Source organism: Adelges cooleyi, unplaced genomic scaffold, assembly GCF_023614345.1.
Source record: "Adelges cooleyi isolate 19-005CV unplaced genomic scaffold, UGA_ACOO_1.1 ACOO_flye_CR_arks_rails_tigmint_CR_PRNA_247, whole genome shotgun sequence".
Classification (NCBI taxonomy): Eukaryota; Metazoa; Arthropoda; class Insecta; order Hemiptera; family Adelgidae; genus Adelges; species Adelges cooleyi.
Genome location: NW_026095912.1, coordinates 13,614,757 through 13,903,114, shown reverse-complemented (window position 1 = coordinate 13,903,114; position 288,358 = coordinate 13,614,757). Strand labels below are relative to the sequence as shown.

Genomic DNA, 288,358 nt, shown 5'->3' with positions numbered 1-288,358 from the left:
AAGACTGGATAGTGCAATAACAAATATTTGGAGCAAAAACATTTTTTAACTTTAAAAAAAAAAAATCAAAACGGGTATCTACGATCAAATGATATTAGTTATATTATGAACCTTAATGTTTTTCGCGATATCATGACTGTTCACTACAAAGTATATTTTTGTATCGATCGAATCGAAAGTATTGTTATAACTTACGTGACAATCCAAAGCACTTTTAAATTTATTTCTAACGATAATAATGTTCGTAGTAGGTAGGTTAGATTATTTTGAAAATCTTGAACAAATAACAAGAAGACGACGGAGACCTCCGTACAATGATTGATGTTCGTTTCATGTACTTTACCATTCCCCGTTCTCCCAAAAATAAAGAAAACAATTTCTCTTTTATATTTTTTACCGTAACGTTAATGTCTAAGCATTCGCAACGGCGTATAAAGTTTTTGTGATTAATTAAATAAAAAAAAATTATAGTAAAGATAAAAAATCTACTTGAACCCTAAACCATAAAAATTATACACTTCTTGCGTAACACGAGTACGCAAGAAGTGTATAATTTTTATGGTTTAGGGTTCAAGTAGATTTTATATCTTTACAATATATTTAACCATAAGTTTGCTTAACAGTTTTTTCTAAAAAAAAATTAATTTACGCATATAATGATTTGAATTTGAAAAAGTACTATAAACGCTTAATTTCCAATTTTCTCCTAATCTGTAATCGATAGAATCTATGTATGCCTTATATCCAGGGGCGTATTTAAATATTTTTTTTTGGGGGAAGGGGGCTGAGGCATTGAGTAAAAAAGTTATTTCTAAATTCTGATCCAGAAATAAACCTTAAAAATTTGGCCAAACTTAACCATTTCTCAACTTATTAAAAACAAGACTTCGAAATTAAGTATAAAATTTAAATATTATAATTATTATTAGTTACAAAATCTCAAGTTAGGAAATCTCAAGTCTTACAAAATATATAATAAAATAAAAATTATAATTCATACTTCTTAATACTAATTATAATAACAGCAAAACAAATTATTTTAAATTCAAATTTCTCTCTTTACCACTGTTGGCAAATTTTTCTAATACCATATCATCATTTATATCAATGTCTCGGTGAATGAATAAAAGTGCTAGTCCTACAAGCCTGGACTCAGAAGTTGTACTTCTTAAGTATGTTTTAAGTCTTCTAAGAGTCGAAAAGCAGCGTTCAGCCGTAGCGTTGGATACTGGAATTATAGCAATCAACTATAACAATTAATTCTGAACTCTTCCAATGCATCTTTCAATTTCGTCAAGGGTTTTAAAACAAGTTTGCCTAATTGCTCATGAGAACCCTTACCAGCCTGACTTGAATTAAAAAACAATACACAGTATTTACAAAAAGAGCCTTCTCTTAATTTTGAATAAGCCAACCATTTAAAAGTTTCAAGCCATTTCATTTGAAATTTACGGTTATATTTTCCAGTAGTATCATATGGAAAATCAAACTTACAATCAGGGGTCCATACGTTTTGTAAAATAGAAACCTTTTCTTCGTCACTTAAATTTTGTTTACACTCAACATAAGCTCCTATATCATACTTAGAATCTAAAATATGTTTAATTACCGGAGAAATAACTTCTACACTTGAAGCGGCTTGTTTTGTTTCAGATGCCACAATGTCTTCATCTATGAAAACATTTGATAAAGACGGAACAGTATCATCGGTTGACTGTTTAGATTTTTTTAAAAAAGTCAACAATGACTGAGTTGGTTTCATTATATTATTTTAATAAAATTAATTTTACTCAAGAGAAACACAGAACACTGTACACACGTCTACACGCGTTATTAGTAAAATATACTATGAATTCGATAATACTTATTGTATCTTGTTGTAATACTTATATTGTATCAGGCAAGAAGGACGTCATCTCCAAGACATTATTTTTCGAACCTAATTAAATAATGTATATTTCAAAACTGCATTAAAAAATCTATCACTTAACGCTTGTGTTTATTATTTTCATCAAACCGTGTCCCAGTCATTTAATAATGAAAAACATGCGTTCTCTGCTCCACCCTGTATTTCTTGGCAAGCCAAACCCCCCAATTCTTAACATGGCATACAAAAAACAAATAAAAACATTTCGTTTTTGCCTTATTTTTCTATAACATAAATATTATTCTTGTATTTCTATAACATCTGCGATAAGTTCGATTTGTTATTGATATAAGTAGGTATATATGTATAAAGGCTATAGCAATCTTTTTTATTTTTATTGTTGACATTTTTTCCCCAATATAAAATATACTACTGATGTTTAATTGTTTGTGTTTATTTATAATAGCTCTACAATAGTAGTGTACACTGTATGTATCGCGGAATAAAGCAAAATATTATGACGATGATCACTCCTATTCCTACGCTTTGCCACAAGACTGAAGACAGTTGGCACCCGTAAGTCGGATGCCCAAAATATAATAATAACATCAGTCGTTGTGTTATAAAAAAAAAATCGTAAATAGCAATTTGTTATTTTTAAAACGACAATATTGAACTTCTACAATTTATATCTTATAGATATAGGGTATAGCTCATGCCGCTTAGGCAGACTTAAAAAAAATTTCCTGAAATTTCGGGGGGGGGGGGGGAGACCCCTCAGCCCCCCCCCCCATAAATACGCCCCTGCTTATATCAAAGGGTACCGGGGGGCGTTTTAGTTACTCATTGTTCACACTTATAAGGTAATAATATATAACAAGTCAAATTAATCGCTTTACCTGTGTAGGTAATATTAATTTGTATAAGTCTTTAACTATTACATTATTGTGTTAGTCGTAATGAAAAATTACTTTATCATTATTACTATACAAATTGTGTTGATTCTTATTTTGTCTCGATCCACACAAATCTCAACATTCAACCCTTTTTTTCTGTGTTGACAGTGTTTATACGTTTATAAAATTAATTTTTTTTTAGCCTTAATCAAATAGTAGCACCAATAATAAAAATGTTAGGGTATTAAAAAAGTTACTATTGCTGATTTTTTGGGAAATTAAAAAGAATTTATATTTATAAGATATAAGATTTCTAGCAAAAAAAAAAAAATTAGAAAATATTAAAATGTTTGGCGAATAGCAAAACATTATGTTTTACGAATATTATGTAAAACTAATAATAACACAATTTTCGGCAGCTAAAAAGAAAATACATTTAATATAATTTTTCAAACGCATTGTCCCACGTTTCTGTAAAATCGCAGCGAATTTTAAAGCCTTTGTAATAACGATATTCTTATAACTGATGTATGCAACACCAGCCAAGCTTTATTTGTTCAATGTTATGTTTGAAGATCTGTTGTGACGCGCTTGACAAAAACAACATAGTAAAGTCTAATACAAAATGTTTTTGGCGATGATTTTAAACGATGAAAAAGACGTATTGTTCTTTTTTATAATTTTATAGTATTTAGTCCACCCAAATTTGATATATTTTTTTCAAAAAGTTTTTCAGCCGATGAATTACCGAATAAATTTAGAGTAGTGGTGGAATTATAGATAAGTATATTAAAAAGCAGTAACAAGCTAGTATATTAAAACATCAAGTTTCTGGCTAATACTGTAGAGAATTTGGGCCCTTGAACTATTTTGAATTTTTTCATTTGGTTCTAATTTGAACGTTGAACGTACAACATATCTCTTATCTCCTATATCTTACCCTAATCTCTTACCCCTATCTCTCACCCCCTATCTCTCACTTCCTATCACCCAACCCCTATCTTCCACCCCATCCCTTTTTCCGTGTGATAACGCTTTTTTCAGTTATGTGCCAGAGCTAATTTTAGTACACCAATTTTTAACCCTTCAATGCGTCATGTGGCTCTCTTGCAACAATCTTTTTTTCCTTTTTCATTATTTAATTTATCACATTTTATCTTACTAATGTAATCTAGTAGATAAATCTAGTAGTTTTTAATAAAAAAAAAATTGGGTCGATCTATTATACGTACTTTGGTTGTCAGTCACGGATTGGCTTAAAAATGATAAAGGCTTAATCAGTATTTTCCCCGATATTTCTCATTTTTAAATTGTTATGATAACAATTTAAAAATGACTAATGAGCGATACCGTCATAAAAATAATGATGGGGTATCTATCTTTTTGAAACAACATTTGCGGCTAATAACGAAACTATTGGCTGATCTAGACATTTTTTTATATCAAAAACTTCTGAAAATATCCACTAGATTTAACCTACTAGTAAGATGAAATATAACAAATGAATGAATAAAAAAAAAATAATAAGATTGTCACCAATAGTCAACATAGGGCATTGGAGTGTTAAATTGGTGTACTAAAATGTATTACATGTGAACATAAATAAATATAATGTCATTTGTTCTGCTAAAGTACTAAGTCCTAATATGTTTGATATATTTTCTCTCAATTGTATATGTTAATAGGAGAGCGGATTTTTATTAGCTTTATGCAGATCTACGGGGTTGAACAATTTGGACAAAACATCATTAATGATTGTTAAAAGATACTATTTTTCCTATTAGAGCATATTTGGGAGATTAGAGTTTATATTCGAGGTTGAACATTTTTCAAATTTAGCTCACCCGTTTTAATAGAATACTAAGAAATAATTTAGACTTAAATGCCTTTACAAAACTTAATTTTTAATCTATAGATTTGCAAATTAATACAAAGCTTTTATATTCCCTAAACTTTTGTTTAAAAAATAATATTTATAGTTGATTAAATATTTAATTATTGAAAAAATGAACGTGAAAACCATTTTTGAGCGAAAAATTATTTTAATATAATAATGATAAGATTTAAGGACCTTTTGAGGTAAAATGTATTGTATTATTGTAATATTATATTACTACTTACTTACTACTTTTATGCAAGCCCCAATTTTATCAACTTTTACATAGCCATTAGTTGAAAAATGGTTGTATTGATTATGACCTAAACTGATGCCATCCGTAAATACTATAATTGTCTTTTTATTATCTCATTTTGGAGTTGATATTGAAATCCCAGTTTTAAGATAATTTGTAGTTCTTTAGCAGATTTTCGACAATTTGTTTCAAACGTGTTGTCAATGTGTGTTATTAAACATTCGACCGCATCATAGTAATGTCATCATAGTAAGGTTTCATGTCAAATGCATGTGACTTCTCTAACATCATTCTTATCTGTACATTTATATTATAAACAATCGATATTAATTTATTTTAGTATGAAACGTACTTATTTTGACAAATATATAACTGCGCCCTACAAATGTTTGTATCGACTGAATCATTGTTGTAACTTGCGCGGTAATCCAAAACACATTTTACAGTTACATGAAATATGTTTTTAACGCTAATATTTTTGCTAGTAGGTATATTTCTGTTTATTTATTTTTTTAAGAAAAACTCGGAATGAATAACAAAACGATTTAGATGCAATGTTTGACTTGGGTAACCTATATTTTAATAATGTGTTGTTTTCACCATAAGGTGATAATACCCAAGCATTTGGAAAGGCGTTCAAAGTTTTTATTATTATTATTTAAATGTAAAAAAAAAATACTTGATTAAGTATGGTAGATTATGCTACTTTAGCGGTCACTGCGGCAGTGTTTGCTAATATGTGGATACTGGACTTGACTTTGGTACTTTCTTGCTGTGCTGGTTTATACATTGAATGTATTTGGTTTAAACTACATTAAAAATAATCAATAATCAGATAAATGATATGTTCATATGTTGACGGGATATTTTTGTTTTTGTTACTTTTAAAAAAGAAACTTTTATGGAGTTGGTGAAAAAACGTGGTTGCGACATGTTTCTCTAGGCTTTATCATATTTCTACAAAGACAATTACTATAATATACTATTTCCAAAAGTCGTAACGTGTGTATTGTTTTATGGTTTTAAATATTAATATATTTTTTATTAATAGTTTTAAGTTGAATTCTTCGCTTGGTCCAGATTTACTTTCTGCAATTTTGGAGAAATGAGGCAGGATCGGCGGGGGCTTGTTAGGCTTTAGAATTAAGATTACGACCGAGTTTATTTCTGGCCTATCACGTTAGTAGTAAGTACTTAGTTCATAATAAAAACTAAATAAGTCGTATGAAAAAAAAGTTTAACAAAAGCAATTCATCAAAAAATTATATTTTAAATTAAATATCAATGTTATCACAGTCAGTGGAGAGTGAGATAATTGTTTAAGATTGGCGAAAATGAGTAAAAATGTTACTTTTTTTTATAGAAAAACCTCAAAAATGTTTTCTTTTATAATACAAATATTATGCACGTTTTTGACGGGTTACTAGAAACGCTTTTCAAAAATGTCAGCATATTATATAGAAATGCAATGTTCCTCATATAATAACGTAGTGCACATAAACCTCTCTCATCTAATACCTAATCATAGCAATCAAGATCAATATTTAGCAGTTCATAGATAAACTTATTATTAAATAAGTTATTATATAACTTTCAAAATTTGTTTATAAACCATTTAACATGTTTAGTAAATTATTTTTAATTAAAAAAGTTATTGAAATTTACGCAATACCATTTAAGTTTCAAAAGTTCCTATCAAAAAAACTGAGTTGAAAGAAAAGTAAAAATTAAAAAAAACTGTGAAAAATTTAAATCACATTGTATAAAAACCAAATGAATAATAATAATTAGTGAAATGTGTAAATTATTTTGTTCCTAAAAAACAATTTAATAAATAGAATAAAAATAAAATATTTCAAAAATGGGGTAAAAATTAAATAAAAAAACTAACACCCAAAATTTTTTTTATATATTTTTCGACTTAAAATTACGCTACTATAACACTTTTTTTTAAACACTTCCAATTAGTTCCAAATTTTTTTGGAATATTCGTTAAACATAGTACTACCGGTAAACATTGGGAAACCAAAAAAACAGCATAAACCATTTTCCACCATTTCGAGCGAACAATTGTAATATAATAAATATACAAATATTATAAGGAAAATATATATGTATTTATTTAATTGCATATACATTTATTACGTATATTTTTATTAAAAGAATAACACACAAGGAATTTTTAGCAAACATTTAAAGACATTTTGAGGTCAAATATAATGCTTTTACAATTACTTATATATATATATATATATATGTAGGCAAGCTTTAATTTTATACATTTTTCAAGTCATTCGTTAAAAAATGTGTGTGTTGATTTTAACCTAAACCGATGCTGCCCGTAATATTGAATTGTATACATTCACTTAGGAGTTCATTCTGTACATTGAGTTGGTCACCATCGCCGATTGGTCCAGCGTCCATTTCATTTCCGAAGTACTCGATTGCACTGGCTAAGATGCGTTCGAATTCTTCTTTGGCTTTCTGGATACTCGTTATATTATAGATGTCCGCATATATGCCAGTATCCACTAGGTCCATCATGTTGACGTATCGTTGTCTAAACTCCATGCATACATCATTGTAGAATGTTTTTCGTGCTTTTAATGTCGTCATTTCTTTCCTTCCATTTAGTTCTACCAATGTCTTCGTTTCCATCCTTAATACTTCGATGGCCACTTCTGTTTGACGCACCGACTCGGTCGATATTGAATAACGTTTAAACTTGTTTTTAATGTGTTCTATTACAGGATCGATCCTTTTGAAGTGAAGATCAACCGCCTTCTGTACCGGCTTTTTCTCTATTAAAAAACTCGATATACTATGTATTCTGTCCAACGTAGAAATGCCTACACTTTCGACCACGTTCATAAACCGAATAAATGCCTCGACGTAACTAGCATTATCTATACAGCGCTCCATCACATTGTACAACGACTGATTTGCGGCACGACCGCTGTAAGTTTGCCGTATGAAAGCCATATAACTGACTGTACCTTGTAAAACGGTTGCCGGCGAATTTCCAGTGAACACAATATTATAGCTCAGATCTCCAGTAACCGTAAAAGGTGGCATCACTCCGTATTGTTCATAATCCACCAAAACGTTCGGGATACTAACACATCTTTTCCGCGGTTGTCCGGGCTCTTGAGTATAGCACGTAGTGTCCGAAAACACCAAACTCATAAAGTTCCACTCGGTTCGTTGCAAATTTCGAATGATTTCCAATGTGATCGTCGTTTGGCAATGGCGAATACCGCATAGTGCAATAACACATATTTGGAACAAAAACATTTTTTTAGCTTATATTTCTCACGATAAAAACGATATGAGTTTTTTTTGATATGGACCCTAATACTTTTCACAAAACTATAACTGCTCACTACGAAGTGGTGTTGTATAGACTGAATCGTCGTTATCGTCGTGGCAATCCAAAACACTTTTTACGGTTACATTAAAATCGTTTTTAACGATAACAATTTCGGTAGTAGGTAGGTTGAATTTTTTGGAAAAACTTGAACAAATAACAAGACAACACTGCGGTGAGGGTACAGTGTTTGATGTTCGTTTCGTGCACTTTCCGTCCTTACAAAAATAAAGAAAACAATTTCTTTTTTGTATTTTTTCCCCGTAACGTTAATATCCAAGCATTCGCAATGGCGTATAAAGTTTGAGCTATTATTCAAATGTAAAAGAAAAATATGATTTACGCATGTGTAGATATTGGACTGGATTTTGATACAATCTCGCTTTACGGATTTATACCTTACGTAACCAAGTAACCACTTAACCAGACTGTACATATTTAGTTAAAGCTTTTTATATAAAAACAAATCGTTGTTGACGGGAAGAGGGGTGTGGAAAATGGGTATAAAAAATGCTACACAATATAACAGCAAAGAGATAGATTTTTTTTGATATCTTTAATAGCAGATAATAAACAGGTCGATCGGCTTTCACATTCATGCGGTATAAACGATTTGAATGTGAAAAAATTCTCTTTGATACATTGTATAAACGCTTAATTTTCAATTTTTCCTAATCTATAATTGATAGAAATCTGAATCGATGTACTCTTTTAAACCAAAGGGTATTGGGCGTTTCTTAGTTACAAGTCTTAGTTCTTTTCTCGCTATTTTCATGTAAGCTATAATGATATATAACATGTCAAATTAATCACTCTATATGTGTACTTTATATTTTTGTAAGTCTTTAATTATTACTTTATTGTATTAGTCCTAATGAAATATTACTTATTCATTATTACTATACAAATTGTGTTGGTTCTTATTTTGTCTTGATCCACACAAATCGTCGAAATTCAACGCTGTTTTTTTTTGTGTGTTGACAATGTTTATTTATATTTGTTTTCTTTTTTTCAGTTATAAACAAACTGTAAAAAACGCCGATAATAAAATTGGTGCGGTATTAAATCATTTGGTCAATTAACAAGAAGTAATATTTGTGGGATATAAGATTTTTAGCCAAAAAATTATTAGAAAATATTTAAATGTTTTTCCGAATTGCAAGATATTGTGAAAAACTAACAATAACACATATTTCGGCGGCCAAAAAGAAAATACATATAATATAATTTTTCAATGCCAACACGAGCTAAGGCTTTATTTGTTCAATGTCATGTTTGAAAATTTGTTGTTATTCGTGCGCGTTTGACAAAAACAATACGGCATAGTTTCTAGCACAAGGTGATTTTGGCTGCAAATAATGAAAAAGACATATTATGTTTTTTTAGAATGTTATAGTATTTGGTCCACCCAATTTTGATGTGTTATTATCAAAAATAAATATATTATTTTAAGATTAACTAAAAATTCTGAAAAAAAAAGGTCTAACATCTCAGAAGAATTTGAGAAAACCCCTCTTAACCAGTCACCCTGTATAACATGTATTAAAGTATTAATACTTTGAAAAAATAAAATACTAGTAACAGTATTGCTTTTATATCCACTACTAGAGCTATGTATCTGTATTTTTTTTAAATTGTTTTACTTGTTTTACTTTAAATTGAAAAGAATAGTCTAGAAGTTAGACGGTTAATAAATATCAAGTGTCTGGTGTTGCTTACTTGGGTTGCTACCACTTTTGCTAAATTGTATGAATTACCAGCGGGCGGAATTCGTATTGATAACTGATAAGAACGGAAGGTCTCCGAGTGTTTTTTGGCTGGCTATTTGGCAGTGCTTATAAAAATGTCCAAATAGAGGTTAAATGGGTTACTTAGGAACTTAAGAGTACAAAACATGAATGAAATGTCTAGAGATCAATCAGTATATATTAAATAGGAAAAGAATTGAAGAGTAATAAGTAAGTAAAAATAATTTGTAGCAATTATTTTTGATTTTTGATTATTCGAGAGTCTAGAGTACAGAATGATAAACAGATATATAAAATAACTTTTAAGTGTTTAGATCTGGACAGTTATATAATAATAATAATATTCAGTGCATTAAATGCCTATATTATTTGATACTTATCCAGAGACATATTTTATATATAATAGATAAATTGATATATATGTATATATATATATATATATTTATATCTTTTTAATTAAACCATGAAAAGTATAAAACCATATATTGATATTTGTTTAGATGGCTAACCAACAATTAATCCTACTAAATGATAATTATTAAGAGCCTTAGTTAACCAGTCACCAGTCATGTTATGTATGTTTAATACATAAAATGTATTAAAATATTAATAATTTGAAAAAATAAAATGCTAACAACAGTATTGCTTTTATATCTACTGTAGACTGTAGATTTTTTTCGTAGGGCTCTCTACGTCCAGTCTAGGTAGTGTACACAACACCTAGAGCACTCTAGCAGTTGCCTGTCTAAACTCTAGCTAGACCAACAAACTCTTAATATAGTAAACAACAATCGACAGTGTTCACGGAGATAAGACGCTCTAGCTAGAGTAGTCTAGGTCTATTCAACATGCTAAATAGAGTAAATAGAGCGCAGGCAAATATCAACAATTTCCCTGTACGTGTACAGTTGTTTTTTCGATATTGTTTATATAAGTTTATAAGTGTATAAGTTTTATTGTAATTTTTATTAAAAGTAATATTGTTTCAAGTTATATTGTTTAATATTTACTTTTGAATGTACGATGAGTGATTTTGTGTGGGACAAAAAACATATCAATAGAACTCATTGAATTGTTTTCTAGACTTTGGAATTGTTGAGTTGTCGAAAGAATACAGAAACAGACAATTAAAGACCAATTGAAGTATCAAATGTACACAGGTCATAGACTTATAGACAGGTACCTTTAAAAGCCATTATGTCAACAATACTACTAAATCGCAATATTCCGCTAATATCAAAAAACTCATCAAATCCATTCCTATCCTGTAGATCAACCCTGCAGTGTAATTAGACTAAATTATCAGCCTACTATTGTAACCTAATCGCGTTTGACGAGTATAAAAATTTACCCAAAAAATGCATTAATTAGTACCTAATTCAATAATTAGGTACTAATTTACAATTACATTCCAATAAAAGAGAAAATTGAAGAAAAGAGTCAATGTATTATCAAAAGAAAATGTTGAGACCACAAAAAGAGTAGACGCAATGACACGTGAAACGGAAGCGTTTAAAAGAAGAATAGATAACAATACAGATATATATATATATATTATTATATATTAATAAAAAGATTGTCTTTGTGTATTTTTTGTTTGCCTGTAAAGGATTGTTTCTCTATAACGGAAGCCAGAATGATTTTTTTCTGCATTATACAACTCCTTTAATATTTTAGTACTCATGTAATTCTTATCATAGTTTCATAGAAATATTTATTTTGTATGTTAAATATGGTTTGAACTATTATGTTAAATTATAAAAATCATTCCAACTTAGGTTTCAATTTAACGATAAAAATACTTTTTGCTTAAGTTAACAGTCTGTTGTGTATTTTAAAATATTGGTTTGCAATCAATCTTGAATACATTCATAGTTAAAATTAACTGATGTAAAAATAAGAAGTGTAATTTTATAAATGAAAAGGTGCTTTTTACGGGGCTGGGCCGTCATCCCTATGCTAATCAAAGCTAAAATATTATGAATGTCTGATATTATAATTTATTTTTTCTCGCGCATTGTTTCTCCCCGGATAGTATTACAATATTTAAATACTTACTAGTAAACAAGTTAAATTTTCAGAGCTTATTGTGAATATGATAAAAAACAATGCTACACACTGACAGTTGAATAATAGGTAATCAACACGATTTCAAAAACACATTTATCATCTACAATATAATTTAAACTTGTAAAAACACTGACTGCGATAATGGCTTTAAACACAAATGTATGTCTTATGAGCTAATTATGTGGTTAGGCAGTTACTAAATAAACACCATTGGGTTAGCGGTAAAAAGGGTAGTTGCATTTTAATAGCCGCAGGTGTGGCAAATCTATTCCTTTTAAGAACCCATGTAATTCTTGAAAAGTGTCCATTCTGTTAATTCTGTGGTCATATTTTTGGATGAAATATATTCGCGGCAATGTCAAATTATTTATATTTTTTAGAAACGATAGCATACATTGAAAACACTCAATTATTACACCACTAAAAACTACATAGCTTACATGCCAAGTGAACTTAGCTGGTATTGAGTTAAATATAAATGATATAATATTATAAATTATAATTTAAAAATATTCAAGAATAAATTAATAAGAAGCAACATACAATAATGTAATGAAACTCAGCATTTAATAGACTTTAAACTTGATCCCAATCAAGACTCCTAAACTCTTCACTTAATACTGTTTGAACTAAAATTTTTTTTAATTGTTAATAATTTGTCAACGAGTGACAATCAATTTGATTTTAAGGTTCGTATGGTGTCATATGGTGGCGTTATATTGCAAACGGCCGGAGGCTTCGCCTTAGGGTTTGGCACTGCAGCTTTAGTTGATTGGATCACATCACCTACCGGAAAACTTTCTAGAACAGTTTATTGAATTGCCTTAATATCTCGGGTGAGATATTATAGATTATTAATTTAGATTTGTATTTTGTTTCAATTCCTATGTCGCTCATTTTTAGATATATTCATATCTTTGGTTTTCCGCTGACGTTTAATTCACTGCATACTCATTATAGTAATTGCACATAGTTACTCCTGCTTATTGACGTAGTGTAGACTGAAAATAATCCATTTTTAGACGACATTCCAATTATGTTCACGTGTCCACCTTATTTAAAACAGTTTAAGCTGGTGAGGAAGGGAACACCTCTCATTAGGTCTCTGGCCGCCGATTTTACTTTTGGCCAAAAAATATTGTTTTAAAATGTACTAAACGTATTTATAGGTAATAAAATATTAGTTTTAATTTGTGTACTAGGTAGTTTGATACTGTAATATTCGAGAAAAAATTGTCTATAATATTATCTATATTTATGGGTATGGTAGTAGGTATGTTGTTGTCTTTGAGTTATTTAAATCGTTTCCGAATGCATTTCAATAGGTTGCCCACGCCTTAACAGCCTCCGGCTTACCAAAGTAAAAGGCTCATCTTTCACACCATCAAATTCATTAGAATTATCGTCGTCATAAAATCCAAATTTTCCAATTTCCAAAGTCGTTGTCCGTTAAAAATGTTATCGTAATCACAAAAATCGTTACCGTAAAATCCAAATTTTCCATTTTCCAATTTCCTAGGTCGTTGTCCGTTAAAACCGTTTAGTATCTCCACAACACTTACGATAAATTTAAAATAAGGCAATTTTTTGAAATTATTTATCATTGTTAAGTTTTTATTACTTTTTTTAAAATATAATTTATGCCACTCGTTGAGGCAATATTAAGCGATTACAACATTATTATAAAATTTCGACCTTTGAGATTATTTAGCAAGATGTGACTGAAGATCGTCTTCGAGTGTGTGCGCGTTGAAAATTTTTTCATCCGTTTAAAACGCGACCAAAATCGTTCCCCTTGCACAATTTTCTTTTATTAGTAGGAAATACATTTTTTTTTTAACACCTACAATATGGTCCATTATACATTGTATAATGGAGACCGTATAGAGACCGACACTCCGGCCCATAAAAGGCAGTATTTATAGTTTATAATGACCGTCCAAAAAAATGTTCCCTGGAAATTAAATTACAATTAAAAAAGTGTGTTGGTATTTGTTTATTTATTTGTATTATAAAAGCTAGGCTAAGATATAAATTGCTTATCGCCATATTTTAATGCATAGTTTTTAATATTGTGTAATCACATTAATAGGTTGTCAAAGGTTGACACGGTAATGAATTACAGTTTTAATTATTCTAAACAGAAGTTATTTTAATTACATAAAACAAACACAATATTTAGTGCTGTCTTTATTCTACTGAAGGAATACAATCAAAAAAAAAAAAACATCAATTCAAAAACTAATAACCACAGTGAGTATTCAATTAGTCTACTCTAATTAACATAATTCTGAGACTACAGAAAATTTAACATATATATATATATATGTTTTATAAAATGTCATTCTTTGTTATCCTAACCTAAAAATATTTTTTAAAAATACGGGTAGTACATGGTGAGATATGTCGGAAGACATACCGTCCAGTACGCTCTAAACGAAAATATTGGTTGTATTGATTTATTATAATTCCATGGCAAACCGGTCTGTACTTAGATGAGTATGCTCAAAGTCATGCTGCTGGTACGCGGTTTTAAATCACACTCTAGTCGAGTATGTCATAATAAAAAAGGTTAGTATAGTGGAGTTTGACCACCATTAGAGACCATCTGGTTAAGATATATAAATACAAAATTCTTTTACAGCACTGTAAGGTATAAGACAACTTAACAAAATATAATAAACTAAAATAAATATAGATGAATTAATATTATATTAAATCTACAAAACAATAAGAACTGACGCTTGGCTGTAGTGGTTCGCCCATAAAGGATCCACTAGTAGCTCTGGGTGCTAATTGCGGGCCGGAGAATGTGTGTCACATGAAGAAGTGACCAATCAAAAGGCCTCTTATCGGAGGGTTCTACGTCACTTTAGTCGGCTTTTACGACAGGTGTGAATCCCTTGGTAGAATTCTATCTCCTGTAACTACAGGGATAAATAAGAACTGATCCGTATAAAATGTATATGAAAGGTCGTTTTGATTATTGAAAACATGTTATTATATTGATTAGGATAAAAAGCTCCACAAGGATTTCCATCCACGTTCAGGTTTATTGCGTTGTTTTTCTTTTGGGCGAACCTGTAAAACACCCGACCGAATTAACTGCGTAATAATAATATATGTGGGTGTTTAAAGGTTTGTACAAACATCAAGACTGCCTTTGAGTACACAGTAGGTTTGTCTTCTAACTTTTTGCTTTGTTTAATACTAAAACAATTACTAAGACTCATTCCTCTTTTAATGGTGTAGGTTTTAATTTATTGGTATTGTACCATACCATTGTCAATGGAAACGCTAAACGGAATAAAGTAAAATCAACTATTTGTCAAACTACTGCAGGGTTAATAAGTGGGAAGACAAAGATAAAGTTAAATTTCTATCTATTTTTATGAAAGACATTGCCAGTACTTTCTTAGAAAATTTAGAAGACAAAAAGAATGATTGGGAGTGGTTAGATTTAAAAAAAAGAATTCTTAGACGAATTTCAACCGATAGGGTATTAATTACACTGATTAAAAATTAACTTGAAACTAGAAGACAAAATGATCTAGAATAATAATAATACATTGATAGTTATGATGTACACTAAAACTGGACAAGTTACTTTTTGACTTCCACATTTGTATTAAAGTGATATAAATAAATGTTTTTTTTTTTTAGTTTATTTATATACTCCTCAAACGCTAAACTAGAAAAAAGGTAATAAAAACGATGTGTTCTGTAATATAGGCCGCACCTCTTTTGCTGCTTTTAGCCCATACTCATAATGTTCTCACCTGTGTTGTGTTCAAGGATAAAATAAAGGTGACCAATGAATTATTACCAATATTTCTAAAACTACCAAATGTTATTAGATCAGGTTTTTTGAGTACATAAATGTCTGTTCATTTATTTATCCAGATGTAATGGAAGGTTGGGAATAGTTGGAACGGAATCAAATAGAATCATAGAAATAATACCTATAGAAAAAATAATAATTACCCCCAGAGCTTTTAGCTTCGATGTTGGTTTTACTCTCCAAAAAATGTGTCATTAAATTACTCATATATATTACAATTATGCAATATGTAGACATTTTTGATGACTACATTTTGACTTTGAAAAAAAAAAATGTTTACTGTATTTTGGGTTTTTTCTGAATTTTAATTTAATAATAAAAATACTCGTTTTTGCTTAATTAATGTTACTTAATTATTTAAATTAAACGTATTGTGTAAATATTAGTATAATTTTTGTGGGCACACCAACGATAAATGGACGTTTATGTAATTTGTTGTATTAGCGATAAATAATTTTCAATTTATACTGTATTGTGCTGTGTGAATATTTTTTAACATTTTTTTAAAAATTTTTTTTTTATATAATTCGTGTAATAGTTTATTATGACGTTTGTGAAGTCAAGAAAAAGTTCCTATTAATTATTTATATATTTGTATAAACATTTGTTTTAAGTCATTATAAAATATATTGATAAATTAATTTTGGTTTAAATCACTGTATTGCACACAATCCCGTTTATGATTTAGTAATTTAATTTTAAGAAAATTCTTAAGGGATTTATTGTTTATGAAAAGTGTGAAAATCGTTCAATCGAATCGTTGGTTAAAAAATAAAGTTGAAGTAATTGTATGTGAAAAACAGTCATTTTTAACGTTAAACATTTTTGGACTAAACCCCTTTCATAAATTATAATCGATTTATGAGTATAGCGAGCATTCTCTTTATTATTAAAAGTCGAAACATACAATATTGTAATATATTATGCGTGGCTAAAAAGCATAATAGTAAAGCGTTAAATTACAATGTATTTTATTTTTGACAATATTCTTTGGTAAACATACTTATTAGCTATGTTAAGATTATGGAAACAAAAGCAATTGACGGAGAGAACGGGAGCGAGTCTTTAGAGGAAAAGTGACATATTAGTGTAATAATTATAAATACTTGTATAAAGCCGGACATGTAAATATGAGCACCCCCCCCCCTGTAGGGGTAAAGGGAGTTTTACAAAAACAGTATTTATATATGTGTACATATGTAAATAAACGATAGCTAATGAGGGGAAGTCATGTGATCAACACTTCTCCCTATTTGGTCTGTTTTTGAAAAAAAAAACCACTTAATCCAATGTATAATCATTATAATAAATTAGGCTTTCGTTTAAACATAATAATAATGATTGGTTAAGAAAATACATACAAAGCTTGTGATTTGTTAAATTAACTTTGGTCGGTACACCTTTTTTTAACATTCTAAAATAATATGGGATTTAATGTTTATGCAAATATTTTTTTTCATGTTTGGCTTTAGCATAATATGAACTGTTTTGGCAGTACCTATTTTACTTACAATATTATTGTTATATAATTTTTTATAAAATTAAAACTAAGAGTGTGTATATTTATATAAAAAAAAGTGTACATTATAATTCTTTAAGCATTTGTAAAATTATTATTTTTAATTATCTATTCTTCCCTGGCTTTGGATACCAAATAAATAATAAAGTATAGTGCATAGAAAAAAAATACCCATTTCAGCTGTAACGCGCTTAGAAGGCATGTATGCGTTCTAACAGAGTTGTTCTGTTTTTTAACAATAGTCTGGTTTTTGTGTTGATAGTATTAAGTGATTTTACTAAATGCTTCTTACATAAGTGTAAACATTATTATTTTATTTGGTCTACTAATTTCAAATAATGGTACGGCATCCTATATGCTTAAAAAATAGTTTTGGTTTTACGCATGTCACAGTTTTCTAAGAGTTGTATGTCTCTACATGATATGTGAAAAATCTAATAACGTCAAAGAACAGTGTATTTATTATCATAAATTATAATTTTAATTAATTAATTTGTAGAAATTGTAACAAAATCAATTATTATCCAATAGTCTATCAGGTTTTTTATCCCGATCATTTTCCAGGTGGTCGTAGATCAATACTATACATTTCAGCAATGAATCCTGCAAACAAAACCATTTCAATTTAAGCAATACTATTAAAAAAATTAGAGCATTATAATTCCATTCCGAGTTTATTACGGATTACCTTTAAACAACTCGAAACATTTTCTTTCCACTTATTTCATATGTTAGAGTTTTCATGGAAATGGTTAACGAATTAAAGTAACTTACAGTCCCTTTTGAGAAATCAACATGCTTTTTTATCTTTTTTGGTAAAGGTTGTAAAAAGATGAGAGGACCAAATATTTTTATTTATCAAATTATCATTATGCTGAGTAATTAAAATCAATGCTCTAATTTTTTTTTATTAGTTTAAAAACTATGATAATTTCCATAGCGGAAAGTTATCGGACCGTATGCGTTTTAAGAGCGTTACAGTTGAAATGGTCATTTTTTAATGTATGCAATATATTTTATTATTTAAGTTGCTCAAGTCAAGTTTTTCAACAATGTAAAAAACAAAATTGACATTTCACTCTGTACAATATTTTTCATAGTTTCCAAAAATACCTATACACTTGGTTAGAAATGTTGTCAACCAGTTGTTATTCCACCAGTTGCCCCTTTTGCCGTTTATATGTTCTTGTAGGGGATTTTAAGAGCTTTTTTAACGGTACGATTCTCGTTTACAGACAACTTGAGCAAAAGAACCTAATATCGTTACAGCTTAAATGAGGATTGATCAACATAATTTTGTATTAAAGAATTTTCATAGAGATGGTGGTATATCCTACAACCCCTTAAATTGACAAAATGCAACATAACATACGAGGTAACCATTGCGGTGACGAATTTCTTATCAATGGAGCTTAATTAATTAAATTGAACATTGTGTATTCTTATTACGGAGCTGATAATTTTTAGTGCTATCTTCACACACATAATTTAATTCTCACTTGACTATTGCTTAATTAAATTAAGAAAAATATAAAATCAAGGTAAAAGTATTATTTTATAGTGTAGCTTAAAGGGTAATCTTTCAAAGTGAAATTTATCCAAGGCCGGTTATCCACCAGTTAGTTTTATTTTCATTAGGTAGGTACATCATTACATTTTTTTTATTACTAATTAAATGCATAGGTTGCAATTTGGCTTTAAAAGCTCATTCCTTAATATTAACTTTTAAAATAATGTACTTTAAACATTTGTTTTGAAACTTTATCTGCTAAAACAATTATTTCATACCAAACAATTAGTGTAACACAAAATTTCAACAACCCTAATATTATAATGTAACATGTTATGTCTCCATTTAGTTCCAAGGTACTCTTACTTAAAACAACCTTAAATCATCAAATAATTAATTTGTGTTCCATTTCACGTGTCACATAATTACAATTTTGTACTTTTCTTTTCTTCTACATTTTGAAAACATTTTTTATTTCTGATTTTGTACAATATTATAAAATTACCAATTATTTACATTTTACAGAGTCGTTTTTTTTAGTTGAGTTTTCTAACTGTACATCTTAAAACTATGTAAGTCTAAAAACGTGTAAAGGGGAAAGGATTAGTACCGGCTACAGTATATAAGTACCATAGATATAATATATATATGAATGAATCAGAAGATTGTCTTCGAAATAATTGTAGTAATCCGAAATTTCAAGTTGAAAAATATTTAAATTTCTAGGAATGATTTTTTCGAATACGAAGGAGAAGACTTTTTAGAAGTATTAATTATTATTTTTGGTAATTATCTATTTTATCTGGATCGTTATAAATAATTTTTGAAAAATGGACATACCATAGGAACTATCTATTTTTTTCTTGTAATTTTACTTTTAAATTATTTAATGTGAATCTAAATATCTAGTTATCATATTTCGTCAAAATAATAAACGGGCACTGTCATTCAATAAAAAGAAACTAATACTAAATAAAGGACCTAGTTTGCATGTAGTGATAATATAGGGTATACAGATTAAAACTTGAAGGAATATATTTTCTAGTTTTTGATATAATAATCAGCCCTACATAGAAGCTAAATAAACAAATATATAAAAAAAATTTTTTTTTTTCTAATATTACAAAAAATTAACCTGCGTCGCATAAAGTTATATAATATATTTAATCAACAAAAAACAAGTTATTTAACATTTGTATAAAGTTTTAATGTTTGAATGTAACATTTAAAAATCCACAAATAGTACAGTAATCGATTAAAACAAAAATAACCCACACACCCTTTTATATTTTATGAATACATAAAATTAAAATTAAATAAGCTAACAGCACACTACCTTGAATTATTTTTTAAGAGATAAATTAAATAGGTACTTTAAATAGTTAAGATTTTTGAATTTAGTGAACGACGGTAGAACGTTGTAGTAATTTTGAAGCCCTGAAAAAAAATTTAAAAAAAAAAATTACAATATGATAATAATACAGTAGATGTATTAAATGTATGATTGGACTTAAAAGTACTACTCAAGATTCAGTCAAATTTCAAGACCTTGGTCACAAATTTAGTAAAATTAAACTAAACATAGACATGTTTACTCTCTCTGAGCTTTTTTTTGATTTTTTTGATATTTTATATACCGAAAATATTTTGTATGCGATTTGTAGGTAAAATTTGTATGATGGTCATTGAAATTTTGTTCGTATATAAGCATCAAATTTAGTATTCATTAAATACACACCAGCTGTATATACTGTTCCACAAAATATTGTAGCTGAGAAGGTATATTGTTTTTACAATGTTTTTTTTATTGTACAAAAGCCCTTTCCACCACAAGAGGGAGTTACATATTATCATTATTTTCCTTTCTGAAGGTAAAAACTCCCCCCTCACACTCTATTTCACCCGTCTCTAATATATTATACTGGCTTTATAAAATATGTTGCAATTTTCATTTTTAGTTATCTTATTAATAAAAAAGCATAAAAACAAATGTAAATACATTTTATAACGAAACGAAAAATGTACTGGTAAAATGGTGAAATAATTACTTGCCTACTAGAGGCTGGTGTTGTAGCGTCCTCATTATTTAAACATTATTTCTTTATTATTTGCACATTATTGTCTTGAGAATTCATTAAGTTTTTAAATAACGTTTTTGTCATATGTTCATCTAGAAATCATTATAAAAGTATTAATTTTATAAATTACCAAACTATATGACCTGTAACGAATGGACTGGTTATAATATTATTATTATTACATTTTTATTTACAATCTTTTGCCATAATATCATCATTGTATAGCATCAAAGTAATTTTTAGTATTTTAAATTTCACACATAATTTTATATTTTACAACATCTATTACTGAATTGCTATATAATTTAACGTACCTTTCAAGCGTTCAATTATCCTGTCGACGTCCTCTTTAGTTAGTTTGGGATAATTGTGGAGTTCCTTAATGAAGTACCTTCTCACTCCATCCTTGGTTACGTTTGAGATGTGTTTCGGGCCCAACATCTTTTTTCGAACAATTTTTTCTCTTCTTTCAACCACATCGTAAATTGTGTTGAGTTCCTTAAATCATAACATTTTCATTTTTAAAACACAATGTGAATACTACTGTTATAGAAATAATGTGACTTTAATTATTCACTAGGTTTATAGAGTATTATTTTTTCTAATGAATCATATATTTAGTTATAAAAAATTCAAATTACCCAATCGCTAAATTTCTGAATCATTGCTGTTTGAAATTCCTCTAATGTCATATGATAATCTAGAAATTGTCATAAAAGTATTCGCATTAAAAATATACTTAACTATATTATTTTATAACGAGTTGATTGATTGCAATTTATACTGCGTTTTTATATACATTTTAATATTTGGCCATAACGGGTACTGCCAAAAGCCCTCTAAAAACAACAACTTTGTTGGTCCGCTTGTTTAATTATTAAACAATTTATGAAAAATTACAAAAGGAATGTCGTAAAATTTATATTTCAATATTAATTACAGTTATTAGTCTAACTATTTAAAATTATCTTTACAAACTTCAGCATGATGGTGTATGTACTCCTCAGAAATGTTATTAAAAACACACTACCGATAATAACATCAATGTAATTATTGGTTGCTCACATTTCACATACTATATATTTTACATTACCATTACTGAATTATTATTATTCAACGTACCCCGCGTATGTAGTATTATATTGTCGATATCTTCTTGAGGTAGGTTAGGTTTGTCTTCATCAACAAATTTTCGTACTGTATGTAAGGTAAATTCTCCTGTAGTCGTCAATTTCACCGCTAATTTACATATTTCTTTTGCTGGGCACTTTTCCAGTCTGAATAGCTGGTAATTTTTATCTTTCTGTGTTACCGCTTCATAGAAGTCGGCGAGTTGCTAAAAAAACATAACATTTTTGTTTTTAAAACACTATGTGGATTATACAAATATTATAGAAATAATGTGTCTTGCGAATTATTACTAGTATATTATTCAATAGGTTTTAGAGTATTTTTTTTCTCTATTAATTCACATAAATAGATTAAAAAAATCAAACTACGTTATCAGTAAGTGTTTCATTAGCTACAAGAATGTAAAGAAAAGCCACTAAATAGATAATAATGTATTTAAAATACATGATTAAGTTTGGTTGAACACGTAAGACACTTGATATATTTTGCAGGGATTTAAAACTTTAATGATTATTATATTTTTTGATGGCTGCGGTTATTGCGATTTCATAATGATATTTTTTAGCTTTTTGTACACCAAGCATTTTTTTCATAGAGGGAGGACTTTGATAACGAAACAAGGTCACGTTTATATTCTTCCAGTCATGCTTTATTCAAATGTACCTAACATTTTTAAAGAAACAATTTTTATTCATAAATTACACTTTAAATTGTACATAACTGTGTCGTATGTTTACTAACTTAGACGCCCAAAATTATTACAATTTCGTAGTGTTTGTTTTTGGAAACATTCTTATTTATGTTTTAGTACAATAATTAGACAGTATTAAATTTATTTTCAAAGTTATTTAAGTTTAAAATTTAGAATGGGAGATTGGGAGGAGTGCGGTTAAGAAAATCACGCAGATAAAAATTAATTCTACTTCCACCACCCTTCCTCCCGTCCTAAATTTTAAACTTAAATAACTTTAAAACTTTTTATTCAAAAATGGTTGTCGAACAGTAAACATTTTCAGCAAATTTTTATTTAATTTAAAAACTCAATAAAATATATCTGTTACCATTTGAGTAAGTTGATAAAGCTCTAGAAAATACTATGTAACAAATATTTGAATTTTTATATTGTTCCATATAATATTATAGCATAAACAAACATGTTTTCAAAAAGAAACACTACAAAGTTGTAATTATTTTAAGAGTATAATTCTTAAATTATTTTAGAAAACTGAACAATATGAGGAACGTACAAATTACTTCTTAATTTCTTTTATGACAGATTTGACTAATGTATTGTAATAAATTATTAAAATGTTTATTAAAATTATTATTAATATTATTAAACTAACCCAAAAGAACAACTAAGACGTCGAAACTTATTTTTTTTTTTATAAAAATAGGCCTAACCTAACCTTACTACTCTTAAAAGATCTGCAATATGTTTATTATATTCTAGATTACACGTATGTATTTATTTTATAAACCAATTTAGTAAAAAAAACCTTTTTGAATCTTTAATAAAAAAGAGTAATTTTTGCCTGTAGGCTGATGTCATAATATTTTTATTAGTTGGAATGGTCGATGATTCATGTTTCAATCGTTTGTACTCCATAATTTAAATTATAATCGCTTATACTAAATAAAAAAAATATTTATGTATTATATACTTCCATTAGAGCATTCTCACACTAACTATTTATACTTCATAGCTTTATTATACTTTTATTTTACTAGACTGACAATGTACTAAACAAAATGCAACTAAAAAAACCTTTACATAGATCCTTAAATGGTTTACTATATTCTAAATTTATACTTTTAATATTTTGAAATTAAAATTAAATCTTACACTGGTACTGTGATGAAGAAAACAATACATTTAACTTACATATTTTATTACTTATTAGTTAAATATTACTAACGTTTATAGCCACTAGCTTTCGGCTGCTGTCTGTTACATTTACATTTTTAACAATACTATAACCTTATATGGAGATTTTAAAAATTATGTTTTTTAATAATAGTATAGAATCAGAATCATAAAGTTAAATTTTCACGAGATTTGGTCTAGTCATAATATAAAGTATTATCAATTATGATTTTTAATTATAATTAAAATATATCTTTATTTGATCATAGTATTTTATTATCCCTCTGCCACTTATATTTCTTAAGGTACTTATTCAAAACTTCGTTATCGACTAGTCAAAAGTTTAGCATATCCTACTTTTGTATATACAATTTTTTATTTTTTGACAAACTTTAAAAGTAATTAGTTACTTTTAAGGTATAAATATACTTAAGAGGTTTAACAGTAGTGGAATACCATACATGTTAAACGTTTAGTTTACTGTACGCAATGTAATACAAATGATTTACAAAGTATGTACCTACCTATAAGTAATTATTAGAAAAAACTATATTTACCTTTTTTGTGAGAGAGTTCACTGATGGTGTATAAAATGTTAGGCATAATAAAATAAAATGCTTGATATTCATCATTGTATTGATATTTTTTCGCTTTCAGTAAGGCTACCAACTTTATCTGAAATCTACTACATAATGATTCTTATGCTCAATAACAGGCAGTTTTATAGTAAATAGTTTTGGATCAAACTTTTTTTAAATATTTACATATGTTAAAGAAATTCACACTACAGTTCACTGCGAAAACACAAAAAATTCTACCAAAGAGTGGACTATTTGTTTAACATGACATGGCTGTGTTATTGATTCAATAGAAAACTTTTAGAACAACAATTTTCTAAACGTCTTCGGGACTATTTTTTAGTGTTATAATGTTTGAATTGCAATCCAACTGAAAAGCCAAAAGGAATACATGTAGAGACTTTGAAATCAGTTTACAACTACTACATTTTTTTATTTGTGTAAACATTGGAAAAAAATTCGCACAACGTACAGAAACTTGATTTTCTCATAATTAGATATAATAACAAAGGAGCTCAATTTAAACATGGCCAACATTTTTTTTAAACGCCCTGATGTTTTAGTTGCGGACACGTCCAGCAAAACATCTAAATTGAATGAAATTGTATTTATTATCTGATAAACGCTATTCCCAATATATATATATATATATATCTTGATTTATTGTAGATATCAAAATGACAGGTTTGGGAAATAAGTATTAGAATACGACGTGAACTGAGTTAGGTATTTGTTTTACAGCGATTTGTTATTTTGCTTCTTCGACGGTGCCAAAATGTAATAATGGTTTTAACTCGTTGATGTGTTCGCTATAATATATTCGAAGTGTGAACTTGACACTCACAATAAACTTGAAAACCGCAGGCAACTTGTTTTCTTCTTTATTTTTTTTATCATGTCCCTTGTGCATAGAACACATGTGTATAAAGTATTTTTTACCTATACAATGACTTGTTATTCTGGCTTTCTTCATCGGTGCAGAATTAATAGCAATACTGTATTATTTTGTATCAATCTAACGTAAGGCATTTGTTTTTTGCGATGAGCTGTTTTTCTTTTGTATGTTTACCATCGAGCCAAAATCGCAATGACTCAAAGTTATTAACGTGTTCGTTTATATATACTACTAGGAGTGGTTTACGATTTAAAAGCCATAACTGAGCCCGTACAATAATTTTGAAAAAATTTAGTAACCGCTGCATTTGGTTTTCTATTACATTTTATACGAATTCAGATAGCTGTGGCTATAATAATATGAAAAACAATATAGTTATCATATTTCGTCAAAATCTTAAACGGGCACTGTCATTTAATAAAAAGAAACTAATTCTTTTTTTTTCTAATATTACAAAAAATTAACCTGCGTCGCATAAAGTTATATTATATATTTAATCAACAAAAAACGAGTTATTTAACATTTGTATAAAGTTTTAATGTTTGAATGTAACATTTAAAAATCCACAAATAGTACAGTAATCGAATAAAACAATAATAACCCACACGCCCTTTAATTAAATAAGCTAACAGCACACTACCTTGATTTTTTTTTTAAGAGATAAATTAAATACTTTAAACAGTTTAGATTTTTTAATTTAGTGAACGTCGGTAGGACGTTGTAGTAATTACATAAATTTGTAGACAAAAATATAAAAAATATGTTAGCGTTTGAATTTGCATTAGTTTGTTCATTTGTTATGACTTTATAAAGATTTGATTTTTTGGCTGTATTTCTTAATAAATTTAATCATTACTACAAAGACGAGTAGTCTTATTACATCGCATGAAAATAATTTGACGATTACCGTACTCTGTACCATAATCAGATAATATAATAAATATCCTGTAAGCTAACTTCTAAGTAATCTGTAGATAAGAACCGTTTGTCTATCATTTTTTCAAAATCTTTTATGATGACTTCCTAGTTGTTAAAATATTAACGCCAATTAAAATAAGTTCCAAATTTGTACGGTACAAATTCATTAGATAATAAACTATCGACAAACCAATAAAATATCAAAAGCCCTTTCCCATCAGAAAGGGCAGATACAAATTATAATCATTACTTTCTGAAGGTGAAGTACCCCCCCCCCTTACACTCAATGTGCCCTGACTGCATTATGTCCGATTACACTATACTGCATTTTATTTTTGTTTTTGCTGTTTAATTAAATAACTAATAATTAGTTATTTTATCAAATAAGTCTGAAATCCTATTGCGCAATATTTATTTTTATTTATCATTAATTATCGTCCACATTATTCATATTGTTCTTGAGGAATAACAATTTTTTTTAATTCATATGTTTATCTAGAAATCATTTTAAAAGTATTCGCATTAAAATCTACCAAACTATATTATCCTGTACCGAATTGACCGGTTTCAATTATAGTTTTAGCGTTTTTATATACAATACTTATCCATAACGGGTATTATCAAAGGCCATCTAGTTACAATAATTATGTTTAGTTTTTAATCAATCTAAAATCGTATCTAACAAAATGTCCATCGGGAATACCATAAAATGTATACAATATTAATTATAATTTGTCTAACGATTTAAAATTGTTTTGTAACACAATTTGTAGAAAAACAAGATAAAAGTGTTTTATATTACTTTAACTTGGTCTGCCAAACTTCTTTACAGATGACTTATAATGTTGTAAGTTTTGTATTAATATTGTTTTATTATAATTCAACGTACTCGGCATGTGTTCAACGAACTGGTTGATTTCAGAAGAATTAGTCCATATTAAAGATGACACCTATCTAACTTCTAAGTACCATTTTGGTTATATTATTGAGGAATAAAGGAGGCAGTGTGGACTAGTAATGGGCATTAATGGCCTATGAAAGCTGATGATGATGTGAATATTACTATTATAGAAATAATGTGTCTCGAATTATTAACAGTATAATACTCACTGGGATTTAGAGTATTTTTTTTCTTCTAATAAATCATATAATATTTAGATAGAAAAAAAACTAAATTACCCCTTCAGTAAGTGTTGCATTAGATACTTGAAAAAATAACAAGTATAACAAAATATTATGATGTATAAAATACATCACGCTATTTTTTTTAACGCGTAAGCCAATTGATGTTTTGCAAGAGTTCAATGATTCTTATTCGTTTTAACGGCTGCCCGTATAGAGTTTTCAGTGCAAAACCTAATAAATACATATGTATATTTTGTGTTTGTTCAATCAAGATCGTGTATCATATACTTGTTTAACAACCATCTTATAATGTTATTTGATATATTTGCTTTTGTGACCATAATATATTATGGAAAAAAATGTTTTTTTTTCAAATTACCTACATAATACAATTTTTTTGGATGTTTTACTATTTGTATTGTTTTATTCAGCAAAGGTTAAAGGTTATTCTATGCACAGTTTAAATTAAATTAGAAAATTGAAATATATTTGTTTTTAAATTTGAAATCAAAAAGGGATATGAAAACTTACTTACTCATCTATATATGTATGAATCTGTGGATAATAGTTTTATCAATTTTGCAAATGTATAAATAATTGATTGGTTTAAAAAAAATTACCTCTTAATAAAATTCCAAACGAAAAAATGTTAATGTTGGTCTAAGATATTATAAATGACATATTAGTCGACGAAAGGATTTAATAATTGCTTCAGTATAAATAAATGGCCCCTAAAGTATAACAATAATTCAAATAATTTTAAGTTTGAAGACTTTAAACAATATAACTAGGTCAAATTTAAAGATGTTTTTTTTGGATATATTTCTTATTCAGTGCATTTGTGTATGCCTTACAGGTAACTGTTTGAACAAAATATGTTTTCTTCTTATTTCAATAAACAACACAACTTAAAAAGTGTTTTTATTACTTTTCCGGGTAAGAAAGTAATATCAATGAAATATACAATGAAAAGTAATTACAACGATAAGTCCATATAATATTTAAATGAATGTAAAAATAAAGTAGAAAAAGTATTCATGACCGGATGTAGACATTTTTAGGTGCCCTAAGACCAATCGCAGCAATAATGATAAAAATAAAATACATTTTTGTGAAAAATGTATTATTATTTATTTCGTTTACATATTTTGTCATAAAAATAAGTATAGATTACCCCATTGTATTTTTAAATATTTGTTATACACAATATTTATCCACAAGAGTAGTTCTTGCCAGTATTATTTATTTATTTTATTATTATTTGTTGTTTAACGGTTATGTACTAACTGCAGTTATTGGATTGTTCCAATAACATATTCCACATAAAACATTTTGTTATCAAGTACATAATATTTTATGCCTTGTAATGTGTCATGTCACAAATAAAATATATAATTACCGAATAATTAAAGTTGTAGTTTTTACCTAATCTATTCTAACAGCTATTTATTTCTACTTCTAAATCCTCCCCTTTTTTTTCTAACTCTATTAAATTCCTATGCTAATGCGGATGACAGGTTTATTGTTTTCTAAAAGACATAAATCCTAATTCATTTTTATAATTATTCTACAGAGATCTAGTGTTGAGGTAACATAACCTAAATGGAGTTAAAAACATCCATTAAAATATTATTAAAAAAAATTCCTGGCTGGCCGACCACATTGTTATTGGATACGATTTATATCAGAACAGTTCAGGGTACAAAAATTAATCCTACTTATTTTAAATTGAAAATCATGTTGATTTCAATTTATTTTTCAACACATTATTGTGTGCTAAATTCCAAATTTGTAAAATTGTTTAAGTGGTTGTGTATTGATTCAGAGAGTGTTTTGTATGGCCTATTACTTATAATATGTTATTTACAACAAAACTGAAAAAAAAATAAGACACTAATATCGATGAAAAAATGTTTTGTGTTATTACACAAAGTATTTCAAGGTCTATTATACATTCTATATACTAGGTCTATAGTATAATATATTAACGCATTTGATAGTACGAAAAATTTGAGTACATTGACCATTTTTAAGTATTTTTGTGCGAACTATTATTGTTCAATTGTTGATCCATATCGACAGTGCAGTCTACACACTTTATCGTTTGTTATAATATACTAGCGCAACGAGAATTCAGAGTACAAAATAAAACCTAATGTATTATCATTTGGAACCCAAATTTGGACCTCTAGTTGAAGAGTTCTGTACACATCAGGAAATAATCGGTGTAAAGAATATAACAATGTTATATTATTTATTTATTTATTAATACGGACAAATGTCCAATTCACAATATATATGTATAAATAACAATAATATTATATAATTTAAAATAATAACATATAACATAATAAAAGATAAATAGACTAATATAGGTATAGAATAATAATAATAATATATACAATGTTTATTAAAATATTTGATTGTTTCCAGAAGACATTAAAGTATTAATTGGGTGGGTCGTTTGACGTATACTTTTTAAAAGAATGAGGAATGTAAAATAATTGTTTGGTTGTTGCGAGTGTAGTGGTTATTAACTTTGAAATGTAATTGACTTAATAAAAATAAATCATCAATCTCGTTATTCAGCAATTTGGAGAGAAAGGTGTTGTATGATACATTTCTACGTAATCTTAAAGTCTCTAAGCTTAACATTTTTAAAAAGTTTTCGTAACCAGTGTGAGGAGTTGTTGGAATATTACATTTATGACATATAAATCTGAGGACTTTAAATTAAAATGAGAGGGTAAAATAGTTGACTTTTTCTAGACTTTTCTTGACCCAACAAAGTATCATCTGCATACGAATTTGGATCTATACACGTGCTACATGATTCGGTCCATAGAAAAACAATTATTTTAGGAATTGTTCCTACAATATGGAAAACTAGTTTTATAAGCCCTGTTTATAAATCAAGCGATAAAAAAGATGTTCATAATAATAGACCGATTTCTAAACTGTCATCGCTTACTAAAATCCTAGAAAAACTTTTAATGCCGTCCCTCTAGTTTTATTTTAAGAATGTCATAAATTCTAGCCCACGCGGTTTTATTAAAAGCAAATCAACAGATAATAATTGATTGTGTTTTTATTCTTATTATATTTTTATTGAAAAAGGTCACCAAGTTTCTACTACTTTTAAGGATTTTAACAAGGTTTTTTGATCTAGTCAATCACTCTTTTCAAATTACACTCCTGTGGTATATTCGGTCCTTTTTTAACTTGGTTAAAATTTTATTTATGTGACAGATCTCGGCAAGTTTATGTCAAGGGTTTTTTGTCTGACGTCTTTCCGCTCCATCTGGCCTTCATCAAGGAAGTCGTCTATCCCTCCCCCCCCATTATTTCTCAGTATTCTTTTGAATATTTTGATATTTGAAAATTGCACAAATAATAATAGCGAATTTGAATACTTGAAAATATTAGCATCAATCGTTTTTGTAAACTTGTATTTTATAGTCTCACCTCTTATAGTTTTATAAACCAATTAAAATATAATATTTATGTTGTATATGTAGTATACATGAGGTGTATAGCGCTAGAAAACCTTAACCCATAAATATATTTTTTTAAAAGTAGCTAATTTGGAATAAAATAGTTTTCCTAATTAGTGGCCCTATTGAATCATCGTATAAGTTATGTTTACATTTATAAGCTTTATGTCTAAAACTAAAGAGAATCTAAATAAACTGATGTCGTTTTTGAAAAAGAGGACCAAATATGCCCCAACAAGTGACTTCATACAACTTATATGGCAAAAAAAATATATATGATAATACATGGAGATTAGCTATATTTAATAGTGATTTATGATATTTAGTTACAATGATTCTAGAAGTCTTGTGATCTTATTTTGGGGGGCTGAAATTTTACATTTACTTTTATAAAAGTTCAATGTGATGACCTACTATATTATGTCAATAATAGTATTATATTATTCTGTATTATGTTGTTAATTAAACAAATTTGTTCGTTTATCTGAATATTTGTTTAGTCCAGAGGTTCCCAACCTTTTTTAATCACGGCACCCTAAGTAAATTTCTATAAATCTGGAGGCACCCTTTGGTAGTATATCGTGTATTTATACTTATATTTTAAAATAAAACTCAGTAACCAAACATATTATACACACATATAATACATACATACATTATATATATATATTTATGAAACAATCAAATACTTTTAACATTAAAATAATTAATTATACAAAATAATTATTAATTATATAATTCTAGATAGGTAAATTATGTTATATATTAGTATTACTAATACAAATTACTTATTTTATTAATGCGATACTTGAGCTTGTTCATTTACGTACAGATATATATAATCAGAGTAATAATAACAAAAATTATTTAAAATCTCTTTAGAAAGAAGGGTAGGATGTCTGAAGATCCCTAAATACAGTACTACTACTTGTCAAAATTACTACGTTTATACAGCCATATTGATATTTAATTAATTACCAATGGAAATTTGTTTAATTAACGATAAGAAATTATTTAAGCCTAAGGTTAAACATATTATTTCTCTAAAACGCAATTGTTATTTATTACTAGAAATGCTTGTTGTTATTTTTTGTTAATATTGTAATTAAATGGAATGTTTGTCATGTATTATCTTTGCTAAATTGTGTGGTTTTTTTTTTTAAATAACTAAATTGTGTTTTTTTATATTTTCAATATGTATCTATATATATGTTAGTAAACTCCCCTCTCAACAGAAGCTTGCTTGAAGAGAGGGGTATCAACTCATTTCTATTATATTGTCTAGGTACCTTCCCATCGTTTATTCTATGTTACCTTTTTTTGAGTTGAAATAAATAAATAATATAATATTATTGTTATACTAATCATATTGTTCTTAAGGTTCTTTTAGCTTTACCAATTAGCCAATTTCTCAGTTTCGTATATTACTAAGAGTAATATAATGATAACCACGCCAGTATCAAAAGTAAATGTAATGTAATCATTGACGTCTATTAAAGTAGCAGTGATTTAATTAAAGTTATCACCATCGAATTATGTATTATGTTTGGCAGAAAATAATTTTGTTTTTTTAAATTATTATTAATAAGAAAATGATTATGGCTGCTATTATGATTATGGATGCTATATTAGATATAGATTGTATTATAATTCTTCTTTGGTATACACCTCAATTCTTGAGAGAGCACGTGCTATTTGTGAGCTCCCTAAAGTTTTTCGATTTTCCCGAGATTTTCGTGCTAGTTTTTTTATAATTTTTGGTCTAAAAGTTGTATAACAAGTGCGCGTTCGGACCGGTGTCGATTTCGAGTCGGTCTGACTAAAACTTACTGACTTATTCAAGTTTCGCTCCAGCCGCCCAGTAATAAGGTTAGTCATACACGTGCTTTTCTGCTCAACGTGAACGGCCGTTTAGCCTTTTCGCCGCGGCGGCGGCCGCGGCCATATTTCTATTCTAATATGTTTAAATTTATTTAAATTGGATATACAGGATGCCACAATTTTAATATACAGAATGTATTAATAGTTAGCTGTATTTTCTCTATTTTTTTTGTTTTTTTGTTTTTCAATTTTTGGGCCACCGGTGCGCCCAAAAATTTATTTTCGGGTGCCGACGCCCTCCTAGTGCTCCTCAAAAGGTTTTGGCCCCAAACCCCCCCCCCCCCACCGAATTTTGAGTCACCGCCCAGCGCCAACCGCAAAGTTTTTCAACTCTGGACCGGCGTAAACGTGTTTCAAAAATTCTAATTTAGAATTTGGAGCAATAAATTTTTTATTTTTTTTTGCCCCCCCTCGGATTTTGAAAATTTAAATTCTCCACAACTCCCAGGGAAACCGCCCGATTGCATCGCGTAAACGCCGTTCATTTTGGTTGGACCCGTCGCACAACTAAGAGGGACCGTAAATCCTTCCGAAGCGATCGTAGGGGAAAATCCCAGTTTTTCGCCCTCACCCTCCCGCCAAAACTCGCACAGTCCTCTGGTACGCCCTTGCGAACAAGGCTACCACGACTTGTCCGAATCCATCCCTGCGACAGGGAGTTATCGATTTTTAACTGTGAAGTGATAACTAGATAGTTGTGTACCGTCATATCCTCCGCGCAAGTAAATTCTTCTTCGTCAAACCCGGTTAACAATTACTTCTAACGACAAACCTGAAGGTAGGAAGCGTTCCACCGCCTCCCTATCCGGAGCAGATGGCTGTACATCCCCGACTTCGAGTGGACCGACTTCAAAACTTCTCAAAACTGTGCCACTCTCTAACCACCAACAGCTGGTAGATCTCGTAACATGGGACGAGAAACACGTCATCTCCGACTTCCTGGACATATCCGGAGTATTTGATAATCTGAAGTGGTCCACACTACTCAAGGATATGCGCAGACTTGGTTGCACCCACAATACCAGAGCTCTAACACAAAGTTATCTCACCAACAGGGTTGCCAAACTATACATGGGTGGTATTAGAAAATCGGTCACACTAACCAAGGGATGCCCACAAGGCTCATTGTTTGGACCAGTACTATGGAGTGTAGCCATCGAGGACCTACTGCTGCACATCACACCCGACCATGTGCGCATACAAGCCTATGCTGACGATATCGCTGTCTCCGTCGCCGCCAACAGCAGGAGGGAACTCATCGCCAGAGTAGAAGAATACATGACCATAGTCAAACAGTGGGGTGATCACCGAGGCTTGAGCTTCTCATCGCAAAAGGCCGCCGCCGTGGTACTAAAAGGAGAACTTTGCCCGGGATTCACCATGGCTTTCGGGCAGGAAAGAATAAGGTCCCTCCCTAGCGCACGTTATTTAGGTGTCATTCTCGACATCAAGGGAACCTTTAGAGAGCATATTGACATGATAGTCCAAAAAGATTTTTATCTTTTCTCCCGGTTAAGAGGAGCCTTCGGACAAGAGTAGGGTCTTCATAGGTCGACTTTGCGCACTCTTTACGAGTCAGTGTTCATTCCTAAAGTTATGTATGGCTCCAAGTACTGGGCCCCTGCAGCACTCACCAGCTATGGATGCAGGCGACTACTCTCTCTACAGAGAATCCCCCTCCTTGGTATATCGTCTGCATACAGGACCACTTCTACTCACACTCTTCAAATCATTACTGCGTCGATGCCTCTAGACTTGTTAGTGCAGTACTACGCCGCTATCGCTACCTCCAAGCACCTGGATAGAGAGGCCAAAGCCCTTCTTTTATCTGAAAAGTGGAGAGGACTTCTAGAGGTCTGGCAGATGAGGTGGGATTCTTCTACCAAAGGGCGCTGGACTTACCGAATTTTCCCGGACATCAATCGCCGTCTTGCTACCCCAATTTGGCTGACGCACAACATAGTGCAGTTCTTAACGGGTCACGGTAACTTCAAGGGTAAGTTACATACATTCTCGCTGGTTCCGAGCCCCGCCTGCGCCTGCGGTGATCCTTCAGAGACGGTGGATCACATTCTCTTTGATTGTAACCGTCACGCCATCCACAGAGTAGCTGGTTCGCATGGCACCTATGGCCATGCAAACCAGCTACTCTTGTGTCCACCAGAGCTCTATTTGCCGCCTTTGAGAAGTTGAGCAACAAGGCCCTCAAGACGCAGTCCGCAGTCGTAGGAGATCCTCTTCGGGACTAACCGCTAAAGCCAAGGAAAAAATTCTTCTTTGATAAATTTTTAGTTTAAACAATGCTGAATGAATGAATGATTGTCACATTTTTTTTAACAAAACCAATCTATTAAATGTCTCAGTTTTTATCAATTACTTTGAAGAATACAAGGCCAGTTGATTTGATGACAAAAGTTCAGTGATATTTACTTATTTATTAATGTAAAATTGTTACTACTCTTAAGTAGTCATTGTTCATGTGTTTTCATTTATACTTTCTCTCAAAACAAGTATAATCTACTAATGTTTGACAGATTTTTTTTTTAATTTTAATTAGTTATTTAGAAGTACCCAAATGAAATATATTTGTACTTTTTGGTAAAGCAAAATTTTATTTTTTTATAAAGGAAATGATTAAGGCTATATATTTGTATTATTTATTTGTGTTAGGAAACTAGTACATCATTTCTAAAAGACCATACATAATTTTTTACTGGCTATAGCTATTTGAACCTTCTAAAATTGTAATTATGGTCTACTATTTATTACTAGATGACTATAGAATTGCTTAAATATGTGATTTTTTCGTAAAACGTCTTAGTTTTAATATAATTGTATTATTAATATTTAAACTAAATGTAACTTGTGGTATAAGCACGTCTTCTTGAGAAAAAAAGAGAATATTATTTAATTTTGAATACAATTTTTTTTTAAATATTTTAAGTGACCGCACAACTGATTTTAAGATACGTGTATAGTAGAGTTAATAGAATAGCACCGTATACTTGTACGATTAGATTATTCTCTTATTTATTAGTCACCTTGAATGAGTGATACTATGTTAAGAGGGCATCCCACCAGTGATTTTTAGTGGTAAAAACATGTTTACGCAGACTGAAAAAAACTCGCTTAATTTTAGTTGTAAAGTAAGAGCACCCAATATAAAATTAAAAGAGAACAATATTCCGGAGGGCATCACAGTGCGTTTTAAACAAAAAAATCATTTTTAAAAAATTACAGTCATTTAAAAATGTTAAATAGTCGTTATTTCTAAACATATCTCTTAAACAGCCTGCTCTTATAGTCTGCTTAAACATGTAGAGATGAAAAAACCAGTACAGTGGGGTCGGGGCATAGTGGCGACGGAGCATAGTGGGGACGGGGAGGTCACAGGTTTATAGGAATTTTTAAATCTGAAAGTGATAAAATCACTTTCGAAAAAACGCTTCGATGCAAATCGGTAGTTAGTATTTTCAAGGCAGTACAATCTAAACCAAGCACAGTGTAAGCTAGGAAAGTTAGAAAGTAATAAATTGAATCGGCCATTTCAAAAACGACTTAGGTCACCGATTTTTCAAAACTGTCTTTTTATCAAATGTAATAATTATATACTTAGCTACGTATTCTGTGTGAAAACTCAATTTGTCAGACTCATATTTAATACAAATGTTGAGTACAAGAAATTTGAATCACTGCAAAATATATTTATGAAGTTTCTTGTGGCTAGTGTAATATTTCAAATTTGTGACTTGTGTCGTTTTTTAAATGACTGATAAAATTACAAAATAGAAGCATCAAAGAGTTAATTTGAAAGTGATTTTATCCGAGAGGACTAGTATAGTAGAGTATTGGCATAATGTAATCAAAGCAATGAGGAAACGGAGAGGTCACAGGTCTACAAGAATTATTATAAATAAAAGTGATAAAATTGAATAAAATCACTTTCAAATAAACGCTTTGATGCTTCTATTTTGTAATTTTATCAGTCATTTAAAAAACGACACAAGTCACAAATTTGAAATATTACACTAGCCACAAGAAACTTCATAAATATATTTTGCAGTGATTCAAATTTCTTGTACTCAACATTTGTATTAAATATGAGTCTGACAAATTGAGTTTTCACACAGAATACGTAGCTAAGTATATAATTATTACATTTGATAAAAAGACAGTTTTGATCGGTGATTACGAATTTGTTATCAGTTCTCAATTTTAATCAGCCAGGAAGAACTTAAGTAAAAAAAAAAAAAAATTGAACTTTCTGTCAACTTAAAGTCAAAAGTGTTACTTGAGCACAAAACTCAATAGTATCATTCTGCATAGATCTACATAAAATTGTTTTAATGATTTGATAACAATTTTTTTAAGATTTTAAGTGTTTTTTGTTAAAATATACGCAATCTGCGAAAACACAGTTTTCAGGCTATTAAAAAAAAACTGTAGTGCCGAATTATTTTTCCGTTTAATATGTTATGAATACATATGAGTTCCAACTACTGGCAAATTTACAACCCAAAGGTCTTAAAATTACGGCTAAAAACCCCGAAAAACAAAAAAACCTGTACCCCCCTAGGGGGGTGGGCATTGGGTTAAATTCAAATTTGATAAAACTGACGTGCGCGGGCATACTAAATAAATATTTCTTATAAATTTCAACTCGATCCGACTCTTTTTCTCGAAGCTATAGCCAGTAAAAGTTCTAACTTAAAAACTCGTACGGTTTTTTTTTTGTTTTTTCAACTTTCGTCTGTGAAGAGTTAAACTTTTTCAACTTTTACCCCCCCAAAGTACCAACTAGATGAAAATTGCGATTTATAGAGTTGCTATTCGAAGGAATTGGTCCAGTATTAAAGAAGTTACAGTGTATACAGATAAAAAAAAAACATACATCAGAGTAAAACCAATACCTTCTCGCTTTGCATCGAAGCTAAAACATTTGGGTAGATACATCATTACATTTTTTTTTTTTAGTAATTAAATGCGTAGGTTGCTATTTGATTTTTAAAGCTCATTCCTTAATATTTACTTTTAAAATAATGTACTTACTTTAATAATTTTGTTTGAAACTTTATCGGCGAAAACAATTTTTTCATAGAAAAATTTACTGTAACACAAAATTTCAACAACCCTAATATTATAATGTAACACGTTATGTCTCCATTTAGTGTCAAGGTACTCTTACTCAAAACAACCTTAAAGGAAATTATCAAATAATTAATTTGTGTTTTATTTCACGTGTCACATACTACAATTTTACAGGTACTTTTTTTTTCTTCTACATTTTAAGAACATTTTTTATTTCTGATTTTGTACAATATTATAATATTGCCAAATATTTACATTTTACAGAACAGTTTTTAACCTTTTTTCAGTTGAGTTTTCTAACTGTACATCTTAAAACTATGTATGTCTAAAAACATATAAAGTGGAATGGATTAGTACCACTACAGTATATAAGTACCATAGATATAACATATATGAATATATCAGAAGATTGTCTTCAAAATAATTATTTGTAGCAATCCAAAATTTTAAGTAGGAAAATATTTAAATTTCTAGGAATTTTTTTTCGAATACGAAGACTTTTTGAAAGTATTAATTATTGCTTTTGGTAATTATCTATTTTGTCTGGACATAGATCGTTATAAATAATTTTTGAAAAATATACGCACCATAGTTAATATCTATTTTTTTCTTGTAATTGTACTTTTAAATTATTTAACATACATCTAAATGTCAAAAATAAAAGAACAAATTTGCAATTGATTAATGTTTAAACAGCGTAGGATAACTAACTAATTAATAATATTAAAACTTAGTTTAACCCATTGTCAAACAATTGCTTGTTGGCATTTTTAAGCGTTGGTAAATTAGGTTTAGTGAATGGACTTTGTAAACTTTCTGTAAAACAGTACCTACAATATAAGTATAAACTATGTGGTAGATTTTTTTTTAACTTTAACAAAGATAGCAACTTTTTTCCCACGAAAAAACAATTATCAAGTGTATTATCATTTTTGTTGTAATATTTTTCCGAAAAAAAACTCGGCTCAAAATAAGAATTTTTAAGTTTTTACAACAGGTATTAAATGTTTTATTTGTATCAAATATTGATTAGGATTGCAGTCAATTGATCGTAATGTACCAAAATATTATAGTTTTTAAGTAAACGACCATTTACACCGTGTTAACAAAGTGTTTTAGCAGGAAAAGAAAACGAAATGGTCGGATAATTGTATCAGCTCCGCATATAAGCTAAATAAATATATATTTTTCTAATTTTATAAAAAATTAACCTGCGTCGCATAAAGTTATATTATATATTTAATCAACAAAAAACGAGTTATTTAACATTTGTATAAAGTTTTAATGTTTGAATGTAACATTTACAAAATCCACAAATAGTACAGTAATCGATTAAAACAAAAATAACCCACACACCCTTTTATATTTTATGAATACATAAAATTAAAATTAAATAAGCTAACAGCACACTACCTTGACATTTATTTTTTAAGAGATAAATTAAATAGGTACTTTAAATAGTTAAGATTTTTGAATTTAGTGAACGACGGTAGAACGTTGTAGTAATTTTGAAGCCCTGAAAAAAATTTTAAAAAAAAAAATTACAATATGATAATAATACAGTAGATGTATTAAATGTATGATTGGACTTAAAAGTACTACTCAAGATTCAGTCAAATTTCAAGACCTTGGTCACAAATTTAGTAAAATTAAACTAAACATAGACATGTTTACTCTCTCTGAGCTTTTTTTTGATTTTTTTGATATTTTATATACCGAAAATATTTTGTATGCGATTTGTAGGTAAAATTTGTATGATGGTCATTGAAATTTTGTTCGTATATAAGCATCAAATTTAGTATTCATTAAATACACACCAGCTGTATATACTGTTCCACAAAATATTGTAGCTGAGAAGGTATATTGTTTTTACAATGTTTTTTTTATTGTACAAAAGCCCTTTCCACCACAAGAGGGAGTTACATATTATCATTATTTTCCTTTCTGAAGGTAAAAACTCCCCCCTCACACTCTATTTCACCCGTCTCTAATATATTATACTGGCTTTATAAAATATGTTGCAATTTTCATTTTTAGTTATCTTATTAATAAAAAAGCATAAAAACAAATGTAAATACATTTTATAACGAAACGAAAAATGTACTGGTAAAATGGTGAAATAATTACTTGCCTACTAGAGGCTGGTGTTGTAGCGTCCTCATTATTTAAACATTATTTCTTTATTATTTGCACATTATTGTCTTGAGAATTCATTAAGTTTTTAAATAACGTTTTTGTCATATGTTCATCTAGAAATCATTATAAAAGTATTAATTTTATAAATTACCAAACTATATGACCTGTAACGAATGGACTGGTTATAATATTATTATTATTACATTTTTATTTACAATCTTTTGCCATAATATCATCATTGTATAGCATCAAAGTAATTTTTAGTATTTTAAATTTCACACATAATTTTATATTTTACAACATCTATTACTGAATTGCTATATAATTTAACGTACCTTTCAAGCGTTCAATTATCCTGTCGACGTCCTCTTTAGTTAGTTTGGGATAATTGTGGAGTTCCTTAATGAAGTACCTTCTCACTCCATCCTTGGTTACGTTTGAGATGTGTTTCGGGCCCAACATCTTTTTTCGAACAATTTTTTCTCTTCTTTCAACCACATCGTAAATTGTGTTGAGTTCCTTAAATCATAACATTTTCATTTTTAAAACACAATGTGAATACTACTGTTATAGAAATAATGTGACTTTAATTATTCACTAGGTTTATAGAGTATTATTTTTTCTAATGAATCATATATTTAGTTATAAAAAATTCAAATTACCCAATCGCTAAATTTCTGAATCATTGCTGTTTGAAATTCCTCTAATGTCATATGATAATCTAGAAATTGTCATAAAAGTATTCGCATTAAAAATATACTTAACTATATTATTTTATAACGAGTTGATTGATTGCAATTTATACTGCGTTTTTATATACATTTTAATATTTGGCCATAACGGGTACTGCCAAAAGCCCTCTAAAAACAACAATTTTGTTGGTCCGCTTGTTTAATTATTAAATAATTTATGAAAAATTACAATAGGAATGTCGTAAAATTTATATTTCAATATTAATTACAGTTATTAGTCTAACTATTTAAAATTATCTTTAAAAACTTCAGCATGATGGTGTATGTACTCCTCAGAAATGTTATTAAAACTCACTACCGATAATAACATCAATGTAATTATTGGTTGCTCACATTTCACATACTATATATTTTACATTACCATTACTGAATTATTATTATTCAACGTACCCCGCGTATGTAGTATTATATTGTCGATATCTTCTTGAGGTAGGTTAGGTTTGTCTTCATCAACAAATTTTCGTACTGTATGTAAGGTAAATTCTCCTGTAGTCGTCAATTTCACCGCTAATTTACATATTTCTTTTGCTGGGCACTTTTCCAGTCTGAATAGCTGGTAATTTTTATCTTTCTGTGTTACCGCTTCATAGAAGTCGGCGAGTTGCTAAAAACATAACATTTTTGTTTTTAAAACACTATGTGGATTATACAAATATTATAGAAATAATGTGTCTTGCGAATTATTACTAGTATATTATTCAATAGGTTTTAGAGTATTTTTTTCTCTATTAATTCACATAAATAGATTAAAAAAATCAAACTACGTTATCAGTAAGTGTTTCATTAGCTACAAGAATGTAAAGAAAAGCCACTAAATAGATAATAATGTATTTAAAATACATGATTAAGTTTGGTTGAACACGTAAGACACTTGATATATTTTGCAGGGATTTAAAACTTTAATGATTATTATATTTTTTGATGGCTGCGGTTATTGCGATTTCATAATGATATTTTTTAGCTTTTTGTACACCAAGCATTTTTTTCATAGAGGGAGGACTTTGATAACGAAACAAGGTCACGTTTATATTCTTCCAGTCATGCTTTATTCAAATGTACCTAACATTTTTAAAGAAACAATTTTTATTCATAAATTACACTTTAAATTGTACATAACTGTGTCGTATGTTTACTAACTTAGACGCCCAAAATTATTACAATTTCGTAGTGTTTGTTTTTGGAAACATTCTTATTTATGTTTTAGTACAATAATTAGACAGTATTAAATTTATTTTCAAAGTTATTTAAGTTTAAAATTTAGAATGGGAGATTGGGAGGAGTGCGGTTAAGAAAATCACGCAGATAAAAATTAATTCTACTTCCACCACCCTTCCTCCCGTCCTAAATTTTAAACTTAAATAACTTTAAAACTTTTTATTCAAAAATGGTTGTCGAACAGTAAACATTTTCAGCAAATTTTTATTTAATTTAAAAACTCAAAAAAATATATCTGTTACCATTTGAGTAAGTTGATAAAGCTCTAGAAAATACTATGTAACAAATATTTGAATTTTTATATTGTTCCATATAATATTATGGCATAAACAAACATGTTTTCAAAAAGAAACACTATAAAGTTGTAATTATTTTAAGAGTATAATTCTTAAATTATTTTAGAAAACTGAACAATATGAGGAACGTACAAATTACTTCTTAATTTCTTTTATGACAGATTTGACTAATGTATTGTAATAAATTATTAAAATGTTTATTAAAATTATTATTAATATTATTAAACTAACCCAAAAGAACAACTAAGACGTCGAAACTTATTTTTTTTTTTATAAAAATAGGCCTAACCTAACCTTACTACTCTTAAAAGATCTGCAATATGTTTATTATATTCTAGATTACACGTATGTATTTATTTTATAAACCAATTTAGTAAAAAAAACCTTTTTGAATCTTTAATAAAAAAGAGTAATTTTTGCCTGTAGGCTGATGTCATAATATTTTTATTAGTTGGAATGGTCGATGATTCATGTTTCAATCGTTTGTACTCCATAATTTAAATTATAATCGCTTATACTAAATAAAAAAAATATTTATGTATTATATACTTCCATTAGAGCATTCTCACACTAACTATTTATACTTCATAGCTTTATTATACTTTTATTTTACTAGACTGACAATGTACTAAACAAAATGCAACTAAAAAAACCTTTACATAGATCCTTAAATGGTTTACTATATTCTAAATTTATACTTTTAATATTTTGAAATTAAAATTAAATCTTACACTGGTACTGTGATGAAGAAAACAATACATTTAACTTACATATTTTATTACTTATTAGTTAAATATTACTAACGTTTATAGCCACTAGCTTTCGGCTGCTGTCTGTTACATTTACATTTTTAACAATACTATAACCTTATATGGAGATTTTAAAAATTATGTTTTTTAATAATAGTATAGAATCAGAATCATAAAGTTAAATTTTCACGAGATTTGGTCTAGTCATAATATAAAGTATTATCAATTATGATTTTTAATTATAATTAAAATATATCTTTATTTGATCATAGTATTTTATTATCCCTCTGCCACTTATATTTCTTAAGGTACTTATTCAAAACTTCGTTATCGACTAGTCAAAAGTTTAGCATATCCTACTTTTGTATATACAATTTTTTATTTTTTGACAAACTTTAAAAGTAATTAGTTACTTTTAAGGTATAAATATACTTAAGAGATTTAACAGAAGTGGAATACCATACATGTTAAACGTTTAGTTTACTGTACGCAATGTAATACAAATGATTTACAAAATATGTACTTACTAGTGGTGTGACTATTCGAATATTCGATCTGATTTTTCGAATATTCGAATATTTTATCATTTTCTTTGCAGGATTAATGAGATTAAAAAAAAAATAACTAAGAGACAACTAAGGTGTCCTTGATCTATTTTTAATAATTTTTTAACAAAATAAATATAATTATAACGAATTATTCTTTTGACCGAGCTTATACGCGTACGTAAAAATTATAGTTAACCTAATTAAATGTTTATTATGTTAATCCAACTACTCATAAACAACTAAATCAATTTGGTATTTCTAACTAAAATGATGTAGTAGGCGCATCCATAATATAGTAGATCAAACAAGAATATTTCCAAACATTTACTATAACCAAATTATTTTTTTTCCGTGTAAAAAAACATAACTAAAAAACCTTTTAGATTAAGAAGTCCTTTTTCGTTTTTTCATGCGAAAGTTCGAATATTCGAATTATTTGATTACTATTTGAATTATTCGATTACTATTCGAGAATTCTAATTATTTTCATACGAATAGTATTATTATCGATTATTCCAATGTTCGAATAACAGAAAAATTTGATTCGAGGTCTCAGCTCTAGTACCTACCTATAAGTAATTATTAGAAAAAACTATATTTACCTTTTTTGTGAGAGAGTTCACTGATGGTGTATAAAATGTTAGGCATAATAAAATAAAATGCTTGATATTCATCATTGTATTGATATTTTTTCGCTTTCAGTAAGGCTACCAACTTTATCTGAAATCTACTACATAATGATTCTTATGCTCAATAACAGGCAGTTTTATAGTAAATAGTTTTGGATCAAACTTTTTTTAAATATTTACATATGTTAAAGAAATTCACACTACAGTTCACTGCGAAAACACAACAAATTCTACCAAAGAGTGGACTATTTGTTTAACATGACATGGCTGTGTTATTGATTCAATAGAAAACTTTTAGAACAACAATTTTCTAAACGTCTTCGGGACTATTTTTTAGTGTTATAATGTTTGAATTGCAATCCAACTGAAAAGCCAAAAGGAATACATGTAGAGACTTTGAAATCAGTTTACAACTACTACATTTTTTTATTTGTGTAAACATTGGAAAAAAATTCGCACAACGTACAGAAACTTGATTTTCTCATAATTAGATATAATAACAAAGGAGCTCAATTTAAACATGGCCAACATTTTTTTTAAACGCCCTGATGTTTTAGTTGCGGACACGTCCAGCAAAACATCTAAATTGAATGAAATTGTATTTATTATCTGATAAACGCTATTCCAATATATTATATATATATCTTGATTTATTGTAGATATCAAAATGACAGGTTTGGGAAATAAGTATTAGAATACGACGTGAACTAAGTTATATTTGTTTTACAGCGATTTGTTATTTTGCTTCTTCGACGGTGCCAAAATGTAATAATGGTTTTAACTCGTTGATGTGTTCGCTATAATATATTCGAAGTGTGAACTTGACACTCACAATAAACTTGAAAACCGCAGGCAACTTGTTTTCTTCTTTATTTTTTTTATCATGTCCCTTGTGCATAGAACACATGTGTATAAAGTATTTTTTACCTATACAATGACTTGTTATTCTGGCTTTCTTCATCGGTGCAGAATTAATAGCAATACTGTATGTATTTTGTATCAATCTAACGTAAGGCATTTGTTTTTCGCGATGAGCTGTTTTTCTTTTGTATGTTTACCATCGAGCCAAAATCGCAATGACTCAAAGTTATTAACGTGTTCGTTTATATATACTACTAGGAGTGGTTTACGATTTAAAAGCCATAACTGAGCCCGTACAATAATTTTGAAAAAATTTAGTAACCGCTGCATTTGGTTTTCTATTACATTTTATACGAATTCAGATAGCTGTGGCTATAATAATATGAAAAACAATATAGTTATCATATTTCGTCAAAATCTTAAACGGGCACTGTCATTCAATAAAAAGAAATTAATATTAAATAACGGTCCTAGTTTGCATGTAGTGATAATATAGGGTATACAGATTAAACCTTGAAGGAATATATTTCTTAGTTTTTGATATAATAATCAGCCCTACATAGAAGCTTAATAAATAAATATATAAAAATTTTTTTTTTTTTCTAATATTACAAAAAATTAACCTGCGTCGCATAAAGTTATATTATATATTTAATCAACAAAAAACGAGTTATTTAACATTTGTATAAAGTTTTAATGTTTGAATGTAACATTTAAAAATCCACAAATAGTACAGTAATCGAATAAAACAATAATAACCCACACGCCCTTTAATTAAATAAGCTAACAGCACACTACCTTGATTTTTTTTTTTAAGAGATAAATTAAATACTTTAAACAGTTTAGATTTTTTAATTTAGTGAACGTCGGTAGGACGTTGTAGTAATTACATAAATTTGTAGACAAAAATATAAAAAATATGTTAGCGTTTGAATTTGCATTAGTTTGTTCATTTGTTATGACTTTATAAAGATTTGATTTTTTGGCTGTATTTCTTAATAAATTTAATCATTACTACAAAGACGAGTAGTCTTATTACATCGCATGAAAATAATTTGACGATTACCGTACTCTGTACCATAATCAGATAATATAATAAATATCCTGTAAGCTAACTTCTAAGTAATCTGTAGATAAGAACCGTTTGTCTATCATTTTTTCAAAATCTTTTATGATGACTTCCTAGTTGTTAAAATATTAACGCCAATTAAAATAAGTTCCAAATTTGTACGGTACAAATTCATTAGATAATAAACTATCGACAAACCAATAAAATATCAAAAGCCCTTTCCCATCAGAAAGGGCAGATACAAATTATAATCATTACTTTCTGAAGGTGAAGTACCCCCCCCCCCTTACACTCAATGTGCCCTGACTGCATTATGTCCGATTACACTATACTGCATTTTATTTTTGTTTTTGCTGTTTAATTAAATAACTAATAATTAGTTATTTTATCAAATAAGTCTGAAATCCTATTGCGCAATATTTATTTTTATTTATCATTAATTATCGTCCACATTATTCATATTGTTCTTGAGGAATAACAATTTTTTTTAATTCATATGTTTATCTAGAAATCATTTTAAAAGTATTCGCATTTAAATCTTTAATCAAGGGGAAACGATGTAAGTTGATGTCACATATATGATAATAAAAATGAGAGGGTAAAAGAGTTGACTTTTTCTAGAGTTTTCTTGACCCAACAACATAGACGGAGATTGGGGGGTGCTTGGGGGGGCTTAGCACCCCCAAAATTATCAATAGTCCTCCCAATTATTTGATCACTCATCAAAGTAATAAATTCCTTAATTAATGGAGTAAAAACTAAAATTATTAATAAGAATAAATTATGAAAATTATTTCAGTTTCAAAACGGCAAAACATTATAACAATGTTTTTGATATTGTTATCATTTAATTTTAATTCAAGTGCTAAATAAAGTTATACATTTTTCAAAAAACGCAATAAATATTGATAAAATGCAAAAGGCTCTAACCCAAAATGTATTTCCCAGCAGTGGCGTAATTAGGAATTTGTCTTAGGGGGGGATAGACATTTTTGTACACACAAAAATACAAACTACTTAATTATTAAGTACATTTATTTTGTTTGTAACATAATATAATATAATGTACATAGCTCTTTTTTTGTATTAAACATAACAGTATGTAACTAACAATAATGTACATAACTCATTGACAGTATCTTGTGCGAGATCAATGGCTTCTTTTAAGTCTATTTTGGTTTTTTGTAATTATTTACATAACGGTAAGCCAAATGAAAACATTAGCTGAAAAATACATCAGGTAATTGCAATAGACTTAAGATACCTTCTTTTTAATTAAAAATTTTGTTTTTACCTGAACAATATTAACTGAAATTAGGAATTCAGAGTCCATTGATTTTAGAATTATTGATGCATCCGTAGCAGACGAATCCTTCCAATCTGATATTCATTCTAAAGCTTCTACTACAAACTTAAAAAGCTCAATGAAATCATGAATCGCATCGTATCTTTGCACCCATCGAGTTGCAAATAGCCTTTTTAATGTTTTTATTTTTTGATCAACATTACTGTTTTCGATAGTAGATAATAACACATGATTTCGTTTGGGAGTATTGAAAAAATTGTATAATTTTTCAACAATACCTAAACAATTTCGTATTGCTTTTATATTGCTTGTTTTACAAAATAAACCAAATTACCAAAATTTGGAGTGATGAAACAAAATATAAAACGATAAAGATACTTACCTCATTACAATCTTCTTTATTTTCAATAGAACGATTTTTTTTGAAAAATATGAAAAAAGTGTATTTCTAGTATTTTTACATTTTTTCTTTTTCCTTCCATTTTTAGACTTATAAAAAAAATTGTCTTCTCTATGACACGACTAAATAATAAAACAACTTAAGTCTAAACTCGTGTACCTAGTTGACTTACTATGATTCACGTATCACAATTCACAACTATGTTTTAATACACTATACAGTATACATAATACAGTGAAAACTGTTGTCAACTATTATCCAGTTGCTCACACTGCTGATTGTAATTTGTTACCACTGACCACATGCTTAATCTTAATGCCCACATACCGTTTATCGAATGAGACAAAAAGTTGTTAAGAAAATTCCGATAACGTGTATAAATCCATCAGTTATTTTCAGAGCATTTACACAAGTATAATATTGTTGGATTATTGACGTACATTATACGACGACATTGTTGATGTGCATCGTCGCTCCGCAATAAAAAAAACTCAATCGACTGCTATTATTTTAGTTATATTTATAAACTATATAGGTACATAGGAGATTCGGGGTTTTACTATAATAATGTTAAATAAGTACATACATATTTTGTTGAGCCTATGGCCAGTAAAAAAAAAGTCATGGGGGGGATACGACACCCTAATCCCCCCCGTAACTACGCCACTGTTTCCCAGCTTATTCAAATTATTTCAAGTCGCCTTGTCTTTGCCAATTAGTTCAGCTACATGCGAACGCAGCTTTTCAGCTATGCGCAAAATTATGACATGGTTACGTACTATGTTGCAAGACAGGTTTAATAATTTATCCATATTGTACATTGAAAACGATATAAATATTAATGTAGAAAAAATAATTGATATATTTGGATCTAAGAATAGGTACATTGCCTTAATATAATATGTATTTACTTAAATAATATACAAATATTATATTATAATTATTATGATTTTTATTTATACATTTGTAATGTTATATAGCATTATATATTAATAATTTAGCAGTATAAATCCCTTGGGGGTCATTTTAGGTAGAAAAATGCTAGCCCCCCCCCCCCAAAAAAAATTAATGAAATCTCCGCCTATGACCAACAAAGTATCATCTGCATACGAATTCGGATCTATACACGTGCTACACGATTCGGTCCATGGGAAAACAATATAACAATTATATTAGGAATTGTTCCTACAATATGGAAAACTAGTTTTATAAGCCCTGTTTATAAATCAAGCGATAAAAAAGATGTTCAAAATAATAGACCGATTTCTAAACTGTCATCGTTTACTAAAATCCTAGAAAAACTTTTAATGCCGTCCCTCTAGTTTTATTTTAAGAATGTCTTAAATTCTAGCCCACGCGGTTTGATTAAAGGCAAATCAACAGATAATAATTGATTGTGTTTTTATTCTTATTATATTTTTATTGAAAAAGGTCACCAAGTTTCTACTATTTTTTAAGGATTTTAACAAGGTTTTTTGATCTAGTCAATCACTCTTTTCAAATTACACTCCTGTGGTATATTCGGTCCTTTCTTAACTTGGTTTAAATTTTATTTGTATGACAGATCTCGGCAAGTTTATGTCAAGGGTTTTTTGTCTGACGCTTTTCCACTCCATCTGGCTTTCAACAGGGAAGTCATCTATCCCCCCTCCTTATTTCTCAGTATTCTTTTAGATATTGATCTTGCTTTACATTTTATAGGACAGTTTAAAAATTACACAAATAATAATAGCGAATTTGAATACTTGAAAATATTAGCATCAATCGTTTTTGTAAACTTGTATTTTATAGTCTCACCTCTTATAGTTTTATAAACCATTTAAAATATAATATTTATGTTAAATATGTGGTATACATGAGGTGTATAGCGCTAGAAAATCTTAACCCATAAATACATTTTTTTTTAAAAGAAGCTAATTTGGAAAAAACATAGTTTTACTAATCTAGTGGGCCTATTTAAATCATCGTATAAGTTATGTTTACATTTATAAGCTTTATGTCTAAAACTAAAGAGAATCTAAATAAACTGATGTCGTTTTTGAAAAAGAGGACCAAATATGCCCCAACAAGTGACTTCATACAACTTATATGGCAAAAAAAAAAAATATATGATAATACATGGAGATTAGCTATATTTAATAGTGATTTATGATATTTAGTTACAATGATTCTAAAAGTCTTGTGATCTCCCCCCACCTTAATAAGCCTCGATCTCACAATGATAGCTCATTAAAATACATTTGTATACGTATTTTTTATATCTGTATTTGATAATTAAGTGCGGACGTATTTAATATTGAATTCACTATTAAATTAAGTATGTTTGTTTTGAAAAATAGTGGAATTTATTAATCTCTTTTCCTAAAAGTGATGGGAAAACTGTCTTTATTTGTTTTATTAACCGTAGTTCTTTCAATTAAAATTACACTTAAGGTATGTGTAACTAAAGTATACTTTAGTATAGTGTACATCGAATACATGTAAAATTGGTTTCATATTATTCCTGACAGAAAAATCTTTCCCGAGCACAAAAAATACTGCCAAAAAAAAATTGGTTTTAGTGTAATATTTTCGTATTCGAAACATGTGTACAAATAAGAACACTTACAATGGAAACAACAGCAGAAAACACAAAAACGGTTTCATTCTAACAGCAAATGAATAAATTTACAATTCAGACCTACGCGTCGATAAAAATATATATGTTTATGCTCTATATTGCATACTAAGAAAAATTTACAAAAGTACCATCTATAATATTATGCAGGTTTTATAATAAAATCTAAAACAGATAAGAAATTAAAATATATTACAAATAATAGAGTATTTAATACATTTTTTTCTATTAGCTTTATATTTAAAAAAAAATAACGTTATCTAATAACTGTTAAAAACTTTTCAATAAAACCTATACAAATAATAATGACCTTTGACATGTTCGATAACATATATTTTATAATTATTGACAAATTACCTAATACATCCTGAGGGGAGAAATTTTCAAAAGTGTGCATTTTTGAAACTGACTCACTTACTGCTCATCAAAATTATAAGACTATTCTTGTAAAGATGAAATTTGCCATAAAGGTTAGGTTAGGTTAGGTAAAAAAAAAGAAAAAAAAATCTGAAATTTGCAAGTTTTCTCGAAACGATCGACTGACTGGACTGACATCTTGTCGGACGTTTTATTAATAAATAATTTCAATACAATAACATACGAACAAAAATGTCTATTGAAATGTATTCAATATATATCGTCCAACATCTAATCTTTTATTAATAGAAAATTTCAAAACAGTTGGTATAGGTAATACGTTTTGAGGCTACATTGTAAATTAGCTAAACTATGTAGGCGAATATTTTGTTGTTGTTTCTTTCATATGGTTTAAATCTTGCTTCATTCGTTAAAAAAAAAAAAAAAAAGAGTTTAACAACAGTGAAAATAAAATCTACAATTCCTAACAAAATTGGGTAAGTTCACTAGTGAAATTATATGAAAGAAACCTAATACAAATAATAAAACATCCAAAATATAAACCCTAAGATGAAAATTATTTAAATAAGATCATTTTTCTATAAAACGTTTGATGTAAAAAAAGCGAAGTACGATTGAATTATAATAATTCAGTAAAAGATATTGTAAAATATAATAATGTGTGAAAAACACATTACTCTACCACACTCCACCTCCCATCCTACACTTAAGCCTTTAATAACTTAAAAAGTAATAATTTAAAACTGGTTATGGACCAGTCAAAATAATCAGCAAATTATTCTCAATAAAATGGCTATCTTGAATTTTTTTTTTAAATAAACAAATTATTTAAAAAATTAAAATGGTTAAGCGCAATAAAAAAACGTGGTGTTATAGCGAAAATGAGTAAAAATTAATTTTTAAAAAAAACCCTAAAAATATTTATTAGGACAAAAGTTATTTCATTTGTCTTATCTTTACAAATACTATGGTTCATACTTAAATACAAACAAAATATCCAAGATCATTGTACAAATGTTACCTACTAATCTTTGGCTGCGAAAGCCGCATACAAAACATTGTCGGAGTATATTAGATCAACAATTTAAAAAAGTTCACCCCTTTCCCTTCAAATTCGGAAAAAAAACCCTTCAAAATATTAAATATTTTTCAACCTATAATAATGGCATACTACGACTTGAAAAATACTGTACTGACAAATTTGTATGGATGATTCTTTAAGCTCTATAGCTGAACTCTGTACTATTACTATACCGATAGGTATACATTGACAAATAAAATTAATATCAAAAACTAATTTGTTCAGAAAGAGTACTAAACATGTTTTTGTTAACATTTCTAAATATGTGACCGAAGTCTGAAAATTTGACTGAAGCTAGATTTAGAGTAGGCTTTTAAAATCCAATTGTAGACAGGCCATTAATCCTAAACGTATCGTCTTCCAAAGGGTTTTTTTTTTAGTTATTTGATCACTTTAGTTATAACAATGATAATTTCCGAAGACCGGTAACAGACCCCGCCCCCCCTCTCCGAAATTTCCTCTTTCATACCCTGTCCTATCACACCCTAAATGACCATTCATTTAAACCACCGACCACAATATCCTCTAGTTCCGGTATTCCCTGCACACCTTACTCACAAGAATTTATTTTAAAATTTAAAATTTAGTAAAATTTTTATACAACAGTAAAGATTTCTTTTTTTAATTCTTTTAAAAAATAAAATTATCAAGTTATACTTATATAGAGGCTCTTTAGAAGTATGTGTATGGATGGATTATGGATTTATATTATTTAAACTTCATCTAGTTTTGTATACCACAGGGATAATGATTGAAATAACTATTATGTAATGTACTATTACTGTGAGAATATTATGATGTGCAATAGAAAACAATTGAACAATAAATATATTCAAACGCGAGTGCCTTGAACAGAACAGCACATAGTGAAAAGTGTAGGGGCATTAAATATAATTTCCCATGTTAACCCAATCCAGATAATCGTATTTTATTTGGAAAACAAATATTTACTGCATTAAGTATTTGTGTTGGTTGTCATAAATTCTTATAAATGTTTTTATTTATGAAAAATAGCAGGTATGCATTTTAAAGATATTTATTTTGAGTTCGCTTCCCTAAATTTTTAAAATGTGTATTGTTTTATTTTACAAGGCGTTTGATTCGAGCTACTCGCTATAGTTATATAAAGACTAGACCCTTATCAAAGTAGAACAGCAAATTAACAGACTAAATAAAAAATGTATAAGTTAAATCAAAACTGACTAAAATAAAATAAACTTTTATTATTTCTACGACTACCTTGAGGCTTGAACAACACTCAAAGATGAAACATTTATTACACTATATACAAGAACTCAATGTGTTTATGTGTCAATATTTTGTATATTTCAATAAATTTTTTTTTAAGTATGAAATGTTTATTTTTAAATGACATATTCTTTAGACATACTACTATAGATAAACGTTGACAAACCAAAAATACATCATAAATCCTTCCCCCAGAAGACGAGAAAACTATTTCTTTATTTGGTTATTATTAGACGAAGGTTTAGAGCTTAAGGTCTGAAAATTATATCGCATATAGATCTAGAATTGGGCTATAACATGTACAATTTCTCAAAAGTCTTTAGTCTTGATTTACTAGATTATGATATTTCTGTAGACTTATACTTTTGTTTTATAATTTATAATATATATCATTTTTTTTAATTTTATCACTAAATGTTTACATGTCTATAGCATTACCTGTATATCAGCTCGCCAAAAGAGGACTGAGAAACTTAAACTGACTTTATAACGCTTTTATTTGTACAATTACTTTCTTAATTACACGGTCATGATTTCTAAGAGATCACGCTATGGTGGATTAAAAATTAAATTATACAGCAGTAAATTAATAGTATTTGTGCCGGTAGAGTGTGTTCAATAATACATGCTTATATGATAGTATAGGTAATATAATATGATTTTTTTTTTTAAATATTCGTTTTATTGTTATTGTTTAATACGAATAACTTAATAAGTATAACATATGTGACTAATTATTTCAATAATTTTAAGTTTCTCTAAATACTTTTAAATAAATATTAAATTATCAAAATGTATATTTGTGATATGGCTAACAGACATGATGCAATAGGTTTTTTAGGCTATCGGGTTTAGAGTTCAAATTATTAATAAAAAATCAAAAGAATACAAAATGTTTAAGTGTTTGACATATTACCATATTATATTTAGAAACACATTACAGCTTATTCAAATAAATCAGATAATAATTCATTATTTTAATTATTTTAATTAAATAACTTGACAAATGTATCTTCAAACTTAGGCAAAGTCCAAATATTTCACGTCAACTGATTAAAATTATGCACACATTTTTTTTTCTAAGATATAAACACATTATTTAGCTTACATGGCACAATTTAAAATACAATTCATATTTTATTTTATTTGTTAAATATTCACCTAATCTTTGAATAAAATAATACACAGCCGACTTATTAAAATTAAATAAATATATGCATATACACATTTAATATAACTATGGTATACTGTATACAATATTTAAAAAAAAATGTATAATACAACAAATGCTATTAAGGAATTAATACATTTTGGGCGTCAGTGTGAACGTGACTTAGAGTATAACTATTATTGTACGATTTTCAATAGAGTGTTAGATCAAAGAATTAAAATTAAATTTTCGATGTTATTAATGAATTAATCATTTAAGAAAATGGTGATTTTGCAACAGTAACTCAATAAAAAATCGGCTGGGTGACTTAGAAGATATTGTTGCTTCGGATACAAAAAATAAAAATAAAAACTTCTCAGCTCTACACTGAAGCTAACAAATGTGTTTTAATCTAATAATCTATAATGTCTATTATGTAAACACTAAATACCAATTGGCAAACACATGAAAAATATGTACTTAAGTGCAAGTGAATAATCACATACTTTAATTACATTTACAATATACTAACACCTATCATCTAGGTATGCAATAAGCTATCTATAATAACTATCTCATAAAAAACTTAGCTTATATTAAAGGAAAAATTAAAGTAAGTTAGTTAAATAATTATGTGCGATACCGGGAAAAGACGTGGGCTAAAACAGCATGAGATGAGAATAGACTAAATCTATTTTAATTATTTTCCAAAAAATCCAAACACGCTTCTTGTAAGTATCTCATCCTCAGTTGAGAAGCTCCAGCTAAAATATTCTAAAATAATATTATAAATTAATTAAAATTCTTGAACGACAAAAAAAAAAAAAAAATTAACAAACAAGTAATTTACATCAACATTATCACGGGTTAAGTTTACTTCAATGGTATACATGTAATTAACTATATGTTCCAGCGATTCAGCGCTTATATTTTTTAAAAGCAATCTTCTTTCGCCATTCGACATAGCAATTTCTTCAATTAAAGGGCTCATTGAAGCCATCACGAGCCAATGACCCCATACTTGTTCACCGTTATTGTTAACCAATGCGAAATCCAATAATTTCTTGTTCCTAAAACAATAATAAACCTAACGTTAATATTGTTATACATTACAAGGCAGAACTACTAAAATTGAACAAAGTGTGCGCGATGAAAAAAAAATAATATAATACAACCATACACAAAACAAAATCGTTTATAAACAAAAGCAGCTAGGCGTTAGGTAAGTACAGCATTGTGCATACTTGCGCATTTCGTTCATTTGGCGAAATCTTTCAGTAAAACCCGCTTGTGGCCTCGTGTTATCCATGGCTAAGACGAGTGATTTACAAAAAAAAAAAAAAGAGAAAACAACAAACTTCAATAGATTATGAAAACATATCAGTTAAATATTAACTTCACGAGTATCTTAAAATGCGTCGTATGCGGCCGCCGCGATATTACAAATAACAAATGAATTCTTATATTATGATTTCAATTTTTTAAAAATAACATTAATGTGGTTTGTGCACGCGAACGTTGTAATAATATTATTACAGTAAGGACGCCGAACTGCGCTATCGTTTATCATAAAGAAGCCAAACTTTCTTCGAAGCATCCGCCAGTTGCGCTGCCGGGACTAATCGATAGTACGATGGCAATCTATTATATATATATATATATATATATATATTGTAATGGCACAGCTGATCTGAGCAGGCCAAGTTTCGGCGCAATGCCAGTGTACCTTTACACGAACCAATTTCCCCGGTTTTTCTGACTCTCATAATATATCCCTATGCTTCTCGTTATGATGGGCTTTTGAAATTTCAAACACAGATTAAGCCTAAAGGAGCTTAGGTCGCTGTAAAAATGACGAGCCCTTAATATCGAGTCTTTTCAAAAGGAGAGAACTTTGCAAAATGTGCATTTTTGTAACTGACTCACTCACTGCTCGTCAAAATTATAAGACACTTGTAAAGATGAAATTTGGCATAAAGGTTAGGTTAGGTTAGGAAAACAAAAAATGAAAAAAATCTGAAATTTTCTCGAAACGGTCGACTGACAATCTTGTCGGACGTTTTATTATTAAATAATTTCAATACAATAACATACGAACAAAAAATGTCCATTGAAATGCAATCGCCAACATCTAATCTTTTATTAATAGAACATTTCATAACAGTATTTCAGGCTACATTGTAAATTAGCTAAACTATGTAGGCGAATATTTTGTTGTTGTTTCTCTCATATGGTTTAAATCTTACTTCATTCGTTTTAAAGGAAAATAGTTTAACAACAGTGAAAACAAAATCAAGAACTCCTAACTTAACTTGGGTAAGTTTACCAGTGAAATTATTTGAATAATCATTTTTCTATAAAACGTTTGATGTAAAAAAAGTGGAGTACGGTTGAATATTTAATAATTCAGTAACAGATATTGTAAAATATAATAATGTGTGAAAAACTAAAAATCACTTTAGATAGTTATTTTTATCAGCACGCATTACTCTACCTTACTCCACCTCCCATCCTACACTTTAACCTTTAATAACTTAAAAAGTAATAATCCAAAACTGGTTATAGACCAGTTTTTTTAAAAATAAACAAATTATTTAAAAAAGTAAAACATTTAAGTGCAATAAAAAACGTGGTGGTATTATAGCGAAAATTAGTATAAATTATTTTTTTAAAAAAACCTTGAAAATATTCATTAGCACAAAAGTTATTTCATTTCTCTTACCTTTGTAGGACACTCTGTATATAGCTGATGTGTATTTAACAAATACTGTGTTTCACACTTTAATTTAAACAAAATTTCCAAAACTATTATACAAATTTTACCTACTAATCTTTGGCTACGAATAATGATTGAAATAACTATTATGTGGTTAATTTAATTTACCTATGAGTCATGACCATTTTAACTATTGCCTGCGATTAACTTTTTCAATCATAATTAATTTAATTATTATCCATGATTACATTTTTCAATAATGACTAATTTATTCGTACTTAAAAGTTGAAATATGTGCTCATGATTAATTTTATTTGTTATTGTATGATAGAACCAATCATGATTAATAAGGAAATTTTATGTGTTGTCTAAAATGTTTAATCATCAAGTTCACTTTTAACTTAAATAAAAAATGCCCATCTTGGAATGTGTATATGTGTATATATTATATATAAAATATATTAATATATAAAACAATTTTTTTAAGACGAATTCTTTTGTTTTACAAATAAGTGCAAAGATTTAAAAGTATAGGAAACGAGGGGAGAAGAATTTTTAAAAGGAATTTTTTTTCCAATGTTATTGGTAGGGAATGCGTTAATACGGATATAATCACTTAACGTTATTGTAAAATATGTTATGGATATTCTAGCCTAACAAAGGAAAAAACAAAGTGTTCCAACATAGCTAATGGATATCTTAAGTCCGTTATTATATTAAAACAAATCGAAAAAACGCTAGAAATACCGAAAAGTCAGCAAAGAATATAATGAGAAGTTTCTGCTTTAATCCAGGAATCAAATTGTTAAAAGTACATCAAATGTGAAAGGATTATTACATATAATACTGAAATTGTTGTAAACATTTAATACGGTGTTCATTAGTAATAAGGTTAATTATTCTTCGTTTTAAATATTATCAATATGGTTGTTACTAATTTTTAACATAGCTTTTTTATTAACTGAACATTGTGATGAAATCGCCACCGAAAAATGTATGGTTATTAAAAAATTATATTGTTGATTGAACAGCTAACTATACTTTAACTTGGCTTTTTTTATTACTGTACATTCAAAAAAAAAAAATGTTTTGACAAAGTTATAATTCAATTTTGGTAATCACCTTATAGCAACAACAACCAATTTTCACAATAAAAATAATAAATTAGTACAACCAAGTTGACATAATAATACAATGTTACCCGATTGTTATGGGTTACCTTTCATATTACATACCTTTCATTATTTTCTAAACTATTTACATAACTTAAAGTAATAAATAAGACAACACAACACATATTTTATCATACAAAAGTTTAAACCCTATCAATAAATATAATAAAAATAATGATAGTACATATCAACAGTTAACATTGTTTTCATATATAATAGTACTAGAATTAAAATAAATATTTGATGTAATAAGAATAAAAATAGTAATTATTTATACAGCAATCACAATAATAGTTGCCACATTTTAGTAGGCAATTCTACTATAAATTAGGTATATGAACTTGTATGACTATTCATACTTTTAGAAAAGTGCTTAAGGCAGACGTCACATTTATAGGGTCGGCTGATGTTCACGTATGTCTTAGTAAACTTATTGCGATGTATAGTGCTGAATTTTTGAGGACAGTGTTTATCCGTTGAAATTTGGTGGGATTTTAATATACGTAAAGTTATTTGTTTTTAGGGTATATTTTTTGACATAATTTACATTGAAAAAACCGCCGGCTTGTTATATCTTCATTGTTGGAGTTTGTTGCTGATTTTGTATTATTTTCTGTTTCAATCCTCGATTCAAAATAACGACCATCAGTTTTTTTATTCACTTCATTTCTCGTACGATTGTTACTACAACAAAACATAGTTGAACAATAAATTATAACGTTTTGAAAAATAAATCCTTTTCACAATTGAACATTATTATTATAAATGCTAATTTGACCTAAGTAAATGTATTGAATGTAAACAAATTACAGGTTAGTAAATTTGAATCGTCTGTGGAATGCTAGTTGATATAACATGTATGCATTAATGGAAAAATCGGTTTCTAAGGAAGATATTTTATTATCATATGTATATAGTTTATATTGAATTGCCGTTTAACGACAAACCATTTAAGTTTAATATTTTAAATTGAATAATTAGTCTTACCTAAAAGTATTTTTGTAGTTTGTTACTTGTAAATACAAAAAACCACTATTTTGAACTTAGCCTTTAACTTTAGTATCAATGTAAGATTCTTCAACACTAAAAATAAAAAATATATAGATTTATTAAAACTAAAAATTTAAATAAAAATAACAGGAATGCCGCCTATTTGCAATGAGTGCTAACATAGATTTATGTACTAGCTACTACCAGTGAACAAAAATTAGTATTTACAAAATAACCGGTATGAGCAACTAACATATATAATACAGGTGTTAAATATTAACTACAGAAATAAGAATAGAAGACCAATTAGCAACAGCAAAAATATGGAAAGGCACTAGACAAGGGTGTCCCATGACACCAATGTTGTTTAATGTAAATGTCGAAGACTTTAAGTGTTGAAGCGGGACAAACATAACCTGATTTAGCAGGCTTAAAATTAGGTAATTTGTTAAAATGGTTTGCGTCCAAATTACAAAAACCAATATACCGACATTTTTTACATTATACTTGTACTTGATAAAATTTCATATTAATAGAAAACTATAGGTTTTGTGACAAAATGTTATTATATTAATACAATTCAACCAAACTACAGAAATCATTATTTTATAATATAAACTACCTACTAGTTACTACTAAATTACTAAGTTCAGAGTTAAATAAATTGTACTATCAACATGTGTGATATTCATGAAAATCCTTATCAATAATAAATAAGTTACAGCTATTATAAAAAACGTAAAAACTTTTGATACAAAAATCGCAACAAGCAAAATCAAGAGGTAACAATATTTGCTCTGTGGAAAATCGTGAAGTTATTGGCTTTATAATGTTGTATAAGAATACAATAACATAATTCTTAAGCCACAATTTTTTGGAAAGTAGTCATATTAGTACAAAACTTAGGGAGTATATTCTTAAGATAGTACTATCGACTGAGTAAAAAATAACAAATTTAATATACAGTTAAAACTAATTATAATGTTTATGAAATCTTTTTAGTAAAAGGAATTTTTCATTCTCTCCAAAATGACATAAACTTTATTAGTGTTTTGTGAGGTGGGGTTTTTGAGTAAATGACTTAGAGCACATTTGAAAAACTTTTACCCAGTGTGTACGCGTTTGTGTCTTGTGGAGGTTAGAACTTTCAGAAAAATGCTTAAGGCAGACGTTACAGTTATAGGGTCGGCTGATGTTCGCGTACGTCTTAGTAAACTTATTGCGTTGTATAGTGTTAAGTTTTTAGGGCCAGTGTTTATCCGTTGAAATTTGGTGGGATTTTAATATATGTAAAGTTATTTGTTTTTTAGTGTATATTTTTTGACATAAATTACATTTAAAAAACCGCCGGCTTGTTAAATCTTCATTGTTGGAGTTTGTTGCTGTTTTTGTATTATTTTCTGTTTCAATCCTCGATTCAAAATAAGGACCATCAGTTTTTTTATTCACTTCATTTCTCGAACGATTGTCACTACAACAAAACATTGTCGAACAATAAATTATAACGTTTTCAAAAAATTAATCCTTTTCACAATTTTATATTATTATTTTAAATTCTAATATGACCTAAGTAAATGTATTGAATGTACACAAATTACAGATTAGTCAATTTTAATCGTCTGTGGAATGCATGTTGATATAACATTTATGTAATTTTAATGGACAAATCGGTTTCTAAGAAAACTCTTTAATTAGCATATATGTATAGCCTAAATTGTATTTTCGTTTAACGATAAAAACCATTGATAATTTAATATATTAAATTGAACACTTAGCCTTACCTAAAAGTATTTTGGAGTTTGTTGTTTTTGCGAATTCAATAGACCATTGCTTTTAACTTCAACTTTTCCATATTTATCAATGCAAGATTCTCAGACACTAAAAACAAAAAAAATTATATTTATTAAAACTGAATATGTAGTAAAAATAACAGGAATACCACCTATCAGCAATGAGTGCTAACATAGAATTATGTACTAGCTACTACCAGTGAACAAAAAATATAATACAGGTGTTACATATTAACTGCAGAAATAAGAATGGAAAACTAGTCAGGAAAAGAAAAAATATGGAAAGGTACAAGACAAAGGTGTCCCATGTCACCAATGTTTAATGTCCGAACTAAGAATTAAACGAAAAACTCAATAGACAAAAAATAGGAGTGACGGTCAACGACGGAGAACTTAAACAAAAGCTTAGACTCGCAGACGACATTGCTTTAGTTACCAAAACCGAAAAAGAGATGGAGATTGCATTAGAAGAGATGTAGATGTGTTTTGAAGAATACACCCTGAAGATAAAATGGAAAAAACTTTAATAATTTAGAACAAGTAAACAACTATAAAACCCTAGGCAGTTTAATCACCCAGTATGGCAAGAGCACTAATGAAATTAAAGCCATGGATAGCGCAGGCAAAACCGTATTTATGAACCGCAAGAAATTACTAAGCTCCAAGAAGATGAGTATCCATATGAGAAAACGAGTAGTGTTAGCGTGGCTGTATACGATCGGAGTATTGGCTGATAAACAAAGCAGAAGAAAGATACTTAGGTAGCTACGAAATGTAGTGCTGGCGAAGGTTGTTAAGAGTTAGCTGCACGGAGTTCCGTACCAATGACAGCGTACTAAATGAAATAGGTGAACCAAGAGGATTATCAAGATCAATCTAAGAAAGAAGATGGAGACTAATTTGACATACTTAATGACACGAAGAGGAACTAAATCACAGAATATTGAAAGGACAAATAGAAGGCAAGAGACATCCTAGAACAATGATAAACAATACAATTATTAAAGATGCTACTCTGAGAACCTAAAGGGAACTGAAAAGACTGGCCAATAATAGAGAAGAGTGGAGGAAGTATGGAAGAATGCTATAGAACCAGCTTTAGGGTTGAATATTAAAGAAGAAGAATTACTTGTATGCATTCCCGTCGATCGTTTTTTGTTGCTCCTTCAATTGCTTATTATTCTATTTCAAATATAATCTTGTAGTAATAATCGACGGTCTCACCTTCTTCAATTTTAATTGTTGGCTCGTCCATTTGGTTCGTTAAGTCTAAAACACAAAGTATATTTTAAAAAATAAGGTTTTTAATTTGATATATTTTTTTAGAAAGATATTAATTGTCAATACCAAAAATAAAATCATTTTTCAATTATAAATAACATATAATATATAAATTATCTGAATCCAAAATTAGCACAGTTAATATATGGGAAATGATTCTAAACCAATTCGGACATATTATTTCCCTGCTGACAAATAAAAAAATGATAAAGCATAACAAACTAACCTAAAGGATGCCAAACCATCATTTTATTTAGTAAAATTCCATTAACCATTTTTCGTGATTAAAATACTGTATTATTTTGAGAGGCCAAAATTCATTCAGCATTAAAAAGATGAAAAGTTAAATTATGTACAAAGTAAAATAACTAATAAATGAAAAAACTGAAAATAACATTAATAAGCTTTGCCTACTGTATCAAAACGTTAAAACATTAATATTCTCAATCCGGGACCTAAATTAATAAGTGATCTGTTTTTCTAACATAGCAAAACCAAACTAAAAAAAAATAGTTTTTTCTTTAAATTCGGCCTACAGATTAAGTCCGCTGTGAGCGCTGATGATGAACACTACTCAAGTGTATTTTTTAAATATTTTATATGTATAATTAAAGAACAAGTTCTGTTCAAATGTTTACTATAAAAGAAAAATAAATGCACATCTAGAATTAAACTCTGTGAAAGAAAACATATTAAATGCCGCCAATGTATACTGAACCAAACGTTTCGCACCCATTTACCCATGAATAACTCAAGAAATATTGATTTTGAACAAAGAAACATATACAGGCAAAACGAGACTTGTAACAATACCGAAAAACATAAAATATTATAACACCAAAATAAAGGGATTAGTTAGTAACACCTATAGTTTAAAAAAAATATATTTAAATAGTCGTTACATACTAAATATGTAATACAATTTTTAAAAAATATGTATTGAGATTAAAAAGTGCCTTACTTGAATTTGTTTTCGACATATGTTGCAACTGAACGTTCATCAATCATAGGAATACCGTGTTTAACATTAACCTCGTTGATCATCTCATTATCTCTATGAGTAAAAAACAGCAAATTTGTTTTTTTTTAAACTTTTGTTAAGTTAGTGAAGTTAATTTCTAATTTTACCCACAATATAATTACTATTACAATTACATTTAGATAAAACTAGATAGTTTTTATTTAATTATTCGAGAATCGACCATATTTCGACCAGAACTTCTGAATGGAAAGTAGTGATATGAAATCATGACAATTTCAGTTGATAAAATGTGTAGTTATTGTAAACTTTTCTCACCCGAGTCTCTTTCCAGCACCTTTTCTTTGGGGCTGAAGAGATCATATAATTATGCGATGGATAATTAAATCTTTTTGAAGTTGACCAATTTTCGACACGGGTTGCAACCGAACAATTTTCATCCGTTTGACATTTCCCGGTGGACAGTTTGACACTTATAAATCGTTATAAAATTATTGTTATTTTCTGAGGCAACATGTCAATTACATTAATAATTATTATTAATGGTTTATAATGTGTTTCTGGCGTTTGTTGACAATTTTATAGAACACCATACCATAGTCCATAAACACTAAAAGTAGAGTAGTAGAGATTATAGAGAGTTTGATACGGGGGTCAATATCGATTGGATATATTTTGTTTAAGCCCCGCACGTTTCAATATTTACCTTCACTGCGTTCTACCTCCAGCCGACCATCGCAGACCGCGGTCACCGCTGTTATAACCTGTTGATTAGGTTTGTATGTAATATCATAATATGCATCATTTATCACAAGTCATGCACGCAGTGACACTTTGGTGTTCTTTAAAGTTTAAAGGTTGTTATTCGTCGTGCGATCACAATGTAATTGATCAAAAACCGTTCCAGAACAGCGCTGTGCCGTGTGGTCTGTAAATCTGAGAATCTCGAAGTAGCCGTGTAAACGTAAGTATCGGTATTAACATTATCATCACTTACAATTTTCACCAGTTTTATTTACTTTAATAATATCAAACCACAGTTGTACCGGGTTCTATGAGGTTTTTTAAAACAATTCAAATTATTTTAGCTATGCAAAGTTTGGACTTATAGACTGGGGTGCATTATCAACGGCCGTAGGGATGAAAATGCTGGTTTACAGCTATCCGGTGTAGCAGATGCCACGATCCTTTTCTTATGTAAGCATTCTAATATGCTAATTTATTATTAATTATTTTAAAATAATTTTCTATAAATTAGTTTTTGAGAAATTAATTTTACTATTAATTTTATTCCCGTGTTTTGCTCGATTGCACCTAAACTACTGAACCGATTGAAATCATTGTAGTAAACATTCATTGGTAATTCAAATACTTGTTGGATACTTTGGATTTCATATGTTGTGCGACTAATAGATTGGGGATTCCAACTCGAGATATTTTTTAAAGTGTGAGCCTACCTTGTGATTTTTTAAAAATTCACATTATCTTAAAAACCATACATAAAAAAATTTGTTTTTATGTGTATCTCGAGAACAGCATCCCAATTTATATCATAAATGGTTAGTCGCAACTGCTGCGCATTTTTTTTTATCAAATTGTAGACCATTGTAATTTATATTAGGTTGTGAAACGCCATATAACTTCAATTACCATTTTTCTGTTACTTTTATTTACATATAGTGTTAATAATATAATATCATTGCTATAATAATCACATTGTTCTCTAGGTTCTTTTAGCTTTACCAATTAGCCAATTTCTCAGTTTCGTTTATTACTAAAAATAATATAATGATAATCACGGCGATATCAAAAATAAATATACGCATTGACGCCTATTTAAGTAGCAGTGATTTAGTTAAAGTTATCATCATTGAATTATCTATTATGTTTGGCAGAAAATAGTTTAATTTTTATTAATATGAAAATGGTTATGGCTGCTAATAATATATTAGGGGTAGACTGTTTTATAATTCTTCTTTGATCAATTTTTAGTTTAAACAATGCTGAATGAATGAATTATTGTCACATTTTTTTTTAATATAACCAATCTATTAAATGTCAAAGTTTTTATAAATTACAAAAGTTCAATGATATTTACTTATTTATTTATGTAAAATTATTACTATTCTTAAGTGGTCATTATTTATGTGTTTTTATTTATACTTTCTCTCAAAACAAGTATAACCTACATATCGCTTCTCCGGTGGAACAATTGTGTAAGTGCAAATTTAACTGTTCTTCAAAAAACGTGATTTAAAATTTTAGTGTAATGGTAACCGTACACGATGGTAAACGACAAAACTGTAATAGGTATTACACTTATACCATGATTTTACTCAATAAAATTAAATGTTATCGTGCTGTTTTCGTACTTAAGTCAAAAAGTCAAAAATTTGCACCTACATTATTGTTCCACCGAAAAAGCGATACTATGTTTGACAGAATTTGTTTTTTATTTTAATTAATTATTTAGAGGTAAATGAAATATATTTGTACTTTTTAGTAAAGCAAAATTGTATTTTTGTTATAAAGGAAATGATTAAGGCTATGTTTGTATTATTTATTTGTGTTAGGTAAACTAGTGCATCATTTTAAAAAGACCATGCAAAATTTTTTTCTTTCTCTCTAAACAAGTATAACCTGTTTGGCAAAATTTGTTTTTTTAAATTAATTATTTAGAGGTAAATAAAATATATTAGTAATTATGGATAGAGGATATTGGTATTTTTTTATAATAAAGGAAATGATTAAGGCTATGTTTGTATAATAATACAAACATAGCCTTAATCATTTCATTTTGTGTTAGGTAAACTAGTAGTACATCATTTTTAAAAGAAAATTCATAATTTTTTACTGGCTATAGCTATTTGAACCTTCTAAAATTGTAATTATGGTCTGCTACTTATTACTAGATGATTATAGAATTGCTTAAATGTGTGATTTTTTAGTAAAACGTCTTAGACCTGTTGGGTCTTTTAGGCCAAAAATTCAGCCTGCACTCATGTTTCATTTATGTGTGTTTAAACTCAAGCTATAGTCATTTATAAATACTTAACTTAAGTTCCTGTCCCAATTTTATAAAATATTCTTTGTTTTTAGAGTTCAACTACTAAGAAAATTGCTAAAAATCAGAATTGTAATGGAAAATTATAACTACAAGACTGTGATTAAAATAGAAGAAGAAAATGAAGACACAGAAGAGCAATACACTAATGCCTCAGTGAAAAAAACAAAACCTAATTACATTGATGAATCAAACAATAGCTATCCGACAATCCACCATTCTCCAAAACCACTCTATGGGGATGCATATAAGTAAAATATTTTTTTTTTAAATTAAAATAGTTTAAATCAATTTTATTAAGAAATAATTATGTTATTACGGTATATAGTGTGGTCTAAAATGTTTTATTATGGTCACTTTTCCCAAATACTAATAGTTAGAAAAAAAAATTTGTTATTAATGTAACATCTTAATTAACGATAACTTCCAAATAAAGGGACCATAAATAATTGTATTATTAATATTCAATCTAATTGTAACTTGTGGTATAAGCACATCTTCTTGGGGAAAAAAGAGAATATTATTTAATTTTGAATAACATTTTTTAAAAATATTTTAACCGATCTTATTATTGATTTCAATATGTATAGTAGAGTTAATAGAATATCACCGTATACTTGTACGATTAGATTATTCTTACTTTCAGACAAGGGAGTAAAGGTTTCGGTCTTGAGAAAGATTTGGTACTCTTATTTTATAAAAAATTTTTACCCCTCAATGCCCAATCCATGTCGAATAACTCTCATTTATTAGTCACATTCAACGAGCAATACTATGTTTAGAGGGCATCGCACCGGTGATTTTTAGTGGTAAAAACATGTTTACGCTGACTGAAAATAACTCGCTTAATTTTGGTTTTAGAGTAAAAGCACCCATTATAAAATTAAAAGAGAACAATATTCCTGGGGGAATTAATTTTTTTAAAAAATCATTTAAAAATGTTAAAATAGTCGTTATTGCTAAACAATATATTAAGCATTATACTTGGAATAATGAAAAAACCGCACCGTGGTGCCTCCGAAATATTTCTTTCTTTTAATTTTACAATGGGTGCTTTTACTCTAAAACTAAAATTAAGCTAGTTATTTTCAGTTTGCTTTAACATGTAGAAATGAAAAAACATTTTTAAATCGCTTTCAAGGATGCTGTGATAGTCCGAAAAATAAATTAACTACCAAAATAGAGTCATAGTTATTAAACTAATAATTACACATCACAGTTTAACCTTTAATTAAGATTTTGTAAAAAAATTGCCTATACTTTACTCCTTAAAAATAGGCGATGCGACGCCCTCTTAAAATTGATTGCTTAAAGCAAGTATTTTCTGATCCTTTTCTTAACGCTGAAAAATATATTTATTGTTTTTAGTGTCAGTGAAACATGCGACAAAACAGTCGTTCAAGTCGAAGTAGATACTGTGAATGGATGTAATTTTGAGTCTGTGATAGAATACCAAAAAAATGGGCCTTTGGATGTGAAAACGATGAACTACGGCCTGGACGAAATACAGCAATTTGTCTGCGAAATATGTAGCCAGGTGTTTACCACCAAAACGCAAGTGGCTAAACACATAACTCAATTACATAGTACAACAATCCAGAAAAGAACTGCAAATGAAGTTGCCAAAAATAAATATGTGTCATTTCCGCGAAAACGGCTCGTCACACAACACAAACGCGTGCACACCGGTGAAAAGCCCTACTATTGTAAAGTGTGTTTAAAATCATTCTCATTACTATCTAACTTCACAGTACACAAACGCGTGCACACAGGGGAAAAGCCCTATAAATGTAATGTGTGCTCAAAGGCATTTCCTGTTAAAAGATACCTAACAATACACGAACGAGTTCACACCGGTGAAAAGCCCTACACATGTGACGTGTGTTTAAAATCATTCTCTTTACAATGTAATCTCGCAAGACACAAACGCTTGCACATCGGTAAAAAGCCCTACAAATGCAACGTGTGTTCAAAAACTTTTGCTGAAAACCCCAATCTCACTAAACACCAGCGTATTCACACTGGGGAAAAGCCTTTTAAATGTGACGTGTGCTCAAAAACTTTTTCTGAAAAACCTAACCTTACAGTACACCAACGCGTGCACACTGGAGAAAAGCCTTTCAAATGTACTGTGTGTTCAAAATCGTGTTCTTCAATATCTGACCTCGCAATACACAAACGAGTGCACACTGGAGAAAAGCCATATAAATGTGACGTGTGCTCAAAAACGTTTTCTGCAAAATTCAGCCTCACAGCACACATACGAGTACACACTCAGGAAAAGCCCTACAAATGCGACGTGTGTTTAAAATCGTTCTCAGTAATATCTAACCTCATAAAACACAAACGCGTTCACACTGGGGAAAAGCCTTACAAATGTGTTGTATGTCTTAAGTCGTTTGCTTTAAAATGCAACCTCACAAATCACCAACGCGTGCATACCGGTGAAAAACCCTATAAATGTAATCTGTGTTCAAAGACACTTTCTTCCCAAAACGGCTTGAAATATCACAAACGTGTGCATACCGGTGAAAAGCCCTACAGTTGCGACGTGTGCTCAATGACTTTTTCTGCAAAATCCAGCCTCACACTACACAAACGAGTTCACACTGGGGAAAAGCCCCACACATGTGACGTGTGCTCAATGAAATTTTTTGTAAAATCCCGCCTCAAACAACACAAACGAGTGCACACTGGGGAAAAGCCTTTTAAATGTGCTGTATGTTTAAAGTCGTTTTCTTTAAAAAGCACCCTCACAGATCACCAACGCGCGCACACCGGTGAAAAGCCCTATACATGTAATCTGTGCTCCAAGTCATTTTCTGTCAAAAACAGCTTGGCATATCACCAACGCGTGCACACCGGTGAAAAGCCCTATAAATGTAATCTGTGTTCAAAGTCACTTTCTTCCCAAAACGGCTTGAATTATCACAAACGTGTGCATACTGGTGAAAAGCCCTACAGTTGCGACGTGTGCTCAATGACTTTTTCTGGAAAATCCGGCCTCACAATACACCAACGAGTTCACACTGGGGAAAAGCCTTTCAAATGTGCTGTATGTTTTAAGTCGTTTTCTTTAAAAAACACCCTCATAGAACACCAACGCGTGCACACCGGTGAAAAGCCCTACTCATGTGACGTGTGTTCAAAGTTATTTTCTTACAAATCCAGCCTCAGGAATCACGTAAGAGTACATATTAATGGCTAATATGTGTGTTTTAATATATTTATAATAAACCTGAAACAATTACAACCTAGACCGAGATGTTCGCTATTTCAAACGGTGAACTTGTTCATTTTTAATTGTTAATAATTGGAACTTATTAGGGTACGCGTTAATTATTTTAACCACTAGATTTAATGTTAAACAAAATAACCAAAACAATTTTATTTTTTTGTAATATTAAGCTGAGTAACCCCACTTTACGTTAGTGACTTACACTAACGTATCGTGACTACACTACTTGACTACATTTTGACTTTAAAAAAAAAAAAAAATTACTGTATTTTTGTTTTTTGCTAAATTTTAATTTAATAATAACAGTACTCGTTTTTGCTTAATTAATGTTACTTAATTAATTAAATTAAACGTATTGTGTAAATATTAGTATAATTTTTGTGAGCACACCAACAATAAATGGACGTTTATGTAATTTGTTTTATTAGCGAAAAATAATTTTCAATTTGTATTGTATTGTGCTGTGTGAATATTTTTTATAATTTTTATTTTATTTTATATTTTTATATAATTAGTGTAATAGTTAGTTTTATTATGACGTTTGTGAAGTCAGGAAAAAGTTCCTATTAATTATTTATATGTTTGAATAAACATTCGTTTTAAGTCATTATAAAATATATTGGTAAATGAGTTTTGGTTTACATCACTGTATTGCATACAATCCCGTTTATGATTTAGTAATTTAATTTTAAGAAAATACTTAAGGATTTTATTGCTTATGAAAAGGGTGAAAATCGTTCAATCGAAACGTTGGTTAAAAAATAAAATTGAATAATTAGTATTCCAAAATGTTAATAAATATAGTGCGTATTAATTAATAATATAATTTTTTCTAGTAAAATTGTATGTTAAAAAGAGGCATTTTTAATGTAAACAATTTTTGGACTAATCTTCTTTTATAAATTATAATCGATTCAACATTATAGTGAGCATTCTCTTTATTATTAAAAGTCGAAACATACAATATTGCAATATATTATGTGTGGCTAAAAAGCATAATTGTAAACTTTTAATTACACTGTATTTTATTTTTGACAATATTCTTTGGTAAACATACTTACTAGCTATGTTAAGATTATGGATACGAAGGCAAATGACGGAAGAGAACGGGAGCGACTATTTAGAGGAAGAGTGACATATTAGTGTAATAATTATAAATACTTGTATAAAGCCAGACATGTAAATATGAGCACCCCCCCCCCCCCCGTAGGGGTAAATGGGATTTTACAAAAAATAGTATTTTTAGTATGTCTACATATGTAAATAAACGATGGCTATTTTCTATTTGATAAGTATTCTTGTATTAATAGAGCATGTATGTGATACGTAGGATCAAACGTAAATAGGTAAAAACAAAAATACATAATAAAATTAAATACAGAACTGTGACAAACGAGCTACAGACCATGTAAGCGACTTTCTACCGGTCCAATTTACCTATATTCCTGCACTGTAACAAAACTGTAAAAACAAATTAACCATCTCCGTTGTTAATTTTTCTGATTGGTTATGTTTTTTCGTTAAAATTTCATTTTCAATATTTTTCAAAACCGGTATGGCGTTTTCAATGTCTTTGGTGCCGCTATAGTGCATGTCCAACAGTATGTTGTAGGCGTGAAATAACAAATAACAATAATCTTCCAAACCGTCTGTGCAGCTTTGGATGTTCTCGTACCCGTGTCTCCAATACAAATAGTACAATATGAGCAACTCTTCCATATCGTCTTGTGACTTCATGTACTCGATAAGTGCTAAAGGGTGAAATCGTCTTATCCTGTCGTGAGGTCGATACATTTCCAACTCGTCGGAGGAGTACCCTTCCTTAAACCATTTAGTAAATTAGACATTAGAGTGTGTAGTAACATAAAGCATATGTTTAAGTTTTAACTATATTTATTAAACTATCATTTTGTAATAACATATTATATATTCAAATTTATACTATATGTGACATTTTTATATAACTATCATGTTATTATTATTCAATATACAACGCGCGTAGTGTGATATAGAACCTCTTTGAATAATTTCAATAAACTTAAAATACTCTAATAGATAGCGTACATACTCATTTCAGGCGTAACATTTACATAACAATAAGTTCATTAAAGAAGGGGTCGGACACACGACTCGACACGAACTTAACCGAGACGAACTTAACCAACACAAAAACGCACTATTTAAGCCAGCCTACAGCGCAGCGAAGCGCAGTTGCTCTCTCACATCTCTCATACAACCTTCCTCTCCTTATTGTGTGGACGCCAAAGTCGGGTAGCTGTTATCAGTCCGCCGCGGCCACCAATATCCTTCCTTTCCTTATTGTGTGGACGCCAAAGTCGGGTAGCTGTTATCAGTCCGCCGCGGCCACCAATAACATAATCCTTCCTTATTATCCTTACACATACATACGCCGAGTCCGTAGCGATATATAAAAGTACTATATTCATTACAATTCAATTACTTAAAACCGTACGAGTTTCTTATCACACACGTGTCATTATTAAGCAATAAAAACACTGTTGTTCTTTCGTTCATACATATACCTATACCTATACCTCTTAAAAGTGTCGTTAAAGGTCATTAATTCTAGCGGTCGAACAATCCTATTACACCCATGTGACTATTTTTGGTCAGCAAGGAATGTAGTCGGCTTATAATAACTCAGTAGACGTTGTTATTTCTGACAAGCGCATTGATTATTATAAAACCATTGGTAGACCGTGTACTGAATTATACTTTAACGAGAAACAGATGGTCGTAAGATAACGTTAAAACACCAGTGTCTGAAATATTTTATGAGTGAAAACATTCGCGTTAAAACAACGTTCACTTCGACATATCAAGATCACATACTCAAGGAATATCGACAAGGTCATAGAGCTTCGAGTAACTCCACGACAAGGTATGTACTGTATACTATATTATAACACTGTGTAATAGTAAGTCTAGAGGCAGGAAGTGAGCCCTTGTAGTAAACAAACACACATGCACACCCCGATTAAGAGACGTTTACATACTTATTTAAAATATCCATTCACCGCCGCTTCCCCGTGCTTTTCTTCTATTACAAGTGCGATTAAAGCATGGGGTCAAAATAAGTAAAATACTTTGAAGTAAGCAAAAAAGCGAGCTACAGTGTGACCATAATAACGAAATAAAGGCACATTGATTGTCTCATTTGTAATAGCGAGAATTATGTTACGGAACGTCAAGTACTCTTAACCGACTAAATACTATTTAATATAAAATATATTGGTCGACCAAAAAAACATACTTCAAGATTGGACTGCACGTGGATTTCAAAAGTCGATTCAGCGTTCCGCACTAAACTGTCGACTCTTTCTCCTGGGTATTTCTCGTTGTGCAAATGGATTAGAATGGCTTTAGCCTCGTTAAACTTGTCTGCGTCGCTGAAGTACAGGTTGAACAAAATATTGAACGCGATTAACAAAATGTCACAATAGCGATTGAATTTTTGATGGACTATTCCGCCCTCCACGTGTTTCCAGTACAGTTTATACAACGCTAGCAGTTCTCCCATGTCGCTTCGTAATCTCATGTACTGTATAAGTACATTCGGATGAATCTGGTTAATCATTTCATGAGGTTTTTCCCCTTCGGCGACGTTTATCACGAGCGCCTAAATTAAATATAAATGTGGCTGTCATTTCAAATCTCCGACCAAGTCAATTTCTCAATGAAATCTACAGAGTGATTATTAAGGCATCTATTTTTTTAATTAAACAACTTAACAAAGCTATGTTATTGGGCTGGCTACAAGAAATTTCACGCTACGCCGATTTCGTGTCACAAAATCACACCTATTAGTGATAAGATGATGAGAGGTAAGAGATAATAGATTAGGGATTATAGATAAATGATTAGAGGTAACATATCCAAGATTCAATGTCTTTTTGCTAATGTTATACAACAATATTATGGAGTTTCTAATTATTTACTTTTATTAGTATATTTTCTAGAGTTCTATCGACTTTTGAAACTTACATTTAACGTATCCAAAATGTAGTTGAGTTTGAAAATTCTATAAAACAATAATCCCTCCACTAAAATAAACGTGATAACATGTTTTTTATAAAAACATTTTTTTTAAATCAATACAAAATTTCCAAACAAAAACTTATAAGATTGTAAGAAAACCTTTTCGAGAAAAATTACAGAATAATCATCCTAAAAAGTAATTTAATTCATCTAATTGATATTCAAGCCAATAGTTCAAAGTTATTTATATAATTTATTACTCAATACTTTTTCTTTAAACAATGTCTTAGTCTTTTAGTCTGAATTTAAATTGGTTTAATTTAATAGGTCTCTAGAAATAATATTGGATTTCTAAAAAAAATTAGGTTTTTGTAACATTTTTATTACGTTTCAGAGGCCTGGAATATAAAATAAAATATTATAAATTTAACTTACCATAAACAACACAAATGATACACAAGTTAAGTTCTTCATGGCAACTCAAAAATAAGTTTTAAAGTCTAATCCATTTTAATGTTACGCATTAAAACTACAAATTTAACTGTGATGCTATTGATACGAGTTCACCATATAGTGCATTTTATTTTATTGGCAACCACTATTTTGTACTTAATATTTTGTGGTTGTTTCGTTTTAGTATAGGTAAGCAGAGTACACACAAAAATTCAGTACTCAGTACAATACATTACTGCCAGCGAACGGTGACGTACAACTTATGTTAGCTGTTCTACAATTTTTTTTATTTTGCGATACTTCAATACTTGTTTACTTATTTCAATTCTATGTTTACCTTAAATTTACCACTCCTATGAGCATTGAAATGTGTATTTTTTATTCACTTTTGTAATCTTAACTTGATGCTTTTTATACGGTTTGTGCTGTGCTGCAGAAAATAATTGGTTTATTAAATAGATACGTCAAAGGAAATCCAGAATTTATAAAAAAAAAAAACTAAATGATACGGTCAAATATACTCATTTTAATTCAAAATTTACATATTTACCAGAAATGGTCGGTGATTCTGTATTTGAGGTTTGAAAAGTATTACGATAGATAATAAGTGTTAGAACCAAAATATATTCTCTAAATTTAATTTGGAGCCGAAAGGGTTAATAAAATAAAAATGTTTTAAAAAATGCAGTATAACAGTAAATGTTTCTATGGTCTTGCTTGGATCATGGACACTGTCAAAGGAGTTGATTACACACTTCATTTCTACGCTCTGTAATCACTTATGGCGCAGAGACATGGCCAATGGAAACTGGATAACACACTTTTTAAAAAAATAATCATGTTAATAGAAATTGAATACCTATTTATAAAGGTAGTATTATTTTATTAACGTACTGTCATTTTCTATATTCAATGGAATAATATATTTCAAACGAACCAATTGTGTAAAAAATATTTGGCGTATGACTCTTTGTATTGAATCCCAATCATGCTTTAGTTGTAAATTGTTTAATATCATCCACTGATTTTATACAGTTGTTCTGTAATGTAGGTCGTACTTCACACAGCTGTGTGAAAAGTATATATATGTACCTACCTCGCATTTAATGGATCCCCCTTTATTTTTAACTGATAATATCACTAGTAATAATATACTAGATGCCCGATCTTCTTCCAGAAGATATATTTAATAGTCTCATTATTATTATTAAACTGTCAATGATAATATAATATAAAACATATATTTAAAATATTCATAATATGAAAAAAAAAATTGTACAAACGAATTATGCGTATGATCAATAAGCTGACATCAGCTTCAAATCTGTGTTTTATGTTTAACAATATACAACCAAAACATGTTTATACGTCTTCACAAAAAAATCGTACACCCAATGTAAACACAATGATTTTTTTAAAACATATGCCGTTAAGTATAGAAAAATATTGTACGCTTTTGTTATAAAACTACAACATATATAAATTTAAATATCTGCTGGCAAGGTTTTGTTTTTGTAGTGTATTACAAAGTATGATGATGATTTATCTTTTAGCCATTATTATTTTATGGTCAACTCCAGGTAAATCTTATATTTTACTAATACATAAATAATTGTGTCTTTCTTTTAATTTTAATTGCAGCAATCACAAAGCGTTAACTTCTGTACATAATTATAGAACTTATCGCTGTCTATGGTATTTTTCTATTTGCTCACTAGAAACAACAAATAAACTAATAATTTTAGAATTTCAATTTGGCAATGTTCTTATTGACCAGACATAATGTCTAATATAACCTCTAGAAAGATTGAAGACTAATTTTTAACAAAGTTTTTTGGATGGTTAGTTAAAACTCCGTCCATTCTTTCATAACTTATCGCTTAGAAGTTCTAAGCAATAGGATATGTTCATAATTATGGAGCTTATGGCTATCTAAAGTATTGTTTGGTATGCTCAATAGTAGTAATAGATAGACTAATAAGTTTTGAATAGACAAAGTATATTGAGAGTTGTATTATACTACGTAACGCCATTTTGTCTACGCAAAATTGTCCACGCATACTTTTGTTTGTAACCAGCCCAATAACACATGCATGTTTAAAATACCTAAAAAAAAAACCATAGGTGGAGTACTTATAAGCTACATAAAAAAAAACTATTTGTTAAATTAAATCATTGGTATGATCAAGAAGTCTGACGTCAGAATTAAGTCTGTGTTTAATTTTTAACAATAACATGTTTGTATAGTTTTACAAAATACTTGCACCATATAAGAACTCAATTATTTGTTTTGTAATATATCCTATGAAGTATACATCCAAACTCGTCCAAAAAATCAGCTGTTTTATTAATTGTTTTTAGCATGGTCTGTAATTGAGGCTGATACCCCGTCTTCGTCTCCCAAAACGCACAATAACGAGCAAATCGACGACACTCACATCTTGGTCAATGACATAAGAAAACTCTATCTAAGCGACAGGTATGTGGTTTTGAGTTTATACCTATTAACTTTATTTTATTTTTATAATTTAGCACGTTTTTCTTGTGAACAGTTTTTTGATACCGTACCAAAAATATAATTTGGGTTTCACAATAAACGACAGCGAATACTATTACTAATATAAATCGAATTGTGTTTTACTTTCATACTAAAGCGTAACACCTGTAAAAGTAACCTGTAAATGTGTGCCATTTTACTAATTTTGGTCTAATTATTCTAACTTGATTTAAAGTAGGTAGTACACAAAGTAGTAAAATATATGTCCGGATACTTTCATTATGAACTAATAATAAGAAAGCTATTATTAAAAAATATATTTGACTGACCTGTCAAAACAAATACGTTCAACTTTTCCCCCTCTCTGTCTTTTACTTTCTCCCGACCCTAAATTTTTTATTACTTACATTGTTTTCCATTTTAAACTAGTGACTTTTTTCAGCTTTTCAGATGTTGTTTTGGTTGTAGATGAAGAACGATTGCCCGCCCATCGTATTGTATTAGCTTCACGCAGTGAATATTTTAGGTATTTAATTCTTATCATTAAGTATATTTCCTTAGGCATTATTTCATGAGCGGGTGAAAATATTTATTATTATTATTATTGTTTTTTTTTTTTGGTAGCTATAAACTGTTAGTTAGGTTAGGTTTCTTTTGGTTAATTTTCATGTTTACTGGACTTCCTGGTTCGTTATGACCTAAAATGAGATCCCTTTTTTTTTTTAAATACTTCCCCTTATTTTTAATAATGCAGCTGTCTTAAATATTATGAAAATATAAGAAATACGACTATGGACGTTTTAAAAATTAAAAAAACTGTTTTTTTTTATATTTGAACTCTCCAACAACAAATGCTTTTATCATATCAAAAATGGTGTACTTAATAAGTACACCATAATAAGTAATAAGTTAATAAGTATTAATAATAAGTAGACCATAATTATCATGCTTACTGCTGAAAAGGTTTTCGTTTTTATTTTTTTACTCTGTTATTTAATGTTAGTAATAATATTGTGTATTATTTTTAGGGTCTGTTTTAATGGAAAGTTTACAGAAGCGCATGCTTTGGAGGTGCCAATAAGTGAAGCATCAGTGACCTTATTTAAAAAAATTCTTAAATATATTTATACTGGTCGAATAAATTTAAATGGTTATAAGGTAACGAATAATCGACGTAGTATGTGTTCGATCTTTTAAAATAAATTTTGTGTTTAATCAAAAACCGGTTAATGAAGAAAGATTAAATACATAATATGTTAATCTTTATTTTTTAGGATATAGAGGTTTTCGAATTACTTAAGGTTTCAGATTTTTATAGTGTTTCAAACTTAAAAATTTCACTGCTCAAGTATTTGCAAAACAACATTAATGCACAAAATGCATGTTTGTTGTATGCTGGGGCACGATTTTATCAATACAAGGACCTCGAAGTCGAATCAATTAACTTTATCGACATAAACGCTTTGGTTGTGTTGCAATCTGAAGAGTTTCTGTCTTTGTCAATCGTAGTGGCTTTTTTTTTTTTTTAATTAAAAACAATTATACTGCTCGTGTTTGGTGAAAAGTTAAGAATCAATTTTCATTTCTAGGATGATCTTCAAGAAATTCTCCATCGTGACACGTTATATGCTGACGAATTAGGTATATTCCGTGCGGTTTGTCGCTGGATAGAGAAAAACCAAAACGAACTGGATCGTGATAGTAAAATCAATGTTTTGTCAGCCGTTAGATATCAGTTAATGAGTGTTGAAGAACTGTCCGAGGCTAGGGGGGAATTACAATTGGTTAGTTCGGATATAAATTTAGATGCCATACAATTTAGGCACACATGGTCACCAGATAAGCTTCAATTCCGAGGACACCTAAGTATGCTTGCTGTACACATCATTTCGTAAATTATGTTGGTTTTAATTATTTTGTTTTTTAGAACCCAATGTGAATCTTATTTATGAGTCCAAGAATATTCCAGATACCGATGACTTTGACGAAGGCACTAATATGTTAAAGTTGAATAACCCATCAATTATAAACTTTATTGAAACAATATTCTGGTATGAATATCGCATGGATGAATTAAAGTATGTTTTTAAATAATTACAAATATTTTTTTTTCTATTGAAATTGCCATTGATTAAAAAAAAAATGTATTTGAATAATCAATCGAAACACTCGTAAATTCATGATTGATTTTACTTATCTATAAATATTTTTGTTTGTCAAAAAATTATTCATATTATAATTAAATCAAATTTTAGCAATGATTTCTCACATTTTTAAAATTTATATTGTTTATTAATAATTACTTGTTTTTATTATTCAAAAGCTTTTTTCATAACTTTGTTCCTAGCATTTAATTTTATATACTTTATTACAACAAATCAATACTCTACAAGTTATCCGTATAATTTGATACTTTAGGTGTTTCTCTTATTACATTGAACTTTCAATGAATGGGCACGATTGGGTGCGTGTTTTAGATCATTCAAATTATAATTGTCGATCATTTCAACGTTTGTGGATACATCCACGCTTAGTTCGGTATATACACATTGTTGGAACCAGAAGTACTGCTAATGAGACTTTTAGTTTTCTGGATGTCAAGTACAATACAGAAGATATGCATAAGGTGGAAATAAAAAATGGATTAGTCGGTAGGAAAACGAATGAAGTAACTCATATTTTGAATAAAAAAAAAAAAATAATAGAATATTTCAATTTATATTTGTCTAATTTATTAATTTCAATCAAGTTCCCAAGTTCGGTTATAATGTCACTTCGCAATATATGGGAGCATTTGTAATCAAAGGAGAAAATAACTCTAATGATGGTTCGCTAGTAAAGGGATACTATGAAAGTCAAGCTAGAAATGACAGATACACGTATCATGAGCTGGGATCTGGTTTCATAGTTGTTCAACTTGCACTACCGTATATACTTAGTTCCATGAGGTAATAGTATAAATATCTTGCAATTTGTATACCAATTATTTCACTAGGCTATCCAGGCACACATACGGCCTCTTTTGACAATTTTTATTATCACTTTTAGTCGCCGGAATGAATTTTTTTTTACTCATACACGGTCTATAAATAATTTCTCCGAAAATTGTTCACTCAAAATCTGAAGTCTCGTTTCTTATTTTCTTCTCGGAGCCTAATTCTCCAACCCGCACAAAAATGTTATTTATCATAATTATGATATTATATTAAATGTTTTTTCTTTCGATAAGATCCTTGATCCAAATTTATTTCTTAGGATGCAGTAACATCTATTCCCTCAATTTGAATTATTTCATTTTTTCTTGCTAAACATATAAATATATGTATTCTTGTTTTTTTTTTAAAGTGAAAATTTATCTGTAGTTCATTAAACCAATTAGCAATGTAAATGGATAATTTTAACAAAACAAAATTAAATTAAAATAATATTGATCTTAATAGCAATTATGATAATCTTGGATAATAAAAGTATAAATAGGATTTTATACTATGTTTAATTCGTTTTTTTTTTATTGTATTATTATGTTTATAACTGATCTATCATTTTGTTATGATTTCTTTCGCTATCCGGTAAAATAAAAGTAAAACAAAGTAGAAAGTGGCGAAACAAAAGTTTATGCTGGACTAATTATCCGTTTTTCATGGCTTGTATTCATTATTAAACTAAAACAATATTATTATTGCCACAATTGACAGGTTGTTACTGTGGGGCGACGATTCTTACAGCTACACTATTGAAGCTTCAATCAATAATGAAGAATGGGAAATTATTGTAGATAAATCTGAAGAGCTGACACAATCTTGGCAGGTGTTGCAATTTAAATCCAGGCCGATACTCTACATTCGTATTACTGGCGTTAAAAGTTCAGCAGGCAATGTAAGTTCAATTGATAAATGTGTTTTTTTAAACTTTTTATTACACTTTTATATTGTAGGTTTTTCGTATTATATATTTGGAGGCACCCGCTCAAGTAGCATTAGATTCCAACATCGTTGAAGACAATCGTGCGGTAACGAATTACGGGTTAGTCTCAGAAAATTCATTAACTGCTTTTATTAGTTTATAATACTTAAATATATACTTTTTTTTTTATACCATTATAATGTCGAAAATTGAACGATAATTTTTGATTTCAGGAGATTAACAAAACGGTTAAAGCAATGTATAATAATGTAAAATTGTATACATTAATTGTAAGAATGGAGGAACCTTTTCATAAGCCAACTATTTCATTATTGGCATTTGTCCTTATTGGGCTCTGGTAAATTTTAAACATTTCTGAACAGTTATTAGTCGATTTTAATGGTTTAAACCGCAATCTCTCCAAAAATGTTGGGCTATTTGTGCCTATGATAACGGATTGACAAATCTGTGGAGACTGACCGGCTTGCTTGTTCCCTCGTTTCGCAATTTATGTGTCCTGTACTTTTGAAAGCACCATTTTATTTGAATAAATTGTACTTCATATAATGAACAGTCAAGAGTATTATTTAAAATTAAAATAATTATTATTTAACATACAGAAATAAAATCAAATAGCAAGTACAATTTTGTTCTGTAACTAATTTGTCTTTTAAATTTAAATGTAACCAATTAAAACAATAAACGAAAAAAATACTAAAATGATAAAAACTATACTACCTTTGTATAGATTTCATATTGAACTATCAAGTATACGTTCTTAATAACAGATTAGTTCATTTATAACAGTACTTTAATTGATAAGTTATCTGATACAGAAAGGGGAGTATCCTAGGGATTAATAAAATTAACTGTAACATAGTTTTATTAAGGATATTGTATCGGGAATATCTGGTTAATTAGAATATTTGAGAGAGGTTTTATTGGATATTATTATATAATTGCCAGAGGGAAATACAATGTTGAACGGTGTTGCCAACAACAACATAAACATTTGATAAATAAAGGTTTCCACAAGATTTGAAAATTGTTTATTGTTCAATTGTTATATTAGTGCTTCGCCCTAGTGTAATGATACATTTTTCTTACATTATATAGAGTTTTTTCAAAATTTTTGTATAGCTTTATTATTGTTTTTTTATCGAAAACAAGTTTTCCAATATGGCAGCTGCTGTGTGTATTGGATTTTGTTTGGTCGTTTGTGTAGGTACATATTCAAATGTTTGAAGCAATGTCTTGCATGACCGTAGAAACCTGAATTTCCAATAATTATAGCGAAAAACTATATTGTTCATTAATATATTTTAAGATACATTATTAATCTTGTCCTAAAGTAAATATTTATAATTATTACATTTAATTGTTAACCATCAACCAAAGAACTTTCGATTAAAAAATTGTTTTATCAAAAATATTTTCCATCTTTTTAATTTGTGACTTACTGATTGAAGCTTGTAGATATAATTATAGTAATACGATTGTATGAATCAAAACCTGTCATGGAATTTGTCAAGAGGATACGATGAACTTTAGTAGTTGTGGTGGATATAAAAGAGTAATGAATGGGAGCACGTAATTAAAAATTGGTAAATTACGTTGTGTTTTATAAATATATTTTCTACTTGGTAAGTGTACTTAAAGTATTAGAGCATGTATGTGATAAGGTATGAGGTAAAAACAAAAATACATGAATAGGATTAAATACAGAACAATGACAAACAATCAACAGACCATGTTAGCGACTTTCTACCGGTACAATTTACCTATATTCCTGCACTGTAACAAAACTGTAAAAACAAATTAACCACCTCCGTTTTTAATTTCTCCGTTTTGGTTTTTGTTTGCTTCGCTAAAATTTCATTTTCAATATTTTTCAAAACCAGTATGGCTTTTTCAATGTCTTTGGTGCCGCTATAGTACGTGTCGAACAGTATGTTGTAGGCGTTCAATAATAAATAACAATAATCTTCCAAACCGTCTGTGCAGCTTTGGATGTTCTCGTGTTCGTGTCTCCAATACAAATAGTACAATACGAGCAACTCTTCCATATCGTCTTGTGACTTCATGTACTCGATAAGTGCTAAAGGGTGAAATCGTCTTATCCTATCGTGAGGTCGACTCATTTTCAACTCTTCGGAGGAGTACCCTTCCTAAAACCATTTAGTAAATTAAACAAATTAGACTAGAGTGCGGGTAAAGCAGGGGGTCGAAATTAGTAAAATACTTTGAAGTAAGCAAAAAAGCGAGCAACAGTGTGACCATAATAACGAAATAACATTTCTCTAGCACATATTTTTTAAATTATTTCACTACTGTAACCGCGTGATTCGAAACAAAAGACAGTTATCAGTTATGTCATATGGAATTTTAATTTATTTATTGGTCTATAAAATGTATAAGGATGATACCGTGCATTATTTAACAACTTGTAAAAGAGTATTTTTTTTTAAATTAAAAATGGTCATACTGTCGTTCGCCTTCTTGGTTACTTCATTGCTGAGTACAAGTCATTATATGATGTTACAGCTCTATATATTTTTGCTCTTTGAGGTAAAGGCACATTGATTATCTATTTTTTAATAGCGAGAATGATGTTACGGAACGCCAAATACTCTCAACCGACTAAATACTATTTAATATAAAATATATTGGTCGACCAAAAAAACATACTTCAGGGTTGGACTGCACGTGGATTTCAAAAGTCGATTCAGCGTTCCACACTAAACTGTCGACTCTTTCGTCCGGGTATTTCTCGTTGTGCAAATGGATTAGAATGGCTTTAGCCTCGTTAAACTTGTCTGCGTCGCTGAAGTACAGGTCGAACAAAATATTAAACGCGTTGAACAAAATGTTACAATAGAGTTTGAATTTGCGTTGGACTATTCCGCCCTCCACGTGCTTCCAGTACAATTTGTACAACGCTAGCAGTTCTCCCATGTCGCTTCGTAATCGCATGTACTGTATAATTACATTCGGATGGATCTGGTTAATCATTTCATGAGGTTTTTCCACTTCGGCCATGTTCATCGCGAGCGTCTAAATTAAATACAAATGTGGCTGTCATTTAAAATCTTCGTCCAAGTGAATTTCTCAATGAAATCTACAGAGTGATTCATTAAGATTAAGGCACTTTTTTTTTAACTAAACAAATTAACATAGACATTTTAATGATAAAAAAAATTGTACATAAAATTAAAGGTTTTTTCTGGTTTATAATATGTCGTTTATTTTAGCTGCGGTTGCAACTTACCAGGTGTAAAATTTTCGTGTAATGATGTCACTTTAACTTACTCCGGTCTAAATTTGCATAGTGCTGATTTTTTTTTTTATTTTTACAAAGTTAATTCCGTATTAAATGATTTTAAACATGTATTAGATTTAGTTTTTGTTATAAAACAACTTGACATTTGAGTCTCGGTTAAATCATCACCCGTCATTGTTAACTAATAACGAGTATTTATTTGATTTTTATGAATTAATTCATAACAATAAGAATACGATTATTCTCTGTTAACTGGATAACGTAAATTGGTCATGATTATACCACATACGAATTATACAGTAAAAATAATTTATTACTCATCAATTTTTTTCTATATTATATTCTACAATATTCTAGACTTAAATCCAAAAATTAATTTAATAACCTATTGAAATTTTTTGGAAAAGTTTTGTAATTAATTAAATTGAATTAAAAACTGTTTGATTAAAGGTTATTCTATACATTTTTCAATTGAATAATTTTGTTATGAAAATGGTTACAATAAATGTTTATTTTAATAACATACTGTAAAAAAAAGCACTCAAATATATTTTCATCATTTTTTTAATAAAATTGGAATTCTACAAAATTTATTTATTTTTAAACACTTATAAAATTAAATTAAATGATATAAATTAAGCTTACCATTAATAACATTAATTGTACACAAGTAAAATTCTTCATGGCAACTCAAAAATATGTTTTATAGTCTAATTAGTTATAATGTTTCCTATTTAAACTACAAATTCAACTATGATGCTATCAATTTGAGTTTACAATACAGTGCAATTTATTTTATTTGTACTAACCATTTTGTATTTATTTTATTGTTGCTTTGTTTTAGTATAAACTGAGTACACACAAAAACTCGGCTCATTTTTTTCTTTGGCGCGAGCACGCTATGAATTATAAACGATATGTATACAAGTTGATAATAATATATGATACATCTGAAGATTATTGACAGTAGTTCATATATCACTTTTATAATAGACACTTCACTAAGTGGGAAAATGTGGTATGTCTGGTTGGTTTCAGTATCAAGTTAATGTTAATGGCTGCTAATATGGAATCTAATAATACCTAAAAATACGTATTTGCTGATTGTATATCAATATAAATAGTTGATGTCTAAAAATAATCTGTCCTCCTTCACCTTCACTCATACACATTGCCATTTAAATGTAACATATTATTTACGTTTTGACTCTATTACCGATTTTAAAAACACATTAAGAAACGAAAACATTTAAACTATGTCTAGACGGTGTGGGTAGATATTTCTGGCGAAATAACACCTGCCTTAAAAAAACATTATTTGCATAACAATTTAATTATTTTTGATCTCGGTGATCTTAACTCTACTTTAAAACATTACACTTACAATTTGAACAGTATTCGGTTGTGTTAATTATTAATAAAATACTAAATTCTATTTAAATTAGAATGTTATACAATATACTATGAACTGAAAAAAGCGGCAATAATATCAGAGTACGGTTGATTGATTATTTTTAAGGGTGGTAACATTTTGCTGATTGTGTCACAGGAGACTAGACAAATATGGAAAAGAGTTTTTTAGGAGCGACAGTGGAACTAAAGGCCGTTCGCTGTCAAAAGAGGTGATTAATGAATGGTTGACATCAACGTGACGGGAAACTAGAGTTGATAAGTTAATAGAGTTGAGGACAAGGAAGTTATTACGAAGAGAATATTTCCAATTCAATATATGGGAAATAAAGTGGACATAATAACAAGGTATTAGACATAATAAGGTTATTTACACGTTTTATACTTTCTTGGCTCTTAGTATCTATATAGAATTTTCGAAAAGTTTGTTAGTTATTTATATTATTACTATAAAAACTACAGCTTTTATCTTACTAAGTTCACATATCACTCTATAGTTCTCGTCACCAACGTTCATTAGTTTAGTTTAATTTGTATTATTATTATTAATATATAAGGTTATTATTTATGTAGGTACAATTTTTTATGAAATATATTGAAATTCGTTGAATTTGTATTAAAATATTGGCCAAGTGTTACTGTTACTATGGGTTTTTTTAAATATATAAATGGTAATAAAAAAAAAAAAGGTTATGTTAATAGTTCGTTTTTAAAACAATTTACAAAATTTTCCGGCGGCCACCACAAAAAATAGCTTTTTAACAAAGATGATCTCGCCTTCGGGTTGTGTAAGTGATTGTTTTTTGAAATTAAGAATTATTGATAAATTGGACAATTATCGACACTTTATTTACAGTATAAAAGTGGATGCAAAGTACTGTCGAACAACGTCGGAGATTTGAAATATCACATAAGACAGCTGGAAGCAAAGTTGTCGCTTTTCGATGAGGTGACGGAAGAGAAGGAAGAATTGAAAAAACAATTGGCCGACTTGTCCAAATGGATGGACGACGTAATAAGGAAACAAAAAGATATGTTCGGTCAGTTGACGAAAGGGCACGAAGAGGTGTGGTGCATGTACCAGAGCACCAAGAGAGATTTGGACAGGAGCAAGTCCGAGATAGCGAGTGCCAACGCTGAACTTTTGGAGTTGAACGAAAGGACCGCGAGAGCAAACGACCGGGCGAAACAATTGGAAAAACAGAAGGAATGCTCGCAAGAGAAAATACAACTTCTGGAAAAACGGCTGTGCGAGGAGTTGAGTAACTTGGACGCGTTCAAATGTAAATACCAGAGCCAAGAGGCGTGCTTGCAACAGAAGACCGGCGAGCTGGACAGGGCCAAACAAACGGTGGACGAACAGGCCGAGCGGTTGACCAAGTTGAAATCCGACTTGCGAATGGTCAGGGGCAAATTGGATTTGGAACGCGAGAATTGCGCGCAGATCAAAAACGAAGCGGCGATCAACGAGAAGAGAACGCTAAAAGAAAAGGAAACCCTGGAGTCGCAGATCGAGATCATGGACAAAGACAAAGTCGAGATGGAAAACGTTTTGGCCGAGCAGAACGCCACGGTACAAGAGTTGAACAGGAAAACGTTGGACATGAAACAGCGCAACGACGAGATCAAGTGCATGTTGGAAAAAGAAAGGTGCCAGTCGGACGAGCGCATAGCGAAGCTGACCAACGACAAACAGTGTCTGGAGGCGGCGGCGGAAGAGCTGAACTGCAAAATGTCCGTTTGCGCCAAGGAGTCGGCCCGGTTGAAGTGCGAAAACGAAAAGCTCAGCAAGCTGGTGAAAGAGCTGCAAAACAAACTGGAAGCGGCGGCCAGGTGCCACGATGAGCAAACGCGGGCGGCCGACGAGGAACACAGGTGCGTCTCCGAAGCCAAGAACCGGCTGCAGTGTTGCTTGGATTCGGCCAACCGCAAGGTAGATCAGCTCGAGGAGGACTTGGCCAACGTGAGGAAATCGTACGCGGCCGAGAAGGAAACCGTTTGCGAACTGAGGAAAACCATTGCCGACCTGCAGTTCAATCAACAGCTCGTGCCCAACCCGGCCGGCGCTTGCTCCGGCAAAAACATAGATCTACAGCTGGCCGACTTCGGCAAAGTGTTGGACAACATAACCGGCGACTGTTGCAAGAAACCCGACGGTTCCCGGGGGAAACCCAAGAATTTGGAACAGCTGGTCAAAGAGCTGAGCACCATAAGCGATTCGTTGGCACGGTCGTCTCCGTGTTGACGGACGTCCGCGAGTATCAATGTTCGGCGCATAAGACAAAAGCTACAAGTGGTATACCATGTTAATACATAATTTTCAACAAAAAAATGTCAAACCTCATTTTCTCCACTTTACGGAAATACATTGAATCATGGATACGTTTTTGGGCTGTCAATTCCCCCCTCCCTCTATCTATCTACGTTCTCCTATCCTCCCCTTCATTTGTCACCGATCTCTTCTAATCGTCTTTCTTTTATCCAGAGCAAATAACAGCTGTCTGTAATCGTTATTCACTTATCACTAATCTTTTGCCAGCTGTTTCTTATCACTGTTGGAAAAATAGTAGCGGGAGTATGATGACGCCAAATTTAGATCAGACCCTCAGCCCTAAAACATAACCATGTTTAAATAACGTTTACTTAAATAAATCGTGTAAATTATGTTGATGTATTATTATCAGCAGAGGCGTTTTTACAATTTTCTTCTTGTAGGTGGTATGTAAAAAAAACCGTAAATCTTGCCCTTGACCATAAGAGATGAACTATGTTTTTTCTTCAAACATTGCGCTGGTAACAGATTTCGTTTTATCTACATTGTTTGTTATTTTCAAGTTTCAATTGGACAAAATATATTTTGTATCCATTTTTAAGTTTAAAAAAGGAAAAAAGTTCTTCATAAAATATGTTTAGAGTAAAACAAAATATTACAATAATTGTAATAATTTGTTTGATAACTTTTATTATAAAAATATAATATTTTATCTTATATTATAATAAAATATCTCTTGAGTATAAAAAACTGTACGCTGAATGATCTTTAATAGACATTTTGGTGCTATGGAATTCATATTAACTTGTAAAAACAGATTAAATAAAACAATTTGGAAATTTATTTATGTTAAAAAAAAAATAGTCATGACAAATAATAACAATTAATAATTTACACATTAATTATCATAAATTATCTTTCATGAAATAACGAGTCTGGCTTAAAGTTTTCCTCTCAAATGTTTTTTCTCATTATCTCAATTAAGATGAGTGTTTTTTTCAGGGAAGCACTATAAAACCTGTCGAATAGAAAATCAAATGCGTACTTTAAGTATTGGCAAAACTTTTCAAACTCGGGGTTTTCTTTTTCGGCATATGTCCAATAAATTGTATACAACGTAAGCAGTTCATTCATGTTTGGATGTGATTCCAGGACTTGTATAATTGACGGAGGGGGAATGTCTTCTAAAAACTCATGAGGTGGTCTCGAATTGATTAAAAAGTACTTAAACTCCTAAAACATAATTAGTGTCAGCTAGCTTTTAAACATTTTATGTGTAAATACATAAAACATTATGTTAACTAATAGTAGAAAAAATCCAGATGCGTTGAATTTAGAATCGGAATATTACTGTATAATTACAGATTTCGGTTTTTTTTTTAAATCCATTTTGGATTGTTTTATTAATGTTTTGTAATAAATGTACTTGTAAACAGTAACAAGTAAAACGTTTATTAATTTTTGCCAAACAATGACGTTGAGCACATTAAGTAGAATTTAAGGTAAAAAACAACAAAATCCGGATTTTTTGATTATTTCGGATTATTTGTTACACAACTACGCTTAAGTAGGCACAATAAAACACATACCTTTTCTTCGTCCACTAAACGGACATCGAAAACCCCAGTAGGAACCCATATTAAATCGTCAATGCTCTCATCTGGCATCAGCTCGTTTTGTTTGGCGATTATTAACGGTTTGGCTCCGTTCCATTTGTCCGTGTCGCTGAAGTACTTGTCGAACAATATGGTAAACGATTTGTTTATCGAACGACAATACCAGACAAAATCGTTTGAAAGAATTCCGCCTTTGACGCGTGTCCAGAACAAGTCATACAACGTTAACATTTCTTTCATATCGTCTTGTGTCTCCAAAAACGCTTTCAGTGCCCTAGGGTGTACCTGACCGACCAGTTGAGACGGTTCATATTCCATTGCCACGGTGATGGAATAACTCTGAATGCAAAAATGGTTAAACAATAGTTGTTGTAATATTTAAAGTTTTGCGCTGTCTGGTTTTTTTTTTTTATAATTGTGTTCGAAATAAAAAACAATTTATACATAATCTCTTACCGTCAAAAGGAGCCAAAATAATTTTGCCGTGTTTTTCATAATAGTTTTTTAAATCAATCACAGATATTTTAACTTTTAAGAACCAATTGTGGCACTCGTGTGCTTTAGTAGGGATATTTTCTACTCGAGTGCCTAGCGTGGCCGGTTGTCGAAAGACAGTCAAAAGGCGTTTAAAAAATAGGTATTGATTTCGAGTGTCGCACAGCTGAGTAAAGACTAAGTTTCTAGTAAAGCATTTTTACGGCCTTACGTTTGGTGTTTTGTCCATAATCATTTTATGTTTTACAAGAAATGTGAACGCATTACATAGCATGACATTACATTACAAGTATCGAACGCATTTTATAGAAATCGGTTATTCTTCAATTTACACGATGTTATAGTTAATACATTTTACGGACAAAAAATGTACATGCAAGTAGAAGTATAAACAATTTCTTACCACATTATTTAAACAAACGTTTAAAGAGTGGCGAATAAATGCGCAATTACTTAAAACTATTATATTAACTAAAATGGCTCGTACTCATAGACAAAATGATTTAAATTAAAAATAATACCATGAAGCTTATATAAATTAACCGGTAAACTAATTGACATGGTCGAAATTGATTAAAACCACTTTTTTATTAATTGTTGCCTACACAAAACTCCTTAAAAATGGCCGGTCTCCAGAGGCCTTAACAGTACACATGAATCTAAAATAAAGAGGAACGGTTAAGGATTACACGAACAATATTACAGCTTCGGAAGTAGGTACAAATAATTATCACAAATAGAATGGAAATGTAAAACTTTAGTTTGACAATCAACGAAACTAGTGGAACACCCTGTGGCCAAAATACAAGAAATTGTTTAACGTAGAAGGTGCAATCACTTATAAAAAAAAACTAAATATTTTAACTTTTGATAATAACTTGAAAACGCACACCTTAAAATATAAGCTTATGTGTTATAACTTGCCCATTGATAGTATAATATGATTATGAAGATAGCACAACAAAAGCCGGCACCATACCTTGAATTGGTAAGTCGGGTGCCGGTAAAATGTCAACTTGAGTTGTCTATCCAGTAAAAACTAAGGGAAACCACCAATGAACAACCTATGCTAAAAAATTTTAAATATTTTTTGTTAATTATTATTATAAAAATTAATGTTATGTATTTAATAAATACAAAATAATTAAATAACAGTCATAACATAATATCATGTACCCTTTATTTATGTATAATCTCCAAGCTTGATACAATCTTGTTTAGGTATTTTTAAGAGCATACAAAATTGGCCTGTAAACTTGTACATTTTCAAAACCTGTTGACAAACTTGGCTTTTATGAGCAATTTAAATAATAAAATATATTGCATACATAAAAAAAATGAACATTTCATCTGTAACGTTCTTATTCTTTTAATTTAATTATTGACTTGGTTAGAAATGGACTATACACTTTGGACTATAATATACTGATAATGTCTATATTGTTTTGTGTGGAAACCCGAAAATTAAATATGTGTTTTATTCTACTTATTTATGTAATTAAAACTACAAGTGTCATATGTTCCGTTTTCCTTGCTCTATTGTATCCTTTAGGTACCAAATTTTGTTAATAATATATCTTTTAAAAGACAAGATTGAAGACAAAGCTCATAAGCTCCTACCTGTAGTCTTTAACTACAGAATAAATATTATGTAAGATGTGATAAAACTAATTTATACTCGACAGCCAAATCCTGAAATCGTCAACTAATTTAGGTAACAAGTAAAAATAATGTTTTATTTTTAAACGTAATATAAAATATAATTTGTGGGAAATTTTAATAAAACTATTATAATTTTATACCAAATTATACCATATACTTTTAAGTTAGGTATATACTATATTATAATGTAATTTAATATTATGAATTTGTATAGTTATAGGTATTAATGAAGTTGTATAGTTTTAATATAGTATACGATATTTATTAGAGAATTGATAAATATCTAACTACAATTTGCAATAAAGATAAGTTTCTTAACTATTTTCTTAAAATTAATATACTAAATCATAAACGGGATTGTGTGGCATAGGGCGATGTAAACCATAACTACTTTACCAATAGATTTTATTATGAGTTTTAAAACAAATGTTTATAAAAATATATAAATAATTAATAGGGACTTTTTTCCTAATTTCACAATCGTCATAATAAAATTAACTTTTACACGAATTATATAAAAAAAATAAAAAATAAAATAAAAATTATAAAAATTATTCACACAGAACAATACAATATAAATTGAAAATTATTTATCGCTAATAAAACAAATTACATAAACGTCCATTTATCGTTGGTGTGTTCACAAAAATTGTACTAATATTTACACAATACGTTTAATTTAATGATTAGGTAACATTAATTAAGCAAAAACGAGTACTTTTATTATTAAATTAAAATTCAGAAAAAAACCATTTTTTTTAAAGTCAAAATGTAGTCATTAAAAATGTCTACATATTGCATAATTGTATATTATATGAGCGATTTAATGACACATTTTTTGATATATCCAAATAAAAAATAGTCAAACAATTACATAAAGTGGGGTTAATCAGCTAATATTACAAAACAATTTTTTCGGTTATTTTGTTTAACATTAAATCTAGGGATTAAAATAATTAACACGTACCCTAATAAGTTCCAATTATTAACAATTAAAAATGAACAAGTTAAATGGCAAAATACATCATATAAATTATTGACTGAACTTCTCGGTCTAGGTTGTAATAGTTTCAGGTTTATGATAAAAATATTAAAACACACATTAGCCATTAGTATGTACTCTTACGTGTTTCCAGAGGCCGGATTTGTAAGAAAATAACTTTAAACACACGTCACATGAGTAGGGCTTTTCACCAGTGTGCACGCGTTGGTGTTCTGTGAGGGTGATTTTTAAAGAAAACGACTTAAAACATACAGCACATTTAAAAGGCTTTTCCCCAGTGTGAACGCGTTCGTGTTGTTTGAGGCTAGAATTTGCAAAAAAAGTCATTAAGCACACGTCGCATGTGTAGGGCTTTTCCCCAGTGTGAACTCGTTTGTGTAGTGTGAGGCTGGATTTTCCAGAAAAAGTCATTGAGCACACGTCGCAACTGTAGGGCTTTTCACCGGCGTGCACTCGTTTGTGTTGTGTGAGGCCGGATTTTGCAGAAAATGACTTTGAGCACACATTGCATTTGTAAGGCTTTTTCCCAGTGTGAACGCGTTTGTGTGCTATGAGGTTACATATTACTGAGAATGATTTTAAACAAACGTCACATTTGTAGGGCTTTTCCCCGGTGTGAACACGTTGGTGTTTTGTGAGGCATGATTTTACAGCAAACGACTTTAAACATACGAAACATTCAAAAGGCTTTTCCCCAGCGTGTACGCGGCGTTTGTGTTGTGCGACCAGTTGTTTTCGAGAAAATGACACATAATTACTTTTGACAACTTTATTTGCTGTTTTTTTCTGGGTTATTGTACTATGTAATCGGGTTATGTGTTTAGCCACTTTCGTTTTGGTCGTAAACACCTTGCTACATATTTCGCAGACAAATTGCTGTAATTCGTCTAGACCGTATTTCTTCGTTCGCACGTCCAAAGGCCCATTTTTTTGGTATTCTATCACTGACTCAAACGTATATCCGTTCACAATGTCTACTTCGACTTGGACTACTGTTTCGTTGCATGTTTCACTGACACTAAAAACAACATAAATATATATTACTACAACGCTAAGAAAATACTCTTGCTACAAGTAATCAATCTTTACATATTATGCTATCTCGTATACATATTACATAATATATCCGACTACACGACGGCCCAACAGCCTCCCACGGTAGACGACAACGCAACATTCAATCGATCGCTCGTTAAGGTGACTGATAAATGAGAGTTATTGAGGACCAAAGTTTTCTTACGACCGAAACCTTCACTCCCTTGTGTAAACGTTAGTAGAATAGCACCGTGTACTTGTTTGAACAAGTATACGGTGTACTATTCTATTAAATCTATCATATCATATGCATCTTGAAATTTGAGTTATGAGGTTAGTTAAAAGAACTTTAACTGACATTTAACTGATGTTTTCTCTAACATTTAATAATGTTATTTAAAATTAAATATTACAAAATAATATTCCCCCTTTTTTCCCTATGAAAACTTGCTTATTCCACACAAGTTAACGTGTAGCTTTATTATTAATAATAAAATTATTATTTGTGGTCCCAATATTTGGAAGTTATCGTTAATTAAGATACTGTTACATTAATAACAAATTTTTTTTTTTTTTACTATTGGTGTTTGAGAAATGTGACCAACTTGTCCCTGTTTGAGGGTTTTTTGACCAGACTATAACCGGTGGAATAACAATATTACTTCTTAACAAAATTGATTAAAAATATTTTAATTTAAAAAAAAAAAGTTTACTTATATGCATCCTCATAGAGTGGCTTTGGAACAACTCTCTTTTGGTAGTTAATTTATTTTTCGGACTATCACAGCATCCTTGAAAGCGATTTAAAAATGTTTTTTCATTTCTACATGTTAAAGAAAACTGAAAATAACTAGCTTAATTTTAGTTTTAGAGTAAAAGCACCCATTGTAAAATTAAAAGAAAGAAATATCCCGGAGGCACCACGGTGCGGTTTTTTCATTATTCCAAGTATAATGCTTAATATATTGTTTAGCAATAACGACTATTTTAACATTTTTAAATGATTTTTTAAAAAAATCAATTCCCCCCCGAATATTGTTCTCTTTTAATTTTATAATGGGTGCTTTTACTCTAAAACCAAAATTAAGCGAGTTATTTTCAGTTGGCGTAAACATGTTTTTACCACTGAAAATCACCAGTGCGATGCCCTCTTAACATAGTATTGCTCGTTCAAGGTGACTAATAAATGAGAGTTATTCGACATGGATTGGGCATTGAGGGGTAAAAATTTTTTATAAAATAAGAGTACCAAATCTTTCTCAAGACCGAAACCTTTACTCCCTTGTCTGAAAGTAAGAATAATCTAATCGTACAAGTATACGGTGCTATTCTATTAACTCTACCATACATACTGAAATCAATAATAAGATCGGTTAAAATATTTTTAAAAAATGTTATTCAAAATTAAATAATATTCTCTTTTTTCCCCAAGAAGATGTGCTTATACCACAAGTTACAATTAGATTGAATATTAATAATACAATTATTTATGGTCCCTTTATTTGGAAGTTATCGTTAATTAAGATGTTACATTAATAACAAATTTTTTTTTCTAACTATTAGTGTTTGGGAAAAGTGACCATAATAAAACATTTTAGACCACACTATATACCGTAATAACATAATTATTTCTTAATAAAATTGATTTAAACTATTTTAATTAAAAAAAAATATATTTTACTTATATGCATCCCCATAGAGTGGTTTTGGAGAATGGTGGATTGTCGGATAGCTATTGTTTGATTCATCAATGTAATTAGGTTTTGTTTTTTTCACTGAGGCATTAGTGTATTGCTCTTCTGTGTCTTCATTTTCTTCTTCTATTTTAATCACAGTCTTGTAGTTATAATTTTCCATTACAATTCTGATTTTTAGCAAGTTTCTCACAAGTTGAACTCTAAAAACAAAAAATATTTTATAAAATTAGGACAGGAACTTTAGTTTAATTATATAAATGACTACAGCTTGAAACACACATAAATGAAACATGAATGCAGGTTGAAAATACCCAACAGGGCTAAGACGTTTTACGAAAATATCATCTAGTAATGAATAGCAAACCATAATTACAATTTTAGAAGGTTCAAATAGCTACAGCCAGTAAAAAATTATGCATTTTCTTTTAAGAATGATGTACTACTAGTTTACCTAACACAAAATGAAATGATTAAAGCTATGTTTGTATTATTATACAAACATAGCCTTAATCATTTCTTTTATATAATAAAAATACCAATATCCTCTAACCATAAATTAATAATATATTTCATTTACCTCAAAATAATTAATTTAAAAAAACAAATTTTGCCAAAAATAAATTATATTTGTTTAGAGAGAAAGTATTAATGAAAACAAACAAATAACTACTAATTAATAATAGTAACAATTTTATAATAATAAATAAGTAAATGTCACTGGACTTCTAACACATTTACTAGATTGTTTATAATAAAAAACAATATGACAATAGTTCATTCATTCAGAATTGATTAAACTAAAAATTGTTCAAAGAAGGAATATAAAACAATCTAAAAAAGAAATAAAATATTTTCTGCCAAACATCATTAAATTTTTAATACGTAGAATATACTTGAAAACCTAAGATAAATAAATAACAAAAAACATAGCCTTAATTATTTCCTTTATAATAAAAATGCCATTTTGCTTTACCAAGAAATACAAATATTTTTCATTTACTCTAAATAATTAATTTAATTTAAAACAAAATTCTGCCAAACATAATATGTTGATTATACTTGTTTAGAGAGAACGTATAAATGAAAACACGTGAATAATGACTACTAAATAACAGTAACAATTTTTGATACAAATTGAGACGTATAATAGATTGGTTATATTAAAAAAAAATATATGAAAATAATTCACCCCCCCTATTCAGCATTATTTAAACTAAAATTTGATCAAAGAAGAATTAATAAAAAATCCATCCGTAATATATTATTAGTAGCCATAACCATTTTCTTATTAATAAAAAATAAAAATATTTTTTGCCAAACATAAAACAATTTAACTTTTATTAAATCACTGCTACTTTAATAGGCGTCAATGCGTATATTTATTTTTGATATTGCTGTGATTATCATTATATTATTTTTAATAATAAACGAAATTGAGAAAATTGGCTAATTGGTAAAGCTAAAAGAACCTAAAGAACAATGTGTGATTAGTATAGCAATAATATTGTGTTATTAACACTATATTATGTAAATAAAAGTAATGGTAATTAAAGTTATAAGGCGTTTCACAGCCTAATATAAATTACGATGGTCTACAATATGATGAAAAAATACTGCGCAGCAGTTGCGAATAACCATTTCTGATAAAAATTGACAGGCTTATCTCAAGATACACATTAAAAATACACCGGATGGCTGTAAACTAACGTTTTCATCCCTACGGCCGTTGATACCTACGCACCTCAGTCTGTAAGTCTAAATTTTGCATAGCTACAATAATTTTAATTGTTTTAAAAATCGTCATTGAACACCTTACAACTGTGGTTTGATCTTATTAAAGTAAATAAAACTGGTGTAAACTGTTGTTAGTGGTGATAATGTACTTACCTTTTACACGGCTACTTCGAGATTCCCAGATTTGCAGACCACACGGCACAGCGCTCATCTGGAATGTTTTTCGATTATATTATGTACCGCACAGCGAGTATGAACTTGTAAAGAAAACCACAGGCACGACTGCCTTAGTAGTTAGTTAGTGTAAACATTAAATTTTAAACATTATATTATACTGCGTGATAAATGATACATACAAACTAAGTGCACTAACACGGAGTAGTCTACAGCATGTGATAACAGCGACTACCGCGGTTCGGGATGGTCGGCTGGAGGTAGAACGCAATGAAGGTAAATATTGAAGCGCGCGGGGCTTAAACAAAATACATCTAATCGATATTGACCCTCGTATCAAACTCTCTATAGTCTCGACTATCAGTGCATTTTATTTAGTGTTTGTCAACAAACGCGAGAAACACATTATAAACCTTTATTGGTATAATTATTGTCATATTGCCTCAGAATATAACAATTCTATAACGATTTATAAGTGTCAAACTGTCCACGGGAAACGTCGAACGGATGAAAATTGTTTGATTGCAACTCGTGTCGAAAAGTGGTCAACTTCCAAAATATTGAATTATCCATCGCACAATAATATGTTCTCTTCGGCCCGAAAAAGTCGCCAAAGAAAAGGTGCCGGGAAGAGACTCGGGTGAGAAAAGTTTACAATAAATACACATTTTTTAGGACAAATCTTATGAAATGGGAAATTATGACGATTTACATAATTTCCCATCGCTACAGAAGTTCTGGTCGTAATATTATTGAACAATTTAATAAAACTATAAATAAACTACTAATGTAAAAAAAAAAATTCTAGAGATGATGAAATGATCAACGAGGTTAATGTAAAACACGAATTTGATGAAATGGGAGATTATTGCTTTGAATCGTTGAAACAAGTTGAACAAGCGACGTCTATTGACATGAGAGTAACAAACAACTTTGCAGACGAAAAATGCAAATTGTGTTTAGAATCGTTTACATCCGAAACGCAATTGAAACATCATATCACAACAATGCACAATGGTATTTCTAAGATAGAAGATATTCCAATTAAAAAAGAAGTCGATAATGGTTTCGAGTAAGTCTATTTTAAATTTAAAAATACCAGAGTAGTCTTTTCCTAACAAATTAATCAAATAGCAACTTACGCATAATATGATTGAGTTATTGTGGAGAAATATAATATTAACTATGACTGTTCGATAGCCGTGTTTGAAATTTTACTTCTCGCGTTATTAGCATTTCAAGATGGAGCCACAGATTAGATAAAACATTATTTAATCTATGATGAAAGCATGAAGTGGAGGGCACTGTATAACTTTTTCGGTATTGTTACGAGTCTCTTTTTGCCTGTATATGTTACTTTGTTGTATATCAATATTTCTTGAGTTATTCATGGGTAAATAGGTGCTAAGCGTTTGGTTCGGTTTACATTTGCGGCATTTATTATGTGTTCTTTCACAGAGTTAAATACTAGTTGTCTATTTATTTTTGTTAGCTAGTAAACATTTGAACAGAACTTATTGATGTATATATTTCTGTTGTATAAAATATTTAAAAAAATACACTTATGAGTAGTAAGTAGTATACGGTAGTAATTTAGTAGCAGTGTTATCATCGAAGCTCACACTGGACTGAATCTGTAGTACGAATTTAAAGAAAAAACTATTTTTTTTTTTAGTTTGGTTTTGCTCTGTTAGGAGAACAGGTCTCTTATTAATTTAGGTCTCGGACTACAAATATTAACGTTTTTAACAGTAGGCAAAGCTTATTTATTTTATTTTTAGTTTTTTTCATTTATTAGTTATTTTACTTTGTACATAATTGAACTTTTTATCTTTTTAATGGTGAATGAGATTTGGCTTTTTGTTCACTCAAAATAAGACAACATTTCAAGCATGAAAAATGATTTGATGGAATTTTACTCGTAAATAATATGGTAGTTTGGCAGCCTCTTAGGTTACCTAGTTTGTTATGTATTTTCATTATTTAAATTTTCAGCAGTTCAGGTAAATAATTAGTCCGAATAGGTTTAGAATTTAGATTTAATTTTTGAGGTATTAATTGAGCTAATTTTGGACTTATAAATTGTATGTTATTGATAATTAAAATTCTAAAAAAATCATAAAATGATTTTGGTATTGACAAAAAAATATGCAGTCAATGGTCTGATCTGGAGTTCTTAAAAAGTTGTTAAACTAGGACCAAGTTTTAATAACATAATTTAGGAACAGCTTAGTTGATCTGAGTTAGCAAATACAAGTAATATTTTATGAATAGGACCGGTCCCGATAAATAGCATTATTTAATTTTATTGTCCGTTTTCATTTTTTTAGTACTTGAAAGACATCTACCGACTAAGGCTGAAACTTGTAGTTTATTATCTTTCCATAATAATATATCAAATTAAAAACCTTATTTTTTAAAATGTACTTTGTGTTTTAGACCTAATGAAACTGAAGACGAGCCAAGAATTAAAATTGAAGAAGGTGAGACCGACGATTATTATTACAAGTCTATATTTGATATAGCAGAAAATATTGATATGCAATTGAAGGAACATCAAAAAACGATCAACGAGAATGCTTACAAGTAATCCTTCTTCTTTGATATTCAACCATTAGGTTGGTTTTATAGCATTCTTCCATACTTCCTCCACTCTTCTCTATTAATAGCTAGTTTGTTAGTTCTCTGTAGGTTCTCAGTTCGGCATTTTTAATAATTTTATTGTTTATCGTTGTTCTAGGTTGGCTTCTGCCTCTCTTGCATTCTATGTGTCCTTTCACTATTCTTTGATTTAGTTCCTATTCGTGTGTTATGTATAAGTGCTCCTCCGACCGTCACTCCTATTTTTTTGTCTATTGAGTCTGTTGAGGTATTTTTAGATTGGTTGTGCGACAAATACATTAAACAACATTGGACACCCTTTTCTAGTGCCTTCCCGTATTTTTGCTGATACTAATTAGTCTTCTATTCTTATTCCTGTAGTTAATATACAACACCTGTATTATATATGTTAGTTGCTCATAATTCTATGTTAGCACTCATTGCTCATAGGCGGCATTCCTGTTGTTTTTATTAAACTTTTAGTTTTAATAAATATATATGTTTTTGTTTTTAGTGTCGGAAAAACTTGCATTAATAAAAAAGTAAAAGTCGAAGTTAAAAACAGTGGTCTTTTGGATTTGCAAACAACAAACTACAAAAATACTTTTAGGTATGGCTAACTGTATTCAGTTAATTATATTAAATTATAAATGGTTTTGTCGTTAAACAAAAATACAATAAATGCTCTATATAGATTTGATAAACAAATATTTTTCTTAGAAACCGATTTTTCCATTAAAGGTTCATAAATGTTATATCAACATTCATTCAACAGACGATTAAAATTTACTTGCCTGTAATTTTTGTACATTCAATACATTAAGTTAGGTCAAATTGGAAATTAAAATAATAGTATACAATTTTGAAAAGGATTTTTTTTAAAAAACGTTATAATTTATTGTTCGTCAATGTTTTGTTGTAGTGAAAATCGTACGAGAAATGAAGTGAATAAAAAAACTGATGGTCGTTATTTTGAATCGAGGATTGAAACAGAAAACAATACAAAAACAGCAACTAACTCCACCAATGAAGATATAACAAACCGGCGGTTTTTCCAATGTAATTTATGTCAAAAAATGTACTGCACAAAAAAACAAATAACTTTACATATTTTAAAATCCCACCAAATTTCAACGGATAAACACTGTCCCCAAAAACTCAACACTATACATTGCAATGAGTTTACTAAGACATACGTGAACATCAGCCGACCCTATAAATGTGACGTCTGCCTTAAGCATTTTTCTAAAAATTTTAACCTCACACAACACAAACGAATGCACACTGGCGAGAAGCCCTACAAATGTAATGTTTGCAAAAGTACTTTTTCTCAAAAAGTACACCTTACAAGACATGAACGCGTACATACCGGTGAAAAGCCCTACAAATGTGATGTTTGCCAAAATTCTTTTTCACAAAAAACTAACCTTACAAGACATGAACACGTACATACCGGTAAAAAGCCCTACAAATGTGTCGTTTGCAAAAAGAATTTTTCTCGAAAAAATGTCCTTGCACGACATGAACGTGTGCATACTGGCGAGAGGCCCTACAAATGTAATGTTTGCAAAAATACTTTTTCTCGAAAAGCACACCTTACAAGACATGAACGCGTGCACACTGTTGAAAAGCCTTAAAAATGTTACGTTTTCAAAAATACTTTTTCTGGAAAAGGAAGCCTTAAATAACATAAACGCTTGCACGGTAATTAGAAGACCTTAGACCTTGTGCTTAAAGATTCATCGGACATTTTTATATATTGTTTACTTTTTTTTTAAATAGGCATACAAGGTCATTGCCTAATTTATAGTCAAATTGCCTATAATATGATGTGGCTAGAATTAGTCTTGTGATTGTCTGCATGAACAATTACTATTTTTATTCTTTTTATTTCAAATATTTATTTTTAATTTAGTATTATTTTATATGAATACAATGTGAATTGTTGATATATATTGTTATTGTTATAGTTATTGATAGGGTTTTACTCTCGTATGGTAACAGATGTGCAATAAATAAGGCAACAACCTTATTTATTGCTTAAAGTTCTGTATAGTTATCTGTTCAATCAACAATTTAATTTTGTGATAACTATCAGTTTTCTAGTGGTTATTTCTATACCATGTTCAGTTAATATATAACGATGATAAAAATTGGTAACAACCGATAACTATATTGATAATATTTAAAATCAAGAATAATTAACTTAAATTACTAATTAGTACTGTATTAAATGCTGACAACAATTTCAGTATTGTAAGTAACACATTTGATATACTTTTAATAATATGATTCCTGGAGTAATGCAGAAACTTCTTAATATAATCTTTGCTGACTTTTCGGCATTTCTAGCGATTTGTTTTAATATAAAAACGGACTTATGATATCCATTAGCTATGTTGGAACACTTACTTTTTTTCTGTTTAACGACCATTTACATCGACTTAATGAAGTGTCTTAAGTATTTTACTATAACAGAAAATATATATGTCTGAGTCATATATACATATATATATATATATATATATAACTTTCATCTACTATCTTACTCTCTTACTACAACTATTATTGTATAACAACCTAAATAAATATAAAATTAATTCTAGGTAGTAAGGTGTTGAATGGAATAACGGAAAAAGTGGTAAATGTGTTTGCTGGTGATAGGATTGGGTATGAAAGAGTACACGGAGGTTATGGTTTTGGAGAGAGAAATTATATGGGAGAGAGTGTACTTGATTTTTCTCATGCGTGTGAGTTGGAAGTTGTTAATATATTTTATAGGAACAGGGAAGAGCATTGTATAACTTTCAAGAGTTGAGGAAATACATCAAAATTTTTTTGTTTGATGTGAAGGATAGAGAGTATAAAGCAGTGTAAGGATTGTAATATAATTCCAGGTGGCAGTGTGGTAACGCGTCATAGGTCTATGGTTTCAGAATTCTGGTGTAAAGGAAAGAGAGTGAACAAGAGGAAAGAGCCAATAAATAAAGTGGTGCAAGTTAACGGGTGAAAAAGAAAAGTTGTTTATAAGGAAAATGAAGGAAAAAGTAGTGTGGAGGATGATTGGGAATTTAGAACAGGATAGTGAATGGTATAAAGAAGGTGGCAGTGGATATGTAGGTGAGAATCAAGGTATATTCCGCAGGATTAGGAAACGTGGTAAGAGGATTTCTATACTGGTAATAGTAATAAGAAATATATCGGGGATAGGTATTACACGTACAGGTATACAGGTTAAATCTTAAATAAATAAATTGTTTTTTAATTTTTCAATTTATTAATCAGCTCCGCATTGAAGGCTCGCTGTTGGTTTAAATTCAGAACATAATTTGAAAATGTACTTAAATATCAGACAATGGTATGGATGAAAGAAAATATACAACAAAATGGGGCTGATTTATTCATGTTATATGAATATAAAGCAATATCATGTTTAAAAGTTGTCTAAATCGCTATAATATCTGTCGTATGCGTAATCGAATGCGTACTTTAAGTATCGGCAAAACTTTTCATACTCAGGGTTTTTATTTTCGGCATATTTCCAATAAATCTTATACAACGTAAGCAGTTCTTTCATGTTCGGGTGCGACTCCAGGACTTGTATAACTGCCGGAGGGCGAAGACCTTCTAGTATCTTATGAGGTGGTCTAGAACTGATTTCGGAGTAGATGAACTCCTGAAAATCATAACCATCATCAGTACGTCTCGCTTTAAAATAATATTTTAGTGTAATAGGAACTGCATAGGAAAAATCCGGGTTCGACATAGGGAATTAGTTACCACACATTAAAATATAAAACCAGATAGTGCACTCTAAACAAATTGGAAAAATATAAACCAACAATCTCAAGTCAGTGTGGCCAGAAAATGAAAAAAAAAATCCTTCCGTTCTACAGTGTGGTCAATGAAAATATTGCATCAAACATCTGTAATGTGATCATCATCGACCTTTGTTCATCAACTACTTTCACAGATATATATATATATATATAATAAACTAGATTGCTCAGTTACCATTTACCTCTGTGTTTGTGGGAATTAGAACCTCATCACATGTAAATTTGTTTATAACAGTTTTATATTAAGTTGATCACACAGAATCACAGATTTGTATGTTATATATTATTTTATACACACATAAATCCCACAAAAATGGCGGACAATTCTTATCACTAGTTAACAATTTAGTTTATTATATATACAGTGTGTCCCACAAAGATAAGACAGTAGAAATAACTTTTGTTCTAGTGAATATTTTTAAGGTTTTTTTTTTTTTGTCAAAATTTATTCACACTCATTTGCGCTGTAAGTACCACGTTTAAATTGTTGCGGTTAACAATTTTACTTTTTTTAATTTTTTTTTTTTTGCAACATTTATTTTCAACAGATATCCATTTTAAATAATATAACCATCTACCGCACTCCACCGCCCCGATCCTACCTATCCCTTTGACCTCGAATAACTCAAAAACGAATAATCCAAAACTGGTTGTGGGATAGTAAAAATCCTCAGCAAACTATTCTCAATAAAATGGAGTGCACTGCCCATCTGGTTTTATCTAATCCGCGTGATGTTCGTGGCTGCAAATCAATGCACTCGACTACCACACAACACACCACATAATACCTCTTGTTCCTGCACAACTTGCAAACCGAAACCCCTCCTCGTGCGAACCAATATTGAATCGTCATTGGGTTCATCGTTTGGCATCAACTCGTTGTGTTTGGCGATTATCAGCGGTTTGGCTGCATTCCATTTGTCCGTGTCGCCGAAGTACTTGTCGAACAAGATCATAAACGATATGGTTATCAATTGGCAATATTCGTCGAAATCTTTTGAAACGGTTCCGCCTTTAACGTGCGTCCAGACCAAGTCGAACAACGTCGATAGTTCTTTCATATCGTCTTGTGTCTCCATGAATGCTTTCAGTGCCCTCGGGTGTACCTGACCGACCAGCTGAGAAGGTTTATGGCCGACAGCTATGTTGACGGCATAACTCTGTACACACCACAATATTAATAGATCAATATCGATTTAAAATACTTGTACTGTTTGGATAATATTATGTTTCTGCTCGGTGTAGTTGAACTGTACTTACCGACAAGACGATGAAAAATAATTTCCCCGTGATTTTCATAATGATTTTTTTCTCAATATACATCAACTATTATGAAACTTGTAAAGCAAAAAATTAACTGGTGCCCCGTACCGAAAGCTATTTAAATATCCGGCTCTCAGTGGTGCCTGGTGTTGATAGTTTATTCGTTTTGGATGTATTAATAAATAACATTTGATATAAAAAAATTTTAAAAACGATCGACTGTTAGGTGACGTCCTAAAATGATTATTTTTTTTTAGTGCCGCACAGCTAAGTAAAGTCTGTCGAATTCAGGCTAATTGTTTGATGTTTTGTCTGTAAATGTTATATTTTTAGCAATTACAAAAATAATGTATCGAACGCATTTTCTTAAAATAATACAATTTACACAATATCCGAAAAAATACATATATTTTAGCAAGTAAATTTTGCATACAAGTTAAAATAATATTTACAACTATATTACCCATTTTTTTTTTTTTAGCTACAGATTGAAATTATTTTAAAACTTGGAATAAATTCGAAAACGATAAAACAAGCTGAAAAAGTTTAAATTAAATTAACTTAAAATCCATTGGACCTTCTAGAAAGTATTTTTCTGGAATACAATAAATGTGTATATAAAATAGACATATTTTTTTATTATATAATATTATATGGAAATTCAAATGGTGTGAGAACCATCAATAACCATCAGAATTATTATTGTCAATATCAAACTAAAAGTAAAACACATAAATACCATTTAGTAAGTCGATTTGATTTTGACTTTGGAGAAGGTATTCAAGTTGAGGTGAGGGAATAATGTTTAGATCCATTTCCAATGTATGATATTAGTGATATGACTGGAAACCCGTAACAACTGAATAATATTACAAGCAAGCTTAGAAAGAGACAAACAAATTGAATGGATTTAAAGAATATGATAGGAGACAGAATGGATATTGAAAATTCTTGAAACTTCACCTAATAGAGATAGAGAGAGAGAGATAACAATTACTTTTATTTAAAAAGTAATAAAGCGGACATTAAATCAATAGTATGTGGAAACTTGAGAATTTCTCAAAGAATTTCAGAACGTACTTATTTTCATTCGACTATTTTTTTTTAAGTTAGCGCCGTAATTAAAAGTTAAAAAAAAAATGAAAACAATTTAAGTGTTTGTTTTTAAATGTTAAAGGGAAATCTTGAACTTCGGTCATCTTATACTCTTTTCGGAAACAATTTCTGATCTAAAGACATGAATGCAAGGGTATTGCATGCGGTTGGTTTTTAAGGCGTTTTGTATAGGCAATATTTAAGAAAAAATTGGTTTTAATAAATTCGACCATGATTTACCGATTAATTCGTTTAAGCTTCCGGTTTATTTTTAATTTAAATCATTTCGTCTATGAAAGCCATTTTAGTTAATATAAAATACATGTTCTGCTCCATCGCACAGGCTGAACCAGTGATTCGATAAGTAATCTGAAAACAGATTTGAATTTGCCATGAAATTTACTTAAGGTCGGTTAGGGTACTTTTTTCAATTTTTTATTTTAATACTTTCCAAAGTTGATTTTAAAATTTGAAATTTTATATAATGTTTAAACGTGTTTTTTACACAGTAGGAATAAGATATAAAAAAAGTACCTTGACCGATCAAAAGTACACTTCATGGCGAATTCAAATCTGTTTTTAGATTGCTTATCGGATCGCTGGTTCGGCCTGTGCAGTGGAATAAAAATGATGTGTTTTGATATTAAGTTGCATTGGAACTTACACAAAATATAGAGGATAGGGTTATTATTATATTTTAGGAAAAATGTGGTTAAGTGCTATAAATAAACAAATACATATAAAATATGCTCTCCGGAACAATTTTTTATATTTATAGTAAAAATAATTTTGATTTTGTGTCCGCAAGAACATACGTCGAACAAAATATTGTTTTTGATTTAAATACAATTATCATTAAGCATGTGTTCAAATTTCAATGATTTATTAAGCCATTAAATATAATAGTTGCCAAAAATATAACAAAATTGTACACAAACTTTACTTAGCTGTGTGACACATACGTTTCTTATTATTATTTTGTTTTTCTTATCATCAATCAGCCAAGCTGATATTTATAAGTAAAATTTAATTAATTAATTGAACTAAAACAAATAAACTGTCCGCACTAGATGTACTAAGTGCTGAATGTTTAATAGCATATCGAGAAAAACCTTCACACGTCGAAACTGTAATAATTGATATTTGTAAGAAAAACATGCAAACAAAATACTTACAGAGGCATGCAATGCTTTTAAGTTTTACTCGTAGTAAAATACTTGTAATTTAATGTAAGAAAATAACAATAAAATGTTTAACACACACAAAAAAAAAAAAAAAAAACCTTTACATTTTTTTAATGGCTCGGTCATGTTACAACTTACTCAACTGTTGATATTGATCCATTATATTGAACAAGAACCTTCTAAACCGGTCGGCCAAGTACAACCAAAGGCACTCGGAGTATTCATGGAGACACAAGACGATATATGAAAGAAACGTCAAAGACGGGTTCCTAATGGAGTTTTCGTTGTGTTTGATGACTTACATGACAGACCTAGGTTGTGTGTGTGTGTGTGTGTCTGATTTAACATACAACTGTTCGACAAGCCCTTTTGATGACGTCAACCAGTTTTGTGGTAATAATAAGTTTGTTCGTAATTAACTAATCAAACGCAGTAGTACACCCAAGACTATGTGAAACAGCTCTCAAAAGGAAATGTTATTCGGTCAATACAGCGCAGTCTGGGTGGAAAGTGAAAAAAGTCCACACTATTCTAGTTAATTGCATTTGAATTGATCGGTTCAAATAATAATAATGTTCAACAAGTATTACAGCCGTATCGCTTATTACACTCAAAGTCGTTGGTTTTTTCCAACTACAATAAACGGTAAACACCAATGTCAGTTAAGTTTTACTAGTCTAAATCTTGACTGTATGTATAGTAAACCGTTAAAACACTAATAATAATAATGTTGTAGGCTCGTTTATCGCGATAATAAATTATTTTAATTTTTTAAAGCAAGTTTTTTTTTTATACATTTTTATTGTTCATAAAAAAAAGTGGCTGTGCCTGTAAAAATTAAAAAATCAAGTAAATATTTTTCAGTTTTAATGTTGCGACGAAAAATATGTTGTTACAAATCAATCAAACAGTGACTTTTGTTGCGTTTGATGTCAATCTGATGGAATCAGATTAACTCCTATACCGGCCACCTCCTCAGTCCTCTCCCTGTCTAAAACAAAGTAAGATTTTTTAGATACACATTTTGTACACATATCTGCAATTATTTCAACTAAAAAAAAAACCTAACCGAGCGTAGAATCTAAAAAAAACATACCAATTGTAAAAACAATAACTTTTTACACTGTATTGTAAAAAAAAAAAAAAAAACAAACAGTTATTACTGTAAAACAAATACCTTCTGTCGACAGACGGAGGCGTGTGTAGCGCCTTAATGTTATTTCCAAACTTTGCAATATTCTAAATACCTGCGATTGTTAAATCAAAACAATATTTATAACAAAACTTAATAAAATTAAATGATTTTCACGATTGGTAGTTTAAGTTTGAGATTATTGCTCGAACATGTGGAACGAAAAATTAAATAGCACAAAGGTTGATACTTTGTGAATAAAATTGTTTTACTCAAATTAGTTTTCAGACGGCGTTGACTAACAATTGGGCAATAAGAATCGTTTGTCTTTTTAAATAGGTGGTAAAAATCCTGGCTGGTAAACAAACGGTCACTAGATCTCTAAGAAATCTGATCACTAGACCGAACCTACTTAACACTAACATTTAACATTACTTAACACAATTAAACACATATTATCATTAATTTTCTGTATTATTTTTATAATTAATAATTATTATTTGAGTTAAAGAATAAAAATAATTTTTTTGTAATTATAAAAACCAGACGAGTAGGGCATATTGACGGTACTCAATAGTCAATGTTGAAGATTATTTGAAAAAAGGAAAGGGAAGTTCCTTATAATTTATACTATAAAAATAACAATTAACAATAATAATTTATTTATAAATATTCATAATTTTTATATATAATTATGTAGGTATAGACTAGGGCCCCATACTGAAACGTGCACTTGGCCCCTGTTTCAATAATTCAGGCCCTGCCTAAATGGATGAAACGGTTTATTTATGCGGACTGTATACAAGGTTCCCTTTAAAAATCGAGAAAAACACCTGAAGTATTAACATATTTTTTTATTTACAACTGCGGCAATCTTTTTTACAAATATATGCAAACATTTTTTTAGGAAAATATTTTTATTTGACTTATTTTATGATACACTTGGTACGTAGGTTAATGCATTATTGTATTAAACTATATATGATAATATTTGTACAGACCAAGCGGTCACATCGTGCAGCTGTCTTACCCGCGCTGGCCTCGCCAGACACACGGAAGGCCCGACCCGGAAGGCCACGTTGAGGCCTGCGGATCACTGTCGGCCGCTGGCGCAACGGAAACGATCCACGGCGGACGCCGGTCACGGTTTTGACTTGCTCGCGCTTTCGAACTGCGGCGGTATCCGGTAACTGTTCAACAGGTCGTACAAGTCAGGCTTGACACCGAACGCGTCCAGATCGTCGGGTTGGTCGTCCGCACAGCGCGACGGTCGTCCGTCGTCGTCCGCCGTCGTTTCGACGGTTTTCGCAGTGCTCGGCGTGGACACCGCGGGGGCGGCCGTCCCCGTGCAAGTGGCCGCGTCATCCACATAACCCGCCGTCGTGAGGTCTTCGCCGGTGGGCGCAGCGGCGTCGTTTATCGTCCGCGGCTCCTCGGCCACAACCGTGGTGGACGTGTTGGCCGCCGACTCGTTCGCAGTAGCCGCCGTCGTCTCGGTCGGCGGCGACCACGCCGGCGTGCAGTTGAACTTCTCCAGGAATAAGTCGAAAACGCGCGAAACGATGGCGGCCACCTTGGCGTCGTCGTGGTCGTCGGCCGTCGCGATGGAGCCGTTGTTGATCATCAACATGTAGTGCACGTTGGCGGTGTTGGCCGGCGTGGTCGGCTGTTGGCCGGCGGCCAGCGCGGCCGCTATCTTGCCGGCGCACTCCTCAAAGGTGGTGTCGTTGCAACCGGCTAACGCGTCCGAGATCATTTTGACCATGCGGTCGGGCGTCGTTGGCGTCGCTTTGGCCGTCGCCGCCGCCGCCGTCGCGTTCTCGGCCGCGGCGGCAGCCGCCTCCGTGGTCGTCGAGCACGTTTTCGCGGCCGACCTGTTATCCCGGTCCGGCCTGGTCCTCCATCCGCCCGCCCGCCCGATCAGGCTGTCCGACGCGCTTACCGACAGCAAAAGCAACACGACCAACGCAACTTTCATTGCGGTTGCCCGCGACATTGGTGAAGCCACATTTGGCTGGAAAAAATGGCGGAGAAAAAAACAATTTTAAAGCAATTTTTTTTAATTTTATAGTCTGCGATTTTTCACTTTATATTAATATATGCAGCACTGGTAGTCATGGCTACCGTTTAACGTTTGAAGCAAATTTCGTTTAAAAAAAAAAACATTTATAATATGTGCAGTGAAACTTTTAAAAAAAATAATTACCGCTATATAGTTGTGTGTATAAATTTAAAAAAAAAATTGAAGTTTTAAAGTTTTTTGAGATTTATTGAATCCCAAGCCCCCTTCTGATCTACGCCCTCTATGCTTTTTATATATTTTCTCATCAGATCAACCCACTTTATTGCAGACAACAGTTATTAGTACCTGACTATAAATAATAGTTCTTGAGTATGTCAATTTCTTTACCAACAACCACGAGCAGAATGGTTTGTATGTGTATTCTATTAAGTTAAGTCGCTCTAAAACTGTATTGAACTAATAACAGTTTTTTTATACGCTTAAGTTTAAGTTAAACAAAGCTAGTACAGTGAGGTGGGGGCATAGTTGGGACGGGGAGGTCGCAGGTCTACAGGAATTAACAATGCAATGAAAATATTTTCATTACCTGTTGATTCACTCACACATAACAATACTTGGAATTTGACTATAGTCAAAGGGTAATTTTCCCCTTATTGGGGGTTTTCCTTAATAATAAAAAAAATTTTAATACATATTTTTCAGAAATCTTATAGTTCCATTCTAGATCCACCTTTGGTCTAGTTTTCGGACCTAAACCCCTAATATATACTAATATCTAAGAAGGAATTTGAATGTAACTGATAAACCACAACCGGTTAGTAAGTTTTTTTTTGATATATTTTTTCTATTCACATTTTATTATTTGTCTGTTTATATTATACATGTTACTACTATTTTGTACTATGTCATTTAAAATTTTGTCTGTTAAGGCATTAATGGGGAAATTATTATGATAAAAAATTTGAAGTTCAAAACTACATCATCATAGACTCGCATCATTAAAAAAAATATCTTGCTTATTTACACCTAAAAAAAAAGAAACTGACAAAATAATATTCGAACCGATCAAATATTAGATAGAATAGAATATCAACATTATTATTAAGTGAAGTATTTAAATTATAATAAAGCGTATTGTTTTAACTTTGAAAAATATGGATACTACTGTAACAACTAAACAAATAAAATACCAACATAACACAATATTATGATCAACGTGTTTTACACAGGCACTACTGTTTAAAATGTTGTTATTGTACTTAGGCAAAGCCACTTGTACACGCCTTAGTATTATGTGGAAAAAAAAAACAACGTCATGCTTTTGGTAAAATAACATTTTCGAACGTTGTGATCACATACATTCGTGAATGTTTTTTCGTTGTACAAAGTTTAGTACAAGTAGCAGCGAAACGATGATTTGCAAAACTATAATTATATGTTTACTTTGTTTTACCGTTAGTGTAAATGCACTTCTCGGTTTGGGCAATTCCTCGGTACAGGTATGGATAAACAATTGCTATTTAATAAAAAAAAAAAAAAAAAACGAAAAAAACTCAACTTGACGTTTAAGCTTCGCTTGTCTTTGTTCGATCGTCGAGTCGTAACAGTTTGGATTTCCGTTGAACAGATCAATGGACAGATTTAAAGTAACAACCATCGTTTGAGCGCTGTCGTTATTGATCTTATTTTATACGTCTAAATTACAATGGGCGAAATTTTCAAATATACATAATATTTTGTCCCAACCGTCCGAGTTATGGTTTTGGATCGGCCGCCATATTGAAACCGTGCAACTTACCGGGAACCACTCAATATGTTCCTGGGTTTAATTTATAATTGAATTTTATTTTTCCATAACGTTTTTATACAATGCGATATCGATTTATCACAATTTTTGTTGTTGTTACCCCCCTCCCAACTTAGTATTTTTTTATTTTTTTTTGTAGCAACTTTTGAAACTTAAATGGCAATGCATACATTTCGTTTATTTTTTTAATGTATGTACTAAACATTTTTACTGGTCTGTAACCAGTTTTGGATAACTATTTTTGAAGTTATTGAAGTTTCAAGTTCAGAGCAGGAGGAAAGGTGGAGTGCAGTATTATGTTTACCCGCGCGCGTTTCCCAACCACACTTCCCCTCCCATCCTAACTTTTAAACTCTTATAACTTCAAAAAACTGGTTATCCAAAACTGTTTATCGACCAGTCGAAATTTGTAGTACATTATTGTTAATTTAAAAAGTTAATAAAAAAAACGAAAGAGCATTTTCATGTCTCGTTGAAGTACCGAATAAATATAGATTAGTTGTGGAATTATAATTAAAAAAAAAAAAATTACATGGAGCTACCAGTTACAGCATAAGCCAAGGAGATTAAAAAATTATGTACAATCATGTTTCTGGCTAAAATTGTAGTGTTTATTATCTGGCCAAAAGTAACTTAACATAGTTTAATTTATAGGGAATTAAACTATTTTGAATTTATTATTTAGTTCTAATTTGAACGTTGAACGTTCAACATAGCTCTTATCTCTTATCTTCTATATCTTACCTCTATCCCCTACCCACTATCTCCCGTCCCTATCACTCACCCCTATCTCCTGTCCCCAACCCCAACCCTATCCCACCTCCACCCCTTATCTCCTACCCCTATCTCCTGTCCCCAACCCATCTCCGTGTGGTAACGCTTTTTTCGGTTATTTGCCATAGCTAATTCCACCCCTTTCCCATTCCCACCTCATCTTCAACCCCATTTCTTTTTTGGTAACGCATTTTTCGTTACAATATTTTCGTTATAATATTTTCGTTACAATATTTTCGGTTATGTGCCAGAGCTAAGACATGAAAATGTCAATATATATATTACCATTTAAGTTTCAAAAGTTGCGACTAAATTTCGCGTGCTACAACACACAATTAAAAAAAAAAAGTTTTTCAGCCGAGTCTGCATTCACGAAGGAGCATTTTCATGTCTCGTTGAAGTACCGAATAAATTTAGAGTAGTGATGGAATTATAGATAGTGATATAATATATTAAGAAGCAGTTACAAGCTAGTATATTAAAACATCAGGATCCTGGCTAATATTGTAGTGTTTAATATCTGGCTTAAAACAATTCATAGATAATTTGGGCCCTTAGCTATTTTGAATTTATCATTTAGTTCTAATTTGAACGTTGAACGTACAACATATCTCTTATCCCCTACCCCACCCCTATCTCCTACCCCTATATCCCACCCCCTATCTCCTACCCCTATATCCTACCCCCTATCTCATATCTCTTACCCCTCAGCATGTGTATTAAAGGCTTTCTATATGCTTACAGCGAATTCCCAAATGGAAACTGGCCACCGACTTGGAAGAAGTATTTGAGGACAAGCAATTCGTAAGGTTGTTGAGCTCCATGGACACGTTGGACTATGATTATATCATTGAGATCGGCGAGGAAGACGTCGAGTTGCTTTCGAAGGAGTGCCACACCGACGACGGCTGCCTCGAGGAAAAAAGCAAGTCGGTGAAAAAGTATCACTCCAAAGTGCAAGGGCTCCAGTGCGTGAACGCGATAATCATCGAGTCATTTTGGACACAAGTGGAAGGTCTAAGGCGGGAGTTAGGAACGGATCTCCCCAGAGAATTGTTCCAGACTAAAGTTACCGATCACATGTCGGTATTGACGCACATGTTGTCCGTGATGTACTTGGCGAAATGGGCGCCTCAGCCGTGGCAAATAAAAACGCTGACCTTCTTTACCGGCCTGGTTTCTCCGGACCTTGTGGGCAATTTCTTAAGGAAATTCAAAGAAGCTCATGCCCAGGTGGAGGCCCAGTTGGATGCGTACATTGCGAAATGTCGCCTTGACGGTTATTTGCATACCTCCAGGCTATACTCCTCGGACAACATCCCGGACTTTTACGCGGGCAATCTGTTTGCCAACAGTGTCAAGTTCGAATACGCCTACAACAAAGCGCATCTGTTCACCGTGGAAAACCTAATGTTATCGCATTTGCACCGTGGCGGTAATGGCGGCGGCGGCGGCGGCGGCGTCGAAGATCTCATGGACATTGATATGTTGGATCCCAGCTCGGTGCAGGATCAAGGGTACCAAGGGGGACCGTTTGGAGCCGGTCCCCTGGTGCAGTTCGGCGTGGAATGGTCCCGGACGAATTCGCGCTTGCTCAAACTGGAGAAATTGATCGGCGGAAAGGAACATCAAACGTGGCTAATGAACCCGGTCGAAAACCGGGACTACCACGTGTTGCTGCTGAAGTGCGTCCGGCTGAGGTTGATGTACCACGCGTGGCTGCACGCTGCCGTTTTCTGCGCCGTCAAGTCGGGAAGCGTCGCCCTTGAAGAGCGCCTGCCACAGAGTTGGTCCCGGCTGGAGGGTCCGCTGAAGCACGCCGTACGGTTCCTGGTTCCCCGGCACTGCGATCCTTTCTGGATACTGCTGCGGGCCATGATGGACGACTTTGACCACTTGGACGCCGTTGAACTCCAATTCATCGAAGGGCTGATGAGAATCCATTTGGTGGAAGCCGTTGGCAATTTGGGCGTCGGCGACAAGCAACAGGTGGACGTGGGTTTGCAAACGATTTTCACCCGGGAAAACTACAAAACCAACATCGAAGGCGTGGTCGCGGCAAACGTCCAACAGCTTCAGGCGTACACCGAAAGTTTAACACAAGTCTTCGGACCACTCAACGGTACATTTATCAGCATGTACGCGAACCACGACACATGGTATACGCGTGCAGAATTCAAATCGCTAAAAGAATAGGTGTAAATTACTATTTGTACTCATTTCCGTGGCTTGTCCGCATTCTCCTCTCGACGGTTTTTGTATAATTCAACCGTGTTACCCAAGCAAAATTTATCACACTGTATTATAGTACGGTAATTCATATAATCTGAAAAAATCTGTCATTCATAATTATTACTGTTCTTTGTTTTATGATTATCATTAGTTTTATAAGGTGTGTGTGTGTTTTAGGAAATTTATTACAGATTAAACAATTAATTAATGTGTCTATTATTATTCTTGTATTAACTATACTCAGTTGTACCGTAATAATATAGTAACTATTTGAATTGAAGATTTATTTTCTGTATCTATTTATTATGTTTGGATTTATAGTTGCCACTTTCTTCCTATACACAGGTTTTTAATAACACAATTTGGCCTCCTTCGCACTATAATTTTAGATATGCATTTGTTCAACATTTTTATATTAAAAACGATCAGTTTATATCAATTGCAAGCAAGGATCTATTCAAGCAAGCTATTCTAAGTCATAGTAGAGAAACATTTAGAAGTAAAAATAATGAAAATAATAATTTCTCATCACTGGTAAATTTGTTCCCATAACTCATTAGTGAACAAGACACTTTATATGAATTAGAAAAATATCTAGTATTAAATTTGGGAAATTGTTGTGTAAAACTAATGTCAAAACTTACTGAATTTGAAACTAATGACAAACGCATAAGAACAGAAAATGATAGGTCTTTCTGAAAAAGTGTACTAGACAATTTAGAGTTACATGAAGCAGATGTTATTCGCTTTATACATATATGGTCAACATCAGACAGTCAATGGACATTAAAATTGGTTCAACATGGGATCAAGCTGGAAATTTTCATATTCAGTAAACTCAATATAATGTTGTAAAAAGTGGTTTTGTAACATCACAAAGAACTCCTCGGCTAGAATACTCTTCCGATGGAGTTGTGGTAGATAACTCAAACATACCTACCGAATTACTTGAAATTAGATGTCCTTTCAAAGGTAAAAATTTTAATATAGTAGACTTAAAGGCCCAGAAGGAGAATATCAACTTAAAGAGAAGCGTACATATTATGCCCAAGTACAGTTGGACATGATTATGTTAAATGTAGAACAATGCAGTAAATCTGAAAATTATTTTGTAATAAAATATGTAAAGTTAAATATTAATTACCGTATTAAAATATTATTTAATTAAAAAACTATTTATTTTGAACATGTAATGTTACATAAAATTTGCATTTTAAATAATGATCATAAATAACATTATTTTCAAATTTTATAATCTTACACTATAGTAGTTGTTTGCATTTTTTATTTTAAAATTTAGACACAATATTATTTTAAAAGAGTTTTTGAATATATTTTTAAGATATATAAAAATAACTAGTGGTGTATGTTATTTTAGTTTATTTTTATTGTGCAAGAAAACCATCATAGTATACCAAATAATTTTTTTCAATATTTAACTAAACTAGGAATTTAATTTTCCAGGAGAAAATTAGGATTTTTTAAGTTGCAAATGCCGCTAATAATCCATCTACCATGATTGCATTACTACCATATCCATCATTTCAATCAAGTTACTTTGTTGGAAGCTCTATCCGCATGAGGCTTATTAAAAAATATTACTAGTCCAGTAGGGTATACTCCGATAAGAAATTTAAGGGTGAAGTTTCACTTGTAAAACTATCGTACAATTTTATTCTGCACGAGAGGCAAGGTAATGATATCAGTCCTGTTTTCGCGGCCATATTTTAAGTGACTACAGCGCTCCTAGTGTTATCAGCGCTTATTATCTCTTACTAGCTGATTAGTTTGATAATAATCTCTTATCACTCATCGTGGGATAATTTCTTTCCTCTTATCACCTAGGCCCACTCGGTCGCCTCAAACCAAATTTCTTGTAATTTTTTTTTATTAGCAATCGGTTTTTACAACCAAGATGCGTCCTGTGCGATAATAGCTGAAATAATATTGTTATGTACGACGGTTGTCGTGACGATAACCACCGCCAATGCGCTGACCGAGACACGGCATGTTTGCAATCGTTTTGTTAACGTTGTTTTTCGTCATTTTGTTTTTAACATTTTCGTGTTGTTTTTGCCCAAATGTTATGGACTGTTTGGACATTCTTATTTGGGGTCATAGACGTCGACATGTTCGCTTTATCAGAGGAGCCTGATCTGTCGTGGCAGACACCAGAACTGGATGACGACAATTGGTCACCGACGACACAGCTGCCACAGTCGGTCAAAAGCTATAATTCCAGGCCCAAGCGCATATCGGACCCCATGCCGGTCGTGGAAGTGTCGGACGCCGACCACGAGAACAAGTATCCGTTCATTGTCGGCATAAAAACCATGCAAGACAATTTCAGAGGAGGAATGCAGAGAGTGGCGTGCGCCGGAACCGTGGTCTCTGAGCATCTCATAATGACTACGGCTCAGTGCGTAGCATACGCCAAAAGCATTAAAGTACATAACACATGGGTTAAAAACACTGGCATTGCCTACATAATTCTTCCTTTAGACACGACCTTGTACACCTTGTAGAGCGACAAACTTCTCGAGTTAGCCTCAGGTAGAAACAGGTTCAAAGTATTGAGCAAACGGTCCGGCCCAATCGGTCTGATGTCACAGGTGACATTTATCTTGTCACCACAACTTCCACCCTCGCCACCTTCCAAACAACAATCGAATGACTTCTTTTTCATTTCTCCAATATTTATCTTAATTTGTAGAAACCTTGCACTAAAACATTACAAAAGTGAATCTTTCGTGTCACTGCGAACCCCACTGATATCCCTAAGGATTTTTCAAAGGTACTCTAAAGAATCCCCACTGATTGTCCTGCATGTCTCCCGATCCAATATTTCTTAAAAAAATTGTGCTCAGTAAGCTTTCTTCACAGGAAAACCACCACCCATCTCAAATAGTAGATGCAAACTACTTTCCCCGTACTGCTCCCCTAATTCGACAGACTACGAATACGGATACGGCTAATTAGGACAACTTGTGGTAAAATCCTGTAGGAATCCCGGTGCTATTAAGAATTATGTTTGCACTGTATGATACTATGAAAATTTGTAATGAAAGTTTTGTCTACGGTGTGTTGTCTACTTTAGATTTATCCGAAGTTGTTCACCATGTTCGACACCGAAAGCGGAGCGAAGAAAAATTTCATTAATGTGACTCTCCAAACGACAAGCCAGAAAATTATGCCAAATCCAATATTTTTCGGCAGCCGTTTGTTGCCCGACTACTCGTGGATAAACGAATTCACCACCCCGTCGAAAAGGGACAGATTCGGTAGGAAGTATAACGTGGCACTCGTGTACGTTGACGAACCGATTTTGGAAAACATTACGTTTCCAATAATCGGCACCGAACCGGCAAAATACTTTGAACATGCGCCGGAGTCTTTGCCGTACAAAATATTTGGCTTCTGCAACGAAAAGACAAGAGTTGATAGTAACAAGACCTCCAACAGGGAGGGAGTCATCAGACTGCAAATGGCTGATGTGCCGATTATGCATCGGTGTAACGATTATATTGCTCGTGTTAAGGATTATTGGTACGGATGCATAGATTCTCATAAATCTGTAGAAAAACAATTATCATACTACTTATTTATATAATACAATTATTTTTGCTTAATTGCCTTAGGATGGACAACTACATATGTACACCGAATGCCACTGGCATATGCGAAGGTGATGAAGGAGGACCCGTTTTCATCACAACCACTTTAGATAAAGGCAGTAAGCAGTAACAACGTTTTAAATGTTATACTTTATCATTTTCCCGCTATTAGCCCAACTTTCAAACTTTCTATTACTATTGTGCAATTGTCTCGTGTATTTTTATGCGCACCTAATCTAGCCAAATTTTTTCTCACCACATTTCTCCAACTTTTTCATCCTACATCTTTGTGTTTAATTATTTTAAAAGTCCTCTCACTTCTTCTAACATGTCTCGACCATCATCCAAATCTTTTTATCATTTTTCACGTTATCACAACTTTGAAATTTCGCCATCTACGTTTATTTTTACCCCATCCGACCAAGTTACTTCACACACCATTGTCATATTTTAATATACTTCTATTTTCCTTTCGCATTAAAAATAACACGTCGTTTCGGTAATAAGAAACGCTTTTTGTATTTTTTTCCCACCATCCGACGTAATCTTAATCTAATGTTTTGGCCTCACAACAATAGAATTAAATATTAATATACACCGCACATAGGTTTCCACCCCTATAGTAGGGTTATTTGTGGCAGGGCGTTCTCAGTAATGCGGCGTGTAAAAAATTGACTACGCTCAACAATGACGCAACAGCGATTTACAAATTCATTATTATTTTGCATAGAGAGAGATTTATAACTAATACTGTTAATAACGAAAATGGTATTGGACAGATTTTCAGTTACCAATAAAGCTAGAAAAATTGATCTTAATTTATAAACTAAAAATGTATACCCCTATATTATTATGTGCAGCAGGTGTATGTTTGTGGTGTGTACGGATGTTGATTTTTTTATACTGATACGATTATTTTTTTTATTTCCTGTCGTATTTCAGCTATATTTATTTGTAGGACTAACCCCACCCCCCCCCCCCCCCGATACTTTAGACCTAGTTGCGCCGCCAGTGCGCCTGCGCAGACAGGAGCAACATGTTTTGTATTCTGCGCGGGCGCGTTCTTTCGCTGGACAGAGTATATTATTAGTCATGCGATAAGGCTCTGGTGATAGGCTGATAATAAGCCCTGTCAATTGACGAATTAGAAATGTGACGACGGTTTCAAACGTGATATTCAACGGTTTTCTGCGAAACGGAGAATATAGTTGAGGTTTTTTGTTCACAGTTAAACGCTCCAATGCGACTAAGGGCACGTCGGACGCTAAGGGACCGTCGGACGCTAAGGGTAAGAAGCCGGAAGAGAAGCCGGCACAGCCGCCGGCCAAGCCGCCCGCACAGCCGCCGGCCAAACCGCCGGCATCAACGGCGGCACCAAAGAAGTCAGCACTAGTAGCGCCGCCGCCGCCACCGGACCCGCAAGGAGACGCGACAACGACGGCAAAGCCGGCGGAAACGCCGAAAGAGACGGAAAAGCCACCGCCGGCGGAAACGCCGAAAGCGACGGAAAAGCCGAAAGAGCCGGGGGGGAGTCCAGCGCCGGCGGGACAGACGACAAAGAAACCGGGCAACACCACCACCAGGGGGGCGATAGGTCAAAAGGTGACGGGCACCAGGAAACCCCCGCCGGAGGGCCCCGTCATGGTGGCCATGGTGTCGTACTTGCAAAACGACGGCCGCCGCGGCAACATACGGGCGCTGATTTTCACGTACCCGTACAGGTACTGGGTGGACGCGGTCATCTACGCGTCGCTCATGACCACCCCGGGGCCGGTGACTTGCGTCAACGCCACTGGCTCGTCCACCAAGAAGATGAAGCGAACGACCACGGCTGTCGTGCCGATGCCCAATCAGTACTACGACAACTCCGATTACCGGTCGATTAATTGGTTGCCCTACAAGTGCGGCGACGCCACTCGGCCACTCGGGCTGCCGGCCGTCCTGCTGCCGGTGACGGTCGTTGTGGCCATAATTGCTTATTGACCACGACGTTGTGACGCCGCAATCCACAACGTTCCGGTCGAAGCCAAAGCTCCTCCCGTAAGCTCCCAGGATGCTTTTAAACCGACAAGAGAAAAGATGTTCAGTTTTTATTTTTATTGTATTTGTCCGTAAAGAATTGTTTCTTCAACTAAAAGAAAAACTCCTTTTATTTGCACTCGATCGAATGGTTTGTTTCTTGAACCACCAATATATTGTATATAAAGGCCATTCATTTAGGGTGAACCAACAGCCTACGACAATACTCCCATTTCACAGGCCCGAAGTTAGGTATATTCAAAATCTCTCAACACAATAAAGACTCGAGTTGACGACTTACTGCTGTTGAAAGCATTTTCTGGCGCACCTACAAAAGTTTTTTTCTTTTCAGCAGAAAAGCTTACTATTTTATCTGCGATAGCCCTAAGTCCGATTTTCCCATTGGATATAAGAAAACTTCATAGATTTATTGAAATAACCATAAAAAAAATATAAAAACAAATACGCTTGTAACTATTTTAAAAACGAAAATCAATCCTTAAGCCGGCTTCGAGGACAATTGGAGTAGAATGGTAGGTATGTTTTAAACCGATGTGTTTGCTAAAAATTATTAGCGATTGTTGGGCATTGTGTATGAGAGATGCAACGAAAATAGAAGGAGATGAAAAGATATAACGGCGAGGTGGACGAATGAAAAGAGTATAAATAAGGTATCTGGTTTTGAAGTTGGATTAATATTTTAGCACACATGACTAATGGAAAAATAATTGTACGTTATGTGTTGATGAGTATCAATACCTCCTATAAAATGCATTATGCTTTTTATACTTTACAATGCCAATAATTACAAATTAGAAATAAGAGCCGAAACGATAGTAGTATTTCCTATACTAAACAGTTTGTATTCTTGCATAGAAGATTTCTTTATTAAGTAAAACAACCTCGACGCCTCTGAAGGACAAACAAGTATGGCGTTGGTCATGAAGCTTATGCTCTGGACCGATCGTTAATATTATAATAGGTACAGATTACTTGTAGCAGATGGCTCGTTTGACAGAAAATGAGAAATGCAGTTTTGAAGTTTTATTTTGGGCGTAAGACATATGATTACAGTCCACCGTTCACCTCGTCGACGGCATTTAAACGGCAATAACTCAAAAAGCAATTATTCAAAACCGATTAGCTACCAGCAGTTATTCGCATTATGTCATTCGGCCTTTATTAGTTATGGTTGAATATATTATTAAGCTTTTAGCTGTCTGGCTTTTAAAAATGAACCTTGTAAATCATCAGTTTAGTGTTATTCCTATTATGTTTTTAGACCCAAAGCGATATAAAGAAATCTTCGAAAAACATCAAGAAAGAATATTAAAGTGAACTTTAAATAAGACATTTTTTTTTTTGTAACTTTAAGAGCTTTTTGTGAATAGGAAAAAAAACAAAACGCAAAGTGAGTTTCAGAACTTTATCCGATTCAGTTGATTGAAATTTTCACTATTCCAGTTTCGCACAGACGGTTTTATGGACACCGCGTTTGTCCTCTGTGCGTTTAGTGATTCACAATATGCGCATGGTACCGTACATTCTATATTTTCCATGTCATTGTGTACAGTAAAACAAAACTGTGGCGTTTCGCGACCATATTAGGCAGCGTCGTCGGACCGAGGTTGTCGCCGTGGTTGGAAATATATACGGATATCGGGGTCAAGTCCACCGAAGAGACCTGGCTTTGGCGGTTGATGTCTCGTCCTTCTCCCCCGCGGCACAGTCGTAGGCCTCGGATAGAATTCAATTTTTTGAATTGTGCACAAACGAGAGTGAGTGAGTGTGAGAGAGCTACAGAAACATTAGCCGTTTTTTCGGAGTTCGGCTTGTATTATATTATTTCTGTCCCGACCAAAACCACCGCCACGCCACCGCCGAGGATATTTATTTTTATCCAACGCGGCCGACTCGTCGACGGGCTGTGCCTTCAGTCAGAACACACACTCGGCCGTGGTGCGATCAACAGTGAAAACAATATTGTGTTTTTACATCATCTTCGTGCCGTGCCGGACTTGACACGATTTTCCAAAAAAATCGAGAAAATTCCGGGAAAAAACGTTCAAATTTTTGTTTTGTTTGCGAAAGTTTTCACCGTCGTTCGGTTCGATATGATCGGCAAACCTCCGTCGGCCGCTGCTCCGTGGGCTTAACAACGCGTTTGTAACAACTCATACCGGACCCGTATAATAATATATAGGTACGTGATCCTACCGATGTTGTATTAAGACTACACATTAAAAAGAAAAACCTCCTTAATCCACAAACAGGGTGTACCAGAAACAAACGTCTACGCGACGGTACTGCGTGGGCGGCCCGGAGAAAAGATTTTTTCTATCGAAAATGAAAAATAAACAATACCACGGGGGATTCCCGGTAAAATTCTCTCATAACAAAACGGGTCATTCGGGTTTTCCCAAAACTTGGTCGTTTTCAACGGTATTTATGACTTGGCGTGACACGTGTATTAGTTCGAACGTTATTCAGAAATTTTCGCGGAATAGGTTATTTTGTTATTTTTATGGATATTTAACAAACGAACCAGGAAAACCCTGAGTTGATATATCGACTGCCCCGACGAAAAGGGTCGCATCTTGTTTTTTGCGACTTTTCAGGATGAACCAAACAAACATTCAAATTTTAATTCTTATTCTGTTTTTAACATATCAGTTAGAAAATTGTAACCAAAAAATGTATCCAAATTTTCAAACTGATATGTTAAAAACAGAATAAGAATTTGAATTTGAATGTTTGTTGGGTTCATCCTGAAAAGTCGCAAAAAACAAGATACGACCCTTTTCGTTGGGGCAGTCGATATATAAGTCCTGTATATATATATATATATTTGGAATTTTACTACTAGAAAATTGTTTTTTTCAACCTAAATGCAAAACTAATTAGCGGCTGCGTTTTACAGTTGATTTTTTCCATACTTCACGCTCTAGTTTTTAAAAAAAATAATATTATCTTGATTCTCCTTCATGCCCTTTAATAAATTAATTCACGTTATGTGTACTATACGGTGTTGATTGTTTTTTTTCGCAGTTTATTACCTATTGTATTACTGTTTTGTTTTTCAAAATAATTTTTACAATCTATACAATATGTTCAGTACAATAAGTAAATGAGTTAATAATAACAATATGAAAGTACATAGCTTGAATGGCATGATGATCCGTTGGCCACAATTTTTACTTAGTTATTATACCATAAAAATGAGTTTTGTCAGTTCGTATAAATTATAAATAAATAAATTTAACAAAAAAATACAACAAATCTATTCTTATATCCCCTAACCTAACCTAACCTATTAAAATTTTTTCTTTTAAGTACTTTAAAGGTAGTTTTTTAACATAATATATGGCCCTTTATCGCAGCTATTGATGTACGACGGTGAGCAGATAGCCCAAAAGAAAAAACCTCCCAAAAAAATTAGACATGACACCTTTTTGAAATTGACCAATGAATTTGTATTATGACAACAGTATAAACTTTATTTATGTTTTGTTCGGTTATCATTAAGCACTATTTAAATTCATATTAAACAGTTAAGTTTTAATTAACTGAAAAATCGATAACAGTATTTAAACTTGTGTTTTTCTTAAATTTCCAATATTTATTATTATAAACACTACCTACTGGTACATTTGCTCGATTTTAGTTCTCCGAGGTAATTATTGAGTGTATCACATATCATGCCTAACGTAATACACATATCTAAGCATATTTTTGGGACGATAAAAATGTTTAGCCATGTTTAAAAAACTATACATTTTTTTTCTGACAAGAAAATAGAATTTTTTAATTAAAAAAAAAAATGTAGGTTCAGTCTCACATTGTAACCAAATAAAAATGTATTTTTGAAGTTAATTTTTCGATAAAAATCTGCCTTAAAGGATTTCGGAGTTAAGATTAAACATATAAAAGTAGCTTAACCGACATTAAAATTTGTATTTTTTCAAATTTATAACAATTTAAGTACTTATCGTCTTGACACGTTAACGTTACCTAATTCGAATATATTGTAGAGTAAATTTGTAAATTTTTTCAATATATTTTTGAAGTGAACAAAAAGGGAGATTTTAACATTTTAACCATTTTTTACCTTTTTTTTTTATTATTATCCAAACAATGGTACACAGTTATTTGTTGTTTGACTTGCTTTTCCAATACGGTATGTACTCATTAAAGATTTTACAATGCCTATAGTTAACGCTTGTTTGAAATCATTCCAAAAACTCGGCAACTGAATTTTTAATAATAATAATAATATGTTATGAGGTGACGACAAATTTAGAGAAATAGTTAAAATATCGACTACACCGTTTAAACGTATGAGTCACGCGAGACCTGACCTACATCTGTTATGTTTTTTTTTTTTACATTGGCTTTTGCACTATTGGAGACCGTTCGTTATTAGCACACACATTCCTTAGTCCTAAATTTTCAACTTAAAGTAATTATTGTCCAAAACTGGTTATCGACCAGTGAAAATGTACAGCACATTTTTCTCGGCCTAAAAAATTACCTTTCTATAGCTTAAATTGTTTCTGTTTAACCGTACTTTTGCTCGGCAGACGTGTATGAGACAATGAGAAAACATTTTACTTGAAAATGATCTATCCCGTTAAGTTTAGGTAATAAATTGTATAAAACCTAAGTGTAACGCGTTAATTAATTATTGCAACGGCGATGATGATGATAATAATAATGGTAATATGATTACCGTGTTATTTGTCTGATTATCATGAGATTAATTAGTTGAACATTGAACACAGATGAACCGTACTCCGTATAAGGTAAACGTTGTTGTTGTTGTTGTTGTTGTTCGAATGTACCGAACAAGGACGCATACTTAAACCCATACGGTTAAGTTTACATTTTGAAAATGGGAAAACTTAGCCGATCGGTATAATATCGTTATGGTGTAAATTATTATACAGAGTGATCATTTTATCGTGACCCACCAAAAGTCTCATAGGGTGTAATAAGAAATTAATTTTTTTTCCACAGTATTTCTATTATATGTGATGTAAATTTTTCAATATTTTTCTTTGTTTTCACTTCCATCCCAAATTAGTTATTTTTATATCGACTTTTGAAACTCGATTGGTACGGTATATATTTTATTAACTATTTAATGTGTGTGGAAAATGCCAAACATTATAAATTGGTCGCAACGACCAATAAGAAGGGTTATTGTTGCACTGAGACCGTTAAAAAACCATAAGGCTCGTTATTTTTAAGCGTGAAAACGACCACTTACATTATACATAATAATAAACACATATCATATACTTAGACATATGTATATATACATTACCAGCGGCTCTGTATTAGAGGTACTTATGGACTTTTTTTTTTTTTTTATTGACAGCTGATCCGAACGAGGCATAACCATGAACGGACATAATATTATTATATTATCACGGTTTTGAATAATATTAAGTGTTTCTGTTTAGGAATTGTCAAGTACGCGTGCCCATACATACCACCATACATGGACAATAATAATAGCATTACACGCGCCGGTCATGAATGCATGACGGCTACTTTATAATATTATAACGTTGGCAATATACAAGGTGATCATATAAATATAATACGTTTTGGAGGAGGGAAAAAAAAGAAAAAAAAATTTAAAAAAAAATTGTTATCACATTGTATAACAACACTATGAAGAAAAAAAATTATATTTCATATTAATGAGATATTGAGTGGTTCACGACGATCCATGTTGGGTGATCCATTAAACGGGCGCAAGACACTTGATGATTTAACATACATAACACATTGTATGTGATTATATTCTATACCTAATCTAAAAACATTCCTCGATAGGAAAAACGTACCTATTATTATTGTAAATTAATTTAAATCTTGTAAAAAATGTACAATTATAATTCAAACTATTTTTATATTATTATGAAAACTAGCAAATATTATTTTATAAATTCACATGTAGATTTTTTAAACTCTATTGAAATTAATAAAAATGCAATACCTAGTAAGTTGAAGTTACTATACAATTTTGTACTATTAGATTTCTTCTTACTTCGATGCAGTATTTTTTTTAAAATTAATAACTATTGTTGGACAATAAAATTATCGAATTTTTCCTAGAAATCGTTGGGAAAATACTCAAAAATATGTATAACCCATTTGTTAATGAACATTTTACTTATTTAGACATAGTGGACACTATTGTTAGCAGTGAACAAATAAGAGAAAACATCATCAGCCCTATCATCCCCAGAAGGGGTAAGACAATTTTTTATTTATTCGGTTATTTCTAATTGTAGTTTTAGAAATGGGTATCTTAAGTATAGGCCTAGTATAATTCAAAAAATTTGATTTTATTAAACAAATACCGTCGGCAAGGCGGTAACGTTCCAAACATTTTGATGCACCATATTTAGCTGTTGTAATAATATTCAATTCATTGTGTGTAATGAGATCCGAGAACCTGTCTTCGAAGGCAGGCACTTCTCATTACATCGGACCTATTAGGTATGTATGGTTCGTGTGTACTGTAAAATACACCTAATGGCCGTCAATGATGGAAGTCACGTTGTATGATATCACCAGATGACGTGCCCAGGTCTTATGTAGGTATCTACCTAACAGCTAATAAGTATGGTTCGTTGAATGTCAATGATTCCAAGTGTAAAGTTTAACTACTGGTTCTCCATAGGAAATTATTACTATATTATATCTATTTTCATTAGGTAGCGATAAATATTCACGACGGGTCGTCCTTGTAATAACATAAATTAAACATATAATATTAATATAGCTTAAAATATGAATTTCGTTACGGTGTACGACGTTATCAGAGAACGTGTTAGAGCCAATTGGTTAATTGAACATGTTGTTGTTATGTTCACAATAGCGGTACAATGTTGTTAAACGTTATTATTGATGTTAAAAAAATAATATATAATTAATAAAAATACCTAAAATAGGTGCATGTAATGTATTCCGTCTAACGAGCTTCAACGAAACACCGTTCAAAGTTTTATCTATATATATAAAAATAAAAGTATACCCACTCAACCCACTGACCATTGAATTGTTTTCACTTTGATTTTCATTTTTAATAAACCTTGGACTTTGGTTCTAATCCGTTTATTATTAATATTAAAAAATATAAAATAAACAAAATTAAGTGGCCAAGAATTTCGATAACGTCTTATACTAATTAAAATATGAAGATTTTAACTGAAACAAAATTGTATTCAAATAACCAACGCAATTTTGTAATATTCAAAACATTCTGTTTATTTATTCGTTGTTCGAGTATATTATATTGTAAATATGCGTTATTCCAACGATATCGCACTGAATTATTCATGAATGGAAATGGGATGGAAAAAAGAGTCAATATATGCCACATTAAAACGAAAAATTCTTTTCCACTCACTTATTCAAACAACTATTAGTTATTCTAATGACATTCAAATCTGATTACACCAAAGAACAACACGTGTAACACAATTATCTAAACGACTACCGCGGTTCTCTTTGAGAGTGAAATGATGTGTGGTAAAAAACATGTGTGCGTGGAAAATACCTTTTTTATTATCTAATTATTATTCTAATAAATGTGATAAATCATTTTATAATAATATTATTCATTTCACATAATATCTACTACTATTATGATGTATAATCGATTTCATAAAAATGAGCAGACACTACAAAGAGGTTTTTGCTCGAAATGATGGCAGCCATACGATTTTAATTAATTTTTGTTTTTGTTTTTTTATTACGATTGCATTTACATTCGGGTGAGATCCACCAGCTCAATTAAATTAATTTATATTTTTGGCACAACATTAGACAAACGCCGAAAAGACAAAAACCCTAGGCTATACTTTCACCGCCCACACTCGGCTCGCTAAGTACGCCCGTGCATTTGAAAATAATAATTCTACTCACATGCAACCGTCGAGTACTAATCCCTAAGGAGTGAAAATCTGGGCGCCGGCCAAACCGTCTAATCTAAGTAGAGTGGTCCAAAATAAAAATGGGCTTTTTTTTATATAATGTGTATATAGTACTTAAAGTTAAACGGTTTAAAACCAAGTTTCGCCCAATTTTAAGCTCAACAAAGAGCGTTTTGGTACTTAAAATTCAATCTGTTGTCAACATGTGGTCTGTGGGTATATACATGTTGTAGACTGTTTTTAATTTTTTTTTTTTTTAATGATCTCGTTATAACAGCTATAAAAAGATAAAAAAATCCGCAATTTTTTTATAATATGTTTGTATGCGATGACAATTTTTCTGATACCTGTTGACAATTGCTATTTCCGGTATAGTTTTCAGACGCTAAAATATTTAATAAGAAGAGTAACACATAATTTAAGTGCATTTTTAGATCACTAAAATCGTGTATAAATTTATACTTCGGTTGTTTGAAACTTAAATGGTAAAAAGCATGTATTACTTAATGCGATCAGATATTGTGTAACAATCTACATAATATAGTAACTCAAATTTATGAAAAATGTTACTTAACATTTAAGTGATCTTTTAATATCCTAAAACAATTTTTTTTTTAATTTTCAAGTAGCTAAAAATTAAAAACAAATTAAACATTTTATAAAATTTCACTAAATTGAACACTTGAACAAAAATATGTTATGCTAGTTCTAAAATACGAAATTTGAATAAATTCAAACTCTTACAGCTCCTAGTAAAAATAAGTCTCCATTACCAAAATATTACTAAATGTTCAATTCACGTATAAGTAAGTGCTGAACAGATTTCAGAATTTTCAGTTTAAACCCTTAAAAGTTATAGGCTCTTAAATATAGCACTTTTTAGAAAAAATACCAAACTTTGATGTTACTTATACAATATATAAAAAAAAATTTGAAACATTTACCTTAAATTCCTAATTTGTGGAAATTTGAGATCACATTATACTTTGAAAAAAAAATTCTATTGTTAATTAAACCCTATGAGATATCGAGTGGTTCACGATAAAACGATCACTCTGTATAATAAGTCATATATTTTAAGTCTTTAGAGCGCGTCATACAACATTTATTTTGGGTAAGACTTGTTTAAAAAGATATTCTAGAGTTTAAAGATACCTGTTCAAAGTCTTATAACTCATTTCCAATTACAAATTTATCAAAAATCGCCCATGACAAAGTTTAGAAAGCGTTTATCTGTAAGTGTTTATACAATTGTAGTTTTCCTATAAAAAGTGTTTTTATTCAAGACTAGTTATCGACCGGTCAACATTTTCATTACATTATTCTCAATATTCAGAAAGTTAACGAAATGTGTGCGTTACCAATAAAATTTGATGTAACAATAATTAGTTTTGGAGGAACATATCTACAAATTTGTAAAAAATGGAGATCACATTGTAACAAAAAAATGTAATTTCTCATTAAACCCTAAGAGATATCGAGTGGTTCACATACATAACACATTGTACGTGATTATATTCTATAATCTAAAAACATTCCTCGATAGGAAAAACGTACCTATTATTATTATAAATTAATTTAAAACGTGTAAAAAATGTAATTCTAATTCAAGCTATTTTTTTTTATCATTTTTTGTTATTATGAAAACTAGCAAATATTATTTTATAAATTCATGTAGGTTATTTAAATTTTATTGAAATTAATAAAAATGCAATACCCAGTAAGCAGAAGTACCTATACAATTTTGTACTATTCGATTTTTTCTTACTTCGATGCAGGATTTTTTTATAAAATTAGTAACTATTGTTGGACAACACAATTATCGAATATTTCGTAGATTTTTTTGGAAAAATACTCAAAAATATGTATAACCCATTTATTAATGAACATTTTACTTCTCATTTCGATTCCCGAGTAGTATATTGTAATATGTCGCGTGTAACGGTTTCATTTTTAGTTACATTACCGAGAGCTATAATTTCAAAAAAATCATGTAATTTCGCTTGGGATGTTCTTTAGACATAGCGTAGGCACTATTTCAAGCAGTGGACAATAATTAAGAAAACATCATCGGCCCAGAAAGAGTGGTTCACGATAAAAATATGATCACATGATACGTGTATCGTGTATCACAATACACGATCACCCCGTATTACAACGTATGCGATCGGCGATGCACGTGCATTGCATTTAAATAACAACACCATTAAACTGCATACGGGGATATGCATCGGATTTATTTGGTTTTTTTTTTTTTTTTGCAGGTGCAATCCGACAGAGGGCGCTTGTCGTTTCGGTCGTCCGGCCGTAGTGCGGTCCGACAACAGCGGTTGTTGTTTTTTCTATATATATATATATTTTTTTTATTTGAATAAACCGGTATGTCGGTGGCGGTGGCGGCGGCGGCGGCCGAACCGGACGGATACGTTGACGGCGGCGGCGGCGGCAGTCAGGAGGACGACATGGGAGCCGCCGAACGGGACTTGGCCGAGGACGCGCGCTGGAAGCTCATCCAGCAGAACACGTTCACGCGATGGGCCAACGAGCACCTGAAAACCGCGGACAAGTCCATCGGCAACCTGGAAACGGACCTGAGCGACGGGCTCAGGCTGATCACGCTGATCGAGGTGCTCAGCGGCAAGCGGCTGCCCAAGCACAACAAGCGGCCCACGTTCCGGTCGCAGAAGCTGGAGAACGTGTCGGTGGCCCTCAAGTTTCTGGACGACGAGAACATCAAGTTGGTCAACATCGGTGAGTGTTTGCATTTTTTTTTTTTTTTGGTACAAAAGCCTTTGTTAAGTCAACAACTGCTACAAGAACAGTATGAAGATAGGTCTGATAGGGTGATTATAATAGTATATTTTATTAAAAAATTCAAAAAACTGATTTCACAATTTTGCCCAATTACAAATTTTGACCTCCAAATGAAAAAAATTGTAATTTTTTTTTACATATTTTGGGTAATAACAAACCAATATTATTTTTAATTAATTTAATTTATCAACAAACGACTCGTTTTAATTGAAGTATAATTTTTTCGTACCAACAATTTTGTTTTATTTTGAAAATAATTTTTTGTAGAGCTACCTATTTTGGAATTTAATCCAAAATTCTAAATGCTACCACTTTCTCCATGCTTATGTAATCGAATTATAAAAATGATTGTTCTATTAGTAATTTTTAATGAAACCTGATAACGGCATTAAAACGGGACAAGGGGAATATTGCTCAAAAAAGTTGTTTATAAGTTACAAAAAAAAAGGCATATAGAGTTGAATTTACTTTTTAAGTTTATAAAATATAAAAGGGTTAAGTTATTGCAATAATAATAATAAGTTATTATTTTAATACATTTCAATACTTTTTAGTATATTTTGTAATAATTTCACATAAATAAAAACAATATTATAAACTATATTGAAATGTAACAAAATAAAAACTTATTTAATAGAAAAATATCGCTTTTCTCGCTAAACTAATGATTTAAGTAGGTATAAAAAAATGGCAAAACTCTTGTATCGCTATTAAATTGTAAATTAAAAAATATTTTAGTCAACCTATCACAAAGTACACTAAAATGAGAAAAACAAACTATCTTTTTTTTTGTATTTATTGAATAATACACTTAGATTTAAACTATAAAAAACAAATGATTTCAGTGTTCTTGTATAAATGTATATATCTATATATATATATATATATATATATTTAAATACATACTATTTTATCGGCTGAATTACTTATTGTGCTTATACTTTGTAGTAGGTAAGGATTGTCAATATTCTTTAAAATCTGCATTCTAAAGGATGTTAGTATTTAAATTAATTTTTGAAAATTTAAAATGTCAATAGACAAATACGATATTACTAAAATATGAATAATTTAAATCGCGGTAATCCGGAAATCCATAAAAAGGATATTTCTTATTGGTAATGGATTATTATTAATACAATTTTTTTTACAAAATATAATTTTTATTTGGATAAATATTTGTATATTTTTTTACATCGTACAGTGTAGTTTTGTAATAATAACATATCTACTATAGATATACCTATAGTGATAGTTCGCACCAAGACTTTCAATCGGTTAACATGATATGTAGCTTTAAAACATAATAATAAACTGTTGCAAACAGATAAGACAACAAAATATGTAAATGCATAGTTTTCCTTTCAGCAGTTATAAATGATCATTCTTAAACTACATTCATACGAATTTAAACCCGTTAAAAAGTTACATAACGTTTAAAAAAATAAACATTATTGTTTGTCAACACGTTTTGTTAATGTACAGAATTTTTTTTTTTTTTTACGCCGTTTTGTATATTTTAGTCTTAAGTCCATTTATTATTGTGCAGACAAGTGTTAATTTGCATTGTTTATGTGATTAAATAAAAACATAATATTGTATCTATTCAATCCGCTTTGTCATCGTTGATAAAATAACTAAGCGCCCGACTTATGTGCTTGCACGGAGTGATGGAAATTTTTAAAACGATTTTTTTCTATTATGGCAACCGACAATTAGCTTAATTGCGATAAAATCGCATTCCCACACAATATCAGTGTCTGTGTTATGATATAAAAAATATATCACCGTTAAATCCGGTGCGGCATTCGTCTTTGACATAATACATCAAAATATGAAAACAGCTGCACAAAACGGTAAACAGGCAAACTATATTTTGCTAGGCTAATGACAATTATTAATAATTAACTGTTAAAAGTAAAGTAAAACTGTTGTGAAGTTTGAATATTATTCAGGAAATAGTTAAACATATCTTTCATCCGTTTTGGTGAATAATAATTATTAACTTAATAATTATTGTAATAGACAAAGGGCAAGCGATTGACCTATATTAACTGGTTTCCCAGAAATCCCTTATCTAACCCGGACGGTTCTAAGTAGATCATGTCTAGAGATGGTCGTCTTTCGTTTACTATATTATATACTTTTATTATCTCATCATTATGCTGTATGTAAATAAAAAAAAACACTAGAGTTCAAAAATATTATATAAATACAACAATTAAAATAAAAAACAAAGTTAAATGTATTAGCCATTAAAAAAAAGAGGATTTTATCAATTCGAGCTTTATGGCCATTTTTTTTCCAAGATCACCTGAACTTTTTTTTAAGTTTGGCAATTTTAAATAATTTTTTTTTTTTTGTTATACATTTGAACATAAATAATTAATTATTTTAACTAGACCCTAAAACTTTACTCGTCGTTTTATACTGGCTTTTCAAAAAAATCTAAACAAACAGAAGTAATTGATATTTAATCTGACAGCTGCGACAAGTTTTATGGTCAAGTTAGGAGGTTAGGTTGGACGAATTTCGTGCCAAGTTAGTACACAAACGTTTGAAAGTACCAAATTCAAAACTGTTTAAAACCGATTCTTAATAACTATAGCTGAAAATGTAACGCTTAAAACCATTTGACCGTTTTTGTTGAGTGTTTTGTTGGCCCAAAACATGAGAAATTGTATATTATTGTTTTATCGAGTAAACGCTTCTGTATGTAATAATTGCTATTTGCTGATATCACCGAACCGAAATGCGTGGAAAAAAACGTTGGGGTGTATATATTATATTACGGCAAATGAACATTTCAACGTTCCTCGGCATGTTCTATTTATAAATAATTGATATTTCCATAGCAAAACCGTCACATTATCTCTCCATGATATAGTGAGTGGTAATGGTCGATTAAATTATTGGCCGCCTTAACGCTGTGTGTGTTTGTACCGTTTGAAATTTATAAAAAAAAAAAAAAAAACCTAAATCCCATAAAAATAATAATACCTAATCTCGTCCGAGGCGAATAGATAATGTTTTGTATTGTTGTAATAATAACATAACATATTTTAATAATCTTGTCCGGTAGAATCCTAACAGCCGTGATAATAACAAAAAAAAAAAATAATATAAAAGTTTTGTGCATACCTGTTTTGGATTTATTTAAAAAAATCTTATTTATATCGTTTAATCTTTTTCTTATTCGTTTAATCATGTGACAAAAATATTTAAAAAAAGAGTGACTTCTTCAAGTACAATTTTTGATACTCGCTTTTTTCGTTCAAGTAAACTCTTAATTTTAATTTTATCGACACTATTTTATTAGGTATACGTTTTACTCAAGGAGAGTTACAAGTACTTATTACCATGTTTGGATGCTGCAGTAAAAATGTCAACCGAGTTCGTAAAAAAAAGTAAATTATTACTTACAATTATTATTAATACCAACTAGTTATATTATGTACGGTTTGTAGTATAGGACATAATATTAGTTGAACTGTATAAAATACAAGTTATAAACTATGAAAATGTATACACCTAGTTCAAGGTCGGTTTACTAAATTTTATAAACTTTGACAGAATTATATTGAAATTTCAACTAGATCTGTACTTACCATAGATTATTTGTTGTGTATCTATAAACAGATTTGGGGTTAAAAAAAAAAATTAAAAAACTAAAAGTAGATGTTTAAGTATTTATACAAGAGAACACACACACTATAATTACTATTACAACCAACTGATGTTGTTCTTCGTGAGCGGTCACAACCGATTTAATTGCGGTTTTAGAAAAAAAAATACATTTTAACCAGTTATTGTTTTTTCTATGATTCATCAAATATACATATGACGGTGTTATCATTTTCCGCCATCATTGTGGGAATTATCACCTTATCATATGTGTATAACTGTTATCACTGATATGACGGTGATATCATTTTCCGCCATCATTGTGGGAATTATCACCTTATCATATGTGTATCACTGCTAAGCTGATAACGCCAAAATCACAGATGTATGATTATATTATTACATAAACACAATATAAATCCCACAAAATCGGCCGACATCGACTTTGACCATTCTTATCGCTATATAGTTAGCAATCTAGTTTAGTTTAGTGCCTGATTTTTTGACATATTTCATGGAAAAGTAACGTTTACTTTCCATGAAACGGTAAACAACATGGCAGCGTCCCAGGTTAGGTTAGGATCGAGTTCAGCCAGTCTAGACCTTTGAGAAAACGTTGAAAATTCCTAAAAGGAGCCAATAACCAAGACCTAGACGGTAGCCAAATCCGGGCGTGTCCCGAATAAATCAACTTTGTACCATTTAATATAAATAATATTACTATTTTTTTTTTTTTTTATCATGTTTTCCATATGTGTTATGGAACACGGCTGTCGGCTTTACGGTGTCCAGCTGCGCTTGTAAATAAAAATAAAATTAAAAAAAAAAAACAACACAATAAATAATAACATAATATTATAGGATTGTCGAGTTTCGTTTTTTTTCTTTCGTTTTCTAATTATAACGTTGTATTTTTACCCGAATTCCAAATATTCATTGGTCATTGCCAACTCGGTGTGTTGAGTCGGAGACACCCGACTGTTGTAACCTATTTTCGATCATGTTCGTTTGGAGAGTGAAAAAAAAAACACAGTCCGCCACTTGTAAGTTCAACAACTGTATTGCAAAGGTTAACATTTGACGTTATGCCATAACATAAAAAAAAAATATATATATATATATTGCCATTCCAATTTAAGACTTAGGGGGGGGGGGCAGCTACATATCCATTTTTATAAAAAAAAAGATTTTTATTGGAAAAATGTCCATGAAAAAATCCTCTAAATTTTGGTGAAACAAATAATATGGTAAAATTGGACTAGATATTTTGTTCACAAAGACAATAAAAAACGTATCCCCCCCCCTCGGCCAATGGTAGTAAATGGGGTTAATAGTTTTATGAACAGTTTTTAAAAAAATGCACAAACCTATCTGGTTATGTCGTTCCCAGTCTTCTGTAATTTAAAAAATTGGTACATTTTGTTTCCAAAATGTGTTTTTTTTTATGCTAAATACGGAGTTTTTTTTTGTGTGGATATTTCTGGTCGCGTTAAGTTTTTAAATAAACCGTCGAAAATAGTCGTTAACCGAATTCAGAGTTAACCGAAAAGCTACCTAGGGTAAACAGTCACGGGTTGGTCCATCTTTAGAGTTCATATTGATACATTTTTTTTTAAAAATTTTTTTTTATAGCACATTTATTCGATTTAGACTGTCATACTTAAAATGTCGTTTGTTTAAAATTCGCAAAACCGTTTGATAAGTAAACATATTTAATTATTTCCCCTCGCATACGTTTTTTTTGTAAATTAATCATTCGAGATAGGTCTACCTTCGGTTTCACTAATGTCTAAGTTCAAAAAAAAAAAAAAAAAAAATAGTATACATTTTAAAACTGGACTGTGATATAATATAAAAGCATGGAAGCATGTACACTAAGTGTATGTGGTTAACATAGAGAGATGGACGACCTAAACTCTATGGGACAAGGCGAAGATATTTTAACGCATAAATCGTTTGCATAAGCTATTAACATTTATGCATATGGAAAAACTTAACTGATGAACAAATCATCACGCTTTAGAATAGTCGATAAAAATACTGAGTTGAACGTACCAGTAAGTCGTATGCATGAGCAGTGTAGTGTAAAAGTCATTTCACTAGTGCAAAAATGTAACCAGTGGCGCCGAACACGTACTACTTAAAGAGTTGTAATAAATTGTTGTTCCGCCTATGTACATTTGGTAGAGCGCGCGGATCATAGGTCAGATTTATTATACCTATAACATGAGTAAAAAACAAATCTATTTGTAAGATGTTTAGGTCAATGTTATTTGGATTTTGTTGGCACTCTCGTGGGCGACACTATTGTTTCCTTGGTATTGGTCGCCCTGTGTCGTTTTCACAGAAATAATATTAGTCTTGTTTTTTTTTGGCGCTCCTTTGGGGGGTATGTTTGGCGTTCTCAGGCCGTTTGACTGATCAAGATTTCATCAAGTGTTTGCATTATCGTAATGGCATGCTTATAGACGTGGCGCGGATTTCACCAGGAAATATTTCGAATAGCTGTTAAACGTGCCAGTGGGCGCAGCTGTTGGACAAATTAAATACACGGTCGTAAACACATACTACGTGGGAGCCGCATAATTAAATGCAACAATAAACGGCCGGTCGGATAACAAAATCAAAAAAAAAAAAATATATATATATATATAGTGAGTATAGGTTACAAAATCCAAAACGCTGTTTGACTTGACGAAACCAAATTGGGGAAATTACTGAGCGCATATTGGACTGACGTTTGACGACAATTGGCTGTTTATAGTATGTTGTAATTTTATTAAAACTCAAAGCGATCAGAGTACATTTTTTTCCCCTTCAAATTTACCGTCGTCCTACATTTTTTAAAGTCAATTTTTTTTTTTTTTTTTTTGGAAAATACACGCCTATAGGTCATACCTGTTTATTCATATCAGGTATTGTGGACGACAACAACAATGTCCACAACACCTGACCCATGCACCGCTGCGCTCGTTTGTTTAACGGACCGTTCATTTTGTTCGGTAATAATATTATAATATATATATGTATATTATTATGCGGACAAACCGATTGCATTAGTCGGGTCGCCAAACCTATTTGTGTTTGTTTTTGCCTCGCTGCGGCGGTCAACGTTTTAGAATTTTGTTTTTATCATAGTAGTGGTATATATATATTTTTAAATAAGAGTGAAAAAAAAAAAATAATGTCTGCACTAATCGCTCCTATTGTGTGTTTTTTTCACTTGTAATCGAACCGTGCGCATTTGGCAAGTGGTTAATAAGGTGTTGTTTAAACTCGTATAGTGTTTTGCAACAAGCAGTACAAACCGTCGACATCAGCAGTTTTATCAGCTATATAATGTGTTTTTTATATTATTATCACCTACGTCGGTGGTACTCGTTTATTGCACCAATTATAGTAGGTACGTTTCCTAGCCCAGCTGGAAACCACCTCAATGTGATTGTAGATCTTGTGAAATCGTTGAATTTTTTTTTTTCGAAGGTATAACAAAGTTAAAAATGAACTTTTGTATTATCATATGGACCCGAAGGAAAGTAGTAGATTGGTCTGAATAGAAATTTCAAAAGGCGATACAGACTTGCTCGACGTGTCATTCATTAGGGCGCATTGACGGCGACAAAGTAACGTTTTGAAAGTGGTCAGATGAGACAAAAGGATTGGAATATCGCCGTCTCGCATACAAATCGCATTAACGACGGTCGTTGAAAGTGAACACGACCTCGACGCGAGTAGACCGACCATGAATTATACAATTTTAGCGGCTTCTTGGCCTCAGCAATTTTGATTTGCGCCATTCTCCATAAAAAATGCACTCTAAATGTCAGAGCACCGAATAACCAGAAGAGACACATTTCAAGATTTCCTCGGGTTCTCGGTGGAGAATAGATCACACACAGTTACCCTCTTTATAATATTTATGGACGGTTAGGTTAGGCTGATGACAAACTATGATAACGGTACCTCTGCAGTTGACAGTTGACTGCAGCTCAATTTATTTTTATTTGCCAACGAGACTACAAGGGGCATTTCTTTGATAATTACACTTTAGAAAATCATTAACAGTGAAATTACTTCTATCCAAGTTGCATAGGCTCACATGAAACAGATAATTATAATGATTTGTGGACGAGTCTGAAATGTCAGTAGACGTTCAGGTTCATTAAACAGTTACAGAACAAAATCTTTAGACGTTTAGGCAAGTCACATGGTCATTAATCTATTCGCGTTGCTTTCCTATTGCATCGATCATATTAGTATTACTAGCACGCGGTTCGTCCAGGGCAATCGATCGGTTGTCTTTTGAACCGAACCGGTCGTCCTAGGTATGCGCTATATAAGGCGGAACTTGCGCTTCTATTTACCGGATCAGCTGCAAACCGCCATAAAATTCTAGTAAACTGATGAATTTTCTCCGGAGTCCATCTCGAAATCTATGTAAAAGGAACGTCCAAGAGTCGTTTAGCAAAAAGGTAACCAACTCGACTGGTACGTGGGAATTCCTTTTGTGTGCATCACATTATTATAACCTTAATCGTATCAACACCGGCCCAAACCAATGTCGTTTCCATTCGTTTGAATAGAGCGGGTCTGTGTTCCAATCGGACTTGTCAAAATTGATCTAGAGACCCTGGAAAATCATTAATTTCCCAGTGGACGATGAAGGTAGTTAATCTTACATCTAAGGCATTCTTCTTAGTTCATCACGTTCAGATAGTAGTGTAGTAGCCGAATAAGACTGACAGCAGAGAGTTCATGTTTTATACTCTCTCTTGCCATCTCTCGACTATCGCCACACCTAATCGTAGCTCCTAAAACACTATCCATCACTTGATGTTGTTTTGACACACGAGGGTTACTAAAATTCACTCTGGTCCGAATGGTATGATGCATTTATCTTGTATTAAGCGTTCATTAGGAAGCTACAACAACATTATTCTATTTTTTAACGATGACAGTCGCAAGTGTTCAGCACCTTAATTGAAGCCATCGTTTTGTTAAAGGGGTTCGAGTCGGTTAAAAATATTGTATAGTTTGAATAATAGTGATAAACAGGTTTAAAAAACTCAATGACTTATACGATAAAAGGTTATCCGCATAACTGTAGTAATTACTGGGTTTAACCCAACGGTACAAAAAAAATATTATATTTTATACTAATGTATCACAATTGGTCTATATTTGTATTATTCAAAAGTTGAAATTATTAAAAATTTAAATAATTAAAACAAAAAACGAAAGTAAATATATTTGTACATATTTAAATCAATTATACCTTATTATTAGTATTTATTGTAAAGAGATTCTAATAGATGTAAAATGGATTTATACATTATGTAACGTGCATTTATATTAGGGATCAAAATAGTTTTAGTTTAGTCCCAGTTATATAACAGTCACAAATAAAATTCTGATAACCCAAAAAAGTAAAATTTCTCAAAAACCAATGTTTCATTAGAATAGGCATATTATTTATTCAGAAATAAAACTTTCAACAAGAACATAATAAAACAAAATGTTGTACATGCTCTATTCTATATTTTGCACCATAAATTAAACAAATTAAAATTATCTAAGTTAGATATCTCCAATTTTTTAATTTTCTTCCCGTTTACTACAATTGGTGGGAATGCTCCTTTTGGGAATATCTTTGGCAAGTAATATTCTGATTTTATTGTAGATAAATTTTCTAAGGACATTTTTCCATGTGTTAAAAATAGAATTGTCTTGTTGTTGCACTGACCATATTATGTAAACCCGGTGTAAAGTTTTGTCGTTTTTAAACGTGTAACAAGCGTTAAATACAAAGACCTCGGTCCTGTCGCTTTGCTCCTTTTGACTAGCTCATTTTGCTCTTCTTGAATTTCTAATGTATTCTTAACGCGCGCGGATGTTACACGACTCCTAAAAGCGTCCGTGTTATAGCGGTCCAATATTTATTTTTTGATTTTCTATTTTTATACGTTCTAAACGCACTTTTTTTTTTAAACTTTCATTCATCGAGAGCCTCCACGGTCCAAACGACACATGGCATAATATCATTGAGCCTGACAGCAGCTATTTCAAAACGACCGGAGTTTAGTTTTGCTTGTGCCGCTAATCCCGGCGTGTAAGTATCGCTGTCGCTCTCGGTGACAGTTTTTTTAATGGCCAAAAAATAAAAATAATATGTGTCACACATAATACGTGACGCCAACGATGGGGGTATTTATATTGTTAGATGAGCATTGGTCTGAATAAGGCCACTGACCAACCTAGAATCTGTTGCCCTGTTACATAAGATGATACAACAAATAACTGGCAACGGGGAATCGTAAGACATGATTGGCTCCAGTAGCTAGTTTTGTTTAAGGACAAAGGCTACAATGGCTAGGGCATGTAATGAGAAGAGGAGAAGGCGATACAGTCGGAGAGCAGCGGTACAATTGAAACCTCAGAGAAATAGGCCTCGTGATAGACCTAGAAAAAGGTGGATACATATAGCTAAATAGGATCTAAGGAAACTGGGAGTGGACAAATTGAGAGACATGGTTCAAGATAGGTATAGATGGCGGAAAGAACTCTCAGACAGTTGGTAGAGGCCAAAATGAGAAGAAGAAGAAGAAGAAGAAAATATGTAATAATCAATCATCGTCGCAGTTAATATTATTAAATGTTTAATAGTTTCTTTAATTTGGATCCTAATCTAAAACCGTCCACTCGATACCGGTTAGAGCAGTGTAAGAATAATCTATTTAAAAAAAAAAAATGTTCAGCTTTTCACGCTGTATAATGTATGTCGATGACATTTGTGATAATAAAAAAAATAAACGCCAAGGTCGTCCGGAAACGGCTACCGCGTTTAAAAAAAAAACCCTCGCTAGAAAAACAACAGCAGAATATTTGACAAATAATTAATTAGCATTGTTGTGGGGAAGTATTGAATTACATTCTCGGTATACTAAACGGACGTCAGAAGAAAAAAATATACCGTATACGACAAAAAAAAAAATACCTACCATCGACACGCCGAAAAGACAATAAGCATAATGTTGCATCAATAGGAATTTATGTAAAAAAATAATTATTGTACTTGACCGCCAGTTCCGGTATCGACATCATTGCCCAACACCTGTTTACCAACCTAGTTTTTCGAAAGTCACAAAAAAAATATGGCCTTTTTAGTTATTTAATTTTCACACTCGTTCGAGTGTACTTATAAGCCAACTTTTACCCATTATATCTGGATTTTATCAGTCGAAATCTCCCAATGAAATATGTGCATTAATACCATAATTAATACCTCGTACTTAGTAATCAAGAAGGCGATCGACAGTGTGACCACTTTTAATACAAATAAATACTTAGTACTAGTGAGTTGCTAAACACTGCACAGTATGACCATTATAAACTATGAAAATCAATAGATAAATTCGAATTCCGTATTATGATAATGTGATAATATTATAAGTGATATGAAATAAAATAAAAAATATGTACCAGAGTAATGTAATTTCGTCATTCTGGTCACACTGCAGCTCACCCTTTTGCGCACTTCATAATATTTTACTCATTGCGGCCACCTGATTTTTACTTTCATAATTATTATTCAACAAAAAAAAAACAATAAACCGATTAATTTTAAATAACAGGTACGAATAACAATATACTCTTAAAATATTATGGTTTTTGTTAATTTTTTTTTTTAGTACTTTATACTACCTATTTAAATATTTTTATAATGTATTTGCGTTTAAAACTATTTTTCGTACAAATATTTTAACTTTTATATAGAAATAAAATCGTGTGTCAACACATTTTGTGCGTTATAGTTGCAAAATGTATTTTTTTAAATACAACTTTTGTGTTTTTTTTAAATCTTAAACATATTAAAATAACTACCCGATTCAAAAAAAAAATTTTTTTATTTAAACAAGTGATTAAATATGTATTATATTTGCTCTTAATTAATGATCAATTGCGAGCGTGTAACAATTGAGTTTTCTGCTACATCTACTCTCACACTCAAGTTATAAACTTGAATTCAAGTTAATAATATAATTTAACTCAGTCAGACTTAGCGCATACCTATTTTTTTTTCTACCAAAACCCTCCTCAACTGAGAGTGACCACCGGTAGAAAAAAAAAATCTTGATTGTTTCAAAATTGAGCATCACTTAATTTATGCATTGTTCACGCCATGTTGAGGAGGGTTTCATCGTTGATTAAATACAATCAAGCACGTTGTATATTTAATTAATGGTTTCAGTCGTCAATAAAATATGATCAAGTAAATATAATAATATAATATAATGGTTGATAAGCCAGTAGATAACCCTTAGGTAGGTAATATGTTACTGTGGATTAGTCACGATTTTGGCGACCGAAAATAGCCGATGATCTAATCTCTAGAATAATAAAAATAATTGTAATAATATATTGTCAGTATAAATGGACGGTCGTGTGTTGGCAACGGCACGTACGGTAACTACTTGGTCGACACGATACGTGCTTAATGGGGAGCAAAAAAATTGTTTTAAAAAAAACCTGCCTTGATCGTTTGCCCGCCAACAACTGTGTATTAAATACCTACATTTATATTGGTAGCGGCTTAAGGATAAATTATTATACCGTCGACGAATCGAACATGGTACATACAATTATTATTGCACACAATCGATTGTTCAATATATTATTTAAAAAAAAAAATTCTATTAAATTGTCGACCTTAACTCTACGTCTGACGATTTGTCTCGATGGACACGGGCCATTATTATTTTTAATATCTTAGCTGTTGTCTTTGTGCAGCGCGTTTAAATAATATTGTATAAGAAACCAACACAACGATTATTATTATTTTCGTATTAATATTTTTATTTGTTGTCCGAAAAATCAAACAATATTTGTATGTATAATCGCTAAAGTGAGGTGGCTGCACTCTTTCTTCTATCATGTTTTCATGTTAAAAGTATACATCTGTAGGATCCAATGGGCTTATTGTATTTTTTTTTTTATTTACAGATTGTAAATATAGTAGAGTAGAAATTAAAAAAAAAAAAAATAGAATTTATCAACGATTTAAGGGTATTCAAATTATGAACCATTTCAAGACTAGTCCGATGGTGGTAAAACATTTAATCAATTTTTTGTTGTAAAACATAGTTTAGTGTTTAAAATAGTGTCTTTTCTTGTTTTTCAGTTGTGCGCATTACAAAATATTATGTTCTGGAAAGATAATTATTATTATTTTTATTTCTTTACTTTAAACCTTTAAAGCTATACTTTATAATATCCTCACCTCTGAAACTTTGGGACGATAGGCACTTTAATAGTAACAATCAAAACTACTAATCGAAGGAAAATTGTATAATGCTCTTAAAATGTCACATTTGTGTAATTATAGGGGTTTTTTTTTTAGTGTTTGTACTTTGTAGTAATATTAGTAAGTGTATTTGAAATTTTGGAAAAATTCTAAGTGTAAGTGAACATAATATTGCTGTGTGTACACGTTTGACCTCGACTCCACTGTCTGGTTGGGTAATAATAATAATAATAATTTGTCTCTACAAATTCGGTTCACACGATTTTATCGGTTGTCTCCGTGGAGAACGTTACGATAAAAAATATATAATAATATTGTAAATATTATATCATTATGTATTATACAATAAGCTTATCGACGCAGTCCTTTGGAAAATCTCACACAATGGCGGCTGACGGTTAATTTGTTTTTTAACTGCAAAAATAAAATCATACATACCTACGTAATTTTTATAATAAAAAATTGTGTTATAACAATAATATTGTTATACAAGGTGATCATTTTTGTCGTGTACCACTGATATATCATTGGGTTTAATTATTACTGAATTTGTTTTGTTTCTTTATAGTGTTTTTATATAATTTAGTCCATCAATTTTCCACAAATACAAGTGATTAGTATTGGAGGGGGGTGAAAACGAAAAAAATTGAGATCAAATTGTAAAATATGTGAAAACAAAAATTAAATTTCTTCATTTGAGTGATCACCCTATACAGTTATAGTTGCTTACAATAGTAATATACAGTGATCCATTAAACGGGCGCAAGATACTCTTAAAAAAAAAAAAAGATAATCTATAACCTGATATAACACACACATATGATTTTATTCTGTAATCTAAAAATAATATTCCTCGATATTGACAAACGTATTATTATTGTAAATTAATTTAAAACGTGTAAAAAATGTAATTACAGTTCAAACTATTTGTTTCGTCATTTTTTATTATTATTAAAATTAGCAAAAATATTATTTTACAAATTTATGTACATATTATTTTTAATTATATTTATAAATCGATAAAAATTCAACATCTGTTAAGTTGAAGTATACAATTTTTTTTAAATGACATTTATTAACGAACATTTTACTTTCTACTCATTTCCATACCCGAGTAAAATTAAATTTAAACGACATATCGAGTGGTCCGCGACAAAACGATCACCCTGTATAGCATTAATAAGGCGACTGTCCGCTTGTCAGGGAAACCTTGAAAAACAGCATTGACAGAGTAATTAGCCACACCTTAAAAAAATCGTCGGAAAATGAATCATATCTATATACATATTATTATTTATTATTGACTACATTCGTTTTAATATATTGGTTTTTTTCATCGGCCGTTTACATAATTTAGTTGAAAACTCTGATAATTTACAAAACACACACTTCAGATAGCTACCCAATGTACTTGTAATACAATTATTTAAGTAAACAAGCGGTGTAATTCTCAAGTAAAAGGTGTCTTAGACGCTTGTAAATTTTATTATTGAGCAATTAATTCAATAAAAATATGAAAATGTAGAGGGGAAATGTGTTTTTATGATATTATAAAGCTTAATTTAATAGTGAACAAACTGTATCAGATCAAGTTCACTGAAACACTTCACTGCACTTCTACATGCCAAGGTGATGATTCTAATAGGATTCTAAATAACAAAATCCGTTCATAGGTTTCATAGATCTGCAGATTTGCAATTTGTTTTCATCTCAATCACCACAGGTACTTAATTGATTTTTTAAAAAAATCAAGAAAGTAATATAAATCCAAGAAAAACGGCCGTGTTGTGTTTGAAATTGAACATGAAATCAAAAACATGCTCTAATATAATATTTTATTGTCTTGGCGAGTCGGACGAAGATTAAAAAAAAAAACTTACACTCAAAAATAATATTCTTGGTTGATAATAATAATATATTTTTTTAATTCCTTCGAGTATTAATCACTTCACGAGTACAACTTACATATTACTATTTTATATTTATACATGTTTTAATTTTGAAACTATAGTGTACACGACACGCGTTAAAAATAGCATTAACTCATGTTTTATATTTTTAGATACGATACAAAAATAAATAATGACCAAACGAATATGATAATTATTATGATGGACATACAGCTGATGTATAATGTACTAAATTAGCATGACTGAGAATAACGATTGTGGCCTGTATTTGTCTCGTGTGCGACAAGCCTAAAAGCAGAGAATTGTCAGGGGAAATATAATTTTATAGTTATCAGTCTGCATAGGTACAATAAATACAAAATATATTATATTATTATCAGCAAACCGCAAACCGTTTTTCGTGACAATAAAAAAATATCGTGCTCTTTCGAAACTTAATAATTATTGTCGTTGTTATCTTTAAAATTAAGGTTACCACGCGACTCATTGTGCGTTGGAGTGCACGCGGTGATGTTATGATTAACCCATTGTGAAGGAAAAAAACCTTAATTACTATTATAGACCAACCGTTAGATGATTTCCAGTGTCGGAGGTCTGAAATCGGTTAAAACATCACTTACCTATTATGATTAAAATCTGATATTTTACGCTTGAAAAAAAATTCAATGGTTTTTATATTGCATGAACGGTGTTCAACAAAAAAGGACACTGTTATTTTTATTTCAATCCATTGGCTAGGTATAGGTTTTTTTTTTTAAAAATATGCCTAAAAACAGAATTTTCAATCACTATTGGACAACCAGTAGTTTTATTGGCAAGCTTTAACTATAATTATTGTAATTAGTATAATATTGAAATCTTAAAACAGAAAAAGAAAAATGTAGTACACTTACCTATACCAAAAATTATATTTTTTCACTAAACATCATTAAAACATTCGGATTTTATCATAGTATTTAAAAGAAAACGTTACCTGGTAGGTTAAACCGTGGTGTGATGAGATAAACGCTTGTCTGGAAGACGTGCGGTAAAAAAAAAATCAGCTATACAAGTCTTAAAAAATTAATAATTATAACCGTCTGTTGTCGGTAATCAACCAATCGTTTGCCCCCAGGCGTCGAGCCAGTCCAAGTCCACATGTTTTACACTATTTCGACCGGTTGGTTTTTTTGTTTGGCGAAAACATGTTTTTTTTTTATTTAAAATATCTTTTAAGCGTTCTCGGTTGCGTCCCTCCTTATATATTATATCTTATCGGAATTTGTAAAAAAAAGGAACAAAAGGGCACGGTTCGCTTACACAATATAGTGGTATAGAGCTATTCAAATTATTTCATGTTAGGTACAGTAATTTTCCCTATGAAATAGTTTTCAAAATGACAAATAAATCCATTACTTTTACTTAACTAACAATAATTGTATTTAATATTCGAGTAAAAAAATATTATCTTAAACTGTAATGTTTGTATTCGATTTTGAAGAACATCTAAGCTATTGAAATAGTATATTTGTTTTTTTTTTAGTATGTATTGCGAAGAATAGGTCAAATTTTTGTTTAAAAGTGTTGCTAGGGTGCTTTTGACAACTTTAAGCTAAAGGGTGTCTCCCACAAGGATGTCTCGAATTTGATACAAAAAAAAAAAAACGAGATAGAACCAATTGGGTATTCGAATTGGGCCGATTCATACTAAAACCCGAGAAACTTTTATTACTTCTTACTTGGCCGGGTTAAAATTAAAATACAAGTAACTTATATTGCCAAACCGGGGAATTATTTTTAGTCTATGGCGGCTAGCATGGCGGAACTAGGTTTCGGTTGACACGTGTGGAATAATGGTCGAAATCAAAATCTTCCTCAAATTCCTTTAACGGATCGCTGACTTTATCATTGTTTGTCATCGTTTCGCCTATTGAATCCACCGCTTTCGGCAGCAAAGCCAGCCAGTTAATCTTTCAGGAGTATCATATTTGGTGTTCTTCTTAGGTTACCCGAAAGTCTTTGGTCGAACAAAAATCCTTGCACGGAGCAACGGAGGAGCTAACGGTTAATAATTTTTCTTCTACATTTTTTAAAAATAACTTTCATTTGTTTTCATTTGTGTTCAGTTACCATATACAAAGTGCTTTGACGGTCCACAAAAGTAGTTACTAAAATGGCAATTTTAAATTTTAAATTTGACGAGGCTAGTCTCATTTAAGGCTAATCGAAACTCGTTATTGTACAGTTAAGTTTTTTAACTGCTCTCTTGTTGATCACTTTTTAACAGTCATTGAATACAATTAACACTTTAGTTTTAATGTTAGTTTCATTGTGTATAACATCAGCTACTCCTAACAAAAGTCTCTTGTTCTTGCCAGAGCAATAATAATTGTATAAACACAATAACTCTATTACAGTTTTAATTCGTTTAAAAAATAATTTTTTTATTAATAGTTCATACAAGTGCTTCCAAATGGTTATGTGAAAATATTTTAGCCTACAAAAAATTAGTTTGTTTTCTTGCAAAATATTGTATCTAATTTATTTCATTGAAATATTTCCATAATATGCATTAATGCATAACATTAACACATGTTTTAATATTAATATTGTTGGGGAATGCTTTAATAAAATTTCATTGGACTTGCCTAGAAAGTTTATTTAAACATTATACATTTTTTTTAAATTATAAATCCTAAACTCGACAGGACGTGCCCCATTCGGCATTTGAGTCTACTCTACAAGCCTTTTACTATATTTTTATGCGAGCATTCTCAGACACACACCGGTGAAGAAGAAGAAAAACTGTTTTTTTTTTTTTGTTCAAATTAAAATCAAGCAGTGCCGAACACACGGAGAATGTGCTCGAAGAAAACAAAATAAGACGCGTTTGTTTAATGAGTGATTTATTGCCGAGTTCGGCCGAAGGGAGCCTAATCGCATTGTTATTTTTTTTTTTTACTCTGAACCGTATAAAAAATAAAATAAAATCAAAAACCTGTTGTTCGTATAGCACCGCATACACAGTACACTCACTCTGTTTCCCATTCTCACAACGGAATAATTATTATCCTTAGGCGGTGGCAGTGTCCTCACCAGCCAGCCACTGCCAATACTCTGGTAGAGTAATACCAGCAATAGTAAAATTAGAAAAAAAAAAATACATTTATACATAAAGTATAATGTCTTCTGTTCACAAACTACTCGGCTTAGTACTAAATGACGTGTAATAGCCGACTTAAGACGTAAACAAAACAAACGAATGGGCTCGCTAAAAATATATAGGTAGGTCTTGTGTAATGTCTTTTTGTCGAGAGCCAGCTGTCGTTTAATCGTCGGTTAGGTTACAGTATGTGTACTGTACAGTGGGGACGGGAAGGTCACAGGTCTAAAGTGATTTTATTATAATAGGAATATAAATGAAAGTGATAAAAAAAACCCATTTGGCTCAGCAATTTCAAAAACTGAGCAAATCAATGCTGGTGTCGTCCCCAAGGCGGTATTCTCCTATCCCCTATGCTTCTTAATCATTTCTCATCGGATCAACCCATAATTCATTGCAGACAGTAGTCAGCCACGATTAAAACGGTTCGTACCACTCTGTTATTACATATATTTTTTTTAAAAAAGTCATAGATATAGTATCATTGTAAATACACGACCTTCTGAACTTTTTTTTTTGTGGGTTTAATTTCGGGTTCTGTTCGCCGGTAAAGTCTACTTTGGAAACCGATGACATCACTAGTCATACCTCGTTTTATATGGACTGTTAAACACATTACTCGGAAACCGGTGGTCAGCCATAATAATCGTTACTATTACTACACTCCGAAGGAATTGGCTTGTTTTTTAAGTACTAGTATACCTTGGACCGATATATATATATATATATATATATATATATTATACAATAGTAATACCGGATCTACGACACCCGAGCGCAGACTGTAACCTTTGCATCTTGAATATAATACTCTAATAAATTGATCTATTTAAATAAACTCGAAACAAAAGTACTTCAATGAGAATTAAACAATTATAATAGTGGGGCTGTTTTTTTGAAATTAAAATAAAAATTGTTTAAGTGGATAACAAGCATGTTATATTCTGTTGGCAGCTGTTCTTGACTGCTGCAAGCTGATCAATTATTTACGCACCGTGTAAGCGGATGTAGGTAATAAAAATACCGTTCTGGAAGAGTTGTAAGCTGGCCAAAGGTTAGCTTAAGACCTGTCGACAGTCGCAGGTTATAAACTAAACATTTTAAATCTGTCCAATGACTTATATTTCTCATAACACATTATATTATAATATATTTTTTCGTCAAATCAATAAAGAAAAAAAAACTATAAACAAATTAATATATGAAATAAATTCATTTATTTATATATGAATTTATTTGACAAAACCATTAATAAAGTAATTTTCATTCGTTAGACATTATTATTGGAAATATAAGAGTTTTAAGCCTTTAAATATTATAAAAACTGTCTAGTGTTTTAAAGTCCAGCTCTATAATATCTTTTTGATCAAGCTTTACACAAATTAAATGTTGTACGACGCGCTCTTAAGACTTCAATATATAATACTTTACTTTAATGTAATTGTTAAGCTGAAATATTTCCGGTAAAGGCTGAAAAAAATGTATTTTTACAGAGTGATCATTTTCACTGTGTGTAGAGGATTTTCAATATAAAAAACAATATTTTCATTTATTCTAGTGCTAACTAGAAATGGTAATCCCATTAGTCATTGAATCGCATCCGGACAAGACACTATTATTGTATTTGAATAATATTTCGATATATGCTGTATAATGCTAAGGCATGTTGTCAATAACGAAACGGCAATTATTATTGTTGTTACTCGTTTACACCGTTCGGTCATGTCGATCAGAAATCTAAATTTTTAGCCTGGCCTATGTTTTGTTTTGCTTAATAATTTCGAGCACACCTTTTTTTTTTTTACTAATAATTCATCGCAGAAAATAAGTTGAAACAAAAAAACCACAACAGTAATTCATAGAAACTATTGTCTTTCAGAAATTGTTAAAATCCTTTTAAAACACACTCCTTTTAGACGTATATACAAATATTTATATTAATACACAAAATATATTTTTTGATATTTCAACGTTGTGTTAAGTCATGCCACAATGTATATATAAATATATATACATATTATATATGTATTATTTATACTCAGTATATTATACTTAATGGCGCAGTACCCAGACATACTAGCTGCTAGAATGTACAGCAGACCTTGCTGGTTAACACAAGTTCTTTTTTTCTCTCTGTAAGACTGTTTTAAATAAAAAGTGCATTTGTTTTTTGTTTTAAATTAATTTCTCGCAATAAATCATATTTTATAACTGATTTATTCAGAAAGTTAATTATCCGTGAAAACCTGTTTGGACCAAAACGCGGCGGTCGTGATTAAGATTTTAAACCGTCCCTTGGCATTTTTCTCATCTTTTAAAATATTAAAATATGACTTTATGTTTAAAGAGCGCCCTCTTAGCTATTGTATGATAAAATATTGAATTATTGTAATCAACAGAGAGTTTACTATGTTATATATATACATGATATATATACATGTTATTCGGTTAACAACTAAAAAAAATATGCTTAAAAACAGAAATGTAGTATATTATGTATTAGCTACTTTTTTTATCCAAACTATAAACTTTACCTCGTTTCAATTGAAGTCTTCAGATTTTAAACACCATTAGGTATTTTAAATAATAAGTATGTACAAAAATTGATTATAATTCCCCGTTAAAAAGTGTTAAAAGTTTCAAAAATTGATGGTGATAAATTATCAGATTTATATGAATTGTCTTTTTTTGCGATTTATCATACATATATCAAGGTGTTGTCATCATGTCATCATCACCTAAGCTAACATTTTAATATGTATCATGGAAAAGTAACGTAGAATTTTTTACTTTCCATGAAATTAGTACACAAAATGGGCTGGCTTCATTATTTTTTTTCTTAACTTCTTTAGCCCATTAAGACATTTGCTGTTTCTACTTTTCGATGCAATCTATCTCTATCTGCACTCTCTTCTAATTTTAATCCTGGTGCACATTTTTCGAGATCTGATTTGACTATGTCCATCCACCTCTGCCTATGTCGTCCTCTAGGTCTCTGGATCTCCATGCATGCCCCGCCCATTGCAAGCGATTGCCTCTTATAAGCGATTTGATACTGGGCTCTGGGTACATTTGGTAAATTTATCTATGGGTTCTTACTCTGTATTCCCCATTTTCTATGATAGGGACAATTTCTCTTCATCGCCCTTCGTAACCGACCACGTTTCGCATCCACGGGATAGAACTGGTCGTAGATGGCTTGAGTAAAGGGGGGATTTTGATTTTATAGACAGTAACTTTGATTTAAATCATTTTCCAAAATATTTTGGTATTTTTCCGGTGCAACGCGATCGCTTCCTTTTTTCTTTTTTTTTACCAGTAAAATAATAATATCATCGGTCACTCGATTGTTATCAAAATCAAAGCCGACCTCTGCTGCGTTGTCGAACAGCCGGTACGGTTTGTTACATTTTACATGGTCGTACAGTATTATAATATGTTATATTATATGACGTAGGTATATTGTACAGGTACACTGTACTGGATCCGGTCACGCTTTATGCTTCAAATACCAGAGCATCAGATTTTGCCGGGTTCACATGGACAAGTTCAGCGCATGCAACGTGCGTTCGTCAAGTTATCGTATCGTGGCCATGCAGGCATCGCCGTTATGATTAAAATAATACAATATTACCATTATAATTATTACCATCGCACGTCCGTTAGGAATACCGAAAACAAAGGGTTTCTGTCGAGCCCGCATAGCAACCGAAGCCAAAAAGATATTAATCTCATAATAACGTGATTGTCTTGTGAAGAAAAAAATGTAACGACAATTTTTCCACTGTCAGTGCAGTTGTGCAATGTGCAATTATGCAATTATGTGTCTTCGACAGAGAAAAATTGCGCTAGTTTTTTTTATTTTGAAACAATTGTCCAAACCTGTTTAACTTGTTTTTGTTTAAACGATTCACAACGCATAATTGCAAGCTATATTACAACGTTAAAAATTTTAATTGTAAATTATTCAAATATTAATTATTGCATACAAATATTCATATATGGTATTGACATGGTGAATTTTCAACACAAGCATTCGTTCTGAAATTTCAATGTAGAAAATATATTGAAATTAGTGTTCCAAGATTAAGAATTGTAAGCACATTAAAACTTATTTTATTTTGAAGAAATAAATGAATACACCAATGGAGTATTGTTATTATGTAAATTTGAATACACAATTCAGAATTATATACATTATGTAAAACAGGAATGCGTAAAGTGTTCCGGTGAATGTGTAGTAAGCGGTCGTAATCCTGAAAAAAAAAACAATAATAGTTAAACTTTGTCGTTGTAACTGCTATACATAAATATAATCCAATTAGAGCAACATGGTTAAATTTTATATGTTGTTTTTTCTTAAAAAATCAAGTCGTGTTCCGAAACGATTTGAAAAAATAAACCAGAACAGCGAACCTATGCCCCTCGTTCAAAATAATGAGTGGATGAGGGGTTGGAACGATTTACAAAACAAATAAAGGGTAGCATCATACCTATCTGCACCCTCCTCTGTGTATGACAGTACTATGTTTTAAAACCTAATTTGTTTTTGTTGTGTCATACCCGGCAAGATATTATTAATTTATGAATATTAAATACACACATTCTATGTCTTTTTTTGGCTGCAGTAGTGTTGCCATTCTGATTGAAAATATACTGCTGAATTCCATAAGCGGTCGCCAACATATGTGTGTCCCAATTCATTTTCGTCATGTCTATATCGAATAGTACTTTGTCTTCGGCGCTTTGACGCGATATTAATGCTTCCAAATTTCGATCGTCAAATTTGAAATGTCCAGTGCCGAAATATGACATGTCCAACATCATTGTATAGACTCTAGAGTAGAGCGGTACGACCCTATAATATGGGTTTAATGTTAATTTCCATCAACTATGTCTTATCATAAAACTTTCTCCGTTGTTAAGTATTGTTTTTACCTAAAGGTATGTCCAGTGATCCATAGGACTATATCGACCATAGCTGCTGGTATAAAATGGTACAGATAAAAAAATATATTAAAAAAAAATTTGGACTTTATACACAGAAGACTTGGATTCCACACCTGAAAAATTAAAAACATTAATATTTTCCGATAGAAGTGAACATTATTATTGTTCTATTCTATCCAAATATTATTTAACAAAATATTCTCTTGTATCAATAACAAACGTACTTGTTTATCAATATATATTTTATGTGTTTTTATTACATTAACCATGGCGGTTCTTGTTTGGGAAAAGGTCAGCGGGGGCGCCAAGTTGTTTGGCACATAATTAAATACTGGAATCACTGAACCGTCATTACTAAAATAATTCATGAATGATAATTAATAAATACGGTTCAAGTTATAGGTAGGTTAGGTTAGGTTAGGTTAGGTTAGGTTTACATATTATATTTTATATTTCAATTCAAATTTGGTATGGACCTATGCTGTTACCTTTTCTTTGAACCTTGCCAGACTGCGGTAATAATCAAATTGGCTACTTTGTCGGCTGGTACGATAACGCAAGGAGCATCTTTGTCACATAGCAATACACGTATTGCACCTACTATAATGCCTATGCACAGACCGGGTACGCTATTTACATTTGTAAACCAACCGGTTATTGGTTCGTCTTTAGTGAACGTTACTATGACAAAAAAAAAAAACATGAAAACAAGTAATAACAAAGTTAAAAATAAGTCGGTAATTACCGATAGAAGGTCTGACAATGCTTATTGGCAAATGTTGACCGTACTGTTTAACTAGATTTTCCGCAATGCATTTTGAAAACGTATAAGTGTTGGGCCAAGTTTTCAAACACCTTTAAAAACGATTAATGCACATTGATGAATTCTGCGCAGGAATTACTACTCAGGAATTTTGTTTTAAATTTTTACTACACTGTTTTGTTATGGAATCTATAAGCTCAGCGGACAGCGATTCGGCCATATCGATCAGCGTCTCGCCCGGCATGTGACAATCGTAGATGATCTCTTTGCTGACTGGTTGATTGGTGTTTGCGAATGCCGTCGACACGTACACGAACGACTGAAAATATGTTATGACATTTATAATCATAGGCTCACTTAACAAATATAAAAGTGATTGTTTCTATATGAAAGTGTAACGCGAAATTGCTACATGAAATTTCTCGTATACAGCACAATAGCACATCCATATTAAAATGTCGTGTCTTCGAATAATGTCGTCCGAATAAATTTCAAAGAACATACAAATGGTGTTTACTTTCAAGTGGTGTGTTCGACGGGCGATCAACAGTAGATCCCTAGTGGACCTGACGTTGATCAAAGCCGTCCGTTTCAGCGATCCGTTCAGGTAAATCGTCGCCGCGCAATGGATTATTATGTTCATGTTGCTGACCACAAATTCTTCGTCGCTTGGCGATAGACCTAAATTGGGTTGTTCGCAATCTCCGAAAATCAACGTAACTCTCTTTATGAAATTCGGTTGCTCGCTCCGGAGTTTGCTAAATAACTAAAAAAGTAACCTATTTATTTTCTCAGCTTCACGGAAAAATATTTAATCATGGTTATGTTATCTCTTATATTTTGTCTCAAATTAGCTATTTTTAATAGAAAGTGAAAGTGTAACGTGAAAATGGCGACATGAGTTTTCTGATATCCAGCCCAATAACATATCCATGTTAAATAAATTATTCCATTCGAGACACTCATTGCGGTGCAATTCGATAGCAAGCAATAACTGCGACAAGATGTAATATTATACTGACCGGACCATCGAACATGGCGTTCAATCTGGTGTAAGGCTCTTTACCCTTTTTCGGTCTCATCAGCAAATACACGTGATTGACTGGACACGATCTGAAATATAATTTGAAAATAAGATTTTTTGATTAAAAAAATTGTTGCTCGTGTAGACAAATGTATAGTATTTTAATTAAGGAAATAATTCATCAAGGAAGGTAAATAATGTTATTAAAATATTTTTAAATATTAAACTATTATAGCTAATATTGTATATTTATTATTTCCAAAATATTCGAATTTAAGTTCAGATACAGACGAAACGGGACAGTTAAAAAAATAGCTACTTTCGCTCCCTAAACTAGGTCTAAAAAATTATCAAATTGTTTGCTGTATTGGTTGCATTATTGTTTGGACTCAAAATTGAGTTACATCGTGTCAAAATATATATTTTTACTCACCTTGGTTTAAATAAAAGGCCACATTTTTTATTCTACTTTTTGTACAAAACTAGTTCTTTCAAAAATATGTTATATTTAGTCAAGTCGTCTAAATTGAAATTAACATAACTTAATGTGCTGTTAAAATAAATGTAGTTTAAAACAATTTCCTAAAAAAAAATTGGAATTTTTCAAAACATAATGTATTAAAAGAATTTGCATAAAAAAAATATTCCAAAAATGTATTTCAACTGTTTTAAGCAACCTGATGCTTTTATATGTTTGTTTTTAAAAATTCTTAATTTTTTTATTTTTTCGACATTCAAAGAAATAAAGATTTCTCTGAAAATTCCAGTTTTTTTTTTTCAGAAAGTTACGGCTTTATTATCTTTAGGAAATAGTATTTTCTCAACCAAGTTGTTATTGCTAATTTCGGCTAAATAAGGAAAGAATATTTTTCAAATTTTAATTTCTTCGCGAATGTCGCACTTACCTGAGAACTTTTTCCACCAAGACATGCCCGATGAACCCTGTTGCTCCGGTAATAAATACATTCGTGTCAGCAAAGGTTTTCTGAATTTCACTATAAGGTTTTTCAAGTGATGTGGTCATTTTTGCTATGTAGCAATATTATAACGTGTATATACTATAGACAGAAAACTAGGTGCTTTATGTGATTTTCAATCGGTACAACACTGAACACGTGTTAAGTAATTTTGATAGTTGAATCAATCCACTAATCACACTAATGATGTCCAGTTAAATAATGAACGCACTATAACGTTTTTATTAATGGTTTTCCATTTGCATGCAATTGTATTATTAATCACATTACAGTAAGACTATGTTATAAAAGGTATTGAACATAGTTTGCGCTTAATAGTTTAAATAAATTTAAATACAATTGCTTTCTTCTGGACTAATATTTATTTAGGACAGTAAATAGTGGCTTGGATAAAGTTGTCATGACCCGGCGAAGAAGTAATAATACATTTAATATTTTTTTTTTATTTTTTTAATTATTCGAACGGGCGAGCTCAATTACAGTGGCATGTGGAAACCATTAAGAGACAATATAAGATAAATGATGATACGAAAAGGACAATATAGGTTTTAAGTATGATGATAAAACTACTAAAATATACAATATACAATAGAGATACAAGTCAAAATATCAATATTAAAGTTGTTTACATGCTGCATGGTTCTAATTAGAGGAGAGTTTTTACCGTATAATGTACGGTGGAATGGCACTTAAAAAAGTGTCGGCCTGTCTTGTCAAATGACAAGGAACTGAAAGAGATAATTTAGACAATAAATCTGGACAGTAAATATGGCCATTTAATAATTTGTACATAAAACAGATATCCTGTTTTACCCTTCTAATTTGTAAGGTGTCAAGGTCATATCATATTACTGTTTAATTTTAAGTTTTTTTTTAATATATTTGTAGTAGTGTTTGCGTTATCACAAATGTCGAAACATGTACTATTTTGTGTTTTTTTTTAATCAATAATTTTTTTGGGAAATTTCTTTAACAGAAATGGTCCAGCCCACACCATGAAAAACATAAATTGCGGAAAATTGCAAAATTACTGTTTACACCAACATTAGTAACATAATTGTAAATACTTCAGATCGAGATTTTAAAACATTATTATTCTGCCTGTGTTCATAATTGAATTTTGTTCATATAGTACAGTTATACAGTTTATCTTAAATTAGGAACAAAAATGTTCTTACTAAAAAAATTAAATGGCAACGATAACAGCTGTACAATTTTTTTTTTCATTATTTATTTTATCCCAAATTATAGCAAGTAAGATAAAATATGTATAATATTAATTTAAATAACAAAAGTTTAAACATATTTGATCATATTATAATATAAAATGTAAAGATTTTGTATTCTCACTTCTTATCAAATCCTAATGTCAGTTGCTGCATCATCAAAAAGATAGTTTTATACAATCTTATGTGTGGTTTATTGTTTTTTTAATTTGTATAATTCGCACTTTAAAAACACAGAAACACAGAAACTACTAACACTCACAAGTTATGATAATGATTAATAATAGTATTCATTTTAAATATAAACAAAGAATAAAAACAATAATGAATACCTATTCTAAATAAATATATTATAATAAACATAATATATAATATAAATACAAAAACAAATATAATAAATAAACTACTACAAACAGTACATAATTTTTAAAGTTTGTAAAACATCACAAGTTCAATACAATCATAGTATATTTTACAAGTGCAAATTATTTTATGTAACCTAGTATAGCTATGTAGTTATACAATTTACAACTTTTCTCCACAACTGTAGACATTTTTTTAAGAAAATTAAAATGAATATTTAGTTGAAGTGATGACGTTTCTTCAACTTACAAAACACAGCCGTATAATAATTGTTACATATTTATTTATAATTAATCTAAAAACGTTATATCTTAGAACACAAAGAAAAATAGTTAGTAGAGTCAACTAAAATATTGGCTAATAAGTATGTTATAAAGGCTTCGTTTATGATACATTATTTTAGTATGTTGTCTAATGTTAATGTCTGTTAAAAATGGCCTATGCTAAATAAGAAATAATTGAATCGATAATAATTTTTCGACATTAAAAAAAAAGACATGAATTGACTTATTAGTGTCAATTTCGTTTAAAAATAGGTTTTAATATACTTTTTTGTTTACATAACTTTTAAATTCAGTTGTATTCAATTTATGTTTAACACTCAATGATGTTTTTTGTTTATACATATTACTACTTAATCAAACAAATTTAGTTTTTTAAACTAACTAAAATCAAAACAAAAAAAACGAATTGTAGAATAGTTATTACGGTAGTAAAAAATAAATTATAATAATTAATGTTTAAGTTTCAGGACACAATAAAATAAAATAATTTGCAAAACTAATAACGCTCACAAAACATCAAATAGTCAAATATCTATTGTTTTGCACAACAAAAATGAAATTTCAATTAAAATACCTTAATACCTATTCAAAATTAGTGTAAAAATAAGAAAATACTTTATAAATATACCTAATACAATCAACATCAAGTCCAACAATAATAATAGTTAATGCCGCATAATATCAAATCTGATATGAAACCATAACAGTTCCCATACAACGACCTGTCAGCCGTCTCTTGAACGATAATTTATGGTCAATTTTGCAAGTAAAATTTTAAATTAAACCAACATTTTTTTGAAAAAATTACTTATCTAACAGAATATCTCAAAAAATTTGGAGATTCCCGTTTAAGTTTAAAAAAATATATTCCATATATACCTGAAAATATAAATATTTTTTTCAATAAAATTTAGGATGAATATCTTTTACCACTGCAACAATAATTTTAAAAACATGATTCTAAAGCCATTTTACATCCAAAATAAATACATTTTCCTGATTTCCGTAAAAATATTGTTTATTGAAATAGTAATTTACTACATTTCTTTAGGTCTGCGCTATTAACACGATGTCAAGTTGACGTTTTTTGTAGTTTAATTTTCAATACTTTGTTCAAAGTCAGTGCAATTGTAATGATGTATCAAGAATTGGGAAAATTGTAAACACAATTAAAAACAATCCTTTTTTTTTTATTTTTTAAAACTACATGAATACACCAACGGAGTATTGATATTATGTAAATTTGAATACACAATTCAAAATAAAATACAATGAATATAACAGGAATGCGTAAAGTGTTCCGTTGAATGTGTAGTAAGCGGTCGTAATCCTGAAAAAAAAAACAATAATAGTTACACTTTGTCGTTGTAACTGCTATACATAAATATTATCCAAATAGAGCAACATGGTTAAATTTTATATGTTGTTTTTTCTTAAAAAAATCAAGTAGTGTTCCGAAACGGTTTGAAAAAATAAACCGGAACAGCGAACCTATGTCCCTTATTCAAAATAATGAGTGGAAGAGGGGTTGAAGTGATTTACATAACAAATAAAGGGTAGCATCATTCCTATCTGCACCCTCCTCTATGTATGACAGTACTATTTTTTAAAACCTAATTTGTCTGTGATGTGTCATACCCGACAAAATATTATTAATTTATGAATATTAAATACACACATCCTATGTCTTTTTATGGCTGCTGCGGTGTTGCCATTTTGATTGAAAATATGCTGCCGAGCTCCATAAACAGTAGACAGCATATGTTTGTCCCAATTGATTTTCGATATGTCTATATCGAATAGTACTTTGTCTTCGGCGCTTTGATGCGATATTAATGCCTCCAAATTTCGATCGTCAAATTTGAAATGTCCAGTGCCGAAATATGACATGTCCAACATCATGCTGTAGGCTTTAGAGCAGATCGGTACAACCCTATAATATGGGATTAAATTAATTTCCCATTAATTATGTCTTGTCCGTTGTTAATTAAGTGTTGTTTTTACCTAAATGTGTGTCCAGTAATCCATAGGATCATATCGATTATAGCCGCTGGTATATAATGATACAAATAAAAGAAGACGGTAAAAATAAATTTGTACTTTGTACACAGAACACTTGGAACCCACAACTGAAAAAATAAAAACATAAATATTTTAAGTGAACATTATTATTGTTCGATTCTATCCAAATATTGTTTAACAAATCATTGTCGTGCGATAATTACAAAATTTACCTGTTTTTCCAAATATATTTTATGTGTTTTCGTAATATTAACCAAAGCGTGTATTGTTTGGCCAAATGTCAGCGGAGGTGCCAAGTTGTTTGGTACATAATTAAATATTGGTATCACTGAATCCTCATTGCTAAATAAAAAATGCCAAATACATGATAATATATTAATAAGGTATCGAAGGTAGAAAGGAAATTTCAAATGTTAAATAGAACTTTTACAGGACAGAACCGGAACCATTTGTGGACGTATAAGTAGACACAGTAGGGTGAAGTCTGGTTAGAACTAATAGCGAGGGGTGGCGCAGAGGATATAATTTGGCCTATATTTTTGTTAGTTATAAGTTACCTTTTCTTTGAACCTTGCCAGACTGCGGTAATAATCAAATTGGCCACTTTGTCGGCTGGTACGGTAACGGCAGGCGCGTCTTTGTCACATAGCCCTACACGTATTGCACCTACTATAATGCCTATGCACAGACCAGGTACGCTATTTACATTTGTAAACCAACCGGTTATTGGTTCGTCTTTAGTGAACGTTACTATGACAAAAAAAAAAAACATGAAAACAAGTAATAACAAAGTTAAAAATAAGTCGGTAATTACCGATCGAAGGTCTGACAATGCTTATTGGCAAATGTTGACCGTACTGTTTAACTAGATTTTCCGCAATGCATTTTGAAAACGTATAAGTGTTGGGCCAAGTTTTCAAACACCTTTAAAAACGATTAATGCACATTAATGAATTCTGCGCAGGAACTACTCAGGAATTTTTTTTGTAATTTTTACTACACTGTTTTGTTATGGAATCTATAAGCTCAGCGGACAGCGATTCGGCCATATCGATCAGCGTCTCGCCCGGCATATGACAATCGTAGATGATCTCTTTGCTGACTGGCTGATTGGTGTTTGCGAATGCCGTCGACACGTACACGAACGACTGAAAATATGTTATGACATTTACATCAAGATCGTAGCGAGCCACTTAACAAATATAAAAGTGGTTGTTCTATATGAAATTGTAACGCGAAATTGTCACATGAAATTTCTCGTATACAGCACAATAGCACATCCATATTAAAATGTCGTGTCTTCGAATAATGTCGTCCGAATAAATTTCAAAGAACATACAAATGGTTTTTACTTTCAAGTGATGTGTTCGACGGGCGATCAACAGTAGATCCCTAGTGGACCTAACGTTGATCAAAGTCGTCCGTTTCAGCGATCCGTTCAGGTAAATCGTCGCCGCGCAATGGATTATTATGTTCATGTTGCTGACCACAAATTCTTCGTCGCTTGGCGATAGACCTAAATTGGGTTGTTCGCAATCTCCGGATATCAAACTGACTCTCTTTATGAAATTCGGTTGCTCGCTCCGGAGTTTGCTAAAAAACTAAAAAAGTTACCTATTTATTTTAAATAAATTATTCCATTCGAGACACTCATTGCGGTGCAATTCGATAGCAAGCAATAACTACGACAAGATGTAATATTATACTGACCGGACCATCGAACATGGCGTTCAAACGGGTGTAAAGCCCTTTGCTCTTTTTCGGTCTCACCAGTAAATACACGTGATTGACCGGACACGATCTGAAATATAATTTGAAAATCTTATTTTTTTGTTTAAAAAATATTATGCATCTCCACCCTTGTAAAAATGTATAGTTATTTTTGATAAGGAAATAATTAATCTGAAGATAAAAATCCCAGCTGTACCAGAATGACAATAATAAGCTAAAATATTAATCTTTTAGCGTAAGGGTCGACTATCTGTCTATAATAATTTATTTCCATATATTATTAATGTATTGTAATAATGAGCTTGAACCCTAAAAAATCATTTGATAAAATGAAAAAATATTTGATACTTGGCTCAATAGAGTGCCTTTCAAGTACGATTTCTGATTTATAGAGTCACTACACGAATAAATCAGTTCAATAAACTAGTTCTTTCAACAATAGTATATATTTAGTCAAGTCGTTTAAGGTCTAGTTAAAATGAATAGAGTATTAATATTCATATTAAAAGAATTTTAATTTATACAGTATTTCAAAAATGTATTTCAACTGTTTTAAACAACCTGATGCTTTTATATGTTTGTTTTTAAAAATTCTTTATTTTTTTATTTTTTCGACATTCAAAGAAATAAAGGTTTCTCTGAAAAATTCCAGTTTTTTTTTCAGAAAGTTACGGCTTTATTATCTTAAAAAAATAGTATTTTCTCAACCAAGTTGTTATTGCTAATTTCGGCTAAATAAGGAAAGGATATTTTTCAAATTTTAATTTCTTGGCGAATGTCGCACTTACCTGAGAACTTTTTCCACCAAAACATGTCCGATGAATCCTGTTGCTCCGGTAATAAATACATTTGTGTCAGCAAAGGTTTTCTGAATTTCACTATAAGGTTTTTCAAGTGAAGTGGTCATGTTTGTTATCAAACAATATTATAAGATGTATGTATAATAAATAAAAAACTAGGTGCTTTATGTAATTTTCAATCGGTACAATACTGAACACGTGTTAAGTAATTTTGATAGTTGAATCAATCCACTAATCACACTAATGATGTCCAGTAAAATGATGAATGCACTATAACGTTTTTATTAATGGTTTTCCATTTGCATATTCTAAACTTGCATATTAGCATGCAGGTCATTTATTTAGGTTAAAAATCAAAACAGCCATAGCACAGGATGTAAATTGCGAAGAAAGCATCATAATATAAATTTATTGTATACATATATATGGGACACAATGAGCTATTAGAATAAGTAATAATATCTAGAATAACTAAAATATTAGAAAACGGGTTTGAGCTTCTTGATTTAACAAACCAAATATCCAATTACTATTATTTTTCCGGACAAACTCAATTTACTTAGGTCGGTTAATCATCGTTTAGATGACGTTGGTATGACCCGACGAATTGGAAACAATGCAACGATCCATACATGCATAATGCATTAATCGAATTTTTATTGTTTAGCATCGACACGGGTTTAGAATGGTGTGTAAGTATTTTATTTCCTTTGCCTAGACCTAGTTGGAAAGTTATTTTTAACTTTTGAACCGACTTGTACTTATTTAAAATAGTAGGTTAAATATATATGTATGAATGTATACTATACAAATACAAGTTTTAAAAGTTGCTATCAAAAGAACTAAGTTAGGAGGGGAGTAAATATAAAAAATAATTGTGATCCCATTGTATAAAAACTATCTATAAGCTCTATCTATCTATAAGCTCAGCGGACAGCGATTCGGCCATATCGATCAGCGTCTCGCCCGGCATATGACAATCGTAGATGATCTCTTTGCTGACTGGCTGATTGGTGTTTGCGAATGCCGTCGACACGTACACGAACGACTGAAAATATGTTATGACGTTTACATCAAGATCGTAGCGAGCCACTTAACAAATATAAAAGTGGTTGTTCTATATGAAAGTGTAACGCGAAATTGCCACATGAAATTTCTCGTATACAGCACAAGAACACATCCCTTTAAAATGTCGTGTCTTCGAATAATGTCGTCCGAATAAATTTCAAAGAACATACACGTGGTGTTTACTTTCAAGTGGTGTGTTCGACGGGCGATCAACAGTAGATCCCTAGTGGACCTGACGTTGATCAAAGCCGTCCGTTTCAGCGATCCGTTCAGGTAAATCGTCGCCGCGCAATGGACTATTATGTTCATGTTGCTGACCACAAATTCTTCGTCGCTTGGCGATAGACCTAAATTGGGTTGTTCGCAATCTCTGGAAATCAACATAACTCTCTTTATGAAATTCGGTTGCTCGCTCCGGAGTTTGCTAAATAACTAAAAAAGTAACCTATTTATTTTCTCAGCTTCACGGAAAAATATTTAATCACGGATATGTTATCTGTTATATTTTGTCTCTAATTAGCTATTTCTAATAGAAAGTGAAAGTGTAACGTGAAAATGGCGACATGAGTTTTCTGATATCCAGCCCAATAACATATCCATTCGAGACACTCGATATTATACTGACCGGACCATCGAACATCTGATGTAAGGCTCTTTACCCTTTTTCGGTCTCATCAGCAAATACACGTGATTGACTGGACACGATCTGAAATATAATTTGAAAATTAGATTTTTTGGTTAAAAAAATTGTTGCTCGTATAGACAAATGTATAGTATTTTAATTAAGGAAATAATTCATTAAGGAAGGTAAAAAATGTTATTAAAATATTTTTAAATATTAAACTATTATAGCTAATATTGTATATTTATTATTTCCAAAATATTCGAATTTAAGTTCAGATACAGACGAAACGGGACAGTTAAAAAAATAGCTACTTTCGCTCCCTAAACTAGGTCTAAAAAATTATCAAATTGTTTGTTGTATTGGTTGCATTATTGTTTGGACTCAAAATTGAGTTACATCGTGTCAAAATATATATTTTTACTCACCTTGGTTTAAATAAAAGGCCACATTTTTTATTCTACTTTTTGTACAAAACTAGTTCTTTCAAAAATATGTTATATTTAGTCAAGTCGTCTAAATTGAAATTAACATAACTTAATGTGCTGTTAAAATAAATGTAGTTTAAAACAATTTCCTAAAAAAAAATTGGAATTTTTCAAAACATAATGTATTAAAAGAATTTGCATAAAAAAAATATTCCAAAAATGTATTTCAACTGTTTTAAGCAACCTGATGCTTTTATATGTTTGTTTTTAAAAATTATTAATTTTTTTATTTTTTCGACATTCAAAGAAATAAAGGTTTCTCTGAAAAATACCAGTTTTTTTTCAAAAAGTTACGGCTTTATTATCTTTAGGAAATATTATTTTGTCAACCAAGTTGTTATTGCTAATTTCGGCTAAATAAGGAAAGGATATTTTTCATATTTTAATTTCTTCGCGAATGTCGCACTTACCTGAGAACTTTTTCCACCAAAACATGTCCGATGAACCCTGTTGCTCCGGTAATAAATACATTTGTGTCAGCAAGGTAAGAGACAATATAAGATAAATGATGATACGAAAAGGACAATATAGGTTTTAAGTATGATGATAAAACTACTAAAATATACAATAGAGATACAAGTAAAAATATCAATATTAAAGTTGTTTACATGCTGTATGGTTCTAATTAGAGGAGAGTTTTTACCGTATAATGTACGGTGGAATGGCACTTAAAAAAGTGTCGACCTGTCTTGTCAAATGACAAGGAACTGAAAGAGATAATTTAGACAATAAATCTGGACAGTAAATATGGCCATTCAATAATTTGTACATAAAACAGATATCCTGTTTTACCCTTCTAATTTGTAAGGTGTCAAGGTCATATCATATTACTGTTTAATTTTAAGTTTTTTTTTAATATATTTGTAGTAGTGTTTGCGTTATCACAAATGTGGAAACATGTGCTATTTTGTGTTTTTTTTTTAATCAATAATTCTTTTGGGAAATTTCTTTAACAGAAATGGTCCAGCCCACACCATGAAAAACATAAATTGCGGAAAATTGCAAAATTACTGTTTACACCAACATTAGTAACATAATTGTAAATACTTCAGATCGAGATTTTAAAACATTATTATTCTGCCTGTGTTCATAATTGAATTTTGTTCATAGAGTACAGTTATACAGTTTATCTTAAATTAGGAACAAAAATGTTCTTACTAAAAAAATTAAATGGCAACGATAACAGCTGTACAATTTTTTTTTTCATTATTTATTTTATCCCAAATTATAGCAAGTAAGATAAAATATGTATAATATTAATTTAAATAACAAAAGTTTAAACATATTTGATCATATTGTAATATAAAATGTAAAGATTTTGTATTCTCACTTCTTATCAAATCCTAATATCAGTTGCTGCATCATCAAAAAGATAGTTTTATACAATTTTATGTGTGGTTTATTGTTTTTTTAATTTGTATAATTCGCACTTTAAAAACACAGAAACACAGAAACTACTAACACTCACAAGTTATGATAATGATTAATAATAGTATTCATTTTAAATATAAACAAAGAATAAAAACGATAATGAATGCCTATTCTAAATAAATATATTATAATAAACATAATATATAATATAAATACAAAAACAAATATAATAAATAAACTACTACAAACAGTACATAATTTTTAAAGTTTGTAAAACATCACAAGTTCAATACAATCATAGTATATTTTACAAGTGCAAATTATTTTATGTAACCTAGTATAGCTATGTAGTTATACAATTTACAACTTTTCTCCACAACTGTAGACATTTTTTTAAGAAAATTAAAATGAATATTTAGTTGAAGTGATGACGTTTCTTCAATTTACAAAACACAGCCGTATAATAATTGTTACATATTTATTTATAATTAATCTAAAAACGTTATATCTTAGAACACAAAGAAAAATAGTTAGTAGAGTCAACTAAAATATTGGCTAATAAGTATGTTATAAAGGCTTCGTTTATGATACATTATTTTAGTATGTTGTCTAATGTTAATGTCTGTTAAAAATGGCCTATGCTAAATAAGAAATAATTGAATCGATAATAATTTTTCGACATTAAAAAAAAAGACATGAATTGACTTATTAGTGTCAATTTCGTTTAAAAATAGGTTTTAATATACTTTTTTGTTTACATAACTTTTAAATTCAGTTGTATTCAATTTATGTTTAACACTCAATGATGTTTTTTGTTTATACATATTACTACTTAATCAAACAAATTTAGTTTTTTAAACTAACTAAAATCAAAACAAAAAAAACGAATTGTAGAATAGTTATTACGGTAGTAAAAAATAAATTATAATAATTAATGTTTAAGTTTCAGGACACAATAAAATAAAATAATTTGCAAAACTAATAACGCTCACAAAACATCAAATAGTCAAATATCTATTGTTTTGCACAACAAAAATGAAATTTCAATTAAAATACCTTAATACCTATTCAAAATTAGTGTAAAAATAAGAAAATACTTTATAAATATACCTAATACAATCAACATCAAGTCCAACAATAATAATAGTTAATGCCGCATAATATCAAATCTGATAAGAAACCATAACAGTTCCCATACAACGACCTGTCAGCCGTCTCTTGAACGATAATTTATGGTCAATTTTTCAAGTAAAATTTTAAATTAAACCAACATTTTTTTGAAAAAATTACTTATTTAACAGAATATCTCAAAAAATTTGGAGATTCCCGTTAAAGTTTAAAAAAATATATTCCATATATACCTGAAAATATAAATATTTTTTTCAATAAAATTTAGGATGAATATCTTTTACCACTGCAACAATAATTTTAAAAACATGATTCTAAAGCCATTTTACATCCAAAATAAATACAGTTTCCTGATTTCCGTAAAAATATTGTTTATTGAAATAGTAATTTACTACATTTCTTTAGGTCTGCGCTAATTACACGATGTCAAGTTGACGTTTTTTGTAGTTTAATTTTCAATACTTTGTTCAAAGTCAGTGCAATTGTAATGATGTATCAAGAATTGGGAAAATTGTAAACACAATTAAAAACAATCCTTTTTTTTTTATTTTTTAAAACTACATGAATACACCAACGGAGTATTGATATTATGTAAATTTGAATACACAATTCAAAATAAAATACAATGAATATAACAGGAATGCGTAAAGTGTTCCGTTGAATGTGTAGTAAGCGGTCGTAATCCTGAAAAAAAAAACAATAATAGTTACACTTTGTCGTTGTAACTGCTATACATAAATATTATCCAAATAGAGCAACATGGTTAAATTTTATATGTTGTTTTTTCTTAAAAAAATCAAGTAGTGTTCCGAAACGGTTTAAAAAAATTAACCGAAACAGTGAACTTATGTCCCTTATTCAAAATAATGAGTGGAAGAGGGGTTGAAGTGATTTACATAACAAATAAAGGGTAGCATCATTCCTATCTGCACCCTCCTCTATGTATGACAGTACTATTTTTTAAAACCTAATTTGTCTGTGATGTGTCATACCCGACAAGATATTATTAATTTATGAATATTAAATACACACATCCTATGTCTTTTTATGGCTGCTGCGGTGTTGCCATTTTGATTGAAAATATGCTGCCGAGCTCCATAAACAGTAGACAGCATATGTTTGTCCCAATTGATTTTCGATATGTCTATATCGAATAGTACTTTGTCTTCGGCGCTTTGATGCGATATTAATGCCTCCAAATTTCGATCGTCAAATTTGAAATGTCCAGTGCCGAAATATGACATGTCCAACATCATTCTGTAGGCTTTAGAGCAGATCGGTACAACCCTATAATATGGGATTAAAATAATTTCCCATCAATTATGTCTTGTCCGTTGTTAATTAAGTGTTGTTTTTACCTAAATGTGTGTCCAGTAATCCATAGGACCATATCGATTATCGCCGCTGGTATATAATGATACAAATAAAAGAAGACGGTAAAAATAAATTTGTACTTTGTACACAGAACATTTGGAACCCACAACTGAAAAAATAAAAACATAAATATTTTAAGTGAACATTATTATTATTCGATTCTATCCAAATATTGTTTAACAAATCATTGTCGTGCGATAATTACAAAATTTACCTGTTTTTCCAAATATATTTTATGTGTTTTCGTAATATTAACCATAGCGTGTATTGTTTGGCCAAAGGTCAGCGGAGGTGCCAAGTTGTTTGGTACATAATTAAATATTGGTATCACTGAATCCTCATTGCTAAATAAAAAATGCCAAATACATGATAATATATTAATAAGGTATCGAAGGTAGAAAGGAAATTTCAAATGTTAAATAGAACTTTTACAGGACAGAACCGGAACCATTTGTGGACGTATAAGTAGACACAGTAGGGTGAAGTCTGGTTAGAACTAATAGCGAGGGGTGGCGCAGAGGATATAATTTGGCCTATATTTTTGTTAGTTATAAGTTACCTTTTCTTTGAACCTTGCCAGACTGCGGTAATAATCAAATTGGCCACTTTGTCGGCTGGTACGGTAACGGCAGGCGCGTCTGTGTCACAAATCAATACACGTACTGCACCTATTCCAATGGCTGTGCACAGACCGGGTACGCTTTTCACAGATGTAAACCAACCGGTTATCGGTTCGTCTTTAGTGAACGTGACTAGGACAAAAATAAACTATGAAAATAATTGATAACCAAGTTGAAAATAAGTCGGTAATTACCGATCGAAGGTCTGACAATGCTTATTGGCAAATGTTGACCGTACTGTTTAACTAGATTTTCCGCAATGCATTTTGTAAACGTATACGTGTTGGGCCAAGTTTTCAAACACCTTTAAAAACGATTAATGCACATTGATGAGTTCTGCGCTGGAACTACTACTCAGGAATTTTTTATTTTTATTTTTACTACACTGTTTTGTTATGGAATCTATAAGCTCAGCGGACAGCGATTCGGCCATATCGATCAGCGTCTCGCCCGGCATGTGACAATCGTAGATGATCTCTTTGCTGACTGGCTGATTGGTGTTTGCGAATGCCGTCGACACGTGCACGAACGACTAAAAATATTTTATGACATTTATAATCATAGGCTCACTTAACAAATACAAAAGTGGTTGTTTCTATATGAAAGTGTAACTCGAAATTGCCACATGACATTTCTCGTATACAGCACAATAGCACATCCATATTAAAATGTCGTGTCTTCGAATAATGTCGTCCGAATAAATTTCAAAGAACATACAAATGGTGTTTACTTTCAAGTGGTGTGTTCGACGGGCGATCAACAGTAGATCCCTAGTGGACCTGACGTTGATCAAAGCCGTCCGTTTCAGCGATCCGTTCAGGTAAATCGTTGCCGCGCAATGGATTATTATGTTCATGTTGCTGACCACAAATTCTTCGTCGCTTGGCGATAGACCTAAATTGGGTTGTTCGCAATCTCCGGATATCAAACTGACTCTCTTTATGAAATTCGGTTGCTCGCTCCGGAGTTTGCTAAATAACTAAAAAAGTTATTACCTATTTATTTTAAATAAATTATTCCATTCGAGACACTCATTACGGTGCAATTCGATAGCAAGCAATAACTACGACAAGATGTAATATTATACTGACCGGACCATCGAACATGGCGTTCAAACGGGTGTAAGGCCCTTTGCCCTTTTTCGGTCTCATCAGTAAATACACGTGATTGACCGGACACGATCTGAAATATAATTTGAAAATCGTTTTTTTTTGTTTAAAAAATATTTTGCATCTCCACCCTTGTAAAAAATGTATAGTTATTTTTGATAAGGAAATAATTAATCTGAAGATAAAAATCCCAGCTGTACCAGAATGACAATAATAAGCTAAAATATTAATTTTTTAGCGTTAGGGTCGACTATCTGTCTATTATAATTTATTTCCATATATTATTAATATATTGTAATAATGAGCTTGAACCCTATATTTGGCTCAATAGAGTGCCTTTCAAGTACGATTTCTGATTTATAGAGTCACTACACGAATAAATCAGTTCAATAAACTAGTTCTTTCAACAAAAGTATATATTTAGTCAAGTCGTTTAAGGTCTAGTTAAAATGAATAGAGTATTAATATTCATATTAAAAGAATTTTAATTTATACAGTATTTCAAAAATGTATTTCAACTGTTTTAAACAACCTCATGCTTTTATATGTTTGTTTTTAAAAATTCTTTATTTTTTTATTTTTTTGACATTCAAAGAAATAAAGGTTTCTCTGAAAAATTCCAGTTTTTTTTTCAGAAAGTTACGGCTTTATTATCTTTAGGAAATAGTGTTTTGTCAACTAAGTTGTTATTGCTAATTTCGGCTAAATAAGGAAAGGATATTTTTCAAATTTTAATTTCTTCGCGAATGTCGCACTTACCTGAGAACTTTTTCCACCAAAACATGTCCGATGAACCCTGTTGCTCCGGTAATAAATACATTTGTGTCAGCAAAGGTTTTCTGAATTTCACTATAAGGTTTTTCAAGTGAAGTGGTCATGTTTGTTATCAAACAATATTATAAGATGTATGTATAATAGATAGAAAACTAGGTGCTTTATGTAATTTCCAATCGGTACAATACTGAACACGTGTTAAGTAATTTTGATAGTTGAATCAATCCACTAATCACACTAATGATGTCCAGTTAAATAATGAACGCACTATAACGTTTTTATTAATGGTTTTCCATTTGCATATTCTAAACTTGCATATTAGCATGCAGGTCAATTATTTAGGTTAAAAATCAAAACAGCCATAGCACAGGATGTAAATTGCGATGTAAGCATCATAATATAAATTTATTGTATACATATATATGGGACACAATGAGCTATTAGAATAAGTAATAATATCTAGAATAACTAAAATATTAGAAAACGGTTTTGAGCTTCTTGATTTAACCAATTACTATTATTTTTCCGGACAAACTCAATTTACTTAGGTCGGTTAATCATCGTTTAGATGACGTTGCTATGACCCGACGAATTGGAAACAATGCAACGATCCATTCATGCATAATGCATTAATCGAATTTTTATTGTTTAGCATCGACACGGGCTTAGAATGGTGTGTAAGTATTTTATTTCCTTTGCCTAGACCTAGTTGGAAAGTTTTTTTTAACTTTTGAACCGACTTGTACTTATTTAAAATAGTAGGTTAAATATATATGTATGTATGTATACTATACAAATACAAGTTTTAAAAGTTGCTATCAAAAGAACTAAGGTAGGAGGGAAGTAAATATAAAAAATAATTGTGATCCCATTGTATAAAAACTATATAAAAATTAAAATTAAATTTCTTATTAAACCCTATGAGGTAAATACTATACAATTACCACACTGTATATTTACATAGTATATCAAATACATATACAGATAAGAATATAAAAAGTACTTTAAAAACTGACGTCATAAGTTGATAAAAAAACTCACTTCTATCATTTCCTTTAAAAATTCACCAAGTCCAGACACGGTCAAATTAACCCGATAATCTATTATTGTTTTATTATTAAGTTAAAAAGTGATGGTTAACAATCGCTTTTCGAAATAGGCGGTTATGGATTGATTTGTAGATTTTTAAAAGGATAATTCCATCTGATTTGCATAAAACAATAAAAAAATCATGTAGTTATGATGAGATGATATGATATGATGATAGTTATGATGTAGTTACGCTTGGCTGTAGTACTAATTCAATTTTTTTTCAGATTCTTCTGACATTGTCGATTGCAAGTTGAAATTAATTTTGGGATTAATATGGACGCTCATTTTACATTATTCCATATCAATGCCAATGTGGGAAGGCGAATTCGGCGAGCAGTCACCAAACGACAAGGGCCCGACGCCCAAACAAAGGTACAAAAAAAAAAAAATGAAATATTAGAATTATTCCTTATTTATGTAGCAAGTAATCACTAGGCGTTCTAAGAGTTTTCTGGTTCTTCCGAGTTTTCATCCGGAACCTAAATTATAAAATATACAGATTCGAAAGATGCATACTCGGTTTTTTTCTATTGTCAATATTACACTTAAAAAATAATACACAAAATGATGATTCATATTATCTGAGGTGTTGTAATTGTAGGAATACAATGAACGGAGTAATCAAGAAGGCAAGCGAAAGTGTCACCGCTTTAAATAAAAAAAAACTTCCTTTATGAGTTGTTATGTAAACACTGCACAGTCGCCCCTTATATAGATCAATAGATAAACTAAAATTCCATACGACAATATAATAACTGATAACTGTCTTTTGTTTTGTATCATACGGTTGCAGTAGTGAAACAATTGAACAATACTCGTATGTACTTGAGAAATTTAATGACTTTGTTTTGGCCACACTGTAGCTCGCCTTTTCGCTTACTTCATAATATTATTTTACTTATTGCGACACCCCGATGATAACAAACACCAGTGTAGCCAACCAAAATAACCACATCTGGAAACTGTTTAAAACGAATAATAATGATCTATTTATCTATTTTAATCATCCTTGAACTTGGGTTTGTTTTACTTCGTTATTTTTAAATGGACGTTTACCAAATATTAATTTATGACTATTTTGTAGATTGCTCAACTGGATCCAGAGTAAAGTGCCCGATTTGCCCATATCAAACTTCACCACGGATTGGAACGACGGGAAAGCGGTTGGAGCTTTGGTCGACGCCGTCGCTCCTGGTGCGATATTTTTATTCACGTTTGCTCTCAATGTTGGTTGTGTGTGTCTAACAGGGTTAGGGTTTCTGTTTTCTAGGTCTGTGTCCGGATTGGCCTAATTGGAAATCCGAGAACGCTCTGCAGAACGCAAAGGAAGCCATGGGCTTGGCCGACGACTGGCTCGACGTCAAACAGGTAACGTGTAACACATAATATCATTATCATTTGTAATCTATACCCTATGGCGAATGGATAGTGATCGCTAAACGTCTGCTGTTATTTGTAGCTAATCAAACCCGAAGAGTTGGTCAGTCCCAACATGGACGAACAGTCGATGATGACTTATCTGTCTCAGTATCCCAACGCCAAATTGAAGCAAGGAGCGCCGCTCCGGGCGAAAAACAACCCAAGCCGGTAAGCACAATAAGAGTTGTAGTGAAATATTTTCATTTATCGTTTGTCCACTTTTTTAGTGTACGCGTTTACGGGCCCGGCATCGAACCCACCGGTCAAACGGTCGGGGAAAAAACGAATTTTACCATAGAAACGTTTTCGGCAGGCAAAGGAAACGTGGACGTTATCGTGGAGAACCCGAAAGGCAAACCGGAACCGGTGAGTATTGTGTTGTAGATAAAAATATATTTTTGTTTTGCACGTGCATATGATTTTTAAACGTTCCTATTTGAACTAGGTGAACGTTGTGTTCAACAACGACCGCAGTCAGACCTATACGGCCACTTACAAACCGGTGTTGGACGGACCACACAAGGTGCACGTTAAGTACTCCGGCGTGCAAACTCCAAAATCGCCTTACCTCGTCAACGTGGAGTCGGCTGGCGGCGATCCGACCAAAGTCAGAGTGTTCGGGCCGGGCGTTCAACCCGAAGGAGTGTCAGTGGGGAAACCGACTTATTTCGAAATACACACAAAAGACGCTGGCAAAGGAATACCCGAAGTGTTAATTTTGGATCCGACCGGCCGCGAGAACACCGTCCAGGCAAAGTTGAAGAAAGAAGCCGAAGGCGTGTACAGGTGCGATTACATGGCTGTTGCCCAAGGAATGCATTCCGTCAACGTTTTCTTCTCCAAACAACCTGTGCCTCACAGCCCGTTCGCCGTTCTCACGACACTCGGTAAACTACCAGTTGCTAACGGTTTTCATACATAGTCCGGTAGAAAAATCATTGATCATTGTTTCTGATTGCTTTCCACACAGCTTCGGACGCCAAAAAAGTGAGAGCTTTCGGTCGAGGACTACAACCACACGGTGTCCGGGTCAAAGACGAAGCTAAGTTTAAAATAGTGACCGAAGGAGCTGGCGAGGGCGTGCCCGAAGTGAACATTATCGGTCCAGGTAAAGTCCACTTATAATCTACCCGGGTTGATTCCCTTCAAGCGCCGGCAATTCCAGTGGTATACCTGTACAGGAATTCCTTAAAAACACCCTCCAGACGACCTATTATCACCTTGCAGACAGAGTGTCCAACTCTCAAACTTTTATTTAAATAAATTCACAAACGAAAAATTCAACAATGTTTCTTTATTTCTTTACTCTCTTAACTCTTATACTTTAAACCTATATAAATATGTCAAATTATCAATTTCTAGACTACAATAGACATCTTACGGTTATATAGAGACAAATACCACCTGCAGGACTCATCATGAGAGAGTACAATTTGTGTTAACATGTGGTGTGTGTTTGTTTTTGTTATTCGAACAGGTGGAGTGAAGGAACCGGTGCAAATGAAGAAAATCGATCAGCACACTTACGACGTGGCTTACTACCCGAGAAAAGTTGGACGGCACATCGTTATGATAACGTTCGCCGGCCAAGAGATTCCCAAGGCACCTTTCGAAGTGCACGTCAACCCCTACAAGGAGACGTCGATCCGAGCTTATGGCCCAGGTCTGACCGGCGGAGTGGTTTCGCATCCGGCTATGTTCACCGTGGAAACCAATGGCGAAACTGGTTCCTTAGGTGAGTACTGTGCTAGAGACTTTTACTGCCTTGAGTTTCTCCAACTGAAATCCGCTAGACGGGTTCTTTTTCATTTTGATCCAATCCAATAATTTTTCAACTATGTATATATTTTTATCCTCTAAAGGATTCAGCATCGAAGGACCGTCTAAAGCTAAAATCGATTGCCACGACAACGGCGACGGATCAGCCGACGTTAGGTACTACCCTACAGCACCTGGAGAATATGCCGTGCACATCTTGTGTGACAATGAGGACATCCCCAACTCTCCCTACATGGCCAACGTGATACCCAGCACAGATTTCTACCCAGACAAGGTACATACTTGTGTGCTAAAAGTGAACAACACTTTGATAACCATAGAACTAATGCTTTCAATAATATTTTGCCATCGTACAGGTCAACTGTTACGGTAACGGTCTTCAGCCAAACGGCGTCGTCCAAGGACACCCAGCAGAGTTCGTGGTGGACACAAAAAAAGCAGGAAAAGCTCCACTCGACGTTAAAGTGATTATTTTACAAGAAAATATGTTTAACATTATATTGATTGAATTAATATGTGATTTATTGACAGGTTTTCGACTCTAACTGCAATACAATTGAGCCTATTGTTAAAGACAACCGAGACGGGACTTACTCTTGTAAGTATGTTCCTAAAATGGACGGAAAACACACACTTCAGGTGAATTTCGACGGATGAAAGATGAATAAAAATAAAACAATTGATTAAAATGGTTTTTGTGTTATTTTTCAGGTTAATTATGGAGGAGTAGCAGTGCCACAGAGTCCGTTCCGGGTGTTCGTGGCGCAACCGTTAAATCCAAACAAAGTGCAAATATTCGGTCCTGGAATTGAGCCCGGAGTCAAGGCTAACAAACCCAACCATTTCACTATCGATTGCTCCGAAGCCGGCATAGGTAAGCTGGCGTTTCCCTAGAAGAGTAGCTATAACTATAGGATAGGTTATTGGAAAAAGTTTCAAAAAAAAAAGCAACATAAACAAATTAATTAACTCTTACACTTTAAATTTGGCCTAAAATACTACTTGATCAGTCTAAAATAAAAGCTGCATCCTATGCTTTACAGTCCTAGTAAATCATAATTTTGAATGTCTTAGGCGAATTGAACGTGAACCTCCTCAATGAAAAAGGTGTGAACGTACCACTGCAAGTCAACGATAACGAAGACGGTTCGTTCTTGATAGACTACGTACCGCCTACTCCAGGGGTTTACAATTTGAACTGCACATACGGAGGATCCAAAGTACCAAACTGTCCGATTAAAATCCCCGTCCAACCCCAAGTAGACTTGTCTAAAGTCAAAGTAGACGGCCTCGAACAGCGTAAGTATTGTAATCATAACACTTAAGTTTTTTTCCCAAAAGGTTTGGGTAGATTAAGAAGTAAGACGTAATAAGAATTTATAAAAACTTGGCTGAGTTGATTAGATTTCATCTGTGGATTTGATGCGATATCTAAAGCTTATTTAAGATTTCTTTGAATATCCTCATATACTCGGCTTTGTGCTGTCGTTTGAGCTCATTGCAGAGTCATCTACTCAATTCCATTTGTATACTTATCATTAACGCAGGTGGGATTTTGGGTTATTGTCTATGGGTTTCCAAAAAACCGTTAAGTAATGTAATTTGTATGCGCTTTCGCATCACTGTGTACATATTAATTGTTTGGCGGCTATCATAATGCATCATTGTGGCCATTGTGACGTAGTGGTGCCAATGAACAGTCTCCAGCAATTCCGGGTGATGACTAGGGACGCCGGTAAAGCCGAGTTCGCCGTGATAATTACCAGCCCGTCCGGCGGCTCGGTGAAGGCGCACGTCGTGCCCTTTGAAGACGGTTACAAGGTGAGCTTCACACCGGCAGAGGTTGGCGAATACCGACTTAGCGTGACTCTGGGCGGCGAGACGGTGGGCCGAGCACCTTACCGTATGCAATGTGTACAGACCAGCGACCCTTCCAAAGTGTTCGCCTACGGTCCCGGACTCTCCGGGGGTATGGTCAACCGACCGGCCGAGTTTACAATCGACACCAAGAAAGCCGGTCAAGGAGGTCTCGGGGTCACCGTAGAAGGACCATGCGAGGCGTCTATCAACTGTCGCGACAACGGCGATGGCACGTGCTCGGTTGCCTATATGCCAAGGGAAGTAGGCGACTACGTGATAAACATCACTTTCAACGATTGTCTCATACCCAAGGCGCCTTTCTTAGCCATGATCGGCGGTCAACCTCGGCCACAGAACATCAAAGCTTCCGGCAACGGTCTGCTGCCCAACGGTAAAGCCACGACGACTCGGTGTGTGTTACGGTTTTCTACTAACATCTTTGCTGCCCAGAAATATTGAAGTTGCTCTACGTTTCCTGCACTTTGAGAACAGAGCAAAACTCTTGAACCTATAACCGTTAGATCTGCAATATTGATCATCTTGAGTCCGCACCTAATAATATAGAACGTTTGAAGCTTAACATCATACCTAATAATCATTACCAATATTGTCAACGAGCATCGATACCTAGTCTAATAATTATTAATAGCAGTTAGTATTTTTCCTATTGTATCCGTTAGTGTGTAAGAGTTATTTTGAATTGATGTTACAACGCCGCTAACTCGATTGTTATATTAATTTAATACCTACTACTGTTTTTTTTTATATAATAATAATTTGTTTAAGTATTATAACTGAACGGTTGTTATTAATTCTGATATGCTGTTTTTGTTTTTAATTTTGTGTTTAATCGTTGAAAAATAGTATATTTATAAGGTCGGCAATATAAGCGTGATTATGTTTGTTGTTTTTTTAGGAGTCTTCTTGGATTCACCGACTGATTTCATTGTTGACTCTCGAGGCGCTACCAAAGTCGGACAAGGAGTCGTAACGTGCACAGTGACCAATCCATCTGGCACCAGGACAGAGACTTTCATCGCTCCTCAGGGCGACGGCACTTACAGAATAAGTTACACTCCGTTCGAAGAAGGTAATAAATAGGTTTTGTGCGATCACAGCAAATGGCAATGAACAGTTAAATAACTTCAATTTTTATTCAGGACAACACACTGTTGAAATATTTTACGATGGAATGCCGATTGTGGGGTCTCCGTTTTCCGTTAACGTTAAACGTGGCACGGATGCGAGCAAGTGCAGAGCTTACGGTCCAGGTCTGTCCAAGGCGGTGTTAAACAAAGTGAACGCGTTTACTGTGGAAACTAAAGGTAATTAACGTTAAGCCAATAGAACAAACGACTACAATAGGTTCTAATCTCATTAAAATCTGACCAATTTCCAAATATTTTCAATTGGGTTTCAGGAGCTGGAACTGGAAGTTTGGGATTGGCTATTGAAGGCCCGTCTGAGGCCAAGATGACGTGCAAAGACAACAGGGACGGATCTTGTTCGGTGGAGTACACGCCCACCGAACCCGGTGAATATGATGTGAGCATACAATTTGCGGAAAAGCACATTCCGGGATCACCGTTTAAGGTATTATACGTTTTGCGGCTGTATGAATTGTTACTATCTGGAATTTAAATTAATATTAATAAACAACACAAAATTCAAAATTCAGGTCGGGGTAGATCGTGCAGCCAACGCGAATAACATAGTCGTATCCGGACACGGTTTGAATCCGAAATACTGCAGAGATGATACGCCGGCAACGTTTAAAATTGATGCTACCAGAGCGGCAAAAGGCAACTTCGATGTCAAAATGACTACTGACAGAGGTAGTGTTCTATACTAACGTTTATTCGCCCATCTTCTGCTCCCATTAACTTAGTGAGGTTTTATTCTCCATTGATTTTATAGAGAGACCTCATAATATTTCCCCCAAATTTCTTGGGACCGGAGTACCAACTTGACCTACTATATAGACAGGCGTTATGTAGCTTACATTTTTCATAGTGTAAAGTTGCTGTGTATTTTTGTTGTAGGACCATTGCAGCAGAAACCTCTGATTCGCGACAACGGTGACGGAACATATGAAGTCAACTTCACTCCCAACCACGAAGGTGCTCTACTCACAGCTAACGTATTATACAACGGAAGTCACGTCCCGAACAGGTATAGTTATAATGGACACATTAGGTGTTAAAGTGAACGTACAATTAATTTCTGGTTTCCCCATTAAATCCTATAGATTCTAAAAGCTTTTTACCTCATTAGGTCGGTAGGAATGGTAGAGCTTATGTAGTTAACAAAGATTTGTAAGATAAATAAATGGTAGCTATCAGATATAAAATGACAATAGCTCATTCTCATTTGAACATATTTTGTTTGAATAATTTTTTTTTTTATTTCACAGCCCGTTCAAAGTTAGAGTACGACCAAAGTTCGAGTTGGACAAGGTGAAAATCGAAGGACCCGGAGTGTCGGATTCCAGAGGAGTCAAGGCGTCGATTCCCACGTACTTTGTGGTGGACGCCACTGAAGCGGGAACAGGCAAACTGGACGTTAGGATTGTGGTGAGAATATTATACAATTCTTTTAGAAGTCAATATAATTCTCAGTCATCTAGTCGAACTGTCATTTTTACTTTACTCATTCATCAAGAGAGGACTACTTGAATCCTTTAATCTTCTTTGATTTTGTCTACTCTCTTCAACCTCTCCTTTCCTTTTTCAACACGCTGAAACTAGTTTCACATGCTATTTCGTATTTTTACATGTTATTTATGCTGCTCCCGAATCTTAAAGCATCATTCCACTATAATTTTATTTTATCCAATTCTCTCTGATCGGTTTTTTCGACTGTTAACTTCTCGGATATTTATACTGATAACTATTCTTCTTTTTTTCTCAGGGACCGGACGGCTATCCGAGAAATGTGGACGTGGACAAAGTCGATCAGAATTTGTACAAAATCAAATATACACCCGACGATTGTGGTAGTTACTCAATAGAAGCCTTGTACGGAGGCACCCAACTACCCAACACTCCCATAAACGTGCAATGTTATCCCACTGGAAATGTAAGTTAATCATATTTTACTTTATGCATGAAAATATATATTTTTTTTTTACTTAACATTTGATAATGTTAACGTTTTTTATCGATTCTTGTGTGACATAACATAATGACATATTACCAATCGTCGTGTACTATAAATGAGCCGACCTCTGACCCTTCGCTGTGTTTTTCTACAAGAATATGCTGTGATCCGCTGTGTTATGCTTGAATTTAATTTCTCGCTTAAATGAGTAATTTTTTATATTTTTTTATCTAAGACGTATTATACGATTTTGAACAACAACAATAATACAGACAATCTCAAGTGCGTTTACAGTGTGGCTTATGTTGTGATTACAAAACGATTGTTTGGATTTGAGCAAATTCAAACGTCGCAGCTTTTAGTTTGTCGTTTGCCCGCGAATTGAGTGGTTTTAGTGAGTGCCAAACTGTTTTTTTCTTAGTTTTAAATACCTGATTGCTGTTTTATTTTTTTTCTGTATTCATTTTGACCTTGCGAAGGCGAGCAATTGTCGAATCATCGGAGCTATCGATGGCCGAGTAACGGTCGGTAGATACAATAGTATCAATGTAAACGCGAGAAACTGTGGTGAAGGAAACGTCACCTGTCGCATCAAACCGGTGGACGGAGAGTAAGTCAATACTCTTTAGTTGAACCAGTGCCTGGCTAAAAACTAATAGTTTCCTTAAAACAAAGCAATTCCAAAAAACAGTCAAAATTTGAAGATGTCGTAGAAGATAATTAAGATAAGTTTCTTTACTGCAAAATGTAGCTTTTCACTATCATATCTCTTATCTGAGAGTTCCTATCAATCACAATTCTTATCTCCTATCAGCTAGTTCTTCATTATCAATTACCATTCATATCACAGTTGTAGGTAAAACATAATTGGACAAGACAAAACTTTTATGCTTGAACGATATAAAGTTGAAACGTTTATTTTGTTATTTCACAAATGAAAATTATTTTAGAAATCTCATTAAGGTTTTCAAGTGTATCCATTTAATAGTTATAACAATAATAAAACAATTTACCATAAACAATTGTTTCAATAAGCAATTTCTTCTAACTATTACAAGCACTAGATAGATTGTATAATTAATTTTTTATTTAGGGTCGTTTTTTCCATTTCTTTGTGATCTTTCATCATCATCGTGCCTCTTATTGTTTATCATTCTTTATCAATCGCTATCATATTATCTCTGGCCGGTTATTATCTCTACCAATCGTCATTCTTATCACTTATCATTTGCCAGTGATTGATATGGTAATCAATCATCATTCTTATCGTCATCATATCCCTCTTACTAGCTGAATCCCTGTTCCTATCATGACTTGTCTTGTTATCCCTTTACTGTGCAATGATCCAAATTTGGAAGGGTTAAGGAAGACACGAACATGATCAGCTACCATTGTCTGGTGTTCAGTAATGTTATCAGGCATTATCACACAAAATGGCGGTGACCGTCTTCTTAAATATATACAACACACAAAACTAAATAGGTCAGGTTACAAAATGGTCGTTACTTTTTGGTTGTGACTCTTCTGCTTTTATCAATTCTGTGATGTTATTAGCCAGGCATTTGTAGCAGTGGGCCAATGGCGCTGTGTAAACATACATTATGTGAGAATGTGTGTGTGTGTGTGTGTTTGTATTGTTGCAGTCTTTATGAAAACGTGGAAGTAGTCCCTAGAAACGACGGCACTTACACGGTTAGCTATTTGCTCAAAGTGCCGGGACAGTACATGTTGAGTCTGAAGTACGGAGGGCAACCGGTGCAAGAAGGAGTTTACACATTTATGGTAACGCCATGAGCGAAACACAAAAAGAAACTAATAGGAAACAAACCCGCAGAGGATCATATTTTAATCGACTAAGCTTTTCATAATATAATTTATACATAAAATATAAATACATACATTTTTTTAAAAAATTATATATATATTATTATGTTATGTCGTTTGAGCGTTTGTACTATTCATTATACCGGTAGCGGGGCATGATTTAATATTATTATTATTATTATTTGTTTGTTATTAATTATTTAATCATTTTTATTGTTATCCAATACCGTTGTGAAACCTGATATTATTATTAATTATTACTATTTTATTATCGTTTGTCAATAGAAACACACGCAACCCGATATGTCGCATGCATATATTTTCAATAGGCATTTTTTTTTTTTTTTTTTAATAAAGCAAAATTTAACAAATCACAAAATAATCGACGTACAATATCATTCCTTTTGGCATGGCAATTTCCTCTTTTTGAAAATGAACTTTCAAGGCTCAAACGGTTTGAAAAATTAATTTTTTTTTCCACTTATCCTAATGCGGTTGTTAATGACTTCGAGTGCGCTCTCTTAAGTCCGCATCTGCCCTATGTTTAGTGCGAGTTGACCAATCTACTTGCACGTCAAACTATACATCGATCAGGTCAGTTCGAGATGGTATAATATGCGATTGTAGTAATCTGTTGTGTTGCCTGATTATATATCGTCACCTCGCCACTAACCGTGTCTTTCGCTTGTGATCATTATAATATCGTTACTTGTCGTTATTTAAAAATTAAATAAAATGTATTTTGAAGTATAATTGTTGTTTTTCGCAACCCAATAATGTTAGTTTTACGGTGCCGACTTTTTTACCTTTTGATAAACGTACCAATAATTTTGATTAAATATTAAATTGTGTTCCTCAAATTGTCGGTCGCGCTAACCTTTTGATTAACAGCTAATTTCAAAATGTATGCTTCTCCTTCTAAGTCTTGATTTGTACCATTCACTTGACTCTTCTGCAACGCATTCTTTATGTTATCCTTATTAAATGCTTTATTCTCTAACTATTTCTCTCCAACGCAATGACTCATCCTTATGTTGATCTATTGCCCTTTGTACAAGTTTCATTGCCCACACTTTCTTTCCAAAAGCCGCTCAAAATATCCCACTCTCTCTCTCTCTGTACCTACGCTGTCATTAATTGTTGCAAGGGTAAAAAAGACATAAGTATACCTTCTGAATAATTGTAATGTCTTACTAACTAGTTAATAGCTGTTGTTGAATAGTCTGGACTAAGCTAGCACTGTATATCCTTGACGTGGCGCGATATTTATAACCGTTGTAGTTTGAGCAATGAGATTTTTTTGGTAACGAGGCCGGTCCAATTGTGTCCTATATTAAAAAATAAATAATTCGTTTGTTAGCATAATAACATGCAATGTAAACACACCCGCAAGTCGAGACGTCTTCATTTACCGCGTGTAGCGAAAAAAAAACTCCAATGCCAAGTCGTCAAGTTCACCAATTTACAAATAATTCCACTTTTGTTGTAATCTTTGCGACACTCGTGCAAACACACTTTACAACAAATTCGGATCTAGGTGACCGAAATTTTTATTATTAGACACTCATCGGCGGACGACATTCGCAATAATAAATGTGTTTAAATAGAACATGCTTGAATTTTTTTTTTATAAATCGCCGACATTCCACCAATAAAGGCCACAATAGCCCTGAGTTTTATATTCGCCGCCATCGCGTTGCCTCTCTTTGATATCAGGTTACAAAACTTAATAGACATTGCGGTATGTTCATTAAATAGTATAGCAATCCTTAGTGTGCGACCAAAAACCAAACATTGACCTGTAGATATGGGGTGTGACACATTCCCTATGCATTTATCGTTTGATAGATGTACTGACTTTGGCAAAAACATTATCTTGTACGACGGCTTGATTGCAATTTTACACTTTAAAAGTAATTATCGTCAACCTAATTGTTGTTATGGCTGCAAAAGACACTAATCGTTTTTAGTGAAATCATATCCACAGCCAGTCCGTAGTTGCAAAATCCATCGATACTATTCCCATGCAAACACAACAAGTCTTCCGGTTGTCAATTTGTCATCCGGTGTAACGTCGATTTGCCAACACATTTAGACTAATTGCCGAGTAGATCTACAGCGCGGTTTGGCAGGTGTCCAGGCTACCGTTGATCGATCCAAATCGTTTGATCGATAGCTTGGGTAATCGGTCAGACGACGTGGCAATGAAATCGAATGCACCTTTAAAATAATTTTCCACTCGATTCGGTCGATTGCATGTTTGCCTAGGCCTGGAACAGGACATGCAACGAATCACTACACGAATGTGTGGAAATTCCTTCGGGTTCTCTCAGTTGGATCCGTGCCCGATGATCGCGTACGACACCCACAACACAACAGCACTCTCCTTCCTCTTGCCGCGGGTCCCCAAAGCCATTAACGCCGCATCGCTCCCACCACGACACCGATCCCTGCACAACAATAATTTGACCATCGTCTGGACGATTATAAATAAAATGTTGCACTTTCCACACCAGATTTTTTTTTCATGCATTGTATTAAATTGCCTCTAGTAAACCGAGCACGTTGGTTCCGCGTCCCCGCGTTGGTGTGTGTGTGAGGTTGATGCATATGCTCGTTGTTGCAGTCTGCCAGTGCATTTAGGTAAACCTTTGCATTCTATTGTCATTACACCGACGGCGACCCTCCTTAGACGATTGTTATAGTACGGCCGTTTGGAAGTATAGACCACTTTTTTACAACACACATCTACAAAAAGCTTCAGACTTCTAACCGAGTGCGTGTGTAACAATAGAACGTACTGTGATTTTTTGTCGTCAGCTTTTGTATCATATTTGTTGATTTTTTTTTTCTTAATCACTAACCCCCGTGCGTTCCTTTGACAGGCGACTTTGGAAGAACCGGCCGTGACGAAACGATTGCCCAGAGACTTTGCGGAGCATCTGCGCATCGACGAACAAATCCAACGAACGAGCACAGTCACTACCACTGAATATAGGCCGGTGGTTTTAGACAAGATACCGGTGCCGACTAGCAGAGGAAATTTGACGGGTAAGCATTACATATTACACTATTGTGTTTTATCATATTTAGCCTTAGCAGAATGTAGGTGGTCAAAATGCCCTTATCGTCATTGCCAGTTCGGTAGATACATTTACTTGCCCTCGTTTAATAACTCTGTTACGCCAGAAATGTTTGGTATTATTCGCTATTTACAATAGACGTTAATTATTTTAAATCTACAAATTTAAGAAATCAGCGACGTTCGTCGAATGCATTGGATAATTAGGTTACTTACACTGGAAAACTTTTTTTCTTGACAGTGTTACCTACTAGTTTTGAGATTGTTGCCAATTTGATATGATTAACTGCAGCGTTTAGTCAACATTTTCAAATGTTATATAATTGGTCGTATACGACTCATGGGATGTTGAATAGCGTTGTTCTTAATTAACAACTAGATATTTTAAAATTTCTTCAATTTCTTTAACTGTCTTTTATCCGACATATTTTTTCTCTTTGATTGTTCATCTCTATCCAACAAAAATGTAATACAAATGCCATTTCTCTCGAGTTGGCAAATATGTGTAAAAAATAAATTACAAATAGTAGAAATGTCACAGATTAAGAGAAGCAGCTATGTTTACCGAATAAAAAACATACTGGGTGCAGTAAAACTATATTTTATCGACAAATGTTTACGTTAATATAATTCCCATTTCCAAGTCTTAAAAGCAGTAATAGTTTTTTTATTTGAAAAAGGAAAAACCATTGGCCTACAAACCGGCATTACATTATATTTTTCTGACACATCGTTTCTTTTGCTAGGTCTAAAATAACATCATATTATTATTCCATCTGGGCCGTACTGCCGAATGTCTATGACGAATCCGGTGTGTGTATAAGAACAGCGCAGAGTGTCTCTTTGATGGCAGAAAGAGAGAGAGAGTATTATATTTTTGGAAACGACGAGGGATACAATTTAAATAGCTTGTCGTATTAAACTTTTTTTTTTTTATACTAATTCGGTGGGTTTTCGTTTGCAAACTCGATTTGTTTCCACGGATATTTTACGGTCCGTGGTAATCATAATTATCATTTGCATTTGATTTATCGTTGGCGTAGCTAATTGTCAATGGCCAAGCACAGACACGATGTACAATTTGCTGCTCTCGTTATATAAAAATCATCCGGGCCGAGCCAACTATAACATAATATTATATTATAATATGTACACTTTGAGCAAAATGGCTTTTACTGGTAGAAAAAAAAAATGATTTAAATTAAAAATTATACCTTGAAGCTTATACAAATTAACCGGTAAATTAATTGACAAAACCCCTTTAAAAACAGACCGCATGCAATTCTTTTAAGCGGGCGTGATACCCTTATTTATTAAGGAGTTTGGTATAGGTAATTTTTTTTGCAAAATCTTAATTTAAATTTTAAATTATAACGTGTAGGTAATTATTAGTTTGGTAATTACGAACAAAACTTAATCCTTTACAGCGATTTAAAATATTTTCTCGCATCCAAACACAGCCAAGCAGAAATGGTTACAGGTATTTTACTAAGCGAGTAAACTGCATTTCTTAACGCTGGAAAATTGAGTGTATAACATCCTCCTAAGATTTGTGTCATTTGGCCGGACGACGTTGCTGTTATATATACTAAAAACCGCGGTCGCGCCCAAATCTACTAGTTTTGTTCTACTTAATATTAATCGCCCGGCGGTTTTAAAAATTATTACATTATTAAAAGCGTTTACCTTTGAATAGCATGCCAAAAATAGGACCTCTTATTAATCTTCAAGGAGTTTGTGGTTTTTTGCCAACGCCTCGCTGTGACGGTTATGATTTTTCCATTCGTGAATCCGCCTTGCTGAAAAGTATTTTCGTGTAAGTCAAAAAAATGTGTATAACAATTACCTCTCTCTAAAAAAAAAACCTCAACTGCAAATAATAGTTCTGACGTTCAACACTTATTGTCCAAGATGACAAATTGCCATGATCATAAAATTGGTAGTAAACCAAAAAAAAATAACTTTCAATGATAAAAGCTATATTTCAACACCGCCATCGTATTTGAAATGATCAACTCTGAGAATAAGTTTTTCCAGCTGATATCTAATAAAATCATTGGTTTGAGATATCTTAAACATTACAGTTGGTGTTGGAAGCGTTGTCTTTTTAATTGCGAGTTAAAAACAAAAAGAACGTCCTGAAAAATACTTTATTACTTTAGAATATGCTTTGTGTATGAATGTTTAACTTTTTAGATGGAAACCCTATTGTGCTAAATTTACAAAAAATGGAATTGGGCAGTAATTTCAGAAACAGCCGGGGAACTCAACAAGTAGATTTATTGTTTTCCAAGGTAGTGTGAGAGCAGTGTTTAGTCTTCTTGTTGTTTTTTTCTTGTTCCACACAAATCACTTGTCTCACTACAGTTCCGTTGGTAATAATATAATGTTTATTGCATTGTTAATTTCACATATCTGGCACACGAGATCGTGATTAAGAAGGCTACGGAAATGTGGGTGGGTAATAGATCTTGTGCAGAGCTCTGTGTAGAATGATTTACTAGGACTATTTCCGCAATTCGCGATATTCAAGCGTGACTCTACGCGATTAATTCGCGTATTATTTTTGACGTTACGACAATTAGATGGATGTGCACAGCGTTGTTAGGGTTGGCCAAATCCACGGTGATTTTTCAAAGCTTAGCCGTGACAATATATTTTTTTTACAACGTCACCGGTGTGATGTTATCGGTTCGGCCGGCGCCAGTTGCAAAAATGTTTACAAATTGAAAGTAAAGTCGGTTCGCAGTAATATTAAAAATCCCAGAAGGTCTCGGTGGCGGTGGTGGTGCGGGTGGTCGGTCACGGTTGGAAAATTGGCATACGGTCGTTTGACGTTAAACAGGGCCTTACAATAATAATATTTTGAACACACACTATATATATATATATATATATATATACGTATCGTTGTTAAGCCGGAATGCCTCTGCACGGTCAATTAAAAAAAAAGTCGGCTGGTATAAAAATAATATGGAAAAAAATCAAATAACAGCTCGGGCGAGCGCCTCCGACCGGGATTTATAATTAGACGGGACACTTTCGCCGCTTCGGTGACCGCGTGGGGATGGGCAGGAGGCAAAGGTGTGCGTGTGTGTGCACTATTAATATAAAACCTTTTATATATATTTTTTTTTTGGGGAAAAAATGTATATATTATAATAGTATAATACAGAGACAGTGACATTTTTCGAATATTATATAATCCGGACACGCCAGTGATCGTACGGCAGCCGTGGCCGACGCGCTTTACCCGTTACCGCAGTTACCGCGACCATGGTATACCTGTTCCATTTCGAACGGCCAACCGCCGAGGCCACGTGGACCAGTTTCGCGACCGCGTACCGACCGTACCTGAAATGCTTTACCGTCAGCGAGGTGGACAGCACGGCCCGCGGACCCGTCATGCACCTGTCCCGCGGTTATCCCGAACTGGTGACGGCCGCTGTGGCCGCAGGAGCACCGCAACCGAACGGGGAACACCGGGAAGACGGCGGCCCCGGAGATACCGTTACATTCATGACGTTCTATTACATGAACAGCGGAAAAGGTACGCCCCGGCCACTGTAGGTCCCTGCGGGTTAGGTTAGAGGGTCAAACTAAAAAACAAATATTTTCAAGATCCAGGTGTAGAGGAATGCGGTCACGAATGCATTGGTTTTATGCAAATTAATGAAATTTCATAAACAAAATTGTCTCAGCCGGGTTTACTGCATTTCAACACCTAAATTGGCACAAGAGTTAATATTAAGGATGGTTTTTGTCTTGGGAATCCCACTTCAAATGTCGTAGGACAACTTGTACGTTACCATATTTTATGCTTCAAACAAGTTGACAAAGCAACGGAAAGTATTAAATAAAATCAATGTTTGTAAAATTCATAGTCATTTCAATTAATATACCCAATCTAAAATGTTGTCAGAAAGGAAATCTACAACAAACTATAGAAAACATGTTTTTGTAAAATCTTGTTCAGAATGCTTAAGTAGTAGTAGTAGAATCTAAAGGTAATTTGTTCGGATAGGTTAATGGCTGAAACTGGTATTGACATCAAATCAGATGACGGTATTAATGAGCAAATAACAAAAGTTGCAGGGCAAAGAATAAATTCGAGTGATGTTTTTGAACCAATAAAAACGACTTAACCTAACAAATCTAGCAGAACTTCCGAAGTGCAAAATTAAAAATAATTACTAAAATGCTTTTATAGTGACAATACCATACGGATAATTAATTTGGTTAATCAATCTGCCTTGCACGGATGAAAATTATTTGTAAAAAATAATTCTCTAATACTAGTTTGACATTTGGAATGGCTTGAAATTAAGATTTATTTGTATGTAATTTTATTTTAAGTATTACAATTAGATCAATATGTAATTATAAGGTCTACAATGACAAAACAAAGTTACTCGAAACGATCATTTTTAAGATGGCTTAAACATATTTCATAAAGGTTACAAGTGCAATGTCAATAATTAGGCCGAACGATCCATTGTGACCACTCGGGTTAAGTAAAGGTATCCTGAATCGCGGTTATTTTTTTTTATACTTGGCATTTGGATGATTTTCGAAAGGTCTTGCGTTCTGGTCGTGAATGGATTTTTTTGTTAAATTAAATTTAAGTTGTCTAGTGAAGAATTTTTACACATACAGCTGTAAAGTTTTGTAATCGAGACTTCGCTGCTTTTGGACAGCTCACACTTAAATTTGTCCACCGAGTGTGTTATTGTGAACAATATAATATTAGATATTTCAATAACACGCTGGTATGTTGCGCATGTATTTTGGTTACAAGTGGGAGTTAATGTACAGATTTTATTTCGCCGACAGATGAGACGTCTCTAAGACATTTTTCTGGGAACGCTTTCCGACATAAACATAAGATTAACTCTGGATTACGATTAAAAAACCGCTAGAAGAGGTTTTACTTAATTTATGTGGAGAGTCGCCGAAAAAACTATATATATTTTTTTTATTTTATCCAAACTTCGGGCAAAGCATAACAGAAATTATATTATTTACCTTTGCCCGTTTGTGGTGTCGAACGCGTCAAACGTTGAATGTGTAAAAGCGTTTAACGCTTTTTGGCTAATTGGACGGTGTAAGAAACAGACAAGTGTCTGGAAGTGACAGGAATATGATATAAAAAAAAATCTGGCAGCGTTTAGAGATAGTAACAGCGAGCCAAAAACGACGAGAAACGAATCTGATATAATAAACACAATTATTATTTTGTCCAAGAACGAATTCTATTTATAAACATCAATCATAATTTTCATAACACGAGCGCTTGTTCGGGTTTGATTAAAAATTACACTTGTTTTGTATACATATATGTGTCGTTTATTGTAAAAATTAATTATCTCCTTGTAGTTGAATTTGAAAGCAACGAGCTTCTTGTAAATAATATGATGTGTACAGGAAAACAAATTCAAGTATTCATTCAGAGTTTTATATATATATATATTTTAAAGTTGAAGCATTGAGTTAAAGCATATCCCTTCATTTCATGTAAATATTAACCATAATCGATAAATGATTTCAATATAAATAACCCAATGCATCAAAAATATTTATATTTCACAAATTTGGAGTTACACCACTTTTACAGTAAACAAACCATTAATTGTTATTATTTTTTTTTGTTTTTTTTTTAGCCGATATAAAAATGCCGAGCGGTAAAATCGACAAGCCTTTCGTGGAGGACAACCACGACGGTACGGTGTCGCTTAAGTACGGTCCGAAAGAGGAAGGATTGCACGAGCTGTACGTCAAATACAACGGCGAAAACGTCCAAGGTAAAGTACGAGTACAAGTCGGAGACGTGCTAAACGTGATTGGAAAATTATTACTATTATTGCCTCCTTTTATTTGTTTCGAGCTGACTAGTGTCACAGCTGTATCTCCCCTTTCTTGTGTATAGGATGGCGGGGCTTAAGTGGGGTTAGCCAAAGGTTCAAAGTTAATTCAATATATTGGTGCAAAACTTGACAAAACCTAATCGGCCCGTAAGTAATACACGTTGAAAACATTGTTATGTTTTCGTTAGGTTTATTTTGTTTGTTGATGTCTACACATTCGTCCTGTTCACAAAAAAAAAAAAAAAAAATTACTAAATTCGTGACAGTGAATAATTATTACAAATTCCCTCAAAGAACGTGTATATTATTCCATCGCCGTGTATAAAAATAAACTATAACTATCTGTTAATAATTAATGCCCCGACGGGATTAGTTTTAGTCGGTCTAAGCCTAAGACCTGAGCCAAATCTTCTGCCAATTTCACGACAAAAAAAAATAACTTAATTATTTAGTATTTATTAATTTGACTTTGTTACTAACAGCTATAGGCGTAAGAAAAAAAATATGTATTGTTTTACCATTGCGTTCACACCAGAGTATAAAATGTGTTTTATTGGAACTCTAGTGTGAATTAATTGTTTTTATTTTATTTATTACCAGAGAACCGCGTTAATAATATATTGTCCAATATTCATTACCGCAAGACAGACGAAATTCTAGATTTTTTTTTTGTTAATGTATACACTTGTACATTTGTAATGTTGGTAAAAAAACCTGTCGGGTAGTCTATTTTTGTATAGGGTGAATTTATGTCGCTATTAATCGTTCGCAGTCCGGTGTCACCAGCTTGTAAATTGTTTTTTTTTTTTATTAAGAATTTTCATCAAGCCCCGAATAAAAACACATAATAATAACACTGGCATCACACTGTTTGGTCACCGGTCTAAATATAGTGGACAGGCGACAAACAAGTGCATAATTTTTATTGCTCTGAACCCGCCGGCAATGCCAAAGTTCATCTCAATCGTGCAGTGACCGTTTGTGCTGTCGTTTGCTCTTCATCGAGCATTTCCGATTTCTTGTTTTTTATTAGTTGTTTACACTAGCATGCTTTCGGCCAATCGCGCACATACTTATTCGCCAGGTAGGTAAGATTGAGTTTTTTATTATCATTAAAAAACAGGTTAGGTTTGGTTAGGTTAGGTTTCGGGTTTACATCTGTACATCTCGTGTTATATCTTAAACTGTAATGTGTAGTTATTAGTTTTTAGTAACTAGAAGTATTGTTTTTGGTAGTTAATTTAATTTTCGGACTATCACAGCACCGTTCTTGATAGCGATTTGAAATATTTTTGTTTGCATCTAAAAGTAGTTACACAGAATGAGTTTGACTAAGTCAATGGTTGTTTTAGAGAAAAAAACAATATCTATTATGAAATCGAAAGATATCAACAATTTGCAGACAAAGCCAAATCCGATTTTGAAAAAATGTGTAGCTATTTTAAAAAAGAAAAATAATGCGATTTTAAATGTTAAATATTAAGCTAAATATTAGGTTTATCACATGCAAATGGATAAAACGTTGTTTACAAAATGTTGACTTGGTAAAACACATTCTGCGTAGGTATGTTTTAGTGCTGAAAAATTGGGTGTATAAAATCCTATTTAACTTACACTGTATGGATTTTTACTAAATAAAGATTTAAAAAAAAAAAATACTTTTAGTCTATGACATATTCTTATTCCAGTTATTCCAGTTAAGCACAATAAGAAGTATAACAATATTTTGCATCAAGCCATATCAACGGACTACCGTTAAAAAACTTTTCCTTTATAAGTCGAGGCGCTCAGAAGCCAAACTGATTAACTCCATAAAATGAAATTTTTCAGGACAGGCAATTAAAGTTATTTGAAACAATGTATGTAAGTACAATCGCCAATTCTCTTAGCGCACTCTAGTTGTGAAAAATTCAACTATGGAGTTATTTATCTTGGCCACTGAAAATTATAGTACACTTTTGTAATCCAACCATGCTATTATTCGCAATTTGAAGTGGAAAAAAAGTGGAGTTAATCGGTTTGGCTTCTGAGCGTCCTCAGTTATACTTTGGTTGTCAGAGCTCGACTTATGCATGATGTACTTATTTTCTGTTTCCTTTGACGTGCTCTCCTGAAAGTGACCCGTACGTAGGGTTAACATTATAACTGTCTTGTCTTGTCCAGGTTCACCGTTCAAATTCCACGTAGACTCCATAACCAGCGGACACATCACGGCATACGGCCCGGGACTCACTCACGGCGTTAGCGGAGAACCTTCAAACTTCACCATCTACACCAAGGGTTCGGGAGCCGGTAAGTCGTCGGACTCAAGAAGTTTACCAACCGCCGTGCCGTTATTGACCTAAGATCTTGTCCCTAATGTCTTTGCCCAGGTGGTCTTTCGTTAGCCGTCGAGGGTCCCAGCAAGGCCGACATCAGTTGCCACGACAACAAAGACGGTACCGTGTCGGTGACTTACTTGCCGACGGCGCCCGGAGAATACCGGATATCCGTCAAGTTCGGCGACAAGCACATCAAAGGAAGTCCGTACGCGTCCAAAGTCACCGGTAAGCACGCACAACCGTTGTTGCTTCTAACGCTATTGGCTATTGTGTATCGTCCATTGTCGGATGCCGGAAGCGATAACGAAACAGGTCTTGTAGATAAACAATTTTGTGTCTGTTAATAGGCAATAATTATGCCAAGGTTGGTATTATATACAGGTTGTCCAACGGAGATTTGCTAATTTCCTGTTAGGTAGGTTTTTGAATTAAGTTTATTTAGATTATTTTTAAAAGAACGATACAGAGAATGATCTTTTCTTTCTCTTTTAATTTATAGTTTTCAAACAGTTGTTTCTAAGTGGTCGATTGATTGGATCGACAATATTTTTAAATAATAATTGAGTGTGATGTTAAAAATAAATATTGACTATAAAATTTATAATTTATACCTCCGGTGATTTGGACTCATACAGAACAAAAATGAAACTGTAAATAGATAAATAGAAAATAAATACTAAAATAATATTAGAATAAAATAAAATAAAATTATCAAAACGCAATTTATTTTACTAACGTTAAAACGCAATGCCCATAAATTAATTTCCAGATAACTTAAATTAAATATTTTTATTTGATTATGTTAAAGTTTAATTTATTTTTTGGTTAATTTAGTAAACTTAAGTCAAATTTCATTAAAAATAATTTTTACTACTATCAAGTTAATACAGAAATTGAAAAGTTAAAATTTACTTGAACTTTATAACTTGTTAATGATCGGTGACTTTATTAATTTAATTAATATATAAAACCGATTTAAGCTAAAATCTTTTTTAAGTTTTCTATACAACCATAAAATATATTAAAGCATATTGTCATCTATTTCTTGTTTTCACTCACATTTTTGAGTGACTAATGGAATAAATAAGTAAATAAATTTGATTAAAAAGGTTTTTTTTTAATTGGTAGGATAATATAATTTATTTCTGTACAAATGATAAATGCATATTTTAATTGCCTTTAAATATTAAAAACAAAGTACAAGCATCGCTTGCACATTGTATTTATTTTGACATTTTATCTGTATTAATGTAGTAGACACGGTTATTGTTCTAGATGGACCGTGTTATGTTGTTCATTTGATACTACTTTGTCCGGTGTATGTTTGATGTTTTTTGTGCACATCACAGCTCCAGTTGGATTTTTTATTCGGTTTTAGTCTGCTGGAACTTCCGGCTGTGTGTATTTTACTCGTGTAGCCAAACATGAATCACACATTCGTCGCAAACGTCTAAACAACAGTACTATTCTCGTATATTTTATTTGAATATAATTTTTAATAACCAGTTAAGGGTTTTTAACTAAAATCAAAATGTTCGCTGAAAATAATATTGTAAGATCCAGATTGACGATAAACAATGCTTTACTAACACTCGGCAAACACACTGACAATGGTACTATTTCGAACGATTAAATTGAATTACTAACAAAATCACTACACATTTTTTTTCAGGCGAAGGTCGCAAAAGAAATCAAATTTCAGTGGGATCGTGCAGCGAAGTTTCTCTTCCTGGCAAAGTGCTCGACAAGGACTTCCGTTTGCTGAACGCTTCTATCCAAGCGCCAAGCGGTCTGGAGGAGCCTTGCTTCTTGAAACGGTTACCTAACGGAAATCTAGGTAACGAGCATTGCTATGGGCTGGTCTAAAGTGCTGGCCCCTGACTGGTGCGTGATCTTTTTACAGGAATATCGTTCACTCCCCGAGAAATTGGTCCACACGTGGTATCGGTAAAGAAGATGGGTCAGCACATTGTCAATTCGCCGTTTAAAATAACCGTGGGCGAGAGAGAAGTGGGCGACGCCAAGAAGGTGATCGTCTCTGGAAACGGGCTGAAAGAAGGCAAGACCCACGCGGAGAACTTGTTCACCGTGGACACTAGAAGTGCCGGTAAGTGTCAGTAACCAGCATCTTGGTAGACCGCCTCTAAATGCGTTGTGTCTGTCGTCCAGGTTACGGCGGTCTGTCTCTGTCCATCGAAGGACCGAGTAAAGCTGAAATCCAGTGCAAGGACAAAGAAGACGGCACGCTGAACATATCGTACAGGCCCACGGAACCGGGTTATTATATCGTCAATCTGAAATTCGCCGACCACCACGTGGTGGGTTCGCCGTACACCGTTAAAGTGACCGGCGAGGGAAGCAATTGTCAGCGTGAGAAGATCGAACGGAGGCGGGACGCCGTCCCCCAGACCGAAGTGGGCAGCAAATGCAAGCTTACGTTTAAAATGCCAGGTAAAAACAATAGGGGTTTGCTCGGGCACTGTAAAACGGATATCGATATCCGTGTCTAATTTTGGTCTAATCGGTTTACTACTACAATGTACAATCCCGCGCAGGTGTACTTCCATTTGACTTGTCGTCGACGGTGACTTCGCCCGGTGGCATCACGGAAGACGCCGAGGTCAACGAAATCGAAGACGGTCTGTTCGCCGTGCATTTTGTGCCCAAAGAGTTGGGCGTTCACACCGTGTCGGTCCGGTACAAGGAAATCCACATACCCGGTAATTGTTGAAACAGACGTCTCGGCTGTACGGTCTATAATTAATTACCGTTTTCATTCATCGTTCGGTCATAGGGTCACCGTTCCAGTTCACCGTAGGTCCTCTGAGCGACGGCGGAGCTCACCGTGTGCACGCCGGCGGCTCTGGTCTGGAACGCGGAGAACAAGGTCAACCCTGCGAGTTCAACGTGTGGACAAGAGAGGCCGGTCCGGGTTCGCTAGCCATATCGGTCGAGGGTCCCAGCAAGGCGGAAATCGATTTCAAAGACCGCAAGGACGGCTCGTGCTACGTCAGCTACACCGTCAGCGAACCGGGTTTGTCAGAGCGTTAATTGTTTTTAAGTAGACTTGAGTGAACGGGTTGGGTGGAACCGGGAGAACAAGAGAAACAGATTAGTTAGCTATGCTGTGTTATGAAAGTAACCAGGTCGTTTGCCAGGTGGAACTCGGTTTTGATTCGTACTGAATGTGTTGTTGCAGGCGAATACCGCGTGGGCATTAAGTTCAACGACCAACACATACCTGACTCGCCGTACAAACTGTTCATGTCGCCGGCTCAGGGAGACGCTCACAAGCTGGAAATTGCTCAATTCCCCACTACTGGCGTGACAGCTGATTATCCTGCACAGTTCCTCGTTCGCAAGAACGATGCGATCGGTGTGTTGGACGCCAAAGTAAGAATTACAAATGTCTACACAATAAGCGCTGACACGTGTATGCCGAATGTTTCTCCAAAACCTTGTATAGTATTCTCTCAAATGTCGGACGAATGTTAGGATTCAGGCCACGATCTCACTAAATCGGGCCTTGTCCGCTAGAGTTTAGGGTGACATGGTATTGGCTTAAAGATATTCTAAGCCGTACAGCCCTAGTCATTTCGATTGGCGTGTTTCGTGCTAATCGCCGTACGTTTTGCAGGTGTTGGCGCCTTCTGGTTCGGAGGACGACTGTTTCATTCAGAACATCGATCAAGACATGTACTCCGTTCGTTTCATGCCCCGCGAGAACGGCGTGCACAACATCCACGTCAAGTTCAACGGGGTTCACATTCCAGGGTCACCGTTGCGCCTGAAAGTCGGCAAAGGAGATGCCGACCCAGCTGCAGTGCACGCAAGCGGACCGGGCTTGGGCGACGTCAAGACAGGTAAAGTTCATGCCGTCCGGATTCCGGGCAGCTCTGGAAGAACTTCTGACACCCTCGTCTCGTTAATCTCGTTTCTCAGGACACAAGACGGACTTTATCGTGGACACGTGCAGTGCCGGCGCTGGCACGTTGGCCGTCACCATCGACGGACCCAGCAAAGTGTCAATGGACTGTACCGAAGTCGAAGAAGGATACAAAGTTAGATACACGCCGCTGGTGCCCGGAGACTACTACATCAGTCTCAAGTACAACGGTTACCACATTGTCGGTTCGCCGTTCAAAGTCCACTGTACCGGTAGGTGTATTGGCAATAACACTATTGGGCTCTCTTGGTCTACGGATACGGTCAACTCCAATCGTTTTTGACAGAGATATGCCGATAAACGACTTTATTCGACCTACTAGGGATACCTTGTCTAGCACGCGTCATTCCCCTCGCTGGTCTATATTATTTTGGTCGACACTAAAGGTGTGTGTGGTGTGCACTCTGATTATTCAGGAGACGATCTGGCGGAACGCGGTGCCCAAGAAACGAGTTCGGTGGTCGTGGAAACGGTGCACAAAGTGTCCAAAGGTGGAAAAGGCGGTGCCGGCGTCGTTCTGCCGCATTTCAAGTCGAACGCTACCAAAGTGACCAGCAAGGGAATGGGCCTGAAGAAAGCGTACTTGGGAAAACAAAATCTGTTCACCATTAACGCGTCCGACGCCGGTACGTCGGGTTCGCCATTCGCTTTGAACTCTCTGATCTTTTCTGATGTAAAAATTTGATTTTTTTTTTGAAGGTAACAACATGCTGTTTGTGGGCATTTACGGGCCGAAGGGACCTTGCGAGGAGATATTCATCAAACACATGAAACAAAACAACTACCAAGTGAGCTACATAGTCCGAGACCGAGGCGAGTACATCCTGTTGGTCAAGTGGGGCGACGATCACATACCCGGATCGCCGTTTAAAATCGAAGCTTAAACGTCTTAATACCGTTTTGTTTTTTTTTCTCTCTTCGTCAAAATAAATCAACAAAAACCGACATAAAAAAAAAAATATATATATATATATATACAAATCAGACGATGCGGTAAACTGTTCTCGTCTGGGTTAAAATTAATAGTATATTTTTTTTGTGCAATGCCACACATTTAAATAAAAAAATAGCAGAGTTGTTACCACTAACTGTTTTCCAAGATTTTCGTTATTCTCCGTTTATTTAAAATGTTCAGCCAATAGACTCCGGATTGTTGTCTATACGTTATTTAATTTAATTTTATCATTATCTAATTATATAAATTATATATTGTAATTTATTTATTTATTTTGTTATTATTGCTTATGTTCAACGAATCTTCTCGGGCAATCGTCTTGGTATAGACGAAATCATCGCGACCATGCTAATGATATTATGTCAGTTATCAGCTCTGAGACGGGTCATTATTCATGATTATTATATTACCATAAGAGGTACTTACCTACTACGGCTAACAATATTACAAAATATCTATTTTATACTTAAACAACATTCAGCGTGGCCGGTACACCTGCCTGTCTATCGTCGACTAACCACTTACTTTCATTTTCTTTTACTATATAATATTTGTACCGGTACCATACCTAAGATTCTTCTTCTTTTTTTTTATATATAAATATATACTCAATATTTAATTTAATTAATAATTTATTGATTAATATTATAAAATAACATATATGTATGATGAAAGGGACGCGCCTGTAAATAAATATATTATTATGTTATTAATTAGTTGTTTTTTATATATATATATATTCCTACGTTGCTTTTTGAAATTTTTAACAGCTCAACCGTTGACAAGTCATTGAATAAGAGACAGTTGGTTGTTGACAAAAGGATATATTAAACTAAGGATTGTGTTGTATAACAATAGCGGTGAACACTGAACATAGTAAAAACGATAGGATTAAGTGAAGTGAGAAAGCGATCAATTAGTCACACTACACTTGCACTAATACAAAATTGCTATATTTTATTGCTTTAGTTTTTTACAATTTACATAAAATCAATATACATTTTTTTTTTTTTTAAGTTAAATATAACTATCTCTTGCTGGAATTTTCCAAAATTGAGTTAGTGCTATTGTTAGGCTCTTGTTTGATTTTTTAACTATTTCAAACCTGATACAATTTTTTAATGAAAAAAAAATAGCGTGAAGTTATTACACTTTTAAGTTTACCAGAAATAATTGTTTGCAAATCATTTTTACGCTAATACAAAATAGTAGTTATATTTATGGTTTAATACGAGCCTAACAGACAAGCGTTCAAATATACAAAAGTGTTCTTGTCTTAGTGATTTTATCACTTTCAGTTATAACAATATCTGTAGACCGTGACCTCTTCGTCCCCACAGGAATTATTATAACTAAAAGTGATAAAGTAATTTTTAAATAAACTTTTCTATGCGAATCTGTGGGCTGTATAAACTACACAGCAACCCAAGGACTGACTACGGTCAAAGTGTGATTTTTCCCAATTTTTTGGTTTTTCCTTAATAAAAAAAATGTTTACCTACAGATTTTTGAGAAAGTCGTATATTATATTACAGCCACATTCTAGATCTACTTTTGGTATCACTTTTTATACATTAAGCCCTATATCGTGGGTACAAAAATATAAAAACACATCGCTGTAAATACAATGACTTTTCAGCTATCGCATCGAAGCTAAACAAAAGTTAAGAGTATCCACAATTCATGCGGATACATCAATACACGGATATGTCTTGCAACCTAGTATCTCTAATCCACTATCTCTATTAGTTCACCTCCATAATCCTCATTCATATCCCGCATCCATAATCCTCGTCCATAATGCTCCTGTATAATCCATAATGACGTCACTTAACATGTCGCTCAAAACGTGTGACGGACAAATTGTCAAAACGTGTTGTTTGCTGGCCCTGTTGACTACGGCTATGTGTGTTGGCTACTTAGAAACGCTTTGGGTCAACACCTGCAGCGATCGGTCGGTCGGTCATTCGTTGTCAAATCGTCGTGCAGAATAATCGTTTTAACCGTTTAACAGTTTGTCGTCAGTGAGTTTTTTTTATTTATTTATCATGTTTATCCGTCAAGCGTTGCGCGGGCTCGGCCGGGCCGGACACGCAATCAAGGCGGCCGCGTACTCGGCGTCCGCCGGCGGCGGCGAGTGCGGCTCCAAGAAAATCGGCCTGGTGCTGGGCGTGTACCGCGGGTGTCAGCCCGGCGAAGTGCGCATGTCCAAGCAGACGCAGATGTTCGACGAGAAGATCCAGGGCAAGGCCAAGGATTTCCTGCTGACCTCGAACATAGCCCGGCAGAGCGCCGTGGTGGCGCACAACCTGCCGTCCGACTACTTTGCCGTGGCGTTCGCCGACATCGGGCCGGCCGAGGCCAAGTACAACCCGCAGGAGAACCTGGAGGAGTGCCTGGACTGGACGCGCATAGGGGCCGGCGTCGGTGCCCGGGCGCTGCAGCAGTACGCGGTCGACGAGATCCACGTGGAGAGCATGTCGAACGCGACCGCGGCCGCCGAGGGATCGGTGCTGGGCGCCTGGGATTTCGAAGGGTACAAGAGCTACAGCGAGGACAAGGTCAGGCCCACCGTGGTGCCGTACAACGTGGACGAGACCGAGCTGTGGCGGAGCGGCACCATAGCCGGCGAGGCGCAGAACATGGCCCGGCACATCGCGCACCTGCCGCCCAACGTGGGCACGCCCGACGGCATTGCCGACTACACGCGGGACATGCTGTGCAAGTGCGGCGTGCAGGTGAGCATCCGGAACGCCGAGTGGATCGAGGAGAAGAAGATGAACGCGCTGCTGAACGTGGGCATGGGCTCGCGGCGCACGCCGCTGCTGCTGGAGCTGGCCTACTGCGGCGGCGTGTCCGACGGCAAGCCCGTGGTGCTCATCGGCGACGGGTGCACGTACGACTCGTGGGGCCTGTGCCTGCGCGACAACAAGCGGCTCGAACACGGTTCGGTGTTCGGCAAAATCGGCGCGGCGTCCGTGATCGGCGCCATGCAGGCCATCGCCCGGCTGTCGCTGCCGATCAACGTGAACGCCATGGTGCCGCTGTACGAGAACAAGCCGGGAGGCATGGCCCTGAAGCCGGGCTCGGTCGTCAAGACGTTCCACGGCAACTTGTCCGAAGTGCACCGGACCAACGTGTCCACGAGGCTGGTGCTCAGCGACATGATCGGCTACAGCCAGGCCCTCGCGCCCGACATGATCGTCAACGTGTCCACCTTGTCCGTCGACAGTCAAAAGTACCTGAGCGACGGCGTCACGTACGGGTACACCGCAAACGATGGCCTGTACAGGACGCTGGAGAGCGCGTCCGCGGTCACGGGCGACCGGGTGATTAGGGGCCCTCTGTGGAAGTTTTACGAGGCCAAGACCAAGTGGCCGACGTTGGCCGACACCCGGGTGGTGCCACACCAGTTCTCCGGCGATTCCATGGCCGCAGCCATGTTCCTGGAGGACTTCAAGCCCAAAGCCACGTCCATGGTCACGCTGGACGTGGGCGGTTCAGCGTTCGTCCGGAGTCCCAAGCCTGAACATTACCTACGGCCCGAACGATTGACCGGAAGTCCGGTGCGCACAATTGTTGAGTTTCTGAAGCAATACACGTGTCCCAACGATAAGAGGCTGTCCTGTTAAAATTGTTGTGTCCAAATTCGAAATAAATTTAATTTTAACTTTGAAAACGTAAAATGAATTTTGTAAAACTATCGCGGTTATGACATACTTACCTGTAGCGTACCACATTTTAAATGCTGCAATCTTGTAGTTTTTGCAATGTACATGTTTTATAATTTGAAGAGGGCAGCTGAATCGACCAACCAAATCGGCTCTATCACTCCATATTTTCATCACATTTACTCAATCAAACACTAATTAAACATTTAAATGTAATGCATTTTTGTTTTTATTTAATTTGTAGGTATGCAATCTGTTTAACCAATGATTTAATATTTACAAAAGGCAGATTAAGGCCTCCCAGTGGAGCAACTTTAAGATATTATATTTTTCCTATTGAATTAGCAGGTCAAGTAATCTTTTTTCCTGAGGTTTGCCAGGAATAGTTATTGACGAGAGTTTAGAAATGCACTTATAGTGTAGCTTGGCAGTTTCAGTCGCAGTAGAAATGTTTAGGTCTTTGTGAATTGAGTGATTGGAAACATAATATTATGGGGCTATACAAATAGTGCGTAAGATCCCTCTGATCCTAGTTTCTTGTTTAAACTTTCAACTCTCCCAACAAACGCAATTTTTTCCAAAATCTCATCATCAATGAGCAAATAATTTTTGTTATACCTAGTTTGATTGGTTGCTAATGACAAATTGTTATTTTCGTGCATTCTTCTCGCGACTCGATAGATCATTGGCCGATGATTTGAGCAGCATTGTAATGACCTTTCGGACATGCTGCGTCTCGTCTCGCGCTCAAGTGACGATAGGTCTGATGCTGGGCGTTTACATCACGATGGCGACCAGAAGTCACTTCAACCTGATGTTGGTGGACGCGAGTGAGTCGTTCCAAGTACCGAACGTCCACTTCATGTTGAACATTGTCTACCAGGTGGGCTTCATGGCCGTGCAGGTGCCGTCGGGAATATGGTTGGACGGTGTCAACCCTGTTCCCGTTCTCGGAGTCATCGTTTTGGCGTTGGCCGTTTCGTCGTTTATTTCGCCGTTCACGTTCCGAGCAGGACTGCTCTATCCGTCCGCCATGTTGGCCGGCATCAACGGCATGATCGTCGGCTGTTGGTGGCCTTCGATGGGCGTCATGCTGTCCAACTGGGCGCCGCCGGCCGAGCTGTCGTGCATGTACTCCACGATCAACACGGGCATTCCAGGCGGCACCATTTTGGGCACGGTCATCCCGGGAATAATTTACACAAACAGGAACAGTTCGGATTTCCATCACAGCTTCTTCGTCCTGGCCGTGAGTAACACGTCAGAAAATTTAATCTGAGAAGGGTTCACCGATGACAATGTTGATCTGTTTCCACGGATACCATTGTTCGTCATTGAGTTCCCATCAAGTGCTATTGACTAACATGCACGCGCACGTTTTAGGCAGCTTGTGCGCTTTGGGGATTTTTTTGGTTGTACGCGTTCTACGGAAGTCCGCTCAAGGATCCCGGGGTCGGCGAAGAAGAACTTCAGTATCTCAGCACGCACATAAAGCCTAAATCGGAGCTAGCCGTTCCCTGGAAGTATATCGCTACGTCGGTGCCCGTTTGGTCCATGTTGTTGGCAAATTATGGATCGACGGTTTTCTACGCGGCGCTGCTTTACTATATGCCGGTGTACGTGAAAACGGTACTCAAACTGGACTTGTCGCAGAACGGTTTCATTTCGGCCACGCCTCCTCTGAGTCAAATGGTAGTGATTTTCATAACTGGATACGTAGCGATGGTCGTACAAAAAAAAGAATGGACGACCGTGACGAACATCAGAAAAGTAGGCTCGCCACATTAACCATTCCCTGTAATCACTCAACATCAATCAACACACGTTACGTTTCTCTAGATATTTACATGCATTGGTATGCTTCTACCTGCATGCATATTGCTAGTGGCACCATTAGCCAGGCGAAGTTACATATTCTACGGTATGTTAGTGCTGGCCTTTGCTGCTTCGGGTTCAGTGTTTTCCGGGTTTCGAGTGACTCCAAATGAAATGTCTCCAAACTTCGTGGCTGCTACAACGTCTATGGCAGATTTCGTAGGCGGCCTAGCAATGAACTCGGCACATGTCATACTGATGCTAATCATCGAGCAAAACAAATCTCAGCAAGCATGGAATGACATATGTTTGGGCTTGTCGGGTATACTTATTGTGTGTGCCCTTCAATTTATGTTTCTCAGCAGCAGCAAAATACAACCTTGGAATGAAATAACATAATAATTATGATATCAACGTTGTTTGTGTATATCACACACCTGTACTGTTTTTCATTTTCTTTGATAACGTTTTTGAAACAACTTTTAATCGACTGAAATGTACCTTTTTAGGTATTTTAACGAAATAAAATTTAAGATGAATAACGTATGCTTTGTTATTTTTAATGAATACTTTATTTATCATCTACTTTATCCGTTATTTTTCTTTGGTTTTAGATTCAGAATTATGTTTTTACGCAATGTTCGCTTGGCATAATTTTTTTTTTTACCTTGAATAAAGTCTACTGTTGGTTTACTTTTGTTTTGTATGAAACTGGGTACAGTTTCGCTTGAAAAAATATAGTCTGGACGTTATTGCAATAACAGATGGAATGAAATGTTGTATTATATTTGTATCGTATGAATTGTATTGATTTAATTTTTATGTCTACGATGCACACCGAATGTATTTACATAAAATTTTTTTTTATACTCTGCCGTAGCAGAGCACAACATTGGCTAAAATTGTCGTGTTCCAAATAGTCTGTGGTTGAACTTATACCGTTACACGATGGCTTTTGTAAAACACTGGCTGTTGATTTTAACAGGAGTTGCCTTAACCGTCGCCGCCGACAAAGAGGTACTAGTGGAAATCGCCAAGCACGCCGTGGACATCTTGACACTGTCTCGTGGACTGTTGCCGAACGAAAACTACCGGCAAGATTTCCTAAAGCAAATGGCGATTTACGGAGACGGTCTAGCTGCAGTGTTGCAAACCTTGCCAGACGACCACGTAGCCGCCTGGCTCTGGCAACACAACATGCTCGCCAACACCGTTTCGGACGTGATTAACCCACCCGGAAGTCATAGTTCCGGCGTAGTCTACATACTTGGCGATAACGAGCACCGGATCTCTGTTGTGACCGACGCCTTGGCCACGATTGAACGTCCCCTGTTGAGTTTCTTACAGAGCAACGGCGTACAGCTTCAGCCAGGACTTCAGACAGCCGAAAACCTGGCAGGACTTAAGGACACTATCGACTCGGTCGGTGCGCTGATCGATGGCCGTTTGAGGGTCGACCCCGGATCGGTGAAATTTTGTAAGCCTTTCAACTTGTACTTGGGTCACGTGGGCAGCAAGCCGGGTAAAATCGATTCGCTGCAAATGGCTAACGTCTACATAGTGTGGAACGGTGTAACGTCAGACGTGAAATCGGCCTACACGAATGCTCTTCGCCAATGGGTGTCTCCGGCCTACGACCATCTCAAGACTTACAACAAGCTACTGGTGGACATTGTCAGAGCCTGTGTTTACGGATACGTTAGAGTGCACGCCGCGCTTTTCTTCAGTTACCACTCTGCCGTGAAAGACATCGGGAAACGGCAAGAGAACGTGGACGAGTGCTACGACTTGTGGACATCCATCTGGATAACTTTGAATAACATCGTCGATACGTTAGACCTGGGTTGGGACGAGCAAATGACGGCACTCCTCAAGGTTTTCGATAAGTACGCAGATTTCGAAGCTAGCAAGAGCGACAAGCTGTTGAAATCGTTAGATAAATCCTTGCTGGAAATCAGTAGAAGTTCAAACTACCATATCATCTCGGACGTCACAAAGTTCAACCAACTGACTAAAAAAACTATCAATTTTAAAGCAATGAGAGATAGTGTCCGATCCAACAAATCCAACTTCGGTATGTACACCAGTCACATCGTCTATGATACATTTAAAGGAGTAAGTTTTAAACACGTTAACAAATTTTTGAACTCATTTTCCTAAGTACCTTCTTCCCATTTTTACCAACGTCACAGTGATACCAACGTCAGTGTGTTTTCATATTTTATTTAAAAAACAAAATACTATAAGTGGGGTATTTACAATGTTCTAATGAAAACGGAATATTTCTTATGGTAAAAATAATAATAATTGTGTTTTATTGAATTGTATAATAGATTTAAAAATCTTAGAATAAAAACCACTTGTTTGAAATTATAAATGACCGATTATTTTATTTAAAAAGCCCGTTTCCATTTGCATCTTTGTTCATTACTGACTCACTTGACTCCATTCATTAAAATTGCTACTGTTTAAATTTAAGAATGATGCATTCTACCAGTATTGATGTTGTAATTTAAAAAAAAAACAATTGCCGCTTAACCGCTGAATGTCGTATGTGTTAGATTGGAATCAATTAATGTTTTAAAGCGATTTATTTTTTTAACTTGTTTAACTATAAATTTAATTTATATTATAAATTCATAATCAGGTGCTATGTTGAAACATTTTTTATTTTGTTAAAAAAATAATCAAGTTGTTTAACAGTAATAAAAAAAATAAAAAATTAACGTTCCTCAAATAGCTCAAAAAATTACATATGATAATTAATTTCCAATAATTTCAGTTTTCTGTAGGAAAATAATAACTATATTTTGTATTTTGCCACTTGTCTATTGTGTGAATACAAGTTACATGGTTGTTAAAAGAAAAAAAGAATATTTTATTAGGTGTTACATCTATTAACGGTAAATGGAATTCGACAGTACAAAATGGTTAACTATTTAGACATTTTGAGCAATCAAATGTTGTACACGCTAAACACTAGGCTATAATCGTAAATCTTTATTGACTATTAAAAATCGGTAACCCTATGGTATCACAATCGTAAAATAATATAATAAAAGTATATTATTATTATTATTATTTACTATATTATAATATAATAATGTCTAATGTGTAGCTTATTCCATCTGGTCAGGCCAGCTTTACGCGGAGAAAATATACAACAAAAAAATCAAAATAAATAAATAAATTAGATATGCACAATATTTTTAGTAGTAGGTTTGGTTACAATAAGGCAGGCGACAATGGTATGGGATTTGCTTAGCATTTCCATTTGACTACTATAGTACATTGTTTTTAGGGTACGAGCCTATTTGAGCGTACATAGTCCGTATGGATTGGCGCGACCGTTGTTCCAGATCGTTGCTTTTTGCATTTGACGTTTGGGCATTCGGTATGAACCCGTTCTGGTGTGGAACCGCTGGACCGGTGACCGCGTGGGACGCTCCGGCCTCGGGGGGTTCCTCGTGGCTCTCCAGGTCGTGAAGCACAGTACCGTCGTCGTCGGCCACCTGGTGCGCCACGGTCGCGGTTTCGCTGCCAATCGTACTCACCAAAGCGCCGACGAACATGTCTTGCACTTTCCTGTCTTCCGTGTTGCCGTCCACCTGTGTGCGACGAAACCGTGGATTAATCGAACATTAATGAAACATAGGATGTCGCGAAAAGAATGCTGGGGTTTCAAACGGCCGTAGGCTGTGAAGTATTGGACCTACAGCGCTCTGGTAGGGCTTGAATGAAAGAGAGAGTCGTCAAGTTTCGAACGACCGCCTCTGGATGTTTCACAGTCGTAACTGAATTACGCACTGAATTCGAAACCTGACAACTCCCTCTTTCGTCCAACCCCACCATTATTTTTGAGACACCCTGTATAGCAGACATTCAGGATAGATACACAGGATTGCCAGTTGACGTCTAATTAATTATCACTCACCACGATCAGCCGTTCGTTGTCGTCGAGCATTTTGAGCATTGGTAAGGTTTGTTCGCGAAAATTCTCGAGACGATGCCGGAACGCCGACACGCTGTCGTCCAACCTACCGCGGCCTAACTGCAACTTTGAGCAATCCAAAAGTATCAACAATGGTCGTTGAGCATACTGAAACGCCATAAAATAAGCAATCATCAATAAGGTTATGGTCAAATTTCTGAACTGCTGTTTATTATTTGCCATAGTAATTGCAAATAATACTTATGTCAGCAAGTGAAAGACTCGAGCCGTTACCTTTTTTTCGAAATAGTTGAGCTGTTCCACGGTTCTGGGAAATCCGTCGATCACGATGCCGTTACAGTTTCTGTACTTCAGCATCTCGCCGTCCAACACCTCGTAAACGACAGCCTACAACGATTTTGTACAATGTTAACAATTCAAATGCTTAACCTCGCTTACACTCGCCGAACACAGTACCTTGTCGACCAATTGACCGCTGCCGATTGTGTGTTGCAACGGGTCTGTTGGTTCCTTGCCCGACGCCAAAGACCTGAGCACCGACCCCATGCTGACGTGTCCCCAACCGTGGTGGGTCCTGAGAATTTTTTGGCACAACGAACTCTTGTTACTGCCGGGACCTCCTGTGTTAGGGAAACCAAGCGGATGATGGCAATGTCGCCGGACGTGTCATATTTTAATATGGACTTACCGACCACCCATATAACTCTAGGATATCCCGACGAGCCCGGGTTATGACTGACCGTGGCTGGCTCTATATTCACTGTAGTAACGCTGTTGTGCTCGGCCGTGTCGTCGCGGTGGGATACGTGACCGTTAGGAAACGCCGTAGGAAGTGCTCCTGTGGCCAAGTGAGCGCTCAAAACCTGCAGCACCGTCGAACGGAAGTCCAAGTACACCTCTGAAGGGTTTCGCTCGCCGTTGATCTAAAGCGGTAATGCAAACGACAATGATACACGAATGCCGACTAAAAGGCGGCAACCCGAAGAACTATAGTCTCCCGGACTTACCGATATCAGTATCCTCCTCTGATCGTAGTATTCCGACACGGGGGTGACGTTGTTGTAAAAGCTACTCAACTCCATTTTGGCCAGACTCAAAACGACTTGACCCAGTTTGGCTCCATAATCGATTTGCCGCTCTAGCACGCTTTGACTCCACGCTATCAAGATGACTTTGCTCAATAATTTTATCTATTTAAAACAATACACATAATATATTAGTTGACCATATAAATTGGTTGACTGTAGGTAATGGAAAGGCAATTTTCGAAGTACTAATTGTGCAAAACAAAATGGAATTTGATTATAGATTGAAGCGCAAAAACATTTAAAAAGAAGAGCAAAGTATCAATAAACATAGTCCATAGAATATAGTATTCGATGATTAGATTTAATAATTAAAGACGATACAGCGAAATAGGAAAAATTTCAAAAAGTACTTAAAACTGTAGAATAAAACGTGGATTGCCAACCTAACGCGAGGAAAGGAACTGTGATTTTATGTTATTTAATACCAATTAGACCAAACTCGGTAACACTGGTTAACGTACCTTCCGCGTGTATTCAACGACGTCACGCATGTTTCGGGGAAAACCCGAAATCAAAAACAGCTTGGCTGCCGGCGACATTTTCAACTCCAGCATCAGCACTTCCGTGACCGTTCTGCTGGACAGCTTATTGTAGTCTTCCATGTCTTGGCCAGTGAATTCAAAAACAATTTTATATTAGCTTCACGAATATCGATAACGCCTAAATAGTGTTCACTTTTTTTGAGAACTAAGTTCAAAAATAATATAATTCAATCGTAACTGCCGGTCAAACTTTCCCCAAGGGTTAGGGTACAGTTATTAAACTTTTCGGGTTCATTACACTCGCGAAGGCCACGCGGAGTTCGAGTTCAAACGTCTAGACGATTAGACCATATGATTTAGACAAAAGCTATTATCTTGCTGATGGCGATTGGCACGTGAACGAGAGCTCGCTGCTAAAAACTGTTTTGTTCAGAATGGAAATTCTGCGAAAAACGGCCACTTTAACGGAATTGTTCTCTTTGTTTGAAGTGCACGCGACGAGTCGAAGCGATTGTGTGTACATACACTCCATGGTACAAAGCCAAAGACCTCTTAAATCGTCATACATACCACGTCACCTTATTTCTAGCTAATGTTTGTATTGCCCTAAGTGTACAACTTTTAACGTATACATTTTTGTCATTTTCCGAATGACAATCCCTAATTACCCAACGCAAATGGGGATTTGTATTTTTGTCTGAATGAAGTGCCAGTTATATTTCAATTTGCCTTAACTCTTCAACATTTGAACATGCGAATAAAAGCAAGTATCGAGTAATTAATACTTCAAGAAAATCAAGTAATCCCACAATAACCGGATGTCAACTCATCCTGTGAAGATTTGATCAAGTCTTTCAAACCAAAAACTTATACTATCTTAGTCCGGGAACCAATCCACGTCAAAGGAATTATTCGAATCTTCCCCCTCCCTTCCGTTCTAGTATGCTGGACTTGAAGCTATCGTTTAATTGATTGATAAAAAAACAAACAATCAATTAACCTAATGTTTTGTCTATTCAACGGCTCTTGTAAAACGATACGTGTTGATGACGTGATGTAGTGCTTTCGAAAGGGTTTCGTTTGCCCGTTCTTGGAACACTAGAAAATTGTGCACAATATCCGGCGGACATTTCCTGTTAAACACCGCACGTACAATTACCATTATATTAACCACATATTATTATATTGTCCTAGCCCGCCGGGGTTGCAAAAAAAAAACAATACACCTACTCTTTATTACAAATATACACATACTCCAGGGAAGAGGACGGCGTTAATGAGATGTGTGCGTGATGTATTTTTATCGTCGTTATTGTTTTTTTTTCTCGACCCCTCGTTTTAATATCAGTATCCCTAAAAAAAAACCCTGTCCAACCCCCAGTGTTTACTTACGGTTTCATGGAAACGGATTTCGATCACACACACAAGTGCCTATTTAATGAACCCCGCCCCCCTACCCCCGTTTCCTGTAAAGGCGGTGTGGTGGTACCGGTATTGGCCCGACCTTGTTTGACCGTACCCTTTACCCTTTGCTATTTACTCAGCCGTCAACGCCGCCATTCCCCCGAGGGCGGTTAACAATATGATGTCAATGTTTTTTTTTTGGGCTGATTGGGAATTATAAAAAAAAAAGCCTATACGAGTAAACACACTCTTTCCGGCCTGTACAATACCTATTGGGTTAAATCGCGATTCGATAGGTCGCCTAGTATTTAATATAGGTCAGGGACAACTCGATGCGTTAAGACCGTCTGGACGGTTAAACTAATAGGACGGTCGTCGACAATCGATACGCGTGATTGTCCGGTGATTTTTTTTAGTAGAAACGCCAAACAATAAATTAGAAAAAGCCAAAATAAGGCAAAGTGATCCAAGCGTGAGCGATGAATTCACGCGGAAAAAACTGTTCAGAAACAGCTCAAGTTTATGGAAAAACTTGTTGTGGCTGTCGTCAAACCCAAAATATACACAAAGAACTTATGGTTTAGTTATTAAACCAATATCATGTACACGTGCGACACTTGGACCAACTTGAGGGAAATGGGCTATACCTAGTCGTTGACGACGGCAGAGCGATTTACCTGCTCGCTTTTGAGCTACAATTAAAAATATGATAAATTTCAATAAAAGTGCTCTGCATCAACCATTGTTTCTAAATCAATGTGCACGAACACAGGATTAGTTACAAGTAATCGTTTCCCATAAGTGTTCAACTAAGACGTTGTGGAAAAGTGGCGGCGGCACGGGTGGGGAGGGGGGGAAGACACGCTAGCTTATTGTGATCGAGCAAAAACCTTTTTCCTTTAAAAAGATAAGTGGTTAAACTTTTGAATGAAATCGATTAATTGGGGTTTGTTGACCCTCAAAACGCGATAATTACCCAGGTATAGAGTTGGTTTTTTTATTTTTATTCAGAAGGTCATTTACCTGAAGAGAGAAGCCGCCGCGCATTGATCGACGGCTCGGCCAGCCGTAATTGACTAAACGCTCTCAAGGCCTTTTGCCCATTCTTACATTGAAAAAATCTTGCACTTAATGTGTTTCGATCGTACACTTACCATTTCCGACGGTGTATTGCTGAAGCAAGTCGGTCATGTTTACATGAACAATGCCCCTCTTTTCTGTCATCAAATTGTCACAATGTGTCACCTTGCCGCTGCCAGGTCCTCCTGTGTAAACACCAAGCGAGCATTACGAAAACGTTTGCCAGCCTACTGGCACACATTGTTGTGCCTTTCACTTACCGAGTACAAATATAATAGGAACTTTCGGCGTGTTGAACTTGACGTGACTGTTATTGTCCGACAGCAAGTCGTTAGCGTTTCTGTCGTCGGTGTCTTCGGCATCCCAGTTTTGTCTACCTCTTGGACCGTTATTGTAACTATTATCATTAGGGTTTTTGTCTGAAAGAAAAAATAAAAAAAATTATACACAAAACAAAATGAATTACAACATTTCGACACGATTTGCGAGATTCGATATTAAAAATAGATTGACCTAGATAAATCACACATTTATGTGGATACAACCCATCCCTTTGGATAGGGTATAAGTTGAACGTCAAAAAATGACCAAGAAAATTCAGCATATCTGATAGAGAATTTCAGAGAGTAGTGTTTATGAATTAAACGAATGAGAAGGAAGTAAAGTATGGCTGATTCCAGCACGTGGACACAGAAAAAGTTTCCTGTTTGGGAAGATTGATTTTGATTGATTTTGTGGATAGACGGATTTAAGTGAAATTAATTAGGTATTTTAAAAACATATTCGATATTTTCTCAATCGCCAGATCTTTACATCGAGCTAACCAAGTATGTTTTTGTTGGAATAAAATATAATACATATAACACAATAACGTTTTAGATAACACAAAACAAAATTACAAATTCAACATATACAGCTTGATCAAAATTGTATTTTATAACAATATATGTTTTAGTGTGCAAGTTAAAAATTTAAAGGTCGCTATTGAGAGTAACTTATAAAAGTCTAATTGCAATAATTTATTTTATTATTAAAGACATTTTGTTCATTTCACAACTAACATTTCCATAGTGGAGACCTTACTAGAACGCCAACCTTTGTCGCTTCCATTTCTTAATGAGTCTCTACACTTAAGAATGAGTGATAAGAGATAGGAATTAAGTGTTTAAGCTATATTTCATAAACTCATTTTCCTACATTTATAATAATAATCTAGTAGTTTTAGAGGCGGGCTAATAGCGAGAAAAATAAAAGGTAAGTAGAGAACGATTAGTACACAGGTATTAGGAATAATATGCACAGGTGGACTAAATAAGAACAAGAAGTTGATGGATGTGACAATTAAGGATACTGAATGGGGATATGTGTGGTCTGAATAATGAAATGGTGGTTGATTTAGATGTCCAAGGCATCAAGGAATTCGTCAAGTTTTATCAACACATTGTGCTTGTATTACCTATGTTATTGTTTTGTCCATGATACGATATTGTATTTTCTATGATTTATCAAATATATGACGGAGTTATCGCCAAACCTAAAATTTTAATATGTATCATGCAAGAGTAACGTGGCATTTTTACTTCCCATTGAAAAACGTCCCGACCTGGGAGGCAGCCATTTTTCATATTATTATATCGAGTTCGGTTAACAGTTAGAAACAGTTTGAAATAACAAATTTACTAGGGTAGGTACAACACTAGTGTTGGGGATGAGTGTTAACAGCGTTTCAATGTCGTCGCTGGAGAATAAAATAATATGGAAAAAAAACGCGTTTATGCCGTCAAATGGCCGCGTATCGGTGTGGTGAAATCTTGACACATAACTAATGAAATTACTTTTCAAGTACAAACGTGTCGTTTTAGAGCGAAATAATAATAAAAAAAACCACTCGCACGCCTTTTGAACATTATCATCGCCGCCAATGGATTCTCCGAACCCGTTAGAGCTTTATTGAACAACAATATTAACCGGTAGAAAAAATTCCGCCGATATCCGTTATCCGATTTGTTTCAAGGTTCGCCATAATGGCACACCGCCGGTTCGGCGAGCAGTTATTATAACAACGTATCATTATTATTGCACGTTGTTAATCCATTACACAAATGTACATCTGATAAAGAAGTAGTAATATTCCGTAGAAAAAAAAAATAACGAAAATTCTGTCATGGTGAACCCCAAAACAAATTATACACAACATCAAATTACTCGAAACCGCTTTGGTGTTATCGTTATTCGATCTACACCGACTACACATCATACATAATAATATTATACCCGTTTATCCTTTTTTTTTTAAACTAGTGGTTTTGCACTTAATGAAAAATATTATGACGTATCCCGCCGTGTACGATAATTGTGTTGCCGGCTTTAAAAAAAAAAAAAACACCAACAATACAATATTGTAATGTACGGTTTTGTACACAACGTTTTTCGCACTATTATTTACTTTATCCAGCGATCAAATATTGTAAAATATGTTTTTTTTTTTTTTAAACAGAAAACAACGCAATGTGTACCTGCTTAAGTGATATTTGTTTGTAGGCAATCAGAAGCCAAGCGTTTACCTAAGTCGGTGCAATTGTTTTGTACTTAGTGTACAGTATTGTCTTAAAATGGCCTTTGGCCAACGATTATACTACTAACACTAAAAATTATAATTTGAATGATGAGAAACTCAAGGGAAACGGAAATAGTAGAATTGTATGTAAATATAAACACTAAAACGACCTGAAGTCACTTTCTGAAGTAAACACTACATTACACAACGGGCGGTGGCTATAAAATAATAATAATAATAATAATAATAATAATATTTTGTGTTTATCATGCCTAACATTAATAAACGTTCATACGCGGCCGACCTTCTTTTATAATAGTTTTTTTCACAGTAGTCTATTTTTTGTTGTTTTCAGGTTTGTGTGTGTGTCCGATGGATCATTAATGCCTTTAATAATTGTTTGTTTGTTTGTATAGTTTTCCCATTCGAACGAGGCACACTTGTCGTTAACGAGTTCAACTTTATTTGACGACGAAACAGAAGGGGATGGGATGTAAAGGGGAGGGGATTTAGCCGAGTCTCAGACTATATGAAAACATATAGTTCACTCGGCACGTAATAATATCACAGGTTAGATAAAACCAGATGGTGCACTTTAGTGTTTAATGATAACTCGAACCTGCCTCAGTGCAGTGTGACCACATACGAGAAATTAAATTATCACTGTACAACACCTTATACGCTATAATTATTATATCAAATCATTTTTAATACAATATGTGTATTAAATGTATACGGGTGGCAATTCAAATGAATGAAATTCCAAAGTATTAACCAAAATTTAGAGCAGCTCTAATGTACTGATTAGTCGGTGGTAGTCTTTGGGCCCATATTTAATCTATCTACATCTACCTTTTTAACTCTATCGCAGATTAGATAATTCTATTTTACCTAATCTGTTACTGTACTATGCTTAGTATGTTTATACTGTTTACACTTTAAGAAGTAGTGACTCATTACTGCAATTTTTAATTGTCTTCTAGTGAAAAAACGATCAAAAAAAAAGTTAGTGATGCGATGGAAAATAATAATTTCTCATGAAGACTTTTTTTTTCCTATCAGTGGTAACACTGAGCTGAGGCATGTTTTGGTTTGTCACATTTTTGAGAATTACACGGGCTGAATAAGAAGTGCACTATCTGGTAAAATATCTGCTGTGGCTCTAAAATAACTCTGTGGCTGAGTATGGGGACTTCTCTGTATCAGCTCTTTGGCTGGCGCAATAACTTGACGAGTGGTTGTGGTTAGGTTAGGTTAGATTAACTCGATTACCGTCCAATTACCGTAATTGCTGTTGGTGAAAAAAATTGCGGCTGTGTAAAAATAACCAACTAATTTTTTTTTTGACCATCAAATGCACAAAGTCACAAAAAAGCGGATTTTCCAATCGGGTCATGGTTACCAGACTGTCGCTTGGGCCGTTGGGCGTCGGATGGACATTATTAATGTTATTATTATTATTGTTATTTTACAATGCGATAGACTCGGTTAAAACACGAGTGTGGGGCGCCGAAAATAATGAGACGTGTACAAATCAATAATAATATATACTGACCTCTCGAAAACGCTCGTCTATGTTTTTTTTTTTTTTTGTATACCTGAGGGCGAGAGGGAGACAACACACGCGTTATTACCATTAACAAAAGGGCTGGTGTATTCGGATAGGCGGCTCCGCAGGTTTAGAAGGGCTTATCGGTCGTTAAATTGACATATGCATATATTATTATCATCATCATCATCGTCAAATAGGGTCAACAATTTAGCAACATTTGTCTGTATTGCGGAATTTCTGCAATATTTTGAGAAGTAAAGAACATTCATATTTTTTGTTTACCCTTCAAGCTTTGTCGAGGGTTCCAAGTATCTGCCCCCACACATCATCACACACACACACACACAATCCGAACATTATTCGATGACAATTATCATTACAATAATCGTTTGTGATTCTCATTTTCCGGTAGTCATTTGCTGCGTCCGAATGTCGAAAATAACAAAACACTCGAGTAGGACTCGTTAATAAAATGGTCGTTATAAAAAATATAATTTTGGAATAAAATAAAAGCTGTCAATCACCGAGAGAACCTTCCTCTTCTTCTTCACCTTATCCCATGCAACCAGGTAGGCCAACAAAATATCCGCTCTATCCACAACTTTCTTATTCCAAAGAACTTGATATGAAAATTTCTAACGGTAAAAACTAATTCTTCAATACAACAGTGTAGGCAATTATTGTAACCTTACACTACCGCATGCCAAACACTAAAACAACTGGCATGAACATAATAATATGACTTTTTTGGGTTTTTTTTTTTGGTCTTTCAAATCATAATTATTATTACTGTTGAATAATAATATTTGCACTGTATTCGTGTTTTAAATAGAACCTTCGCAGAGTAAATTGTGTTGTGTGCAACCAATTACCACGAAAACAAAACACTCGAGTCAACAGTACAAGAGCTAATATTAATATGTAATTTTCTTTTTTTTTTGGTTATTGCGTTTTCGATAATTGGACAAAAACCGTACTCGAAAGGTTATCGTTATTTTTTTAATAATTTTCACAGTGTTTAATGCGAAATATTCGATGGTAAAAAATATAAAAGAGCAGGTCCAAGGGTGATTATGTTGTGTAACTATATAATAATTGTTTAGAGGGGTCAACGCTAAATGTGTGTTAGGGTGTCATTTTCACGGACAATATTGTTTCTAGTAATAATAATTGGGTTTTGCCCGAATTCGCGGTATCGTTTGCACGGAATATCCGTAACCGAACAACAGTCATTGTACGTGGAATAAAATTGGGAATTCCACGATGATAATCTCAGAGAATAAATGGAAGGAATCAAAGGAAAGCTGAGGTCAAAGCAGCTTATTATTATCAGGACACTGATAAAAACTAAGACCAAACCCTTCCTCAACTCAGAGTGACCACTGGTAAAAAAAAAAATTATCTATGTGAAACTATTGTTTTAGAATCGAGCATCACTGATTTCATTGACAACTGTTATCACTGATATACTATACAAGTTATTCACCATATTATAGTAATTGGAGTAAAATGTTTTTTACAGTAATTTAATTTATAGAATCTGGTCGCACCTAATTAAGGAGGGTTCAGTTATCAGAAATAGTAATAAATAAGAACAATTATTAGATCTTTTTTTTTTTTTTTAATATCGGGCAAATCACTAATAAAAGAAAAATAAATTGGGGGCCTTTTTTTAAATTAGTATTAATTATCAAAACATAAAATAACAAACACATAATTATACCCCAGGTCATAGTTTATACAGTAAAACGAATTGATATTTCAAGTTTCAAGCTTGGACACCGATTTTGGCCATTCCCCCCCCCCCCCAAAGGTTTACATGTTAGGATAAAATATGAATTGAAGTACACTCTGAAACATACACTTTATACTTGTAGACTTTCTGAAATAGAATTACCTAAATTTGGGTTAAAAAACTGCATATTCATGTATGACATCTAAAACACAGGCAATTTTGATTTTCAAATAGCAGACCGAAGAAGATATGGGTGGGTGTGATGAGTAAAGGCATTGGGTTTTAATGTTAACAATTGTTAATTAATTAATTTAAGTTACAGATTTATGTTTGCCGGTTAATACGACATGCATAATATTACATTGAATTTGGGTAGAAAAACTTTGTAGGGCTATGACATGACACACGTGTACCGCCGAATAACACTATCGACACCGAATTGAACTATGAATAACACAATTAATCATATTATAGCCTTTAATCGGTTTTTGACATGCATTGAAAACGTTTTCTATCCAAACGTTTACACTACTTGTTATAACTACAACAAACGTTGACTGAAATTATTATTGACAGTATGATAGTCAAATTACTTTGCACCATAGTGGGCAACATTGTAGTTGTAACAGTGTAGATTTTGGCTTGAAAACGTTTTCAAGCTAACCATAAGTCACCCGCATTTCGTTAGGTGGAGCGAGGTGGATACTTATGGACTTAGGGTGTACCCTTGACTGAGTCAAAATGGTAGCTAAATATTGTGTTGGTAACGCCACGTGCATTGTAAAATAACGGGCTGATCCGACGGCTGACCATTATTATAGGTTAATTTGGAAACAAAACACAATACAATATAATATGCTGGTTAACGAAACACCGTTGTGCATATTTAACGAGCGTGTTACTCGGATGGTTACTGTTTATATTTTAATTCGAGACAATATAAAATTTGGAAAAAATAACAACTAAAAGAAAACAATCGAAAAAGGAAAACAATGGAAAAATTCAAATAAAAAAACAAAAGCGTCGAAGGCGTTAAAAAACAAATGTAATTTTCACCATTGTCACCGCCCAACCAAAGGAAATTTAGGTCAGAACTATGGCTATGCTAACAGCCGCGGCGGCCTGTCCGAATAATAGCACTGTTGAATATTAAATCAGCAATAGAGTTGTATGGACACATCAAATATTAGTACCGGGCCAAGTCGTGGAAATATTATTATTATGATAAAAAGTGCGACGTTGAAATGGCATTATTGTATGGCCGACCACCACGAACGACCGAGGCAGGATTCGTGTGGTGCTCCTTAATGAAAATAGGTCGCAAGGTATAATTGTTAGTTTTTAATATTGATGATAAGTGATTAGACGTATTGGGTGACAGAATTGAGTCATTTAGAATGGAAAACTGTTTTTATAAGACTTTATTAAGTGAGTGTTATGCATTTGATGGTGTAGGATGAAAATCAAAATGAAAATATTAGAATTTATAAATGGAAGCAATAAAAAAAAATAGATGGAGATGAATAGGCAAAACAATGGAGAGAGATGATTGAAATTTAAATGTAACTGAAGGTAAAAAAGTGATAATGGAGGGTTGGAAACGTGTAACAAAAATGTTTATAACATAATTCTAGATTATTATCAGAAAATAAAAAAAATAGGAACTGAGCAATAATATGCGTAGTTTGGAAGTTTGTGTTATAGAAAACCTTAAAAAATGATAATAACATGTTTTTGAACTATTAAAAAAACGTTTTCTAAAAAACATGTTCACATTTAAATTCATACGTATTACCAATACACTATATGCTTTAAATAAAAACTTAAGCAACTTAATAAAATAATTTCAAAGTTATAAAAACCCAAAAAGGGAGAAAAACTTGCAATTGCCGCTATTATTTTTATACAAAGACACCAATTTATTCAGTTGGATGAGTGACTAGGTTGTGGAATGAATAAGAAATGAGTATATAAGGTGTTGCGGATCAAGATGTACGAAGTGAGTGCTGGACAATTTAAAAAAAAAACCGAGGATTGTGAAATATTTGTAAAATGTATAAGAAAAAAGGGATTTCGAGGTAGATGTAAACCGAAGAATAAAAAATGGTTGGATATAATAAATGAATATTATTAGAAGTGAAGGTATGTGTGGCGATAAGGGGTAGAAGAAAAATACTTTTTTAAATCGTTTAATACAGCTCTAGATAGAGCTGTTATGCTTTGCGGTCAAAAATATTATTATCTTCTACGTTTAACGATCATTCCATGTGCTAACATATAAATACACGGAATGAGTGAAACGAGAAAAATATCTTTATTTAGACACATAAATAACACTGACAGTAAGCAATTAGCACATGTATGACTTATTTGAAAATCAAACATGGTATCCATTGCATAAATGTGGGCGGTTCCAGTGTCAATCACGTTGAATAGCATTTATCAATAGATGATTAGATCATACTTATAATTAAAGCACAGTATATTCCTATTAAAAAAAAAACTATTAGTCACCCAAATCATTTGATTTTTCCATTCAAACATTAAATTTCGTTAAAATAACAATGTTGACACTACATTTTTGATCATTTTGATCGCCTGCGAAATTTGTAAATATCCAAAGGGTGTTTCTGCATCATAGACCTAACCTAACCCCGTGTAGATAAATAGATAAACGACCGATTAGCTCTTATCTGGAATGTACTCGTTGAACAGTGTGAGCATGACCGCAGGATAGTATCATATAGTTTTACCTAAGAATCAATTAACAGATACTTGATATTGGTATACTTGAAATGACAAGAAATTACCTTTGGATGGTGGCTGCGAACCAATCGACGGATCGAAGCCGGGGGAGAGGAAAATAAGAGGAATGGGGCTAGAAGGGGATGACGCTTTGCACTCGCCTGAGCTTTGACCAAGGTAGATGTGTAGGGGGGAATAGGGTAGGTTTTGGGTATTGCTCGAATCTCACCTGTGTCCAGACAAATTCCCATAGTCCCATTCACGGGTGTGTTTCAATTCGGATGGCACGGGGTCGGGGCGGACACCTCGATCATTGCTGGTCTTGGAAACGGCGGTTCGTGGATCTCTTAACCCGGATCGTTCGGGCCGTAGCACATGTCGACCTGGGCAGCGGAGGTGTCGCGGCCGAACTCAACCGGCGGCGTTTACTATTACACTCCAAGACGGTCCAGACCCGGTGATGAAATTATTTCTTACGGCACCGTACCGTATCGTCGATTCGAGACGAGATTTAATTTACCTTTTATTTTTTTTACCGTATTAAAAAATACACAATCGACCGTTGCGCGGGCGGCGGTTGTCGACGGACCCGCCTGGACGTACACTGACTAATGGCCGGGGACCACCCGTTCGGACACAATAGCGGCGCACGAGGAGAGGTCATCCGCCCGGTACGACACCTACCGGTCGAATTCCCGGCGTCGTTCTTGTCCGTCTCTCTGCCTTCCCCTATCCCGTGGTCTGCCGCCCCTTTGGCTTGTTGAATAGGCGTGGGAAAACGCGGCCGTTGGAAAACGGATGAATCGCCGCGATAACACAGGCAACGACGTCCCGTTGTTGTGATTAATGGATTCGGACCGCCGATATTGTGTTATTAACGATTATATTAATAGGTAGCCCCCCCCCCCCAAGGGGTAATTAATATTGGCAAACGAAAACCCCGCCAGGACGTTGAACCCTACACCTTACGGTGCATGCAAAGACCGTGTACCGTGCGAACACTAATAATTACACAATATAAACGCCCGTAAGATTTACACCGAAACGTTTTGACGGATATCCAATCGTTAAAAAATAACAGAAAATTCGAGATTGTTTTGGCATCTTAAGGTTTTTGAAGTACACTTTTCGGAAAATTTGGATCAAACATAATCTTGTATTTTTTTTTTTTGTCTTTAGGCTTGCCCACTTGCACAATATGTCTATCACTTAAAGATAATACATCCGAGGTCTAAAAATGGGCAACGTTTTGTTTGATTTGCCAGTAAAATGTCAAGTGAGAATAATAAATGGACTTTATTTTTTTAAAACAGAAACTCAAATACAGGCAACTACTAGGTTTCACTTTCTCGGTTTTTTCGTTTTATTTGGGCTTTTTCTACTATACCTTCGCTTGACGGCTTGTTGAGTTGACGTCTCGGGCTCGATGTCTATGTCGTAATCGTTCCCGATCACTGGCTCCTCGACCACAGGCCTTTCTGGGATAGTCACATTGTCTCGGTCGTCGTCTTGGCTGGTCTCGTTTTCGATCACTGGCTCGACCACACGCCTTTCTGGGATAGTCATATTGTCTCGGTCTTCGGCTTGCCTGGCCACGTTTGCTCGGTCTTCGCATTGGATGGTCACGATTCCTCGGTTGTCGCCTTGGCTGGTCACGATTCTTCGGTTGTCGCCTTGGCTGGACACTTTTAGCGCTGCCCGTGAAGTACAAGGTCCTACTTCCATCTGTAATAAATAGTCATTCGAAACAAGTTCACGGGTTTTCTAGCTGTTAGTCGGCATATTAAAGTCATACGAGGACTGGGGCAGGATCTTCCTCGAGGCGGTTGACGGCAACAAGTTGGTCCGCGAGTTTCACGCAATGGGGACCACAGTTATCGGGGTACTCGTCTTCGTCGGTGGACCAAGACGAGCTGTAGTCGATTGCGTCGATATCTTCGTCGCTGGACACGCCGTCACTGGCGTCCGAACTATTATTATCGACCACATCCCGATTGGGACACAGCTCCTTTTGTTGGTCCGACGGGTTGTTCACGCAAGCCTTGTGGTAGTCGTGTATTTCCTTAAACAACTGGACCGTCGCACAACGTAGATTTGCCACGGTCTTCTCGGATGGAGGGTCGTAGAAGCGTCTGTTGCAATTCCTGGTCACCCTCAAGGTCCTGCACAACAGACGGACAAGAGGCTTACCAAAAAATTCTCTAAAATTTAGTACAGTCGAGAGGGACGGAAAGCAACTGGCACACCGCTCCTGACCCTAACCTTGGATCTCTCAATTACATCTCTATCGTTGCATTACTTGATTTTTGTGCACGTGAAATCTAACGGCGACTGTGCCGAGCTAACAATCTGCTGCAAACCAGCCGTGGACGTGGAAGGTTGGTCTTCTGGGGCGGCCGGCGCGAGTACAGGTGCCGGGTTCGGCGGAAGTTTTTTCAACATAATATAAGGTAACAGCAGACCACCTTCGGGAATTTGAGAATCGCCAGCTCCAAGGTTAACTTCCCCCGATGACATGTCTGTTGACGTATTGAAAAGCTAATTAAATTAAACTGATGTGTGGTAGTTTCTTAGTTAAAAGCAAACAGTCAGCGTTACTACAGACACACAAGTAAACATATTTATTTGTTTCCCACGTTGTGTCTCATAAAATTTGTTTCGTTATCATTGTCAGAATATGAGCCAAGCAGTAGACATGTTTGATGGTCGACTTTCCACCACCAGGCAGCGCTAACGGCTTCCTATAATAGTTTTCTAATTTATTACTATTATTGAGTTTTGACATTAAAACCGGTATTACAATAACTAATTTGTCGAATCGAAGAATCAACAAATCCAGTGGCCAAAAGTTATCGTTTCGTGACCTACTACTATTCATTCGTATTATTATTGTTAAACAACAAATTAACCATACCACCTGTCTGGTCTTTTGTAATCATGAATGATTGGCGTTAAGAAATAAAATAAATAACCTTTACAGACAGTGCCCCTTAATGTGACACCCCGACAACGCAGAATACAGTTATAATAATAACTATACAACAGACTTTTGATATGAAAAAGTGTCATAGTGTTATATAGACCACCTTGGATTATAAATATATTTATGATAGACAAATCGGTTATTTCAGCAAGACCTTTGTTTAGCATTATGCATATTTTCTAGAGTGCCAAAGACCTACATGTCTTAAGAAAATTTGTATTGTATGAACGTAACTATTAAAACTAATAGAAAACATTCACGTTTCGTTGGAATACATATTTTAATCGAGTATAAAATATTATGACAATTGAGTCGTTATAAAAATTATTGTTATCAATACAGCAATCATAAAGTTATATTAATACTAAATAAAAAACGATAATAATATATTAATAGTGTACAATCATAATTGTTTAAAATATACATTTTTTTTTTTTTGGTGGCCGTCATGTCATGAACAATATAAAAATATCCAAACAACACATAATAAATAAGCCACTACAAAGATTATGATGATGATAGAATTCATTTTTTTTTATAAAATATAATAATTATTAAAAAAAAATATATATTTGAATTAAAGAACAGCCTAATGAGATTCCGAGCTAGCGCTAAGCGTGGCCTTGACGGCGGCTTCGTGGGCCATTCTGATGGCCTCCAGCGACGGCCTTGCGTCTAGTTCGGGCAATGTGGTTTCTTCGTTGATGGGACGTCGTGGCTGGATGTTGTTATAGTAACGGGCCGTTTCCACGCAATCCACCGTCGGCGATGGACTCTTGTCGTGGACCTTAGGCTTGGCCGGCCGCAACGCCATCCGGACGCGGCGGGCCACGTTGGTCCAGAAGAAACCTATGCAGGGGCAAATAAACCTAGTTATTTACGCAACTCTACGGAAAACAATGTAATCATGGATATGTTATCTCTTATCACTTATCTCTTATCACATGTCTCTTATCTCTTATCATGTATCTTATCACTCGTCTTTTGTCTCTTATTATTTTTCTCTTATCTCCTATCTTTTATCTCTTAATATTTTTTAAAAATATTTTTGCATATTGTAACGCGAAAACGGTGACATAAAATGTTCGTTTATCCGGCCTAATAACATATCTATGTTAAAAACCGTCAAGAACCAAACAAGGGTTAGGCTACCGCTAACTCCATACATCGATGTTGGCCTCAGACACCTTTGTACACCTCTTTACACACCAGTTGCCCATTTACCACTTCATTCAACCTTACTTTATTGTATTCACAACATCTTCAATTTTGCAATTCTTCTCACACTTAAATTTCCCTACTCTGCTTACCATTTGAGGTAAGACTTTGTGATACGAAATAAGATAATATTACTGTACAAAGTCTTTGAAACCTATTGCTCACCTTTGTGCGTGGAGTCCGGACCGAAAGAAACCCGTTTCTTGGCCTTTTGACTGACGGGCGTCCCGTCGGGCAAGACGGCATGGCCGGGCGTCTGCTGCATAGGCGTCTGCTGCATGGGCGTTTGATAGAAACTGGGACTGGCGTTTTCCGACGGTACGACGACGGGCGTGACGGCATCCTCGACTTTGCAAACGGTATCGTTTTGGTGTGCTGTCGTGTACGGCGTGTACGGCGTGTACGGAATCGCGGGACTGCTCTCCGCCACGGGACGCAGCATGAGCCGCATGCCGCCCACGCTGGACCTGCGGGCCCTCAACACTTGCCGCCGGACGGGCGTCTCCTTCATGCGGACACCGCTGTCCGTCAACGACGGCCGTTCCTGTTCGGCGGCAACCGGGGCCGGCGTCCGGTGTCGCTTGCGTCCGTTGGCCGACCACAACGACGAGCCCGTGGCCGGGGCTGCCGAGTTGGCCGCCTGTAGTCTTTTAGGCACCGGAGCCACCGGCCGGAACCGGCGCTTGATCAACGCGGCCGGCGTGGCCACTATCAACGCGTGTTCCCGGCGCTCGTGATCGTGTCTGTGTTTCAGGCAACAGAACACCCGTTTGCACAGCGAACACCTCACCTGCAAACGATACGACCGGGTATTCTACGCCAACAATGCCGGTAACAATACAAAAATATTAGTAACGGCATTGAACAGTGTCCATCTTACAAGACTACAATACAGAGTGATGTTATACATTTTACTTTACAACAATTGTTCTAATGGAATATATATTTTAGCTAAAAAGTTTCAGTTCAAATATCTTATTAAATTAAATAGTTTACACTTTTCAAGCTAAAATTATCATTTTAAAGTGTAGTTTTAGAGGCTAAATTGAAATGCTAATTAAAAACTAATTAATAAATCTTGTTAACGACCATTCATAATTGGTGTTACATCATACCGCTTTCAATAGGTTAAATTAAAATATCGGTTTCTATTTTAAATTTAAAAGTAACCCTCTTAAACTATCCTTTAAAGGACCAATTTTTATTATTTTTATTATTGACCATTCAATAGAAAAACGATTTCATTTGAAAATTTCTTAGCTAAAATAATTTGTTCACTAAAAAAGTTGTTGTAAAGTAAAATTTCCATCACGTTACATAGTAAATATTTAAAAAAAAAACAGTTTAAACATTTATATTTTTATTGTACAATTATTTTGAAAACTATTTTCTTCTTATAAGTTTTTAAATAGACTATTTTCTAATTTTAACAATGTTAGTCATTACTCGAATAATGTTTTATTTAAATGATTTTTTTTTAATTAAATAACTGTCAAAAGGGCCAACTTGGGGCTTAATGAGTAATTTTGGGCATATAATGCCTCTATCTGGCCTAAGTTTAAATTTTTTCCGAAATATTAATTATTTTTTTTTTTTGTAATAATATAAACAATTAATTAGCAAAACGGAATTAAATATGGAACTTCCATACATATAATAATACAATATAAATAAATATATCCTTCCAAGTCAATATTAGTATTAACTATTAGGTATTATGATTTGTCAAATTATGAAATTTTTCAGGCGGCCTGTTTTTTTAACAATTATTGTAAAAAATCTCATAATAATTGAAATCAGAATTTTCTCATTTTCTCTGACTTTAGACATCTTCATTAATAACAAACCTGCATAATTTCAGTAATTTATTTCATATATCACTGGAATTATCAAATTATTTTATGTCATTTTTATTTTAATGAAAAATCAATTAATAATGTTAAAAATTAAATATTGTTTAACGGTGGATTTATTCGATTTACTCAAAATCTGATGATAGGTAACACAAATATTTTATAAAAAAAAAAATGTTAAGTGTGAAAAATGTAATTGATATGATTAAAATGATTTGTTAAATGCAAGTAAAACAGTGTAAGTAAGAAAACGTTGTACTTTTATTAATAGATAAATTTGTAAAATTATGTACACACTTAATAAATTTAAAAAAAAATCCTTTCTTCTCTATTTCATAAATTAAAATTTTCCTCCAATAAACTATAAAAATATGTTCTCTTTTATTTAAACTTTATAAATACTTTTTATAACAGTAGCACATAAGTGAACATTTTTAATAATATAATACCAAATATCCTAACAGTACTTTTTTTCTATAAAGAAGTAAATTTATTTATTTTTACTTAAATTATCAATGTTGTTTATTTTGTATACGAAATCGTGTTAACTTTTAAGTTAAAGAAAAGGTACAATATTAACTTAATCACTTAAGAAAAGTAAAAAATAATTTTCAAGACACATCAGGTTCAGGTGCCGTTTTAATATATTTTTTCAATTTAAAAATATTACTCAAAAACCTGGTAACCGATCAATCCACAGTAGTACAATATGTATCGTTCATTGTAAAAGTGAATTAGGTATCTCTTTGTAATTGAATTTTGATATAACGAGCTTTTTGTAAATTTATGTGTAGAAAAAACAATACAAGTCTTCATCCAGTGTTTTCTAGTGTTGTTTCTATTTTTATAATGAAAGGTATGACTAAATGTGACTCCATTAAACAAAAATATGTATATTTTAAACATTTGGAGTTACACCACTTTTACAGCGAACGACCCATATATTACAGTCAAAATTATTAACTTTTGTCTAACTGTTTGAAAACAGTTGATTATTTTCATTAATTACTTACATGGTGGTTTAATAAAAATAAAATATATAATAACCGTGTTTTATTCAATATATATATATACATAATATTTTTTGGTGTAGATTGATTTAGTGAAGTGTTACATTAAAATATAATACAAGTTTATGTATGTATATGTATTTTAATTTTTTTTAATTTTTAACTATCATTTATATTACCATAATAATATGCAACGCTCAGTCGACCGTAAGTATGTATAGACACTTACCGCAAAGCCTTGATTCATTTTCGCAAACCGCTCAGACATTAATGTTGCAAATGCGTTACAGAAAAAACTTTAGGCGTCAAAAAAAATATATATTCTAAATAATAATTAAAATAATAATAATGGAATTGAATTAAACAAAAGTATCGACTTGGCGATAATATCAATCCGAAATGTCAGCGCGTTAAAAGGTCTGTCCGATTGCCCAAAGCACCGTCGCTTATCTCGGTAAACCGGCGGCCACGACCAACAGGTGGTGGTAATCAACAGGTATATTGTTATTATTATCTCGACGACTTCGTATTCCATATTATTATTATTATTATTATTATTATAGATGCGTTATTTTATAGATACGATGAACGAATATTGTAGGCCGGACGACGGTCGTCAATGACCGAACTGGCCGAATTTAAACCCGAAAATCCCATTCGGCGGTATAATATTATATTATTTAATGTTGTTATTATTTTTTCTCATTGTATTGTTATATTATTATTGTTTACTGACCGTGTGTTTACTCTGCACTCGAATCGTCCACCGTACCTGCAACATAAAAATAATAATACAGCTGTTGTTATTGCTCGAGACTCGAGCACGGTTATAATATTATGTTGCTAAGTCAACAGATCGATGTTCGGCTTATAGTGAATTTGACTGCTAAAAACAATACCTAGGGCATTCAATAATAGGTGCGAATTTGTTTATAATGTATATTATACACTGTACAAACCCTATAAAAAGGGTCATCCGAATTATTGCATGCAACAGAATCATTGATTCATCTAGAAACCCGTTTTGTATTTTCTTCAAAAAACCCGCCTTGCGCTGATTAATTTTACAAAGGCTGTATTCAAAACTAAGAAACCAAATTTTCACACAGTGTAGACAAAAACATTGCCTGTGCTCTACCATGGCCCTTTTTTAAATATTTCAACCAGTAAATAAATAATTATTTAATTAAGAAAGGACTTTATTAAAAATTATAAGCGAAATTTATTAAAACCACTTTTTTCTTAAATATTGCCTATACAAAACTCCTTAAAAATTGGCCGGTACCCAATAGCCTTAAATGTTATCATTTTAAAGGACTTTATTTATTTATTCGTATGGCATTTTAAAGGACTATAATAATAGAATAAGCTTCAAGGTATTGTATTTAGTTTAAATATTTTTTTTTAATAAGTAAACGCCTTTTTAGTTTTTTTTAAATTAAAAAAACAGACAAAATTTCGACAACATCGGATGGGCTAAATTTAATTCTTTAAAGCGTTTTTTTTTTTTAATTTTCAGTTTCTCGTAGTTAAACGAATTAATACTTGCAATTTTTTTAATATTAAAACCAAATTTTTTACATAAAAAATCAAAAATCGGCTTCCTACATAACATAGTAAAGTAGCCAAAGAACACGAATTTCTTTACAGAATTTAAATCGGACCATTCTAAGTAGTCGACATTTTGTCTGCCTTTTTGGTGTAAGACGTTAAAAAAACAGAACGAATGCAAATACCCATCATATTAGATTTACTAGGATATACTAGGTTGATAAAAACAACATCAACGTTTACGTCACACCCAGCCCAGTCTATTCCTTTGAATGCTTAAACTCCAAAATGATTTATCCACATCCCAATATTACCATTTAAAATAATATTTTTAACTTAAATATTAATCATAAATTTTTATCGTAAAACATTACAAGGGTTCTATTTAAAACTTATTGATCTAAAACGAAAAATGATTGTAACATGAAATTTGTATATAGTATACACAGGGTTATTCAAAACCTTAATTTTTATGAATATAGTGGTTGTTTTTGTTGAGTTTTTTTAAGAGATTTTATTTTATTTGTCGGAGGTCTGCAAATCGGTTTCGAACGAGGAATGAGAAAAGATCTCATTTATTAAGCCTTTGAATGATTTTTTAAAACTAATTTCAAATAAAGCTTTTTATTCTATTTTCTTTGCTGATTTCAGAACTGGTCTTGGAATTGAGATTTATTTGTTTTTCAAGAACAATGGAAGATGTGAAAATTGTAGTATTTTTAACTTTGAAGACGATTTCAAAAATAATGAGACCAGATCGGGGATTCAGTGGAAAAAAACAAATTTTGATTTCATTGTTATACATTTTTCTACCAAATAACAACAAGTAAATTGTTTTAGCCAATTATTTGTTATGTTGGCTTGTTTTAGTTATTATTTAACAACACTAATTACAAAACTTGTTTTTAAACTTTATACCTGCGGATTTGTCGCATCAACATATTTGTATCCCAACAAACCTACTAAACTCCAATTCTGTAGCTTTAAAATGAATTTATACAATTATTGTTAATATATCTTGAACGATTTTTAGAGGGTGACCGTCGAGGCCAAGGTTGATTGTTTTTATAATACATATATACGTACCTATATTGTTTTGTGTAAAATTATTAAATAGTTACAAGTTAAACGATATTGTAATTTATTATTTAACAATAAAAACCTTTGTTCGCGACGATTTTCAATGCAATTTAATATTTGACCGTCGTCGACTACAACACCGACAAGCGATAGAAATTATTTGTAGTAAAACCTAAGTAATATTATGAAATACAAATGAAATATTCGCTTAGATTGTCGCACAATCTATTGTCTATATTATTATTCTACTTTACCTGGTCACTCCAGACATCCGTGCTCAATATTCATCTATCTTAATCAAAGCTCAACACTAATTTCCATATATTATGATTTGCCTAAATATATATATAGTTTTATCAGCATTTGCCTTTTCCTTTAAAAATCGCTTCCATGCCACATAACAACCTATTGTTGCCCTTTCTCTATAATCCAAACACACTCTATTCTGTTCAATTCTTCCATAAATTCGAATAAAATTGTACTTGAATAAGAGTTGATATCATTAATCATTTTTTTTTTTTTTAATAGAAAATATTTGTTTTTTTTTTTGTTACTCGATAGGTACTGAACTTATTCGAAACATTTTTATTATTTTTATTTTAAAACAACAATAATTTATAGTTAAATAAATCCTTGAAAATTCAGTGACTGTGAGTATTAGGTCAGTATTTTTTTCAGGTACCTATTTTTTCCAATTTAATATTCACAATAGCTTTTAATAAATTATATATTAACTAGAAATTAATGTTGTGATCAGCAAAAACGATTGTTATTTTATTGCCCGTTATTCCTATTGAATTCGTATTCGTGAATAATTAAATGATAATTTTTATTAGAATAGCATAATTACTGTTCAAATAAATATGACGTATTAATGAATAAATAATATTTTATCATCGCCCGTTGTAGACATAAGCTATAAATCGACTATTGTTAGTAATATTATAAAAGGTCGGCTTAAGTCTTAACCAACCCTACACATTTTTTTTTGGCTTTAATTTGAACAAAAATATTCTTCGAACCATATTTTGGACACACCTTCTACATCTTCAGATCTTCTTCATCATTCTCTCGGACGTCTGAATTGTCATTTTTCGTCAGTTAAATATTATATTTAAACGAGTATAGACGAGGTTAGGCGAGACTATCGCTTCGAAGTCGTTACACAATCTTCGGGTGCCCATCTCGTTTTAATATCAGCAGTAGGCGGCTTGTTTTTCTGCATGTGATTTCATAACACACACAATATCAGAGTACATAGCTGCTGTTACACTTTGATTTGTATTTGTATAATAATAATATATTATAGGTACCGACGTACGATATTATGATAATATCATAAAAACCCTTGTAGACGAATGAAATGTATTATTACAGGCGTGTGTCCGGCCTTACCTGGTTAGTGGCGACGATAAAATGGGAGTGACTGAATAATATTAAAAAATAAAATAAAATTAAGTAAAAAAACGACGAGGGTTAGGCGTTTGACACGTCGTAAAGTAGAGCACGCGTCATGTGCACATCCGCCGGGTCCGACCTTGACACTTATGTGGTGGCCGACATTTCCATGGCGACGGCACTCTTCATTACATGCAAATAATCGAATGCTTATAACATTAGAAAAAAAGTCGTTTTATTACAATATATTATAATACAATTGTTGGCGATTCAAATAATAATTATAAGAGTTTCCGTCACACAGACAGTGGTACGTATTAAAATAGCGGCTTAAACGAGTACTACAGATTGGATGAAAGCAGAAGGGTCGCTTTCGATATAAACAAAAAAAGTGACGGGCCCATTTAGTATTATATGTATAATGTTATATATATTTACACAACAATTAATAACATTGTATAGATATTATAAAGCCTTAAGAAAATGGTACAAAAATAATTATATATCACCTTCACCTTTTATGTTTTTTTCCTTTTCCATGTTAATTTTATTCTTATAAACTTGTATTTCAAAGTTGTATCTATTGTAATATAAAAAGTATACTTTTAGCTTCGATGCAATAGCTGACAAGGGATTGTATTTACAATGAGGTGTTTTTATTATTTTTAAATTTTTGTGTCTACACCCACGATATCTTTTAAGCCACTTACAAGATTTCAACGTGTAGCAGCTCTCAAGATCAGAAATCTTACTTGTATGGTACTTTAATAGACAAAAAATTTAAAAAGTTCAACCCTTCCCCGTCAAAGTTTATATTTTTTCAACTTAAAATTACGGCGCTTCATACCTTTTTTTCAAAATATTCCAATTAGTTCCAAATTTTTATTGAATATTCTTAAGAAATAGTACTACCGACAAACGTTGACAACCTAAACAATTATCGTACACCCTTTCTCCTAGAAGGAGTGGTTTTTTTTTTTTGCTTTTTCATGCAAAATTATAGGGGTTTATGCGTTTATTTAAAAGTGATTTTATCACTTTCAGTTATAATAATTCCTGTAGACCTGTGACCTCTCCATCCCCACTATGCCTCGACCCCACTGTACTAGCTTGTTTTTTATATTGAAATTTTTTTAACGGTTCAATTATTGTAATTTTCATTAGCTGTTCTCTTTTAAAATTTATATAGAGAATAGGGGTTACTTAAAATTATTTTTGGTTGCACCAAACGTTTTATTTTAAAGTAAACTTAACTTTGAAGTTTTCGACTTTAGTCTGTAGTAGATTTCTTTTAAATTGAAAATCATATTAAAAAATTATATTTTATATTTTAAATTATGATTAATTTAAATTGGACAGTGATTTTTTTTCTTATTATCTTTTGTTTGAGAAACATTACAGCTCAACAATTAAACATATGGGTAACAAATAAAATGTTAAAAGTAAATATAAGAAAAGTAGTATGTGCATACTAAAATTATTATGAATGACAAAATATGTATTAACGTTGGCTAAGTATTAAGCGATAAAGCGATAATTACATTACTATTACAATAAAAAAGAGAAACAAATAAAATTGAAAAATTTTATTAAGCCAGCTCGACGGCTCAACGATTAAAGACATATCTCCAAGCAAAAGTAAAAAATTAATATAAAAAGCACATGTTTTTTTTTAATTTATCTAAGGCCATCATAACGTCAAAACATATTGCAAGGAAAGACATGACTTTTTAATCGTCTAGTTTTTTCTTAGTGTTATAATTCAATTTTTTTCGTAGGTAAACGAAAATATGATTTGGAAAATAATATTTTTGTTGGCGTGTTTTAACGTATTAATAAAAGCTGGTCAGTTATTAACTAGAAATAAAAAGACGGAAAATTTTCCAAGAGAGGTAAATATAATCGACTAATGTCTTTAAATTTTTTTTTTTTAGTAGGTATACAATTTATATTATGTTATTCATAACCCCACAAAACGTTTTTCATTCTTATGTTAAAAAATTAAAGTAATTTTCTAACACCACATTCTCTCGCCCATCGTGGTGGTTTTTTTTTTGCTATCTATTTGATAAGTATATGTATACACTATACTCATAACAATATGTATAGTATTTCGAAATTACTACTCAAAATAGCTAACGACACTATTTTTGGGATTTCACTGCGGGTAATGTCACATTAGATGACTTCTTCCAGGCCAAATGCATGGGAATATTTTTCCAGATTCGTATTCAGCATAAAAAGTACTATTCGTTAAAAAAAAATTCAAAAAATAGTTTCTGCAAATATTTTTGCAAAGTTTAAAATAATAAAAATAATAACTGATTCAAATATTTCAAAATAATAACTTCAAATCGATAGCTATGAATTATTACGGACATTTAAATGTCTAATCTCCCAAACCATGTGAATTTATTGCAGATTCCTAAACATTATTTAAAATCACTATCAATTCAATATGAAGACCACAAGGCAAAAACGATGAAATACCTCCTTGGGGAGGTGTGTCGAACCTTAAATAATTTTCGACCACATAGTGGATTTCATAGTTTTTTCCTTGTTTATATTATGTATTGTTTTTGCCTCATTATAATGCCTATTATAATCTATAAAAAATTCTATAAAATAATAAAATTCAAAATACATTGTTTTATTCTCATTCAAAAATACTTATGACAGATTAAAAATAAACATTTCATTTCAAACAATTCAAACATTATTAAATTGAACGAATCAGTTAAGGGAATTGCATGCGGTCTGTTATTAAGGAGTTTTGTATAGGCAATGTTTAAAAAAAAAAAGATTTAATAAATTTCGAACAGCTCGATTAATTTACCGGTTAATTTGTATAAGCTTCATGGTATTATTTTTAATTTAAATAATTTTGTCTATGAGTAAAAGCCATTTAAGTTAATATAATAGTACATTTTTTGGCCATCACACAGGCTGAACCAGTTTTCAGATTACTTATCGGAAAGTAATCTGAAAACGGATTTGAATTTGTCATGAAGTTTACTTGAGATCGGTCAGCGTAGTTTTTTGATATCTTATTCCTACTACACATAAAACACGGTTGAATATTTTATAAAATTTCAAATTTTGAAATAAAATTTGTAAATGGTTAAAATTAAAAATTAAAAAAAGTGCTCTGACCGATCTTAAGTAAACTTCATGACAAATTCATATCTGTTTTTAGATTGCTTATCGAATCATTGATTCAACCTGTGCGATGGACAAAAAATTATGTGTTTTGGCTGAAAAAACGGTCGGTATCCAGGGGCCTTAATAAGAATAATATTTTCTAATAAATAATCATTTGTTTCTCTTCTGTTTATATAATTTAACATGATAATTTTCATGCTGTATTTAAAAAAATAATAATAATTATTATTATTACTTTTTTTGCGATTGACACTTATAACCTTTTACAAAATGCATGTCACACTAACCTTATAAGCAGTGTTGAACAAAGACAATTTTGTAATTATCTAAACGAGATTATAGATAGCATGCGTATTTTTAGCATCGATGCAGAGCTAATAATAATAATATGTTGTAATAATATATTTTATTTGACAAACAAAATTAATACAGCATAACGAATATATTAATCTTATTGAATAAATTAATGAAGCTGTTATAGTTATTTTATCACTTGCGACTTGTGTATAATGGTAGGTATGTATTAAAAAAAATGTTTATGCAAGATAGATCTTATTGAGAATACTGTACCTAATATGTAGGTTTGTAAAACCAAATGATAAACTGAAGCTTTTATTAAAAAAAGTATTACATAAATCAATTACAATGAAACCAGGCACAATAGAATTATATTAATAAGCGCAACTAAACCTACATTTTAGGGGGTGCTAAAACTATGTATACCTGAATAATAATTCTTACCTTCAATTTTCAAACTATTAAATATAATATAAAATATTTGAAAACAAAAATATTCTAAAAAAATAAATTTCAACAGAATATGAACATTATTAGAATTTTACGCGTATAAACCAAGGATTGGGCCTTGAATTTTTGGGAGTGCTAATTTTGAGTCTGGGGGTGATAAAGCCCATGATTATATCATACTGTATTTTATTTTTTGGTTATATTGCGCTAGGCAGTTGTCTTATAACTTACAGAGTTGTGCTGTGTGATTTCGTTCAATGGTATTTATACTGAAACAAATGGTTTCTAATGGTGGTCAACTCCATTATAAGTACAACAAGATTAGAGACTGGTACCTATTTATAGAACCTTTTGCCATATGGTAAATTATATAGAACAAATTTAGGTATAATATTATTCAGCACTGGACCCCACTTAGGTAATGCCTTACTGTGGTGGATTTTTACTATTTGAAGCGTTTGATTGTGATAACATCGCATTCAGTTTTAATAAATGCTTGATCCAACTTGGCTAACTTCTTTTGTACTGATTTATACTGTACTTACTTTGAACTGCGATGGTTTGAATTGTACTGGTTATGCATTGTACTGAATTATCCTGTGCTTGGTTTTTGAATTTCCATTTCAAAGAGCGGCAAGTGGATAAGGCTGAACATCGCGACCAAAACGGATTATAAATCAACTACTAACTACTTCAAAATTATATTTTGAACAACCGCGTTTGTGTATTTTGCAAACCGCCTTTGAATTATTTACCTCCAGTGCATTCTACCACAGATTAGATTTTATCTTATCAGTGGTTCTACCTTCAACTGCGACCGCTGCTGTTATCACTTATTGCACACACACACATCATTATAAATTAGTATTAGTTGTCATACAATTCTATGTATGTGGTTTTTGTAGTTATATGTAGTAATATTTTTTCATATATACAATTTTTTAATATGTTGTTGTCTCGCCTAAAGTGAGCTTTATTATTTAATTTTATCGCAACGAAATAGATCTCTATTTTGTCACGAAATGTATTAAATTTACATATATTCCACATGTGTTTATATAGTATATTATAAAAAAAAATCATTCTTTATTTGTGTGATTTAATACATTGTTTTGTGTCTAGAGATCGGAGCCTTAACTGGCGGTCTCGTCGCCTGTGTAATAGTGATATTATCATTTTAATTATTTTTTCATAAAAAATTATTTCTTATAATTTACAACTTATGTGTTTGATATTATTACAGTTGAATAAGTTAATACTAATTAAGTAATAGTATTTATTATTCTTATTAAAGTCTACAGTGCAGTCAGAAAAAAAAATTGCCCGACGCATAACAAAATTACAGTGTCAACTTAAAATACCAGAAAAGGTCTAGAGGTGAATTATACTTTAATACCTATAACATTCTTGTCGTTAAAATTAATTTAACTAATTAATAAAAGTGTTAAATAGTCAAAATTAGACCAAAGGTAGGTAATAATATCCGTTATAATACATGCAAAAATACGTAATTTCTGTAATTAAAAAAATGTGTCTTCTTATTAACACACTGATAGATACAACAATATCATACACAATAAATTGTATACAATTATATGTATGCGGTTTTTGTAGTTATATGTAGTAATATTTTTTCATATTTACAATTTATTAATTTAAGAGGACGCTACGCCGCCTATTTCTAAACAGTATAGGCAATTTTTTGCCAATTTGTTTACAAATCTTAATTAAGAGTTTGAACTATAGTGTATACTTATTACAATAATGAGGATACTTCATTGATTGCCATTTTTTTTCAGACTATCACAGTCATTTCTATAGGATAAATTACAATTTTTGTCCTAACAAAACTGCTTTGTGTGGAACTAGTATGTGGGGCCAGTATTAACAGTAGGTTAACCAAATTTTCAAAATATATAGAGAAAAATTCTATCTAGGCCATAGTGTTTTTATTTTTTTTATATTATATTTAATATTTTTTTATAAGCAAAAGAAAAAAATGAAAAAATAATGAATAATTTTGATTATGTTTAAGTTATCAAAAAACTAAAAACGCTACAGCGTTTAAACTATTAATCTATTATCCTATTAAAAAATGTAACAAAATGCATTTTTCATTTAAAATATTTTTAAAAATTATAGTCTTATTAAGTCATTGAGTTGATATGATTATTGACTATAATAAAATACAATACTCTGTTTTTTTCTTACTTTACTACAATCAAAAGGTGGACTATACATTTTTTAATATTTTTTTAAAAAAAGTTATGTTTTATAAGGCCACACTAGATCCATCCGTTAGTATAATTTAAAAATACATAATGTCAATAAAAATGATGAGTAATATGTATATTTTTTCTACAATATTCTAATTTGTTTGTTTGACAATGTTTGTATTGTAGTGACAATGGATGCAGATGGATGGACAGACACAGCCGACTGTTCAAATATGACGTGTGCCTAAAGTCATCAAATTGAAACAATAATAAATAATTTCAGTATCTATTAGACATTTTTATTTATATTATAACTTATTGTTTTAATTAAAAATAAAATAGTATTTAAAAAAAAAATGATTTTATACACATTTTGTTGCAATCAATTTAGTATAGTTAGATCAAAGACTGTACTAAAATAACTCATCTATACATATCAATAGGTTATAGGTAACTTAAAGCTTCAGGTTAATATCACAACGATATACCATGCTCTATTAATAATATTAATTAAAAATATTGATGGAGTGAAATCAGAGAAATATCTCTACTGGCATACGCATCTACTGCAGCTCTCACGCTTACTACTTTAATTAACTATCATATTTTAATATTTAGGTGTTTTTAATTACTTCATTGTATTTTAGAGACCGGTATACTCATTAAGTAGCTTTGGTATAGGAAATTTATCGCATTATTAAAATTAAATCTAAAATTTAAGTGTATACAGGTTTTGTATAATCACAACTATGTGTGTGTAAATGTATGATGAGAACATTTTGAAGATTTCTAGACATAGGTACTAAATAATTAAAGACATCTGACACTAATAACATTGTTATGGGTATAACATTATAATTTGATCCTGAGTATTAGGAACATATAAACTTTTTAAAATTAATTTAAACAGTCATAGAAATATGCGTGGTATAAAAAATCTGGACGTAGGTACGTCATGTTATGTTATTATTTCTTTTTACAAACTTTAATTTTAAAGAAAACAGTTTTTTAATGGAAGAAGCTAATTTATTTTTCGTTCCTTAATGCGCAAGTCGGAGATCATTTAATAATATTACAATTAAAGAAACCATAATAAGTGAGTGTCGCAAAGACAGCGACAATACGATACAACCAAGTTAAGTTTGCTGAATTTTAAAAATCGATTAAATGGTACTAAACCTTTTCAGTTTTTAACTTGTTGTCACTTTCTGAAGTGTCTACTGAACCGATTAAAAAAAAAAATGCTATGTTATAAAGTAGCCAAAGAACTCGTTTGTCTTTACAGAATTGAAAATGTATTGGACCATCCTATGTGGTCGATATTTTGAATGGCTTTTTGGTCTAAAATAAACCTAAATGGCTTTTGCTCTTTGAAAAAATTAAGAAGCTTATACAAATTAACCGGTAAATTAATAGACATGGTCGAAATTTATTAAAACCTTTTTTTTTCTTCTCTTAAATATTGCCTTTATAAAACTCCTTAAAAACAGACCGCATGCAATACCCTTAACAATAAGAATACTACCTATTGCAACAGAACAAATTGTTTGGTTTAAATATTTACCTTCACCGATTTCTACCTCCAGCCGACAGCTGCAGCTTTCGATGACGCCGTCGTTATCACTTGTTTCACAAACACAATATCAATCATCATATTATCAAAATATGATGGGTATGTCTGCAAGTAAAATGATTAACGATTTAAAGTAATCAAGTAACTCCGAATTCTGATTTATGTTGCAAAAATGTTGTTGTGTGTATTTCGTGACTGACGTAAAACAAATAAAAAGATGTAGTGTGTGGTTTTATACCTACTGTTTTAGGATTTTTAAATTCATTACCAGCAATCTCAATGTAGTTGTGTAATAGTAAGTTTATTTTAACTTAAATTAATTAGTAATTAACAGTTAGTGGACTTTTTAAAAAATCCGAATTATTTACATTTCATTTATTTTAGACTTGTAGAGTTAGCGCTATCAACGGGCGTAGGTATAATCATTTTTGATAAGTAGTGGGACACATTCTTGTAATTTTTTTTTTTTTTTAATAGTGAGTTTTATTTACAGTCCATGTTAATAATATAAAGCCTAATATTTAGTAAGAGAAAAATGGAAACTTTTTTTCTGTAGAGGAAAACTGTCATAATTAAATGAAAAATTATTACGCCCAGTGGCATTTTCTGATTTAGGTCCCTAGGCGTCAATGTGTTATAAATTAAGAAAATCCTCCTTATTGGGAAAAAACCTAAACATTATACATAAGTATATTTATCAACATATTATTTAATAATAACTTATTTGCATACATGCCACAAATATAATAACAATAGTATTTTAACACTAACAGTTAAATCAGTGTCACAAGAGAACACAACCAATGAGGGTGCTTGTTATTATTTTCTTTTTTGTAATCCAAGCAGACATACGACCACTGTCGGCTAGTCGTTAATTACATTTTCAATGCTTTGATCTAGTATTAATATTACTCCCAAGTTGACCGAAAAAATATGAGAAATTACGTTATCAGGTATATTAGGTACTACCAGTTGTTGATGATAATATAAACGTTCTCAACGACATGTATAAGACAATTATATACAGATACACACATACATTTTGTAGCCTGTAGGGTTGTTGTTTACTCACAACTTATACACCCAGAGAAAACACCACTGATTATGGCTAAGTTTGAATTAATTATTTGTGTCGGTTAAACAAGTATTTCATTTTTAAAGAGTATGCTATAAAAAGCCGGCCACCACCGTGTTCTATTTAAACTCTAGCTACAGTCATTCTTAAAAATGAATTATGAGTTTTTGTCCTAATTTTTTAAAGTATGCTTTGTATTTTAGAGTTCACGTTAGCGAGAAACAAATCAAGAAATTCGAAATTAAAATGGAAGTCTCCTACAAGACCACAATCAAAATTGAAAAAGAAGACATTCAGCCAAAAGAGGAACTTGATGAAGGAAATGAGCTGTCGTGGGAGCAGTGTAACAAATATCTTGAGACAAAAACAAATCCTACTTACTTTGAAACATCATATGATAGTCGTGAGATGATTCTGAACCATCTTCAAGAAACAATAGACGAGGATGAATCCAAGTAATATAACTTTTCAAACAAAATACATTAAATACATTTTTTTGTTTAAAAAGCAGTAATGTGATTTAAGATATTGTGAATTACTTGGCTTAATATAAGTAAAGATATATTTTCTGATACACTGCAGTAATTTTGTGCTGTTAGCGTTTATACAATTAGAATGTTTTTTTTTTTACCTAGTATATTCGATAATAATTCATGAACCTATAAAAACGAACTAAGTATTTAAATAAAGTTAAATGCTGAACTAGTAGTTTAATATTTTTCATAAAATAAATATTTAATGTTAACATGGAAGTTAACAAATCCAGTGATATATTTTGTAAATAATCACCGCAGTCCACAACACTTCTTGCCATCATTCGTCTGGTAAGTACAAATTAAAAACTGACCCCCACTATCTACCCAGGGTGCAAAGTTCAATTAAGACATCAATTTAGCGCGGCGACAATAATGTTTATATTTAATAACAGTTCATGTAGCTTTAAGGCGGTCAAAGGTTTACTAGTAGTATATTATATATATATTTTTTAGATTAAAAATTTGAAGTTATCATGCAAGTTCTCCTGCTAATTGTTTGTATATTTTGTGTTTTAGTCTTAATAAAGTGGGAGATGAGTTGAGAATTAAAATTGAAAAATGCGAAACGGACGATTATTACAATGAAACCATGTTTAAAGTAGAAGACAATAAACAGTGGATAGAGCAACTTAACAACACTTTTGAGATAAAAACAAATCCAAATTCCATTGAGAACTCTTACAACTGTAGTGTGATAAATCACAGTGGTGCTCAAAAAATTATCAACAGTGATGCATACAAGTAAAATAATTTTTAAAATAAAATATTTTAAATACATTATGTTATAAAATATTAATAATGTGATTAAGATGTGGATAAGCATTCGATGATGAATCACTAGGTGTTTATAAATGTTTTTAATTTAAATTTAATACTATGCCATGTTCTGTGACCGTAGTCGGTAGTTCGCAGACATTAATCCCTATACATTATTAAACATATTGTGTTACCAAGAACAACAATCAAATCTATGTTCGTTTTAACTACATTGCAACTCTGCTTTAATGTCTTCTTAGTTATCATTATATTATTTGTTTTAAATATGTTTTGTTTTTTAGTGTTACTGAAGAAAAAGTTAAAGTTGAAACAAGTGAAACGGATTATTATTACCAAGAGGCTGTGATCAAAATAGATGAACAAAACGAAGATACGCCAGAGCAATTTACCGAAGTCATTGTGGAAAAAATAAAACCGACTTACGTTGTAAAATCATATAATAGTTGCGTAAAGGCACAGAACGGTCCTCAAAAAAATATAAACTGGAACAAATACAAGTAATGGAGTTTTTAAATTCTTATATACACAGTGTTAATATGAAATAATAATATAGTAAAGTACGTGAAGACCTTCATCCCGGCTTTTTTTTATTATATAATAAAAATATTTTCAAATACTACTTGTCAGTTGGTTCAGTGGAACATAGCAACCTAGAAATAATTGACCACGGTCAAAGTGTAATTTCCATTTTCCATTTGGTTTTTCCTTATGAAAAAAGTTTATAGAAAATTGTTTATGTTATAGCCCCATTCTAGATCTACCTTCGGTTTAGTTTTCAGACTTTAAAACCTAAAAATTCACCATAAAAAGCGAAATAAAGAAAAATATTCAAACTTATATAAATAATTCCTAGTCTTTGTGTTGTTCATGTCAGCTTTTAGTAAATATAAAATTTACAAATTATTGGTTTTAACACAATGTTATGCAAATATTTTTTATTTCACGTTTGAGTATTAATATGTATATTTGTTTGTTTTTAGTACCGGAGAATCGTGCGCCGAAACAATAGCCACAGTCAAAGTAGGCGAAGAAATGAGTGGATATGATGATTTCGAGCCTACAACGACAATGAAAAAAAATCATCGTGAAAGTCAACTAACACTGAACCAACGCTTGCAAACTGGAGAAAAGCGCTACAGTTGTGATTTGTGTTTAAAAACGTATACCCGAAACTCCAGCCTTACCCTACATAAACGTGTGCACACTGGAGAAAAAAACTACAAATGTGAATTTTGCCCGAATTCGTTTTCAAATAAATCCCACCTCACAACACATAAACACCTCGTGCACGCCGGTGAAAAGCACTTCAATTGTGACGCGTGTTTAAAGTCATTTTCTCAAAAATCCAGCCTTTTGCTCCACAAACGCGTCCATACTGGAGAAACCCACTACAAGTGTGAATTTTGCTTGAATTCGTTTTCAAATAAATTCCTACTGGCCACGCATAAACTCCAGCACGTCGGTGAAAAGCCGTTAAATTGTGACGTGTGTTTAAAATCATTTTCTCAAAAATCCAGCCTCTTGTTGCACAAACGGGCGCACCACACCGGAGAAAATAATCATTACAAATGTGAATTTTGCTTGAATTCGTTTTCAAATCAATTTCAACTGGCAACGCATAAACTCCAGCACACTGGTGAAAAGCCGTTTAATTGCGACGTGTGTTTAAAGTGCTATTCTCAAAAATCCAGCCTCACCCTTCACAAACGCGTCCACGCCGAAGAAAAAAGCTACAAATGTGATTTCTGCTTGAAGTCATTTTCGGATAAATCGTACCTCTCGATGCATAAAACCGTGCACATCGGTGAAAAGCACTACAAATGCGACGTATGTTTAAAGTCCTTTTCTCAAAAATCCAGCCTCATACTACACAGACGCGTGCACACTCGAAATGTTAAGTTCACTTGCCCCAATTTCCACTGCCAACTTTATTTTAGTGACAGTTAGACATGCATTATTATTATTATTATTAAATATTTATTTTGTTAATATTTGTATTTATTTTTTTCCAATTTGATACGTATTGTCACATTTATGTGGTAATCGTTTTTTACAACAAAGCTACATTTTTGTTAGACACTATTAACATTGGTATTATTCTGACACGATCAATGTTTTACTACGCTGGCTTACGGGCAAGAATAGTTAGCGTTACGTAACAATAATAACATTGTTCGGCAATTTATAAATCATATAATCATATTTATAAATCAACTTGTACAGTGTATAAATTGACATAACAGCTACAGTTTACCACAGTAGTAACCCGTGAGTACATATATGTAAACTAAGGTCTAATTTAAAATGTTCCGGTCTAAAAGATTTTATTAGCTCCGTCTTAGTAGTATAAGGTTTATAAATTATTATAGCCCAATGCTAACTAATAATGAAATATCACACTGTCTCACTGAATAGTATTTAATATATTTAACATATTATGTTCGAGCACTGAACCATTTCTATCAAAATTGACTTTATAATAATTCTCGTGGTATTTTAAAACGCTGAACTAAGTGTTTGCATTTTTGTCGATTCCAAAAATTAAATGATTTACAGCACGATAAGCTCACGGCTTTATTATTGTGATAAACCTGACAACGTTTAGTAAATTGACTCTCTCCCATTTATTTCTGAATCATAAGATTAAGTTTGATAAATGTAATATCAAGAATCAATTTTAGGCAATAAGGGTTTCACAATTATTATTATGGAAAAACAAATGAAATTAAATTTGTTAGGTCTGCGAGTAGTTTTATTTGGAAAATTCCAATAGATACATTTGAAAAAGACATACATTTAATTAAGAATTTTGGATTGTAAAATAATGTTATATTGTGACCAAAACGTATTTTACAAACCTTAGGCGGATATAGGTATGTTTCTCTAAATACTCATAAATAAATATTTAAATTATCAAAATATACATTTGTGATACAGCTAACAGACATGATGATTTAAGTTTTTATAGGCTAGTGGTTTTAGAGTTAAAATCACTAATAAAAAATCCAAAGAATACAAAATGTTTAAGTAATTGACATATTATCGAAAATATATATTTAGACACACATTTACAGCTTATTGAAAACATTTAAAGAAAATAGAAGGTAGCTTAAAAGTCATTATTTTAATTATTTAAATATATTTGCAAACTTAGACATAGTGCAAGTATTTTACGTCAAATGATTTTTTCTAAGGTATGAAACACAATATAGCTTACATTACATAATTCAAAATAAAATTCATATTTTATATGTTATATATTTACCTTGAATAAAATGAAACACAGCACACATATTAAATAAATAAATATATTTTGGGCGGCAGCGTAAACGCGGCTCAAGAGTTTCACAGTTATTTTACAATTTTCAATGGAACGCTAGATCAAAGAATTAAAATGAAATATTTCAGTGTTAATTAATTAAAAAAATATTGATTTTGCAACAGTAACTCGAAGAAAAAATTGGCTCTGTGGCTATCATAGATATCATATGTTCGGATACAAAAATAAATAAAACTTCTCAGCACTGCACTGAAGCTAAAAAATGTATTTAAATCTACACCTTATACTAGTAGTTGAAGTATAATGTCTATAATGTAAACATTATATTAAAGGAAAAATTTAAGTAAGTAAGTTTATAATTATGGGAGATAGCAGAAGAAAACTAAATATATGTTCACGACTAGATAAGTATGAGATGTTGAAGATGAATCAGACTTGGGGTCAACGTAAATAATAAAAAACTGTAGGCATAATGAAATTAAACTCCTTTTAAAATCTGGCAATGTATGTTGTACAAAAAAAAAATTAGCAATCAAGTTATTAGTTAAATACTACAAGTAATAGTTCCAAGTTCAAAAAATTGAATAAATACTTATTAACCATCATACTATTTTAACCAAGACATCTCGCAGTCAAATTGTCTTCATTGCCATTCGCATTATTTTGCAAAAAATCCAAACACGCTTCTTGTAAGTGTCTCATTCTCAGTTCAGAAGCTCCAGCTAAAATATTCTAAAATAATAGTAAAAATTAATTAAAATTCTTGAATGACAAAATAAATAAGTAAATAAGTAATTTACATCAACATTATCACGAGTTAAGAAGGCTACATCAGCAGTATACATGAAATTAACTATATGTTCCAGCGATCCAGCACTTATATTTTTCAAAAGCGCTCTTCTTTCACCCATCTTAGCAATTTCTTCAATTAAAGGGCTCATTGAAGCCATCATGGGTGTATGGCCCCACACTTGGTCACCGTTGTCGTTAACCAATACGAAATCCACTAATTGATTTTTCCTAAAATAATAATATTAATATACATTACAAGTTATATAACTTTTACAATTGAAAAAAATGTGCCCAATGAAAAAGATACTACATATTATAATACAATCATAAACAAAATAAAAGCAGCTAGGTTAGGTAAGTTGAGCATAGTGCATACTTGCGCATTTCGTTGGAGTGCCGGGCAATTTCGATGAAACCCCTAAGCCCACTCATGTCAACATCCATAGCGAGTGTTGTTATTTACAATATCAAAAACAGAAAACAACAAACGTCAATAGATTATGCAAATATATTATCAACTTCACGGGTATCTTAAAAAATCGTTGTTAGCGGACACCGCGGATATTACAAATAACAAACGGATTAATTTAATTATGATACGCTACCATACTGCGCTATCATATTTTATCATCAACAAAAGAAAAAGCCAAACTTCTTTGTATAACATCCACCAGTTGCGCTGCCGGCACTATAATCGATAGTACGATGGTAATCTATTATACTGTGATGGCACAGCTGATCATCTGAGCAGGCCATGCCAGTGTTTCTATACACGAACCAATTCACCCGGTTTTTTATCTCTATGCTTCTTCTTATATTATGGGCTTTTGAAATTTCTAACATAGATTAAGCCTAAACGAACTTGGGCCGATGTAAAATTGACGAGCCCTTAATATTAAGCCTTTTCAAAATGGGAGAACTCTGCAAAGTTTGCATTTTTGTTACTGACTCGCTCACTGTTCATCAAAAATAAGACACTTTCCGTACAGGTGAAATTTGGCTCAAAGGTATGATTTAACACGGTTTTTTATGAACCATTGTCTGTCGATTGGGCAACAAAACTGACAAGAAAAAAATTGTGTATTGAGGTAATTTTAGTTTTAACTACATTTATATAGTAAAATAACATTTATCATATTAAGTGACAGTTGTCAGTTCTATTACATTATACAGCTACTTGTTCATTTATGTAGATTATTGTACAATTCGTGATTTTTTTAAAATTTTAAATATTTTACTGCTGGCTTACATTTTGATTATAATTGCCTACTATAATCAATAAAACAATTAAATAAAAAATGTGTGTAATACTTGTATTTGTTTTTAGAAATTACACCTTCCGCCATGCATAGAAAGGCTCATGATAATCGCAAAGATTATTTTAGGAGTAGTTTTCGTTATACAACGAGATATTTCTCTTTGAATTCCAAACCTTAAATTTTATTAACTGTAAGGTATACACATATATTGAACTTATTATAAATACTTCATTAACTAATTTGTAGTAAAATTAAAAAAAAAAAATACACTTTTTTGTAATATATATCATTAGAGGATGTCGGGAGTTCTGAGATTGGAGTAACAAATTTAAAGTCTTCTGGAAATAATAAAGCGGCATTGGCTAATATCAACTTATACGACTGTTTGATTGTCATTTCTGCTACCCCTGCAATATCACGCCATAAATATAGCAGCTGCCGCTACCGAAATTAGTGAACGACCAGGAACAATGTCGTGTTCAACTGCCTTCTTGGCAATGTGTATAGCTGCTCTTTGAACCATGTTTGGCAGACTCAAATTGCAACAAAATCCAAACTTGTCTCCAATGTTTTTAAAATCAATTTGAACGCACGTCCGATTTCTTTCTTGCTCGTTTTGCTAACGGCACACATTTCTTTAAACGTACGCCGAACACCTTCCTGTGTCGACACGCTATGTATAAACTCGCAGAAGCCATTGCGTCGTTTGAGCGACCTTTCAAGTTTTTACACCATCGTGTAACTTGTTTAAATATAACATTGGCCCTGTCCACAATGTTACGAGGTAAGTTTACACGGTCTGCCATCAAACCGATTTCTCTATAGGCGTTCAACAAAGAACGAATAGTCGAGCACACCATCCGTTTGTTCTTGTACTTCATTCCGCCAAACTCGTCGAATGAAGCGTATCCTCTATATAGACGGGCCGACTAATGTTGACAAGTCCGATCCGTTGAGCAATGGATTTTCTGCGGCTCCCACACGTGAAGGATCGGCGCCATTGCTGTTTTTGCCATTGCTAAATGTTCGCCATTCCGAACCTTCGTCTATAACGCGATCCCCTTACCACGAGTCCACATTCAGAACAAATCTTCAATCGACGGAGCGTCGGGGTGGTATTGGCATTGTACTGAAACAAAAATTTAAACATACAATCTTAATGTCCAACAATATTTAGTCGAGTAATAATTTATACCCATTTTTTACTCACCCAACTTTTTCGACACGGTTCAACGAAATTTATCTTCGAAGATTTTGTTTTGCGTTTTAAGTATTGATTCCGTCACAAACAACTTAATTAAAATCCGAACGTTGGAAAAAAAATCGGAAAATGTGTTTTACAAACAGTTACTATGCGTTTTTGGAACATATATAAACGAAATTATAACAAAAGGCGGCTTCAGTGTTAAAATACCCGTAGAAAAGAGAAATATTTTAAGACCTACTATTAATCATTTATGCTCTCCGTTGTGGGATACCACTGACATGGATGTTAGTACATTTGTATACAAACTACGAATGCTCTTGTGATCTTCATACGCTACATGTCTTATTACCACTAAAATTCAAATTATTTTGAATTTTTTTTTTCAAGGTTTACATAAAAGTTTTAATGTTTTAAAAATTATTAACAGATAACAAAGTATAGATTAGAACATTTAATGGACACAGTTATTAACTTAAAGCCGATTGATTTAAGCTTTTGTTCCGATTACAATGGAAAACTTACTATTGGTAAATTAGCATCATTTAAGTGGTAGTCTACCTTAGGTAGGTACTTTTAGTGTAAGTAAATGAATTAAAGCTGAAATTACAAAACAGTTGGTATAGGTAATACGTTTTTGAGGCTACATTGTAAATCAGCTAAACTACGTAGGCGAATATTTCTTTGTTGTTTCTATCATATGGTTTAAATGTCGCTTCATTCGTTTTAAAGAAAAATAGTTAAACAACAGTGAAAATAAAATCAAGAATTCCTAACTTAACTTGGCTAAGTTCACCTGTGAAGTTATTTAAAAGAAATCTAATGCAAATAATAAAACGTCCAAAATATAAATACTAAGATGGAAATGATTTGAAAAAAAGAATTTTTCTATAAAACGTTTGATGTAAAAATAATAATAATTCAGTGGGGGTCATTTCACTAAAATTTCATTTTTTTTCCAAATCGTCCAAAATTAATTTAGTAATCTATTCGGCAATTATTAAACACCTTTAATAGGAATAAAAGGTAAACAAAATTTTAAAAACTTTTTTAAAAAGATGCTTTTCTAAAAAAAAAAAAAAAATAGTAAAAAGTGAACTAAAAAGTAAAAAATAATTTTATTACAAGAACAATTTACCAATCAACTGTAGCATATTTTATTTAAACGTCAATTACTTTGAAAACAGCCGAAAATTAATTTTTGATTAAAAAGAAAAGCGTGGGCCCTATTCAACAAAGTCCAAATTCATTGAGTATTAAGAAATGTATGTCACACACCAATATTAAACCAAATTTAAATTACAAAAGAACTTACAATATAAAACTTTATCTGATGAATTTATGAGGGACTTTGTTGAATAGCTTTTCGCTTTTCTTTTTAGTCAAAAGTTAATTTTTTTATTGATTCAATTACCCTTAAACCGTGGTAAAATGTTTGGTTGCTTTGTTATAGTAGATCTTCGGCCAACAGGTATTTGATAATAAAAATAAAATAAAAATCTCACCTACAACCACAGATTTATATTATTATAATATATATCTGTAACTACAACATCCACTACCACAATCTTAGTACCATTCACTACCCTATTCCACATATCATCTACATTTCTAATCATGCTCTACAAAACTTCATTCTTCATTTTCCTTACAAACAACTATTCTTTTTCGCCCGTTAACAAGCCATAACCTTTGTGTACTCTTTTATTCATTTTAGTTTTTTATACATTGAACGATTTTTTTTTAATTTCTTTAAAATAAAAAAAGTTATCAAGTTAAATATGGAGGCTATAACCGAAAAGTAATGCTTAAATACAGGAATCAAATTATTAAAAGTTTATCAAATGTGATAGAATTGTTACTTAAAACACTGAAATTCTTGTAAACATTTAATACAGTGCTAATTACATATAAGGTTAATTATTCTTCGTTTTAAATATTATAAATATGGTTGTTACCAATTTTTAACATAACTTTTTAATTAACTGAACATTGTGGAGAAATAACCACTGGAAAATTGATGGTTATCACAAAATAATATTTTTTATTAAACAGCTAACTATACTTTAACTTGGCTTTTTTCATTACTTAAGTTTTAAAAAAATACTGTGAAAAGTTTTTAATTAAATTTTGGTGATCACCTTATAGCAACAACAATCTCTTTCACAATACAAATTATAAATTAGCATAAATACCAAGTATAAATAGTAAGTTGACATAATAACTTAATACAGTGTTGCCTGATTGTTATAGGTTGCCTCTCGTATAATATACCTATCATTATTTTCTAAATTATTTACATAACTTAAAGTAATAAAATAGACAACAAAACACATCTTTTACCATACAAAAGTTTAAACCCTATTAATATAGTATATTTATAATAAAAACAATGATAGTATATATCAGTTATTAACAATAATAGATACTAAAATTAAAACAATCACAAAAACATATGACCTTGTATTAAAAAAAAAGTAAATAATATTAAAAATGTCCAACTGATTAAATAATTACAGTTTGGAAATTATCAAGCACAATGACTAAGGTCTTTTATTAGCATGTGTCGTAAGACAAAAAAAAAGGAAAAGGATCCTCTAGACTCTTGATGTACACAGGTGAACACTGGCACAAGAGTGAAACGGATTGCTGTCCGGGTTCTTCGCGGATGTCGAAGAGCCGTTGTTTACACTGGATTAAAAAGAATTAGAGAATGAGAAAGGATAGGTACAAGGTGCGAACGAATCGCAAGACACGAGTACCTGTAGACGGACAGCGACAACCGAGTACTCTTAACTGATGACATATAGCTCTGGTAAAGTCGACTGACGAAATACCATTAAATCTGATTGTCTTTTATATAGTTTTACAATTTGCAATTCAGCGTTATTGTTAATTTAATCGTTTGGTCATCAGTCTCAAGTCTCCGGAAGCACTGCCCGCATTTATTAAAAAAACACGTAACCTATATTGATGACGTGGTCACCATATAACACATGCAAGCGTTCATGTTGAGTAAGGTTACTTTTGTGAGAAAAGGTCTTTTTGCACAAGACACATTCGTAGGGTTTTTCACCGGTGTGCACACGTTCATGTTTCCTAAGGTTATCTTTTCGAGAAAAAGTCTTTTGACACTGGTCACATTTGAATGGTCTCTCTCCAATATGCACGCGTTTATGTAATGTAGAATTGGGAAATTTAGATTTAGATTTTTGAGGACAGGTTTCGTGCGGTGAACCTTTGTGAACTTGTAGTATATGTAATGTTATTTGCTTTTTAGTAAAGTACGACATTTGACACAAATCACAATGGAACGATCGCCGTCTTTTTGATTTTTTAGTGTTTTTCTTCGGAACTATTTTATTGCTAAAAATTAAAATTTGTTACAAAATAGAGCATGTTTAAGTAGAATTTCTTTAGCCCAGGTGAAATAGAACATTTTAGGTATAAAATATTTTTATTAACTGTAAAATTTTTTTTTAAATTTACCTAAACAAATTAATATTGTATAAAGTTAAGTGCATGTTCCATTTCACCCTGGTTGGCGCTTGTAAAGCAAATATACATTACCTTAGTGTATTTCTGACGACATTTTTTTTAGTACACATCTGCATTCTGTGTGATTCATTAATATGATTGGCCACATTCCTTTTAGAAGTAAACGATTCTTGGCAGAGGTCGCAAATAAATGTCCGAATTTTATCCAAATCATAGTTCGACATCTGAGTATCCAAAAAGCCTTTTTTTTTCAAATTCTATCACAGACTCAAAATAGTTACCTTGCACTATATCTGCTTCCACTTTCACAATTGTTTCTCTTATACTAAAACAAAAAAAAAAATGTTTTTTAAGATGGTAATGATGATAAGATTGACACGGTACTATCAAAGTGTAAATTAAATCAGTGAGGACACTTAAGGTAATAAAACATTTTTGTATAGAGGCAGCCATCTCTTTTATGGTAAAATGATATCAATATAAAACTAATGTATATAAAAAATAACTACTGTCCACTATATTGAAAATAAAAGAGATCATGGTCGTCACGGTTTTTAGATATAAGCATAAAAATTAAAACCCGTGTTAAATACTGAGTGTCTGGTCTCTGGTACCATCACCCAATTATTGCATTTCACATTTTTTAAACTATAGTAATAACCCTTCTTGGTTGGACAAATTTGGTAATTCTGTTTTTTTGTAAATGAGAATGCCAAAACGCTATCAGCTTCTCATCGAAGCTAAAAAACTACAATGATTTATTGTTATATCACATAAAGACAAAAAAAAAATTGTATTTAAAAATAAAGTCCTTAGTGGTATGCAAAAAAATTGAGCTTTTCGATGCTTGTTTTAAGACTTCAGAAAAAATTCATTCAATTTCACTCTATTATCAATATCAGTTTCTAATGAAAATCTTCAGCTAAAATTATATATAATTTTTGTTTGCGTATCATTGCATATGCTAATGCACAAAAATCTTAGTATCATAAAAAATTGGGATTTTTTTACCAATAGATATAAAGTATACTATATCTTTACAGTAAAAATACAAAATGTCTAAATTGTTATTTAGTGGTGCTAGTAGTGAGGGATATTTAAAAGGTAGTCTGACCTAACCGTAAAAACATGTATTCAACATTGTAATGGGTAAGAAGAAATGTTATGCAGTTATTACGATAAAGTATAAAATTGTAGATAAAACACGAGCGAAGAATTATAATTTATTATGAATTAAATCTGATCCATACATTAATTCTTTTTACAATACTATTTTTTAAACCTAATGTGTGATATTGTTGTTTGTAAAATAAAAACCAAAATTTATAAAGTTCACTCTAGTTAAAAAAAAAAAATACCTATGAGATACTGAAAAAAATTAACGCTCTGAGGGTCGTTTTAATTAAAAATTTACTATTTAAAAAATTATGTTACTTGTAAGTATTGCTGTCAAATGTTTGTTCAAGTCGGTTCTCTGTTGATGAAAACATATTATACGATTCCCTGGCATCGTCGTAACAATCATCCGGTTGGTATATTTCAGTTTTAATTCCTTCTTTGTTAACCCTGAAAAAACAAACATATTTTTAAAATGCATTTTATTAATTTAAAACTAAAGCAGTGTACATTTAATTTATAGGTTTTCTGTTTGAAATAAACATAATAGTGTGATGGTTAATTCACTATGGCCATTTCTCTCTCCATACGGTTTCAAAAATACTTTGATAGCAGTTAATACTATTAAATAATGACTAAACCTTGAAAAGTATTGGTATTTAAAATTAGAAAATTTTTCTAGTAAGTAAATAAAATGTGTATTTCTTAAATACTTGCGTTATACATTAAAAAACCAAACGCATTACTAAAGCAGCTATAGAATACCTAATAATAATTGCAATTACCCTATTATTTTTTTATGTTAGTTCTCAACTTAATTTCTTAGGAACAAAATGCATTTTCATATTAAACTATAATATAGTAGGTAGGTTAGATAGTTAGATAGGTAGTATTAATATGGCACTACAGGAAAAAAGTTAAAAAAACTAACCGCTTTACAAAAGAAGCTACAGAATACCATAGATTAGCTTAATCACATTATTATTTCTTAGTTTTAAGAAAAAAACATATTTCTTATATTTAAAATTATACATTACTTGTATGTATTGCTGTCATTGTCGTTTGAGAATCAGTTTGGGTATTGACACCAATTTCTGTCATTTCATTGAAATTCGATTTTGTTTTTTCTTCATCGGCTTTGGTATGGTTCATTTTAAGTTGTTCATAATATTCTTCTTCTACTTTGACCATGGTTTTGTTGCAATACAATCGCCTGTTACAATATTAAATATGAGAGATTGTAATTTAGTTATTATAATGCCCATTTAAATGTTTTCATTTTAGCTGTTAATGTTCAGACCGTGATCGAATTCCTGGTTTAAATATAAATATAAAATAAAGAAAAAGAAATTGACTTGATTGATGAAAACTTATGAAGATAGTTTAAAGAGAAACTATAGAATATTTAGAATTTAAATCAATATTATAAACATTCTATAAGAAGCACATTATCTCCACTGCTTGGTAAAATATTGAACCATGTATACGTATTAGATTTGATAAACGTCTCTAACCCTCCTCGTTCTATGTCATGGTGCTGGAATTAATGACTTTACAGATAGGCTCCCAGTCCAAAGACATATCCACGGTAAAGCTCAAAATTAACAAAATAATGACTAGTTGGTCCCACACGGTGTTTCATTAGGTACAAGATATTTGTCCCTACTTTCGTGACAGTAGTTGTTTCGCTACATGGCTAAATTAATTTATACGTACTAATAATTTTCACTGTTCGGATAATTCCATAAACTGCAGACTACTTAAGAATTTAATTACATAGAGAAAAAAGATAAAATCAATAATGATAATATTCGGTACTTACACAGCTATAAAGGAGACCTGGCTGGTTAAGGATCGGCTAACAAGACACTTGAACAACTTACAGCTACAAAAACACAAGCTAAGCTTAATATTTGTTTTATTATATTGTAACACAATACACAATTATATATTATTTAAATTTTAAATTAAACAGGTTCATCTCGAGCTGGACATAGTTATCAATTTTTATTACAAAGAGACGCTACGGCTATGAGCTATTTGATAAATGTGCTAAGTGCTAACAGTGGCGGTCGAGTTGGTCGGCTGGAGGTAGAACGCAGTGTAGGTAAATATTCAAAAGCACACAGTGAAAAGTGTAGCAGGATTAAATTTTATTTCCCATGTTTACCCAAGCAGAGAATTACTGCATTAAGTATTTGTGTTAGTTGTAATAAATACTAATAATTTTTTAATTTATAATAAAAATAGCAGATATGCATTTTAAAAATATTTGTTTTGAATTTGCTTCCCTAAATTTTTAAAATGTGCGTTTGTTTTATTTTACAAGGGGTTTGATTCGAGCAACAGTTATATAATAAAATCTAGACCCTTATCAATGTAGAAACAGAAAATTAACAGTCTAAAAAACAATTAGTAAAATGAGAATTAAAATAAAAATGACTAGGTAGGTAACATAAAATAAACTTTTATTATTTCAGCGACTACCTTGAACAACCCCCAAAGATTATAAATTGATTACACTAAATAAAAGAACTCAATGTGTTTATGTGTCAATATTTTGTCGTCAAAAATTATTAAGATGTTGTTATGATGTTTAAAGAAATTCCGTACATTTCGAATACTTGTTTATTTCATTAATTATAATTCATAAATATGTATTAAATTTGCCTTCTGATCAAGGACATTTTCAATACTACAACATTTACAAAGTTTTCTGATGTCTATTAAGGTAATACTACATTTTTATTAAGTATGAAATGTTAAATTTTAAGCGACATATTCTTTAGACATCATACTTTAGATAAACGTTGACAAACCAAAAATACATCATAAACCCTTCCCCCAGAAGACGAGAAAACTATTTCTTTATTTGGTTATTATTAGACGAAGCCCCAAGGTTTAGAGCTTAAGGTCTGAAAATTATGTCGCATGTAGATATAGAACTGGGCTTTAACATGTACAATTTCTCAAAAGTCTGTAGTCTTGTTATTATTATTATTATGTTATTTCTGTAGTCTTATACTTTTGTTTAATGATTTATATATAATTTTTTTATTTTAACACTATATATTTACATGTCTATAGAATTACCTATATCAGCTCACCAAAAGAGGACTGTGAAACTATAACTGACTTGAGAAAACTATGATGCCCTGTCGATCGACTGTGTTAAATGCCTCTAGGTTTCAATCAGAGTTAAAGAAGAGATTCATCTATTATGGCTGGCGCTTTTACTTGTACAATTACTTTCTTTAATCTAAGGTACTCGGCCATGATTTCTGATAGCGCGGTACTGTGGATTAAAAATTAAATTATACAGCAGTAAATGTATAGTATTTGGGCCGGTAGAGTGTGTTCAATAATACACGCTTATGATAGTATAGATAATATAGTATGATTTTTTTTTTTAAATATTAGTTTTAATGTTAATATTTAATAGGAATTACTTAATAAGTATAAAATATGTGATTAATTATTTCAATAATTTTGAGTTTCTCTAAATATTTATATATAAATGTTTAAATGATCAAAATATACATTTGCGATACAGCTAACGGACATGATGAAATAAGTTTTTTTAGGCTATTGGTTTTAGAGTTAAAATCACTAATAAAAAATCAAAAGAATACAAAATGTTTAAGTGATTGACATATTATCGAAATATATTTAGAAACACATTTACAGCTTATTCAAAAAAGTTAATCAAACTAGCAGGTAGCTTATAAGTCATTATTTTAAATATTTAAATACCTTCATAAACATATTTGCAAACTTAGATACACTGGAAATATTTCACGTCAACTAATTAAAATGATGCACAGATTTTTTTCTAAGGTATATAACACAATATAACTTACATTACAAAATTCAAAATAAAATTCATATTTAATTTGTTATATATTTACCTTATCTTTGAATAAAATAAAACAGCAAACATGTTAAAATTAAATACATTTTGGGCGGCAGTGTGGATGCGGTTTAAGAGTTTAACAGTTATTGTAAAATGTTTAATGGAGTGCTAGATCAAAGAATTAAAATTAAATTTTTCAATTAATCATTTAAAAACATGGTGATTATGCAACAGTAATTCAAGAAAAAATCTACCTTATGGCTTAAAAGATATTGTGGGTTCGGATACAAAAAAATAAAAGCTTCTCAGCTCTGCATTGAAGCTAACAAATAGATCTTAATCTAGATCTTATACTAGTAGTAGAAGTATAGTGGTTACATCATTAACCACTATAAATACCAATTGGAAATTACATGAAAAATTTGTACTTAAATGCAAGTTAATAATTACATTTATATTATTAACACCTATCATCTAGGTATGCAATAAGCTACCTATATAATATCTAACTTATAAAAAACTAAGCTTATATTAAAGGAAAAATTTAAGTAAGTAAGTTTAAGGATATTAGTGATGTATAGGCAAACAAAATTAAACTCCATTTAAAAGCTGACAATGAATGTTGTACAAAAAAAAAATTACTTATCAAGTTATTAGTTAAATATTAGAAGTCATAGATCGAAGTTCAAAAAATCGAACTAATACTTATTAATTATTAATAATATCCATCATACTATTATAACCAAGACATCAACGAACAAAATCCTCTTCGTAGGCATTAGAATTTTCAAAAAAATCCCAACACAGTGATTGTAAATGGTCCAACCTCAAATCAGTAGCTCCAGCTAAAATATTCTAAAATAATATTCTAAATTAATTAAAATTCTTGAATGACAAAATAAATAAATAAATAAGTAATTTACATGAACATTATCACAAGTTAGGTCTACTTCAGTAGTATACATGTAATTAACTATATGTTCCAGCGATTCAGCACTTATATTTTTCAAAAGCACTCTTCTTTCTCCCTTCTTAGCAAGTTCTAAAATTAAAGGGCTCATTGAAGCCATCTTGAACAAATGACCCCATACTTGGTCACCGTTGTCGTTAACCAATACGAAATCCAATAATATCTTTTCCCTAAAATAATAATATTGTTATACATTACAAGATAGAACTTTTAAAATTTAACAAAGTGTGCGCAATGAAAAAAGATAATAATATAATACAATCATACACAAAATAAAATCGTTTATAAACAAAAGCAGCTAGTTTAGGTAAGTACTAGTACTATACAGTGCATACTTGCGCATTTCGTTCATTTTATGACATCTTTCCATAAACATTTTTCGATCCATAGCGAAGACGAGTTATTTACAAAAAATTATAACTAAATATTAACTTCACGAGTATCTTAAAAGTCGTTGTTAGCGGCCACCGCGATATTACAAATAACAAAAGAACTATTATATTACTTTATTATTACACGCTACGATAGTAATAATGATTTCAATTTTTTAAAAATAATATTATTGTGGTTTGCACACGTGAACGTTATAATTAATAATACTATTATTACAGTAAGGACGCCGAACTGCGCTATCGTTTATCATAAAAAAGAAAAAGCCACCCTTTTTTTGCAGCATCCGCCAGTTGCGCTGCCGGGGCACTAATCGATAATACGATGGTACCCTATTATGTGATGGCACAGCTGATCATCTGAGCAGGCCATGTCCCGGTAATGCCAGTTTATCTATACACGAACCGATTCACCCGGTTTTTCTAATTCTCATAATATCTCTTGCTTTTTCTTAAGATGATGGGCTCTTGAAGTTTCAAACATAGATTAAGCCTAAAGGAGCTTAGGACGCTTTAAAAATGACGAGCCCTTAATATTTAGTCTTTTCAAAAAGGGAGAACTTTGCAAAGTTTGCATTTTTGTAACAGAATCACTCACTGCTCATGAAAATTATAAGACACTTCTCGTATAGGTGAAATTTAGCACAAAGGTACACAACTATAGGAAACACATACTTTTAGTGTAAGTAAAGGAAAAAAATCTGAAGATTCCATACCAAGTTCTAGATAAAAAAAAAAAAATCGGCCTATCAAAGTAGTGAGATCTACATTGTGGCCAAGTCTGCTCTTTCTTTAGCCCATAACCTCACTCCACACCTACTTTCATGAGTCACACTCTTTTTTTTTCATATGTTTGTTTATTTTAGACCAAAAAGCTAGACAAAATATCAGATACTTAGAATGGTCCAAGTTCAATTTTGTAAAGAGATTCGAGTTGTTTGGCTACTTTACTATGCATAGTAGGAAGACGATTTTCATTTGAAAATTTCAGTTTCTTGTAATTAAATTAAATTTGTATATTTTTCAATATTAAAATACATTTTTTTTTACATAAAAAAAACAGACTGCATGCAATTTCCAAAAGAGGATGATATACCTCCCTATTTATGAAGGCGAGTTAGGTTTAGGTAATTTTTGTCAAAATCATAAATTAAGGTCAGCCCTTAAGTGCAATAATTATTAGTTCAGTATTTAGGACTCTTTTTCGGAAGTTAATTTTTTTTTTGGATTATCACAGAATCCTAGATAAAAATTTAGAAAAAAAAAAATTTAATAATTATATAGATAGCCAGAATGCGTTTTACTCCATTATTAGTGGTTTCAGAGCAAAAAGGCTAAAATTATAACAACAATACGGAGACAATGCCATATCCAATTTTAATAACGTTGTATTTATTTTTAAAAGTAAGAATAATGTGATTTTAAATGTTAATAAATGTTTATCTACCTAGAAAAGAATGATAAATTATGTGGACGGTTATGTTATTTTGAAATATGAATAGGTATAAATCATCTAAATTATGTTACCGTTTCGCTTAAAAAATAATTTAAAAAAAAAAACAACAATCTATATTATACTACATTCTTGTATTTTCTTTCTCGTTTTTTAATTTTCAATTGCATAAATGTACACATTATTCAGGATTGTCATTTAACATTCGACTACAATAATTTTATTTTTTTGATTTTTAAAAAATGAAGTAAGTACGGTAATTCAAATGAAAACAATTTTTAAGTTGGTAACTTTAAGAGCTTTGAGACTTGAGAGTGAATAGAAAAAAAAACAAAATGCTACAGCCAACACACTAATTGTGTGAAGATATTTGTCTCTACATTAGCATTTATTAAGGCGCATTTTACAGGCAATTTTTCAATAAAACAATTATTATGTTTAATTTACATTAAATTTTATTGTCGATAGCGTTTTCTCATAATTATATTTTTCTAAACTGTTCATGCATTTTTTAACTTGACCAAATCACATAAATATATATTTATCTTTTATGTTTTAAAATGTATTGTTATATCAAACGAAAATTATTTTTTTTTTTAATTGGGCTTTGATATTTATTAGAAAACTATTTGTATAATTATAATAAAATATATACATTTTTTTTTACAAATTTGATTTTATTGTTGAATTTAGTGACGTTAAAATATGTTTTGGCGTGTGTAATTCGTTTTTTACAATTATTTTACAAAAATTACACCCTCTGCTGCCCCTAAAATAGGGTAAATTTAAAAACTATTAAAATTGAACTCGGAAACCTTAAAAACATATATTTTGATATGCCACATGACAGTTTATATTAAAAAAAAAAAAACTACCCCCCTGTTCTTCTCCTAAATTGAAGTAAAATTTCAAACCCAATTAGTGACGTCTTAAATAAAAGGAATGGATGACTTCGGAAATTTTTTTCTTTCGAATTGGGAGATAGGTACTGCTAGTTAAGACAGGTTAATTTTTATTCCAGACCACTTTGAGCCTATGCTGCAAAGCTGTAGTACCGAAATGCATGCAGCCCCCTGATTTTTCGTCCAGTTTTTTACTGATAAGAAGCAGCATAAAGGCGGTATCACGTTATCTTTTCTACATCTTGGACCTCGTCTTATGTAATCAGCTAAATTATATGCGATGTTTTGATAACATGATTTCATATCTATTGGTGATTTCTTGTTGAGTTATCTTGTTTATTGAAATTGTGTAAATTTGAAATTAGATGCGAATGCTTTAAACGTTAGATTTGTGTTATTTGCCTTTTAATGTGTTGTGATTTCATACCAAAAATTATTATTTTAAGTAAGTACGTTTATTTAAGTTACTTATTGTGAATTTTAAGGGGCCTACTGCAACTGGTATACTAATTATGAAGTTGCGCTGTCAAAGGTAATAGTGATCTAGTCAGCTTAGGTTAGGCATAGGGCCAAATTTATTTAGAAAGTTAAAATCGTTGTTTATTAAGATTAAATAATGATGATTATACCTACCTATTAATTGTGTGATTTTATAGAAGTTATTAGGTTCAGGTTACACGACTCGGGTGTCAGCGGTCTCATCAAGTTCCGTGTCACGGGTTCATAATGCTACTTATTAAAAAATATAAACTAGTTTATTAGAACACTTTGATTTATTTAAGCACATTTGTTTAAGAATAAATCTGGGGTCACATTGCCTTTTGCATGGCAGTGTAACAACACCCTATTTGCAAACATGTTCGCGCCAATGTTTCAAACTTTATCGGTACTACCAAACATCAAAGTAAGGTTTGTGTGAATTTATATATTACCTATTGTTTGTTATGGGTTTGTACACAAACTTATATCGTTGACAAACATTTCTCATGTCAGTGTGGACTAGCTTTATTGTCTAAAAGTTAAGGAAGTCAATGACCATCAATAGCGGGCAATTAATTAGCAATATAACTTGTAACTCACTGCTATACAGCTACGATAAAACAGCTGTCAGGGCTCTAATCTATGTAATATGATAATGTATATTTACATTTACTGGTTTACTGGTTTATTGCATGACATTACATTATACTTAGTAGAGTGATTTCACAATTAGAGTTACACAATTATTGGGTTTGACACGTTAAATGTATGTTCTCACCATATGGTGAAGTTGGTACTGACTACCATCGCACCTCTATATATTATAACACACAACAATTAAACTTTCAAAGTAATTGTGGATCACCAATTGAATAGATTAATATGAATTATTAATATAAGAATTAAGACACTGCAGATAAATAGTTCTTATTAATTTGTCGTGTCAATCGGCCAGTTAGAGACACATTTTTGTTGTAATGCGATAAATATTCACAGTTAATTTATTTTTATTGCTTATTAGACCTTAGTATTATTCTAAAACTAATTTAATCAGTTAACTGCCTTGTGCTAACGGGGAACTCAATTTTAATTGTAAAATAAATAATATTTGTAGTTTTAAGTTTTTCAATTCCAATGTATGTATGTCATTCTATGGTGGAACCTCCATACTCTTTTCATAGAATAGCATTCATTAGCTAAAAATGTCGTCTCTGTGATTTATACTCATGTTTTAATCGTTTTCAATAATCAGTAATTTTTTTAAAGTATACTTTGTTTTTTTTTAGAGTATATGAACTAAAAAAAAAACCGAAAAATTCAAATGCAAACCTGGGATTATACTACTACGCATATATGATCAGAGTAAAAGAATACAAGCAGTCCCAAGATCAATTTACCAATGCCGTAGGGAATGAAACAAAACTGCCTGCAATTGAATCATTCAATTGTTGTCAGATAACATACAATGATCCTCATATCACAATTGAAGGATATCCACACAAGTAATATAATTTTTTTAACAAAATATTTAAATTACATTTTTTTAATAAGATGTAATGCGATTAAGAGAAGGATAGGTATTTATTTCTCAATTATGTTTAAAATATACTTTTGTTTTAGACTTGATGAAGCAGGAGACAAGCCGGCAATTAAACTTGAGGTAGACGAAACAAATGATTATTACTGCAAGGTTTTATTTAAAATAAATTAAGAAAATGGCCAGTCGGAAGAGAAATTTAACAACGCTATTGAGATAAAAACAAATCCAAATTATATTGAAAAATCATACGATTCTTGTACGATAACTCACAGTGATCCTCAATTAACAACCGACAGGGATGAATCCAAGTAATATAACTTTTTAAAATAAATTATTTTATATACATATTAATAAAAATTAATAATGTGATAACTGATAAGATTCTCTTTGACAAATTTTTTAGTGTCTACATTTATTAAATTAGGTAAAAAAATGTTTTTAAAGATTGTTTGTTTTTAACGCTATAAATGGTTTTAGTTCAAGAATGGCATAAATTTATTTTTTCTGATAACCTTTAGCTGAATAACAAGTTTTAATTTATTTATTTATTAAAATACATTTTTTAAAATTATTCAATTATTTCACTTTAGGTGTCGTAGAGTTCAATTTTAAACTCTCTTAACCTATCTAACTCTTAAAAAAGGCTGGTGAATTTTAATGTAGATAATATATACATATTTATATTGAGTAGCATTATATGTTTATGCAGTTACCTTAAAAATATATAAAGTGATCAGTTTAAATATAATTTTTATAAATTATAATAAATAAATAAATTCAAATTATTCGTATTTTATTTCGGTTAAACATTCTTAAAACGTATAAATGTTTAAAGTAGAGTAAGTAGTTTATCTAACCTAACCTAGTGTCAAGGGTCACTCCTAAAAAATCTTCTATGAATTTTTAGTATTACATTAAAAACGATAATAATAATAAAAGCTAAATAATGTTTTTTATCTGCGACAAAATATGTAGATAAAATAGATAGTCACATATTGGAGTTGATAATAGTATAAAGTTGGATTGTTATGCACCTGTACACGTCTATGATGTAAGTCCATGTAAATTGTAATATAGATGGGGCAATACATCCTAAGCACCTATTAATCATATTGTGTAACCAAAATCATAAACTATATTTGTTTTTATTACATTGCAACTATTTCAATGTCTTTTTAGTTATCAGTAAAATTTTGTTTTAAATATCTTTTGTTTTTTAGTTTTACTGAATAGAACATTTAAGTTGAAGTGGACGATTATAACCAAGGAGTAAACAATCCTCAAAAAAATGTACACTGGAATACATACAAGTAATGCAATTTCTAAAATACTTCTGAACACTTTGTTAAGAATAATATAGCAAATAGTATAGGCTGACTGACTTTCTATGTGGTATCTCGGCCTCTTTTCTTTTTATTGTCATACACAGAATTAATAAAAATTAAAATAAACAAAAGTAAATAGAAATGAAAAAAAGATATACATAAGCTATAAATTATCCTTTTCTCAAACTATATATCATTGATTACACTTTATAAGCTATACTACTTGGACCTATCACCTATGAAACACTTTTCAAGAGGTGGTGTTACCAAATTGGTTTTGTTCTATGGAGACGATTGTTGTATAAAACAAAAGTTTTACCCAAACGCGCCGAGGCATCTGTAATTGATTAAATTCTAGTAATTATTTGAATTGAACAATTCAAATGAAACATTAGAGTATTATCTTGTAGCGTTTTTGTTTTTTTTTTTTTAATGTTTAACATATAACAACATATTATACAATATATATTCTATGCATCCCCCAGCGGACCAATCTTGTTAACGTCACTATGTTCGACGTTGTCGACGTTATCGCCTTTGTCGTCCACGTTGTCACGTGCATCATTGTGTTCTAAAATTATGTTCTTGAGCATATCTAGAACTTCAGTGCGATTGTTTTTTGTCGTTATGTCGTCATCTTTTGCAAACACCCATTTGTGTTCACTCGACTCTACGACCTGTCTCAGAGTCCACGGGTCGTTATCGTTCACAACTTTGGTCCAAGATATTGAAAACAGTGTAGTAGCTGTAGCTTGTTCGGAATTGTGTAAAACCCAAGGTGTGCAACGCATGGACCGGCATTGCAGTAGTGGTGTCTTCACATTCGCCGAACAATTATTACTATTGAAAATTTGTTTGATTTCATAATAATTTGAAAAACACAATTTCATCAGAAACGGGTACTTGTACTCTGTAAGAAAACGGTCGTTATTATCATTTGTCTGACGTCAACCCCAAGAAAAATAATTGATGGTTTTAGTTTATGGATTCTATATTATACTATCATATTTATGTTAAAACAAAGTTATATTCGAACAGCAACAAATAATTATCAACCCAATTTTATGATTTTACCATTTTTACCTTTTAACGCTAAACAAAACTATTTTTCTATGGTTTTTTTTTGTCTGTACCCTATTGGAAGCCAAAAAATTGAAAACCCTTACGAACTAACCTAGTGGAAACTAGAAAGTGTACCTATTATTTTATTATTGTATGTAAGTTTCGCTGTACATTTTAAATAAATCGACTTTCATTATTATCACTACATTGTTAATATTAAATTTAAAATAAGTAAAATAGTAGGTACACGGGTATACTATAAAATTCGTATGTACACTTTAAAAAAGACCAATGTACAAATGAAATATAATACTTTAAACTAAAAGTCTTTAGTGTTTTTCAAAAAAAATAAATACTTGACGATTTCATAAGCAAATGGTTAGACTTTAAGACAGCTTTTACTGCATGGGCGACGTCATTAAATTCGATTAATCCCGTTGAACATTTTGCGTTCTGTGTTTTAGGCACTGTCAAAGAACCATTTTAAGTACATTAATTATGATTGCGATTGTTAAATCACGTTCTAACGTACAAATAGTTATGGAAATTATGGCTTCGTTGCTCTCGAGGTAATTAGATACAGCTTGATGTATGTCCAGCCCGGTAATGTCAGTTGGGGCGTTAAAAAAATGTAAAATCTATAACATGTTTGTGTCATTAAAAAAAAAAATGTAATATAATAGTACACTAATATTATAAGCCATGTGCTTACTTTTGACGGAGCCGTTGGTCTTCTGTTGTTTATGTGTGAAGCTTTGGTGAATCTATTAAGTTTACTTGTGGAGTATATTTTGTGAGCGTGAGTGCCGTCCAACAATTTACTACTTTTACTAGTTTCATTGTAGATAGAATAATGTTTCGAATATCTATAGGTATACAGTGTATCATATTATTATGTACATGTGCGAATGGTCTTAAAATAGATATTTTTGTTAAATTAACAAAGGTACCTCCGTGGTATCATTCGTACGTCCCGACGAATGATGTTACTTACTTAACTTCAATTTTCCTCTCATGGTCCAACATTAACTTGTGCAGTTTGTCTATACATTCGTCTGCCGACTCTAGCGTTTCCATCTCGACCAACGCCATTTTGCTTTTTAACACCTTCACTTTAACCACGTTTCCGAACAAACAAAACAAATTGAAAATCATGTCACAGTTTATTGACAAATGCTCAAGTCCGTAAACAGCGAGAATTTTGTTTGGCTTCTTAGGGGAAGACCAACGACCGTCGCAGGCCGTCGGACCATCGCCGGGGTGGCCCAGTATCTTAGTTATTTCACTGTTTGTCGCAGTAAATCGGCAGTCCCATACATTATGTTGTTCATTGCTGATATGGACAACAGGCAACAATAATAATATTATCATTAAAGTCTATAATTATTGAGAAAAAAAAAATAGTTAATTTTTTTATACTTTGAGTTCATCAGTTCGCGATGCCTTGAACATCTATAATTATTCAAAAAATTGTTTGACGATGACACTAGCGGCTGTCTTTGTTCAGTTTGATTTGTGTCCATAATATCAATGTTTTTCCCTGAAGACAGAATGTCGAAAATTGATTACAAAAATAACAAATCCTTTTTAGTAATTACCTTTAGATTTAATATATTTATTATTCGTTGTATACCTGCCAATTGTGTTGGGTTGTATAGAAGTATGACTGGTCTTTGTTAGTTAAAACACGTTGATATACAGTGTACGAAATGATAAACTATAGTAAAATTAATGTATTGATTTGCTTACTTAACAACGCGTTCTTAACAAAATAATATATTGCTATTGTTTCTTACAAACCACTTAATTGTTTTCCGTGTAAGACAAATATAATAGTATTATTATGATTTTTATATTTAATATATTAACATTGGAAAGTTCTTTTGGAACTTAGGGCATTGCAAATACAATTTTCAGTCGGTCAGCTATTTTATAAAAAGAAAACTACATAGTTTGTAAACAAATATTGCACAGGAATGTTAATACTTGCATGTGTGTATTAGTCTTAATGATATACTACTATATGACAGCACACTACTAACTTGTATTACAAGAGTTTTTATTAAACCTTGTGAGGTTAATGCTACTTACGCCGCTATGGTTTTAATACTCTTGATTATTACTTACAGCTTAAAAAAATACATTGACAATATTAAGTATTAACACATAAATACAAATGACATTTTGTTTGTTATTGTAATTTAATTATGTATGGATATAATGATCAGACCCAAAAATGTTAGTGAACGCATTTGTTCTTTTACTTGTTTGGGTATTTTGCTAACTTATGTTTTGCCTCGACCTAATTGATTCCAAATGGTTTGCGCCTCTGGATATTATAAACCCTTAACGGATCTCGAAGGACAACGCTGTCATCATAGATTGTGATGGTGTCTTCAGATTAAATATATCCAAGTATTCGCGGCGGAAAAGTAAAATATTATTTAGGATATTATAAACAAAGATGTATCATGTTTCCTGTAATTTCATCCTTTGTTTCTCCACTTTAATAGTTACTGTAGTGCATAATATAATACCTTTACCATAAGTAATTTATAAAACGTTGTGTATACAAGTATATATTATTTGATAAAACGTTACACCGCGTTGCTTTTGCGTGTTGCATTGATTAGATTGCTATATAGCTGTTGGATACAAATCGCACTAACTGCATAGTACATAGGTAGTATATTTTGCAGTCTCTACTGGCAATCGCATAGCGCTTGTTAGAATTATTATCCGTTGCATTCGATATGGTAATATATTATAATAATTATTATTATTATTGCTGCTGCTGCGGTCTAGTGTGATTCGCTGCCACCCGGAATGCCGGCTAATCGTTGCAATAAAATTACAAATGAGGATAAAATGTAGAGAAAAAAGTAACAAAATCATGATTAATTACACGGTTAGAACGGGAATGTTTCATATTATGAAATCCGTGTGCGATTTGAGCTGCGTTCTGCAGTTATCGCCGGTACACAATTGTTACCAGCCGATGTAAGCCGGTTAGTACCCGTAGTGGCGTTTGCCGGGCAAAGGTACGGGTTTTCCCACTTAGCAAATAGCTTTTAACAAACCACGTGTGCGGTGTCGGTCCGCAACATTTCTTGTCGACAATTTCTAAACAGCACAATAATTTCCAGCTACCCCAATACGGTCGACGTCATGAAGAGCCTTCTGGACATGTTCACCGGCAATGCTCCGACCGTGCAGTACAAACGCGACAGGGACGAACAGCTGATCACTTGTCGGATTTGCTATGACGGTAAGCAGACGCGAGGCGTTATTTTAATTGTTCCTTTCAACTACTAAAAGCCGTCCAAGCCGAGAACTAATGAAATGAACGGTTTCGGAGAGTTACAAATATTTTAAAGGGGTCTATTCGAGGATTGCAAGGGGTACTACCCCTATTAAGGGCGACTTACCTATTGAAGTCGATAGATTTACATTATTTAACATAAGTACAACAAATTTCGACCAAATTGTTAAAGTGACATAGTCTAAAAATAAGAAATATTATCAATACTTCAACAATTGGAGACAAACGGTGACCCACTCAAATTTGTCCAAAATGTTTTTACCAATATGCAAATTTAGTGTATAAATCAATAACCACTATACTTAGGGTTTAGTATTGCAAACGGACTCGACCAACCCCGATGGTCTTGTAATATATTATATTTTTATTGTACTTGATAAAAAATAAAAACCTTTTTTTAAATTAAATATTTACTTAAACCTTAATAATATACCGCCAAAATGCATCTTGTCGGCGCGCGGCGTACATACCTAACCAAAGAGACACCGCTTTTTCAATATTAGTTTAGATGGAAAATCGATAACTTTCGGTGTACGATTTCTGTCCTTTACAATTTAAAAACTGTCATGGCAATGAGCATGATCATTAAAAGTAATCGTTTATTTAAAACGAAAAAAAAAATAATTAGAAAACCATATTATTGTAAAACAGAAAACTTTTCAGTACGTCAAAAAAGCCAGATTTTAATTACATTTTATAATGTTAGATATCTGTTTTTTATTATGTGCCAAGAGCGGGTACTGGAAACTTTTTTATTAGTACTAACAAAATAGAATTATTATAAATTATACGTTTTATACGATTGCGTACTATCAAAAAATTGTTTTTTTCAAAAATGCCGGCATCTCTCCAAATACGTGTACCGCAGATTTCATATTTCTTCTCATTTCTTCGTTGATTTTCTCTATGGATTTCAAATCATCACTGTATCGATACAACTGAACGTAACCGATCATGTTGGCGTACCGTTGTGAAAACGCTTGGCACTTGAGCTCGAATGACTTTTTCCCATCGTGTCCTCCCTTTTTCAAGTCCCAGATGGTTTTGCGAATTTCCATTATCGGCAATGGGGATATGAAATTGTATCTGAACCGGACCGCCAACACGGACGACATGTAGGTGTCGTATTCTTCGAGTAATTTGTAATCTATCGTCAACCGCTTCCGAAAAGATGTCGTCATCAGTTCGCAGTACCGCTGTACAAACGCCATGCCGGCACTTTCGAAGGCGTTCATCATTCGAACATAGCCTTGCAAGTATGCGCCACGACGGTAGTAATGTGTCATTAAATCGGCCAACAGTACCCCGTGGGCTTGTACGCGGTCCGTGTCGTTGTTTTCGTGCAAAATAAGAGCCGTGAAAAATCGTCCTATGACCCCTTCGATTTCAGATTTCCCATAAGGATCGGTGTTGTCGCTAAAAGGAATACTATTGGTGTACGATGCGATGATGCCACTAAACCGATCACTAGAGGATGCGCCGGTTGTCACTTTGCTGATGCACGGTATGTTGCTGTTTGTGTAACACGTACCTTCGAGCAATTTATAGTCCAAAATCGCCCAATCGTTGTTGGCCGCTTCTCTCAGTGTATCCTTAGCCCTCCCATCGACCAAATCCAACAATTCCGACTGTTGCCGAGTTTGTTGCAGGGCACACGCCATTATTACACACAATTTCCACACATACATGGCTTGGACTTGTCGACGTCTCGGTTTCAACAAAAGAAAATCTTTACTGTTTCAAATCTTTACTGCTGAGTTTTATGGGTACCATATAACGTATGATTGACACAACAGTCTGTGTTAGTATTTGCTTGTACTTGTTTTTTTATAAAGAGACTAGCATACGCGTGCAGCGTTCGAAAGCACTTGAAAATTGGTGTCAATGTTTACACGACGACATTATTTTTACCTTTTACTTTTTTGCTCTGCATGTTTGCTAAGTTTTATACGTTTTTAAAACACAATACTTTTCGTAAAAACCGTGTATACTACAAGTCTAAATTATTGTATCTACCGATTCATATTCAGTAAAAAATCATCGATAAGCCTAGTTTAATGATCTTATTTCAATGATCTGCATTTTATAATTACCTTGATCTTTTGAAATTACCCCTTTTTGTTGATTTGAAATTTTAATGACTTTCTGATACGCGAAAAAAACAATTTCTTTTAGAAAGCTGAGATTATTTTACATAAGAAACTAATTTTTAATATTTTTTTTTTTTTTAATGGCTGAAGATAATATAAAAAAAAACGGTAAAAAAGAGATGTCAAGACAAAAACTCAACATACTTTTTATGACCATGGCTAAAATAATGGAAAAAATATTTTAGAACATTCGTAAACATATTATATAATTTTTGAGATAAATTGTACTATATGCAGAATCTCAAATGAAAAAAAAGAACTATCCCATCCAACGAGCATTATTTAAACTTTTCACGATACCAAATTTAGGAGATAATCTAATTTAATGTAAGTAGGTATGTTTGATTTTTTTTTTACCCATAGCTTTCTTTCCGTTTAAATTAGGCTGCCAAGTGACAGTAGTAAAAAATATAAATTAAGCTGAAGGACATGCATTTTTTTCATTTATACTGTAGTGTATTTGATTTTAGTAACCTCCTTTTTTTTACTGGTGTTTTTTTTTATGAATTATCAGGAAATTAAAAATATTGTTTTTAAGTCAGGTGGGATTATTTTCCAGTGGCTATTTCGTCGAACAAATGTGTAACAATATAATCACTGTATATCATACATATATCAAGTTACTCAACGTTAACTGAACCTAAAAAAAAGCTACTTGTTACACAAAAAACTGTTATTACTGGTAACCGAGTAACTCAAAGCTACGTCAAATACAACATTTTTACAATACCAACAACGTTACATAAGCATTTACCGGGAAAACGCATTTCTGATTTGAAATTATTTTAATCGTCTCTAAATCAAATACCATATTATAGCTATTATAGTTGCTGTGATATGTGCACAATAAGAGTACATTCCAATAAGATAAACATTAATATTTATTTAAATGCAAGGGGTTTCACATTAACTGCATGTAATGTTGTGACCAGACTTGACAGCTTTTTGTGTGTAATCGAAATTTCAGAAAACTTTTTTTCTCGTGTCTTATATGTTACAATCAAAATAAGTATTAAAAATATGTATAGGTACCTATTGTTTTGTACTATTACTGCTTGAACCATAAGCGTTTAGAATATAATATATATATATATATAGATTGTAAACGTCTAACTTCATCTTTGACATAAGATATAAATTCAAAAATTTGGCCTAAAATTATGTTTAACAAAGTTATGGAAACAAATTTAACACAAACCTAATCGCATCTTTACTAAAGAAATATCTTATTTATTTATGTGCGCATTCCATACGTTCTGAAATTCGATAAAAAAAAACCATGCAAATACACAATAACCGTTTTATTTAAATAAAAAAACGACAATCCAAAGTATCCTTCATTCGATGGCCTCATTATTTGTGCAGTACATTAATGGCGCAGCTTTTATACTACTTCTTAAACGTTCGTAAAAATGTTATATCTACGTTTATCGATTTGTTGTTTTGTTAAATAAAACGCAACTGGAACAGCTTGTGTCGAGTTTAACATGTGTATACGTGTAGAACGTTCGGAATTTTTGGGTAAAAAAATAACATACATATTATATACAAAATATTCGCTTTATTCGCTGTGTTCTTTGTTACTAGCACACAACAATTTTAGTACGTAGGCGTTACTGTTGTTTAATTCGTTTTTCTGGCAAGCGAAACTGGATTTCTCGGTGTAAAAAAATGAATCCAACCAAGTTTTTCGCCGCGATATTGCTGATGGAGTTGTATTTCTTTGCATCCGGACCGTTTGCTTCGTGTACGCCAAAGCCAGTCGCGTTTAATCAAACGAAACACTTGCTGTCTTTTTCCGGATGGAAAGACATATTGAATAACGTGAAAATGAAGAACGCCCAACAGGAGTTTGGCTACGACGACATGGTAGAGTCGGTCGACCAAATTGAGACAATTAAGACAAATAAGACAATTGCGGCTCACATATCAGCCGTGAACGCTCACATTTTTCTTACGTTGAACTGCAGGTATGCAAGTAGACTTTCCTTCATGAGTACGATTATCAATGACATGGCATTCGAGTGTGGATACTTTGCTTTTTCGGACGCTTATGATTCTCCGTTTACAATTGTACCGTTAGATTTCTACGAACAAGTACTCTATTCGGCGTTCGAACTGACTTCGATGGTGTTAACGTACGCTTATGGCGCGTTAGAGTATTTCCATAAGCGGATGCAGAGTAAAATAAGTAGCAAGAGCATACGTCCTATTAACAGATCGTTCAAATTGAATTGCGAACAATTGATGAACGTTTACAGACAGGCAGCAGTATCACCGGCCGATATCAGAAATCAATTCCAAGTCACCGTAAATTCTTTGCAGATGTTCGAGACTAAGATGGGCGAATATTCCAATCAAAATTGTCGCGTAGAAACCGGTTACCCGGACCTGTGGATCAGATATCGTTTTGAATTATTCAGCCTTAAGGAACAGTTCAATTTGTACCAACTATTTCTATATCTCCAAAGGAAAATCATAGAAGTCACCGACGATATTATAGAAAACAACTTCAAGGCTTGTGGGTTCCTATACAACACTGACACTAAAAAGTGTACATTAAGACAATCAGAAGCGCCTACATCCGAATTACACTGACCACACCTTGTCATTTATTTTTTAAGTGTGTCTCTGTATAGTGGAATTACTCAAATACACGAATAGTTCTATGGATGTACAATTTTTGCTTGACATTTTAATAGTCCCTTCTCCTATCAATTTAAATGAAACAACATCAGTTTTAACATGTTATGCAACTGCGTTGGTTTTTTTCCTTGTGGTTTATAGTCACGTACATTATCTATGCATTTCTATACATTATAGTCATGTATTATATTTATTTTTTAGAATCATTATTTTTTTTTTAAATTCAACAGTATGTCTGAAAACCCCTAAAACTAAAGTTTATTAAATAACTATTTTGCATGAAATTGTATTTCATTATAGTCCAAAAAATAAGCTACCTGATTAATACCTATGTTATATCCTACCTAAAAAGTATTTGAATTAAATATTTACTCAAATACATGAATATGAATTCTATGGATGTGAAAAAAGTTGTTTAAAATTGTATAGTTTCTTTTCCATTAACATCAGATTACATGAAAGTTATTTAGCTACTTTTTTTTTTTATGGTGGTATTGGTATGGTACGATTTAGAAAAAGTCCTTAAATATCATTAGGTACTGTTGTAATATTTCTTATCATATATTATATTATTATGTGTTATCAATTTAATCATTATCTTTTATTGCAAATAAATAAAGTTCAGTCTTGTGGTTTTTACATAATATGTCGTGACTTGTGTAATTCTTTTAATTAATTTATTAAATTAAATAATAATAATAAAGAGTTGTTCAGGCATAATATTTGTTAATCATAATAGTAACAATATTACATGTTTTTTTCAGTCGGTAGGATAATTTTTTAAATTAATTAAATTGTGATAAAAGATTATGATTAAATTGATAACACATAATAATATTATATATGATAAGAAATAATACAACAGGTACATCACAGGAATAACATTACATTGAAACAAAAAAACTGTTTTAGAAATTTCTGCTACTACTATTTTGTATGTTTAATATAAAAATACCAACTTTCGAAAACTATAGAAACATTATAGAAATGAAACAGTTTTCTCTCTACCCTTAACATTAGAATTATTAATGATCCTTTTGATTTTCATTAGGTTACCTATATACATAGTTATTTTTAATATAAATATCTCTGTACCAATTGGATTGTAGAAAACACGATTTTAGTGATGTTAAATATTTTTCAAAATAAATAAAATAATTAAAATGTTAACTAACATATGTAATAATCCCAAAACATACATGTTTTTTTATTATTAGTAGTATGAAATAAGTATGGGTGTAAAGCACTGTATTGCATTAACCATTACTTATTAGAGTAGGTTTGTGTTGATAGTGACCTCCTCTAATGACCATTGGACATTATGGTTCGTTTTTGTTTAAAATGAGACCACTAATTTTTTGAAATTTTTCTATTTATTTATATATTCCTTATCTATCTTAAATATTTCAAAATTGGGTGGGCCATTTTTATAGAATTGGACACTTAACAAATATTTTCATCGTATAGTTCATATTAAACAAATATTCCTCGTACTAATTTAATTTTTGAACTAAGTATGATGAATACATTTTTTTTGACTTTTGAGTATTTTATCAATATTAAAAATGTCCATATCATTATGTTCCACTCAATTAAAAAATATTTAAAAATACTTAGGCGACATTAAAAGTTGTTGGAAAAATATCAAAATATTAGTGGCTTCATTAGGTCCAACGATCATTAAGCTGAGGCCCCACTGAGAGCGATTTGCGTTTTTGCGATAGCGTGTAGCGTGTTGGCGATTTAGCGATTTAATCAACAGTATAGAAGTAAATATGTAGTGTCCCACTGACCGCGTGTAGCGTTTTACGATTTTAGCTACACGCGCGAGAATCGCTGAAAAAACAAAATTGTTTGATTTTCGGCGATTAATCGCTGTTAAAATGGTATCATCGTCGGTTCTGTCAGAACAAATTGCTGCTGCTGTATACCTACAAGAACCCATATGGAATCCGAGACACCCAGACCACAGAAATCGAAACACAGTCCTGAGATTTTGTAGGTCTGTTCTAGGACAAAACCTTAAAATTGATAAAATGTATGGTAATTTAATTATTTAATGTTATATATTTAGGTTTATTAAATTAGTTATTATAAATTATATGTTTTAGTACTACTGTTATACTAGTAATAAATAAAAATAGAGCTCGGATGTTAATGACCTAAAATGAATTTGAAAATTAATGTAGAAATGAACACGCGCGACATAAAAAAACGCTAAAGTGTCCCCACCAAAATCGCTGGTGGACATCTGGCGTGTAAAATCGCGGAATCGCTCACACGCAAATCGCTTTCAGTGGGTCCTTAGGTTTAGGCTAAACGACAAATAGTTTCTTGTGAGGAATTCAAATGGGAACTTACCGTGGGTACATTGTGCTATTAGGAATAATTATTGTGTTTGTATGTTGTTTATGTGTTGATTACAGATTTTTGAGAAAACCGTACCAGCTAAAATACCACTTTAGAACTATCTTTAGTCTATTTTTCATACTTCCAGTTCCAAAAGTACGCCAAAAAAAACGAAATTTACTAAAACTTAAAGATATCCATACGCAATATCGGAACTTTAAAAATTCTTTTTTCACCTTCATATTGTTCTCAATTCAGGCATAGGTCTTTCATTAATACTCTTAAAATGTTATGTCTACGCGAATTAGTTGTTTTATTACAACGTTGATTAATTACGGTTGGAGCAGCGTGTGTCTAGACTATCATGTATATAAATATAAGAACGTATGGATTTTCGGGTATAAAAAACTTGCATACAAATGCATATTGTTCTCTTTATTTAACTATTTACATAAATCACCATAATTAAAACGACGAACTAGCAAATAAAAAGCTTAGTACCAACTCAGTATTACGATTGTTTGGTTCATTCTGTGCGATTATTTTCTCCTCCGCTACTTGTAAGATATGTACAAAATGAATCTGACCAAGTATTTCGCCGCGATATTGTTGCTGGAGTTTTTGTTTGCATCCGAACCGTTCGCGTCGTGTGATCGGCTGTCCGAAACGATTAAAGAAACAAAACTTTTGTTGTCTTATTCCGGATGGAAAGACATATTGGATCACGTGAAAACAAAAACTGCCGAAGGGGAATTCGGCGACGGTGACGTGGCAAAGTTGGTCGACAAAAATGTGGACATTAAAAGGAGAGACATACTAGATCTGGTTAAACACATTTTTCTCATGTTGAACTGCAGATATGCAAGCAGACTTTTGTTCTTGAGTACAATCATCAAAGACGTGGCAACTAAATGTGGATACTTTGCTTATCCGGATGAAATACCTTTTTTTTCAATGTTACCGTTATATTACTGCGAGGAAGTACTATATGCGGCATTTGAACTGGCTTTGATGGATTTATCGTTCGTGTACAGTGCGTTAAAGTATTTTCAAACGATGAGCCCGAGAAGTTTAGATAGAAAGAGCTTACGGCCTATTAACAGATCGTTTAAATGGAATTGTGAACAATTGTTGAGCTTTTACAGACTGCCAGAATCACCGGCTACTATCAGAACTCAGTTGCAATCTACCGTAAGTGCTTTGCAAATGTTTAACGAGAAATTGCTTGACTATTTTAACCACAATTGTCGTGAGGAAACCGGTTACCCGGAACTGACCACCGCTTATCGTACCGGACTTGATGATTTAATAAAAGATGAACCCGATAAAATATTCGATTATTTCCAGAAGAAAATCGTAGAAGTCACCGACGATATTACAAAAAACAATTTCTGGGATTGCGGGTTTTTATACAACAGTGGAACGAAAACATGTACATTAAAACAACCGGAAACGTCTACATCTCAACCATGCTGACATGACCTTGCCATTTATAAATTTATATGGCATTTTTGTTCGTTAATATCAGTAACGATATCCTCGGCGTACATTTTATAATCATTTCTATTTCAAAATGTTGTTTTTATTTCTTGCTTTTCCTTAATAAAAATTATGTTTTGACTACAGATTTTTGAGAAACCTATACCAATAATGAAACCTCTTTAGGTCTGTCTAACTTTAGATTAATTTTTAGACTTCTATTTCCAAAAGTACGTCCATGAAGGAAATATTTAGTATATTTAAAGTATATACAAGTGATTTTATCAGAGTAAGCCAGTACAGCGGGTTCGAGGCATAATGGAATCAAAGCGTAGTGGATCGGAGAAGTCACGGGTCTACAGAAATTATTATAAATAACATTTATAAAATCACTTTAAAATAAACACTTTGATGCTAATTTTTAAACACTGCACCTCATTTTAATCCTTTCTTAAGGTGCTGGTTTATACTTTGCTCTGTATATAATACTCTATAATACTAACTACTGATTAGCACCGAAGCGTTTATTTGAATGCGATTTTATCCCTTTAAGTTGTAATAATTCCTGTAAACCTGTGCTCCGTCCCGTGTGTTTATTAATTAATAATTAAGGTATAGAGAATAATTTTTATTCGTCGATTTTAATAACGACATACTCGGGATTTATGAAAGAATGTTGCTTTATAATCTGAAAAAAATAACAAATTTATTAAATATGTTTTATCTAATTTCTTATTAAGCGGTGTCTCTATTTCATAGAATTAATTTAAAATATTTACTCAAATACATAAAGAATTACTTATATGGATGTGAAAAATGTTGTTTGAAATATTAATAATTCCTTCTCCTCTCAATTAAAAGAAAAAACTAAATTGGTTAATTTGTTGTGGTTTAGAGTCACCTTTTATGTGTAAAATAATACGTTTGTGTGTTGCTGTTATAATTGATCAGCCAAAATATTATACAACAAAACAATAAAATAACATTATTTAGTATTATAATTATCTTGTCACGCCCTGAATGACATCTTGTAAAAAATTGTCCAATGCAAGACGTTGGTTTGGTGTACGTTTTCTTGTTTAAAAAATAAGCAAAAAAAAAAAAAAATAGACAAAATATGTTTAAATGAAATTGAATTTTTAGGTCATTTAAATAATTACAGGTGTGACGATTTTATCAGATTCCGATCATAAAAAAGGTTTTTTTATATTGGTAAAAATGGTATGATATTAATTAGCATTAACTGAAATGTCTACATGTGTTTGTGACACTAACGGGTATTGTTGAACTATGTGTTTGTTCAGAAGATAAATGTGAAAACACAGTGTCACCATGCAATTGCGCCGGATCGCACGCCAAAGTCCACGCGTCATGTTTGGAGCACTGGCTGTCGGTATCGAATTCGAAGAACTGCGACGTGTGCGGTTATCCATTTCAAACGGTCGAACGAACATTGACTATTAGCGAGGTAAAACAAACTATCTATAATTAATTGATTTCCATATTTCGTTTTATATAATGCAGGCAACGGGTTTGCTAGTCGGGCAAGTGATAAATATAGTAGGAGAATAGAGGAATAATTGAGATGAAGCGGAGGTGTTGCCCGACCTAAACCGCTGTGAGTCTAGAATATGGCGTAGTTACGTGAATGTCGATACCTGAATAAGATAGCTGAATAGTTGATGGAATTGTCTGAAATACGATTTTTGGGATACGTGTAAAGTACTTGGATCAGATAGAATTAGAAACGAGTCTAGGAGAGGTAGACGGCGAGCGAATAAACAAACTACAATGGTTAGACATTTGCAGAGATATGACTGGCATAATTATGAGCTATTTGTATGACTTAAGCTGAAAAATAAAAAAAGGTTATCCTGTAATGAAGAGTGTCACACTTTTGGTTTTATCATGAAATATTTACAAAATAATAAATCCGGATTATCGCTATTTTGAGGGTCACATAATCAACCAAAATAAACAATCTAATATTGTGCCCAACTAATTTTGTAACTGAAAACTGTTCGCAGAAATAATATTCCATCGTGCTAGGGGGGTAAGATATGGTTTTTGAGATTATAGTTTTTTTTTTAAAGAAGCTAGTTAGTGGCCTAGGAGTGATTAAAAAGGGGAAAAGAGTATTGTAACAGAAGTACAATAAAAAGATACCTGTGTTTGGAAAAATGCAGTTGCTCAAAATTTAAATGTCGGTTTGCAACATCAGTTGCAACGTTATTTGTACTAATAAATTTCATTTCTATAGTTTTTTGTTCGCAGTGGTTGCAAAAAAAAAGGGATTGGCAACTGTTCTTTAAGAAAGCCACCATCGTTTTTGTGTTTTTCTTTGTATGGTGTGCGTTACTGGTCACTTGCGCAATTAAGACTTACGACTACTTCACAGATGTCGGCAACTCGTACTGGAGCGGGACCATCATGTTCGTCATCACGTTTTCCATGACTACAATAATGTGGTTTTGGCTAATCCTGTGTATAGTGTGAGTATATATTTTGTATTCCAACAATACTTACTACAGATCAATTAGTGTAGGCAGTGTTCAATTTTTCAGACAAAAAAACTGAAAAGAGAATGAGATAGCGGAGGTGAGAATTCTAAGAGTGTCTGGAGTGGAGTGACTAGGGAGGATAAAATGAGAAATTATTAGATAAGAGGAAGTCCAGGAGTTGAAACAATCGTGGAGAGAATAATAGAGTATAGATTCATATGGTTAGGTCGTGCTATGAGAAGATATGAGGCAGAGGCAGTAAGAGTTATTATGAAGATGAATGTAGAGGGAAAGAGTGGAAGAGGAAGACCGAAGAAAAGATGGATAGAGTGTATAGTATTAAATGTTCTATAACAGTGATATGAGGATAGCTGGGGTGATTGAACGAGATGTAGGATATAGAGCTTTTTGGAAATGTAGGACTAGAGTGGCCGACCCCATGTAGTTGGGAGTGTAAGGCAAAGATTAAGATGAAGAAGAGTTCAAATTTATGGGTGTTTACTAAAAATAAACATTTCTTAAGTTAATCTCATTTCAACGACTTCCTATACGTATAACCCGTCCAGTTTATCTTGACACCTGGGTCATTAAAGTAGTCTTAGTGTTAGTATTTTTATGTGTGTCAAGATGAACTGGATGGTCAACGCTGCGTTAGTTTTTTGTCTATAGTATTACATTTAAAATGACCCTTATTTTACCCACAGACTTTGGAAACGTATGAACATGGTGATTGCTCTGGACCAAAAACATTTGAACCGGAACATGAAATTACATTTCGAAGCGGCTACCGTTGTGTGAACTCTAAACATAGTCCGTTATAGTATAAAATACATTGTAATTAATATCGAAACAAATGTAATAACTATTAAAAAGTAATTAAAGATTAAAAATTTAATTTTTTTGTAACAACGATCAAACCATAAAAAAATTATAAAACCTTTTGTAATGTGTAATGATATATATTGCTTTAACTTCTAAGCGGAGCTGAGAAGCTGAACCGCTTTATTTTAGGGACATGTCTGTAGATCAAAAGTCATACCCTTTAAAAGGTACTATATTAGGCCAAAAATTCAAAAAAAGTTCCAGATAAGTATTTAAATTTTTTTTAAAGAAATACCAAAAAAAAGGGGATAATACATTTTAAATGTGGTCAATTTCTAGGTTGCTAAGTGTAAGTGAATCACGTTTATAATTAATGACACATTATAATATATTTTAAATTATAATACATTTAACAAAGTTATGGAAACAAATGAAGGGCACAGGGGGAAACGGGTAGTAGTCACATTATGAACATTTTAGTGTATAGCGAAAACAAAGTTCGTGAATTCCTCCCCCTCTTACATAAAAACAAAAAAATCACATTAAATGCTATTCTAATAAAAGATGTACTTATTTAAACAATCTATTTTCATAAATAAAAAAAATTAATGGCATAAATTGAAAAAAACTATTTGAAAAAAAAAATGTCATAAAGTGACTACTACCATTTTTTCCCTGTGCCCTTCAAATTTAACTTAAAAATTGTTTTCGCTCGAAACTGATTACAATTGGCTATATCAGTTGTTATATCAATACAGCAATCATGATTCGTCAAAGCAAAAAAAACATTCCTCTAAAAATGATAACAAAATAGAACCATTAAAAAATATATTTATTGTTTAGAACTTTAGTCTGAATAATAATAAAATACGTTATTTAAGTCTATTAAATACACTCAAAATTATCTTAAAATACGATACACTTAACTATTTCTTTTTAGTAAACACATGGATTGTGGATTTGCAAATTCTATAACACAAATTGCTAATTATTAAATATTGAAGTATATTGTATTTAAATAAGAACTTGAACACATTTAGTGGACTCGCTGTGTTGGGATAATTTATCTAGAAAAATGACTCTGGGTGGTAGCAGCTCATTTGCTAATTCTTAAAGTGGACAAAATAATGTTTGGTCTTGGCGAGACTAAGCTTCTGTTCAGCACATTTCCATCGTTTAAAAGCTTTCAGAGCGAAGAAGTTTGAGGCTTATGAAAGAGTGCACTGCGAAGAATCTGGAGAAGAACTTACTCAGAACCGAAGGGCGGATATTGTAGTGGTAGACAGGAGCAGAGGGCGAGGCCTCATCTTAGACCACACAATTCGATGGAAAACTAATGAAAACTTACAAGACGTGAAAGTACATGAAGAAAAAGAGCTATATACATGCCGTGTACTCCAAGTCTAAGCCGTCTCTATAACGTAGAAGGGTGGGAAGTTGTCGGAGTCGCATTAACAGGATTTCTTAAAAAATCAGAATCTATTACGAAGAGATCTTTTTTTATTAATTTATTTTTTTTAAATAAAAAATACAATCTGTATGAAATATACAATTACTATTTGTGATAAAGTAATATATACATAACTTGAATAACTTGTGGAGAGACGGAACTCTTATTGGCATGCGAAGAGATCTAACAAAAATATTTCTGTTGGTGTTACAAGACAAATTACATATAACCAACTTCCATTTATATCATAAATACCTATTACCATTTTTGCAAAACATTTGTTATTTTATTTTAGTTTATTGTATGTTATTTAATTTTAAAAATTAATTTTATGTAGACTGCTATGTACGCTGTATTGATAATTGTAAACTGTGTTGTAAGGGCAACTCACAAAGTGAGCAGACCGCTTATTTTTTTGAAATAAAGTTGTTTATAGTTTTACTAAAAATAAAAAAAATTATAGGTGAATGTAATACGACTCTCAAATTTCCAGATTTAAAAATTAAAATATATAAAAATGATCCTTAAAATAAGTCGAAAAATTCCATTTTATATATTTAAAATTGAAAAGTTTTTTATGTTGGTCCGTCAATTACGACCGAAGTTAAAAAATATATATTTCTTATTATAGCCTAACAAATGTGTTAAATAATACCTCTCGACGCTATTATGCTACAAAACAAAACACAAAACCGACTATACTTGAAGTCGGCTGAGTAACATTCGTTCGTTGTGACCTGATTACTTTTATATATTTTTTTGAATGTATAAAAAAATTGTCTTTAAAAAATTCCGTCTTATGTATGAAATAAATGACTGGTTGTAAAAAAACCATACTGTTGGTGTATGTTTTTTATCATCACACGACAAGAAAGTTTAGTTCAAGTAAAAACGACTTATTTATTACTATCATAATATAAAATATCGTCAAAAAATGTATTTATTATAGAAAGCGTTGAGGTGAATCATTTAAAAGAAATATTGCTACACAATGACTGTAAAAAAAAACGGTACGCTTTAAGACAATAATTTCTTGACGCAAAACTAACCACTGCTGCCTAGTACAAACAAAGGTATAAAAATGTATAAACGTAGGAAACATTCAGAAATTCGGGCGAAAACAATTTTGCAAATACACGCATATTCGCTTTGTTTGCATAAGAAATTCAAAACTCAAACGACGAACTAGTGAATAACAATCTACACACATACTGAGTGTTACCGCTGTTTGGTTCAGTTTTTTCGCCGGTAACGATTTCGTATACAAAATGAAAATAGTCAAGTATTTCGCCGCGATATTAATGTTGGAGTTGTTTTTTTCATCCGAACCGTTTGCGTCGTGTGATCGGCTGACCGAGACTATCAAAGAAACCAAACTTTTGCTGGCTCATCCCGGATGGAAAGACATATTGGAAAACGCGAAAACAACAAATACTGGTGCCCAAGGACAGTTATCTGACGACTACGTGGCAACGTTCGTCGACCATACGGATGCCATTAATAGGTATAACGTTTTAGCCGTGAACTATCACGTTTTCCTCATGTTGAACTGCAGGTACGCGGGTAAATTTTCGTTCTTGTCGACCATCGTCAACGATCTAGCAACTGAGTGTGGTTACAGTAATTGTCCGGATCAAACGCCTTCGTTCACAACGCCGTCGTTAAGTGTGTTCGATAAAGCATTATACGCGGCCTTTGAACTGTTTTCGATAGTTTTGACGTACGCTTATAGTGCGTTAAATTATTTCAAAACGTTGATGGTACAAAGACAATTTACCATGAACTTACGTTTTATTAACCAATCGTTCCAAATCAGTTTGAAAAAATTATTGGACTATTACAAAGGGCAAGAATCACCGTTAACTATCAAAACTCAATTGCGACATACTCTAAGTACTTTCCAGATTTATACGCTCAAGTTGAATAAATATTTCGGCGAAAATTGTCAAGAGGAAACCGGTTACCCGGAACTGACCGCCGGTTATCGTACCGGACTTTTGGAAAAAAAAGAGGAATCCGATTTGGAACAAATATTTGATTATTTCCATATGAAAATCACTGAAGTCACCGACGATGTTGCAAAAAACAATTTCTGGGCTTGCGGGTTTCTTTACGACAGTGAAACGAACACGTGTGCATTAAGACAACCAGAAACGTCTACATCTCAACTATAACGACAGCCCCCTGCCATTTATCCAATTGAGTTTATGTTTATTAATTTATATTTAGGGTAGAGGGAAAAATGTTTGTATTCGTCGATTTCAGTGACGACATCTTCATTTTGAGAATAGTGAAAATATATTTCATTATAATACCAAAAAACAGCAACTTGTTAGGAATAATATTACATAGGTACAAACATAAATACTTTTTGCGAACATTTTTGCTACTACTGTTTTATGCGTTTAATATTTAAATACCCACGTTCGATTATAGAAACGAAACAGTTATCTCTCTACCCTTATCATTATATAAATCAATATTTTAAAAATATATATAATAATAAATACTTTGATTTTGATTAAGTTTACCACATAGTTACATTTGATATAATATAATATGTACCACTTCGATTGTAGAAGACACGGTTTTAGTTTTAGTTATGATATATATTTTCTAAAAATATAACGTTTTATTTTTAACTAATTAGACGTAGATTAATAATCTTATTACATCTATGTTTTATTATTAACATTATTAGTATGAAATAGGTATGATTGTAAACCATGGTATGTATTAATAATTAATTATTTGAATGTTTTTGTGTATTAAGTGAATGTTATACGACTCTTAAACTTCCGATTTCAAATTAATATATATATATATATAAAAAATTATCCTTATAATAAGTCGGAAAAGTCCGTTTTATGGTTTAAATAAATGACTGATTGTAAAAATTACTGTTGTTATTGTCTTTTATTATAGGCGTAGCTTACAAAAATTGTTTACAATCTTATTTTCGATTAGTGTGTGCCTTATACTTGCCATGCACATACGTGGGTTATGCACAAAAGAAATTTGATCGGTTCGCGCATGCAAATATTATGCTCCTATCTATCAAAATATGTTGTGTTAAGTATGGTTTTTGGTTCACAGACATTGCTGTGCTCAAGACTTTTTTTGAATTTTTATAAAGTACAAACGCATGCAACGGTTCCTTTGCCTTGATTGTAGACTAAAAAAAAAATATGGAAATATTACTACTGTATATAGTAATACTATTTATTGTACAAACATAATATTATTATAAGCTGTTATCTTTTATCGTAACTCGTATTCGCTGTTTTTTTTTTACAGATGGCCGATGGTCTTTTGATGTTTAAAATCAGTGCATTAAAATTAGACGCTCTATTGGCGTGTAGTTTTGTTTATTTGTGTGTTTTGAAATATTAAAATTAATAAATAATAAAAGTAATTGACTGCGATCAAGTTTTATTAGGTACATTTTATAAACATGCACCACAAACTATTTTACCCATTAGCCGCCACTGGGCTCAACAATTAAAAAATATACAAATCAGTGAAGATAAATATAAACATTATTATTTACAGTGTATATGATTAATAGTAATATAATGTACAAAACCGAAACAAAGAGAACAGAGAAATAAATAAAAAGTAGATATTTAAATATTGCAGACAGCGCTTAGAAGGATAGAAATAGTGGCAGTTATGATAGGAACTGAACGGGAATTAAGGATGTTAAAAGGATCACGATTTGGAATACCGTGGAATGCAAAGAAGTTAAATAGAAGGCTTCTATTAGGTACTATCTAATAAGAAGTCAGAAAAATCTCCGACATCTTCCTCTACGTGTATGGAAAGTTTATATTATTAATATTACAATTTAAAATATCGTCAAAAATGTACTCAACAAAGAATGCGTTGAAGTGAATCATTGAAACAAATATTGCTAAACAATGACTGTAAAAAGAAACGGTATATTTCAAGTAAATTTCTTAACGCAAAATGTACATTGCCACACCACTGGCTAGTATAAACATAAGTATTAATAATGTTTAAACGCATAAAATGTACAGAAATTCGGATAGAAAAAAGCTTGCGAAAACACGCGATTAAAGCACATCATATTCGCCTTATTTACAAAAGAAATTCTAAATTCAAACGATGAACTAGCAAACAACATCTTAGTACATATTGAGTGTTACGAATGTTTGGTTAGTTCAGCGCGATTCCGTTTTTTCGCCAGTGGCTCGTTAAATTGGAGTATTTAATATACAAAATGAAAATAATCAAGTGTTTCGCAGCAAGTATTAGGCAGTTAGGTCATTATGACGTTGCAAAGTCGATCGGTCAAACGAAGGACATTAAAATTATAACTTATAACGTATTAGCCGTGAACGTTTACATTTATCTCATGTTAAACTGCCGGTATGCGAGTAGACTTTTGTTTTTGACTACAATCATCAACGATCTGGCAAATGAATGTGAATACTTTGCTTTTACGGATAAAACGCCTTTGTTTTCAATGTTACCATTAAGTTTCTGCGAAGAAGTACTACATAGGGCGTTTGAACTGACTTCGATAGATTTAACGTACGCGTATAGTGCATTAGAGTATTTTGAATCGAGGTGCCGGAGAAAAATATCTAACAAGGGTTTACGTCCTATTAACATGTCGTTCCAATGGAATTACAAAAAAATTGTTGGTCTATTACAGACTGCCAAAAACACCGGCTACTATCAGAATTGAATTGCACAAATTTCTTAAATATGTTATATCTATCTTCTCACTAAGCGGTGTCTCTTATACCTTGGAATTACTTAAAAATGTTTACTCAAATACATAAATAATTACGCATATGGATGTGAAAAATGTTGTTTGAAATATTAATAATTCCTGCTCCAGTCAATTATAATGATTCACCTAGATTTTGTAAAAGATCAAAAATAATTTTTGTAAAAATTGCTTTACAGATTGTGTTTATACAGGGTGATCCACTTATCGTGAACCATTCAATATGTCATAGCGTTTAATAAGAAGTTAATTTTTTTTTCACATTGTTTTTATACAGTGTGATCTCAATTTTTGAATTTTGTTTTTGTTTGTACCCCCCTCCCAACCTTCTGCGCAAATACACAGGTCAACAATAGCCATTAGTGTCACAAACATGCGTAGACCTTCCAGTTAATGATAATTGATATCATAACATTTGTATCAATATAAAATCACCTGTGTTATGATCGGGATCTGATAAAATCGTCACACTAATAATCATTTAAATATTCAATTTCATTTAATCACATTTTTTCTATTTTTTTTTTTGCTCATAACAAACTGGCATTTGCATTTTCATTTGCACAATGGCTAGGGTGAAAATTTTAATTAATTTTAAGTACTTACTATACATATGAAGGTTATTTTATAACCTTCATTGGTAATGATATATACCAATGTATATTATTTTGAAATGGACATCTGTTGAAGTTTTTTAATATAAAGTTTTTAAACATCCGAATGCACTCGTCAATTATAATCTTTATTATCACTGTAATGGCAATAACCAATGATCAATATTTCGTAGTGTTTAATAAAAAATGTAATTATTATTTATCATATTGTTTTTATACAATGTGACCACAATTTTTCACAATTATTTTGTCCCCCCCCCTCCAAAATTAATTACCTCTATAGAAATTTAAGACGCGTGTTACAATTGATAATCATTCGCGGTAACCTATTTTTTTCTGTTTTATTTCAACAAAAACTTAACAATGGTAATATATATATATATTATATTAAATGTTTAAATAAGAAGATTTTGCTAAAGATTTTGACTAATAAAATAATTATACACTCCACCCATAACATCAGAAATAGTTATACAGAACTGTTTAACGTCCAATCGACATTTTTTGTATATTATTCTCAATATTATATTAATATTATTCAATATTAATGAAATAGATGCATTACCAATACATTTTTAAAAGTTGCTATCAATTTTATTGTTATGATTAAACTTTATATTGAAAGACTTCAACAGATGTCCATTTCAAAATACTATACATTAAATAATATTACCAATAAGGTTATAAAATAACGTGCATATGTTATTGTAGTTACTTAAAATTAA

At 32.1% G+C, this 288,358-nt stretch overlaps 20 protein-coding genes, 4 long non-coding RNA genes and 1 pseudogene across 48 annotated transcripts; 10 read left to right on the top strand and 15 right to left on the bottom strand.

Moving 5' to 3' along the window:
- Positions 1–55,088: 55,088 nt before the first annotated feature.
- LOC126837065 (ring canal kelch protein-like) lies at positions 55,089–55,755 on the bottom strand. Its single transcript, XM_050570806.1, has 3 exons — positions 55,685–55,755; positions 55,291–55,510; positions 55,089–55,214 (listed from the first exon to the last, which is right to left on the bottom strand). The coding sequence occupies exons 1-3, from the start codon at positions 55,747–55,749 to the stop codon at positions 55,137–55,139; spliced, it is 363 nt and encodes a 120-aa protein (XP_050426763.1). The 5' UTR covers positions 55,750–55,755; the 3' UTR covers positions 55,089–55,136.
- A 1,903-nt stretch (positions 55,756–57,658) lies between these two features.
- On the bottom strand, positions 57,659–63,956 carry LOC126836589 (uncharacterized). The gene is made up of 7 exons (XR_007685346.1): positions 63,687–63,956; positions 63,351–63,443; positions 62,238–62,377; positions 61,100–61,196; positions 60,653–60,789; positions 59,316–59,411; positions 57,659–59,012 (listed from the first exon to the last, which is right to left on the bottom strand). It is a non-coding gene; the product is annotated as an uncharacterized LOC126836589 (long non-coding RNA).
- A 240-nt stretch (positions 63,957–64,196) lies between these two features.
- Positions 64,197–70,119, top strand: LOC126836487 (zinc finger protein 271-like). The gene is made up of 3 exons (XM_050569956.1): positions 64,197–64,332; positions 66,468–66,683; positions 67,801–70,119. Exons 2-3 carry the CDS (start codon positions 66,508–66,510, stop codon positions 69,638–69,640), a joined length of 2,016 nt encoding a protein of 671 aa, XP_050425913.1. The 5' UTR covers positions 64,197–64,332; positions 66,468–66,507; the 3' UTR covers positions 69,641–70,119.
- Positions 70,120–78,220: 8,101 nt separating this feature from the next.
- Positions 78,221–81,115, top strand: LOC126836815 (BTB/POZ domain-containing protein 9-like). The gene is made up of 7 exons (XM_050570463.1): positions 78,221–78,485; positions 78,547–78,697; positions 79,038–79,270; positions 79,369–79,567; positions 80,315–80,495; positions 80,554–80,642; positions 80,756–81,115. Exons 1-7 carry the CDS (start codon positions 78,359–78,361, stop codon positions 80,793–80,795), a joined length of 1,020 nt encoding a protein of 339 aa, XP_050426420.1. The 5' UTR covers positions 78,221–78,358; the 3' UTR covers positions 80,796–81,115.
- A 1,016-nt stretch (positions 81,116–82,131) lies between these two features.
- On the bottom strand, positions 82,132–84,610 carry LOC126836619 (uncharacterized). Of its 2 annotated transcripts, none has more exons than XM_050570188.1 (3): positions 84,448–84,610; positions 83,211–83,640; positions 82,132–82,690 (listed from the first exon to the last, which is right to left on the bottom strand). In XM_050570188.1, exons 2-3 carry the CDS (start codon positions 83,565–83,567, stop codon positions 82,304–82,306), a joined length of 744 nt encoding a protein of 247 aa, XP_050426145.1. In that variant the 5' UTR covers positions 83,568–83,640; positions 84,448–84,610; the 3' UTR covers positions 82,132–82,303. The 2 variants fall into 2 exon arrangements, with proteins under 2 accessions (XP_050426145.1, XP_050426144.1); XM_050570187.1 differs by having other exon boundaries at positions 83,211–83,576; positions 84,448–84,609.
- Positions 84,611–85,181: 571 nt separating this feature from the next.
- Positions 85,182–90,909, top strand: LOC126837049 (tropomyosin alpha-1 chain-like). Of its 5 annotated transcripts, XR_007685434.1 has the most exons (4): positions 85,182–85,560; positions 85,967–86,000; positions 86,069–87,508; positions 87,928–90,909. XR_007685434.1 is itself a non-coding variant. In XM_050570774.1 (3 exons), the coding sequence occupies exons 1-3, from the start codon at positions 85,532–85,534 to the stop codon at positions 87,455–87,457; spliced, it is 1,452 nt and encodes a 483-aa protein (XP_050426731.1). In that variant the 5' UTR covers positions 85,182–85,531; the 3' UTR covers positions 87,458–87,876. The 5 variants fall into 5 exon arrangements, 4 of the variants coding, with proteins under 4 accessions (XP_050426731.1, XP_050426732.1, XP_050426734.1 ...); XM_050570774.1 differs by lacking the exon at positions 87,928–90,909 and having other exon boundaries at positions 86,069–87,876; XM_050570775.1 differs by lacking the exon at positions 87,928–90,909 and having other exon boundaries at positions 85,915–86,000; positions 86,069–87,876.
- LOC126837210 (uncharacterized) lies at positions 87,805–89,687 on the bottom strand. The gene is made up of 4 exons (XM_050571031.1): positions 89,557–89,687; positions 89,074–89,439; positions 88,530–88,717; positions 87,805–87,823 (listed from the first exon to the last, which is right to left on the bottom strand). The coding sequence occupies exons 1-4, from the start codon at positions 89,593–89,595 to the stop codon at positions 87,805–87,807; spliced, it is 612 nt and encodes a 203-aa protein (XP_050426988.1). The 5' UTR covers positions 89,596–89,687.
- A 1,068-nt stretch (positions 90,910–91,977) lies between the features above and the next one.
- On the bottom strand, positions 91,978–97,083 carry LOC126836455 (zinc finger protein 501-like). Its single transcript, XM_050569894.1, has 3 exons — positions 96,880–97,083; positions 94,977–95,192; positions 91,978–93,278 (listed from the first exon to the last, which is right to left on the bottom strand). Exons 2-3 carry the CDS (start codon positions 95,150–95,152, stop codon positions 92,360–92,362), a joined length of 1,095 nt encoding a protein of 364 aa, XP_050425851.1. The 5' UTR covers positions 95,153–95,192; positions 96,880–97,083; the 3' UTR covers positions 91,978–92,359.
- On the top strand, positions 97,032–101,337 carry LOC126836454 (zinc finger protein 845-like). The gene is made up of 5 exons (XM_050569893.1): positions 97,032–97,540; positions 97,709–97,972; positions 99,340–99,486; positions 100,016–100,111; positions 100,424–101,337. The coding sequence occupies exons 1-5, from the start codon at positions 97,485–97,487 to the stop codon at positions 101,136–101,138; spliced, it is 1,278 nt and encodes a 425-aa protein (XP_050425850.1). The 5' UTR covers positions 97,032–97,484; the 3' UTR covers positions 101,139–101,337.
- Positions 101,338–102,770: 1,433 nt separating this feature from the next.
- Positions 102,771–107,178, bottom strand: LOC126836555 (uncharacterized). 3 transcript variants are annotated; one of them, XM_050570081.1, is made up of 4 exons: positions 107,021–107,178; positions 104,601–104,677; positions 104,129–104,500; positions 102,771–103,177 (listed from the first exon to the last, which is right to left on the bottom strand). In XM_050570081.1, exons 2-4 carry the CDS (start codon positions 104,661–104,663, stop codon positions 102,935–102,937), a joined length of 678 nt encoding a protein of 225 aa, XP_050426038.1. In that variant the 5' UTR covers positions 104,664–104,677; positions 107,021–107,178; the 3' UTR covers positions 102,771–102,934. The 3 variants fall into 3 exon arrangements, with proteins under 3 accessions (XP_050426038.1, XP_050426037.1, XP_050426036.1); XM_050570080.1 differs by lacking the exon at positions 107,021–107,178 and adding an exon at positions 106,874–106,912; XM_050570079.1 differs by lacking the exon at positions 107,021–107,178 and having other exon boundaries at positions 104,601–104,833.
- A 1,977-nt stretch (positions 107,179–109,155) lies between these two features.
- LOC126837208 (uncharacterized) lies at positions 109,156–109,992 on the bottom strand. Its single transcript, XM_050571030.1, has one exon. The coding sequence runs from the start codon at positions 109,990–109,992 to the stop codon at positions 109,156–109,158; it is 837 nt and encodes a 278-aa protein (XP_050426987.1).
- A 1,319-nt stretch (positions 109,993–111,311) lies between these two features.
- On the top strand, positions 111,312–115,053 carry LOC126836677 (uncharacterized). Its single transcript, XM_050570281.1, has 2 exons — positions 111,312–111,536; positions 113,363–115,053. The coding sequence occupies exons 1-2, from the start codon at positions 111,405–111,407 to the stop codon at positions 114,812–114,814; spliced, it is 1,584 nt and encodes a 527-aa protein (XP_050426238.1). The 5' UTR covers positions 111,312–111,404; the 3' UTR covers positions 114,815–115,053.
- A 7,368-nt stretch (positions 115,054–122,421) lies between these two features.
- Positions 122,422–199,184, top strand: LOC126837240 (filamin-A). 5 transcript variants are annotated; one of them, XM_050571069.1, is made up of 39 exons: positions 122,422–122,686; positions 130,700–131,186; positions 173,234–173,381; positions 174,094–174,203; positions 174,280–174,377; positions 174,469–174,596; positions 174,656–174,794; positions 174,874–175,315; positions 175,399–175,536; positions 175,906–176,163; positions 176,291–176,481; positions 176,564–176,671; positions 176,739–176,846; positions 176,919–177,081; positions 177,282–177,506; positions 177,892–178,458; positions 178,984–179,157; positions 179,228–179,392; positions 179,488–179,660; positions 179,746–179,902; positions 180,110–180,239; positions 180,481–180,640; positions 180,978–181,145; positions 181,646–181,776; positions 182,810–182,948; positions 185,876–186,041; positions 191,733–191,873; positions 194,100–194,228; positions 194,309–194,482; positions 195,930–196,094; positions 196,161–196,364; positions 196,427–196,708; positions 196,813–196,977; positions 197,052–197,291; positions 197,457–197,650; positions 197,895–198,120; positions 198,200–198,415; positions 198,620–198,829; positions 198,903–199,184. In XM_050571069.1, the coding sequence occupies exons 2-39, from the start codon at positions 130,817–130,819 to the stop codon at positions 199,085–199,087; spliced, it is 7,287 nt and encodes a 2,428-aa protein (XP_050427026.1). In that variant the 5' UTR covers positions 122,422–122,686; positions 130,700–130,816; the 3' UTR covers positions 199,088–199,184. The 5 variants fall into 5 exon arrangements, with proteins under 5 accessions (XP_050427026.1, XP_050427022.1, XP_050427023.1 ...); XM_050571065.1 differs by lacking the exons at positions 181,646–181,776; positions 182,810–182,948 and having other exon boundaries at positions 122,423–122,686; XM_050571066.1 differs by lacking the exons at positions 177,892–178,458; positions 181,646–181,776; positions 182,810–182,948 and having other exon boundaries at positions 122,426–122,686.
- LOC126837244 (fatty acyl-CoA reductase wat-like) lies at positions 153,340–172,191 on the bottom strand. 4 transcript variants are annotated; one of them, XM_050571082.1, is made up of 11 exons: positions 163,523–163,660; positions 156,866–157,036; positions 155,959–156,049; positions 155,454–155,702; positions 155,110–155,255; positions 154,919–155,028; positions 154,662–154,854; positions 154,398–154,527; positions 154,162–154,286; positions 153,827–154,081; positions 153,340–153,479 (listed from the first exon to the last, which is right to left on the bottom strand). In XM_050571082.1, exons 2-11 carry the CDS (start codon positions 156,982–156,984, stop codon positions 153,383–153,385), a joined length of 1,515 nt encoding a protein of 504 aa, XP_050427039.1. In that variant the 5' UTR covers positions 156,985–157,036; positions 163,523–163,660; the 3' UTR covers positions 153,340–153,382. The 4 variants fall into 4 exon arrangements, with proteins under 4 accessions (XP_050427039.1, XP_050427040.1, XP_050427038.1 ...); XM_050571083.1 differs by lacking the exons at positions 156,866–157,036; positions 163,523–163,660 and adding an exon at positions 171,903–172,191; XM_050571081.1 differs by lacking the exons at positions 153,827–154,081; positions 154,162–154,286; positions 154,398–154,527; ... (5 more) ...; positions 156,866–157,036; positions 163,523–163,660 and adding exons at positions 169,073–169,327; positions 169,399–169,523; positions 169,629–169,758; ... (4 more) ...; positions 171,126–171,216; positions 171,903–172,185 and having other exon boundaries at positions 153,359–153,479.
- LOC126837246 (fatty acyl-CoA reductase wat-like) lies at positions 159,988–163,525 on the bottom strand. The gene is made up of 10 exons (XM_050571084.1): positions 163,352–163,525; positions 162,543–162,633; positions 162,185–162,433; positions 161,835–161,980; positions 161,647–161,756; positions 161,390–161,582; positions 161,045–161,174; positions 160,815–160,939; positions 160,489–160,743; positions 159,988–160,140 (listed from the first exon to the last, which is right to left on the bottom strand). Exons 1-10 carry the CDS (start codon positions 163,468–163,470, stop codon positions 160,044–160,046), a joined length of 1,515 nt encoding a protein of 504 aa, XP_050427041.1. The 5' UTR covers positions 163,471–163,525; the 3' UTR covers positions 159,988–160,043.
- A 2,022-nt stretch (positions 199,185–201,206) lies between the features above and the next one.
- LOC126837207 (cytosol aminopeptidase-like) lies at positions 201,207–202,809 on the top strand. Its single transcript, XM_050571029.1, has one exon. It carries the CDS (start codon positions 201,207–201,209, stop codon positions 202,788–202,790), a length of 1,584 nt encoding a protein of 527 aa, XP_050426986.1. The 3' UTR covers positions 202,791–202,809.
- Positions 202,810–203,466: 657 nt separating this feature from the next.
- LOC126837247 (uncharacterized) lies at positions 203,467–205,130 on the top strand. Its single transcript, XM_050571085.1, has 2 exons — positions 203,467–204,078; positions 204,213–205,130. The coding sequence occupies exons 1-2, from the start codon at positions 203,467–203,469 to the stop codon at positions 204,615–204,617; spliced, it is 1,017 nt and encodes a 338-aa protein (XP_050427042.1). The 3' UTR covers positions 204,618–205,130.
- Positions 205,131–207,484: 2,354 nt separating this feature from the next.
- LOC126837242 (adenylate kinase isoenzyme 5) lies at positions 207,485–221,823 on the bottom strand. The gene is made up of 10 exons (XM_050571070.1): positions 221,469–221,823; positions 212,911–213,069; positions 212,725–212,835; positions 210,146–210,288; positions 209,604–209,786; positions 209,285–209,519; positions 209,053–209,216; positions 208,870–208,983; positions 208,579–208,743; positions 207,485–208,252 (listed from the first exon to the last, which is right to left on the bottom strand). The coding sequence occupies exons 1-10, from the start codon at positions 221,488–221,490 to the stop codon at positions 207,926–207,928; spliced, it is 1,623 nt and encodes a 540-aa protein (XP_050427027.1). The 5' UTR covers positions 221,491–221,823; the 3' UTR covers positions 207,485–207,925.
- Positions 221,824–224,539: 2,716 nt separating this feature from the next.
- Positions 224,540–228,758, bottom strand: LOC126837248 (uncharacterized). Of its 2 annotated transcripts, none has more exons than XM_050571086.1 (3): positions 228,533–228,758; positions 225,606–226,254; positions 224,540–225,071 (listed from the first exon to the last, which is right to left on the bottom strand). In XM_050571086.1, the coding sequence occupies exons 1-3, from the start codon at positions 228,569–228,571 to the stop codon at positions 224,812–224,814; spliced, it is 948 nt and encodes a 315-aa protein (XP_050427043.1). In that variant the 5' UTR covers positions 228,572–228,758; the 3' UTR covers positions 224,540–224,811. The 2 variants fall into 2 exon arrangements, with proteins under 2 accessions (XP_050427043.1, XP_050427044.1); XM_050571087.1 differs by having other exon boundaries at positions 225,606–226,230.
- Positions 228,759–237,213: 8,455 nt separating this feature from the next.
- LOC126837251 (uncharacterized) lies at positions 237,214–238,752 on the top strand. The gene is made up of 3 exons (XR_007685484.1): positions 237,214–237,398; positions 237,485–237,618; positions 238,644–238,752. It is a non-coding gene; the product is annotated as an uncharacterized LOC126837251 (long non-coding RNA).
- A 1,364-nt stretch (positions 238,753–240,116) lies between these two features.
- LOC126837243 (zinc finger protein ZFP2-like) lies at positions 240,117–280,946 on the top strand. 9 transcript variants are annotated; one of them, XM_050571073.1, is made up of 9 exons: positions 261,467–261,579; positions 262,901–263,116; positions 263,235–263,462; positions 264,375–264,464; positions 266,006–266,110; positions 268,688–268,809; positions 278,792–278,955; positions 279,762–279,979; positions 280,693–280,946. In XM_050571073.1, exons 5-9 carry the CDS (start codon positions 266,040–266,042, stop codon positions 280,784–280,786), a joined length of 669 nt encoding a protein of 222 aa, XP_050427030.1. In that variant the 5' UTR covers positions 261,467–261,579; positions 262,901–263,116; positions 263,235–263,462; positions 264,375–264,464; positions 266,006–266,039; the 3' UTR covers positions 280,787–280,946. The 9 variants fall into 9 exon arrangements, with proteins under 9 accessions (XP_050427028.1, XP_050427035.1, XP_050427029.1 ...); XM_050571076.1 differs by lacking the exon at positions 261,467–261,579 and adding an exon at positions 261,605–261,666; XM_050571074.1 differs by lacking the exon at positions 261,467–261,579 and adding an exon at positions 261,803–262,043.
- LOC126837249 (kelch-like protein 41a) lies at positions 245,711–247,094 on the bottom strand. Its single transcript, XM_050571089.1, has 3 exons — positions 246,867–247,094; positions 246,499–246,718; positions 245,711–246,430 (listed from the first exon to the last, which is right to left on the bottom strand). Exons 1-3 carry the CDS (start codon positions 246,932–246,934, stop codon positions 246,311–246,313), a joined length of 408 nt encoding a protein of 135 aa, XP_050427046.1. The 5' UTR covers positions 246,935–247,094; the 3' UTR covers positions 245,711–246,310.
- LOC126836908 (transcription initiation factor IIB-like) lies at positions 248,284–248,948 on the bottom strand (annotated as a pseudogene).
- LOC126837250 (uncharacterized) lies at positions 251,458–255,583 on the bottom strand. Of its 2 annotated transcripts, XR_007685483.1 has the most exons (6): positions 255,390–255,583; positions 254,605–254,780; positions 253,886–254,017; positions 252,524–252,776; positions 251,919–252,319; positions 251,458–251,644 (listed from the first exon to the last, which is right to left on the bottom strand). It is a non-coding gene; the product is annotated as an uncharacterized LOC126837250 (long non-coding RNA). The 2 variants fall into 2 exon arrangements; XR_007685482.1 differs by having other exon boundaries at positions 251,458–252,319.
- LOC126837252 (uncharacterized) lies at positions 264,973–266,186 on the bottom strand. The gene is made up of 3 exons (XR_007685485.1): positions 266,074–266,186; positions 265,898–266,008; positions 264,973–265,389 (listed from the first exon to the last, which is right to left on the bottom strand). It is a non-coding gene; the product is annotated as an uncharacterized LOC126837252 (long non-coding RNA).
- Positions 280,947–288,358: the final 7,412 nt, after the last annotated feature.

Excerpts from the sequence above, each read along its gene's own strand:
- LOC126837208 (XM_050571030.1), bottom strand. The coding sequence starts at position 109,992 with ATGAAAGTTGCGTTGGTCGTGTTGCTTTTGCTGTCGGTAAGCGCGTCG.
- LOC126837243 (XM_050571071.1), top strand. The coding sequence starts at position 241,352 with ATGGAAGTCTCCTACAAGACCACAATCAAAATTGAAAAAGAAGACATT. Across the intron at positions 242,383-242,699 it reads ATCAACAGTGATGCATACAA|TGTTACTGAAGAAAAAGTTA; the intron begins GTAAAATAATTT and ends TTTGTTTTTTAG. Across the intron at positions 242,916-243,398 it reads ATAAACTGGAACAAATACAA|TACCGGAGAATCGTGCGCCG; the intron begins GTAATGGAGTTT and ends GTTTGTTTTTAG.
- LOC126836677 (XM_050570281.1), top strand. The coding sequence starts at position 111,405 with ATGTTTTTTCGTTGTACAAAGTTTAGTACAAGTAGCAGCGAAACGATG. Across the intron at positions 111,537-113,362 it reads TGGGCAATTCCTCGGTACAG|CGAATTCCCAAATGGAAACT; the intron begins GTATGGATAAAC and ends ATATGCTTACAG.
- LOC126836455 (XM_050569894.1), bottom strand. The coding sequence starts at position 95,152 with ATGGAAAATTATAACTACAAGACTGTGATTAAAATAGAAGAAGAAAAT. Across the intron at positions 93,279-94,976 it reads CTCTATGGGGATGCATATAA|TGTCAGTGAAACATGCAACG; the intron begins GTAAAATATATT and ends TGTTGTTTTTAG.
- LOC126837242 (XM_050571070.1), bottom strand. The coding sequence starts at position 221,490 with ATGGGAATTTGTCTGGACACAG. Across the intron at positions 213,070-221,468 it reads GGGAATTTGTCTGGACACAG|ACAAAAACCCTAATGATAAT; the intron begins GTGAGATTCGAG and ends TTTTTCTTTCAG. Across the intron at positions 209,217-209,284 it reads TAGAGTTATATGGGTGGTCG|GAGGTCCCGGCAGTAACAAG; the intron begins GTAAGTCCATAT and ends TCCCTAACACAG.
- LOC126837247 (XM_050571085.1), top strand. The coding sequence starts at position 203,467 with ATGACAAATTGTTATTTTCGTGCATTCTTCTCGCGACTCGATAGATCA. Across the intron at positions 204,079-204,212 it reads ACAGCTTCTTCGTCCTGGCC|GCAGCTTGTGCGCTTTGGGG; the intron begins GTGAGTAACACG and ends CGCACGTTTTAG.
- LOC126836619 (XM_050570187.1), bottom strand. The coding sequence starts at position 84,486 with ATGAAGAATTTTACTTGTGTACAATTAATGTTATTAATG. Across the intron at positions 83,577-84,447 it reads TACAATTAATGTTATTAATG|ACGCTCGCGATGAACATGGC; the intron begins GTAAGCTTAATT and ends TATTTAATTTAG. Across the intron at positions 82,691-83,210 it reads ACGTGCAGTCCAACCCTGAA|GAAGGGTACTCCTCCGAAGA; the intron begins GTATGTTTTTTT and ends AAATGGTTTTAG.
- LOC126837240 (XM_050571069.1), top strand. The coding sequence starts at position 130,817 with ATGTCGGTGGCGGTGGCGGCGGCGGCGGCCGAACCGGACGGATACGTT. Across the intron at positions 196,095-196,160 it reads GTTACCTAACGGAAATCTAG|GAATATCGTTCACTCCCCGA; the intron begins GTAACGAGCATT and ends ATCTTTTTACAG. Across the intron at positions 196,365-196,426 it reads CGTGGACACTAGAAGTGCCG|GTTACGGCGGTCTGTCTCTG; the intron begins GTAAGTGTCAGT and ends TCTGTCGTCCAG.
- LOC126836454 (XM_050569893.1), top strand. The coding sequence starts at position 97,485 with ATGTTCTCTTCGGCCCGAAAAAGTCGCCAAAGAAAAGGTGCCGGGAAG. Across the intron at positions 99,487-100,015 it reads ATCAACGAGAATGCTTACAA|TGTCGGAAAAACTTGCATTA; the intron begins GTAATCCTTCTT and ends TTTTGTTTTTAG. Across the intron at positions 100,112-100,423 it reads AACTACAAAAATACTTTTAG|TGAAAATCGTACGAGAAATG; the intron begins GTATGGCTAACT and ends GTTTTGTTGTAG.
- LOC126836815 (XM_050570463.1), top strand. The coding sequence starts at position 78,359 with ATGAGTGTTGAAGAACTGTCCGAGGCTAGGGGGGAATTACAATTGGTT. Across the intron at positions 79,271-79,368 it reads AATAAAAAATGGATTAGTCG|TTCCCAAGTTCGGTTATAAT; the intron begins GTAGGAAAACGA and ends ATTTCAATCAAG. Across the intron at positions 80,643-80,755 it reads CGTGCGGTAACGAATTACGG|GAGATTAACAAAACGGTTAA; the intron begins GTTAGTCTCAGA and ends TTTTGATTTCAG.
- LOC126837246 (XM_050571084.1), bottom strand. The coding sequence starts at position 163,470 with ATGACCACTTCACTTGAAAAACCTTATAGTGAAATTCAGAAAACCTTT. Across the intron at positions 162,434-162,542 it reads ACGCCATGTTCGATGGTCCG|TTTTTTAGCAAACTCCGGAG; the intron begins GTCAGTATAATA and ends TAACTTTTTTAG. Across the intron at positions 160,940-161,044 it reads AAATATATTTGGAAAAACAG|TTGTGGGTTCCAAGTGTTCT; the intron begins GTAAATTTTGTA and ends TTATTTTTTCAG.
- LOC126837065 (XM_050570806.1), bottom strand. The coding sequence starts at position 55,749 with ATGGATAACACGAGGCCACAAGCGGGTTTTACTGAAAGATTTCGCCAA. Across the intron at positions 55,511-55,684 it reads CAAATGAACGAAATGCGCAA|GAACAAGAAATTATTGGATT; the intron begins GTATGCACAATG and ends TTATTGTTTTAG. Across the intron at positions 55,215-55,290 it reads TAACCCGTGATAATGTTGAT|AATATTTTAGCTGGAGCTTC; the intron begins GTAAATTACTTG and ends ATATTATTTTAG.
- LOC126836555 (XM_050570081.1), bottom strand. The coding sequence starts at position 104,663 with ATGTATATTGAGAAAAAAATCATTATGAAAATCACGGGGAAATTATTT. Across the intron at positions 104,501-104,600 it reads TATTTTTCATCGTCTTGTCG|AGTTATGCCGTCAACATAGC; the intron begins GTAAGTACAGTT and ends TGGTGTGTACAG. Across the intron at positions 103,178-104,128 it reads AAGTTGTGCAGGAACAAGAG|GAGTTCATCTACTCCGAAAT; the intron begins GTATTATGTGGT and ends TATGATTTTCAG.
- LOC126837244 (XM_050571083.1), bottom strand. The coding sequence starts at position 172,021 with ATGACCACTTCACTTGAAAAACCTTATAGTGAAATTCAGAAAACCTTT. Across the intron at positions 156,050-171,902 it reads TTGGTGGAAAAAGTTCTCAG|ATCGTGTCCAGTCAATCACG; the intron begins GTAAGTGCGACA and ends ATTATATTTCAG. Across the intron at positions 154,082-154,161 it reads ATCACTGGACATACCTTTAG|GGTCGTACCGCTCTACTCTA; the intron begins GTAAAAACAATA and ends CCCATATTATAG.
- LOC126837049 (XM_050570774.1), top strand. The coding sequence starts at position 85,532 with ATGGGAAATAAAGTGGACATAATAACAAG. Across the intron at positions 85,561-85,966 it reads AAAGTGGACATAATAACAAG|CTTTTTAACAAAGATGATCT; the intron begins GTATTAGACATA and ends CACAAAAAATAG. Across the intron at positions 86,001-86,068 it reads TGATCTCGCCTTCGGGTTGT|TATAAAAGTGGATGCAAAGT; the intron begins GTAAGTGATTGT and ends CTTTATTTACAG.
- LOC126837249 (XM_050571089.1), bottom strand. The coding sequence starts at position 246,934 with ATGGATGTTGACATGAGTGGGCTTAGGGGTTTCATCGAAATTGCCCGG. Across the intron at positions 246,719-246,866 it reads CACTCCAACGAAATGCGCAA|GAAAAATCAATTAGTGGATT; the intron begins GTATGCACTATG and ends TTATTATTTTAG. Across the intron at positions 246,431-246,498 it reads TAACTCGTGATAATGTTGAT|AATATTTTAGCTGGAGCTTC; the intron begins GTAAATTACTTA and ends CTATTATTTTAG.
- LOC126837248 (XM_050571086.1), bottom strand. The coding sequence starts at position 228,571 with ATGTCTGAGCGGTTTGCGAAAATGAATCAAGGCTTTGCG. Across the intron at positions 226,255-228,532 it reads AAATGAATCAAGGCTTTGCG|AATACCCGGTCGTATCGTTT; the intron begins GTAAGTGTCTAT and ends TTGTTGGCGTAG. Across the intron at positions 225,072-225,605 it reads TCCGGACTCCACGCACAAAG|GTTTCTTCTGGACCAACGTG; the intron begins GTGAGCAATAGG and ends GCCCCTGCATAG.
- LOC126837207 (XM_050571029.1), top strand. The coding sequence starts at position 201,207 with ATGTTTATCCGTCAAGCGTTGCGCGGGCTCGGCCGGGCCGGACACGCA.
- LOC126836487 (XM_050569956.1), top strand. The coding sequence starts at position 66,508 with ATGGAAAATTATAACTACAAGACTGTGATTAAAATAGAAGAAGAAAAT. Across the intron at positions 66,684-67,800 it reads CTCTATGGGGATGCATATAA|TGTCAGTGAAACATGCGACA; the intron begins GTAAAATATTTT and ends TATTGTTTTTAG.
- LOC126837210 (XM_050571031.1), bottom strand. The coding sequence starts at position 89,595 with ATGAAAAACACGGCAAAATTATTTTGGCTCCTTTTGACG. Across the intron at positions 89,440-89,556 it reads TATTTTGGCTCCTTTTGACG|AGTTATTCCATCACCGTGGC; the intron begins GTAAGAGATTAT and ends TTTTGCATTCAG. Across the intron at positions 88,718-89,073 it reads GTTTAGTGGACGAAGAAAAG|GAGTTTAAGTACTTTTTAAT; the intron begins GTATGTGTTTTA and ends ATTATGTTTTAG.